General features: G+C 41.4%; 9 protein-coding genes, 1 non-coding gene and 3 pseudogenes across 34 annotated transcripts; 9 read left to right on the top strand and 4 right to left on the bottom strand.

Annotated features, from left to right (window-relative positions):
- Positions 1-27,718: 27,718 nt before the first annotated feature.
- On the top strand, positions 27,719-27,929 carry LOC148370563 (U2 spliceosomal RNA; annotated as a pseudogene).
- A 3,659-nt stretch (positions 27,930-31,588) lies between these two features.
- Positions 31,589-31,714, bottom strand: LOC148370562 (U11 spliceosomal RNA). Its single transcript, XR_015849846.1, has one exon. It is a non-coding gene; the product is annotated as a U11 spliceosomal RNA (small nuclear RNA).
- A 3,356-nt stretch (positions 31,715-35,070) lies between these two features.
- Positions 35,071-44,604, top strand: LOC148370560 (uncharacterized). Its single transcript, XM_088327734.1, has 2 exons — positions 35,071-35,304; positions 41,821-44,604. Exons 1-2 carry the CDS (start codon positions 35,116-35,118, stop codon positions 41,947-41,949), a joined length of 318 nt encoding a protein of 105 aa, XP_088183860.1. The 5' UTR covers positions 35,071-35,115; the 3' UTR covers positions 41,950-44,604.
- LOC148370561 (U2 spliceosomal RNA) lies at positions 44,077-44,245 on the top strand (annotated as a pseudogene).
- A 3,003-nt stretch (positions 44,605-47,607) lies between the features above and the next one.
- jtb (jumping translocation breakpoint) lies at positions 47,608-52,421 on the top strand. Of its 5 annotated transcripts, none has more exons than XM_088328222.1 (6): positions 47,608-47,940; positions 50,914-51,128; positions 51,204-51,244; positions 51,307-51,386; positions 51,482-51,558; positions 51,628-52,421. In XM_088328222.1, exons 2-6 carry the CDS (start codon positions 51,037-51,039, stop codon positions 51,782-51,784), a joined length of 447 nt encoding a protein of 148 aa, XP_088184348.1. In that variant the 5' UTR covers positions 47,608-47,940; positions 50,914-51,036; the 3' UTR covers positions 51,785-52,421. The 5 variants fall into 5 exon arrangements, with proteins under 5 accessions (XP_088184348.1, XP_088184345.1, XP_088184347.1 ...); XM_088328219.1 differs by having other exon boundaries at positions 50,911-51,128; positions 51,304-51,386; positions 51,479-51,558; XM_088328221.1 differs by having other exon boundaries at positions 47,609-47,940; positions 51,304-51,386.
- Positions 47,996-48,135, top strand: LOC148370559 (U2 spliceosomal RNA; annotated as a pseudogene).
- Positions 52,422-64,310: 11,889 nt separating the features above from the next.
- On the top strand, positions 64,311-98,822 carry LOC148370557 (regulating synaptic membrane exocytosis protein 2-like). 10 transcript variants are annotated; one of them, XM_088328211.1, is made up of 30 exons: positions 64,311-64,657; positions 70,270-70,364; positions 70,428-70,538; positions 70,609-70,708; positions 81,834-81,957; positions 82,018-82,052; positions 82,121-82,143; positions 82,234-82,269; positions 82,614-82,744; positions 82,817-82,988; positions 83,587-83,737; positions 84,955-85,023; positions 85,090-85,207; positions 85,269-85,376; positions 85,438-85,485; positions 90,152-90,208; positions 90,277-90,336; positions 90,437-90,528; positions 91,152-91,562; positions 91,645-91,686; positions 91,769-91,807; positions 92,091-92,116; positions 92,180-92,271; positions 92,350-92,457; positions 93,068-93,246; positions 93,341-93,476; positions 93,544-93,656; positions 93,723-93,824; positions 93,964-94,103; positions 94,161-98,822. In XM_088328211.1, the coding sequence occupies exons 1-30, from the start codon at positions 64,636-64,638 to the stop codon at positions 94,350-94,352; spliced, it is 3,132 nt and encodes a 1,043-aa protein (XP_088184337.1). In that variant the 5' UTR covers positions 64,311-64,635; the 3' UTR covers positions 94,353-98,822. The 10 variants fall into 10 exon arrangements, with proteins under 10 accessions (XP_088184337.1, XP_088184336.1, XP_088184333.1 ...); XM_088328210.1 differs by having other exon boundaries at positions 82,121-82,176; XM_088328207.1 differs by having other exon boundaries at positions 70,431-70,538; positions 82,121-82,269.
- lrp12 (low density lipoprotein receptor-related protein 12) lies at positions 95,898-112,058 on the bottom strand. Of its 2 annotated transcripts, none has more exons than XM_088328215.1 (12): positions 111,817-112,058; positions 111,616-111,684; positions 110,761-110,811; positions 110,562-110,697; positions 110,294-110,496; positions 106,298-106,545; positions 106,034-106,183; positions 105,754-105,975; positions 102,738-103,004; positions 101,635-101,837; positions 98,838-98,970; positions 95,898-97,078 (listed from the first exon to the last, which is right to left on the bottom strand). In XM_088328215.1, exons 1-12 carry the CDS (start codon positions 111,866-111,868, stop codon positions 96,278-96,280), a joined length of 2,535 nt encoding a protein of 844 aa, XP_088184341.1. In that variant the 5' UTR covers positions 111,869-112,058; the 3' UTR covers positions 95,898-96,277. The 2 variants fall into 2 exon arrangements, with proteins under 2 accessions (XP_088184341.1, XP_088184342.1); XM_088328216.1 differs by having other exon boundaries at positions 111,963-112,044.
- A 5,466-nt stretch (positions 112,059-117,524) lies between these two features.
- On the top strand, positions 117,525-140,737 carry LOC148370555 (ribosome biogenesis protein bop1-like). 2 transcript variants are annotated; one of them, XM_088328203.1, is made up of 16 exons: positions 117,525-117,682; positions 124,193-124,339; positions 125,343-125,408; positions 125,516-125,670; positions 125,744-125,861; positions 125,920-126,021; positions 126,833-127,045; positions 127,137-127,298; positions 131,229-131,309; positions 131,376-131,445; positions 132,446-132,578; positions 134,698-134,881; positions 135,371-135,662; positions 135,734-135,818; positions 138,873-138,980; positions 140,145-140,737. In XM_088328203.1, exons 1-16 carry the CDS (start codon positions 117,572-117,574, stop codon positions 140,296-140,298), a joined length of 2,181 nt encoding a protein of 726 aa, XP_088184329.1. In that variant the 5' UTR covers positions 117,525-117,571; the 3' UTR covers positions 140,299-140,737. The 2 variants fall into 2 exon arrangements, with proteins under 2 accessions (XP_088184329.1, XP_088184328.1); XM_088328202.1 differs by having other exon boundaries at positions 125,340-125,408.
- A 2,090-nt stretch (positions 140,738-142,827) lies between these two features.
- Positions 142,828-159,166, top strand: ntaq1 (N-terminal glutamine amidase 1). 3 transcript variants are annotated; one of them, XM_088328201.1, is made up of 7 exons: positions 142,896-142,952; positions 143,072-143,208; positions 150,966-151,065; positions 151,185-151,235; positions 151,319-151,480; positions 154,099-154,223; positions 154,291-159,166. In XM_088328201.1, exons 3-7 carry the CDS (start codon positions 150,974-150,976, stop codon positions 154,395-154,397), a joined length of 537 nt encoding a protein of 178 aa, XP_088184327.1. In that variant the 5' UTR covers positions 142,896-142,952; positions 143,072-143,208; positions 150,966-150,973; the 3' UTR covers positions 154,398-159,166. The 3 variants fall into 3 exon arrangements, with proteins under 3 accessions (XP_088184325.1, XP_088184326.1, XP_088184327.1); XM_088328199.1 differs by lacking the exon at positions 143,072-143,208 and having other exon boundaries at positions 142,828-142,952; positions 151,332-151,480; XM_088328200.1 differs by lacking the exon at positions 143,072-143,208 and having other exon boundaries at positions 142,829-142,952.
- A 6,730-nt stretch (positions 159,167-165,896) lies between these two features.
- Positions 165,897-204,852, top strand: hsf1 (heat shock transcription factor 1). Its single transcript, XM_088328193.1, has 12 exons — positions 165,897-166,216; positions 176,533-176,641; positions 176,719-176,855; positions 177,595-177,719; positions 177,788-177,863; positions 191,197-191,258; positions 191,334-191,519; positions 194,295-194,531; positions 194,611-194,716; positions 194,790-194,843; positions 199,868-199,916; positions 201,893-204,852. The coding sequence occupies exons 1-12, from the start codon at positions 166,094-166,096 to the stop codon at positions 202,018-202,020; spliced, it is 1,392 nt and encodes a 463-aa protein (XP_088184319.1). The 5' UTR covers positions 165,897-166,093; the 3' UTR covers positions 202,021-204,852.
- Positions 202,333-246,821, bottom strand: LOC148370552 (uncharacterized). 5 transcript variants are annotated; one of them, XM_088328194.1, is made up of 18 exons: positions 246,791-246,821; positions 245,590-245,660; positions 245,471-245,530; positions 242,340-242,366; positions 242,152-242,208; positions 231,690-231,773; positions 230,966-230,995; positions 230,741-230,899; positions 224,102-224,137; positions 223,972-224,037; positions 221,687-221,716; positions 221,585-221,608; positions 221,465-221,500; positions 214,710-214,862; positions 214,519-214,620; positions 202,739-202,774; positions 202,591-202,629; positions 202,333-202,525 (listed from the first exon to the last, which is right to left on the bottom strand). In XM_088328194.1, exons 1-18 carry the CDS (start codon positions 246,799-246,801, stop codon positions 202,491-202,493), a joined length of 1,056 nt encoding a protein of 351 aa, XP_088184320.1. In that variant the 5' UTR covers positions 246,802-246,821; the 3' UTR covers positions 202,333-202,490. The 5 variants fall into 5 exon arrangements, with proteins under 5 accessions (XP_088184320.1, XP_088184321.1, XP_088184322.1 ...); XM_088328195.1 differs by having other exon boundaries at positions 242,152-242,205; XM_088328196.1 differs by lacking the exon at positions 242,340-242,366.
- A 9,380-nt stretch (positions 246,822-256,201) lies between these two features.
- On the bottom strand, positions 256,202-260,043 carry LOC148370551 (uncharacterized). Of its 4 annotated transcripts, none has more exons than XM_088328188.1 (13): positions 259,938-260,043; positions 259,457-259,518; positions 259,294-259,326; positions 259,192-259,227; positions 258,943-258,978; positions 258,846-258,875; positions 258,734-258,775; positions 258,628-258,651; positions 258,371-258,415; positions 257,680-258,270; positions 257,235-257,612; positions 257,119-257,162; positions 256,202-256,440 (listed from the first exon to the last, which is right to left on the bottom strand). In XM_088328188.1, exons 1-13 carry the CDS (start codon positions 259,946-259,948, stop codon positions 256,435-256,437), a joined length of 1,338 nt encoding a protein of 445 aa, XP_088184314.1. In that variant the 5' UTR covers positions 259,949-260,043; the 3' UTR covers positions 256,202-256,434. The 4 variants fall into 4 exon arrangements, with proteins under 4 accessions (XP_088184314.1, XP_088184317.1, XP_088184315.1 ...); XM_088328191.1 differs by having other exon boundaries at positions 257,235-257,504; XM_088328189.1 differs by lacking the exon at positions 258,734-258,775.
- Positions 260,044-267,367: the final 7,324 nt, after the last annotated feature.

Genomic DNA, 267,367 nt, shown 5'->3' with positions numbered 1-267,367 from the left:
CCTCTGTATTCTAAAATAGCGTCAGTTTGAAACATACAAAATACAGTGAGTGACACCACCATTTCGGTGAAATGCAGCAATCCCTCGGCTATCGCCATAAACGGGGACCAGAACTCTCTAAAAGTGAAAATCCGTGAAGAAGCGTCACACCTTCAAGCCTCCAACGGTCAAACTTCCCTTGAGATGACGTTATAGCGTATACAACTGTAACAAAATAAATTGATCTAAAAACAAAAACACAGAATTGCAGTCGAATGGTCTTTGTCACTATAAAAAAAGTACAACAAAATTATAGGGCTTCTCCTTTCAGTGCAAGAAAGCAATTTTAGAGAGCAGCTGGCTAGCTACACCCTAGCATCAGGTAACCTCAGATTCAGCCATATCTCCTCGAGGATTAAAATAGAACTGTCCTTAATGTAATAATTATAATCATTTTGCTTCAAAGCGCCTTTCAGGACACCCAAAGGTCACTATACACAGAGCAATCAACAATGAAGCAGTTTCCCAAGAGTGGTGAGATACAGGGGTGGCTTGACAGGCTGTTATCTTGTATATTACTCAATTGCCTGACAATATTTGCTCCTTTTGTATATGTATATGTTACAAATAAGAGGCTTTGAATATGTGTTTATATTTTTTCTTATTTTCATTTTTATAGCACTAACTGGGAGCCTTCCGGGGTACAAGCTATAAGAAGATGTATTACTACTTTTTAGAAATAACCTTTAGTCTGCAGCAATCTTCAGGGGGATGTCAAGTATTGGCTTAATTTTTACTTCTGTTTTTGTTCATATTTTTGGGCTGGGATAGGGACACCACCATACTTTTGCAACACACATTCTCCTCTCTTCACACAAGAGCAAAATGACCCAAACTGTGCACCTTAACATGTTGTTTTACTTTTTTTGTTATTTGCATTCTCTTCCTGTTCTTATTTTTTTGGTTAAACATTGTTAACAATATTGATGCAAGAATGCCTGCGGTACGATTTATTAGTTGCAATGTAAGGGTTTAAATGGGCCTGTTAAAAGCCAGGTTATTCAATTATTTCATATATTTGAAATGTGTTAATGCATTCCTCCAGGAAACTCACCTGTTGGTGAAGGATCATATCAGATTTAAAAGAGGGTGGGTGGGGAATATAATCCACTCTTGTCTTAATTCTAAAACCTGTGGAACGGCCATGCTAATACACAAAAGAATACAATTGGATGCAACTGCTGTTACCTCAGACCTGCATGTTTTTTTTTTGCTGGTTTTAGGGCTTCTCCATCTTAAGCCTGTGGTTTTGGTCAATAATTACGTCCCAAATTGGGATGATAAATTTATTGGTAAAGTTTTGTCATTAAAATCCCAGATCTGAATTAACAACTGATCTTTAGTGGGGACTTAAATTGCGTGATGAATCCGATACTTAATCAGTCAATACTAAATCCATAAATCTTTCAAAAAAAGTCAAGCTACTATTGGTTTTTTTATGGATCAGTAGGAAGTGTTGACCCCTGGCGGTTTTTGTCCCCGCAGAGCAAGTCCTTTTCCTTTTTTTTTTTATTGTACATCACTCATATAGCAGAAGATACTATTCTTTATGGACCAAACCCTTTCCTTTGTCAAAAAAGTTGAATACTCTGCAATTACAGAGTCAGATCATGCTCTGTTACTTCTGGACCTTGTGTTTCCTATTTGCCAATTAGGCCCCCAGAATTGACTACTGATATTTCTGATATGGAACACTTTTTTGATAATCTCCAAGCTTCCTCCGTTACAACGGCGCACAGGACCAAGATTGAACTTCCACTCCGTCAGTTGTAACTCGCTGTGATAAAGGCGATGTAGAATGGTAAGACGCTGGGCCCCGATAGATACCACATTGAATTTTATGAAAATATCTCTGGCAATCTCACGCCAATTCTACTCTCTATGTTTAATAATTCCCTGTCTCGTGGACTACTCAAACAGACGTTTACTGAGGCATTGATCTCCCTTCTGCTGAAACCAGATAAAGACAGTACAGAATGTAGCTCATATTGCCCCATCTCCCTTCTGAACTGTGACGTGAAGATCCTGGCCAAAGTCCTCACCCTGCGCCTATAAACCATGATGCTGGTTGCAATTTCCACTAACCAAATAGTTTTTTATTTTAGGTCGACACTCATTTATGAATATTTGTAGACTTCCAAATGTTATCCATTCTGTGTCTGGCGTGACACCCGAGGTAGTTGTTGCGCTGGACGCAGAGAACGCATTTGATAATATAGAATGGAGGCTTCTATTAGCTCGCTTAAAGAAATTTGAATATTGCCCTAACTTCATTGCATGGATCAGATTGCTGTAGACCTCACCCAAACCCTTTGCAATTACAAACGGCAGACGCTCACCATTTCCACCTGTCGAGGGGCACCCGTCAGAGCCGCCCTATTAGCCCTTTGCTATTTGCCTTAGCCATAGAGCTCTTGTATCTGTCAAGGCTTCGTCATCAATTGCTGGTACTCGTAGGGCAGGGGGGAAGAAAGAGTATCTCTATGTGGAAGATTTATTATTGTACTTATTCGACCCTGTTTCGTGCTCTCACCATATTATCCACGCCCTAAGAAGCTTGGTGCCATCTCTGGGTACAAAGTAAACAAAACAAAAAAAGTGAATGTTACCTCGTCAACAGCATAGTTCTCCAAATACGAGATGACTGTCTCCCCTTCAAAATCTCGAAAAATGGCTTTAAACATTTTCAGCATAAACATTACAAGGGATATGCAAATATTTACCAAGATAACCTCTATCCATTATTTGAGAAAGTAAAATCGGACCTAAAGAAGTGGAGAAGGCTCCATCGATCCTTAGCAGGGAAAATAAATTGTATAAAAATGAATGTGCTTCCAAAGTTTCTTAACCTGTTTCAGTGTATCCAGCTCTATCTCCCCAAATCTTTTTTCAAATCTATTGACAAGGCTCTAACTGCTTTTCTATAGGACGGGGAAAAGTCTAGAATAAGGTCAGAGCTGTTAGAAGCCTAAAATTCAGGGTGGCTTGGCTCTCCCAAACTTTTGCCACTATTGGGCCTCAAATACTCCAAAATGTATGTATTGCCTCCATTACCCTGACGCAGACTTGTGCCGCATTGAAGCTGCATCTTGCCTCTCCGCTATTTTGAGAACCATGGTCTCCTCCAGCCTGCCCTTCTCTGTCTCACAACGCACTAATAACCCTGTTGTCCGAAATACTCTTAAAATATGGGCACAACTCACAGACCTTTGGGTTTACAAACCTTGTAAGTCCCATACAAAAAAAAACGCTTCCCTACCGCAAGGCTGCATTTGGGATTTAATCTGTGGCAGAAACTAGGCACTCATTATTTCAAGGATGTGTTCATAGTCTACTTCTGCAAGCTTCAACAACTTCCCGCAGAAATTCGGGCTCCCTCGGTCGAGCCCATTTAGTTATTTTCAACTCTGCCACTTCCATCAGCTTCATAATCCTAACTTTTCATACATAGAGCATCGCCATCTGGGTTAGATAATTTATTAAAATCTACATTTAAGGCTAAAGGACTAATCTCCAGAATTAGTGATAGTATTACCTTTCAAAAATACAACCGTGACAAAGATTCAAGCGGATTGGGCGGATGAGTTGGGGGAGGATATAGATGAGACTTGGGAGAATGCTCTCTTTAGAGTAAATGATAGCACCTCCCGTGCAAAGTTAACTATAATAGAATTTAGGATCTTACATCGCATTCACTACTGTAAGGCTATGATAGGTGTGGAAACACTCCTGCCAATCTAACCCATATGTTTTGGTTATGTCCAGCCCTTATGGCCTACTGGTCTACTATCTTTAAAACATGACCAAAAGCACGGATTATCGATCTTCAACCCAATCCGGCTATAGCTATTTTTGGCACCTCGGATAGACACACAACATTGAGGAGAAGGGATAGGAACATTGTGGTTTTTACCACCCTGCTTGCACAAAGGACAATACTACTGCAGTGGAAATGTAAACACTATGGTGACCATAGTACAATTTATACAGTTGAGGAAAACAAAATGTACTTTCAGGGGCTCTCAAACAAATTTATCTCCGTTTGGGGTCCGATTTGAAGGTATATTGGTGAACTTAAGGTAATACCTACTTAACATCAATGTTACAGCTGTTGTGTATGTAGTAGGGTTGTAGTAGGATTCAGAGACAGGCACGGACGGTACATTTATAGAGTGTTTAATCAACTTCTTCCTCGGTAGTTCACAAATACAAGGCTGCACATTAGTATACAGCGACACCGCAGGAAGGGGAGTGTATTACACGACACCACATAGTAAGTATGAGCTTATAGAAAACATACATTTCAATATTCATTACAAGATTAGAGGTAAATATTTATCAAAGGTAAGCAATATTGTAAGGGACTATGCTGTCAATATCGTTAAGCAAAAGTGTGTAAACCTTGTAAACGTAAGCAGACTGTTTGAAGAACACATTATAAACAAACATGAGAATTTTTTAAACAATGAACATTCATCATGTCTTTTTTTTTTTTTTTTTTAACATCACATCTTTTCTGCATCTTTTTTTTAAGTCACGTAATCTTGAAGCCATGCAGGAGCATGTCGTATTCTCGGTGCATTCGGAGAGGGATGTGGTGAGGGCACAGTTTCAGGTTCAGGTGGCTCAGCACCTTGGTTGCTTGGCAGGAGGCAAGCATCAGCATCAGTAGGCTGTGGCGCTGAAGCAGCAGCACAGGTGGAAGAATGGGCAAGGTGGAAAGCATTCCACACCTTTCCATCAGACAGCAGATAAGTGGCTGGACCCTTTTGGGCTACCACTGTCAGTGGCTTGGTGAACTTTGAGTGTCCTTTGGCAATGATTTCAGGTTTGCGGATGCGAACCGCAGAGCCAATCTGGAAGCTGGGTGATTTTGCACCGTGATGTTTGTCGGTGTATTGTTTTGACTTCCGTTGTTTGTTTTGTATGTTTTGTAGCATGTTGCCTTTGTCAGCAGACCTGTGATGTGAAGCTTTGTATTCAGTGGTCTACCATGCAACAGTTCAGCGGGGGACACTGAAGTTACAGCATGTGGTGTGGCTCTGTAAGCGTGTAAAAACTCAGTGAAGAAGGCTTTCAGTGGTTTACCTTCGATGTTGGCTGTTTGTAGACAGTCCTTGAAGACTCTGTTGAAACGCTCAATTTCACCGTTGGCCTGTGGGTAGTACACAGAGCTGCGACGGTGTGTGATGTTCAGCTCCTCCGACACCTTGTCACGCTCGGCATATGGGAGTCTGTGTAGCTTTTGCTGGACTGGAGGGACGTCTGCACGCACTTTAACTTTGTGTATAAAGCCTGTAGCAACGCCTAAAACATTTGTAGTGTTGACAGTGTGACTCATCTCCGATGCGGCAGGTGTTGCAATCTGCCCATCTTGTATGTGAAGGCGAAGTGCAGTGAACAGGTCCATTCCCAGTAGTGGAGTACCGCCAGGAACTATGTAGAAATCAGTATGTGCACTCTGGTTGCAGTATGTAGCAGTAAGTTGAAGACAGCCCAACGCTGGAATTGGCTTCTTCATGTAGGTCACCAGACGTACAGTAGGCTTTGAGAGAGGCACGTGCATGAATGAATGTCTGTAAATTCTCTCTGGCAGAATTGAGACTGCTGGACCAGTGTCCACAAGCAGGTCAGTAGTAATTGACTGTTCATCATTCGCATGGAGAGCAACTGTACATGTAAGGCGTTTTGGGACTGCAGCTGTAGGGGCTACATGACACACAGTAAGGTCTGGGACAGTAACTTCTCTTATTGATCGAGTAGGAATTACGCTGCGGCACACTTTACTAAAATGTCCAATTTTTTCACATTGGTTGCATTTTGCATTTTTAGCAGGGCATTTGGGGTCATTTGCTAGATGAGAGTTGGAGCCACAACGGTAGCAGGTTTTGTGTTGATTCCTTTTATCTCTCGAGCGCTGTGTATGCATGCTGCTCCGATTCCTTTTATGTCTTTGTTGCAAGAGCTTCACAGGGACGTCGGGCACGTGCACAGGAGCAATATTCTTAGCTTCTGTCATAGCGGATTCGATTTGTGTAGCAATAGTGATCGCTTTGTCAAGTTTTAAGTCCGTTTCCAACAGCAAGCGTTCTCTGATCCTCGAAGAGGACATCTTCTCAATGAATCCCTAATCATATCATCAGCAAACGTGCCAAAGTCTCAGTTAGTAATTAATTCCCTCAATGCGGCAATGAACTGAGCAGTGGTCTCGCCCGGTCTCTGAGCACGTTGACGGAACTTGCTACGCTCAGCCACGACATTCATCTTCGGTACAAAGAAAGTTTTTAGCGCATCACAGGCGGATTTGTAAGAAGTGCCAGTGTCGGGAGGGGAAAGAAAAATTCTCTGCCCTTCTGTGCCCAAACAGTGCAGCAGTAGTGCACGTTTTCGTTTGTCCGGTATGTCGTTAGCAGTCAATGCTAGCAGGTAATTTTCGAACATCTGAATCCACGTGGTGTACAACATCGTAAGCTCACCCGGGGTTTCAAGCAAAGCAGGGGATTGTGAGATTACGATCCATCCCATCCTCGTCGCCAATATGTTGTGTATGTAGTAGGGTTGTAGTAGGATTCAGAGACAGGCACGGACGGTACATTCATAGAGTGTTTACTCAACTTCTTCCTCTGTAGTTCTCAAGCACAAGTGCAAGGCTGCACATTAGTATACAGCGACACCGCAGGAGGGGGAGTGTATTACACGACACCACAACAGCTACTTGGCATTTGTAGTCATATTAGAAATTGTGACTTGGCCCATGCTGATTTCATCTTTCTCGATGCATTTTCAATACTGACTAGGTTGTATGTGTACAGTATTCCTTTTTAGATTTATCTTTCTGTGTACACCTATATAAAAAATCTTTATTTTATTTTCCTCTTTATTTAGTTATTCTGTTTTTGTATACATGTATACATAAATATGCATTGTCCCTCTCACTTTTATTTTCCATTGTTTGATTGCAACTGTAAGCTTTTGGTCTGGTACCCCGCATGTTTTGGGGTAGCATTAAGCATTAAGGGGGGAGGGGGGAGAAAAACGGTCCTTGTTGTATGTTTGTGCATCACATTGTAATTGCCCCCCAAAAAAATATATATACATAATATATATATCTAGGGTAGTACAACTCCTAGCAAAAAGTATAGAATCACCAAACTTGGGCAAGCCCTCACTCAGGCATTTTATTCTGCAGAAAAAACTCACACCACCAACATGGAACAATCTTATGGTCATTCCAAAGTGCAAAATATTGGCATTGAGAAACACAAAAAAGAAATTAAGAAAAAACATTGCAATAGTCAGGAAATGTTACTTTTATAGAGCAAGTGCAGGAAAATAAACATGAAATCACTCAATTCTGAGTGAAAAATATGGAATCATGAGAAACACAAAGAAATAATCGAAACGTCACAAGCATTTAGTTGCACCAACCTTGGCTTTTATGACAACTTGCAGTCTCTGAGGCATGGACTTTATGAGTGACAGATAGTATTCTTCATCAATCTGGTGCCAACTCCCTTTGATTGCAGTTGCCAGATCTTCTTTGCAAGTCAGAGCCTTGCTGTGGACATTTTTTTTTAATTTCCACCAAAGGTTGGGTTGAGATCTGGGCTATTTGCCGGCGATCCCATTGACTGAATGCATCTTTCTCCAAGGAATGCTTTCATAGTTTTTGCTCTGTGGCATGATGCATTGTCATCTAGGATAATGAGTTCACCATACCCAAACTTTTTTAACTAAAGGAATAAGAAAGCTGTCCAAAATGTCAATGGAAAGTTGTGCATTTAGTGCAGACTTGTCCACAGCCATCTCCCTGACATAAAGCGCCATATCCTTGAGGAATGTGGGAATTTGGATGTTTTCTTTAGGCAGTCCTTTTTGTAAATCTCATCGGAATGGCACCAAACAAGCGTTCCAGCATCATCACCTTGTCCAATGCAGATTTGTGACTCATCACTGTGTTTAAGCGTTATCAGTGATTTCCTTTTAGCTTTCCGATTAGAAAATCCCATTTCCTCTAGGCGATTTTGCCCAGCTTTGTTACATACATTGACTTCAAACTTCGTACCATTTCCTCTTTATTTGTCTTGTCGCGCATTTTCGGTTTTCAACACATACGGCCTTTTATTGTTTGTCTTGACGTATACATGTCTTCCTTGGCCTACCAGTTGGCTTGACTTTACCAACCTTCCCATGCTGTTTGTACTTGGTCCAAATCTTCGATACAGCTGACTGTGAACAGCCCACAATTTTGGCAACCATACGGATAGAGTTACCTTCTTCAAGAGGTTTGAAAATCCTGTCTGTGGTCTCAAGAGACATCTATCTTGTTGGAGCCATGATTCTTGCCAATCAACTTAGTCCAGAGCCCTCCAAAGTGTGATAAATGCACTGTTTTTAACTGTTGACTAACAAGCACACTTAATCTAAGCCAGGAGCCCAATTCGGGAAAGGAAATTGACTGGTTGTGTCCTTATCTCCTACTGAAAATACACTGATTCCATATTTTTTTCCTCAGAATTGAGTGATTCCATATTTACTTCTCTTCAATTGCTCTATAAAAGTAACATTTCCTGACCATTGCTATGTTTTTTAAAATTCCTTTTAGTGTTTCTGAATGCCAATATGTTGCATTTTGAAATGACCTTATGATTGTTTCATGATTGTGATTTGAGTTTTTTCTACAGAATAAATTGTCTGAGTGAGGGCTTGCCCTAGACTGGTGATTCCATACTTTTTGCTATTGGTTGTTCTTACTTTCTCTTATTTTTCTTTCTTGCTTGCTCTCTTCTCTCCCTCTCTCTGTTTCTCTATTTCTCTCCCTCCCCCTCTTTATCTGTTTCTATTTCTTTTCATCTCTCTCTATCTCATAAATCTTTTTCTTTCACTCTTTATCCCTCTCTCTCCTCGCTTTTTCTCTTTCTCCTTTATCTATCCCTCCTCTATCACTATCCTTCTCGAATTGTTTCTCTTTTCTGTATCTCTGTCTTTTCCTTTTTTTAGGGCATTCCTCAACACATTCCATCACTTTCTCTCTCTCCTCACTTTCTTTCTCTATTCTTTTCTATCAATCCCTTCTGTGTCTTTCATTCTCTCTATTCTTTTATCGCTATCTTTTTCTGTCGTTTTCATTCTTTTTTTTTTTCTCCATCTTGTTTTTCTCATGCTCCCTCTTTTTATATTTCTCTTTCCTCATTCTCCTTTTGTCTTTCTTTTTCCCAATTATCTTTGTCTCTCTCTCTCTCCCTCTCCTGAAGGAACTTGTGACGGGTTAATAAGATTGTTGTCATCTCTGTGTTGTCTGCTTAGTATATACAATTTAAAAGTTAAAATGAGTTCACGGTATATTGAGAAAATGAAGGCTTTTCTAATATTATCACGGACCAGAAACAAAGACAGGACCCAGTAGCGTTCGTTTACTCAGTTTTATTGATAACGAGGGAGAGCAGGGCTTGCTTCCACGATCCGATGATTGACGGACATGGGTCGCAGGTGGCTGGAACGCGGAAGTGGCATTTCTGTGTCGAGCGAGGATAATCGTAGACTGCAGCGATACTGGTCATTAGCCGGGACGGGAGAGCAAGGGCGGTATCGAGTTCACAAACAAGGTCGGCAACAGGTATCAGGCAGGAGGCGAGGCAAAACAGGTCGGATGTCGGGATGGCAGAACAGGGCAGAAACAGGTTGGCAACGGGTATCAGGTAGGAGAAAACAGGGCAGGAAAAATGTCTGAAGGTATGAGCTTGCCTAGCTGGGAGCATCGGTTCGCAACAATCTGACGGCTTCCTCTTAAAAGCCGGGGGTTTAAAAGGAGTCTCTGAACCAATCAGCTCGCAGGGCTGTTGGCGCCAATTGGGCAGTCACAGGTGCCCTGAATCAGCAATCATGACAAATATGATATATAGGTGCATTATGTTTCATTATTTTTGGAATGAATTGAGGAAAAAAACAGCAGAGACTATGCAGATTGGCCTCCAATACAGTAGTATCATGTGTACCATTATCTCATATTGGCCAGAAGTTTTTACACATGTGAGCAGTTTCAAGCCTGGAAATCGCTAGAAACATACAATCAGTTTGCCGAGGGCTGGGTTGGTGACGTTTGTTCAACTCCAATAAATGGAAAAGTAGTCATCACTGCAAAGGTAAGTAGCATACCGTTTCGTGTTAGCTACATGGTTGAAGTATGTAGCACAGCGCTTTGTGCTAACTGGTTAATCGAAAGGTATGTGGTATACAGTGGTATTAAGCTACTAGTAATTACACCTGATGCAGGGGCTATTTGTGTTATGCGCTGTTGCGCACTAGAGCCAACAGAAGCAGAGCTGTGCTCCCTTAACAGCGCTTGTTGCCCAAGACATCTTTGACTTTCATTTGTTATTTTACTGTCAATCGACTTAACTATGTTACTAGACTTCTTGATACTACCTCTGAGCAGGTGAGGCATAAACAGTTAGCGTATTTGCTTTTTTGTTACAATGCTACGCGTTTGAATCAAAAATAAGATACTAGAAATGTTAATTCAAATCGAAAACTGCAAAGTCTGATGTCAGAAGCTGCACAAAGTAACACTAAACATATTGCTTGGGGTTGTCCATCGATTCGATGATGACCATCTTCTTTTAATTGTGAGTCTGCTGATGCTTGAAGAGTCCGATCCTGGATCCACAGATGCGGTTACAGACAGAGCATGTGAAGGGGGTGATGGGGGGAGCAGGGGTGGCCTGGCAAGCATGTCTCTTTGCACGCTTTGCTGCACGGTGTTGCATGCGCTGTTCCTCCATGTAATCCATTCCCTGTGAGCAGTGGGAGCGCCAGAGGTCTCGGCAGGAAGCAAGTTCCTCCAGTGAGGAGGGGTTTATCCGACATCTCTTCAGGATGTTCTTCATTTGGTCTTTGAACCGCTTCTTCTGCCCACCAGCACTGCGTTGGCCTAGATGTAACTGACCATAGAGGATACGGCGTGGCAGTCTGTGGCTGGGCATTCGAACAACATGCCCCAGCCACCTAAGTTGGCGTTGGGCCATAATGGATTCCATGCTGCAGCTGCCTGCCCTCTCCAACACCTCTGTGTGCGGCACTCTATCCCTCCATGTGATGCCAAGTATCTTCTGAAGACATCTTACATGGAAGGTCTCGAGGCTCTTCAGATGGCGGCTGTAGATAGTCCATGCCTCACATCCATACAGTAATGTAGTGATGCATACAGCTCTGTAGACCAGCATTTTGGTGTGGAGTCTAAGGTTGTTGTTTTGAAAGACCCTTCTCCTTAGTCGACCGAAAGATGCTGATGCTTGCTTGAGACGGCTCTGGATCTCATCATCCAATGAGCAGGTGTCAGACACTATGCTCCCCAGATATTTGAAGGTGGGCACCATGAGCAGGTGTTGCCCTGCTGCAGTGAGGATTATTGGATTTGGTAAGAGGTCAGCACTGGACTGACAGAGTACCTTTGTCTTCTGGGTGTTGATCGTCAGTCCCATTCTGGTGTATGCAGTTACAGCTGCCGAGAGAATGTTTTGCAGAGCCTCCGGTGTATGGGCAACTAGGGCACAGTCATCAGCATACTGTAGCTCAATGATGGTCTCTGAAGTCAGTTTGGTAGTTGCCTGTAGCCTCCTAATGTTAAACAGGTTACCATCAACCCTGAAGTTGATGGTAACTCCAGCCTGCTTCTCCATCCTTCTACGTAGCAGTGTTGTAACACAGACGAGGAAGATGTTGAAGAGAACTGGAGCCAGCACACAGCCTTGCCTCACTCCAGTTTCGACGCCAAAGGGCTCTGAGCTGTGTCTTCCAACTACCACTCTGGCTGTCGTCCCTGAATGGAACTGTGCAAGAATGGTGAGAAACTTGGGTGGACACCCAAATCTCTTCAGGACTTGCCACAGTAGGTCCCTGTTCACTGTGTCAAATGCCTTTGAGAGATCGACAAAGGCGATGAACAAGTCCTTGTGCTGCTCCCGGCATTTCTCTTGGAGCTGACGTGTCACAAAGATCATGTCGACTGTTCCCCTGTCCTTTCGAAAACCACACTGTGACTCTGGGATGACGCGTTCCGATATTTTGGAGATGAGTCTGCGGAGCATGACCTTGGAAAGGACCTTTCCAGCAGTGGCCAACAAAGAGATACCCCTACTGTTGGAGCAGATGGATTTATCTCCTTTATTCTTGAAGATGTTCACAATGTTCGCATCTTTCCACAGTTGCGGGACACACTCTCGTCTCCACACCTCTGAAATGTATTGAAACAGTGTCCGTGTACAGAGGTAGCCTCCTACCTTGAGAAGTTCAGCTGGGATGTTGTCAGGTCCAGGGGATTTATTGTTTTTCAGGGTTTTGACTGCATGCAGGATTTCATTGAAAGTTGGCGGGAGGTCGAGGTCTGGCAATGTAGGATGTTCAGGGAGCTCTGAAAGGACAGTTGGGTCCACTGGGGTGGGCTGGTTGAGCAGGGTGTTGAAATGCTCAGCCCACCGCTCCACTATCATAGCCTGATCCTTGATTAGAGATGTTCCATCAGCAGATCTAACATGCCAGGGAGCAGTTTCTGGGGCCATAGATGGTTTTTACTGCATCATAGAAACTGTGCATATCGCTTCTATCAGCGTGAGACTGGATTTCATTGGCTTTTGAGATCCCCCACTCATCTTGCAGTTTTCTGAGAGTTCTCTGGGCCTCGGAACGAAGGGCTTGCCATAGCTTTTTATGGAATTGAGATTGTGGGTTGTTCAGGGTGGCTCTGTGCGCCTTGTGCATTCTGTCCAGGAGGGTTGAGATCTCTCCGGCATTCTGGTCAAACCAGTCCTGGTGTTTTTTAGTTTTAAAACCAACGGTTTGGGCTGCAGTGTCAAAGAGGGTGGTAGATAAATAGGTCCACTTCTCATCCATCCCAGCCTCTGACATGACCAGCTGCTCAATGTTTGCCAGCCTCTCAGCTAGAGAGCAACGGAAGTTGTCAAGGGTGTCGCTACTGGAGAGTTTGGCACAGTTGAGTGTCTTCCTCTTTGAACCACCCTGACGTGCCAGGGGCCGGACATGCATTCTGACCTTTGTCAGAATCATGCGGTGGTCGGTCCAACAGTCTGCCCCACGCATAGCTCTTGTAATGAGCACGTCCTTCAGGTCAGCCCTCCTCACGATCGCGTAGTCGATCAGGTGCCAGTGTTTGGACCTGGGATGCATCCAGGATGCCTTATATTTATTCTTTTGTTGGAAGATGGTGTTTGTGATGGTAAGGTTATGTTCCGCGCACAGACTAAGAAGTCTCATGCCATTGGAATTAACTTTTCCAATGCCATGGGCACCAATCACACCATTCCAGTTTTGCAAGTTCTTTCCGACTCTTGCATTGAAATCACCAAGCAGCATGATTTTGTCATTCCTCGGGATGTGACTGAGGATGTCATCGAGTGCCAGGTAGAAGCGATCCTTCTCTTCATCATTCGATGGCAGTGTTGGTGCATAGGCACTAACTAATGTAACATGTCTACATTTTGCAAGTGGGATGCGAAGAGTCATTAGTCTTTCACTGACACCCACTGGTGACTCGGTGAGCTTCAGCAGTAGGGTGTTCTTAATTGCAAAACCAACTCCGTGAAGATGGTGTCCGCCCATGGGGTATCCCTTCCAAAAGAATGTATAACCTTCCCCCTCTTCATTGAGTGAGCCTTCCTCAAGGAGTCTGGTCTCGCTGAGCGCTGCCACATCCACATTATATCGCTTCAGCTCATTGGCAATGAGTGCTGTTCTGCGCTGTGGTCTGTCCAAACTGGTGTCCAGGAGTGTCCTTATGTTCCATGCTGCAATTCTAAATGCTATTGTTTTTCGACCGCATAGTGGAATGTCCCGACAGGCGCGGTTTCCTGTCCGGGTACTGTGCTGAGTGGGCAATCTTTAGGCCACCTTTTCTAGGCCTTTCCCCAATTGGGGTGAGCAGTGCGGCCACTAAATAGTGCTGCTCAGACGCACAGGGGTCTGCCGGAAACAGCTGCCACTCAATCCCAGCTGCTAACGACCCTTGCCCTGTGCCGCTGACGTGCAGAGTTCCAGCTAAGAGCTTCCAGCTCATTCAAACCTGCTCTCGTCACTGGATACTCCATCGCCGCCAGACTTTTGTGGTCGGAGACTCAGGTAAAAGAGGATACCTGCGCAATGATGGTTTTTAAAGTGGCGTAAGGGGTGCGCTTTCCCCAACGCCACTATCTTGATTGTAAAGAAGATGGTTCCAGTGGCAAGGGAGACCCTAGACAACCGGCATCTTCCTACAACTGCAGGAGGCTGCCGGAATCCAGGTCTGTGGGAAACCGCCTCAAAGCGTGCCGCCACCAGCTTTTGGGATCACTCTTAGTCTGGACTCTACCCTTCGACCTGTTCGGCTTGGGTAACCCTGCCAGGAGTACGAGACTCCCGCCGACATAGCTCTAGGGGTCATGGAGACGCACAAAGTGCCCCACCACGATAAGGTGGTGATCCGTCGGGACACACTAAACATATACATCCCTGAACAAGCCCTATTATTCAAACGTGGAGTAGTTGGTTTTAAGCATTGTTGGCTTTAGGTTTTCTGCCCTGGAGTCCTGGACCAATACAAAGTGGAGATTATTAGAATTTTTTTGGTTTGAACAATTTTATTGACACTATTAACAGCAAATAAACAATGTGAGGTTTGAACAATTTTTCTCGACAATTTTAACAGCACTTAAGCATATTCACAATTTCGTTATATCTGACAATATGACGTTTTAACAATTTTTTCCGACATATTTAACACAATTTCATTATATCATATCCCAACAATATGAGTTTTTATCGACACTTTTGTATATCCATAATGTCACAATGAGAAACATACACTGTAAACGACATATATAATTAGACTGTATTGACTTAATTGCTCTAATGGTTGAGAAATACAGTGTAGAATTTACAGTATGAATATAACATTATTAATTGAAATTTAAAAAAAAAATGTTCTTTGTATTGGTAAAAAATTCACTTCTGGTTCACTACTGTTCTACTGTAAGGCTGCTGCTCGACTGACTGCATCAACAACTTGCACTCCACAAAAGGCAAAATGGGTGCTACCAACCATCAGTAAGGTGGTCTATGCTAAAATAAAAGAAAGATTTTTAAACACCAACTGCTAAAAATAAATTAACATATAGTGCCTTTGCTGGAAAAAATGTGAAGGCTGGATTTTTTGAACAGGTTTGTTCGAAAGTGTCTGAAGTTTAAACCGGAGAAGATATATTGTATTATAAACTTGCTTTTTGGCAAGGGCTTTGATAGTTTTGTAACAGCGGCTCTTTTGCAAGAGGTTTGGGATTGCTTTGAGGGGGTGATGCCCCAGTTTTCTGGATTTATGGTGGAGAAGCTGATTGATAATGCTAATCCGTGACACCATCTGTTATGTGAGAGACAGAAACATGCGATTAGTGGTCCTAAACCTAGACTTCGAGAAAGCCTTTGATCGAGTCTCGCACCAATACCTCTTCAGGGTACTGCAAAAATGTGTTTTTCCCCAAAAATACATCAAGTGGGTGGGACTGCTATATCGAGACTACAGCAAATTCATGATTAACGGGAATTTATCGGAAGCAGTAGAGATCATCTGCGGTGTACGTGGAGAAGCTGACTGATAATGCTAGCAAGATAGTCATTGTCAGAAGGTTTAACGAAGTGGTGAATGCAGATGACATCTGTTTTTGGTTGAGCAGATACTGCTCGATAAAAGGCCAGGCTATGAAGGTGAAGGATGAGAACGGCATTTGGAATTGTACCTGGAGGCAAGACCCTCAGGGCTTTCAGGGACTGAAACACCTCCCGTCGATGATAGTCCTGGGGGAAAACCGTGGCTTTATCCACTATCAAGGACAACCAAAAATCTGCCTCAAATGTGGTGAGCATGGGCATCTGGCTGAGGTATGTGATCGACTTGGGGGTGGTGAAAACACCGGTAACAAAGATAAGAGATTTAGAAGAAAGCCGATTGCCGATAAAAACGCCCACAAGGGAACTGTATGAAGTTGAGCCGGAGGAAGTCGGGGAAGACAAAAATCTGATCCCTTGTGGGCAGGGAAGTAAGAGACCCTCCGATAGGTCCTCTGGCCCACCCCCTAACCCAGAAGAAAGGGGAAGACCTGGAACCACAGACAGAGAGTCAGAGGATTCCAGAATTTTCCCCGGTGGGTCTCCAAATGAGGTACCATTCTTAAGTGGTGCTTTGTGTCCCAATCAGGAATCCGACACAGGTGACACTCTCAATGACCACCAGAGAATGGACTCGGATCCCCCGGTTTCGTCTAAGTAGTTTGTATACTTTAACAACACTTATGAACATTACTTTCTCTACTATCAATGTGAGAAGCGTGAGATCAAAGGTTAAAGCTCACAGCGTTTTATCGTTTTTAAAAACTATCAGAACGGATGTGTTTTTACTACAAGAATGCTGCATCCCCTTTTTAAAGAGATATAAACAGTGGAAAGAGATTTGGCCATATCCTTCATTATGGAGTGGCTCAAATGAAAACCGTCACGATGGGGTGGCCATTTTAAGTCAAGTCAAGTCAAGTCAAATTTATTTATATAGCCCTTAATCACAAAAATGTCTCAAAGGACTGCACAGGATTACAGTTACAAAATTACACAATTACCTGATCTTAAACCAGCATGCGGGCAAGGAAAAACTCAAAAACCTCAGTGTGAGGAGAAAAGAGAAACCTTGAGAAAGGACCTCACATGTGGTAATCCCCCTTCCAGGATTGACCAGGGTGAATTACAATTAGCATTACTGTACACATAATAGTAAACATTAGGTAAGATGTTGAAAATGTCCGGAAAGTGCATGACATCAACGACGCCCCCAGCCTGCAAACCAGTCCAGAAAGTCTATGACGGCCATGACGCTGCCTCCCGTCTCTGCCAGCTGGTAAATGCAGGGGTTGACATGCTGCAGGTCAGACACCGGTCCGCTGACCCATCCCAAATCATCCTTCTCCTTCGTATCAGCCAGGCAGGCGTCGGAAAAAGACAGGACAAAACAGAATATGAGGTGGGCATCAATCATATGCTTTGGAATAGAAGTGTGTCTTAAGCCTCGATTTAAAAACTTCCGTTGAGGTTGCAGATCTTATCTCCAGAGGCAGGGCGTTCCATAACACCGGGGCCCGGATGGAGAACGCTCTCGAGCCCGCAGACTTCTTGGCTCTCGGAGTCACAAGTAGACCGGCATTTTCCGAGCGCAGACTCCGTGCAGGAACATAGGGGGAAATCAAATCGGAGAGATAAGAGGGTGCAAGCCCATGCAAACATTTATATGTTAATAAGAGAACCTTAAAGTCACATCTTAAGTGGACTGGGAGCCAGTGCAAGTTGGCCAATACAGGAGTAATATGCTCAAACTTTTTGGTCTTAGTCAAAAGTCTAGCTGCCGCAATCTGAACCAGCTGCAAACTTTTAATGCTAGACATCGGGAGACCAGAAAGCAATACATTACAGTAATCAAGCCGAGAAGTAATAAACGCATGAATTAAAATCTCTGCATCTGATTGGGACAGCATCGAACGAATCTTCGCAATATTACGGAGGTGGTAGAAAGCTATTCTAGTAATATTTTTCACGTGTAACTGAAACGACAGATTAGGATCAAATATAACACCTAGATTTTTGACCGAGTCACTATGGGTGATATTACATTTGTCTAGGTTCAGGGTAGTGTTTGAAAACAACTGACGACAGTGAGCTGGACCAATAATCAACATTTCAGTTTTTTCTGGGTTAAGGCGTAAAAAATTATTTGACATCCATCTTTGAATCTCAGTAAGGCAAGCCTCCAGATTTCTAAAACTTAAATGTCCAGTTTTTTCCAGTGGCACATACAGTTGAGTGTCATCTGCATAGCAATGGAAACTAATATTATACTTGCGTATAATGTCACCAAGCGGGATCATATAAATACTTAAAAGAAGGGGGCCAAGTACAGAGCCTTGAGGAACACCACAAGGGACATTAGATTGTTTAGAGGTCAGATTGCCATAGTTAACACATTGCATCCTGTCTGACAGGTAGGACCTAAACCACGAGAGTACAGTTCCTGAGATACCAATGCGTTCTAGACGAACCAATAATATGTTGTGGTCGACCGTATCAAAAGCAGCGCTGAGATCCATCAGCAGTAACATTGATGAGGCACCAGAATCTATTGTTAAAAGGAGATCATTGGTTACTTTAGCCAGGGCTGTCTCAGTAGAGTGATTTACCCTAAATGCTGACTGGACAGTTTCAAAAAGGTTATTTTCTGACATGAAGTCATTTAGCTGCTGTGCAACGACCTTTTCAAGTAATTTCGCAAAAAATGGCAGATTTGACACTGGCCTAAAATTACCTAGGCTTTCTGGGTCAAGGTTAGGTCGCTTAAGCGTGGGTTTAATGACGGCAGACTTGAAGGCTACAGGAACAATACCCGAGGATAGCGATATATTAATAATATTTTAAACTGATGGTCCTAAGATCCCAAACAGACCCTTCACCAGTGAAGCTGGAAACGGATCAAGCAGGCGTAGTTTGTTTGGCCCTACTGACCATCTGTGTTAGATTATCAAGGGACAAATCATTGAAACTGGAGAATGTTTCTGAACAACCGCCGACACAGTCCATACCTAACACCTCCACATCTTTGATATAGGAGGAGGAAACAGAGCGTTCTTTTAAAATTTCATTCCTGATTAGTTGAATCTTTTTATTAAAAAATTCCATAATGTCATTAGCAGAATAAGTGCAACCATTTGGGTTAAGTTGTTGTCTGGTAAGTTTCGCCACTGTGTCAAACAAAAATTTCGGATTATTCTTATGTTCAACAATAATCTTAGAGAAATACGAAGCTTTAGCTGAGGCAAGAGCTACTTTATATTTCAGCAAACTGTCACACCAGGCCAGTCGAAAAACCTCCAGCTTAGTAGTGCGCCATTTTCGTTCAATTTTTCTGCAACTTTGTTTGAGTAACCTAGTTTCTTCAGTAAACCAAGGTGTATTCTTCTTGGGTCGGAATTTATACTTTAGGGGCGCCACAGAATCAAGAACATTAACCAAAGCAGTATTGAAGTTGTTTGTAAGTGAGTCAACAGACCCAGTGTACGAAGGGAAGGCTGCAGTTACCGTAGGTAATAATTCTTTTAAGGCTAACATCGTTTTAGGGCGGATATTGCGACTGCTAAAGCCTAAATTTTCCTTATCACAGTAAACATTAAACAGCACCTCACATTTAACAAAATAGTGATCAGAGATGGCATTAGGATACGGTAACACTGTAACATTTGAGGCTACTACGCCACGGGTCAGGACGAGATCTAGAGTGTTCCCATCTTTATGAGTGGGCACATCAACTATTTGATTGAAACCAAATGTATCAATCAGTGACTTAAATGCAATTGCAAGTGAATTTGATGGGGAGTTTATGTGAACATTAAAATCACCAATAATTACAACATTGTCCGCATAAGTTACTAAGTCTGTTAACAGTTCCGAAAATTCTTACAAAAAAATATGAGTATGGTCCAGGTGGGCGATACACAACAACTAAATAAATTGGTGTTGACATTAAGGACCTCATAACAAGTGCTTCAAACGTTTTAAAACTAGTAGGGGTATTAGAAGTAAATTTCAACCTATCTTCCGATATAAGAGCAACACCTCCACCTTTTTTGCATGGTCGTGCCAAGTGCGAACTCACAAAGTTAGGGGGAGAAGCCTCATTTAACACTACAAACTCATTTGGTTTTAACCAGGTCTCACAAAGGCCAATAAGGTTAAGATTGTGTTCATTAATAAGGTCATTGACAAGTAAAGCTTTGGAGGCTAGTGATCTAATATTAAGAAGGCCAAGCTTCAGCACTGTGGACTGAGCTGAAACCTTTCGCGAGTTTTGAACCTTAATGGCAACCTTAGTGGTAACCACCACAGGATTAGACTGCCGGTCCCGGGTCTTGTGCATTGCATGACGGCAGATGCGGCCCGAATTCCATACCACAGGTATATTGTTGACAGGTGGAGTAGCAGGATGACTATTGGTAGAAAATAATGTTATTTCCTAAACAACCCTCAACTCATCATAAATGGGAGTACTTACAACTCAGGTAGGAACTCTTAGAAGGCATCCAGTCACATATGCTAGGCCATCAACCACTAATCGTGGGAGGAGATTTTAATTGCAGTTCTGAACTTGTGTACTATGTTTGAAGTGCAGTACCTCCGGGAATGGTGCATTCGCACTGATCGCTGCCCGGCCCTGAGGCTAGGACCTTGACCCAGCCTTTTGGCTGGGAGCAAGTGTCTCGTCCTCTTGGCTTTGTAGTGTATTATGACTTGACCGATAACGGATAATGGATAATTGATAAAGAATATAGAACAGGGGTCGGGAACCTATGGCTCGCGAGCCAGATGTGGCTGTTTTGATGATAACATCTGGCTCGCAAATCTGGCTCGCAGATTTGGGTTTAAAAAAATTATCGTTTGTTTAAATGCATCCATCGATTTTCTATTGATCATGTCTTGTGCAGAGTTGCAGTTGCACGAGCGGTTGTCTATTTTAATTGGATGATAATACCCTATGTTGGCCGTTACTGGGGGCACAGGTACACGCCCCCTTTTGCGTTCATTGGCACTTGGCCGTTGGTCATTAGCTCAGAGCTAACTCTTCGACGGAGAAGATGGCGAAACGAAAAAAAGATGATGAATATCGTACATTTCAGGACGAATAGACCGAAGAATTTGCCTTTGTGATGAGGTATGCCTAATTTGCAATGACAAAATTGCATCGATGAAACAGTCGAATGTTAAGCGGCACTTCGACACACGCCATGCCTCCTTTGCACGGTCTGCTTTTGCACAGCAATGTGCGCTGGTTGTCAAGAGGAAAGGTGCTCAGCCGTTTCACGGCTTGCCTCAACGAAATACGGATTTTTCTTGAAATGAAAGGCAACGAGCATCCTGAGGTAGCGAAAACTGAGTGGCTCCTCAAGTTTTATTATCTCGTGGATATTACCGAACATCTAAACCAGCTCAATGTTAAAGTGCAAGGCGTTGGAAATAAAGTGTTATTCCTTCAACACGCTGTGTTTGCTTTTGAAAACAAGCTGGAGCTCTTCATCAAGGATTTTGAAACAGGTCCTTACTACATTTCGAAAAACAGAGTTTACAGAGGCATACACAACAAGTGAGGCCACTCAAAACATCTCCACCAGCTAGCTGGCTTCACATCCGGTCTCCTCCAGTCGTTCAAAGCGCGCTTTGGAGAATTTCGTGAGCACTGTGGTCTGATTAAGTTCACTACCCATCCAAACGAGTGTTCACTGAACACAGCCGACCTGAGTTGCATTCCTGATGTCTCCCTGGTAGATTTTGAAGCAGAAGTGGCTGACCTGAAGGCCTCAGAGATGAGGATGAGCAAGTTCAAATCACTGAATGAAGAATTGGAAAGAATTGCACGACAGAAAGCGGAGTTGGCGAGCAAGCACATGAGGACAGAAATGGACAAACTTCAACCCAAAGACGAGCTGATTCTCAAAGCTTGGAACGCGCTTCCAGTCACATACCACACACTGAGGCGTGTGAGTATTGGTGTATTGACAATGTTTGGATCGACGTATTCATGTGAGCAGTCATTTTCACATCTCAAAAACATCAAGTCCAACCTACGATCACGTTTAACGGATGAAGGCCTCAATGCCTGCATGAAGCTTAAACTCACCAAGTACCAACCAGACTACAAAACCATCAGCAAATCCATGCAGCACCAGAAGACGCATTAATGGTGAGTATTATAACATCATTATTTAAAATACCGTATTTTCCGCACTATAAGGCGCACCGGGTTATAGGGCGCACCCCGAAAAAATAGTTTTTGGTCCAATTTTTGACATAGATAAGACGCACCGGATTATAAGGCGCTACAATGGGAACGTGGACAAAACAGTCAGATACTTAAGTCCAACTTATTACCCCCTTAACATTCCCAAAGCTTGCAAAGACGCAAATACGTGTCGAGAACACGTGCGGATGCGGTGTCCGTACGATGTCACTCAAATGCATCGTTCCATCATTCGGAAGGTTAAAGTCTTGGGATTCAAGAAATGCCAACCATTCCTGAGTTTTTTATTTTCTTTTTCGCTCGCAACTTTACTGTGCATATGACAATAAACACTTGGAATTGAGTTTAATTGAAAAATAGACACTCCATTCCATCCATTATCTGCACCGCTTATCACAGAAACATCGAGTTCAGTCTGAAACAAGATACAGGGACAATATAAAACCCGAAGTAGCTCACCGAAGTCGTTGTGTTCATAATAATGTGCAGCCAATGTCCTCTTATATCCGTGAGGGTAGTAAATCCAGGAGAATAAAATAATTTCAGATACAGAATAGAAAAAAATGCTTTCTCTATGCCGTCAGCCACGTGCCATAAACATTCATCTTTTTTGGCCAATTGCAGGCTTTGTGTTGCCGTTTAAGCCAATGCCAGCCTGTAAATGATAAAAAGGATCCGCCTCTTGACCTCCGAATAACTTTAGCCAATAGTGATCGATTCAAATGATGATTGACACATTGGTTAGCCAATGAAACGCCGGTAAATACATCCCAGCATACACCGTTGTTTTGGCCAATTGCAGGCTTTGTGTTGCCGTTTAAGCCAATGCCAGCCTGTAAATGATAAAAAGGATCCTCCCCTTGACCTCCGAATAACTTTAGCCAATAGTGATCAATTCAAATGATGATTGACACATTGGTTAGCCAATGAAACGCCGGTAAATAAATCCCAGCATACACCGCGTACTACTTGGCGTTCGGGGGAAAATCGAGTCGGCGGCTGCAAGTTAGTTGGAAAACTTTGCAATTTTAAAATTGATCCATAAATAAGGCGCATGGTCAGCTTTTGAAAAAAATAAAGGCTTTTAGGTGCGCCTTATAGTGCGGAAAATACGGTAATAAATTAAGACGCTTGTTATGCTCACATTTAATTGAATTCAGTCTTAAAATATATTATATGGCTCTCACTGAAACACATTTCCAAAAATTATGCTTTTATGGCTCTCTGAGTCAAAAAGGTTCCCGACCCCTGATATAGAACAATAACCCTCTACAAAATCCCCCCCTTATTAGAAAGGATAGAAAGGAGACCGATGAGGAGTTTAAAGTAGATAAAAGATAAATTTTATTACAGGACATGTATCGGACATTTAAACTGGAAGACTGTTTCAAATCCATACATCCAGGAGAGGAGGGTTTCACCTGGTTCTGTAGTGACAATGCCAGAGCCTCTCGAATAGACTGCATATTTACAAGGGGCTTAACACTGAGTGATGTCAGATTAATTCCCGTCTTTTTTTCAGATCACTTGCTACTGTCCTGCTCTCTCTCATTTCCTTCAGGTATGACTGTTGGGAGAGGTCTGTGGAAGTTGAACTGCTCCCTGCTGGAGAATGAGGCCTTAGCCGCACAATACAGGTGGTACAAGGACTGGCAGACCCTTCAAGACTCATATGATTCACGAGCACAATGGTGGGAGATGACAAAGAAACGAACGCAGATTTTTTTTAAAAATGCAGGGAAAAACAAGAAACTTAAAGAGATGAAACGCACATCGGGACTACAAAGAAGACTTCAACGCTATTTTACCCTAACACAAAAGGGGATGGACTTTAATGATGAAATCAGAGAGATCAAACAAGAACTAAACGCTTTGGCGGAAATAAAGAGCAAAGGCATCATAATAAGAAGTAAAGAAACAGAAAAAGAGAATGTACGCGCTATTTTTCTAAAAAAATTTTGAGCAAAGGTGAGGGGCTTTTAAACTCCAAAACGAAAACGGGCTAATAACAAAGGAAAGTAGTGAAATACCGTATTTTCCGCACTATAGGGCGCACCGGGTTATAGGGCGCACCCCCAAAAAATAGTTTTTGGTCCTATATCTTCCATAGATAAGGCGCACCGGATTATAAGGCGCTACAATGGGAACGTCGACAAAACAGTCAGATGATTCAGTCAAACTGATTACCCCCTTAACATTCCCAAAGCTTGCAAAGAAGCAAATACGTGTAGTAGACACGTGCGGATGCGGTGTCCGTACGATGTCACTCAAATGCATCATTTCAAATATCATCCGGAAGGTTAAAGTCTTGGGATTCAAGAAATGCCAACCATTCCTTAGTTTCCATTTTCTTTTTCGCTCGCAACTTTACTGTGCATATGACAATAAACACTTGGAATTGAGTTTAATTCACTCAACTCATCACAGCAACATCAAGATCATTCTAAAACAAGATACCGGGAAAATATAAAGCCGCATAGCTCACCTAAGTTCTCACGTTCAATATACGTATCTCTCAGTCAGAGCCGTAATGCACCACCGAGGAATGTCAGCGATTTCGACATGCCCTCGACCTGGCTGTGGCGCTCAGGAGTCGGTGAGGCACTATGTTTTGTTAGTGCAGCGCTGCTGAGGACCTGTGGGCAATGGCCGGCCACCTAGGAAAATTCCCAGACTTGCCAGCAGGGGAGGTCCCTGACGCACAGTACGTGCTTTATGGAGTGAGTCGGTCGAAAAGGTCACAGAACGACTTTGTCAAGGACTGGCTCACTCTCGCCGCCATCAAAGATGCCATCTGCACCTCCAGAAACCTGCTGGTAAGGAGGTGCAGGCAGATCCCCCCCCGTGGCTGTGCTCCGAATGGCTGCAGATACCATACAATCGCGCGCGGCAAGCCTAGGACGCAGCCATAAAGAAGAATCGTCTGCACCCATCCGGAGAAGGGAACCGGAGCTCCACTGTGGGGGTCCCGGCAACTATTAACAGCAAATAAACAATGTGAGGTTTGAACAATTTTTCTCGACAATTTTAACAGCAATTAAGCATATTCACAATTTCGTTATATCTGACAATATGACGTTTTAACACTTTTTCCCAACATTTTTAACAGCAATTAAACGCACAATTTTATTATATCATATCCCAACAATGTGAGTTTTTATCAACACTTATAACAGCAATTAAATACAATCACAATTTCATTATATCATATTCTAACAATATGAGGTTTGAACAATTTTTATCGACACTTTTAACAGCAGTTAACCAATGTGTAAAGGGCAATACTATTGTGCAAGGGCATAGCTCTGTCTTCTCAAGTGGGATTCTATCCCACCCTCCCAAGCAGCATCCTCCAGTCCTCTGCCCGGGATGCCCAGATGGGTCCTCTCCCTTCTTACTTCTACCTTCCACAACCACCCGAATAACCAGGCCGTTGCTGCCAATAAAATTGTTTAAACCAAACCAAAAATAGCATAAAATAATAACAGTTACAAAACTCCCAAACATTACGATTCCATCAGAGGAAGATATCAGTAACTTTTAGGATAAGTTTAATAATAATAATAATAATGGTGTCAAATCAGTCATTCTTTCTGTTAGTGAAAAATACCAGTATAGTTAAAAAAAAGGTAGCCTACCCATTACTTTGATTACCCTCAAAGATGAAAAATATATGAACGTGGATGTTGTGTATGTAGTATGGTTGTAGTAGGATTCAGAGACAGGCACGGACGGTACATTCATAGAGTGTTTACTTAACTTCTTCCTCGGTAGTTCTCAAGCACAAGTACAAGGCTGCACATTAGTATTGGTTTAAACAAATTTATTGACACTAATAACAGAAAAAAACAATCATGACAATCTCAACAGCAATTAAGCACATTCACAATATTATATTTCAATATGACTTTTTTAACAGCAAGCACAATGTCACAATGTGAGGTTTGAACAACCCTTCTCGAAAATCTTAATAGCAATCAAGCATATTCACAATTTCATTATATAACATCTTTGTTAGTGTTAATAGATCCGTCCAGGCCAAAGTCGATTATTTTTGGTCTGTGGTTTGAACAAATTTATTGACACTAAAAACAGAAAACAATCATGACAATCTCAACAGCAATTAAGCACATCCACAATATTATATTCCAATATTACGTTTTTAACAGCAAACACAAAGTGAGGTTTGAACAAACCTTCTCGAAAATCTTATTAGCAATCAAGCATATTCACAATTTCATTATATAACATCTTTGTTAGTGTCAATAGATCCGTCCAGGCCAAAGTCGATTGTCCTCGGTCTGAACAAATCCACCGACACCAACAGCAGCAAAACAAACACGACAATCTCAACAGCCATCAAGCATATTCACAATTTTTTTATATCTGACAATATGACGTGACGATATGACGTTTTAACATTTTTTCCTGACATTTTCAACATCAATTAAACAATTTCAGAGTTATTTTCTTTTAACAGTAGTTAACCAGCGTGTAAAAAGCAATACTATTGTGCAAGGGCATAGCTCTGCCATCCCACCCTCCCAAGCAGCATTCTTCCAGTCCTCTGTGTGGGTCCTCTCCCTTCTTCGTGGGTCCTCTCCCTTCTGGGTTCCACAACCCAGGCCTTTGCTGCCGGGACTCCCACAGTGTAGCTCCGGCTCCCCCCTCCGGGTGGGTGCAGACGAGTCTTCTTTATGGCCGCGTCCTAGGCCCGCCGCTCGCAGATTGTATGGTATCTGCAGCCATTTGGAGCACAGCCACGGGGGGGATCTGCCTGCACCTCCATACCAGCAGGTTTCTGGAGGTCCAGATGGCGTCCTTGATGGCGGCGAGAGTGAGCCAGTCCCTGGCAAAGTCGTTCCGAGGCCTCCTCGACCGACTCACCCCGTAAAGCACGTACTGTGCATCAGGGACCTCCCCTGCTGGCAAGTCCGGGAACTTTCCTAGTTGGTCGGCCATTGTCCACAAGACCTGGGCAGCGCTGCACTCACAAAAAAGGTGCCTCACCGACTCCTGGGCGCCACAGCCAGGTCGAGGGCACGTCGAAGTCGCTGACATTCCTCGGTGGTGCATTACGGCTCTGACTGGGAGAACTTCATGAGCCACCATCCATGACAAGTCACGTAGTCTGTTTGGGAGGGCAGGATGATTCACGTTGCTCCAAACCGTTGTGGATTCGCCAAACGCAAGCCCCCGCACAGGGCTTACTGTAGCTCGCTCTTGCACAATAGCAATAAGGGCCAGAAGGGGAGTGTATTACACGACACCACAATAGACATGGTGGCATTACTGGCTGAAGTACCATTAGTATTTACAAAACTGGCAGTGACTGATTAGCAAGTGAAAAGTGCAGAAGTGGGAACCCGAACGCAGCATGAAAGCAAAGAGTGCCATGCTCTAAGTCTAAGTCTTTAAGGCTTATGATGAATCCACAGAACACACTGTAAATACGCCAAAACACCGGAAGAGAACTTAAAGTTTTTTGATTGGGTGAGTGGGAGGGATGGGTGGAGCTATGCAAAAAGTGCAAGCACTCCCTCCCATCTCTCGCCCTACGCATAAGCACATCAGGCTCCCTGTTTGCAGAATGTTGTGACGTTTTTACAAAATAACAGCTTACATCTGGTTTTGAAACCAATATGTATGAAAAAAGGGTCAAAATGAGTTTAACCGATCTTGAGTAATTGCAAGAAAGACACAAGTTTAAAATTGTATGTTTGTTGATTTTGGGACACGGGCTCAGGCTTTGATGCTAGGTCCTTAGCTTGGAGGCTTTGATGCTAGGTCCTTATTCTGGGACCTTAGCTTAGCCTTTTGGTTTCTCGGCCTTTTGGCTAAGATCAAGTGTAGTATCTATGCTAGGTCCTTAGCTTGGCCTAGGCTTTGATGCTAAGTCCTTAGCTTGGCCTTTTGGCCTTATGCTTGAGAGCTCATTTTTGCATTCTGGAGATGGAATAAGAGCCTGCTCTGTCCACTCCACGCATCGGCCCGGTATTGCAGTACCTCCGGGAACGGTGCATTCGCAATGATCGCAGCAAGGCTTTAGGGCTAGGACCTTAGCTTAGCCTTTTGGCTGAGAGTAAGAGTCCCGGCTCCTTGGCTTTGTAGCGTAATAATGGATAATGAATAACGAAGATGGATCAATAACCCTTAAAAACCCCAAACCCCTTTTCATAATTTTTATCAAATCATCAAAAATAAATGTGCTGAAGACTAAGCTTTTGTCTGGGGCGCGGGTTTAGCAATTTAGTAAATTTGTCTCATAATATATGGTGTGGCTCTTTCCGAAAATAAAATTAATATATTTTGCTTTTATGGCTCTTTGAGTCAAAAAGGTTCCCGACCCCTGCTCTAAGATATGGTAGAATCACGGCTAGTACTTTGTGACCTTTTGCCACAATTCAGACTTCAAACATAAAGATATAAAACTGTAATTTATTGTGAAGAATCAACAATAAGTGGGACACAATCATTAAGTGGAACACACTTTATTGGATATTTTAAACTTTTTTAACAAATAATAAATGTAATGATTATTATAATAATTATTCAGCTCCTTTACTTTCAGTGCAGCAAACTCTGTCCAGAAGTTTAGTGAGGATGTCTGAATGACTCAATGTTGATCTAAATGACTAACGATGATAAATGGAATCCACCTGGGTTTAATCAAGTCTCTGTATAAACACTCCTGCACTCAGAGGTTTGTGTAAAGCGCAGAGAGCATCATGAAGAACGAGGAAGACACCAGGCAGTTCCGATATACTGTTGTGGAGAAGTTTAAAGCTGGATTTCCAAAGCTTTAAACATCCCAAAGAGCACTGTGCAAGCAATAATATTGAAATGGAAGGCGTATCAGACCATTCCAAATCTACCAAGATCGGGCCGTCCCCCTGAACTTTCAGCTCATACAAGGGGAAAACTGATCAGAGATGCAGCCAAGAGGCCCATGATCACTCTAGATGGACTGCAGAGGCGCTGGGAGACACACCAAACATGTGGAACAAGGTGCTCTGGTCAGATAAGACCAAAATCGAACTCTTTGACAAAACATAAAGCAAAAGCTACAATGGAATGGTTCACCAAAAAACACGTCAAGGTTTTAGAATGGCCAAGTCAAAGTCCAGACCTCAATCCAACTGAGAATCTCTGGAAAGAACTGAAAACTGCTGTTAACAAATGCTCTCCATCCAACCTCCCTGAACTACAGCTGTTTTGCAAGGAGGAATGGGCAAAAATATCAGTTTCTCGATGTGCAAAACTGATAGAGCGACTTACAGCTGTAATCGCAGCAAAAGGTGGCGCGACATAGTATTAACTCAATGGGGCTGAATAATTTTGCACACCCACTTTTTTGTTTTTTATTTGTTAAAAAAGTTTAAGATATCCAATAAAGTGTGTTCCACTTGTCAAGAACCGGAACAGGAGGAGGACCCAGATACGTGACGTTTCTCACACAAGCTTTATTTTACAGGAAATGGGGCAGTCATGCACGTTAACCCAAAACGCCAGTGATTCGGCGATCTTTGGGCGGAAGACTAAGGCAGCAGTCTGGCGTGGAATGACAGGAAGCCAGAGGCCGACGAGATTGATACCAATACCAATTGCACGACCAGATATCGGACAGATGGGGTCGATAACGGACAGGACGGGACAGACAGGATCGATATCATGCACTGGAGACTGGAGTCCGATAACAAACCGGACAAGATGGACGGAAACGATACCAGACACTGGAGATCAAAATTAAACAGGACAAACTAGACGGGAACGAAACTGGAGATCGATATTAAACAGGACAAAAACAGACGAGACCGATACCGGACAGGAAACACGGGCAGGAAACCGGACAGAGTCAAAACCCACATCTTGCGGGTACAGAGGTTTGTTGATGGACTGACAAAGGGTGAGTGAGAGCACGGAGCATAAACAGGAGGGAAGCCAATCAGTCAACAAGCCGACAAATAGTTTCGCAAGCCACTTTAAATGTGAGAAAAGCAGCTGCTCATCACTTGCCACAAGGTGGAGGAAAGCCATGAAGGATGAGTCTTATAACAACTTTGAAAAGTATGCCAATGAAAATCATCACTACTTTGTCCGTGTAAATCTGAATTTTGGATCAAGAGGAACTTCCCTCACATTGGTGCCATCCTGACGGCATCCAGGACTGTGAGTGCTGTGGAAAGGGCATTTTAGAAATTAAATGTCTGTTACTGCAAGAGAAAGCACACTTGATGAATGTCACTTCCCTTTTCTGAATGAGGATGTAACTTTGAAGGTAACAGACAACTACATTCCCCGAGTTCAGACTCAGATGCTTGTGACAGAAACAGACTATGGTGATTTTGTCATCTGGACTCCACATGAAATGAGCATTCAGAGGATCACTCCTGATCCTGATATTTTTCAGGTAATATTTAAAAATCAGAAGACTATTTTCTCAAAGTTTTGTTGCCAGAACTCATGGGAAACCTCATTACCAGAGAAATTGAAGAGAAAACAAAAAGGTTGAAGATAAACCTGATGTTGGGGAAATGGTATGTCACTGCCCAAAATCCTATGCAGCCACCGATGTAGTCATGAACGGTGAGAGTGAAATGTGTAGGGTTAAGTGGTACCATCTACAATGTGTGAAGTTGAAGAGGATACCAAAGGACTACACATGTAAATAATGTAAAGGCCAAGGCATTGTCATAAAAAAGAGTAGTAAGCTCTAGGCCTGTCTTAATGAAAGCTCAAGTTCAAAACATTGAGCCAGGCGCATATTGAAATGAATGCCATTACTGTAAATCATTTCATGTAGCAGAAACAATGAAAAACAAGATTCTAAATGCACCTAATCATATTTTAGAAATGATACACAGATACTCGGAACTAAAGAAAGACTGTTAAATATAGTTCATAAATATAAAGAGTAAATCTACATACAACAAAGATGGAGTATAAAAAAAGTAGTATTGAACTTTAATTCGTTGAACAAAACAGTGTATTTATAAAATACAAAAGAGGTACAGTATTTGTTGTCTTGTGAAGCAGTTTGATAATTACATTCGTTCCTTGTTTTTTGTTTTCTGTTCATAATTCTGCAAAGTCCTGTGTCATCCTGAATGTTTTCAGCTGTAGTTTTAGCATTACATTTTCAAACGACGAATTTCACCCTGGACATCAGGTGTAAATGGTTCCAGACAATCCTCATCTGGGTGTTTTGGTTTTTATGTTGTGGGTGGTTCTATTGTCCCAAGTTTGGGAAAAGAGCAGTTGGGTCCTGCAGCAACATCATCTAATTCAGGGTCACTTTTGTTGGTGGCATGCAGCTCAAAAATGGCACTTGCAGCAGTAAGATCTGCTTTAGATGCTGTCCTCTTTTCTGCCAGTAGAAATCTGAAGAAATAAATAAACTTAAATATAAACTTCTGTATGAATCCTCTGTTTGAATACACGTATGCTTAATGTAAAATCCAAACTTTACTAAACCCTCCAGCGCGTTTCGAACAACAACTGACCTATTGAGGGAACACAAGTTTTACTTTATAATCTCCGTTAGACACTTTGCTGCTACCCTGTGTTAAGTGCATTACTTCAGCAGTGACGCCAGGCCATATATTTCCCCGGTTTACTGCAACGTCGTGCGGAGGTTGCTCGTAGTGGTAAATGATATTCGATGATCGACTTTTTCACATATGCACTTGGGACATCAGACCAATCGGGTACTGACTCTCCCTGAAACTAAAAATTATGCTTCCGAAATCTCTTGATTTAGATTCCGCGAACAGCAAAGCCGTTCGAAACATTCACGTTGTTGAAGCCCTTTTAAAGCTGCGGGCGTGACCCGTCCAGATATAAATAATTGCTAATGCTTTCTTTATCGCGGTTGTATTGCCACTCTCGTAAAAACTATTAAACCTGTTTAAAGACAGTTACATTCTCCCCGAACTGGCGTTTTAATTCTGTTCTACGTCACAGCAGAAACCTCTACGCCAGAGTCTGTTTAAAGTTAAGGATGCATTGTGGGTAAAAATGTAAGCGTTCTTCCATGTGATTGGTTGATTTCAGTAATCATTTCAAAAAGAGCCCTGCAATTGACTTACCTTTAGTACAGAAATGGATACAAAAAATGGCTCTAAAATTGTGTTATTATATTTCAATCACAACCATACGATTTTTTACAACAAAATTGTGAATATGCTTGATTGCTATTAAGATTTTCGAGAAGGGTTGTTCAAACCTCACATTGTGTTTGCTGTTAAACGTCATATTGAAATGTAATATTGTGAATGTGCTTAATTGCTGTTGAGATTGTCAAGATTGTTTTCTGTTATTAATGTCAAAAAATTTGTTCAAACTATACCATTTTTATGGATCAAAAAATGTAATATTAATATGCTTTTGTGAAATTAAACATTGTTTACTCACTCAGTGCCCATCAAATATTTTGACGTCCTGTGTATGTAAATATTCCCAAGTGAGGAAGAAAAATTGGTTAAATAAAGAGCGAGGAAGAGAGAGAGAGAGAGAGCGCGCGCGCGAGAGAGAGAGAGAGAGAGTGAGAGCGAGAGAGGGGGGGAAGAGAAGAAAGAAGAGAGAAGAAAGAATAGAGAGAAAGAGAGTAAGAGAAAGAAAAACTAAGAGAAAAGAGTAAATAAATTCAAGTAGGAGACACGGAGAAAGAGAGAACGAGCAATATACAAAGAGAGAACAAGAGAGAGAGAGAGTTAAACAATGAGAAATGGAGGGAAAATAAAGAGAAAAAGAGAGAGAATGAAAAAGAGTGAGAAAGAAGGAAAAGGGAGAGATAGAGAGACAAAAAGAGATGGAGAAATAAACGAGAGAGACAAAGAAAGAAAGAAGAAAGAGAAAGACAGTAAAATAAAGAGATACAGTAAGAAGAGCGAAAAAGAGAGAAAGGATAAAGGGAGAATGACAGAAAGAGACAGAAAAAGAGACAAAGAAAAACACTATTAGGAGATAGACAAAGGGAAAGAGAGAAAAAAGATAAAAGAGACAGAGAGAGAGATAGTGACAGACAAAGACAAAAAGAGAAAAGAGAGATAGAAAGAGTGAGAGAGAATGAGAGACAAGAAGAAAGAGAGGAAACAAGATACAAAGAGATACAGAAAGACAGAGAGAGAGAGAGACAAAAGGAAAGGAAGAGACGAGAAGAAAAGCGAAAGAGAGGGAAAAAATATTAAAAAGACACAGAGAGGGAGGATAAAAGAGAGGGAGAAAAGAGAGACAAGAAAATGAAAGAGGCAGAGAGAAATAAACATAAAGAATAAAGAGAGAAAGAGAGAAGGGAAATGACAGAGGGATACAGAAAGAAAGAGAGGATGAAATACAGCTACAGTTGCGTTTTGAGTGGCTTTGCCTGGCTTTGGCGGCATCCAATAGACATATTTAAAACGGCAACTTGTTTTTCTCTTGCACTTCTCTCAGCGTCGTCTAGCAGGACAGATTGAATCCCTCGGCAGTCTGATCTGGATCGCACCCCGCCTGTTCAGTTAGGGTTAAGCTTTTGCTTTACGTTTTGGATCATTGTCTTGTTGGAAGACAAATCTCCGTCCCAGTCTCAGGTATTTTGCGGACTCCATCAGGTTTTCTTCCAGAATGGTCCTTTATTTGGCTCCATCCATCTTCCCATCAATTTTAACCATCTTCCCTGTACCTGCTGAAGAAAAGCAGGCCCAAACCATGATGCTGCCACCACCATGTTTGACTGTGGGAATGGTATGTTGAGGGTGATGAACTGTGCTGCTTCTACGCCAAACATAACGTTTTGCATTGTTACCAAAAAGTTTGATTTTTGTCTCTACTGACCAGAGCACCTTCTTCCATATGTTTGTGTCTCCCAGGTGGCTTGTGGAAAACTTTAAACGGCACTTTCTATGGATATCTTTAAGAAATGGCTTCCTTTTTAACACTCTCCCATAAAGGCCAGATTTGTGCAGTATACGACTGATTGTTGTCCTATGGACAGATTCTCCCACCTCAGCTGTAGACCTCTGCAGTTCATCCAGAGTGATCATGGGCCTCTTGGCAGCATCTCTGATCAGTTTTTTCCTTGTATGAGCTGAAAGTTTAGGGTGACGGCCCGATCTTGGTGGATTTGCAGTGGTCTGATACCCCTTCCATTTCAATTGTATTGCTTGCACAGTGCTCCTTGCAATTTTTTTAAATTCGGGAAATCTTTTTGTATCCAAATCCAGCTTTAAACGGGGGGGGTTTTAAGGGTTATTGATCTATCTTCGTTATTCATTATCCATTATCCGTTATCGGTCAGTTCATAATACGCTACAAAGCCTAGGAGCCGGGACACTTACTCTCAGCCAAAAGGCCAAGCTAAGGTCCTAGCCCTAAAGCCTTGCTGCGATCATTGCGAATGCACCGTTCCCGGAGGTACTGCAATACCGGGCCGATGCGTGGAGTGGACAGAGCTCTCGACAACAGTGTCTCGGACATGCCTGGTGTGTTCCTCGTTTTTCACGATGGTCTCTGTGCTTTCAACAGACCTCTAAGACTATCACAGTGCAGGTGCATTTATACAGAGACTTGATTACACACAGGTGGATTCCATTTAGCATCTTTAGTCATTTAGATCAACATTGAATCATTCAGAGATTCTCTCTGAACTTCTGGAGTTTGCTGCACTGAAAGTAAAGGGGTTGAATAATTTTGTACACCCACTTCCTGTTTTTTATTTGTTAAAAAACTCTAAAATATCCAATAAAGTGTGTTCCACGTCATGATTGTGTCCCACGTATTGTTGATTCTTCACAAGAAATTACAGTTTTATATCTTGATGTTTGAAGTCTGAAATGTGGCAAAAGGTCACAAAGTTCAAGGGGGCCAAATAGTTTCGCAAGCCGCTGTATCTCTTTTTTCATCTCTCTTTCTCTTTCTTTCTTGCTTTTATCTTTTTCCTTTTTTCTTTATCTTTTCTTTTCTCTCTCTCTCTCTCTCTCTCTCTCACTCTCATCATTCTGCTAGCTCTGTGAAAATAATTTTCCTTTCATGTGGCCTCTGAACTAAAAGTTGTTTATCATCACCACTGTACACAGAATACAGAATAGTGATAGTACACGAACATAAAGTATACCCACAAGTATGTGCGCATGCGCCAAGATGAAACTCTACCCCTGAGCCGCAAAGAGGATTAAATCCATGCACTTTGTTAGATTTTTCTTTCTCGACTCGGATTGGCTGACAAGGACGGGCGGATGACACCAAGTGCAGGGTTTATACTGATGTTACTGGTTTTACTGGTCCTGCAGGGCCGGGGGGCCGAGGGCAGCCTGCCCATAGAAGATGATGCGCTTGTCAGCCACCAAGTAGCGCCAAAGACTGTGGATTTTCATCGACTTCCGGGACTGTGTCGGCGCCTGCGCAGACGCCGCCTCAGCTATTTGGTAATTATATTCTCTTTGTGGCCCATGCCAGCATATTTAGCATCTTCTGTTTGTTTTTTTCCCGCGTTTTTTTTAAGCATTTCTTCAAATGATGTTGTTTAAATTAAGGATCAATTCACTTTTCACGCTGTTGACAAATGGTGGAATACAATGATTTGTGTTGCCTCTTTTTCACTCTCGAGTGTAAGACAAATGTGTTGCTGGAGTGGTGCAATAACTATTACAAGGTTCTGTAAAACTTCTCTTTTCAACTAATTCCACCATTATTTCTTCATCGATTTTGCCGGTCAACCGACGCCTGAAACTCAACGCACCCGAACGGCGACATCTTTCAGGAGCAGTAGCGTCCTTACCTTCATACAAAGGCTCTATCGACTCACTCATAGATGAGTTTAATGCTACCCTGGCTAGTGTCCTGGATTCAGTAGCGCCCATACGGCTTAAATCATGACCTAAAAGACGCACGCCTTGGTTTACTGATGAAACTAGATCCCTTAAACAAGAATGCAGGAAATCTGAAAGAAAATGGCGCGCTACCAAGCTTGAGGTTTTCCATCAAACCTGGTGTGACAGCTTGTTAAAGTATAAAGCGGCCCTTGCCTCTGCAAAATCAGCCTACCTTTCGAAGGTGATTGCGTCACAAAAGAACAACCCCAAAATCCTTTTGGACACTGTAGCATCACTTACAAGGCAACAGATTATCCCAGATAGTTCTACCCATTCAGCCCATGACTTTATGGTATTCTTTAAAAAGAAGATTTAATTCATACAGGAAGCAATTTCTAAACACAGTATTAATACAACACATATTAAATGGCTGAAATCCATAGATGCACGACATGGTGGCTGTCCAGGGAATTTATCCCGATTTAGTGAATTGTCACTCGATAATCTTAAACAGGTGGTGAATACGGCCAAACCGACGACTTACCTGTTCGACCCGCTTCCGGGTTCGCTTATTAAAGGTCTTTTTGGGGTCCTTGGACCTTCAGTTCTAAATATCATAAACACATCACTCTCCTCAGGTGTAGTTCCAGCGGCTTTTAAGTCTGCTGTTATTAAACCTACACTGAAACGACCCAACCTTGATCCAGAAAGCTTATGTAATTATAGACCTGTGTCAAACCGTTTCTTTCTAAAGTACTTGAAAAAGTAGTGGCACAGCAGCTGAATGATTTCATATCCGAGAACAATCTTTTTGAATCAATGCAATCAGGATTCAGGGCTAACCACTCTACAGAGACAGCTCTGATTAGGGTAACCAATGATCGCCTACTGGCAATGGACTCTGGCGCTTCATCACTTTTGCTGCTGCTGGACCTTAGTGCTGCTTTTGACACAGTGGACCATAATATCTTAGTAGAACGGTTGGAAAAATGGATTGGTCTCTCAGGAACTGTCCTCTCATGGTTCAGATCCTACCTCTCAGATAGGACGCACTGTGTTAAATATGGCGAAATGACATCTGAGCCCTTTAGTGTTACCTGTGGTGTTCCGCAGGGTTCAGTACTTGGCCCCCTTCTTTTCAGCATTTACATGCTTCCATTAGGTGATACTATTCGCAAGTATAATATCAGTTTCCACTGCTTTGCAGATGACACTCAACTATATCTTCCGTTGGAGGAATCTGCCACACTAAATTGTGGAAATTTGGAGGCCTGCTTCACTGAGATAAAAGAGTGGATGTCACTCAATTTCTTGCGTCTTAACTCTAAAAAGACAGAAATGTTAGTTATTGGTCCATCTAAATGCCGCGACTTATTCTCTAAAACTGCTGTGAACATTGACAAATGTCACATCACACTGTGACTCAGTTAAAAATTTAAGTGTCATATTTGACCCTGATCAGTCCTTTCAAACACATGTGAAGAAAATTACTAGAACTGCTTTCTTCCATCTTCGCAACATTGCTAAAATTCGTCCTATACTGTCTCAGTCGGATGTGGAGATAATTCACGCGTTTGTTACCTCCTGTCTCGATTACTGTAATGCACTACTCTCCGGTCTCCCGAAGTCCAGAATCACGAGTCTTCAGCTGGTACAAAATCCTGCAGCGAGGCTTTTAACTAGGACAAAAAAGTCCGATCACATCACGCCCGATTTTGGCTAACCTGCATTGGCTCCCTGTTAGCCTAAGTTGTGATTTCAAGGTTCTCTTAGTTTTATACCAAATCATACATGGACTTGCTCCCTCAGATCTGATTTCCCCCTATGTTCCGGTCCGAAGCCTTCATTCTGAGAGCGCCGGTCTTCTGGTGATCCCAAGAGCCAAGAAGTGTTCCGCTGGTTCGAGAGTGTTCTCCATCCGGGCATTGCTGTGGAATGCTTTTCCCCCTGAGATCCCATCTGCAACCTCAGTGGAAATGTTTAAATCTAAGCTTAAAACACACTTCTACTCTATAGCATATGAATAACCTATTCGTGGACAATATCTCTGTATTATTTGTGATTGCAACATCCTTTGCTGTCTGGCAATCCTGAAAGGGGGATGCCACATGTGCGGTCGCTTCACAAGGTTTCTTCATTTTCCTCATGTTGAGGTTTTTGAGTTTTTCCTTGCCCTTATGTTGGTTCCAGATCAGGGGATGGTGTAATAATAGTCTGAAAAATAGTCTGTGTAATAACCTGTGCAGCCCTTTGAGACTCTTTGTGATTAAGGGCTATACGAATAAAAAAGACTTGACTTGACTTGACCGACTGGAATACTGCTTGGAAAATGTCAAATTATCTGACAAACAACGACTTATTTTTCAAGTAACAGAAATAGTTACTTTTCCTGGTAACTGGTTACTTTTACTATAGAGCAGTTCAGTTACTAACTCTGTTACTTTTCAGAAGAAGTAGTGAGTATCTATAACTAGGGGCATTACCAGAGGATGGGGCAGGGGTGGGCAGTGCCCAACTGCAGATATGCTTTCATTTAACTTTATCCTTATATATACGTAGATACGGTTTTATACTTTTATACGTTTATACTTTAAAACTTTGGCAGCCCGGCGGTGCAGTAATTACCGCGTGTGCGGCACAGTTCTGAGGTCATAAGTGTCAGGTTCTGCACGGTTGCCATGGCGCCCAGCTGGCACCGCCCCTTGACACCGGCTGACTTGCATTTACCGATTACTTTTGTGGGTACTTAAACGCGCTCTTATGAACTGCGCTTTGCCAGATCGTTGTTGAAAACTTGTTTATGCGTGGTTATACTTGTTGTGCTTGTTGGACTTTGTTGGACTTCGGTGTAACATTCTGAGAGATTCCTGCAAGTTCTGTTTACTTCTGGAAATGCATGGTTTGTAGTTTTGACTGTGTTTGACCCGTTTTGTTTTTTTGGTCCGTTTGTGTTTTGGACAACTTTTCTTTCTCAATTAAAGTGTGAGGACGTCTACGCAAATGAGTTCCTACTTCCTGCTTCCCGATCCATTTCATGACAATAAGATAGACCTCCTGTGTGGAAATTGCAAGTTCTCCCTGTGCTTGCGTGGGTTTCCTCCAGGCACTCCGGTTTCCTCCCACATTCCAAAAACATGCATGTTAGGTTAATTGGCCGGTCCAAATTGTCGCTAGGTGTGAATGAGCGAGCGAGTTGTCAAGTCAAGTCAAGTCATTTTTATTTGTATAGCCCTTAATCACAATAAGTCTCTAAGGGCTTCACAGATTAGTACACTATGTTACACAGACTATTTTTCAGCCGACAAGAAGAGTAGGTTATTATTCATATGCAATGGAGTAGAAGTGAGTTTTAAGTTTAGATTTAAACATTTCCACTGAGGTTGCAGATCGGATCTCAGGGGGAAGAGCATTCCACAGCACCTGTGCCCGGATGGAGAACGCTCTCGAACCAGCAGAACACTTCTTTGCTCTCGGGATCACCAGAAGACCGGCACTCTCAGATCGTAGGCTTCGGACCGGGACATTGGGGCAGATCAGATCTGAAAGATAAGAGGGAGCAAGTCCATGTATGATTTTGTACAATACTAAGAGAACCTTGAAGTCACATCTTTGGCTAACTGGGAGCCAGTGCAAGTTAGCCAAAATCGGTGTTATGTGATCGTACTTTTTTGTCCTAGTTAAAAGCCTCGCTGCGGCATTTTGTACTAGCTGAAGAGACTTGATTCTGGACTTCGGGAGACCGGAGAGTAGTGCATTACAGTAATCGAGACGGGAGGTAACAAATGCATGAATTATAGTTTCCGCATCAGACTGAGACAGTATTGAACGGATTTTGGCAATGTTACGAAGATGGAAGAAAGCGGTTCTAGTAATTTTCTTTACATGCATCTCAAAGGTGAGATCAGGGTCAAATATGACACCTAAATTTTTAACTGAGTCACTCTGTGTGATGTGACATTTGTCAATGTTCACAGCAGTTTTTGAGAATAAGTCAAGGCATTTAGATGGACCAATGACTAACATTTCGGTCTTTTCAGAGTTAAGACGCAAGAAATTGAGTGACATCCACTCTTTTATCTCAGTGAGGCAGGCCTCCAAATTTCCACAGTTTAGTGTGGAAGATTCCTCCAACGGAAGATAGAGTTGAGTGTCGTCTGCGTAGCAGTGGAAGCTGATATTGTACTTGCGAATAATGTCACCTAATGGAAGCATGTAAATGTTGAAAAGAAGGGGGCCAAGCACTGAACCCTGCGGAACACCGCAGGTAACATTAAAGGGCTCAGATGTCATTTCACCATATTTAACACAGTGCGTCCTATCTGAGAGGTAGGATCTGAACCACGAGAGGACGGTTCCTGAGAGACCAATCCATTTTTCCAACCGTTCTAGTAGGATATTGTGGTGCACTGTGTCAAAAGCAGCACTAAGATCCAGCAGCAGCAAAAGTGATGAAGCGCCAGAATCCATTGACATTAGGAGATCATTTGTTACCTTGATCAGAACTGTCTCAGTAGAGTGGTTAGCCCTGAATCCTGATTGCATGGATTCAAAAAGGTTATTCTCGGATATGAAAGCATTCAGCTGCTGTGCCACTACTTTTTCGAGTAATTTAGAGAGGAAAGGTAGGTTTGACACAGGTCTGTAATTACTTAATATTTCTGGATCAAGGTTGGGTCGTTTCAGTGTGGGTTTAATAACGGCGGACTTAAAAGCTGCTGGAACTACACCTGAGGAGAGTGATATGTTTATAATATTTAGAACTGAAGGTCCAAGGACGCCAAAAAGACTTTTAATAAGTGAACCTGGGAGCGGGTCGAACTGGCAAGTTGTCGGTTTGGCCGCATTTACCACCTGTTTGAGATCATCAAGTGACACTTCACTAAAACCGGCCATTTTCCCAAGGCAGCCACCCTGTCGTGCATCTGTAAATTTCAGTCCTTTAATATGTGTGGTATTAATAATTTCTTTAGCAATTTCTTCCTGTATGCATTGAATCTTCTTAGTAAAGAAGACCATTAAGTCCTGAGCAGAGTGCGTCGAACTATCTGCGATAGTCTGTTGCCTTGTAAGCGATGCTACAGTGTCAAAAAGGGCTTTGGGGTTGTTCTTTTGAGACGCAATCACCTTCGAAAGGTAGGCCGATTTTGCAGAGGCAAGGGCCGCTTTATACTTTAACAAGCTGTCACACCATGCTTGATGGAAAACCTCAAGCTTGGTAGCGCGCCATTTTCTTTCCAATTTCCTGCATTCTTGTTTAAGGGTTCTAGTTTCATCAGTAAACCAAGGCGTGCGTCTTTTAGGACGTGATTTTAGTTTTATGGGCGCTATTGAATCCAGCACACTAGTCAGGGTGGTATTGAACTCATTCATGAGAGAGTCAATCGAGCCATTGTATGTAGGAAAGGACGCAACTGCTCCAGGAAGGAGTTCAAAGAGCTCAGAAACTGTGCCAGTGCTTATATTGCGTCCGCTAAATACTTCAGCTTTTTTAACACTACACTTAGCTAGCACCACAAATGTAACTAAAAAAAGAGTTGTCTATCCCTGTGTGCCCTGCGACTGGCTGGCAACCAGTTCAGGGCCACTGCCCACTGCCCGAGGATGGCTGGGATAGGCTCCAGCACCCCCGCGACCTTACCAAGGATAAGCTATGCAGATCATGGATGGATGGACATTAAAACTTTAAAAAATGTAAAGGCAACAACCCAGAATCCATGGAAAAATGCATATTGACGAATCACAAGGGAAAATAAGCGTCTGGAATTGAGCTGGCTGTCAATTGTTTTAAATAATGAAATCTGATGTAAGCTGCTGCTGGGTGTGCTGTTGGTTATCTTTAACATGCATTATTACTGCATAAAAAAAATGTTGTTAAAATAGTTTTGCCCCCCATACATTTCATATGCCCTTTCTGCAACTGATATCTGGTGACGCCACTGACTAACAATTATTTTTTTAAAGTAACGTCTCCAACATCTATTACTTTTCACAACACTCTATTGTTCTACGGAATAACGCCTAGGTAAAACATTTTTTGTTTGTTTGAGAGGCACAAGTGGTCATTATTAAGGACTCAGTCATTATTGATAATGCCAGAAAATTAAGTTAGGAACATTTTTGTCTTTGCAGTGTCACAAGGAAAAGTTCTGCTGGAGGGGGCGGGGCGAGAGGTGGAGCCAGGGGCGGAGTCAGAGCGGACAGACGTGCGGATGCCCGACCGGTTCTAACTGCGAGCACGTTTTCATTCGAAGCATGTGACGTTTTTCTAGGCCATTTCGTTCAAACCATTTTTCAGTTTTTCTTCTTTAAGTTCCACTCTAAAGACACTAGTATTTGTTTGTGATCATTTTTACGCACAAATTAAGGAGGAAAAACAAATTTTCGAACACTGTTGTTCATAACGTCCGTGTGCAGCACTTCCTGTGGTGCGTCTTGGACAAGTTTAGCCTGGTGGCGCCCATCCTTCTTTAGGCTGTTTTATTGGGTAGGGGTTTGCTCCCCCTTGTAAAACAGATTGGTTACCATGTAGAGTCATCGATATAACACAGAGCTAAACCACCAAAAGAAGGAACATGACCACAATGGACATGTAACGATGCTTTAACTCCTTCACTGAAACTGCAAAGTACCAAACAAGTCATTTAGACCATGTGCCAATAGATTTGGCATCAATTAGAATTTCCAGGTTCTTCCTGTTTCAATTTTGATTCTCTGGTCTCTGCACCAGGGGTTTTGGTAGGTACATCTGTTTTTTCAATTTGTTTGTCTTGTCCAATTTCTTTGTGCATTTCTTGATCAATTTCATTGGGTATTTCCATAACTTTATTCATTTCCTGTTCATCTTCATTGGGTATTTCTATAACTTCATTAATTTCTTGTTCATTTTCATTTTGTATTTCCACGACTTTATTAATTTCATTGTCTTTATTATCTTTATTCATTTCATTGTCTTTGTGACATTTATTCATTTCATTATCTATGTTGTCTGACATCATTTCATTGTCTTTGTTGTCTTTGTTAACTGCCTTCCTAGCTTTCAATTTGTTAGCAAACGAATTCGGGCAGTTTCTAAAGAGGTGATTCGTTTCTCCACAGAGATTGCATTTTCTGCTATTGATACATTCCTCAAAGGAATGTCCAATTGTTCTGCACTTTCCACAAAAGATTCGATCACATACCTCAGCCAGATGCCCATGCTCACCACATTTGCGACAGAGTTTTGGTTGCCCTTGATAGTGGATAAAGCCACGGTTTTCCCCCAGGAATATAGTCGACGGGATTTGTTTCAGTCCCTGAAAGCCCTGAGGATCTTGCCGTAGTTGGACTGGTACCCTCCAGGCACCAGTCCAATAGCCTTTCTCACACCTCACCTTCATAGCCTGGCCTTTTACTGAGCAGTATCTACTCAACCAATAACAGACGTCATCAGCACTGATTATTTCACTAAACATTCTAACAACGACAATCTTGTTAGCATTATCAGTCAGCTTCTCCACTGTAAATCCTGAAAACTGGGACCTCACTCCCTCAAAGCGATTCCAAAACTCTTGATAAAGAGCTGCTGTTTCAAAACTTACATCAAAGCCCTTGCCAGAAGGCATTTTTATGACAGCATGTACCTCCTCCTTTTTAAACTTCAGAAGCTTTTCATTGAACTTGTTAATAAAATCCAGCCTTGACATTCCCTCCGAAATTGCCACAACATCTTTGAGCCAGAATCTTACGCAGTTACGTCTCCGCCCGCCGGTATAATGCCATGGCAGGACTCGGCTGCTTTACTTCTAACTATGTTAAAATGGTTAGAATTGTAAAATTAATAATTAATAATTTATAATTAACAATACTCTTAAAACCGACGCCAATGACAGTATAAACGCATAGAACGAGCAGTGCTAACCTGATGCGTCCACCATCAACCAAGGGCACGCCACAAAACTACTGTTAAAAGAAAATAACTCTGAAATTGTTTAATTGATGTTGAAAATGTCAGGAAAAAATGTTAAAACGTCATATCGTCATATTGTCAGATATAAAAAAATTGTGAATATGCTTGATGGCTGCGTTTTGCTGCTGTTGGTGTCAGTGGATTTGTTCAGACCGAGGACAATCGACTTTGGCCTTGACGGATCTATTGACACTAACAAAGATGTCATATAATGAAATTGTGAATATGTTTGATTTTCGAGAAGGTTTGTTCAAACCTCACTTTGTGTTTGCTGTTAAAAACGTAATATTGGAATATAATATTGTGAATGTGCTTAATTGCTGTTGAGATTGTCATGTTTGTTTTCTGTTTTTAGTGTCAATAAATTTGTTCAAACCAAAAAATCAAGGTTTTGATGCTAGGTCCTTAGCTTGGCCTTTCAAGGCTTTGATGCTAGGTCCTTAGCTTGGCCTGTTGGCCTTAATGCTAGGACCTTAGCTTAGCCTTTTAATGCTAGGTCCTTAACTTGGCCTTTTGATTTTTGCATTCCGGAGATGGAATAAGAGCTTGCTCTGTCCACTCCATGCATCGGCCCGGTATTGCAGTACCTCCGGGAACGGTGCATTCGCAATGATCGCAACAAGGCTTTAGGGCTAGGACCTTAGCTTAGCCTTTTGGCTGAGAGTAAGTGTCTCGGCTCCTAGGCTTTGTAGCATATAATGAACTGACCGATAACGGATAATGGATAATGAACAACGAAGATAGATCAATAACCCTTAAAAACCCCAAAACCCCCATCCACTAACAACGATGTTGTATAATGAAATTGTGAATATGCTTGATTGCTAATAAGATTTTCGAGAAGGGTTGTTCAAACCTCACATTGTGTTTGCTGTTAAAAACGTCATATTGGAATATAATATTGTGAATGTGCTTAATTGCTGTTGAGATTGTCATGATTGTTTTCTGTTATTAGTGTCAATAAATTTGTTCAAACCAAAAAAATCCGATCCGATAATGGATGATTGATAAAGAATATAGAACAGTAAACCTTACAAAATACCCCCCCCACACACACACACACACAAGAGAGTGCATAAACTTAACATCCGTCTGAACTATTACAAGATATCGTTGCTTACGCATTATATAAAAACTTTTGGAAACTCCGGCATTGCCTTGTTAATTCTTCAACATGGATTGGAGATTCAAAAGTTTTTTGAGCCATTGTGAGAAACAGCTACACCAAAGAACAGGAAATGACACAGAAAACCCTGAAGTAGTGTTACCCAAAAGTAGTATTATTATTTCACTTGATTTTAACTTAAAGCTCAAAAATACTGTAAACACAAAATATCCATGTAGAACACTTGTAAATGAACTTACACCCGTTTTTAGCTTTGTATGGCATTTTAAACACAATTACTCATTTATTAAACAAAAACAATTGCCACAGAGACAACACATACCAAACACTGGTTTCTATGGTTACCAGAAGCAGGAGAAACCTCCTTATCTGAGTCAAATACAGCACCTTTATCATCTGCCCGCTGCTGTTTTTGGATGTAAAGCGTCATCCTGTATCTTAGAGGTGAGCTGGATGCCAAATTTTAAGCATTTAAACTTGTTGACAGTTTTTTTTTTTTCCATGACATGTGGGGGAACACAACTTATATAAAATATACCAAATATTTACAAATGTCATTAGCTCTAATGGCCTATCGGTTGGTAAATACTCCATCTTCCATCTTCTTACAGTTCCGCCTTCTTATTTTTTGCTTCATTAAACATTCGCATATACATTACCCTTAAAAAAACATCTTACCACAGTCCATCAAACTGTACAACAAACCAAAGTACAAACATGTTTTTAACCTACCCCGAAGAAAATCTAAATACTTGATGATGTCATTAATTATGTAATTTCCTGTTTATTTATTTTTATTATTATTATTATATTTTATTTTTTACTAAACATCATTCCAAACAAATTGACCACCAAACAGTCAAACAACAATACAAATTTACGGGGCGGCAGTGGCTCAGGAGGTAGAGCGGGATCGAAACCCGGCTTCCCGGCCTCCTTGTTACATGTCGAAGTGTCCTTGGGTAAGACACTGAACCCCTTATACTCCCAATAACCAGGTTAGCGCCTTACATGACTGCACGGCCGCTATTGGGAAATGTGAAGCACACTGTAAAGCGCTTTGGGAAATCTTAACTTGAAAAGCGCTATATGAATGCAGATCATTTCATTTCATTTAACAATTTCTAAAGAGAAAAGTGCTGCAGATATATTGATTAAAAAAAATACACCAAATTGTCAGAACCCGAACAGACGGTGGACCCAGACGCGTAATGTTTTCACACAAGCTTTATTTTACGGAAACGGGGCAGTCATGCGCTTGAACACAAAATGCCAGCGATTTGACAATCGTTGGGCGGAAGAAGTGAGACAGAGAAGTCAGGCGCGGGAAACCAGGAAGCCAGAGGCAGAACGAAACCGGACAGGACAGACGGGATCGATACCGGATACTGGAGAAAGATACCGGACAGGACAGACGGGAACGATACCGGACAGGACGGGACAGACACCGGACAGGACGAGACAGACGGGATCGATACTGGATACACGAGCAAGATACTGGACTGGGCCGCACAGACAGGATAAATACCGGATACTGGATACACGAGCAAGATACCAGACAGGGCAGGACAGACGGGACGATACCGGATACTGGATACACAAGCAAGATGCCGGACGGAACAGACGGGATAGATACCCGATACTGGATACTGGAGCAAGATACTGGACAGGACAGGACAGACGGGATTGATACCGGGTACTGGATACACAAGCAGGATACCGGACGGAGTCAAAATACAAGTCTTGCAAGTGCAGAGGTTCGTTGACGGACTGACCAGGAGTGAATAGGAGCACTGGGTTTAAATAGGAGGGGAGCCAATCAGGCAGCGAGCAGCAACTGGCGCCAAACGAGCGAACCCAGGTGAGGGCAATAGGCAATCGTGACACAAATAAAATAAAAACAAAAATAATAAACTACGTTCACAGCTTCCGGTTTGCCAATGGGCGTCCAAAAAATTAGTTGATTTTCTGCAGGGTTGAGTTAAAAAAATATATTATTACTATATACTTTTGTCACTTTCAAAAATATTTATTGGTTTTCATTGATTGCGAAAAGACAATACAGAGTAAAAGAGAGTGAAGAAACTACTGACCGCAGGCCACATGCAGCCCAGCAGGGTTTTTAATCTGGTCCACTGAACAAAAATAGTCAAAACATTATTTTATAATAAAGCACTAGTAACAATATACTTCTGCAGAAAAAATACAAATCTACCACAAAACAAACTACAATTTAAGTACAGTAATATTACACATATACGACAAAAAATACAACTATGAAAGAACTTCAAAAATACTCTTACAAAAATACCTCAACAGTAAGACTAGAATACAAACATTGTACAGAAATACTACGGAAATACTACTACAGAAATATTACAAAAATACTCTTAAATCTTACTACAGAAATAGCACCAAAATACTACAAAGATAATACTACATAAAGACTATAGCTATACTACAAAACAATCCAATGGAAATATTTTTAAAATAGTACAGAGATGCTACGAAAATACTGGTACAGAAACACGACGAAAATGCTCCTATACAAATACTACAAAAATACTACCATAAAACTACAGTAATACTACAAAACACAACAGAAATACTGCCGACTGCAGAAATACTACAAAAATAAATTTGTTGCTATGATTTATGAAAATAACTTCACTGACTTCGAATATTTTTGGGTTTGACATAAAACCTTTTTCACATGACCAATAATAATAATAATCTAATAAAATCATATTTTAAATGTATGCGAGTCTAAAAAGTGTTGTTCAGTCAGCTCCATAAACAGGAAAACGTCTGCATTTCTAAAAAAATAAAAGAACAGGGTTTCATTCAGTGGATCTTTAAGGCGTTTCACTAAACAAATAAAAACAATAATGACAAAGTTATTTGAAATAGGCGTTTTATGCTTATTCTGTTTTATCCTTTTCGTCAAGTGAGATATTGCGAGGCTTCGGTGTTATTGTGAAGGTTTGTCGGCTGGCAAATAATGGCTGCTATCAACACTGCTTTGGGATTCATCTGACGTCTTCCTTGAACTTGGGCTGGTTTGGGTTCTGGTCCTGGTTGTAATTGGGATAGGCCCCTCTAACTTTCCGATTTTCACTAGAGTGATGTTAAAAAAGAAAGTGTTAATGCGCTGCGAAAGCGACGAGCACCGATAACGGTGAGTGAACTAGGCCACCACAAGCTAGCATATGTTAGCATCTGCTAGCAGACATATGGCTTATTCATGAGCTCTTTATCATTTCACTCTTTGGCTAAGTTGATTTTTGCAATCCGGAGATGGAATAAGAGCTTGCTCTGTCCACTCCACGCATCGGCCCGGTATTGCAGTACCTCCGGGAACGGTGCATTCGCAATGATCGCAGCAAGGCTTTAGGGATAGGACTTTAGCTTGGCCTTTTGGCTGAGAGTAAGTGTCCCGGCTCCTAGGCTTTGTAGCTTATTATGAACTGACCGATAACAGATAATGGATAATGAATAACGAAGATAGAACAATAACCCTTAAAAACCCCATTAGAGTAAGTGTCCCGGCTCCTAGGCTTTGTAGCGTATTATGAACTGACCGATAATGGATAATGAATAACGAAGATAGATCAATAACCCTTAAAAACCCCAAAACCCCATTAATAAAAAATGTTAAAACGTCATATTGTCAGATATAACGAAATTGTGAAAATGCTTAATTGCTGTTAAGATTGTCGAGAAAAATTGTTCAAACCTCACATTGTTTATTTGCTGTTAATAGTGTCAATAAAATTGTTCAAACCAAAACTTCTTATACGAACATTATGAGGCGAAATGTATTTAATTCCCCAGAGTAATAGTGTTTTAGTCTTTACACTTTTAAAAAGAAAGAAAAACATTATATAGTGACTGCTTAAAAACTTGACATAACATCAGAATGTGACGAAGATGTCGTAGCTGGACAACAGTTTATTTTTTTCCGGGGTTGGGACTGCAAGAAAGAAAATACTACATAGTTCCTACGGACCACAATGTGTTGTACATATTAACTTGTACAGAAAATTATGTAATAGTTTCGAACAATAGTTTTGCAAAGTCATTAAGTTAATTACCTGTAAAAGCCTTCATTTTGGCTTAATTCATAACTTGTAATGCTGTGCTAAAATCTTGTTGCCTCCTTGTGGTGTCGTATTAATGGTTAATTGACGGGTTTTTTTATGCGATTTAGGTTACCAAATTTGCCTTTTATGTCTTTCAGGTTACATAACTTTATGTAATAGTTTACATCGTTATTTGAGTATAGACGTGGTTATACTAACAAAGACAGGAATTACCAGTTTTATTAACAGCTGTTCAGCATCTGTACAGATTATTTTTGTGTGATTTTTCTTGTTTAGCTAATGCCACCTCTACAGTGTAAAAAGAGCACAAAAGCATTCTTAACTTCCACTTGGCAACTGGAAAGTACCTTATTTACCACTGCATATGGCTGCACATCCACTACACACAACACTAAATATATAACGTATGTCATCAAATTTGAAGATGTTTACCTGACACCAGAGGTGGGTAGAGTAGCCAAAAGTTTACTTAAATAAAAGTATTGTTACTTTAGAATAATATTACTCAAGTAGAAGTAAAAGCAGTCATCAAAATACTTACTTGAGTAAAATTAAAAAAGTACTCAAGTACGGAGTATCTGTAGCAACGTCGCATTTATTGATGTTTTTTAAACAACCAGATCATCAAATTATCAAAGTCCATCCAATCAACACAAAAAATACATCTAATTTAAAAGTAAAACTAAAATAATCATTGGAATTCAAGTGCTTTTACAAACAATAAAATAAAAATAGTATAAATCAATCGAAAAAATAAATTAAACACATGTAGCACCAGGTAGCACATTTAAAGTCCCAATGCTTATCTTAACAGGCTAGCGCATGAACTCGAACAAAGGAGACATCGCATCTTGTAGCTGGTGTTTTGCACCCGTTTTAAGGGGAACATGCTTTTGATCTGAGGCAGGGGTGCTTCTCCTCTTCTGTGTTTTCATAGTCTGTATTGCTAAGCATAATTTTCGATGTTTCATCCGTAACCTGTTATTTGGTAAAATCCGAACTTTACCGAACCTCCAGCTGGATTCAATCAACTGTTGATCCAACAAGAGAAGACTATTTTCGTGTTGACTCTTTTTCTTAGCGGTATTTGAGTCATTTGAATAGAGTAGCACAGAAAGCTAGTTGTGTCACAGAAACTTTATTGCACCTTACTAGCAACAAATTCATTGTACATTGAAGAGCAAGAAAAATAAATTGTACGCAATATAATGAAATAACATCCATCCACCCATTTTCTCTGCTGCGAATCTTCACTAGGGTCACTGGGGTGCTGGAGCCCATCCAGCTATCTTGAGGCAGTGGGCAAGCGACACCCGGAAATGGTTGCCAGCCAGTCTAATAAAATAACAATCAGCAGTAAACTAAAGTCATGATTGCAGCCTTGATTTACCTGTTCATGATGTACATGAAAATTGAAGACGCACATAAATAAACTCATCCTTTTTTTGTCTTTTTGGGGTGGCTTTTTTACTTTACTAGAAGCAGGCCTTTTCTTACTATCACATTTTTTAAAGAACCGTGACGTCTTTCTCCAGCGCTCCCCCCAGCCCCCTTTAATCAAACTTAATGTGTTCCGCCCCGTACACTTCAGATACAAGTTATATAAAAGCAGATGGGCGAAATTGAAAATAAAGTATAAGGGCTCTTAGAACTGTGTTGGGCAATGTTAACAATACTTAAAATATAAATATTTTTTTGACTTTAGAAGGACACTTCAAAAGACACACCCTACCTTTAAGCAAAGCTGGCACAGAACTTGCTGTTTCTTTGCTCAAGAACAAAGAAATAACTTGTGTTTGCTGCCTCCTTCCATGACCTTCTTGATTCTGGGTTCATCTCTGATCATAGCAGCTAATGGTACCAAAAGATGGTAAAAAGTAGGGGACTTCTATTGCTTTAATGTTTCGTTATATGAAAAAGTTGGATATCATACATCATAATGGTATCTATTGCAGCTATAGATCATGAGTACAATATTTTTATCTATTTACAAAATCCATTATCAAATCCAAACTATGTAATCATTTCTGTACCAAATGTCCTAGCAGAATGCGTGAGCACCACCTTCTAGCCTCCCTCTGCGCTGCCAGTTTTCCACTATCATCTAGTGCCCTGTTTGAAGGAGTGCACCTGTGCCCCCCCCCTTTTGGAATCTGGGTCTGCTCGTTGCCATGGAGACTACCTGGTGGCGCGTGCCCCTAGCATGTTGCCGTCCTCGGGCCCTGCTCCTACACGCCCTTTTTTGGGGCCTGGTTGCCTTCAGGTGGGTGCCCACTTGCCTCCTCACAAAATGGCTGTCTTGAAACAGACCCTTTTATGAGTGTCGCTTGCCTCGTAGACTGTTTGGAGTCGCCCTGCTGGCCGAAGACAGACTTGCAGGTAAGACTTTGCGTCCCTTATGTTGTGCTTCTGCTTATCATTGTTTGCTGTCTCACCAGTAGTCAAGGCGGCTGTCCCCTGCTGGTTGCTTGAGGATTTTGTGGTGACGGCTCAGTGCTTCCAGTGCGATGCCTTCCAGACAGTAAGACATTTGGAGCGCCGCAGCTGGCAGCATCCAATCACGTGCCTTCATCAGCGACACCAGCGAATCAATGCCTCCCTCTTTTTGTTTAGAAGACGTGGGCGGCGTGTGAGCAAACGGGCTACGCGGAGAAGGTGAACTGCACCAAATCCAACCGGGACGAGTACAAGAGGTCAGGAAGCCGTGAGCCAAGTGGCAGGCTCTGCCCACATTTTCTCATTGGTGTTTTTTTTGTCCACAGCTGTCGCTCGTCCGTCATGGAGGAACGCCTCTTCTGGAAGTTCGAGGCTGCCGTCATGTCTGCCACCGCCTTATCGGCCATCTTTGTGGTCCTGCGGCAGCGCCGACTTGACCAGATGGCCTCCGACAAAGTTCGCCGGCAGATAGAGGCCATCTAGCTCTGCCCACTCCTGCAGATTACATCATCCCTAAGAGACAACAATCAATTGAGTGCGTTGGTCGTGAGAACTATAATCATTTTGACCAATTGGCACGCCCCCTACTCAGTTGGCAAGAACAGTTGGCCTCCCTCCTTCTTAATCGACAGGAACAATTCAACCCATCCCCTACTTACAGGACTCTTACATGTGCTTGAAATCCTTGAATGCTTGAATTTTAAAGTTTAGTATTCAAGGATTGAAAAGTGCTTGCAAATGTTTGAAAATATTGCCATGTTTCTCAAGTCTGTTTAAAAATGACGCCATAACTCTCTGGGGGCTTGGCTTAGCCATTGCATTTCTGCTCCTGTGATTAATAGCAGCTGGCATTAGTTTGCATGGAGTTGTCCTATGAAGTGTCATTGCCCCTACCAGACAGGTGCATGCTACACCTAGACAGGGCACTGTGTATTAGTGCAAGAATTGTGTATTAATTTTGGACATATATTACGGGCCATGCAAAAAATTAAGGTAGCGTTTCCCAGTACTATTGTAAATTGTATTGGAAAGAACTTTCTGCAACTGAAAATGAAAGCTTCATATTTTACCCAACAACTATATTTGTCTCAAAATCAAAATAAATTGCGATTTACTCATCCATCCATTGTCTTCCCGGGTCGCGGGGGAAGCAGCCTTAAAAGGGAAGCCCAGACGTCCCTATCCCCAGCCACCTCCTCCAGCACATCCGACGGGATCCCGAGGCGTTCCCAAGCCAGTCGAGAGACATAGGCCCAATCCCATTCCTCTCACTTGGCCCTGAGAACCCTCCAGTGAGGTCCCTCCATAGGGAAGTCCCCTCAGTGAGTTGAGTGCAAAATGAACATTGTCGCCTAAGAAATTGGACGGCACTTGCAAGGTTTCCTCCTCAGTCCAGTAGATGGCCGTAATACGAATTGGCTGTAGACCTCAGTGATGTATTGGCCTAAGTCACTTGTAAACAACTCGAGTCTCAACTTGTGGTGTGGCAGTTGGATAGTCCGTGCAACGTTAAAAATACCCGCTACAGCTGTGTTATTACCGATTGCCTGGAAGCCCATCACCTTTTCCGTGTCTCCAATCAACGGAGGAGAAATGCGCGATATTGAAGACGGTTTCGGCGCTATGTAGCGCTGATTCATCTTTACAAGGTACGTCCACTCATTTAAAAAATGACCCATTTGGTCATATAAAGTAAGGGTAAACGTACAATGCACTTTCACATAATACCCTATGTTTGTGTAGACATAAATGACAACCTACTTATTAGTATCTTAATGCCATTTTATGACATATAGTAGGGGTATTTAATGTGTGACACGATGAAAGGTAAACAAACACAAGAAAAGTCCACCTGACCCTTAAGCTGACATAATAAACTTCCCTGTAGGACCCAAACACCTTTGTTCATAAGGAATTTAATTCAAAAGAGATGTCATTGGATATAAAAAAAGATAATTTCTACATTTTTATCATGATGCATACATCACAGTAAAAGCTGTCTTTTTCTTTTCTATGCCCACATTTATGTCTAAATTGTTTATTTTATCTAATGTGTTCCAGAGTGGCCGTCCCATAAGCGTGGACAGGTTGGAGAGGAATGTTCCCATCCTGTGCTTATGGTTCGAGGTGGAGTCAGAACTCATTCAGGACTGCAGGTTGAGCAAGAAGGTCATGTGGGCCCTGCAGGAGCTCCTGAAGAGGGAACAGGACCATGGCTGGAGGTCCTGATCTACGTGTACTGGCTGGCCCACGGTCTGTCCTACCGTGTGGTGTCACGGGTAATCATGGTTCACAGGTCCACCGTACACAGAATTGTCCACAGTTAATATGGAATAAATTGCCCAAAAGCCTTGTTTCAGGCTCTGGAAGTCAGACCCACATTTGCATCCTGTGCTTTTCTGCAATGTTTGAACTATTAGTTATTACTGCAGCAGTCACTATTTGTCCTGAGTTCTACACAAGTTAATATTCATACTTGACCTGTGCGTCATTTGTATTTTGCATATTGTTTCTCTAAGTACAACTACTATTCATTAAACGTCTTTATCTTGAGTAACACCTTAGTGGTTTATTTCATAATGATGTGACATACCGTGTGTGAACTGTGTGATTGTTGGACAGAAAACAACTACAAATCACTCTGGGCTGAATAATTTACTTTCAGAAAAACAAACTCACATTGGTGCGAAATGCATCAGAGTAAATTAATAATGTGTCACAAAATGTAACAAAAATATATCAATACGTCCATAAAACTGTAAAACACAAACTGGAACTTCATTGAGTTCTTAATAAAATAAAATATTTTCCTTTTATAAAACAAAGGGAAACGTTGCAGGGATATCACTTTTCTGGCAATTAGTCCACGAGCTTCCCAAAAGGATCAGGAACCGCTCAGTTTCGGCCTCAGTTTCGGCCTCAGTTTCTTCTATCCTTTTTTGCACTCTGGCATACTCCTCTTTCAAAAATTCAGTGTATCGTGCTTCCTTTTAATTCTGGGTGATATGGGGTTTGGTGCCAGAGTGAAAGATGCCGACGACGTGCCCGGTGGTGTGGATGGTGTGGTCGCTTTGATGATGGCCAGCTCTTCCACGGGACGTACTAGATTGGCCTTTAGGTTGGGTGGAAAAAAACAAAAATAATTACTTAATGCCGGTGTATTGTCCAAAAACAACCGTGTATAGGGTGCTGTACATAAATAAAACGTTACTGGTGGGTTCGGTTCCTACTCATCTTAACTTACCATTGTGTTCTGGATAATTATTTGATAGTGAATAGATGCACAAACCTGAAATATTATTCTTATGGCTGTAAGAGCCTTCTATTGGCCAGCATCACCTATGCTTTAGAATGGTCTCCACATTTGGACAACATTTTGAGAAGGTAATTAGTTTATTTAATGTGTTTACAGAGAAGGCAGTGGACTATGTGATAAGTTATTTTTTTTAACTATATCCAAGTGAAATTCGGAGACATTACTCATGATTCATGAAGAAAACTAATACATTCTGATCTCACATGAAAGAATCATTTCTATCTATCTACCTTGGTCATATCCCTCAAGAGGGGTGACCGACAACAAGACAAACACATACAATAACAAAGAAAATAAAAGGGAAAAAAAATTTTGGACCATGGCCAACCCAATTGCCAAAACACCCAAACAAGTTCGGCACCCCGGCACCTAAGTTGGTCATGCTTTCGTCCCTCCAGATGAAACGGGACACCAGAAAGTGGCCATGTCACTCGGGTCAGGGTGACACAACACACTCTTTTGTTTAACAGCCGGGCCCGACAGCTTTCACTGGTTTACCCCTGCCGCATCATACGGGTGCCCAGCCCATCCTTAAAAACACGTCCACAATCCCACTCTCCTTTCACAACACCTCTCCACTACTTTCTATCACCAACAAGAGAAATAAATGAAAGAATCATATTGTAAATAAAACACGACACCCGATATTGTGTGCAGTAAACAAGCTCATATATCCAGAACGTTATTGTGACTATGCTGCTTTAGCGACTGGCCATGTAGATGTAAAAGCACGACTCATTTAAGATGAAAACAGGGATAGGCTGAACCGTGATTTTCTGCAGTTATCCAACTCTACGGTTTGGAGTGTGAAGAGTAGCGATTTTGCAATGTTAATGTTTTTAACGCGAAAATACGGTTTTCTATTGCATTTATGTCTAAGATATCTCTATATATTTCATTGCAAATACATGCGTAGTTGTGGAAAACTTACATTGGTGCGGTTCCTTTCCAGCCATGTTTGTTGATATTGAGAATTCGCAAAGCCTTCTGGGAAGTCACTTCGCCCCAAGTCAGGTCCCGACCTCCCTCCATCTGAAGTGGTTATTTCATGGGTTGAGTGCACTTCTCCCTCGGTCTTGAGAGTATTGGGACACATCCCATTTGCACGTGAACGCGCAAAACCGAGTGACAAGGGCAAATAGCTAGGGAAAGTGAGAAGAATGGGACGCCGCCATAGTCTCTCCAGCGTGTCCTGGGTCGCTACAAATCACTCTGGGTTAAATAATTTACTTTCAGAAAAACAAACTCACATTGGTGCGAAATACATCAGTGTAAATTAATAATGTGTCACAAAATGTAACAAAAATATATCAAAACGTCCATAAAACTGTAAAACACAAACTGGAACTTCATTGAGTTTCTTAATAAAATAAAATATTTTCCTTTTATAAAACAAAGGGAAACATTGCAGGGATGTCACTTTTCTGGCAATTAGTCCACGAGCTTCACCAAAAAGCATCAGAACCGCTCAGGGACATGCCCGGAACACCTCCTGAGGGAGGCGTCCAGGAGGCATCCTTATCAGATGCCTGAGCCACCTCAACTGGCTCTTCTCAATGCGGAGGAGCAGTGGCTCTACACAGAGTCCCTTCCGGATGACTGTGCTCACCTTATCTCTAAGGGAGAGCCCAACCACCCTGCGGAGGAAACTCATTTCGGCGACTTGTATCCAGGATCGTGTTATTTCGGTCATAACCCAAAGTTCATGACCATAGGTGAGGGTAGGAACGTAGATCGACCGGTAGATCGAGAGCTTTGTTTTTCGGCTCAGCTCCCTCTTCACCACGACGGACAGGGTCCGAATGACAGCAGACGTTGCACCGACACGTCTGTCGATCTCCCGTTCTATCCTGCCCTCACTCGTGAACAAGACCCTAAGATACTTGAACTCCTCCACTTGGGGCAAGATCTCATCCCCAACCTGGAGGCAGCATGCCACTCTTTTCCGGCTGAGTACCACGGTCTCGGACTTAAAGGTGCTGATCCTCATCCTGGGTGCGCAGAGAGCTGTGTAGCGGCCAAGGGAGGGGTCATTGGCGTGACGATCCCCGGCTACAGAAACTGGCTTTTGCGATTTACTCAAGACCTAAAAATCATACCTCTTGATAAATGCACAGGCAAGATTAAATATCGCAGATGTACTTTGCAGAGCCACAAATATCCGATTCACACAGGAGTTTTCCTTTAATTGAATTGGAGATATAGAAAAATGTACATTTAAATTCCTCCAAAAGTGCTTGAATTTACCCACGAACCCTGTGCAAGAATCAAGTGTCCTTTCCCTTTCTTAGTTGGCAGGAACAAATCATCCTGCCTCTTATTAGTATGTTTCCTGTTGACTAAGGGGCGAAACACTCAGCCCACTCCTTTTATTTCCTTTCCTTTTTTAATAATTACGGAATTTTGGCTTCAAAATGACGTTAAATATGAATTCACGTGTTGTATTACGGACATATTTATACACACCCAAATGAAATGGTCAGGGCATGTTTATTTGTGATGCCCTTAATCACAAGAAGTCTCAAAGAGCTGTACAGACAATACACAACATCATCAATACCAAATCTAGGTAATAACAATGTGAGGTTAAACAGCTACCTAAGTTCAACATCATTCATAGGCTTTGAGCAGGTACATAGGGGGAAATTAAATCTGAAATACAGTGGCTTGTGAAACTATTTGGCCCCCTTGAACTTTGTGACATTTTGCCACATTTTGAACTTCAAACATAAAGATATAAAGCTAATTTCTTGTGAAGAATCAACAAGTGGGACACAATCATGAAGTAGAACACAGTATATTGGAACTTTTTTAACAAACAAAAACGAAAAAGTGGGTATGCAAATTTATTCAGCCCCATTGAGTTAATACTTTGGCGCCACCTTTTGCTGCGATTACAGCTGCAAGTCGCTTGGGGTATGTCTCTCAGTTTTGCACATAGAGAACCTGATATTTTTGCCCATTCCTCTTTGCAAAACAGCTCGAGCTCAGTGAGGTTGGATGGAAAGCGTTTCTGAATAGCAGTTTTTAGATCTTTCCACAGATTTTCAATTGGATTGAGGTCTGGACTTTGACTTGACCATTCTAACACCTTAATATGTTTTTTGGTGAACCATTCCATTGTAGCTTTTGCTTTATGTTTTGGATCATTGTCTTGTTGGAAGACAAATCTCTCTCCCAGTCTCAGGTCTTTTGGGGACTCCATCAGGTTTTCTTCCAGAATGGTCCTGTATTTGGCTCCATCCATCTTCCCATCAATTTTAACCATCTTCCCTGTCCATGCTGAAGAAATGCTGCCACTACCATATTTGACTGTGGGGATGGTGTGGTGAGGGTGATGAGCTGTGCTGCTTTTACGCCAAACAACGTCTTGCATTGTGGCTAAAAAGTTCAATTTTGGTCTCATCTGACCAGAGCCCCTTCTTCCACATGTGTCCTGTGGCAAACTTTAAACAACATTTTTTTATGGCTGTCTTTAAGAAATGGCTTCGGTTTGGCCGTATTCACCATCTGTTTAAGATTATCGAGTGACAGTTCACTAAAACGGGACAAATTCCCTGGACAGCCACCATGTCGTGCATCTATAGATTTCAGCGCTTTAGTATGTGTTGTATTTATACTGTCTTTAGCAATTTCTTCCTGTATGCATTGAATCTTCTTAGTAAAGAAGACCATTAAGTCATTGGCTGAATAGGTGGAACTATCTGGGATAGTCTGTTGCCTTGTAAGCGATGCTACCATGTCGAAAAGGACTTTGGGATTGTTCTTTTGTGACGCAATCACCTTCGAAAGGTAGGCTGATTTTGCAGAGGCAAAAGCCGCTTTATACTTCATCAGACTGTCACACCAGGTTTGTTGGAAAACCTCAAGCTTGGTAGCGCACCATTTTCTTTCAGATTTCCTGCATTCTTGATTCATCATTAAACCAAGGCGTGCGTCTTTTAGGTCATGATTTAAGCCGTATGGGCGCTACTGAATTCAGGAAACTAGCCAGGTTAGCATTAAACTCATTCATGAGTGAGTCGATAGAGCCTTTGTATGAAGGAAAGGACGCAACTGCTCCTGGAAGACGATCAGAGAGCTCAAAAAGTGTGCCAGTGCTTATATTGCGTCCACTAAACCCTTCAGCTTTTTTAGTACTACATTTAGCTAGTACCTCGAATGTAACTAAATAATGATCCGAGATAACTGTAGTACACGGTAACACAGTCATGTTTAAGGTTGAAACTCCTCGAGTCAGAACCAAATCTAGCGTGTTTCCATCTTTATGAGTTGGCAAATCAATGAGTTGGTTAAAACCAAATGTATCAATTAGAGACCGAAACGCAACAGTGAGTGAATTGAGTGGGGAGTTCGTATGAATGTTAAAGTCCCCCATAATTATAATTTTGTCTGCAAGGTTACTAGTTCAGACAAAAGTTCAGCAAATTCGTCCAAGAAAGCTGTGTATGGCCCTGGTGCGCAATAAATAGTTACTACATAAATTGACAATAGAGAGGACCGCATAACAAGAGCCTCCAACGCCTTGTAATTATTAGAGGTACGAGGAGCAGATTTGAGCGTTTTTTTTCTGAAATGAGCGCGACACCGCCACCCTTCTTCAACGTGCGTGCTACATGGCTACTCACGTAGTCTTGAGGAGAAGCGTGATTTAGCGGTAAAAACTCGGCCGGGCGTAACTAAGTTTCACAGAGACCGATAGAGTTAGGTTTATAATCGCGAATAATATTATCAACAAGTAAAGCTTTAGGAGCGAGCGATCTAACATTTAAAAAAAACAAATTTTAGCTTTGCTGAATCATTTAACTTAGCTGTAGTCTTTGTAGAGATCGGCACAAGATGGCGCCGTTCGAGTGCATTGGACTTCAGGCGTCGGTTGACCCGCAAGATCGATTAAGAAATAATGGTTGGATTAGACACATCTTCATGTCCTTCTTGCTCCTTCGACTTCACACGCTTCCCTGCACGACAGCTTCTGATTTCTGTCTTTGCGCCGTCTTCGTCTTTTCTTAGGTAGAGTGGGTAGCCACGGAGAACCCGAGTCCCTTTGAAGCTCGTTCGGGATATCATGGGTGGTATAAAAAGTGCCCGAAAAGTCGAAATTTAGACGCCCACCCAATTGAATAAGTTCCTCCCGACTATAAGTCTTATTGGCCACGCATGTGTCCAAAAAAGAAGATAACTGCTGTCAAAAGTGTTGATAAAAATTGTTCAAACATCATATTGTTAGAATATGATATAATGAAATTGTGAATATATTTAATTGATGTTAAAAGTGTCGAAAAAATTGTTAAAACGTCTTATTGTCAGATATAACGAAATTGTGAATATGCTTAATTGCTGTTAAAATTGTCGAGAAAAATTGTTCAAACCTTACATTGTTTATTTGCTGTTGATAGTGTCAATAAAATTGTTCAAACGAAAAAAAAATCCCTGTTTTTATCTTAAACGTGTTGTGCTTTCACATCTACATGGCCAGTCGCTAAAGCAGCATAGTCACAATAACATTCTGCATATATGCGCTTGTTTACTCCACACAATTTCGGGTGTCGTGTTTTATTTACAATATGATTCTTTCATGTGAGATCAGAATGCATTAGTTTTCATCATGCATCATGAGTAATGTCTACGAATTTCACGTGGAAATACAGATGAAACTAATAACTATAAAATAGTCCACTGCCTTCTCTGTAAACACATATTAAATAAACTAATTACCTTCTCAAAATCTTGTCCAAATGTGGAGACAATTCTAAATCATATGTGATGCTGGCCAATAGAAGGCTCTTACAGCCATAAGAATAACATGTCAGGTTTGTGTATCTATTCACTATCAAATAATTATCCAGAACACATCCTATAATTTCCTGTCTCACATCAACTTGTTCAGCATCCTATACACAGTTGTTTTTGTACAATACACCAGCATTAAGTAATTGTTTTTTCCACCCAACCTAAAGGCCAATGTAGAACATCCTGTGGAAGAGCTGGCCACCATCACAGCTACCACACCATCCACACCACTGGGCACGTCGTCGACATCTTCCAATCCGGCGCCAAACCCCAAATCACACAGAAAAAAAGGAAGCACGATACACTCCTTGACTTTTTGAAAGAGGAGTCTGCCAGAGTTAAGAAAAGGCACTAGGAAACTGAGGCCAAAACTGAGCGGTTCCTGATCCTTTTTGGGAAGCTCGTGGACAAATTTCCAGAACAGTGACATCTCTGCAATGTTTCCCTTTGTTTTATAAAAAGAAAATATTTTTTTTATTAAGAATTCAATGAAGTTCCAGTTTGTGTTTTCCAGTTTCATGGAAGTATTGGTATATTTTTGTTACATTTTGTGACACATTATTCATTTACTATTATGTATTTCGGCCCAATGTGAGTTTGTTTTTCTGAAAGTAAACTATTATTTGACCCAGAGTGATCTGTAGTTGTTTTCTGTCCAACAGTCACATAGTTCACACACAGTATCTCACATCATTATGAAATAAACCACCAAGGTGTTACTCAAAATGAAGACGTTTATTGAATAGTAATGCAGAAAAGCACAGGATGCAAATGTGGGTCTGACTTCCAGAGCCTGAAACATGGCTTTTGGGCAATTTATTCCATATTAACTGTGGACAATTATGTGTACGGGGGACCTTGGAACACTAAAGACCCGTGACACCACACGATAGGACAGACCGTGGGCCAGCCAGTACACGTAGATCAGGACCTCCAGCCATGGTCCTGTTCCCTCTTCAGCAGCTCCTGCAGGGCCCACATGACCTTTTTGCTCAACCTTAAGTCCTGAATGAGTTCTGACTCCACATCGACCCATAAGCACAGGATGGGAACATTCCTGTCCAACCTGTCCATGCTTATGGGATGGCCACTCTGGACCACAACAGATAAGATAAACAATTTGGACATAAATGTGGGCATAGAAAAGAAAAAGACACCTTTTACTGTGAGGTATGCATCATGAAAAAAATGTAGAAATGATCTTTTTTTATAGCCAATGACAACTCTTTTGAATTAAATTCCTCATGAACTAAGGTGTTTAGGTACTACAGGGAAGTTTGATGACGATCATGTCATCTTAAGGGTCAGGTGGACTGTTCTTGTGTTTGTTTACTTTTCATCGTGTCACACATTAAAAAACCCTACTCTATGTCATAAAATGGCATTAAGATACTAATAAGTAGGTTGTCATTTATGTCTACACAAACATAGGGTATTATGTGAAAGTGCGTTGCACGTTTACCCTTACTGTATTTGACCGAACGGGTCATTTTTTTTTTAATAAGTGGACGTACCTTGTAAAGATGAATCAGTGCTACATAGCACCGAAGCGGTGCTCAATATCGTGCATTTCTCCTCCGTTGATTGGAGACACGGAAAAGGTGATGAGCTTCCAGACAATCGGTAATAACACAGCTGTAGCGGGCATTTATAACGTTGCACGGTCTCTCCTACTGCCACCACACAGGTTGAGACTCAAGTTGTTTACATGTGACGTAGGCCAATACGTCACTGAGGTCGACAGCCAATTTGTATTACCGCCATCTACTGGATTGGGGTGGAACCCTGCAAGTCCCGTCCAATTCTTCGGGGACAATCTTCACTTTGCACTCCACTCACCGAGGGGACTTCCCTATGGAGGGACCTCACTGGAGGGCTCAGATGATTTCACCATATTTAACACCAATCCATTTTTCCAACCATTCTAGTAAGATATTATAGTCCACAGGGTCAAAGGCAGCACTAAGGTCCAGCAGTAGCAAGAGTGATGAAGCGCCGGAGTCCATTGCCAGTAGAAGATCATTGGCTACCTTAATCAGGGCTGTCTCAGTAGAGTGGTTAGCCCTGAATCCTGATTGCATTGATTCAAAAAGATTGTTCTCAGATATAAAATCATTCAGCTGCTGGGCCACAACTTTTTCAAGTACTTTAGAAAGAAACGGTAGGTTTGACACAGGTCTATAGTTACATAAGCTTTCTGGATCAAGGTGGGGACGTTTCAGTGTAGTGAGAACGATGGGCGCAAACAAATCCTTGGCACACCCATGGAAGGAGCCGAGACGCCATCTTGCGGCGAGACGTGGGACAAGAAGAGAAAGGTAAAGGACTTCAGAAAAAGGGTTTCTCAGAGACTCCAACGTCGCTATTTCGGCCGTCTTTGATGGAGTACATTTAGTTAAATTGTTAGGGAAAATAAATCTGCTCCGTGTGAAAATGTCGGCTTTCCTGTTCATTTTTCTCTCAAGAAACGAGCGTGCATAAATTTTTGGGTGAATGTATGTTTTGTTTGGTTGATGGAGTCAGATAAATAATTCGAACAATTTGGTAAACGGTACATTTTGATAATTTAATTCCCAACACCTCCCAAAATTGTGGGATTTTAGAAACGCTCTTTTACTTAATAAGGAACAGGATAGGCTTAAATATGATAAAGTCAGGCAGCACGGCAGCGCAGTGGTTAGCGCATGTGCGGCACAGTTCTGAGGTAATGAGATCAAACCTCCTGTGGGGAGTTTGCATGTTCTCCCCGTGCTTGCGTGGGTTTCCTCCAGGCACTCTGGTTTCCCCCCCACATTCCAAAAACATGCATGTCAGGTTAATTGGTGGGTTCAGACTGTCCCTAGGTGTGAATGAGCGAGTGAATTGTCAGTCCCTGTGTGCCCTGCGACTGGCTGGCAACCAGTTCAGGGTGTCCCCTGCAAACTGCCCGAAGATAACTGGGATGGGCTCCAGCACACCCGCGACCCTACTGAGGATAAGCGGTGCAGATAATGGATGGATGATGAAAGTCCAGCCTCTCACCCACGCCTCAGGCACAAAATGTGCTCCGAATGGCTGCAGATACCATACAATCTGCGAGCGGCAAGCCTAGGACGCAGCCATAAAGAAGAATCGTCTGCACCCGGCAGGGGGTCCCGGCAGCAACGGCCTGGGTATTCGGGTGGTTGTGGAAAGTAGAAGCAAGAAGGGAGAGGACCTATCTGGGCATCCCGGGCAGAGGACTGGAGGATGCTGCTTGGGAGGGTGGGAAGAAATCCCACTTGAGAAGACAGAGCTATGTCCCTGCACAATAGTATTGCCCTTTACACATTGGTTAACTGCTGTTAAAAGTGTCGATAAAAATTGTTCAAACCTCTTATTGTTAGAATATGATATAATGAAATTGTGAATGTATTTAATTGCTGTTAAAAGTGTCGATAAAAACTCATATTGTTGGGATATGATATAATGAAATTGTGAATGTGTTTAATTGCTGTTAAAAATGTCGACAAAAATTGTTCAAACGTCATATTGTTAGATATAACGAAATTGTGAATATGCTTAATTGCTGTTAAAAGTATCGAGAAAATTTGTTTAAACCTCACATTGTTTATTTGCTGTTAGTAGTGTCAATAAATATGTTCAAACCAAAAAATAATAAATAAATAAATAAATAAATAAATTTAAAATGTGAAACCAAAAAAATGATCAATTCAGCATCGGGTATACTCAACTACATTGAAATGGTCCAGTCCAGTTGATTTCTAGCACTTCTCCCCTTTGGTTGGTTAAACCCATGGGGGCAACACTTTCCCTAGGCACTTGTATGTACTCTTGTCCAATAAAGTTTTACAGTGAAAGGGCGACAGGAAGATGTGCGTCACATGACCCTTAGTGATTGGACGGTAGATTAAGAGCGGCTGAACTGGAATTTTTACAGCCAAGCACAACTCTCGGCTGGTTTTCGGCTCTCTCAGGTGGCCCCCAAACTCGGTAGTGAGCCTCTGGCAACCCTTTGTCGCAGCAGGACGCAACAAAATGGCGGTGCCCTGGTCGTTGTCCCCGCCAACGGAAAGCGCCATTTTTGGGAAACACTCGGAAGAGTGAAAGTGGGCGCGAGACCGAAGGTGACAAGCTTTTCAATTGGCTTAGCAAGGATTAGCCAACCGGGTTGCCTGCCTATTGCCATGGAAACTCCAGAATAGAAACAACATGGCTACCCGGACAACTGTTTGATTGCCCGCGGATGTATGAGGAAAAGTTTGGAGGTAAAAATTGCCGTTTTGATCTGTTTGCCATGCATGAATCGCAATGTATGGCATAGGTGTCCAAGCTCCGGTGTTGTGCCCAAATCCGACTCCTGTGCAGATTCCTCCCCCCCTCGCGTGAACGCGCATTCTGCTGCGCTTCCAACAAAAGCGATCGTATTCTATATAAAACGCTTATTAAAACAATAAAGCGAGCTAATTATAACAATTGTGAGATCCTTGTCTATACAACGCGTTTATTTAAACATTAAAGCGCGATCGTATTCTACAAATTGCGTTTGTTAACGCGGATGCAAAAGTCACCAATGTCAATGTACGCTTCCGACAAAAGCGATCGTATTCTATATAATACGCTTTTTAAAAAAATAAAGTGAGCTAATTATAACAATTGGGAGATCCTAGTCTATATAACGCGTTTATTTAAACAATAAAGTACGATCGTATTCTACAAAATGCGTTTGTTAACGCGGATAAAAAATTCACCAACGTCAATGTACGCTATGATTTCCGCAATCACAACTAATCGTACACAAATAATATTTATTTGATTTACTATAATATCCGTATGTAATGTCTTTTTTATTGTGAATGAAACCCTGGTTGCATTGGATCCCGCGGTGTAAACAAATTGTTGTTGTTTTTTCTTTCATTTAAAATCGGACTTCCCTGTCTATACTGTTTGGAAAATAAGACACGCTTTAAACCTTATTATGCTCTTTGGTTTTGGGATCCAACTACAGAGGAATACCTCCACTATGCGATGTGTTACTGAAAAGGTGTTCGACCAATCTAGTTCGTTTTTATTACTACTATTAATAATAATAATAGTAGTATTATGAAAAACGTCTGAAAGTTTTCAAATTCACTGTGCTGACATATTGATGCCACAGAAGGTTACTCTACAAGTTACAAGTCTGTATCTCCAACAGAGTCTGTTTTAGCAGGGGGGGAGGATTTGGGCAGGCAAAATCCTCCCCCCCCCGCTAACTCCTGAATAAAATCTCCAAATGACCCCAAATTCACTGTGCTGACTTATTAATGCCACAGAAGGTTACTCTAGAAGTTACAAGTCTGTATCTCCAACAGAGTCTGTTTTAGCAGGGGGGGGAGGATTTGGGCAGGCAAAATCCCCCCCCCCCCCCCCCCTGCTAACTCCTGAATAAAAACTCCAAATGAGCCCAAATTCACTGTGCTGACTTATTAATGCCACAGAAGGTTACTCTAGAAGTTACAAGTCTGTATCTCTAACAGAGTCTGTTTTGGCAGGCATTTATAGAGGAATGTGGAAAAGGGCTGTGAAAATTACGGTTTGAGACACTTCTGTTTTGCTACAATTTTCATCAACATTCTGTGCTCTTCCAAGCAACCGTTTTGGCCAAGCCCTATTATTGTTCGTTTGCCTTTTTTGTGCATCAAATTTAAAAGTAACCAAGTGCCATAGTTTTGATGTGCGTGGTTTTATTATGAGGACATAACAAGCAATATAGAAAGTACAAAAAATTAAGCATTTAAAAATGGGTAAATCTAGTTTTAATGCTGTTTGCATTAAATAGACAATTTATTGACTATAAAGTTGTTATAATGTACTTGGAATCTTTGAACCAATCCTTGTAATTTTTTAAAAAACTTGAAAAAAAAATTGTGTTAGCAGGTCAGATTTGACCTGTTATTCAAATCAGCCTGAAATTACTTTCAAATGAGTTACCTTTCAACATTTTTTCACCTCAGAGTTAACTTAAGATGTATTCATATCTATTGAAATATTTCACAAATTAAAATATGTTTGGCGCAATAGGTAGGGCGTGGGTCGTGATGAGAATAATATCACAGGTACAACACTTAACTGGGCCAGGACTACTTTCTGCGGATGAATATATGTCACGCATCACCCCTGTGCGTAAAAGGTGTACTGTATTATAATATTCTTTTGTATGGCATATAATACAAAATCACTATTTTTATCACTTCACTTTTGGAAATGTTATCAGTGGATTTTAAGACATCTTATTATAAAACGAGTGGTACATAGAAAAACAAAATAGTTTACGCACATTACTTTAAATGGTAAGGGGGTGATGCGTGACATATATTCATCCGCAGAAAGTAGTCCTGGACCAGTTAAGTGTTATACCTGTGATATTATTCTCATCACGACCCACGCCCTACCTATTGCACCAAACATATTTTAATTTGTGAAATATTTCAATAGATATGAATACATCTTAAGTTAACTCAGAGGTGAAAAAATGTTGAAAGGTAACTAATTTGAAAGTAATTTCAGGCTGATTTGAATAACAGGTCAAATCTGACCTGCTAACACAATTTTTTAAAAAATTACAAGGATTGGTTCAAAGATTCCAAGTACATTATAACAACTTTATAGTCAATAAATTGTCTATTTAATGCAAACAGCATTAAAACTAGATTTACCCATTTTTAAATGCTTATTTTTTTGTACTTTCTATATTGCTTGTTATGTCCTCATAATAAAACCACGCACATCAAAACTATGGCACTTGGTTACTTTTAAATTTGATGCACAAAAAAAGGCAAACGAACAAAAGGGCTTGGCCAAAACGGTTGTTTGGAAGAGCAAAGAATGTTGATAAAAATTGTAGCAAAACAGAAGTGTCTCAAACCGTAATTTTCACAGCCCTTTTCCACATTCCTCTATAAATCTTCTTTTTAAAAGGGCCCAGCTCCAATCATGGCCTTGTTGCAAATGGAGGCAATTGGGCCATTATCAGCAGCTGGAATTGATGAGAACAAAAACACAACGACAGGCAAAATGCCTGCCCAAATCCTCCCCCCCCTGCTAAAACAGACTCTGTTGGAGATACAGACTTGTAACTTCTAGAGTAACCTTCTGTGGCATTAATAAGTCAGCACAGTGAATTTGGGGTCGTTTGGAGTTTTTATTCAGGAGTTAGCAGGGGGGGGATGATTTTGCCTGCCCAAATCCTCCCCCCCCTGCTAAAACAGACTTTGTTGGAGATACAGACTTGTAACTTCTAGAGTAACCTTCTGTGGCATTAATAAGTCAGCACAGTGAATTTGGGGTCATTTGGAGATTTTATTCAGGAGTTAGCGGGGGGGGGGTGGGGGGGGGGGGGAGGATTTTGCCTGCCCAAATCCTCCCCCCCCCCCTGCTGAAACAGACTTTGTTGGAGATACAGACTTGTAACTTGTAGAGTAACCTTCTGTGGCATCAATATGTCAGCACAGTGAATTTGAAAACTTTCAGACGTTTTTCATAATACTACTATTATTATTATTAATAGTAGTAATAAAAACGAACTAGATTGGTCGAACACCTATTCAGTAACACATCGCATAGTGGAGGTATTCCTCTGTAGTTGGATCCCAAAACCAAAGAGCATAATAAGGTTTAAAGCGTGTCTTATTTTCCAAACAGTATAGACAGGGAAGTCCGATTTTAAATGAAAAAAAAAACAACAACAATTTGTTTACACCGCGGGATCCAATGCAACCAGGGTTTCATTCACAATAAAAAAGACATTACATACGGATATTATAGTAAATCAAATAAATATTATTTGTGTACGATTAGTTGTGATTGCGGAAATCATAGCGTACATTGACGTTGGTGAATTTTTTATCCGCGTTAACAAACGCATTTTGTAGAATACGATCGTACTTTATTGTTTAAATAAACGCGTTATATAGACTAGGATCTCCCAATTGTTATAATTAGCTCACTTTATTTTTTTAAAAAGCGTATTATATAGAATACGATCGCTTTTGTCGGAAGCGTACATTGACATTGGTGACTTTTGCATCCGCGTTAACAAACGCAATTTAGCGTACATTGACATTGGTGACTTTTGCATCCGCGTTAACAAACGCAATTTGTAGAATACGATCGCGCTTCGCGCTTTATTGTTTAAATAAACGCGTTATATCGCGCTTTATTGTTTAAATAAACGCGTTATATCGCCGATATTGTTTAAATAAACGCGTTATATAGACTAGGATCTCCCAATTGTTATAATTAGCTCGCTTTATTGTTTTAATAAGCGTTTTATATAGAATATGATCGCTTTTGTTGGAAGCGCAGCAGAATAGCAGAATGCGCGTTCACGCGAGGGGGGGAGGAATCTGCAGAGGAGTCGGATTTGGGCACAACACCGGCCTGTGGGCCGGATCAGACCTGCCGAGGGTTTCAATCCTGCCTGCGAGACAACGCTATCTTTTCTCTCTCGTATCCCCCTCTCTCTCTTTCTCTTTAATATACTAGATTTTTTTTCGAACAAGTGGCCCCCGAACTAAAGTGAGTTTGACACATCTTCTCTACCGCTAATCCAGCAAAATGATTGGCTGGTCCTTATCACCTTCCTCGTCTCCTGAAAGTTGGTAAAAAAACTATATTTTCATTGCATTAGCGGTCCCGTTTTCTACGGTGGTGGGGTACTCATTACAGTTGAAATTATCAACTTTTTACGAGTATTTTAATTATCTGCACCGCTTATCCTCAGTAGGGTCGCAGGGGTGCTGGAGCCCATTTCAGCTGTCTTCGGACAGTGGGCTAGTAGATGCTAATGAGTCTACATGCTAACGAATCCTGCAATGTCTTGTAGTGATGGATAAATTTGCTCACCGCTGCCAACAGTTGTAACATAGCAAGCAATCCAGTCTTTCCTCTTCTCCCTCCGTGGTCACAGTGAATCGCTACGTTCGCTTTGTCAAACTCCCACATCTTGGCTTTTGGGAGGAGACTTTCATCTCTTTTCCCCTGTCTCCTCATCCCGGTTGGATATTTTTTAATGGGGTCACTTGAGTCTCTGCTCCACTTTGTGTCTACACTTCATACTCAATGCTTCTACTCTGTGCGATTTGAACTTTGTGGAGGCTAAATGCAAACAAAATACTTTACCAATGAGAGTGCTACTGCTCCCGAGTGTAGGGTGGAGGTGCAATTATTATTGATTATTTGGAGAGTTAAAAAAAAGGTGCGCATGCTCATTTTTTCCTCTTTTTTTCTTCTCCAACTTTTCCTTTTTACATATTTCTTTTTCAGGATGTATATTTTTTTCTTTCTCAATTCTCTTCTCCCCCTATTTTCGTTATTCCCTTTCTTTCTTTATTTCATAAAATGTATAATTTTTATTGACTTTTCCCCCTCATATATTCTTCCTTTTCCATCTATACATCTTTAAATGTTTCTTCATTTTTCTTTTCTTAATTTATTTCCTTTTTCCTTTTTTCCCCTTTTTTAATTCTTTTTTTGGAATATATCTTTTTTTTTTAAACTTCCCCCTTATTTTCCTTATTCCCTTCATTCCTTTTTTAGATTCTTTACATTTTTCTCCTTTTCTTCCACTTTTTAAAATGAGTTATACCCCCCTTTTTTCATTTTTTTTTTCTTCCCCTATTTGAAGTTTTTAAATTGATTTTTCTTCCCATTTTTTTCTTTTCAGTTTTCTTTTTTTTTTTTTTTTTTTTTTGAAAAAAAAACAAACATTAAAAAGTAAGAGGACAAAAAAGGGGCAAGTTTTCAAAGCAGCATCATCCAATAGTTTTGAGTACTTTCTTGTTCCTGTTTGCTATTTCTTCTATGCGTCTTAATCGAATAAATGGATGTTTGTCTTAAGTGACAGATTTTTGCAAGTCTTCCTCGGGAACACTCTTGGGACAAGACATGGACGTTGGCCATCCGTGGGAAGCCAGCGAATCGGGCGCGCCCGCGGTAAGTCCCGCCTCTCAGCAATGCCTAAGACACTGCCTCAGCCTCCCGACTCTGCCCCCTCAGCAGCGGGCATGGTGGCAAGCGTCAGCCAACGGCCAGCGTTTGGTCGGCCGCGTCGTTCTCAACAAGATGTCGCGGGACGGTTCAGACACCAGCGCACTGCTCGGACTAAAGGCCAGCCCTCCTCACGTTGGCCCCGCCTATCTCGCCTCAGTGCAGTCAAATCACGACTATTTGATTGCAGGTGGTGGGCGGGAAAATGACGGAATCCGGTCAACTGTGCGCTTTCATAACCAAAGTGAAAGCGGGGAGCCTGGCGGACACCGTGGGACATCTAAAAGCAGGTGAGGCTGGCGAGCAAAGTAAACCATGATTGGCTGACAGGCTTCTCGCAGTCTAGAAAAGGTCTGAAATTTTGTTTCCAAGTCTTAAATGAATCCCCTGTGTTCTTGCTTGCTGGCTTTTGTTCTGGTCATTTCACTCGCCATTTAGGTAAATTATTAGCTTTTTTTTTTTTTACACATAAGAAATTTAAAGTGAAATAAAGGACCCCTGAAAAACTCTCTCGCGGTCTCTCGCTCCTTCTCGCTCTCTCTCTAATATATAATCTATCCATCCATTATCTGCACCACTTATCCTCAGTACGGTCGCGGGGATGCTGAAGCCCATCCCAGCCACCTTCGAGGAGTGGGCAGGGGACACACTGAACTGGTTGCCAGCCAGTCGCAGGGCACACAGAGACAGACAACTCACTCGCTCATTCTCACCTAGGGACAATTTAGAACGGCCAATTAACCTGACATGCATGTTTTTGGAATGTGGGAGGAAACAATATTGCCCGTAGGAAACCCAAGCAAGCATGGGGAGAACATGCAAACTCCGCACAGGAAGGCTGGTAGCTGGTTTTGAACCCATGACCTCAGAACTTTTCCGCAGCTAATCGGGAAGAACGGGAGATTTCCCGAAGGGCGCTGGGTGGATTTGAAAAATAATTCTAACATGTATCTGTTACTTGCTCTATCGAAACTTACTCGTGCATACATTCTTTAATCAGCAACAGATCATTCAGCGCAACAGATCAGGTGAGTTTTACCATCTGGGGAAATTCCCACTCCCAAATATGGAGTTGGTTGGGCCCACCAACACGCTTATTTTCTGTAGCGGTAAAAGGAACACAGAACAGTGCAAATGATATGAATCAGGTACGATGGTTGACAGAAAAACGCTAGTTGAAGCCGAAAAACAGGTCCTTTCACAATATAATTTTGTCAGAGATACTTACCATGTCATTGGGCTGGCATATAAGTTTCATGTACAGTACTCAGGTTGCATGTGAACGGAGGGCTTTAAAATGTGTGAAAACTAGGCTAAGGAGTTCACTGTCTTCATGTTAATGTACAATCAAAAGGAAATTCTCATGTCTATAGACAATTACATTGTCATCAACAAAGTTGCAGAGACCAGTGCTTTGCTTAGGAATTTGATGTTTTAAGAAGCCTACTTAAAATTTGTATAGTTACGCTACTTCATAAGAGTTTAGTCAAAGTCCAACAATCTGTTAGGAAGGCAAATGCAACTTTGATTTCAAATGACTTATACTGTACATAGGTAAATATGTTTTATCTACCGTAAATTCCGGACTATAGAGCGCACCTGATTATAAGCCGCACCCACCACATTTCGGGAGGAAAACCGATTTTGTACACACACAAGCCGCACCTGTATATTAGCCGCATGCGCCCACATTGAAAAAATGCATCACAAACACAAAATGAACCCATACCCGAAACAGTCCAAAAATTACAGCCGGCAAATAACGGGAAACCATACTGGTACTTGAGATTTGATGCAGACCTGTAGAGTCCGGGTGCCCGTTTAAAGTAATCCAAGGAAAAAAGTGTATATTTCCAAAGGTAAGGGTGGGAAAAATATATATCCACTACTGTCGGCGGCGTCCACAAACTCGCCTTTACTCCACTTCCCGTCAGCCCGCGTTTGCCCCGCCCCTTCTTTCTCATTTGCTCGTGCAAAACTTATCAGAATAAGTTTCTAAAATAAATACATTACAAAAATATACAGTTGCAAATACATATTATACATATATTTACAAAGAAACACGGTACACCAAGAGAGTTTTCAAAGCTTTAATAATACAGTGGAACCTCGTTTCTCGACCATAATCCGTTCCAGAAGCCTGGTCGAGAACCCATTTGGACGATCACGGAAGATCAATTTTCCCATTAAAAATAATGTAAAATTGTTTTAATCCGTTCCAACACCTTGAATGTATAGCATGAATGATCAACGTGATCATAAAGCTAACACATGCTAATCGTACGTTTGCGTTATCGTAATCTTCCGTACGAAAGATTACGCTAACATGAACATGTAAAAATAAAAAATCAGGTCGTTTACAAGTCATTTAGCGCCCGGGTGTCCACAACAAGTGGTGAGAGGTTCATTGGCTGCGTCCCAACACCCTCAATGTTGGGCTCTGTTCCAACACCCTCAATGTTTACCTGAATGTTCAACGTAAACATAATGCTAACACATGCTAATCGTATGTTCGCGTTATCGTAATGTTCCGTACGAAAGATTACGCTAACATGAATGTGTAAAAAAAAAAAATCAGGTCGTTTACAAGTCATTTAGCACCCGGGTCTCCACAACAAGTGGTGAGCGGTTTCCTTGGAAAGGGGACTCTGTTCCAACACGCTGAATGTTTACCTGAATGATCAACGTAACCATAAAGCTAACACATGCTAATCGTACGTTCGCGTTATCGTAATATTCCGTACGAAAGATTACGCTAACATAAACGTGTAAAAATGAAAAAAAGGATAAAGAAAAGAATTATGAATAGGAGTTCTTACCTTTGTGGTGCTCAGTATCAAGCAAAAAAAGAGGCACGTGTGCACGTTGTTACAATGTATGTGTTTCACCCGGTGCGGTTAGAAGGGGGCACCCACTGTGAATGTAAACACTGAAGTTTCCGGTAAAGCTGAGTGACATACTTCAGTGTTTACATTGACAGTGGGTGCCCCCTTCTAACCGCACCGGGTGAAACAAATACATTGTAACACACGTGATAAAAGTTGGTCACGAGGGGTGGGGGCCATCTCCACCCGTGCGCCGCTCAGCATAATGTGTGAATGTGTACGCTACGGTGCGTAGCGTACGCACTCACACATTACCGGTGTTCGAAGACCGATTTTTTTGACCGAACACCGAAGCAAGAAATTCTCGAAATTTTAGGTCAAGCACCGATTTGTGCGAACTGAGAGGCGTTCGAAAACCGAGGTTCCACTGTAATATTATAACTTTCATCCCAAACCGTGCCTGTGAAGGGTAGCAAAACGCTACCAGCAACACGCTCGCGACATAGTAAACGGGTCTGTTAAAATAAACATACCGTCCATGTAGGAACCACGGTAAACTGACCTCATCTTCCTCCTCATAACTGACGTCATCAAACTCGTCTTCCTTCAGTAGGGGAAAGAGACTTTGTCACATAGACGTCGTCCCACGCTTCCTTATTCAAAAACACGCTAGCAACACGCTCGCAAAGTATAGTTTACGTGCAGTAGCTCTGTTTCCTTCTTTATCGGACTGCTCGATTGTGTTTTGCTTGTAAGTTGCGTCATGTGCCTTTCTTTTTGCAATTTGCATGATGAGGATATGTCTACGCTAATTTAATTTGTGCACAAACTAAGAAGTTGCAGTCTTCCTCAGCGCTAATATTCCACCGGTCCAAATCTTACCTTTTGTACTCGAACGCTGCTGGCGGCCGTTAGAAAAATTACATAAATTGGCCGCATTGAAGGCACTGGAGAAGTCCAAAGATATAATCCTCACAGCCCCCTTAGCCCTATCCAGGTGAGAGAGGGATCGGTGTAATATGTATACTATAGCATCCTCCACTCCCACCTTCTCCTGGTAAGCAAATTGCAGTGGGTCGATGGCGTGACGGACCTGTAGCCTCAGGTGGTGCAGCAGCAACCGCTCCATGGTTTTCATCATATGTGATGTCAGGGCGACCGGCCTGAAGTCGTTGAGTTCCTCAGGTCTTGATTTCTTTGGGACTGGGATAATGCAGGATGTTTTCCACAGCTGAGGGACCCTCCCCTGTTCAAGGCTCAGGTTGAAGATGCGCTGTAGAGGGTCTCCCAGCTCAGACGCACAGGCTTTCAGCAGTCGGGGGGATACTCCATCTGGACCAGCTGCCTTGCTGGTTCGCAGCCTTCTCAGCTCTCCACACACCTGGGCTGCAGTTATTTTTAGTTGGGGGATGTCTTCAATGCTAGTGTCCAGAGGGGGAGGGGGGGAGGACAGCTGCAGTACTGAGGGGTGAGGATGAGGCGGAGTGGTCAAACCTGTTGAAAAAGTTGTTCAACTGGTTGACTCGCCCCACATCTATATCCACAGCCACACCCTGCTTGGTGCTGCAGCCAGTAATTGTTTTCATCCCTTCCCACACCTCCTTCATGTTGTTGTTCTGCAGCTTTTTTCTCCAACTTCCTCCTGTACCTTCCCTTTCCGGAGCTGGACTTTGAGCTCCTTCTGTACTCGTTTTAGCTGCTGCTGATCACTATTTTTAAAGGCCCTCTTCTTTTGGTCCAGAAGGCACTTGATGTCGCTCGTGATCCAGGGCTTGTTGTTGGCATAGCAGCGTACAGTCTATATGGGAACAACATTGTCCATGCAGAATTTAATGTAGTCCGTAGTGCAGTTTGCCATCTCCTCGATGTCCCCACTGCTGGACCCTAGCAGGACATCCCAGTCCGTACGTCCAAAGCAGTCTCTCAGAGCCTGCTCTGCCTCGGTGGACCATTTTCTAAAAGAGCGTGTGGTTGTTGGTAGCCTCCTCACTTTTGGTTTATACTGTGGTTTAAGCAGAATGAGGTTGTGGTCTCCTTTTCCAAGGGCAGGCAGTGGTTTTGCACTGTATGCATTTTTGATATTTGCATACAGAAGGTCAATAGTCCTATTTCCCCTGGTCTTGCAGTCCACATACTGGACGAAAGAGGGCAGTGTCTTATCAAGAGTCAAGTGGTTGAAGTCCCCAGAGATTAACATTGCAGCCTCCGGGTGTTATGTTTGTAGTTTTGCCACCGCGGAGTGGATGACGTCACACGCTACTTCCGCATCAGCGCGCGGTGGGATGTAAACAATGACAGCAATGGCGTGTCCGAACTCTCTGGGCATGTAATAGGGACGCAGACTTACGGCCAAAAGTTCGACATCACGGCAGCAGATAGAAAGCTTTGTTTTTACATGCCCGGGGTTACACCACCTCGTGTTCACGTAGATAGCCAGTCCCCCTCCATTGCGCTTCCCACTGACTTTTGTGCCTCTGTCAGCCCGAACAGCGCAGAAGCCGGTTAGCGCGATGTTAGCGTTCGGGATGCTAGATGTGAGCCACGTTTGCGTAAAGCAAAGCAAGCTGCACTCCCTGTATGCTTTGATGTCTTTTCACAAGCACAGCCAGTTCGTCGATCTTATTTGGTAGGGAGTTGGACTGTACCGTGGGCTTATATCGCCACTTCGCCGCTAGCCGCTTAGCCTTTACCTTAGCACCGCCTCTGCAACCCCGGTAGGGTCGCCTCACGTCGTTAGGTAAAAGGGGGACCGCGCCGGCTCGAGAATTCTTCAGGTCGAGGAGTAGATTTCTTGAATATACATATTTTTGCGCGTTAAAACCCATATCCATAGGATAGAAAGTAATCCAAAGTGCTACAAGTGTTGCAGGGCACTGAAAAAGTAAGCAAAAAAAACAATAAATCACAAAAGTAGCGAAAATAACACGGGAGCTGCTGGAGTGGCTGCCATTCGTGACGGCGCCGGAAGTTATGTTAGTAGCGTTTTCTGTTAATTCAACATATACCTGAGTTTCTTCCCATTAAAACGGCATCATAAGAGCTTGCTGCTGTTCCAATCATTCAAATTCCTTCCCTATCGCTAAGTGGGCCGGCTTTGGGTACAAAACTCCCGGGCTGAAAAGGGCCCCTCTCTGGCCCTGCTTGCTCCACATTGAACAGATTCAAAGTAAAAAACAAAAGGGATTCCCTTAAACATTGCAAAACACAACTTAAATATATTAACTCTGCAAATCTATAAATCAAATATAGAACACAAAAGAAAATACCATTCAATCCTAACCAATTTAGACACAGAACCTCTAAAAAATACGCCCAAAAATATAAATTAAAACGTGTAATCCAAAAGGAAAAAATCAGCAGTGTCTACTGAAGATGGGCATTTAAAAAGTTAAAAAGTGTTTTAAGGGACTGTTTAAGCTTCTTATGCCACTGATAGACAATGCACTCTGCTTTGAAGCCATCAATATCATCCAAATTAATCCAAATTTGTCTACTTCGTTGACTCCTTTCTTATGTACGGTATTTTCTTTAGGAGTTTCAAACTCTATTTACTTTGTGGCCTCGGGAGCTAGGGTCTGAGTGAAACTGGGCCAAATCAGGTCTACAACAAGGTAAACTCTGATTTAAATTATTTCACTGTTCTCAAATATATTTTTTATTTATTACATCAAATAAGTTGTTAAAAAACCCGTTAAGAATTAATGTGAAACTAGAAATGAATTGATGTGAAAAATTATAAATGAATTCGTAATATGCATTAGCTTTACTTACTTTACATGAGAAACTGGTCAGCTATCACCACTACATGTTGCTGTATTTTGTAGTGCAACCATAAAACGAGTGCAAAGAATACAGTAAGACCTCGGTTATCGCGGTTAATGGGGACCAAAGCCACCCGCGATAAGTGAAAATCCGCGAAGTAGCTGCGCACCTTCAAAAAAAAAAAAAAAAAAATCTCATCTCATTATCTGCACCGCTTATCCTTATTAGGGTGACGCCGCGTCCGCCGAACTCGCTCCGTCGCGCGGCCCGGGAGTGACCTCCGCCGACTCCCCCGTCCCCCGTCCCATCCAGCCGGTTGCCTTATCCCGCGTCCGCTGACGTTCTGCCGAAAAAACCCGCAAAAAGTGAAAATGAAATGAAATGATCTGCATTTTATATAGCGCTTTTCAAGTCAATGACTTCCCAAAGCGCTTTACAATGTGCTCCACATTTCCCAATAGCGGCCTTGCAGCCATCTAAGGCGCTAACCTGCTTATTGGGGGTGTTAGGGGTTCAGTGTCTTACCCAAGGACACTTCGACATGTAACACGGACGAGCCGGGATTCGAACTGGGATCCCTTGATCCCAAGACGAGCACTCTACCTCCTGAGCCTAAAATCTGCGAAGCAGCGACACCCCATCAAAAAAAATAAATAAATATTTTTTATTATATTTATTTATTTTTTAACCATTACAGACCGCGAACGTCGAACCGCGAAGTAGCGAGGTCCCACTGTAATACAAACCATGGAGACTCAAAGTCAAGTCAAGTCAAGTCACATTTATTTATATAGCCCTTAATCACAAAAATGTCTCAAAGGACTGCACAGGATTACAATTACAACATTATACAATTACCTGATCTTAAACCAGCATGCGGGCAAGGAACAACTCAAAAACCTCAGGTGAGGAGAAAAGAGAAACCTTGAGAAAGGACCTCACATGTGGTAATCCCCCTTCCAGGATTGAGCAGGGTGAATTACAATTAGCATTACTGTACACATAACTATCCCTCAGCACGGGCTCCCCCCAAGGCTGTGTCCTGAGCCCCTTGCTGTTCACCCTGATGACACACGACTGCGTCCCTAGGTCTGCCACAAACCACATCGTGAAGTTTGCGGACGACACAACAGTGGTGGGCCTCATCAGGGACGACAACGACCTGGCCTACAGAGAGGAGGTGGAGCAGTTGGTGGGCTGGTGCAGGGACAACAGCCTGGTCCTGAATGTTGACAAAACTAAAGAGATCATTATCGACTTCAGGAAAAACCAGCCCAACCATGCCCCACTTCTCATCAACAACAAGGCTGTGGAGGTTGTCAGCAGCATCAAGTTCCTAGGGGTGCACATCACAAACAAACTCACCTGGTCCGTGAACACTGCATCACTGGTGAAGAGAGCACAGCAGCGCCTGTACTTCCTGCGGAGGATGAGGAGAGCCAACCTGCCCCCACCCTCCCTCATCACATTCTACAGGGGCACCATAGAGAGTATCCTGACCAGCTGTATCTCTGTGTGGTGTGGAGGCTGCAACGCTTCCGACTGGGGTAGTGTGAGGAGGGTGACGAGGACAGCAGAGAAAATCATCGGGACTTCTCTCCCCTCCATTCAGGACATTGGCCAGAAGCGCTGCCTATCCCAAGCTAAGAACGTTATCAGGGATCCCTCTCACCCCCATCATGGACTGTTCACTCTGCTATCCTCTGGGAAGAGGTACTGCAGTGTGCGGTGCAGGACCACCAGGTTCCACAATAGTCTTGTCCCCCTGGCCATTAGACTGTTAAATGGTCAATCAAACACATAGTAAATCTAAACTGCTGCTAATCTGTACATCTGTTGGTTTTGTTTGACTTTTTTGCACTACTGGCAGTTCTTTATAGCTAGCCACTCCTTGCACATCTGTTTCTCTGCACTATTGTATTTACAGTGTTATTGTTACAATGTTATTGTTACTGTTTACCTGACTTGTTTACCTGACTGCCCATTTTGCACATCTGGTTAGCTGCTCCTCTTGCACTATTTGCACTACTGTAAAATACTATACATAGCCATAATTATTTAGAATATTATTAGTACTCAATACTCCAACTCAATACAACATTTTATTTATATCTGTACATTCAAGGAAACTGTGTGGGTCAGATGTATCGACATTTCGTTCTGTATACACGTGTACTGGAATGACAATAAAGTAGATCTGAATCTGAATAGTAAACATTGGGTAAGATGTTAAAAATGTCCGGAAAGTGCATGACACCAACGACGCCCCCAGCCTGCAAACCAGTCCAGAAAGTCTATGACGGCCACGACGCTGCCTCCCATCTCTGCCAGCGGGTAAAAGCAGGGGTTGACCTGCTGCAGGTCAGACGCTTGTCCGCTGACCCATCCCAAATCATCCTTCTCCTTCGTATCAGCCAGGCAGGCGTCAGAAAAAGACACGACAAAACAGAATATGAGGTGGGCATCAATCATACGCTTTGGAATAGAAGTGTGTCTTAAGCCTCGATTTAAAAACTTCCGTTGAGGTTGCAGATCTTATCTCCAGAGGGAGGGCATTTCATAACACCGGGGCCCGGATGGAGAACGCTCTCGAGCCTGCAGACTTCTTGGCTCTCGGAGTCACTAGTAGACCGGCATTTTCCGAGCGCAGACTCCATGCAGGAACATGGGGGGAAATCAAATCGGAGAGATAAGAGGGTGCAAGCCCATGCAAACATTTATATGTTAATAAGAGAACCTTAAAGTCACATCTTAAGTGGACTGGGAGCCAGTGCAAGTTGGCCAATACAGGAGTAATATGCTCAAACTTTTTGGTCTTAGTCAAAAGTCTAGCTGCCGCATTCTGAACCAGCTGCAAACTTTTAATGCTAGACATCGGGAGACCAGAAAGCAATACATTACAGTAATCAAGCCGAGTAAGTAATAAACGCATGAATTAAAATCTCTGCATCTGATTGGGACAGCATCAAACGAATCTTCGCAATATTACGGAGGTGGTAAAAGCTATTCTAGTGATATTTTTCACGTGTAACTGAAACGACAGATTAGGATCAAATATAACACCTAGATTTTTGACCGAGTCACTTTGGGTGATATTACATTTGTCTAGGTTCAGGGTAGTGTTTGAAAACAACTGACGACAGTGAGCTGGACCAATAATCAACATTTCGTTTTTTTCTGGGTTAAGGCGTAAAAAATTAAGTGACATCCATCTTTGAATCTCAGTAAGGCAAGCCTCCAGATTTCTAAAACTTAAATGTCCAGTTTTTTCCAGTGGCACATACAGTTGAGTGTCATCTGCATAGCAATGGAAACTAATATTATACTTGCGGATAATGTCACCAAGCGGGATCATATAAATACTAAAAAGAAGGGGGCCAAGTACAGAGCCTTGAGGAACACCACAGGGGACATTAGATTGTTTAGAGGTCAGATTGCCATAGTTAACACATTGCATCCTGTCTGACAGGTAGGACCTAAACCACGAGAGTACAGTTCCTGAGATACCAATTCGTTCTAGACGAACCAATAATATGTTGTGGTCGACCGTATCAAAGGCAGCGCTGAGATCCAGCAGCTGTAACATTGATGAGGCACCGGAATCTATTGTTAAAAGGAGATCATTGGTTACTTCAGCCAGGGCTGTCTCAGTAGAGTGATTTGCCCTAAATGCTGACTGGACAGTTTCAAAGAGGTTATTTTCTAACATGAAGTCATTTAGCTGCTGTGCAACGACCTTTTCAAGTAATTTCGCAAAAAATGGCAGATTTGACACTGGCCTATAATTACCTAGGCTTTCTGGGTCAAGGTTAGGTCGCTTAAGCGTGGGTTTAATGACTGCAGACTTGAAGGCTACAGGAACAATACCCGAGGATAGCGATATATTAATAATATTTAAAACTGATGGTCCTAAGATCCCAAACAGATCCTTCACCAGTGAAGCTGGAAACGGATCAAGCAGGCAAGTAGTTTGTTTGGCCCTACTGACCATCCGTGTTACACTATCAAGGGACAAATCATTGAAACTGGAGAATGTTTCTGAACAACCGCCAACACGGTCCATACCTAATACCTCCATATCTTTGATATAAGAGGAGGATACAGAGCGTTCTTTTAAAATTTCATTCCTGATTTTGAATCTTTTTATTAAAAAAATCCCTAATGTCGTTAGCAGTATAAGTGCAACCATTTGGGTTAAGTTGTTGTCTGGTAAGTTTCGCCAAGTTCGCAAAGTGACCAAAATGCACAATTTTACTTCCCATTTTCTTGCCCTGCCTTTTGAGGATTATTGTTTATCCACGTAAATGTAAATGGTCTGCATTTATATAGTGCTTTTCAAGTCGATGGAGACCTCCCAAAGCGCTTTACAATGTGCCTCACACTTTTTCCCTTTTACACACTAACTAACCGATAGCAGCGTCAGCCATGCAAGGCAACTACCTGCTATTGGGGGCATTAGGGATTCAGTGTCTTGCCCAAGGAGACTTTGACATATAACACTGAGGAGCCGGGAATCGAACCTGCAACATCTTGATCCCAAGACAAGTGCTTTACCTCATGAGCTAATGCCGCCCCAGGCCACTTGTTCGGGACCCACCCATCTAAATCCCCCCCGCATGCCCCCTCAGCATGGGGCAGGTCTTTATAGTCCCTGCCGTCGCATCCGGGTGGTGACGGGCGTCGGGGTTCGTCACGACCTGCCTCCCACGTCTGTATGCTGGAATAGGTGTGAGATTGATCTTAAATTACATTAGTTTGGATTTGGTTGGTAAAAAAAAGTCTTAAATTTGAGTGGAAAAATCCTGACGGCATCCTGGCTGCTTTCCAGGGGACGAGGTGGTGGTGTGGAACGGACGCACCTTGCGAGGGGCCACCTTCAACCACGTCTACAACATTATTTTGGAGTCCAAAAACGAGCCGGAAGTAGAGCTGCTGGTATGGCGACCAATCAGGTAAGCCCACATCCACAGGTACAAGCCCCGCCCTCACCTGACCAGGATTTGTCTTTCCAGAACTGCCGACTCATTCCACCGTCATCATGTACCTGGTAAGTTAAAGCGCCAGATTTGGTCTTGACCAAAAGATGGCAGAAAATAAATGTTCCTACACAAACAGGATCCGGTTCCTTGGACTCAGCTGTAAGCCCCGATGCCATGCAAGAACGGGGCCTGGTACGTTTACACGACATGCGACCGGACCAATCATTTGAAAGGAGTTTGTTGTTTCAGACTGGGGGCAAGCAGGTTTTGCTTCCCAGGCTTCAGGTGAGCCCGCACTATCTACATCCAGTTGTGTTTCCAATAGAATTTTGTGAGACCCAGGTGGGTGGACAGTCTGGCGACGTCCAGGGGCATTGTCGGGGGCATTATAAGGGGCATGCCATCACGCCGCCCCATCCCCGGATGAAAATTTGGTACATTTTAAATTAAAATGCATCATTTTGGCAAAATCAAGAACCAATGGGGTGTGCTGATTTGTTCTTGCCAACTAAGTCGAGATTGGGACCCCTGGTTCTACCTGCCTTAAAAGGGGGCGGGCTGATTGGTTCATTTTGACTAAGTAGGGTGCAGGCTGATTGCTTCTGGTGCTCAATGTACTTTCCTGGCAGGTGAAGTTATACTACGATAACGTCGGACACCAGCTGATGGTCACGGTCCTGGGAGCCAAAGAACTTCCCATGAAAGTGGACGGCCGGCCTCGAAACCTTTACGTGGAACTCCACCTACTTCCCGACAGAAGGTAGGACAGTCGACAAAGCAGCTAGATTGTCCATGGTCCTCCATGCTAATGGTCGGTATCATTTGGCTTTAGCGGTAAGTGTAAACGAAGGACCAAGACGGTCAAGAAGTTGACTGAACCTCGCTGGAACCAGACATTTATGTACTCTCCGATCCACGAACGAGAATTTCGGGAACGCAACTTGAAGTTGACCGTCTGGGATCAGGCTGGAGTCGGCCAAGACGAGTGCCAGTTCCTCGGAGAGGTGAGAAGACGTTGAATGGTAGGCGTGTCCGCGGGGAACGTTCCCGCAAGTGTTCTGAGGAACCGAGATTACATCTGTCATTCTTGGAACATTCTTGCTGACATCTTCCCGCAGATATTCACGCTGATGTTCAAGGGAACCAACATTAACTCTGACGTTCTTGCTAACCCCCCTGTTGGCGTTTCAATTTTTATGTTCATGTGGGCGCTCCCGTGGGCGTTTCGTGGGCGTTCCCGTGGCTGTTCCTGTCGGCGTTCCTGTGAGTGCTCTTGTGGAAGTATGCGTTGACACTCCTTGCCAATGCTTTTGTAACATTCCCATTGACGTTACCGCAGACTCACCACAGATGGTAGTGTGGACAGTCCAGGGAACCAATTTACCTGTGATGTTTTTGTGACGTTCCTACTACAGGGGTTTCCTTAGGCGTTCCCCCCAAAACTCATGCTGATTTTCCTGCGGACATCCCCGCTGACGTTCCATCGAATCTTCCCGTTGACCACACTATTGTTCCTGCTGACGTTTCTGCAGATATTTTAGGGAACGTTCTTTGGAACATTACCCCTGATAGTCCCGCCAACTTTCTGTGGTGTTGCCCCAGGTGGTGATCAGTCTGGAGAAAAGCGCCTTGATGGACAATCAGCCGCACTGGTTTAAACTTGACAATTTTTCCTCGCTGCCGCGGGTCAATAGCACCCTCCCACTGCAAAAGATTATACAGCATGATACTCCTGCTGTCAGGATTCTCCAATGTGAGTAGTGCAAGGACCTCGGTGATGCCCTCTACAAATACATGCTCTGCAACTTTGAAAAGTGTATTTTAGACCATTTTTCAAGCTAACTTAAGCTTCTTAAAGCTAAAAGATATATTGGAATTTGATTAGATAAATAAAGCCTTTTTCCTAATGGCTCTCAGTAATTTTTTTTGACACACAAAAAAAATGAAAAATTCCCTTCATATGAAAATCCTCATTACATGAACATGAAATGAAAGGAGCTGTTAATGCTAGTTGCTAATATTATGCTAATCACAGCCAATGACCTCTAAACGTAGTGAGAGGGTCTGAGATGCCAGCTGCTAATTCAATGCAAGTTCCTAAGGTTGTGCTCGTCAACACTTAAACCAATATTTTATTAATACCAAATGTTAAAACGTCATATCGTCACGTCATATTGTCAAATATAAAATAAATTGTGAATATGCTTGATGGCTGTGTTTTGCTGCTGTTGGTGTCGGTGGATTTGTTCAGACCGAGGACAATCGACTTTGGCCTGGACGGATCTATTGACACTAACAAAGATGTTATATAATGAAATTGTGAATATGTTTGATTTTCGAGAAGGTTTGTTCAAACCTCACTTTGTGTTTGCTGTTAAAAACATAATATTGGAATATAATATTGTGAATGTGCTTAATTGCTGTTGAGATTGTCATGATTGTTTTCTGTTTTTAGTGTCAATAAATTTGTTCAAACCAAAAAAAAATACCAAAGCTAAGAACTAAATGCCAAAACTAAATATGTATAAATAAGAAAAAAATAATTATTTTGGAAGTTTATTATGTCAATTTCTTTTCAATTTGCAAATGTTGTTAAATTGGGGAGATTTATGTCAGAAGTTGTCACAGCTAGCAACCCCTTAAAGCAATAAAAAAGCTAAACATGTGCTTAGTTCAACTATAAAGAAAATCAAAATAATACTTAAAATAAGAAAAAAATGATTTCTTTGCAGTGCACTCATTTATATTTTAATTGAGCAACTCTAGAGCCAATGCTAGTAGCTAATGCTAATAAAGCAAGTGACAATAGTCTGTGATATCAGCTGCATAAACAAAGCTAATTGCTAATGTTGTGCTGGTCGCAGCTTACCCCAAAGGCAATAACACAAATACAGACGCTAACAGCTAAAGCTAAATATGTCCTCACTAGTTGAAATAATTCTTTTTTAGACTGTATGTTCCTGTTTGCAGGTTTTCATCGCTTTAGCGACGGGGACTTTTCTGACTACGACTGCGAGGGCGGCATCTGCGCCAGCTCAGGTAAACTCTACCTCCCGGAACTTGTCTCTGCCCAGTTAGCCCTGACTCCTTCCTCACCATTGGCAGACGACATGCCAAGCTGCCGACACTTGTGTAGATCCGCCCACTCCTTGGGTGAGGGCCGGCCCTCGTCTTGTCCCAGGTACAACCCAGCGGCGGTGTCGTGCTCCCCGCCAATTCACAGGTAGAATTACTCTGCCTCTCTGTGGCCCTGCGGAGCCCTGACCTGTCAATTAAATATTTAGCGCCAACTCTTTGTACCCGCTTTACCGCGACGACGCCGTTCGTTTGCTGAGGAGCTCCAAAATCACCCGAGCTCACTCTGATGTGGGCCGTCACGGCAGCCTGGACAGGTAAGGGAAGACCATCTAGGTAGTGCTGGCCAATGGGAATGATTGAAGCCCTTTTGTGCAGGAGGTCCTTGAGGAGGTCGGGGGCCATTTCTTTGGACTCCCATGACTGGTACGGCAAAGCTTCGCTTAGTTGCTCGTTTGCTACTAGAAAATTTGGTGAAAACTTGATCTGATGAAAAATAGACGCATTAGGCGAGTGTTGGCTTGAAGGAGCTGAGCAGGAAAAGTCTTTGTTCATTGGTGAAACCTCTGGTTGTATAACACCTTCATCAGGGCAGCAGTAGCCCAGGAGGTAAAGCGCTCATCTTGGGATCAAGAGGTCGCAGATTCCGGGAAGTGTCCTTGGGCAAGACACTGAATCCCTAAGGCCCCTGATAGCAGGTAGTTGCCTTGCAGTTAGTGTGTAAGATGGAAAAGTGTGAAGCACATACAGGGAGTGCAGAATTATTAGGCAAGTTGTATTTTTGAGGATTAATTTTATTATTGAACAACAACCATGTTCTTAATGAACCCAAAAGTCTCATTAATATCAAAGCTGAATATTTTGGAAGTTGGAGTGGGGCTTTTTTAGTTATAGCTATTTTAGGAGGATATCTGTGTGTGCAGGTGACTATTACTGTGCATAATTATTAGGCAACTTAACAAAAAACAAATGTATACCCATTTCAATTATTTATTTTCATCAGGGAAACCAATAGATAGATAGATAGATAGATAGATAGATAGATACTTTGTTCATCCCCGAAGGGAAATTCACATTTCCAGCAGCATCCCTGAGCTGAGAACAATCGAGAACAATCGAAAATAACACGGGAGCTGCTGGAGTGGCTGCCATTCGTGACGGCGCCGGAAGAAAAGATTCAATTTGAATCATTTACAAACAAACAAACAATTGAATCATGTACAAACAAACAAACAAAATATTCATGTTTCAATAAGTGGAGTGTTAATAAAATATTTCTGATACTGATATAACCAGATAAAACTAATTTTAAGTTACCTGTCCAAATGAATGTTGTGCCATCTCACCTATAACAGCTCAACATTCACAAATATACATTTCTGACATTCAAAAACAAAACAAAAACAAATCAGTGACCAATATAGCCACCTTTCTTTGCAAGGACTCTCAAAAGCCTGCCATCCATGGATTCTGTCAGTGCTTTGATCTGTTCACGATCAACATTGCGTGCAGCAGCAACCACAGCCTCCCAGACACTGTTCAGAGAGGTGTACTGTTTTCCCTCCTTGTAAATCTCACATTTGATGAGGGACCACAGGTTCTCTATGGGGTTCAGATCAGGTGAACAAGGAGGCCATGTCATTAGTTTTTCTTCTTTTAGACCCTTTCTTGCCAGCCACGCTGTGGAGTACTTGGATGCCTGTGATGGAGCGTTGTCCTGCATGAAAATCATGTTTTTCTTGAAGGATGCGGACTTCTTCCTGTACCACTGCTTGAAGAAGGTGTCTTCCAGAAACTGGCAGTAGGACTGGGAGTTGAGCTTGAGTCCATCCTCAACCCGAAAAGGCCCCACAAGCTCATCTTTGATGATACCAGCCCATACCAGTACCCCACCTCCACCTTGCTGGCGTCTGAGGCGGACTGGAGCTCTCTGCCCTTTACCGATCCAGCCACGGGCCCATCCATCTGGCCCATCAAGACTCACTCTCATTTCATCAGTCCATAAAACCTTAGAAAAATCCGTCTTGAGATTTTTCTTGGCCCAGTCTTGACGTTTCAGCTTGTGTGTCTTGTTCAGTGGTGGTCGTTTTTCAGCCTTTCTTACCTTGGCCATGTCTCTGAGTATTGCACACCTTGTGCTTTTGGGCACTCCAGTGATGTTGCAGCTCTGAAATATGGCAAAACTGGTGGCAAGTGGCATCTTGGCAGCTGTACGCTTGACTTTTCTCAGTTCACGGGCAGTTATTTTGCGCCTTGGTTTTTCTACACGCTTCTTGCGACCCTGTTGACTATTTTGAATGTAACGCTTGATTGTTCGATGATCACGCTTCAGAAGCTTGGCAATTTTAAGAGTGCTGCATCCCTCTGCAAGATACCTCACTATTTTTGACTTTTCAGAGCCTGTCAAGTCCCTCTTCTGACCCATTTTGCCAAAGGAAAGGAAGTTGCCTAATAATTATGCACACCTGATATAGGGTGTTGATGTCATTAGACCACACCCCTTCTCATTACAGAGATGCACATCACCTGATATGCTTAATTGGTAGTAGACTTTCGAGCCTATACAGCTTGGAGTAAGACAACATGCATAAAGAGGATGATGTGGTCAAAATACTCATTTGCCTAATAATTCTGCACTCCCTGTATAAAGCGCTTTGGGAGGTGTTCATTGACTTGATTGAACAGTGCTAATTAAATGCAGAACATCAGGAGAAAATTCCAACCTTGTCAAAAACACCAAAAATGGGCGTATTGAAATTCCATGACCGTTTATAAAATGGATTTTTTTCCCCACAATATTCCCCTTTTGATTATTTAAAATCCTGTTATTAAAACTGAGACTTGACTTGGAACTTTCAGACTTGGAATTTCAATACTTGGAAGCTGGGGACATTAGACGTATAAGCTAGATAAATGGGTTAGCCTTGGACTTAACTTGAAACCTACAGATTTTGGAATTTAAAGAATTTGGCTCATAGTCAGGGACTTAAGACTTACAGTGCATCCGGAAAGTATTCGCAGCGCTTCACTTTTTCCACATTTTGTTATGTTACAGCCTCATTCCAAATTGTATTAATTCAATCTCTTATCTCAAAATTCTACACAAAATACTCCATCATAACAATGTGAAAAAGTTTTTTTTTTACTTTTTTTGAATTTATCAGAAATAGAAAACTAAGAAATCACATTTACATAAGTATTCACAGCCTTTGCTTAATACTTTGTTGATCCACCTTTGGCAGCAAATACAGCCTCAAGTCTTTTTGAATATGATCCCACAAGTTTAGCACACCAACTTTAGGCAGTTTTGCCCATTCTTCTTTGCAATAAGTCTCCAGCTCAATCAGGTTGGATGGGAGACGTTTGTGCACAGCCATTTTCAGATCTCTCCAGAGATGTTCGATCGGATTCAAGTCTGGACTCTGGCTGGGCCACTCCAGGACATTCACGGAGTGGTTCTGAAGCCAATCTTTTGAGATCTTGGCTGTGTGCTTTGAGTCGTTGTCCTGCTGAAAAATGAACCTTCGCCCTACCCTGAGGTCAAGAGCGCTCTGGAGCAGGTTTTCATCCAGGATATCTCTATATATTGCTGCATTCATTTTTCCTTCTATCCTGACTAGTCTGCCAGTTCCTGCTGCTGAAAAAAATCCCCACAGCATGATGCTGCCACCACCATGCTTCACTGTAGGGATGGTATTGGCCTGGTGATGAGCGGTGCCTGGTTTCCTCCAAACATGGCGCCTGGCATTCACACCAAAGAGTTCAATCTTTGTCTCATCAGACCAGAGAATTTTGTTTCTCATGGTCTGAGAGTCATTCAGGTGCTTTTTGGCAAATTCCAGATGGGCTTCCATGTTCCTTTTACTAAGGAGGGGCTTTCGTCTGGCCACTCTACCATACAGGCCTGATTGGTGGATTGCTGCAGAGATGGTTGTTCTTCTGGAAGGCTCTCCTCTCTCCACAGAGGAACGCTGGAGCTCTGACAGAGTGACCATCGGGTTCTTGGTCACCTCCCTGACTAAGGCCCTTCTTCCCCGATCGCTCAGTTTAGAAGGCCGGCCAGCTCTAGGAAGAGTCCTGGTGGTTCCAAATGTCTTCCATTTACGAATAATGGAGGCCACTGTGCTCATTGGGACCTTCAAAGCAGCAGATTTTTTTCTGTATCCTTCCCCAGATTTGTGCCTCAACACAATCCTGTCTCGCAGGTCTACAGACAGTTCTTTTGACTTCATGCTTGGTGTTTGTGCTCTGACATGCACATTCAACTGTGGGACCTTATATAGACAGGTGTGTGCCTTTCCAAATCATGTCCAATCAACTGAATTTACTGCAGGTGGACTCCAATTAAGCTGTAAAAAGATCTCAAGGATAAGTGGAAAAAAGATGCACCTGAGCTCAATTTTGAGCTTCATGGCAAAAGCTGTGAATACTTATGTAAATGTATTTTTTTAGTTTTCTATTTTTAATAAATTCAGAAAAAGTTAAAAAAAAAAAACTTTTTCACATTGTCATAATGGAGTATTTTGTGTAGAATTTTGAGAGAAGAGATTAAATTAATACAATTTGGAATGAGGCTGTAACATAACAAAATGTGGAAAAAGTGAAGCGCTGTGAATACTTTCCGGATGCACTGTAACTTGGATTTGAAGACGAGATTATTAGATTTATAGGCTAAATAAATGGGTTCAACCAAAGTCTTTCATAAGTGTCCCAGGTCAATGGTGAAAGTTTTTTAATGGGCACTTTGCCTCCAAATCCATGCCACGAGTCCGATACTGCCAACAACGCCAAATATAGGTAAATAATCTGTCTTAAATACTGATAAAAGAGAGAGGCATGTGATGAGTGATGCTTCGAAGGATCTGACGAGGAAAAGGCCTCGTTTATTGGCGGAAACTCTAGCTGTATAACGGTTTCATCAGGAGAGAATTTCAATCTTGTGAAAAACACCAGGTTTTGACAATAAGGGCTACTTGACCGTGATTGGTTTCACAATTTTTTATGGCATTATCTTCAGATGTTCTCCTTAAGTTCCTACCCAGTTGACTGTTTTTCTCCACAAAATCGGTAGCGCTTGATCTCTTGTGTGTAGTTACTCGGCAAGATTGTGCAACGCGTCCTGGGCCAATGGGAGCCTGGAGGACTTCAGGTCAGTGGGCTTTCGGTTTATCTCATTTGGAGGTTTTGCAGCGTATCCTCTATTCTTCTGCTTTTCAGCCACAGCTTTCTCCCAGACTCTGTTTTGGATGGAGAACCTTTGGACGAGGAGCTGCTGAGGTGATGTCCCAAAACCCCTGAAACTCACTGAAAAGAAGTTTGGTTTTGGCTCTCTTTGTAGTCTTGAAACCGGTCTTTATGGTGTTGATCTTTTGGGCAGGTTAGGCCAGGCCAGTCCCATGGGAAGCCCTGATTGCGGTCGCGGAGGACGCCGCTTGCCCACCGTGCCACCCAAACGCCCTCCTGACACATGTAAGATTGGCAAAAGGGATCCAGATACATTGTTACGTTGTGTTGACCAATAAGCATGCAGCCGCCTAGTGATGTGTCGTTGGCAAATGTGATTGCTCGATGAGCCGACTCCCTTCGCAATAGGGGTGTGTCCTTCGTGACTCTGAAGGCTCTATAAGATCTGAGATCTTTGAGATAGTGGTGTGTTGTTTTCAAACATAGTGGTTCTTGAGCCATTTTTTTTGAAGTGAATGACAGGAGCTGGCACTCCAACAAACAGGAGACGGCTTCATTTGAGATAGTAATGTGTCGTTCACAAACTTAACAGCTCTGAGTCAGAGCGCCACAAAACAAACAGCCACTCTTCAAGGGATATGCCATTCGCGAACATCTCTCTAAGAGCCGTCTCTTTGAAATAGACAACGGGAGCCGGCTCCCTTTGCGATAGTTATGTGTTGTTTGCAACCGTCTTGGCTCTTTGATGTGAACAACAGGAGCCTTTTTTCTCATGAAGGTACATTTGATTGGAAGTGATGTGTCACTGACGAAATAAATGACTCAACGGGTCGGCTCTTTGAAGGGAATGACGGAAGCTAGGTCCCCAGTTTTAGTTTATCTTTTTGTATCCGCCCAATTTCCACCAGTTTGGGCCACACCCAGTGCTGGAGCTACAGCGGCTTGTCTTACCCCAAGCTCCGCCCTCGGGCAGCTTCCTCCAACCAGCAACCAGCAATGGCCTCCACTCATTACCATACAGGCTCCGCCTCCTATGGAACCAACTTTAATGACCGAGACAACCGAGCACCAATCGGTGGACACTCCCAGTCCCTCACTGAATCAAGCTCCGCCTCCTCCCCCTAAAGAATCTCAAACTCCTCCCTCTTCTGTCACAACTCTTCTTTCCTCTGCATGTCATCAAGTATCACTGCCTCCAGCTCCGCCCCCTCCCTTGATAACTCCTGCTCAAGACACTCTGCCTAACCCCGCCCCTTATCTTCAAGCTCCACCCCCACCAGCAATAAACTGCCCGGCAGCTCCACCTCCTCACACTCCAGGTCGGTGATTGCCTTTTATTGCGCTAGCCGTGTTGTAGCGATGCCGTTCTCATGTTTTACGTCACATCAACACGCATGTCAGAGGTGGATAGACAATCAGCCACACCTGGAGGCAACAAGAAAGGTCAGCCATTGGTCAATGCTGTCACATAGTCTTGTCAGTGAGGCCCGTCGTCCAATCACGCTGTTTGTCCTTTCCGGTGCAGAGGTCACATGGGAGGACCAGCAGAGCAACATGGCTGACGGTATGTACCCTAATACTAACTATAGCCCTCTGATACTAACCCCTAATCCCCTAAACCTAGCTACCTAACCCCTAACCTTGTAACCCTAACACCTCTACCTCTAACCCCCTATAACCCTAGTACCATCTAATTCCTAACCCATTCACCATCACTCTCTAATCCTAACCCCCTTACCTCTAACTCAACCCCTCTACCCTAACTTGCTACAACCCTTACTCTATAACCCTCTAAAACCCTAACGCTAACTCTAAACTCCAAACTATCCAATCCTTTTGTGTGTTAGCAGGAACCATTACGGATCCAGAAAAGGTGAGGACCCACAAAATATGACTTGATTGGGAGATGATATGACTGGTGGGGCTTGGTGGACAGACTCAGGACAGGCTGTCGCTGAAGTCTTCTCTCAGCAACCTGAGTGACTTTTTGGCCGAGTCCCCGGTCTTGGCTCTTCCCCCGATCCAAAGGTAAGGGGGCCTGCTATGGTGGGCGTGGCTTCGGTTTCCTTGAAATTTTCTCCAGTTGTCCTCTCATTGGCCGACTAGCCTTGGGGAAAGTCCAGAGGCCTTGTCAGAGGGATCAGTGGAAACGACCACACTGCAGGGTGGTGATTCTGTGGATGAAGGAGAGGAGGAGGAGCTAGAATCGTCCAAGTAAGTGACAGAGTTGCACCTTGGGCAGGCCCAACCTTCACTCGACAATATGGCAGGACAAAATATGCAATGAGTGGGGGGTTCACTCTTTGGCACTAAGACAGACAAATTACTTAGGAGATCCTCCTTTAAGGGTGCACCACACATTTAAAATGGAGTGGCTTTGACTTTCTTCCCTGTAAAGTTCGGCCTGAACTTTGGGCTAGTTCTTTTATCCTATATGCTTGCTATACTGAAAATAAGAAGCCGGAGGCATATTCTCGCATAACTATTTCACGGATCCTTTAACCGCATGGGTCATTGTGGCACCAATGAGGATGCAACTCTGGACAGCTTTCTCCAATGTTGACGGTTCCTGGACTGCTTTTGGGTTGTGGCAAAGTTGGCCCCACCTTTCCTTAACTATATACTTGATGCTAAAAAGTTTGAATAAACAGCTCTGGAGCCTTTTTCAGAATGATGCGGGAGAAGTCGTTCTTATCTTTAATAGTGCCTAGTCTTATACTGTCTTAGCTACAGGGGTGGGGAAGGGATGGCGAGTCACCCTCACACATGTCCTCCTTAATCATCCTGTCCTGAGTTTTTAACCATACTTTGATTTTATCTCCAGGGCACTGGGTGCCACACCAGCCAGCAAGTCAGCAGCTGTGGGCGGCGACATTTGCTCGCTGAGCCGCAACGATGATGACGACGACGACAAGAAACGGCGATCCAGTCTGAGCGCCCGTGTCAGGGGAATGGTTGGCCTGGGAAAGAAGAGTCAAAATACTTCGCAGCTCAATCCGGAAGGTCAGTTGGGCGAGTGTGAAACCGCTGCCAAAGGTGGGACATCCGCCCCCACAATTCTTAGCGAGGCTAGAAAGTGACTGCTGGCTGTCTTTAGAGGAAGAGAAGAAGAAGAAGGTGGTGAGGTTGCCGGTTCAGAGGAGCGTGGAAATGGGACTGGCAGTGGAGTTCAAGTCTCGCTTTACCCGTCAGCCCAGCCGCGATCCTGACGCCGAAGACCCCAAGCCCGGCGCGTAAGAGTCCCACATTGGAGGCTGCCTGACCACAGGAATCCTCACCTGGTTATCCTTTGCATTCCAGGTTGATCTTTCCAGGAGTCAAGTTGGCCACAGACAAACATTTCACCGGCTTCCTGGACGGCTTAGGCCCGGCCCAGTTGGCCGGCAGGCAGACCCTGGCCACGCCTCCCATGGGTACCGGCCAATCAGGACTAAACTGTGTAAATGCCCAATTAAAAGTCCTGCTTTTGTGCTGCTCAGGTGACATCCAGATTGGGATGGTCTACAGGAAGGAGCGGCTGGATGTGGAGGTGATCCGGGCCAGGGGGCTTGTGGGAAAACAGGGAAACAAGAACACGCCCGGTAAGATTTCCTTAAGTTTGATTTTAAAGCAGGGGGGGGTGACGTTTTTAGAGGGAGGCAAGCTCTTTAAAATGGGGAAGATGTGAGGTCAAGCACAATCCTGTTTAGTTGTCGGTTTCATGATAAATGGTTGTGGCAGCCGCCTACGTAAAGGTCTACCTGATGGACAATGGCAAATGTCTGCTGAAGAGAAGAACCCGTCTGTCCCGAAAGACGCTGGACCCGCTCTATCAACAGCAGCTGCAGTTCGAAGAGAACCCAGAAGGAAAAGTTCTACAGGTAAGATGTGGACATTACGAAGTATTGCTGCCATTAATGTCGCGCTTGTTTACGCAGATCATTGTTTGGGGAGATTACGGCAAGATGGACCACAAATCCTTTATGGGTGCTGCTCAGGTTCTGCTGGATGACCTAGACCTCTCGGTCATGGTGATTGGCTGGTTCAAGCTGTTTCCGTCCACGTCTCTGGTAGACCCTGCTTTGGCCCCACTCACCAACAAAGAGACTGAGGGCAGCACTGGGCTCTAACACGAGGAACAAAAATGGATCCTTTCCTGACAGCCAATGTGTGGACATTACGTGTGGCCAAGACTCTGGCTGACTATTTCTTTCCTGTTAGCAAATGTTGAAGTCTGAAAGCTTGTTCTACTAATGCAACGCAAGTGTTTTGGCCTCGCTGACCAACAAAAAGACTGACGGTGGTGTCAATTGTAGAGCGCTGAAATTGCAAAGTTGGTGTCGTCGTGGCCAATTGACCTATGGCTAAGCCCTGCTTCCTTTATTCACTCGGACAAACATTCGCCATTCTGTGAAGAGCATTCTGGCAAGTGTCAGAGTCTGGGAGATTTGGCAGGAGACAATTGATGCTTTTTGGAGCCAGAAAGATCACATATCATCTTTCAGTCACCAAAAGGCTTGGGAAAGGGTAAAAAAAAAAATACACCCTGTCGCCAAGCCTCCTACAGGGTACCACGGAGCATATCTGCATGTACCCCATGTACATCATCTTAAAGTTTAAAATGTAAGAAAAAGCACCAAAAATGAACAAAAACAAACATGTTTGCAAACTCACGAGGACAGGCTGATTGTTACTATCTGCAATAGAAACCAGCTGGTCAAATACCTCTCCAGGCTGTAAGGGCTAGTGTGTTTTGCTTAACCAGATTGTGTTTATGTGCCAGTTGGGCACCCAATGGGGCAACATTAGCAAGAAACGTACAATTTTTAAAACTTTCACCGTTTTGACTTTCAGCACGCTTGGCAAATAAACATACAAAACTTGAAGGGGAAAAAAGGCTTACACAAAATGAAATACACGGAATATGAACTGCGTAAATTGCAAGAGATCATTTTGATCGGCTGTCTCAAACCTACGGCGTGGAGGCCAATTGTAGCCCTCGAGATGATAGTTTGAGGCCCCTGCCCTATTACATGAACTATGATATAAACGTCCATGTTTTAAAACATGGATCGTCAAGAAGTGTGCATTTATTTTACATAACATGAGGTTAATTTTGAGGGATCTGACTCATCTTGCTCAAATCCTTTTCTTCTATGACCCCAGTAGTTTTCTTTTCAAGCTTTCAACTTTTTCCTTGCTTTTGTCATTTCTCTTTTGAAATTGTTATTTGGCTTTTCCCCTTTCTTAATGTTTCACTTTTTTAAAAATAATTTTGTCTTTGCAAAAGGCTGGGCAAAAAAATCAAGACGAAATTGTGCTTTCTAGTCACTTTCTCTGTATTCATGTGCTTTTTTGCGGTTGCAGAACAAAATTAGGGGTCAAATACACATTCTCCCTTTCATTTACGTTCAAATTATATATTCATTTCTAACTGATTAATTTTTTTATATCGTATTTTGTGTAGCGTATTAAAAAATAGAGAACAGTGAAAAACCCAATTCGGCCCAACCTCAACACTAGTTCTGATGCCCCCTGAGTAAATTGGGTCGAAGACCTCTGATTTTGATAGAATCAATGTGTAAATGATCTGATCAAGTTAAAGTTGAACCTTTAGGTGAAAAGGTTTGAAAAGATGTTTGATTCACTCATTGAGCCAAAAAAGTAACCAAAAAGTCCTTAAAACATTTAATTATTGAGGAAGGAGAAATCATCAGTCATGTATGTCAGAGAACACCACAATTTGAATAACAATAAATAGTCAAAGTACCAAAACTCCAGACACACCAATAATACTGATGGCTCATTAGCATTACATCAAGGAGCTAGCTTTCTTATGAAAGCATTTACGTCACATCTTGTAGCCCAAAGCTATTTGGCTGCCTTTAAGTCCACACTGAGGGCACTTTTTGCAGACAAATACCAACTTAAGTGTAGCTGCAAGGGTCCCAGGAGAACAACACAATTGTTTACTGGAAAAGATTAACCAATACGAGGAAGGACATGTCTGTCCAATCCCGACGGTGCCTCTGTTTGTTACTGTGCAACTGTCGAGCTAGCAAACTTGAATCAGTTCATCGTCGCTGCTCTCGGTTTTGCCTCCCGCTTCCAGACACAAATCAGGGATCCGAGCTGTGTGGACTTTGCCGCAGTGTTCGCAAGCTCCGCCCCCGCCCGTCCTTGCACCAATCGGACGTGGGACCCCTAGAAGGGGTTGGCGAATCTCCCCGAACGAAGAGTCTGGTTCCGGCACCAAAAGCTCTTCGTCTTGGTCCATGCTCCCTCGCCGCTCACTAGTTTCGACCCCATCCCTTTCTGTATCCGGATGGTGTAGGGGACTTTGATTGGTCAAAGTCTGAGGTGGCCGACCACTCGTGATGAAGTTTCTGGCCAGACGTTGCAGATTGTGGCTCAGGCGACGCAAACTGGAGGCGGGTACATCTGATCGGATACTGGGACGCTCTACATCCATACTGGCCGGTTCCCTGGCCAAAAACGTCCCGCTGGTACTGGATTGGACGAGACCGGACGCTCTGTTTGCGGAGGCTGCAAAGACGGGCACTGAACTAGGAGTTGGAGTCTTGCGTGGTAGGGGGGCTACCGGGTCGCCCAGGGCCACGGGGCACCTCTCGCTTTCTGTATCCGTGTCGTCGGAGTCCAGGGACACGGAACTGGCTGTCCCGCCGCCATCCTCAATGTCAGCCGAGACCAAAGCCAGAGACCCGGACTGGCGAATACGAGAAAAGCTGAAGAGGCGGCCCCAAAGGCTGCCTCGCCGACCGGCGGATGACAAGCGGAACGAGGTGAATCCTAGCTGAGAACGCACTGCCAGACGAAGGTTTTCCAGAACAGACGCCTGACGGAAAAAACAGATAAGTTGCCGGGCTGCTACAATCAAATGGCCTTCAAAGAGTTCTCGTAATATCTTTTTCATGGCCAAATTCAAGCACATTATTTTAATTGCTTTTAAGGCCAATTTCTCCAGTTTGAAGGAAAAAAATCCAGCGCTGATCAATGACTAAAATAAAGTTGCTATATTTTGTGCTATTTTGAAAGGTTACAATCTACCATCTTTTTGTTTCAATAGGCTGTTTAAAAAAACTTGCATGAAATCTGCTATTCTGCTTCAACCATGCAGCTTGGCTACGTCACACTTGTTTTCAAACATAGAAAGGGTTCTATAGGTGTTGGGTAATAATAGAGTTCAATACGGAAGACAAAAAAAAGTACTGTAGCTATAAAAAGCAGAAATTTGAAGTCATTTTAAGGTTATTGATGGGTCCGAAGCAGAGTGCATTCAATATGTCAATCTTTAGAGACTTGATTTTTTGCTTTTTGTTTTCCTTATTCAAATGTATAATTTTTAAGTGTTATTCGAAGATCTGTGTCTAAATTGGTTAGAATTGTAAATAGTTTAAAAAAACTTTTTACATTTGATCATGTAATTAACACTGAAAAGTTTATTTTTGAAATTTTGATTTTATTGTTTTCAGGTTTTTTTCTTGTTGTTCAACGTTAACTCTGTTCATTTTGTAAAAATCTAACATTTATAAATTATTGTAGATCTGTGAATGTTTTAATTTATATTTCAAGTGTTTTGCAGGGATCATCTGCAAATGAAATGAAAACATGAAATTACTAAGGGATTTGTTGCATGATGTTTTATTATTATTGATTATATATCATTTAAAAAAAACCTGAGTAAAGGTTTGGGAGCAGAAAGAGTTGGCCCAATAAACATGGCAATGGCAACAATTTCAAGCACATTTTACTCAAAATTCAGTCACACACACCAGGACACTACCCCTAGACTGTCCACCCAGCGGTGTCTCACAAACTTCTATGGGAGACACTGGTCCCATTCATGTAAGTGCATCCCATGCAAAACATGGAATGATTTATTACGGATTGATTTCTTTTTAGATGCACTCTTAACATTTTAGATGTTATTTTGTTTAGCGAATTTTGAAAAGAAATATTTGAGAAAAGCTAAATGACTTTAGATTTGGTGGCCCGCAAGTCAATTGAGTTCGGGACCCCTATGCTAAAACAAACCTTTACACTGTAATCTCCAGTCGCAAATTTCGAGCCAAAAGAAATCCTGAAAACAGTCTAATTGCACTACCAGAAAAAATAGAAAAACTAAAGAAGTTAATGTAAAGCACAGTCAGATTTACAAATAAATTAACCATCTTTTCCTCATTTGATTGACCGAGCAATAAAGTAATATATAAACTGTAGCGTACAAAAAAAGGTTTTATTGTCATATGGCTTGTTGCTGCTGTTATCTGCTCTTGCTTTGTCATTCAGTGTCACTCACTTTCCAAATCTGTTCATGCAAGCTTTTAAAGTTTTCCACCTTCACCTGAGCAACTCCAGCTCTTGGCTCTGAGTTTATATGTAAGTTCGCTCCGAATGTATCCAACTCACTTGGTCTTTTGTTGTGGCTTGCTGGGATTAATATAAGTATTCATGTCTCGTTAGATAAAATTCTGTACATTTTGATGAATTTTACTCGTTATTTTTTTGTTGTGCTCTGTACAGCCCTTTGAGACTTTTTGTGAAAAAGAGCTGTATAAATAAATATGACTTTCTTTAAACGTAGCTTGGTCAACCTGAGTGCCGGAGCATGCAGGGAAATCCTCCACGGGTGGAATCAAGCCCTGAGCGATCAGCTGACCGTAGGAGGGCGGGGCTTCCCTTCTCAGAAGCTCCGCCTCTACTCTGGACAACTGCGTCTCGAAGGACCTAAGGCGGCAATGTCAAACATAGGGCCCACAGCCCGGATTAGGCCCACAAATTGATTTTATTCAGCCTTAAATATGTCCACTGGATATTGCCACATCTGTATTTGCTGACTACCATTTATCAAATGTAGAACATTTCCAATTTTATTTGAGATGAAGTAGAAGTGATGGTCCTGCTCTACCTCTCTCTCTCACTCTCAATCTTTTTCTCTCTCTTCCATCTTGCTTTCTTTCCATTCTTCTCCTTCTCATTTGTTTTTCCTTTAATCTCCTATCCCTCTTTCTTTCCAACTTTCTAACTCTCTCCCTTGTCCTTTTCCATTCTTTCTTTCTCTCTCTCTTCCCCTCTATATCTCTTATTCTCGCTGTCAGCTTTTCTCTTTCCCGCCTACCCTGTTTTTATCTTTCATTTTCTCTCTTGCTCTTTCTCCCTCACATTCTCTTTTTCTGTCTCTTTCCACCATTCTCTTTTTCTTTGTTTGCGCTTTCTGTATTTTATCTTCTGGAATTGCAACTTTTTAAACCTGTATCGCAAATTCGATACAATTTTCAATTTTAAAAGAACAGTGCATTTTCTGTGCTAGTTTTGTTTTGGGGAGAATTTAAACATAAGAGATGACGTTATTACCAACTGAGAGTATACGACTATAAATGGTCTTTATTGTCAGTATAAAAAAGTACATCTGAGGGCTTCTACTCTTAATGCAAGGAAGCGGCTGGCTAGTTACACGCGAGCTTCTGCAGGACAAAGACTAGGAACCTTCCCGTGGTGTCCTGCGAAGGGTTCTCTCCTGGGGGAGCCTTACGAATCCAACTCAATCCACTCAGACTCGCTCTCTCTTTCTTTCTTGGTCCTCTCTCTTTCTTTGTCTCTCCTTTTCTCTCTTCCCCCTTTACACTCTTGTCTCATTTTCTCCATCCCTCTCTTTCCCATTCTCTCCCCACCTCTCTCACTCTTTCCTCCCCTTTTGCATTTTACTCTGTCCGTGTTTCTCTCTATCTGTCCCTCCCTTTCTCTTTCTTCTACTCTCCTCTGTTCTTCTTAGGGCGGGCGCCTTCGAGAGCAACCCTGGCCCCCAGTCCAAATGCCAGTGGTGCTTTCGAACCATTCTGCGACCACACCCTAATCACCTGTACTACCTGCCCACGGGGCTTCCATAAATCATGCACCGGCCTGTCCGAACGTACTAAGGACTTCAGAGGCTTCGTTTGCTTGGGTCACACCCCGTCAGGCCTTGCGGCACAGGACAGTCGCAGCCCCCTCTCCTTCTGAGAACTACGGAGCCTCCCACGAGCGAGTTTAGCGCTACTAAGGATTACCTTAGGCGCCTTGAGTGACTTAACGACGACGACTTCTGCAAGGTATGATAAAACTACAAGTCACGAATGTTGCGCTTTTTCTTTCTATTGCTTTATCCCTTTTTTCTCTCATACTCTTCTTTCTCTCTCTCTAGCCCTTTCTCTCTTCCTAGCTCTTTCTCCATCTCTCCTCAGTTCTCTCTTTCCCACCTCTACTTTTTCTTTCCCTCTTGCTCTTTCCCCTTTTTTGACCTTTCATCGCTCTTTCTTTCACTCTCAATTTTTCTCTAACTAGCTCCCTTTCTTTCCTTCTCGCTTTTCCACTTCATCTGTTCCTCTGCCTTTCTCATTTTCCCTCTCTTTCTCTCACAATCGTTTTTCTCCCCCCCTTTTCCCCTTCTCCGGCTCCCTTTTCTTTTCTGTGGCTCTTTCTCCATTTCTTAACTTTTACCGCTCTCACTCTTTCTTCCCCCCCTCCAACTTGCTCTCTCTTCATTTGTCACTATTTTTTTTTCATTCTCTTTCTCTTTTTCTATGAATAATAAAATGGTAGAAGGGCGGCTTTTATATAGCGCTTTTCAAGACTTCCCAAAATGCTTTACACATTCTCACTCACACCGATAGCGGCGTCAGCCTACCTGTTTATCAGGGGCATGATGGGTTTAGTGTCTTGCCCAAGAACACTTCAACATTAAACCTGGGGGAGCCGGGAATTGAACCTGCGACCACTTGGTACAGAGAAAAGCGCACTACCTCCTGACAACTGCCGCCCTTTCTCTCACTATTTCTATCTCCCCCTTTCTCTCATTTTCTCTCTCTTTTGCTCTTTTCATCTGTCACCCTTACCTTCTTCCTAGCTTTTTCCTTTTCTTATCAGATCTGTCGCTCTTTCCCCTTTCTCTAAATCTCTGAATTTCTTTCTCTTTCTCCCTTTCTTTCTTGGTCTCACCATCCTTCTCCTTTTTTATCGCGGTCTTTCTCCCTCTCTCACCTTTCGTCGTACTTAGTTTCCATTTCTCTTTCTCAGTCTTGCTCTTTTTTCATTTTTTGCCATCTTTCTTTCTCTTACTCTCCTCTGCCTTACTTTCCTCTTTCTCCCACTCCCTTTCTTTCTCTCTTGTTACCTTTCTCTCATTTCCCTCATTCTTTTTAAATCATAATTTAATTATGAGCCTTTGTAAGATCACAGCCTTAAAATTAATTCACACTTTTTATGACATTGATTTACTAGTCTGGCCCCCATGAGTGCTTTTACTACAAAGTGGTCCCTGAGATGAAATGAGTTGGACACCTCTGACCTAGGGCAAGCCAGATGCATCTGACTGCAAACAGAGGACGGAGTTGGCATAGGCGGAATCGTGCTCACCTTCGTTCAAACATGCGCAGCGAGTAAAGTTTGCAGGTGCAACCCAGCGCGATGACCAATAGGAGGCCACAAACCAAGCTCCCAATCACAGCGGCCGTGATCACCCGAGTGGGCACCACCACCGGGCAACTCTCTTCGTCGCTACCGTCTCCACAATCATCCTGGGCGTCGCATACCCAAGACTCAAAAACGCAACGGTTGTTCTGAAAACACAAGACGGCGCCACAGGTTACTCTCAGGAAGGACCCACAGGCACCAGAGGTAAGATTATAAGCCCAAATCCGAGCCCGACCCCAATTTTGGCTCAGGTTGGGCTTAAAATACAAATCTTTAACTTGGGCTTGTAAATCATATTGGAAAAGCATTACTACACAAGGCTTTACGGAAAATTAACATTTGAGTAGTTGAGTATTAATAATCGCTGGCCCAAATCAGTGGTTTAACTTGAATGCCTGTTCCTGTGTTATCTCATTATCACACCATTTTTACTCATGATGCCAGAAACACTGATTAGCATAGTGCATTTTGATAAGTTCAACAGTCAAAAGTCTCTCTTCTTCTTCAACTGTGCCTCGGAAATGTTGCGGTTTAATATGTATGTATATGTATGACAGCTATTTTGTTGAAAGGCTTTGTTTCTGTTTTTCACTAAGTTATTAATGCGCAGGTAAAGAAGTAGAAATACCATTTAACCTATTAGAATGCCCTATGCAAAACAGTGTCTCTGGCACTGTGAGTAAAAATACTGTAATAATGAAAACATCTAATTACTTTTCTTATGTCAACTGTATTAGTCATTTAGCGGTTAAGTGTAATGACTCTCACAGATTCCCACTGCATCCAATGTTTTGCACTTGTTTTTGGATTGATCAATAATTGCACGAATATGGTTGTATTCAGTAAAACATTGTGTAGTAACACACACATAAAAACCTTTGCATTTTTAATCTTATCGACCGCAGTCCAGGTATATAAGGCGCACCAGATTATAAGGTGCACTTTTCTATTAGTGGCTAAATTTTTGCCTAATAGTCCTGAAAATATGGTAAATGGTTGTGCTCAGGCTGGATATTCAAGGCCAGATCTTAACTCTAATAGTGCACCTTGCAATGGAAGTTCCCGGGCTGGCAGAAGAGGCAGTTCTTCTCGTCGGATCCGTTAGGGCATCGATTCTGGTAGTTGCAGCGGTCCGAGCGAGGGTAGCAAGCTCCGTTGCGGGAGCAAGGGAATTCGTTGCCTTGGCAGGCCGAGCAGTTGGCCTCGTCGCGCCCATTAAGGCAGTGCCAGTAACCGTCGCAGCGCTGCTGATCTGTGTAGCAGCCCCAACTTCCCCCGCAGGGAAGTTCCCAGGGTAAGCAGAAGCCGTCGACCTGGAAGGGTGGAGCCAGGATTAAAGAAACCAGGACCAAGCCACGAGGGAGGTTATCTTAAGACCTTGTGTCAAGCCACTGGTGTTGAATATTTTGCTTTTGGTGTCAGGTGTAAAGAGGTAGACTTTTTTTGGATGGCGTCGAGTATCAAAAATGTTGCCAAATTCCTCAAGTGTGTGCAGCACCAAGGAAATTGGCAAACTGCCCTTTTCCGTAAAGCATGCACTTAGATACAAAACGCGGTAATGACGTCTCAAATCAGTTCAGATGCCCTTTTAGAGGATAATTCAGTTAATATCCATTACACATGACATATAATACATGACATGAGCCAAACAGGAAGTTTGACGCTACTTGATTCATTATTTAGCTAGCATTAGTGCAGGGGTCGGGAACCATTTTGACCCAGAGAGCCATAAAAGCAAATTATTTTGATTTTGGTTTTTTGAAAGTCATACCATGTAATTTAAGACAAATTTCAGCAAAACTGCTAATCCCGCTCATCAGCCAAAATCTAATATTTCAGTGCATTTTATTTCTAAGACATTAGATTATCATTCAAAATATATGAAAAAAAGATGAGTCCTGTGTCCTACATCAACAAATATACCACTTTAATCACGTCACCCGCTAGCAAATACTTCGATCGTTGGGGCTCATTTTGACCTTTATTGTTTTCATAAATAATGGTTTCAAAGCAAGGTGCGAGCAGAGTTATTTTATAAAAATGTCACAAAATACTGCAAACGATAATACTGACCTTTGGTGCAGACGGTGCTGAGTGCATAGCTCTGCCCACCACTACTGTTCACCAAATAAAATTGCTCTGTGTGCTTGTCTGGCAATCCTGGCTGGCGGTTTTCATCATAAAGCTTCTCGACAGTGAACCTAAATTGTTAATTGAGGCTTCTATATTATGGATTCCTCAGCGACTTACAGCCAAAATGGGGTCTGTTGGTGTGACACCTTGACTGTAAACTGTAGTGGGGACTATGCTCTTTCTATACTGGACCAAACAAACCACTTTAATGGCAACACATGAGCCATGCACGCACTAGACTTGAGTCTGCGCTTTTCAGAATTTAAAGGCTTTGCATGAGATTTGACAAATGTAATTTTATCCCTGAGCCATATGTACTCATGAAAAAGAGCCATATATGGCTTACCAGCCATAGGTCCTGGACCTCTGCATTAGTGGCTCTCAACAGTCATGTATACCAAATACATCCAAATTGAACAATAGTGGAAGTTAAAAGTCTCCCACACCAGTTTCCTTCCGGTATCATCCAAGTTATTTTTCAGTCACTAGGATTCCCTTTAATCTTTGAGGAATGATGACAAGCAATTTATATTTGCTCTATTACTACGAGAACCTACAATGACAACAACTCAAAAATATATCCTCTGATTTCTGTGTTCCAAACTGGTACCATGGTTGCACTGGCACTGTCGTCTAGAATTAGAGCTTACATTTTATGGCACGCAGCTTTCATTCGCGTTTTTGTCCGATGTAGGAAATATGTGCTCGTCTATGTCATAACCAATGCTCCCTCTAAGCTGCACGCGTGCACAATTGCGCACTGCTCGCGCAATTGCGCACTGCTGTACAATTGCGCACTGCTCGCACAATTGCGCACTGCTGTACAATTGCGCACTGCTCGCACATTCTCAGCGCACAAGAAAATCCGTCCAGCGCAATCTTCCCTCTAAACTGCGTGTGTGTTTCTAAAGTTTTTTTGAGAACTGGCTTCTTCGGCTCGGCTCACTAAAAGGAACCGGCTCTTTCGGGTCCTAAACGGCTCTTCAGGTTGTTTTTGCTTCTTTCATCCCTATATGACCAAATATTATGTAAAATTATGCACAAAATGACTTAAAGGAAGGGGGAATAGAACAAAAAAGAAAAAAAATACCAAAATAAAAAAGTAGTGTAAAGCTGAGAAAGAAAACAAAGGGTAGAGAGAAAAGAAGGAAAAATTAAGAAAAAATACAGAAAAAAAGAAAAAGAAACAAAGGAAAAAAGTAAATAGAGAACAAAAAGAAAAAGTAACAGCTAGGAAAAAATACACACACGATGAGATTTTTTTTAAAAGGGATTAAAAAAAAACAGGGAAAAAGTAGAAAAAGTTTGTGTTGCATTCAAATTATTTCCAATTATACCAAGTCAATCTTGTTGCCAACATTGTACTTCCACAAAAAAAATTTGATTAAATACAGTTCTGTACCGTGCAACTGACTAAATAAGCCCCCAAAAATGTTAGTAGTATGCGAAAAAAGATACCAGGAAAAAAAAGAAATGAAAGTCTTGTAAAAAAAAAATGTTGTAAAAACAATGACGTTTGTAGGCCGTACAACCTTTGCAATAATACATTAGTCAATTCATTCAAAAGTGAACATTTTTTTGGCATTGCCGGAAACTCAGCAAAATGTAACTTGATGTCAAGTTTTGGACATGTTTGATAATGACTCAGTTGCCACACGTGGGATTGCCGTTGCTCACTGTTGTTTCAAGTGTTGCTCACCGACTTTGTGTGAACACTCAGACCCGTGGAAAATTAGAGGGAACATTGGTCATAACTATCTGACAGTGTAAGTAGATATTTTGACAAGTCACATGAAAACATGTGAAGTAAACAACTTTGAGTAGAAACTGCTTTAGGGGTACAGAACCACAGCGCTCTTGGTGTTCTGCAACAATAAGTGTCAATGCTAAATTCCCGGGGTGGTTAGTTCCACGAGAGTGGGTCCTTACCTGGTACGTGGCGTTGAACCCCCTAGCAGCATTTATCTTGTCGGCGTAGAAATGAACCCGCAATTGTCCAGAAGACGAAACCACAGCCAGCATGGATCTGGCGTCGAAAGCTGTCAGGACTTTCAGGAGGCGCCGCGGGTTCTCGTCCAGGCCATCGTACACCTTCACATAGTCGCCATAACCTGTTCCATCGAGCTTGAAATCCATGAAGCGCAGGATGACCTGTAGGACAGACAGCATTTGTGAACAAAAGCTTCGGGACCTCAAAGCTCGTCCTTACCTTCCTGTGATCTCCTGTGTCGATTAGCCAGGTGCAGTTGCTTCCCGGGGGGTAAAAATCCGGATAGTTTGGAGAACTGAATGAACCGTAGAAGTTCTGGAGCCGTTCTCCACAAGTGACTGCTTCGCAGTCCATCTCGTCGCCCAGGTCCTGAAATAAGCGTCCAGAAGAGGGTCAAGGCTCAGAACCGGAGGCTAAGTCCAAGAACCAAGTGTCAAGCCCAGGAACGGGGTCATGAGTTCGAGCGACCGCTACTGCCCCTACCTGGCAATCGATGCTGCCGTCACAACGCAGGCTGTGAGGCAAGCAGGTGTAGATCCGAGTGTAGCGGGATAAGCAAGGGAACTGGTCCAGACCACAGGGCTGGAAAGAGAAGGGCGAGTCTACACAAAGACGTTCATCCGAGTTGTCTCCGCACTCGTCCATGGTGTTGCAACGCCACCAGTCAGGAATGCACTTGCCGTTGGAGCAGTGGAACTGGTCTGCCTCGCAACTGGACGCGTCGGGCTTGCCTGGGCGGCCGCAAAAACCCAGTAACCCGTGTGAGAACAAGCATGGATTGAGCGCATACTGACCAAAGCAATACTGACGAAGAATGTAGACATTGTGACCAAGCTGAGACGAATTATAATCGCAAAGAGGTTATAGGTGCAGATGGCGATTTTGAAAACTGACACACTCCCACGCTAACCACTGTTGAATGAGGTTGTGATCCTTAAAAGGATAGCCGAATTCTAAAACATACAAAATGCTAGAATATGGTACATGTTATTTGGATAATATTTTTGGTACATTCTAATTACTTTCCGAGAAAATGCATTTTGAAGACCGTCTGTCTCGTCTTAGACATCCTGAGCTCTGATGTCATGTGAAGAACAGCACCATAGCAAGCCAGTCACCATATTGGTTCACATGTTAATTAGTCAAAGAAGTTTTGAGTGTGTTAAGACAATTTTCGGTAGTTTTTGTGGAGAATGCCAAGGCGTTGTTCACAGGTAGGTGCAGCAATGGTACAACAAATGGCGAGCGGCCAAAATGGGGCAAACTGGCAACAATAACACACAGTGAGGTAATAAGGGGCTAAACCAGCCGGGACACGGCAGGCTAGCCGGCTGCTAATAACGGTAAAAAACGGGAGGCATGCAGTAGACAGTCAGGATATCCGGGAGCCAACAACAACAAAAAAAAAAAAACGATTACGTCAACAAACACAAACTCAGCTGTGAATATACCAAATGATCATGGCAGACTAACCGGATACTGTAGACAAACCTGGACCGATCGGCAGAAAAATGTGAGGCTGGCTGACTAAAAATATGCAGTAAGCAGCCAAGATAACTAGGAGCTAACAACAACAACAAAAAACGGTTATGGAACAAACACGGAGCCAGCCAGGGGAAAAAAACAATAAGCATTGCAGGCTAGCCAGCTAACCGACTACTAACGGGGCGAACCTGGAAGCTTTCGGGAGCCCGCACGCCAGAAAGGAAGCTTTCTGGACAATGTTATAGGGGTGGGACAATAGGCTATGGACATAATCTGATTGTATCACGATACTAAGGTCCCGATTCGATTTGTATTACAATTTTCGATAATTTAGATTCTACAAGAATTGTGATTTGATATAATTGATGATAGTGATTTAGTTTTCTTTTCTTCAAAACAAGCAACTTAAGTCATACACTACTGGGACAATAAACCATGAATTACGGATGCACGATTAACCGAAATTGAAATCGATGTAACACAGTGTGACAGTGTAACCGCAAACCAGTTTTTTTCAAGGATTCATAGTTCCAGTTTGTGGGGACCTGGCTCTAGTGTGTAGCTTGCAAGCCGCTCTCCTAATTGTTTTCTTACTCTGAAAGGAATAGCCCTCCAATTTCGTTGTCCTTTTGTAATGACAATAAAGACCATTTATTCAACTGCAATTCTGTTTTTTGTCCATATATAGTTGATATTTTATTAAAATCATATACCGTATTTTCCGCACTATAAGGCGCACCTAAAATCTGTTTTTTTTTTAAAGCTGACTATGCGCCTTATGATCCGGTGCGCCTTATATATGGATCAATATTGAGCCGCGACAGGTCTCGCAACTTACGGTAAGCAGCCACCGACTCCATTTTTCGCGTAGAAGAAGTGCACTGTGCATACTGGGAAATATTAAACAACGATTCTCTTTTATTTGTGCGTTTGTATAAAGAGCCTGAAATGGCTCCTATTAAGAGACACGCTTACAACGCAGAGTTTAAACTCAAGGCGATCAGTCACGCAGTAGAACACGGAAATAGAGCAGCAGCAATTCAAACAATGCAGAAGAAGAATTCGAGGGATTCGTGGATGAGGAGCTGATAGAGTGAGCTTTATGTTTTTCTTTTGTGTGTTTACATTTTAGTTATTATGTTATTGCTTTATTGCTGTTGTTTTGCACTTGTTATTGTTTTTGCACATTACGAGTGTCACTATATTGCGATTGCGCTAACGTTTAATTTACCATAACAGTATCAGACGTTTTTTTGCGTGTTGACTAAATGGAGGAAAAGTAAAATGTCATGCCTTGCTGTTGTTCAAAGATGTTAAAGATGTGTCACGAAAATGCTTTACCTCAGATAATAATAAAACAGCCGTTTATAAATTTTGGGAGTGAACGGAGTTGTGGAAAGCTTGTTTCTTATCTATTAATAAAGTTTGACTGACCTATCTGACTGTTTTGTTGACATTCCCTTTAGCGCGGCACCGTCTAATGGTTGCATAACGTAACTACAGCCTCTACTGTAGCGCCTTATAATGCGGTGCGCCTTATGTATGGAAAAAGTTTTAAAATATATCACTCATTGAAGGTGCGCCTTATAACACGGTGCGCCTTATAGTGCGGAAAATACGGTACTCTCTGTCTCGAAGTACGTCATCTCAAGTTATGTTTGCATGTCACTATGTTTACTTTGTCCCTGGAAAAAAAAACTAGCACAGAAAATGCACTTTTCTTTTCAAATCGAAAATCACATCGAAATTGCAATTTAGGTTTGAGAAATTGCAATTCGTTTTTTTTTTTTTTTTTCAGAATTGTGCAGCCTTACCATGAATGATGTTCAAACAGTGCAAATGAGTCAAATTTATGGGCACCGGCCTGAATTCCCGTTGACCACTTTCTTCCTTCATTTTCAACTTCTATTTGCTTTCCCGCATTTTTAGTACTGGATATGATGTCACAAAATTGGATTCCGGGGAGAAATGTTGATTTTAAAAATGGCCAAAAATAAACTCACGATCCATACATAAATCGATTTTTATGTCCCACCCCTACAATATTATATTAATTGCAATTCACCAGGCAAAAAAGACAAAAGGAAAAGTCACAATCTCATACCTAAAAGGAAGCGAAGGCAAACAAAGAAAGCACGCTGTACACAACAGCAGATACATTTAACGAACACAGCTTTTGAAGATCAAAGTACGCAACTCGGACGATCAGTCAAAGGTACCCAGCGACACTGTAAGCAAAGTTCTAATTACTCCAAGCATAAAGGAGCTCTATGCATTCGCTGATAACTACAATGGTCGTCTGTTTTCAACGGGACGCGCCATTGTTTTGATTCCTCACAGTCTTCCGGTGACGTCATACCTCTAGGGATATAAAGTCAAACTGTCTACTTTGAAAATTAATTTCTCAAGATCTGTGGCGCGTGGAATATTATGGAACATATCTGCATAATTTTGGAAAAGAACACTACACGTTCTGTGCCCAATTAAAAACAAAAGTTGTTTTGCAATTCTTTGAAGTTGCTGGTTCAAATTAGCCTTGAAGGACCAAAATAAGTTTATAGTTTAGTATGCACTAAGGAGGGAACACATCAACGGATTTTGAAATTGCAAGAAGAGCCGGAGAAAACCCTACCCTCAAATAAGGAATACCAAGCTGTTTTAAATGCCCTCCCCTGAGCCCTTTCTTTGTATGAAATATCCTAGGTTACAAAGAGCAGATCCACCATAAAGGATGCATTAATCAAAGGATAGCAACATGATTGGCCTATAGTGACATTGATGTAAAAAGTTAAGAATCAACTTATCAGGTTGACTTCAATGAATCAGCGAAGAACCCTTTAGGAAAGTTTAGAATGATTGCTTATAGAGGGTTTCTGTACAGTCCTCTCCTGTTCTCCTTGCCAGTTCAAATTTTAGTGAAGTCTTCTCTCCTTATTTAGAGCATCTTGTTTATTAACCTCAAGAAAATTGTTGGTTTCGCCTGGAAAAGCTGACCTGTGACGTAGGACAAGCGGAATCCTTTCCCGGTGAGCTGTTCGTCGGATCGGAAATGAATCCAGACGTGATCCTGCGAGGAGACGTAAGGTGAAGGCAGGGTGGAGCCACAAACCCGTAGACCGTCCAGGTTCTTAAAGCTGCTGATGGACATCCAGTCTGACGAGCAGCGATGCGAGCTCTGCAGGTCGAAATCTTGGAAGCTACAGGGAATGGGAAGCTATGTCAGGAGTGCCAAGCAAAGGTTGCAAAAGCGGCTGTGCCGTACCTGATGGTGACCCGCTCGCCAGGTCGGCCTAGGATGTTCCAGCTGCAGTTGAGTCGGGCCGGGTACTGGAAGGGCCACCCGGGGCTGGTGATGACCCCGCTGGATCCTCGGAGGAGTTCCGAAGAGTCGCCGCATGCTGAAAAGAACCGCAGAGTTGGGTTAGGGTCCCGTACCGCCGCCAGTGCTGGGTTAGTGTTACCGTTCGTAAGGCCAGAAACCAACATGCCGTCCTGAGAAAGGGCTGACCGTCCTGCACAGGTGCAAATGGACAGTTTCAGATTTGATGAGAAAACCATGTCACCATCACAAGCCTTGCCTCATTTCACAACATTAATGGCACTGTTACTTTTAAAGGGACACAGTATAATATTTGAACACTGATGTCACTGTATTGTGAAGCTCAACCAAAAACGAGTGCTACAAAAGCACAAGGAAGAATACAAACTACGGAGACTGAAAGTGACCCAAACGCAATATTTTGCTTCTCATTTTTTGACAAGCATTTTTGGATAGAAATAGTTCATTCTTAATGGGGTAGTCTGTTTTATTTGGCCACTACATGTCACTTTATTATGTAGTGTAAACAAAGATGAGTGCTACAAAGCATGAGGAAGAGTGCAAACATTTTTGGGAGTACCTGTATCAGAAAATATGAAAGAAGAAAGAGAATAAGGAGGAAAGAAGAAAGGAAGGAAAATAAGAGCAGAGAAGCAAAAAGTAAGAACAGAGACGGGCAAAACGATACGGAAAGATGAAAAAAGAAAGGCTAAAAGAGAGGGCGAAAGAAGAAAGGAAAAATAGGGAAGAGAGAAAAAACAAGACATGTTTTTGGGGGTATCTTTAGAAGCAAGATGGCCGCCATTATGTCAGCTCCCTCTAGAAGCACTTCATCTTATTGCAAATAATTACCTTTTTTAAATAAAAAGTCATTTTATGGGATGGTGTATTTTTTGCACAGCATTTAAAAGAATATTGTTTTTTGCTAATAAAAGCAGTTTTTGTTTACCACTAGAAGGAACGTAGTACTCCACACTGTCCCTTTAATGTTACTCACCTGCAAAGACCAGCAAGAAGAGCACTGCCTCCATGACGACGTCCAAGGTCACAAAGGAGATGAAGCTAACTGAAAAACAAAAAAAAGTTTCAGCTTTGTGCAGGCTGGCTTTCTAGCTTAGGCTAGGTATCGCTCGCCTATCGAAAGCAAACAAAGAAGGCTTGCTCGCTCCTTTAGCAATGAGCCGACGGTTTCACGCACCGTCGGCCTTCTTGGACACTTTAGCATTATTTAGCATTATTGGGATTAGCATTTTAGGCTAACTCAGTTCCTTTGTCATCGAGTTAAAGTCTTGTAGCGGGGCCTCTTGCTCTTATTTGCGGAAAGAAGAAGTGCCTCCAACCGACCAGCGCGACCATCTGGACGGCGCTCAACGATGTGCGTTTTTGGGACGCAACTGTTGTTTGGTTGCTGGGTGTGTCGTTTGCGAACGGGGTGGCTCGAGTCTTTAAATTAATCATAGGAACCGACTCCTTTCAAAGTGGGGTTTTGTAGTTAAGGAACGTAACGGCTCTATGGGCCAGCTTTTTGAATGGAGACAGGAGCCGACTTTTTTTTTTTTAATTAGTGATGTGTCATTTGCAAACATAACGGCTCCATACCTGTCAACCTGTACGGTTTTGCCATACAAAGTACGTTTTTTTATGCATTTCAAGACGAGTACGACGTACAAGAAAATCTGTACAGAAAACGCTAATTTGTCAATGATGGGTACCATCCGGTACACACCGACTCTCACGAAATGGCAAATCAATCAAGTCAAAGGAGTTCGCTGCAGAAGCCTCCATCTTGGGATTGTTTTTTTTTGTTGCAAACAAAGCAAGCGGTTTGATGCTACTGTGCGCATGCGTCTGCCGCCTGGGGATTTCCCATCATGCATCATTCCGGAAAAAAAAATGGTGTACGATTATTTTGTATTTGCACAGGAAAATACGACGGTTTGTACAGGCATGGAGCCGTGGAGGTTGACAGGTATGCGGCTCTGTGATCTATTTGACGTAAACGATGGGACATGGCTATCTCCTTTCAATGTGTCATTAAACGTAACAGCTCTTTGAAGCCAAAGACGGGAGCTGGCTCCCTCCGAGATAGTGATGTGTCATTCGCAAACTAAGGGCTCTGTAAGCCGACTCTTTCCCGTGACGTTCCCAAACAAGAACACCGACCTCCACGCTTTATTTATGAATGTTTAAATCATTGATAGTACATTTGTTAAAACATGTCGTACATTAATTAAATGGACTGCGGTTTGCCCTTTACAAAAAATAAGCGTAGGGATATTGGTGTTGACGAGTTATAATTAGCTCAGAATCCAACAAGAGAGTGAAAAACCTCAATTGTGTTTTTTCTTGATCACAAAGAGTATGTCATTGTACTGTATCATAGTTTAAGAAGATATTTTTTTCTACTTGACGGATCTTGCCTATCATTGGCTATTTTTGGTCCATGTCAAAAAATAATTTAAAAGGATTATCTATCCATCTATCTATCCATCTATCTATCTACCCTGGTCATATCCCTCGAGAGGGGTTGACCGACAGCAGGACAAACACATATACAAAAACAAAGAAAAGGAAAAAGTAGCAAAAAACACAAAGAAATTGACCATGGCCAACCCAAATGCCCAAACACACAAACACGTTAAGCACCTCGGCACCCAAGTTGGTCATGTTTTCAGCCCTCCAGATGAAACGGGACACAAGAAAGTGGCCATGTCACTCGGGTCAGGGTGACACAACACACTTTTCTGTTCAACAGCAGGGCCCGGCAGCTTTCATGGCCGCATCATACAGGTGCCCTGTCCATCTCTTAGAACAGTGATTTTCAACCACTGTGCCACGACACACTAGTGTGCTGTGAGAAATTATCCAATGTCACTTTTTAAAATGTAAAATTTTACAAAACATTTATGAATCATTTTCTGCAAATATCATGTCATTGTCAAGTGTCTGTGTTGTAAAAATTGGGGGTATTATAAATGATATTGTGATTAAACTGTCAGGAACCAGGAACGGAGACGGGAACCCAGTTGCGTTAGTTTCTTAGTTTTATTGAGAGGGAGACGTAAGCTGGCACCCACGATCCAGTGATCATTGATTGTGGGGAGCAGGTCGCTCGGGACGCAGAAGTGGCACTTCTCTGGTGAGCGAATAGCGGTGTCGAAGAGGGAAAAGCAGGTCGGCTTACCGGGGCGCAGGAGCAGAGACGTGATCAAACAGAAACAGGTTGAAGCCAGGAAACGTACGAGAGTCAAAAACAGGGAGTCAGGTTCGGAAGGCTTGCCTTAGCGGGAGCTGAAGGTTCGCAACGATCGGACGCCGGTAACAGGGAATCGGGGGGTTTAAAAAGTGGCAAGGAGCCAATCAGCGACCAGGGCTGTTGGCGCCACCGGGGCTGCCGCAGGTGTCCCGAATCAGTAATCATGACATAAACATACTGTTCAGTGTCATTTTATTACATTTTTGGTTAGTGGTGTGCCGCAAAATTTTTCCAATGTAAAAACATGCCCTGGCTCAAAAAAGGTTGAAAAACACTGCCTAGAACACATCCAACATCCCACTATCCTTTCAAAACACCTCTCCAGTCATTCCTCTTACCAACAAGAGCTCTAATTTCCACTACATTTAGACCTCTTTCCTCCAGTGCACTCATAACACCAACCATCCATGCCAATCGCGGCCTTCCTCTTGGTCTCCTTCCATTTACTTCTGCTCTGTAAATCCTCTTCAACATTCACTCCTCATCCATCCTCTCCATGTGTCCAAACCAACCTCTCGAATTTCTACATTCTTACTTATCACCTTTACCTTTATACAATGGCACCACACATGCACTGCACCAATCAACAGGAACCACACCACTTAAAAAGCATACATTCAACAAGCGTACTAACCAGTCAATCATAGCAGTGCCACCTTTTTTCAAGCATTCAGCAGTGCAAACATCCAACCCAGGCACCTTCCCCCCTTTCATTTCGTTCACTGCCTCTTGCACGTCCCATTTTTCTGGAAATAAGGACCCATTCGCGTAGACGTACTCACAATTTATTGGGCGAAGAAGAGGAAGGCGCACAATCGATCCGGGAATCGATGGTCGCAGGAGTGGATTAGAAATCCACTCAAAAGATAAGAAAGTCCAAAAAACAAACGGATCAGACCAAAACTAAAACAGGATCAAATACGGGCAGATTCACAGAACTAGGCATTTAACAGGATTTAATAGAAGTCATACATAAGTCTCACATACATTTCACAGAAGTTTAACAAGTATAACAAACGTTCCAGCTAAGCACAGTTCAAAGGAACGCGTCTAAGTACTCCAAAAAGCAATCAGTCAAATGCGTCTCAGCCGGTGTTCATGGGCGGGGCCACCTGGGCGCTGAGACAACCGCGCCAGAATCCGGCGCCACCCGGCTGGGACCAATTGGGCGCCACGGCAACCGCCCCAGACGTGACATCTTCCACAGGCTTCACATTTAAACGACCCAACACGGGCATTCTCCCCATACCACCAATCACCTCGACTCTCACTTCTCTACCATCCTCCCACGTTCTGCAACTCCTCAAAATACCCTGTCCATTTCATCCTGACTGCACTACCACTAACCAGCAATCTACTGTCCCTATCTTTCACTTTCTCTTCCTTTCCAGACTTGCTCTTTCTTACTCTTTTCAGTTATTTCCAGAACACTTTCCTCCTTTCCTCAAAATTCACTCCTATCTTTCGACACCATTCATCATTTGCTTTCCTTTTCGCTGCTTCTACGACCGCTTTTACCAACCTTTTTTTCACTTTATACCTTTCATACGCCTCACCACTCTTATCATGCAGGCCACTCCTCAAAGGCACGTTTCTTCTCTGTCACAGCCTCTGAGACCACATCGTTCCACCATTAACTTCCTTTCCTAATACCTCGACCAACTTTTCTCATTCGACACACTTCTTTCCACACTCTACACATCTCTTCTACTAATCCGTTCATACTCTTCCCCTATCCTCTCTTTAAACTCTCTTTCCTTTTCTGCCTTTTTCAACTCTGACATTTTGACCTCTTCTCTCACACTCTTCCTATAACAAGCCTCAACGATCCATCTGTTCTCAGTTTTCCTTCCACATAAAAATGATCAGACATACCACTCATTTCACCTCTGTAAACATGCAAATATAACAATCTAATTAACATCCCTTTCCTAACCACTACATAATCCATCAGTCTGCCATCTCACCACCATCCACTCTGACTCTGTCCCTCTTTTTAAACAATGTGCTAGCAATCACTAACTTATTTTTCACACATAACACAATCAATTTCTTCCCACTCTTATTTCTTCCTGGTACTCCATATCTACCAACCACATTTTCAACCATTTCATCACCCACCCTAGCATTCAGGTTACCTAGTATTACCACTTTCCACCCCTCTTTTGCACTTGCCAGACATTTGGACAAATCCTTCCAGAACTCCTCTCTCTCCTCAGCACTTCTTTCTGAACCAGGTCTATACGCACTTATGAACATCCATACTTCTACACTTCACTTTAATCGCACCCACATCAATCTCAAATATATCTCTTTACACTCCACCAGTTTTTCCCTTGCTTTCTCATTCACAAGCACAGCCACTCGTTCTCTAGCATGTACACCTGTAACTACAGACTTTTTACCATGCATACCTCCAAGCTGTAATTCACCCTTTCCTTTCATCTTTGTTTCCCTCAAAGCTAACACATCAACCTTCCTTTTAGTCATCATCCTTCCAATGTCCTCTTTCTTCCACTCAGTCGCTTTACTTCCACATCCTCTCACATTTAGTGACCCTATAACTAAGGTTTGCGAGACCTTTCAGTCTCCCACCCCCCTTTCTTTGCTTTGCTGTCTCTTGGGAGTAGAGATAGAGAGGAAAAGATCCCCAGTTCCCTCGCTCCCTCAACTTTTGTTGCCTCTTACAACACGCAGCGGACCACAGTGGGAGGATTCTCACACCTCCCAGGCGGAGAGGCCCCGACAAAAACAGGGAGTCAGGTTCGGAAGGCTTTTCTTAGCGGGAGCTGAAGGTTCGCAACGATCGGACCCCGGTAACAGGGAGTCGTGGGGTTTAAAAAGTGGCAAGGAGCCAATCAGTGAAAGGACACATAGATTTTAAAATACAAAAAAAAAATTGAAATCAAAATCAAATTGTGTATTTTCTTAAAATAATCAGTTTTAAAAATGTAAGACAAGTACTGTTCAGTATAACAAATGACAGTGTGGCAAAGTGGCTGTTCTGGGAATAAAAAAGTCTTAAAGTAGTGTATGATTTGACCACAATATGTCACTGTAATGCAGGGATTTCCAACCTTCTCAGGCTGAGAGCTACAATTTGTCATTCATTTTGCGCAAAGGGCACCCATTTTCATATGTATTTGTATAACAACATATTATGTAATCAATCCATTGTTACTATGTTATTACCTGGTTAATATATTGAGGTAGGATTAAATAGTCCCAGTTAACCACAAAACATAATTTACACGAATACTCACAAGACCTAGCACTGGTGAGCTATTTTCAGAACAGGTTCACAGGCACCTCGGCTGTCCTTAGGGGGTACCGTGGTTCCCATGGGCACCACATTGGAGACCACTTATGTGGTGCAACTGAAAACGAGTGCTAAAAAGCACAAGAAATAATACAAACTACATAATCTCAAAGCGCACGCTGTTTCTTCTCAAACTATCCTCCCTACCGAGCTAGTCTGTGTGACTTAGCCAGTCCATGGGAACTAGTTAGTCTGTGTGAATACTAGTGTTTAGTTTTTTTGATAAGTGCTACCTTCCTATTCCCTCTTATTGGTGGGGAGCCTGCCCCTGCCCTTCACTTTCAAAGGCTGACCTATGAAGCCATTTCGTTCACGAAAGACTCATTGTTCTTGTCCTGGGAGCAATAAAGTTTTGTCTATGACGTTACCAGCTGAGCAATGGCGGACACGCAGACGAGCCAAAACGTGGAAGACTGTCCAGAGAGAAATAAAAAGATGAAATCTAAAGCTAAAACAAAACGGCTTTTTGAAGAAAACCAATCCGACCAGGTAATGAACCGTAACCGAACACGACTGGAACCGTCCTTCTTACTAGACCCCGAATTCTTAGCACGCGGAGAAAATGTCGGAGAAAAAAGAAGCTCGATTTGGACTGGTACAAAACACTAGAAATTGGTGGCCCCAAATTCTGTAACCCCGCTCATTCTTGCGGTGACCTTAGAAGGACATTGTGTATTCATTAGCGCCACTTAGTTGTTTAAAAAAAGACTTCATTTCATTTTCATAACATGAGGCTCAACCAACATGAGCTGACAAAGCCTAATTGACGGTTATCGTTTTTTCTATGGGTACCCCCCTAAACAAAAAAATATTGAGAGAGGCAAAAAAAAAAAAATTTGAGGTCATTTTTATAGGTGGGGTTTATAGTTTGAGGGGTCCTCAGAAAGTTTAAAATCAGATATATTCTCTAGTAAGTATGTGTTAACTATGTCTAACTGAGTTCAAAGAGTCCTTATATTGTTTTCCCACTGTGCATAACTGCTTTTATCTCACTTTTAGCACCACTGTTTCGCTACAGTACTGTAGGAAACAGAAAAGTGGTGATTCAAGTCATATTTATTTATATAGCCCTTTATCACAAGTAATCTCAAAAGGCTACACAGACCACAGATGATGGCAAACTACAGACTATTATTACACCATCTCCTTATCTAAAACGTACATGAGGCAAAGGAAAAACTCAAAACCTCAACATGGGGTAAATGAAACCTTGAGAAGAGACCATACATGAGGCAAGTTTGGGCTTTTATAAGACATCTTTAACAACGCACCCCACCAAAAAAAGTGTCACTTTGGAAAAGCAAACATTATATAAACTCATTAACAGAGCAGATCATTTTAATTAATTAACAAGTATTCTTTTTGCATCATGTTACATAATAATTGAATTGATACAAACACCAAAAATCTGAAAAGCTGTTTGAGAGCTTAAAGCTGAAAGAGTTAAGTTGAAATGAATTAAAAGTTTACTGTAGATTTAAAAAGGTCTATTATAATGTAGAAGAATAATACATTTTAAAAATATCAACTCAATTTTTGCATAATGCTTCATTATTTTTGGTTTTATATAATTTAGAAAAATCTACATGTCAAGTCATGTTTATTTTTATAGCCATTAATCACAGGGGTCTCAAAGGGCTGCACAGACCACAGATGATTGTAAACCGCAGACTATTATTACACCATCCCTTGATCTAAGACCTACATGAGGGCAAGAAAAACTCAAAAACCTCAACATGAGGAAAATGAAGAAACATTAAGAAAGGGACTGCATATGAGGTAATTCCCCTTCCAGCATGACCAGGCTGCAATGGATGTTGCAATAACAAATAATACACTGACTTTGTCAACATGAAATATACTGTAGGTCATGCAAAAGCTATAGAAGTGTTTTAAGCCTAGATTTAAACAGTTCCTCTGAGGTTGCAGATGGAATCTCAGGGGGCAGAGCATTCCACAATATCGTTGCCCGAATGGAGAACTCTCTCGATACTACGGTATATCTTCTTGGCTCTTGGGATCACTAGTAGACCAGCATTTTCAGAGCGAAGGCTCCAGACCGGAATATGGGGGGGAAATTAAATCTGAAAGGTATGGGGGATTCCATGCATGATTTTGTACAATACCAATATAACCTTAAAATTAAATCTTAAGCTAACAGGGAGCCAATACAGATTAGCTAAAATCGTGGTAATGCAACTTTCTTGTCTTAGTTAAAAGCCTTGCTGCAGCATTTTGTACCAGCTGCAGGCTCTTGATTTTGGACTTCGGGAGACCGGAAAGTAGTACATTACAGTAATCGAGAAAGGAGGTAACAAACGCATTAAGTATAATTATCTGCAATGGACTGGGACAACATAGGGCAAATTTTATCAATAAATGCGAAGATGGAAAAAAACTGTTCTAGTAATATTCTTAACATGTGTTTGGAAGGAGAGATTGTGGTCAAATCTGACACCTAATTTTTTGACTGAGTCACTCTGGGTGATATTACATATGTCTATGTTCAGAGCAGTTTTTGAGGACAAGTCACGGCATTTAGATGGACCAATAATTAACATTACAGTCATTTCAGAGTTGAGGCACAATAAGTTGAGTGACAGCCATTCTTTTATCTCAGTGAGGCAGTCCTCCAAATTTCCACAGTTCAGAGGGGCCGATTCCTCTATCGGAAGATATAGTTGAGTGTCATCTGCGTAGCAATGAAAACCTATATTATACTTGCGAATAATATCAACTAATGGAAGCATGTAAATGCTGAAAAGAAGAGGGCCAAGTACTGAACCCTGTGGAACACCACAGGTAACACTAAAGGGCTCAGATTTCATTTCACATTATTTAACACAGTGCAATCTATCTGAGAGGTAGGATCTGAACCATAAGAGGCCGGTTCCTGAGAGACCAATCCATTTTTACACCCGGTCTAGTAAGATATTATTGTCCACAGTGTCAAAGGCAGCAGCAAGAGTGATGAAGTGCCGGAGTCCATTGCCAGTAGAAGATCATTGGCTACCTTAATCAAGGCTGCCTCAGTAGAGTGATTAGCCCTGAATCCTGATTGCATAGATTCAAAAAGATTATTCTCAGATATAAAATCATTCAGCTGCTGTGCCACAACTTTTTCAAGTACTACTCTAGTCTATAATTACTTAAGATTTCTGGATCAAGGTTGGGTCGTTTCAGTGTGGGTTTAATAACGGCGGACTTAAAAGCTGCTGAAACTACACCTGAGGAGAGTGATATGTTTATAATATTTAGATCTGAAGGTCAAAGTACGCCAAAAAGACCTTTAATCACAGAACCCGGAAGCGGTTTGGCCGTATTCACCACCTGTTTAGGATTACCAGTGACATCACTAAATCGGGAAAAAAATCCCTATACAGCCACCATGTCGCGCATCTATAATTTTCAGACCTTTGATATATGACAGATTTACATGGTCTTTAGAAATCTCTTCTCGTATGTGTTGAATCTTCTTATTAAAGACTATAAAGTCATGGGCTAAATAATTAGTATACTGGACTGTCTCAGAAAATTAGAATATTGTGATAAAGTTCTTTATTTTCTGTAATGCAATTAAAAAAACAAAAATGTCATACATTCTGGATTCATTACATATCAACTGAACTATTTCAAGCCTTTTATTATTTTAATTATACTGAATTTGGCCTACAGCTTAAGAAAACTCAAAAATCCTATCTCAAAATATTAGAATATTTCCTCAGACCAAGTAAAAAAATAATTTTATAACAGCAAAACTAAATCAAACATTTGAAAATGTCCATTGATGCACTCAGTACTTGGTTGGGAATCCTTTTGCACGGATTACTGCATCAATCCGGCGTGGCATGGAGGCAATCAGCCTGTGGCATTGCTGAGGTGTTATTGATGCCCAGGATGCTTCGGTAGCTGCCTTCAGCTCATTTGCATTTGCAGGTCTGGTGTCTTTCATCTTCTTCTTAACTATACCCCACAAATTCTCGATGGGGTTCAGGTCAGGGGAATTAGCAGGCCAATCAAGGACAGTGATGCCATGGTCAGTGCACCAGTTACTGGTGGTTTTGGCACTGTGGGCAGGTGCCAGATCATGCTGGAAAATGAAATCCTCATCTCCATAGAGCTTTTCAGCAGATGGAAGCATGTAGTGCTCTAAAATCTCTTGGTACACAGTTGCATTTACTCTGGACTTGATGAAACACAGTGGACCAACACCAGCAGCTGACATGGCTCCCCAAACCATTGCTGACTGTGGGAACTTCACACTGGATTTCAAGCAACTTGGATTTTGCTCCTCTCCAGCCTTTCTCCAGACTCTGGCGCCTTGACTTCCAAATGAAATGCAAAACTTGCTTTCGTCTGAAAAGAGGACTTTGGACCACTCTGCAACTGTCCAGTGCTTCTTCTCCATAGCCCAAGTCAGACGCTTCTTCCGTTGTCTTGAGTTCAGAAGTGGCTTGACCATGGGAATACGGCTATTGTAGCCCATTTCCCGGACACGTCTGTGAACTGTGGCTTTTGATACCTGGACTCCAGCTACAGCCCACTGTCTTTGAAGCTCCCCCAAATTCTGGAAGCGGCTCTTCTTCACAATTTTGTTAAGGCTGCGGTCATCTCTCTTGGTTGTGCAGCGTTTCCGGCCACATTTTTCCCTTCCAACAGACTTTTTGTGGATATGCTTTGAAACTGCACTCTGTGAACAGCCTGCTCTTTGAGAAATTTCTTTTTGTGTCTTACCCTCCTGATGGGGGGTATCAATGATGGTCCTCTGGACAGCAGTCAGATCAGCAGTGTTCCCCATACTTGTGATTTAGTTTACTGAACCAAGCTGAGTGTTTTTAAGGCTCAGGAAACCCTCGCAAGGTGTTTCGAGTTAATTAGATGACTCGGGTGATTAGTTGAATAGCCTACTTGTATACTTTTTCATTATATTCTAATATTTTGAGATAGGATTTTTGAGTTTTCTTAAGCTGTAGGCCAAATTCAGCAATATTAAAATAATAAAAGGCTTGAAATAGTTCAGTTGATGTGTAATGAATCCAGAATGTATGACATTTTTGTTTTTTTAATTGCATTACAGAAAATAAAGAACTTTATCACAATATTCTAATTTTCTGAGACAGTCCAGTATAGTTGTTGTTTTTTTCCCTTTTGCGCATGTTAACGTTTTTCATTTATTTTTCCTTAACTGAATGTAAAAGCCCCCCCAATTCCGTTGATAACAATAAAGGCCACTCATTCATTTATTTATTAACAGTGTTAGAAATTATTTTTCTAAAATATTAATTAACAGCACAACAATCTGAAAAGCCAAAAAAAACTGCCCTTTTTAGTGAACCCAGCCAAATGAGCTGTTTCTTTAAAAAGACAAAAACAAACAGGATTTCCATCAATCATTTTTTTTTTTTAATATATAAAAAACAAAAGAAAACAAACAAGACAACAAATGTGAAAACTAACAGTGTTGGGAAATATCTACCAGAATAAAGTCATTTTCAAAATTCAGTGTTAATTTTTTAGAGGTAGTGTCCTTCATACCTATAGTCCATTAATTTCCTCTATTTGTCCTGGAATGGGTCTGCTGTATTCTTATTAGAAAAGTTGTCCTCTTCATTACAAATAATTGCTCCACAGTGCACACCATTGTCATACTCCAAACTGGAGTTTTTTTAATACCATGGTGTTATTACCGTATTTTCTGCACTATAAGGCGCACCTAAAAGCCTTTATTTTTTTCAAAAGCTGACCATGCGCCTTATAATACAGTGCGCCTTATTGATGGATCAATATTAAATCGCAAAGTTTTCCAACTAACTTGCAGCCGCCGACTAGATTTTCCCCCGAACGCCAAGTAGTACGCGGTGTATGCTGGGATTTATTTACCGGCGTTTCATTGGCTAACCAATGTGTCAATCATCATTTGAATCGATCACTATTGGCTAAAGTTATTCGGAGGTCAAGGGGCGGATCCTTTTTATCATTTACAGGCTGGCATTGGCTTAAACGGCAAAACAAAGCCTGCAATTGGCCGAAAAAGATGTGTCAATCATCAGTTGAATCGATCACTATTGGCTAAAGTTATTCGGAGGTCAAGGGGCGGATCCTTTTTATCATTTACAGGCTGGCATTGGCTTAAACGGCAAAACAAAGCCTGCAATTGGCCGAAAAAGATGAATGTGAATAGCATGTGGCTGACGGCATAGAGAAAGCATTTTTTTCGATTCTGTCTTTGTAAATATTATATTCTCCTGGATTTACTACCCTCACGGATATAAGAGGACATTGGCTGCACATTATTATGAACACAACGACTTCGGTGAGCTACTCCGGGTTTTATATTGTCCCTGTATCTTGTTTCAGACTGAACTCGATGTTTCTGTGATAAGCGGTGCAGATAATGGATGGAATGGAGTGTCTATTTTTAAATTAAACCCAATTCCAAGTGTTTATTGTCATATGCACAGTAACGTTGCGAGCGAAAAAGAAAATAGTAACTAAGGAATGGTTGGCATTTCTTGAATCCCAAGATTTAAACCTTCCGAATGATGTAACGATGCATTTGAGTGACATCGTACGGACACCGCATCCGCACGTGTTCTCGACACGTATTTGCGTCTTTGCAAGCTTTCGGAATGTTAAGGGGGTAATTAGTTTGACTGAACTATCTGACTGTTTTGTCGACGTTCCCATTGTAGCGCCTTATAATCCGGTGCGTCTTATGTATGTCAAAAATAGGACCAAAAACTATTTTTCCGGGGTGCGCCCTATAACCCGGTGCGCCTTATAGTGTGGAAAATATGGTACTTTTTTGGTTGCTGTACTCATTTTTCTTTCTGCAATATTCTTTTAGATTCCCCTAACGGAACACTTTGAATGTTTTAGGTATCCCACAATTTTTGGCGGTTGGTCCTTTTTAGTGAGCCGAGCCGAACTAGTCGGTTGTCTGAAAAGAGCTGGAATTCCATCACTAGTGGCGATCCTTGTGCAATGTTTGTCCCACAGATTTTCTGCATCAAAGTTTGCGACAAAAAGGAAGACGACGAAGAGGAAGATGAGGACAAGTCTGAGAGCGAGGAAAGCGTTTTTTCCGGCCTGGAGGATTCAGCAAGCGACGGTGAGGATGACGAACAAGACGAAGACGTTCAACAGGTAGGATGTTGTTCTTCTTTCTTTTATTCTTATATTACAAGAGAAGTTACAATTTAAATCGAACATACCTTGTACATTTTTTATCAACAAGTGCATATGCAAAATAATTGGACCTGACAAAAATGCAGGGTGGAGAAATGTCAAATGACAGCATAGGATACATACGCCCAACATGCACTCAACAAAATATAGAAAGCAACATCATCAGGCACGAATTTAGAAGGGTAATAGCTTCAATTTTTTTCAAATACCAGCTCAGTAGCCTAGATGGTAGGGCGCCCGCTCTGAGACTGGGAGGTCGCTGGTTCAAGCCTCGGCCGAGTCATACCTAAGACTTACAACATTGGTACTCATTGCCTCCCTGCTTGGCGCTCAGCATTAAGGGTTGGAATTGGGGGGTTTGGTCACCTAATGACTAAAATGGCTGCCCCCTGTTTGGCTGCGGCTGCATCGGCTCGTTACAGTTTAACTGTACGGGTCAGGTGTATCGACATTTCGTTCTGTGTGCGATGTTACAAAGAATGACAATAAAAGTAAATTCTTCTTCTAAATAAGTGATTATGAAATTTCATTTCATTTCAAGTGATTAGAGGAAGCCACTTTAGGGAAAAGAATGTGTGGTGGACCCTCTCCAAGTGTACCAGATCTTAAGTTTTAGAAGGTACATAGTATTCTTGAATTACTTTGAGATTTCCTTTGCAGAAATAAAAATAGCCTTGCTAATAAAATGTGAAGGCGATAGTATCCTTTTGTGTAGTAATCAATTCAATCAATGTGTCTGTTACACCAAATATTTCAATTGATGGGGATGATTGTAAATCCACCTGTAGAATAGCTGACATAGTGACATAGCTGTTACAAAAGGTGTCCAGATTTGGGCAGCAGTAGTACATATGAATTAGATTGCAGGGGGCGCCATGGAATTCACACCTATCCAGGAAATCTGGGTAGATGTGAGGAAAGTTTGCTCTCTTTCTACTATTTGCTTGTTAACATGCAGAAGGATGCGCTGGACAGCGGCGTCGGCCACAGCCAAGAAGAGTACGAGCACGACTCGTCGGATGAAGAAGTAAGATCTTGTTTACGTTATCCAAGGCTAATGTTACATTATCGTAGCAGCACAACTTTTTTGTGTGAATGTTTAGCAATTCTGCATTTTTCTTGATTGCGCACCAGGACATCAGGAACACTGTGGGGAACATTCCCATGGAGTGGTATAACGATTACCCTCACATTGGCTACAATCTAGACGGGAAAAAGATTTTCAAGCCAATCAGAAACAAGGATGAGCTAGACCATTTTTTGGACAAAATGGAGAACCCTGACTACTGGTGAGCCACAGGCCAATAATGTCGGGGAAGGGGTGGGTCGAAGCATGCTAACATGCTATTGTCCTGAGCGCAGGAGGACTGTTCACGACAAGCAGACGACAACGGACGTGGTGCTGACAGACCAGCAGGTGGCGCTGGTTAAACGCTTGCAGAAAGGACAGTTTGGAGACGCTAACTTTGACGAATACCAGGTGAGGCCTGTTGCCGTCTCCTTATGCTAACGTGCTAACGCACTATCATTTTTGTTAGCCGTCGGTGGATTTCTTCAGCAAAGATGTGATGCTTCATCCTGTCACTAACCGTCCAGCTGACAAACGAAGCTTCATCCCGTCCTTGGTGGAAAAGGAGAAGGTAGGAAGGCGGCCATCATGAGAAGTCCGGCTCTTTTGAGAGAAGTGGCTCTTTCAGCTTGGCTCACTAAAAATAGTCGGCCCCTAAACAGCTCTTTAGATTTTTTTTTAATGGTGTGTTATCAATAATAATGAGCGTGAAAGAGAAATAAGGCGAGAGCAAAAGTAAAACGGGGAGAAAGAAAGTGGGGGAGATTCCAATTATTTATTGTCACTGTCAAAAAGACCAACAAAACTTTAACTTATTTGATTCATCCAATAATTTAAACATAATGCAAAATCCACGGAATAGATATTTAGAATTAATATCCGTGAAACCAAAACCCCATAAATAACTCAATGTAAACATTAAAAGTGCGGACATTGTAGAGAAAAGGGAAAGTGAGGAGACAGAAGGTGAGGGAGGCAAAGGGATAAGCGAGAGAAGGTGAGTGAGAGAAACAGAGAGGCGAGTGATAAACATGGAAAGAGAGTGAGAACCAGAGAGGAAAAACGGGAAGAAAATGCCTGAAAAATAGAGAAAGCAGGAGAAAAATGGAAAGTGAGAGAAAGAAAAAGGGTGAGGGAGAAAAAGAGAAAGTATGGACAGGAAATGTGGGAGGTACAGAAGTGAGAAAGGCGGGGAGAAAAAAGCAATAGAAAGCGAAAAGGAGAAAGAAAAACAAAGCGAGAGAGAAAGCTAGAGAGAAGTTTCTTGAAGGGTGCTGGTTCCTGATTGACTGGTAGCTGGTTCTTTTCCTTCACTTGAAAAAGCTGTTTTGTTCACAAATAGCCACCATTATGGCATGACTTCCTTTTTGGTCCTCTTTTAGGTGTCCAAGCTGGTGCACGCCATCAAGATGGGGTGGATCAAGCCCAGGCGGGCACGGCCCCCCACCCAAGGGTGCTTCTACGACCTATGGGGCAGCGAAGACCCCTCACCTATCTTCCAACACAGGATGCACCTGCCCGCTCCTAAGAACCCCTTACCAGGGCACCATGAGTCCTACAACCCTCCCCCCGAGTACCTTTTCACTGAAGATGAGGTGTGTTAGCCCCAGCCAAGTAGCTGATGCCGTCCTCTCATTGACACAATCCTGTTTTTTTGTTTTTGTTTTTTTTTTTTTGTTTTTTTAGCGGACCGTGTGGGAGCAGCAGGACCCCTCTGACAGGAAGTTGCCCTTCGTGCCCGCCAAGTTTGCCAGTCTACGTCAAGTGCCCGCTTTCCCTCGATTCATTCACGAGAGATTTGAACGATGCCTGGACCTCTACCTTTGCCCCCGACAGAGGAAAATGAGGGTAAACAATTCATCACATCCACTACACAGCATTATATCCAGACAGAAGAGCAGCTTCAGCGACAGACTGCTGTCACTGTCTTGTACCACGGACAGACTGAAGTGATCTTTTCTTCCTCATGCCATGAGGCTCTTTAACTCCACCCGGCGGAGTGAAGGCCCACATTAAACCACACCCCCTACATTGCATATTACCGTACTTTTATTGCAGTGTGTATTATATGTAGCACTATTTAAATACTCTACACGACACGCTACAGTGGGTATTAGCACGTCACATCGGGTATTTGTATATTGTATTCCTTTTGCTTTATTATTGTAATGTTCTCAGCGAAGGGATGCTGCTGTAAATGTGAATTTCCCTGTGGGGATGAATAAGGTATCTATCTATCTATCTAAAAAACTTAAACTACTGTATTTTATACACATTATAAGGGTCACCCCCCAAAAATTGTCTTTACCTTTGCCGACACAGAAGAAATTGAGGGGGAAAAACTTCCAACCAGTGTTCCCTCTAAGCTGCGCGCGTGCGCAATTGCGCACTGCTTGCACATTCTCAGCGCACGAGATAATCTAGCCAGCGCACAAAAATGAGGGCTCAAAATTAAATTAAGAAGCGACTTAAGTCAAAGTTACAGTGCATGAAGGTGAAAATACACGGGTTTCCCTGACGTTGTGTCCTAAATGCGGTATTTTGAAGTCGAGTCAAAGTAGAACAAAGTTGAGTAAAGTTAGTAGAGAACCGGCTTCTTCGGCTCGGCTCACTAAAAGGAACCGGCTTTTTCGGGTCCTAAACGGCTCTTCAGGTTGTTTTTGCTTCTTTAATCCCAAATGACCAAATATTAGGTATAATTATGCACAACATGACTTAAAGGAAGGGGGGGATAGAACAAAAAAGAAAAAAATTCCAAAACGAAAAAGTAGTGAAAAGCTGAGGAAAAAAAACAAAAAAGAAGGAACAATTTAGAAAAAAAGCCAGAAAAAAGAAAAGAAAGGAATGTAGGAAAAAAAGTAAATAGAGAACAAAAAGAAAAAAAGTAACAAAAAAGTAGAAAAAAAACACGGAAAAATGAAGAAAAAGTTTGTGTTGCATTCAAATAATTTCCAATTATATCAAGTGAATCTTGTTGCCAACACTGTACTTCCACCAAAAAAATGTGATTAAGTACAGTTCTGTATCTTACAACTGACTAAATAAGCCCCCAAAAATGTTAATATTATGCGACAAAATATATCAGGCAACAAAAAGAAATGGATATCTTGTGAAAGAATTGTAAGAACAAACGATGTTTGTAGGCCGTACAACCTTTGCAATAGTACATGAGTCATCAAACTGGGTGCCCTTTGCACAAATCAGTAACAAACAGGGTTTGTACACATACACAAAAATAAAGAAAATGAAAAAAGGTAAAAAGAACAAAAAACACCCAAAAGGTTTTGGGGGGACCATGGTCAACCCAAATGCGCAAACACTCATACAATTTAAGCACCTTGGCACCCAAGTTGGTCATGCTTTCGTCCCTCCAGATGAAACGGGACACAAGAAAGCGGCCATGTCACTCGGGTCAGGGTGACACAACACACTCTTCTGTTCAATAGCAGGGCCCTACAGCTTTCACTAGTTTGCGCCTGCCGCATCATACGGGTGCGCTGCCCATCCCTTAGAACGCGTCCAAATATCCCACTATCCTTTCACAACACGTCTCCACTCATTCCTATCACCAACAAGAGCTCTAGCTTCTACTATATTTAGACCTCTTTCCTGCAGTGCACCCATAACACCATCCATCCACGTCAATTGCGGCCTTCCCCTTGGTCTACTTCCATTTACTTCTGTTCCGTAGATCCTCTTCAACATCCTCTCCTCATCCATCCTCTCCATGTGTTCAAACCTACTGTCTTATCCACACGCTTGCTCAGTTTCACTACTACTCCAGTTCTGTCTCTCACTATTTCATTTCTCGATCCATACAATCTTGTCACTCCTAACATACTCCTCAAACACTTCTTCTCAAAAACGTTTAATTTCCTTTTCAAATCTGCGTTCAGGCTCAAAGTTTCTGCACCATACCACACAGTCTGCACAATCACACTCTCATACAGTCCCCTCTTAACCTCCATACTCATACCCTTGTTGCTCATCACTGTCCTCAGAGCACCCAAAACCTTGCTTCCTTGATTCACTCTGCAATACTGTAAAGTAGGCTCAAACGTATTTGCTCAATGTGTATATTTCTGAACAGTTGATTTTCTTTTTGACCATCTCTTAGTCTTTCTGTCTTTGTTTAAAGGTGTCTGTGCTTTTCCATGTCTTTGTCTCAACATACCAGTACTTTTCCATGTCTTGTGGTTTAAATAGAACACAGAGGCAGACGGTGGGTGACCCAGAGTGAGTGTGGACGGTGAGCGAGAACGAGCCAGTTGCTTGTCCTCCCGCTACTCTCCCCGCTTCAGCTGGTTAAAAACGTAATTAGTCTTTGACTGATGTTTTTTTTTCTACCAATTTATACCTCTCCAACTCGTCAGTGGTCTGCTTCTTAGACCCCACAAATACCCCGCTCTCCATTCCACCAACTGCAGCCACATCACAACCCAAGTACCTAAAGCTTTCAACTTCCTCCAGCACCTGTCCATTCAACCTTACTCCCAACACCATGCCCACTCCATCACGTGAACACTTCATGACCTTTCTCTTCCCAAAATTCACACATAACTTACGCCTATCACACACTCTTCCAAACTCCCATTACCAACCTTCTCAATGTTTCCTCAGAATCCGTTACAAGCACTGTCATCTGCAAACAACAACTGACTTACCTGCCACACCGCTCCACTGTTATCCATCATCTTTACACCTCTGCCAAATCTTCTTGCATTCACTTCTCTCACCACACCATCCATGTAGACATTAAACAGCCATGGTGACATCACACACCCCTGTCTTACACCAGTGAAGACGGGGAACGACTCATTTGTCTCACTCCCTACTCTTACACATGCTCTGTTGTTCTTATAAATATGAAATGATCTGAAATGAAATGATCTGCATTTATATAGCGCTTTTCAAGTCAATGACTTCCCAAAGCGCTTTACATTGTGCTTCACATTTCCCGATAGCGGCCGTGATCTGTGCAGCCATGTAAGGCGCTAACCTGCTTATTGGGGGTATTGGGGGGTTCAGTGTCTTACCCAAGGACACTTCGGCATGTAACACGGACAAGCCGGGATTCGAACTGGGATCCCTTAATCCTAAAACGATCGCTCTACCTCCTGAGCTACTGCCGCCCCACATACTCTTCAATGCTTCCAACAACTTTCCACCCACTCCATACATTACCATCACCTGCCACAATGCCTCTCTATCGACCCTGTCATACGCCCTTTCCAAATCCATGAAAGCCAAACAAACATGAATAGGCCACGGAAACTCAGTTTCATTTGCCATGCCCCATTCAGCTGCTGGTTTAATAGTTTGCTTAGAATTTGTCAAGTTTTTTTCCCTGTGGGCAGCTATGGATTGATTCATACTGGGTTTGCTATTTGAATGGTACTGGAGAAATTGGAAAACTGCCCTTGAAAGTGCTAAGAAAGGGCTTGAATTTGGACATGAAAAAGGTGTACCAAACCCTGAACAAAAAGTAGCTCTCGGCTTGAAAAAGGTTATAGACCCATGTTATAATCATATAATCATACAGTATTGCGCCAAAGCAACAACATAAGAAGATTTGCAATGAGCATGTTAACCCCAAGAGAGTACTCAAAGACCATTCTACATGTTTCTCAAAGGCCAAAACGTTACCTCATGTAGTATTACTTAATTGTAACTATGCACTTCCATTTTTATTTAGCGTATTTTTTTCTGTATAAAAATCTGACCAATTAGGGGTTTTCCATGTAGTCTGGAAAATACAATAACTACCAATCTCTGCAGGTCAACGTGGACCCCGAAGACCTAATCCCCAAGCTGCCCAAACCCAAAGACCTGATACCCTTCCCCACTACGCAGTCCCTGGTAGGTTGGCACACACTAAGCGGATACATAAGGGCTGACCACAATTTGAGCAACTTTTGTTTTTAGGTTTATCGGGGTCACAGTGGCCTGGTGCGCTCCATCAGCGTTTCCCCAGCAGGCCAATGGCTTGCATCGGGTAAGTCAAAGGATGACACCTGCCTCTTTTTTCCCTTTCTTTTCCCCCTTTTTGTTCTTTTTTTTTTTACGTGTCCTTGACAGGGTTCGTCGAGCTGTTTGATATGCTTGAAAATACTTACATTTTATGTTGTTTTTTTTCAAACTCTGAAAAGTGCTTGAATTTTTGGGTAAATGCTTGCAACTGCTTGAAATTGTTGCCTTTTTTCACTAGAAGTCTGCTCTAAAATGCTGCTGAACCTGCTCTCTGGTCGCTTCTCTTTGCGATTGCATTTCTTCCCCTATGATTAATGGTAGCTGGTATTACTTTGTATGGCATTGTCCTATGAAACGTTATCGGCACCTACAGGTCCCTCCCAAGAGGGCAGGTGCATGCTACACGTAAACTGGGCACTACAAAATGTGTATTAGTGCATGGATTACGAATCAATTATGGGCTATGCAAAACATTTAAGTAGCGTTTCCCAGATGTGTATTGTAATAGGAACAACTTCCTGGAACTAAAAATGTAAGCTACACATTACTTTCACATTAACCGATCCCTTTTATGGGGAGAGATACGTCTCAGAAAAGTTAACACATATTATTCAGATCTACAAATGTATTTGGAATTAACTCAAGATCTAAAAATCCTATGTCTTGATCAGTGCACATGCAAGATTAGAAATCCCGGATGTAAATCGCATGTATATTTCTGGATCAGCAATATACATATTTCACACCGGATTTCTTCTTGTAATGGTACTGGAGAAATTGAAAATATGTCCTTGAAAAGGTGTGTGAACCCTGCCCTGAGCCTTTTTGTCATGTTCAAAGAGACCTGTAGCCCCTACCATTGGAAAACAGGTCAAAGAGGTGCTGTCTAGGGTTAGAAAAGTATTTTATGATATTATTTTGTCTGTTGCAAACTGACAAATACAATTAGTCGTTCTTTTAAATCATTCCATTAACAAGTGGTTCTTGTAAATTGTAATTGTTGCTAATGAGGCGTTGTCTTCCAGGAAGCGATGATGGCTCGGTCCGATTTTGGGAGGTGAGCTCGTCCCGCTGCGTCAAAGTTCTGCATGTGGGTGGAGCGGTCAAGAGCGTTTCCTGGAACCCGAATGCCGCCTTCTGCCTCCTCGCCATAGCCACGTGAGTATTGTGGAAAATGCTATTGATTCAACACATACAGAGACCCCTTTGCGCTTCAGTTATCACTGGTTCTCCCTTTTGCGGATTTTAGATGGATAGATGAAATATTAGCTAGAATTATTGTCTTAATTTTCACCACATCGTTGATTTTGTTCAGAAAGATGGCACACACAGTAAGCTGGGCGAGGCAGATTGTGTGTGTGCGCGTATTGGGTGAGCGTGACTTTTTGTGTGCGCAACTGTGATCGGCTGGGGTATGCTTTTAGTCAAACAGCATAGGGGAGGGCATGCGCAGTCAACGTCTCCGAATTAAAATTAACGGGGAAGCACCCAAACCGCTAGCTTTTAGCTGCTTTTTACATTGAACAGAAAGTTCTCTATTCAATCGGACATTGCAGAAAGTCAGAAGACATACTGACTGGTGCTCTGTGAATTATGGCGAAGCGACTGAGGCGGTGTTGGGCAATACCTAGGTTATCGGCCAGGCGTACACTACGGCTAAGCCAATAACCTTCATGACCTACCCCTGCAGAGCCTGGCTAGTCCCCTTTGCCAGATCTGTTGGCCATGAAACAGACAATCTGGAGCTTCAACTCATAGGAAACCATTACGCTTGGGACTCTTGTATTACAATAATCATGAAGTCTTTGCCATATTTCAGGACACCTGGTGCTAGGGCCTAACTAGCCAGCCGCTCTCTAAATTGCTTTCTTACACTGAAACAATAAGCCCTCTAATTTTGTTTTAATTTTGGATCATGACAATAAAACCATCCATTCAACTGCAATTAAGTGATTATTTGTAGCTCTATAGTTGTTATACTCTTAGTCTGTAATGACGTCATCTCGAGGTAAGTCTGACTCTTGAGGGCCATTAATGAAGGTGTGACGCTACTTAGAGGATTTTCACTTTTCGGGGTGGTTCTGGTCCCCTTTAACCGTTAAAACTGAGGGATCTCCATATATGTTACATTCTGAATCTGTTTGTGGGCATGTTATTCAGTTAGGGAAATTGGGCCGCAAGAATTCTGGATGAGTGAAACACATCTTGGTACATAAAACGTGTTTATGACCAAATCGCAGGGAGTGAGCCAGTGCAATAAAAGTTTTTAGTGTCTAACAACATTTTGCCTCCATTGTGATGGCTCTCAGAATTAAGAGGTGTGTCTAGTCATCTTTACATTTGGTCTACAATTTCTCTCTTGAAACATTTTTTTGGACAACATTTGTCTCTTTGATGAATTGCTTGTCTTCCTCTGCAGGGATTCATGAATGGTTGTGGCATCGCCGCTGTTTTGGACGTTTTTTTCATCAATTTGTGTGTCTTTTAGCACGGATATACTGGTTTTGGTGGTGTTGCTGTCCTTTATCATTTTTGATGATTTACATGTCTTTCTTGTCACGGATTTGCTGGTTTTGGTGGCGTCACCACAATTTTGACTCTTTATTGACTTTTTGTGTGTCTTTTTGAGCAGAGATTTGCTGGGGCTGGTGGTGTCGCCACTAGTTTTGCTCATGTTTCTCTCTGCAGGTATTCAATTTCTGGCATTTTGGCTCTTTTCCGATGATTTTATCTTTCTGTGCAGAATGCTGTTGGTGTCGCCAACATTTTGGCTTTTATTTTTTTTGCTATTTGTGTGTCTTTTTGAGCAAGAATTCGCTGGTGTTGGTGGCGTTGCCGCCATTGGGCAGGGATTCACTGAGGCTGGTGGTGTCGCCACAATTTTTTTGGGGGGAGAATTTCTATGTCTGTGCAGAAATTAACTGGTTTTGGATGTGCTGCTGGCATTTTGGGCCTAATCCAACTATTTTTGTGTCTGTCTGTGCAGGGGATATGCTGGTTTTGTTGCGTCACCGCTATTTTAGCTCTCTTTTAAGGACTTGTGTGTCTTTTTGGGGTGGTATTTGAGGAGTCGCCACCGTTCTTGCTCTTTGTGCAGGAATTCAATGCTTATTGACAATTTACATTTGACAATTTACATGCCTTTCTGTGCTGGGATTCCCTGGTTTTGCGGGGGTTACCACTATTTTGATGTCTCTTTAAAAAAAAAACATTTTATGTGTATTTTTAACGGTTTTTAGGTTTCCTTGTTTTTTTTAATTTGTTTTTTTCTGGGCAGGGATTCGCTGGTTTTGGTGGCTTTGCCGGGGCTAGCTGAGCGTCAGGTGATCTCGTCCTCAGAACGTCTATTGGCCGCTGAGCAAAAGTTAGAGCCTGCAGAGGGTGCTGGGCTTGTGAGCTGGATTGAGGCGGAAAGCGAGGAGCACCAACGGGGCCTTCGCCTGAAAATCCAACACCCAAAAGTGAGACACTCTCACTGTTTTTACCAGTTATTCTGCCTGCCTGTTGAAATAGGGCCTAAAAAATACAGGCTGACCTGAGCCAGGCACAGAGATATTAAAGGCTGACCCAGCCTGAGCCAAACCAATTCACTTGATTTGCAGGACCCAGCCCTAAGCGAACCCCAAATTTCACATTTTATTTGTAAGGACTCAGTAGAAGTGATTGAAGATAACAAATTAAAGCCTGTCTTTTGTAACCAAATCAAAGTTTAACAAGACTGTATAAACATTGACGTCTTTTATATTTCTGTGTCTGCAGAGGTGACATTAACCAAAAATTTCTATCATTTACATAATTTCACAGTTTGAAAATTAAACCATAAACCATAGATGCAGTACATCCTTAGGGTAGCTAGCAACTTTACATTTTTGGTAAGACCCTGTCTGAAATTCGGGTCGAGCACAGGCTCAAGATTTTACCTTTACCTAGCATGCTTTTGTTGTCCGCAGGCTGTCCAGCAGGTGTCCTGGCACGCTAAAGGGGATTATTTTGCTTCGGTGATGCCAGATCCCTCCAGCCACCGGCAGGTTCTGGTCCACCAACTGAGCAGCCGGCGCAGCCAGAACCCATTCCGGCGCAATAAAGGATTGGTCCAGTGCGTTCGTTTCCATCCCACGAGGCCTTTCTTCCTGGTGGCCACGCAGCGGCATGTCCGCATTTACAATCTAATCAAGCAGGAAATGAGCAAGAAACTGCAGGCCAACTCCAAATGGATTTCCAGCATGGACATACACCCTGGAGGTCAGCATGATTGTTTTCAATTTGATATGTGTTGTGTTTGAAACCAGCCTGAATAAGTTTGTGTTTGGCAGGCGATCATGTCATATGTGGAAGTTATGACTGCCGCTTGGGCTGGTTCGACCTGGACCTGTCTACGAAACCCTACAGGATGCTGCGGTAGGCACTCATCAGCAGTTGTTGGGCGCGTTGTAGAAAAAGTAATTTAAAAAAAATTCTGTTACCCCCTTAGGTTACTGACACCAAATGTAACATGTTACCCCAAAAAAAAATACAGTGGCTTGCGAAACTACCGTATTTTCCGCACTATAAGGCGCACCGGGTTATAGGGCGCACCCCGAAAAAATAGTTTTTGGTCCTATTTTTGACATACATAAGACGCACCGGAATTTAAGGCGCTACAATGGGAACGTGGACCAAACAGTCAGATAGTTCAGTCCAACTTATTACCCCCTTAACATTCCCAAAGCTTGAAAAGACGCAAATACGTGTCGAGAACACGTGCGGATGCGGTGTCCGTAAGATGTCACTCAAATGCATCGTTCCATCATTCGGAAGGTTAAAGTCTTGGGATTCAATAAATGATAACCATTCCTTCGTATCTATTTTTTTTTTCACTCTCAACTTTACTGTGCATATGACAATAAACACTTGGAATTGAGTTGAATTTAAAAATAGACACTGCATTCCATCCATTATCTGCACCGCTTATCACAGAAACATCGAGTTCAGTCTGAAACAAGATACAGGGATAATATAGAAAGCCGGAGTAGCTCACCGAAGTTGTTGTGTTCATAATAATGTGCAGCCGTGGTCCTCTTATATCCGTGAGGGTAGTAAATCCAGGAGAATACAATATTTACAAATACAGAATAGAAAAAAATGCTCTCTATGCCGTCAGCCACATGCTATACGCATACATATTTTCGGCCAATTGCAGGCTTTGTTTCGCTGTTTAAGCCAATGGCAGCCTGTAAATTATAAAAAGGATCCGCCTCTTGACCTCCAAATAACTTTGGCCAATAGTGATCGTTTCAACTGATGATTGACACGTCTTTTTCGGCCAATTGCAGGCTTTGTTTGCCGTTTGAGCCAATGGCAGTCTGTAAATGATAAAAAGGATCCGCCTCTTGACCTCCGAATAACTTTAGCCAATAGTGATCGATTCAACTGATGATTGACACGTCTTTTTCGGCCAATTGCAGGCTTTGTTTGCCGTTTGAGCCAATGGCAGTCTGTAAATGATAAAAAGGATCCGCCTCTTGACCTCCGAATAACTTTGGCCAATAGTGATCGTTTCAACTGATGATTGACACGTCTTTTTCGGCCAATTGCAGGCTTTGTTTGCCGTTTGAGCCAATGGCAGTCTGTAAATGATAAAAAGGATCCGCCTCTTGACCTCCGAATAACTTTAGCCAATAGTGATCGATTCAACTGATGATTGACACGTCTTTTTCGGCCAATTGCAGGCTTTGTTTGCCGTTTGAGCCAATGGCAGTCTGTAAATGATAAAAAGGATCCGCCTCTTGACCTCCGAATAACTTTAGCCAATAAAGATCAATTCAAATGATGATTGACACATTGGTTAGCCAATGAAACGCCGGTAAATAAATCCCAGCATCCACCGCGTACTACTTGGCGTTCGGGGGAAAATCTAGTCGGCGGCTGCAAGTTAGTTGGAAAACTTAATGTTGATCCATAAATAAGGCGCACTGTATTATAAGGCGCATGGTCAGCTTTTGAAAAAAATAAAGGCTTTTAGGTGCGCCTTATAGTGCGGAAAATACGGTATTTGGCCCCCTTGAACTTTGTGATCTTTTGCCACATTTCAGACTTCAAACATCAAGATATAAAACTGTAATTTCTTGTGAAGCTTCAACAACAAGTGGGACACAATCATTAGGTGGAACACACTTTATTGGATTTTTTTAACAAGTCAAGTCAAGTCATTTTTATTTGTATAGCCCTAAATCACGAGGAGTCTCAAAGGTCTGCACAGATTATTACACAGACTATTTTCAACCGACAAGAAGAGTAGGTTATTCATATGCAATGGAGTAGAAGTGAGTTTTAAGTTTAGATTTAAACATTTCCACTGAGGTTGCCGATCGGATCTCAGGGGGAAGAGCATTCCACAGCACCGGTGCCCGGATGGAGAACGGTCTCGAACCAGCAGAAGACTTCTTTGCTCTCGGGATCACCAGAAGACCGGCACTCTCAGATCGTAGGCTTCGGACCGGGACATAGGGGCAGATCAGATCTGAAAGATAAGAGGGAGCAAGTCCATGTATGATTTTGTACAATACTAAGAGAACCTTGAAGTCACATCTTTGGCTAACTGGGAGCCAATGCAAGTTGGCCAAAATCGGTGTTATGTGATCGTACTTTTTTGTCCTAGTTAAAAGCCTCGCTGCGGCATTTTGTACTAGCAAACAAAAAACGAAAAAGTGAGTGTGCAAAATTTTATATAGAGGCTGATCCCCTAAAACTACTTTAAAAACGCCACATTATAAAATAAATAGAAGATAAGGTGTACAATGACCTGTGAAAGCATTGAGCATTTTTTGGCTTGTGCAAACCTGACAGCTCGCAAATCAAGACTTAGCCGGCAAGACACTCAATTTTGCCATTGTTGTGCAAAAGCTGAGGGCCGGTAGAACAATTTAGAGTTGGATACAGACTTGATGGAATGTGCCCATACTTATAGAGGCATCACATTCCAAGCAAGTGTTGGCGAACAATGAAGATCTCACACTTTTCTAGATCAGGACTCTGGATCATTCCTTTTATGTTAAATGTGGTGATCATGGACTCTGATTGCGTACCACCATATTAAGTCATTACATGATACAATCTGACGCAGACTGTCTGTTCAAAACATCATGCAGGGCCATGTTTGAGCAGCCAAACTCACCTTCTCTTCACTGAAACTAGGTGTTTCCCAACTGTAGACTATGAGACACAGTTCAGAACAAGGGAAAACAATTTCTTACATTAATCAAATCAATACAATTTCCCTCAACATTTTAAGTAGCGCAATTAAGCACCATGTAGTTATGACAGTTGAGTTAGAAAATGTTGTTAATAATGTGTTACGGTACTCATTACGGAGAAAAGTAATTGCGTTCCAGGAATGACTTCTTTTGTCATCCCAACACTGCTTGTTTGTTTTTGTGCGTGCACATTTGCTTAGCAGCATTACTTTGTTTGCAGGCATCATAAGAAGGCTGTGAGAGCCGTGGCCTATCACAGATCCTACCCACTTTTCGCCTCGGCATCGGACGATGGTTCTGTCATCGTCTGCCACGGAACCGTTTACAAGTGAGCGTGCATGCTCTTCTTTCACACACCTATCATTAAGGGCGGCAACTCACGATTATTTAATAAACATTGAGTATGAACTTTAGACATAACGTGGAGCAGACCCTCGATTGACCCCATAAAAATATTCAACATTTATGAGACGGGCAAAGAGAGACGTGGTAAAGGGACAAACAAAAATCTTGTAAACCTATGTGTTTGGTGTGGAATATTGACAACAATGATCCTGCTTTGGGTCTTGCACATCAGTAAATGAGCGAGCGTTTTTGGCATCATATAATTGAGCAGGAGCGGAGAGTTGCTTAGTCTTGGTTCTCAAAGCTGTCTATGCTTAACATTCTAATTCATTTTTATCATATTTTATTTAAAAAAAAGGTCAGCTCTAATAATTTCATAGATTTTTGGTCTGCAGGGTTTTTGGGATATTGTGCTGTTGAGTTAATGGTGAAGCGGAATATGTTTTTGGGGGGTATTTTTTGGAGGATTTCTTATTCCAAAGGGGAGGTTGCGTGTCAGGAAATAGTCAAAAAGTACTGCTGCAAAGTAAGTTCAGTGGTCAACTGGAGAGTTTAAAATAAAATTACTTTACGAATCTCAAGTCTGAAATTAAACTCTTCTAACAACTGACATTTGTCATTTTTTTTTTCTTTAGACTGCATTTAGTTTGTTCCAAATTTGGCCTGAGCTCTTTCATCACCAAATATAGGTGTACAAAATGTACAATGCATGTCTTCAAAAGCGTATTGGCTCAAACGTTACTTGAATTTTACCAAAATGAGTCAGTCTCGGTTTCTGATGTTCTTTTTGGTTGGTGTGTCACTGAGGTACTGCCATGTTATGAAAGGTCTCACACTTGTGTTTTTATTGGCTGTATCAGGGCTAAAATGCTTCAGAACTTGACATGTTTTGGTACACGTTGTTGATGTTGACGCTGCCATTTCTGTGTAGGTGCTCCTGATAGAAATGCTATAGTCTATTGCACATGCACGACCCTCAGTTGAGATTATGTTCAAGTTAAGATTCCTCACTCGTCTGAGAAACGTGTCAGCCGACAATAAAAAATTTTCACGGCTATTTCTCTTGATTTTTGTTGATGTCGACTAATTGTTGTAGACCTACTTAACACACATTAATTCTGATTTTTTTTTTTAATTATTTTTTTAGCGATTTGCTGCAGAACCCGCTCATCGTTCCAGTCAAAGTTCTGAAAGGTCACATGGTGACACAAGAACTCGGAGTCTTGGATGTGACCTTTCACCCCAGCCAGCCTTGGGTCTTTTCTTCGGGTGCCGACGCCACCATTCGCCTTTTCACGTAGAAGACATGCCCGCCAATTGATTTCCTTTTTAATAAAAGTTATTTTCCTCGTAATTTGTTGTGTGCCCTTCACACTTTTTTGCTTCACCTGAAAAAGTTCCATGAGACTTGTTAATGTTTTAACATGGCGTCAGAAGATCATTTTGCAAAAGCACATCACTTTTAGTTTGACTGCAGCTGGAGAATATTTACTATATGACGTCCCACCATGACAACATTTTACCACTTGCTCATTAGCATAGTTACACTTCTTTAGTCTTACATTACAATACATGTCAATAAACAAATACATTCATCTGAATTTAACTTTTAACCTCTTAAAACTCAATCTTCTTGTTTGATGTGCTCTAATGTCCAAGCCTGTGCCTTGCCAGAAGCATGGGTTTACAGAAAAGAAAATGGAAATATCCCAGAGAAATAAACCAATCCTTTTTAGTGAGTATCCTGTGTATCATTTGTCTCTACTACGAAACCCATGGTGCTTTGCAGCCTAGAAATATCACGGATGAGGGAAATGCATGCGTCTTAATGTCAATTTATGCGGGAATTCACTTAATACAGGAAATGTTAACCGCTAAAAAAACATGGCATATAAATATTTGCCCATGTTGAACGCACTGTGGTAGCGTTTTGTGTTTGTCTCATCTCATCAGCTGCACCGCTTATCCTCAGTAGGATCGCGGGAGCCCATCCCAGCAATCATCGGGCAGGAAACAACCTGAACTGGTTGCCAGCCAATCGCAGGGCACACAGGGACAGACAACTCGCTCGCTCATTCACACCTAGGGACAATTTGCACCGGTCAATCCACCTGAAATGCATGTCTTTGGAATGTGGGAGGAAACCGGAGTGCCCGGAGGAAACCCATGCAAGCACGGGTAGAACATACAAACTCCGCACAGGAAGTCCGGTAGCTGGATTTGAACCCACACAGGAGGTTCCCAAGACCTTAGAACTGTGCTGCACACGCGCTAACCACTGCACCGCTGTGCTGCCCGTTTTGTGTTTGTCTTAACCTAAAAAGTAACATCCTGTGAAGTCCAACAGTACATTTTGTCCATAAAGCTTTTCTACAGTCAGGAGGCCATTAAATCTAACAGTACTTGAAGCTATGCTAATTTAATGTCACTCCCCCCTGCCCCCTTGTGTAAAGTTATTAACATTGCAATAGAATATTTTAATGGAAGTGTATATTTGTTTTGTTGAATAAAGCATTTATAAAAAATGACACTAGTGATCCCAAGAGCCCCGAAGCAATCTACAGATTCGAGAGTGTTCTTCATTTGGGCCTCGGTGCTGTGAAGGATCAAGTTATGTTTATTTGTATAGCCCTTAATCATAAACAGTCTCAAAGGGCTGCACAGACCACAGCCTATTGCAAACTACAGACTATTATGACACCATCCCCTGATCTAAAACCTACATGAGAGCAAGGAAAAACTGAAAAACCTCAACATGAGGAAAATGAAGAAACCTTGAGAAGGGACTGCACATGAGGTAATCTCCCTTGCAGGATGACCAGGCTGTAATGGATGTTGCAATAACAAAAAATACACAGATATTGTCAACATAAAATATAGGTTATTTATATGCTATAGAATAGAAGTGTGTTTTAAGCTAAGATATAAACATTTCCACTGAGGTTGCAGATCGAATCTCAGGGGGAAGAGCATTACACAGCACCGGGGCCCAAATGGAGAACGCTCTCGAATTTGCGGATCTCTTTTTGGCTCTTGGGATCACTAGTAGACTAGAATTTTCATAGCGAAGGCTCAGGACCGGAACATAGGGGGAAATTAAATCTGAAAGATATGAGGGAGCAAGTCCATGCATGATTTTGTATAATACCAACAGAACCTTAAAAATCACATCTTATGCTAACAGGGAGCCAATCGGGGTAATGTGATCAAACTTTCTTATTTTAGTTAAAAGCCTCACTGCATCATTTCGTACCAGCTGAATGGTCTGCCCTCTGAGATTCAATCTGCTTTAATCCAGGCCTAAAACACACATATTCTATAGTTTATGAATGACCTCGTGTAGGATTTAGATCAGGGGATGGTGTAATAATAGTCTGTAGTCCAGACCTGGGCACTCCGGTCCTGGAGGGCCGCACGTCCTGCCAGATTTTGAAGTTTGCTCTTCTTTAACTCAGGTGATACAAATTATAACCTCGTTAGCAAGCTAGCAAGTGCTCGTTAACGATACTGGTGATTGGAATCACCTGTATTGGATCAGAGAAACCTCAAAAATCATGCAGAACATGCGGCCCTCCAGGACCGGAGTGCCCAGGTCTGCTGTAGTCTGTTCAGTTACTTGAGACTTCTTGTGATGAAGGGCGTCACAAATAAACATGACTTGACAACTCTGTGTTGAATTTCAACCCAAAAGCATCTTCATCTTCTGTAATCCTGAGGCAGGCGAATCATCGTAAACCACAACGAGCCCTATTTTAAATCCACTCTCCGTTGATGTGTGCCGCATTCAAAACTAATCTAAATTTTTTTTTGTTTCTGTTGAGCATGCGATTGCTTTTATTTTGAAAGCTGGTGGTTTTGTGCCAGGAAGTGCCTCACTTATCGTGTTGGTCCGAAAAATGACGGACGGAAGGATAGTGCCCAAGCAGGACGAGTGTGCTTATAGCAGCTGCTACTGGTAATACAAAACCTTTCATTTATTATCTGACATTACATTTGTTTTTTGGTATTTGCCGTCTGTCAAAGGAGTGAACTTCATTTTTTAAATAATGGCATTTCATCGCGACCTTTCTCCAGAATTCTCGTCAGGAATGGAATTTGTTAGAGAAGTGTCGTTGGCGAACGTAAAAGCCTGCTCTTTGTAGTGAACGACAGGATCGCTCCTGTCGAGATTCCAAATCCCCCACTGGCTCCCAGCCCCCCTGTTGAGATTGGTAAATATGCATCCTGACCTTGAAGGCCCCCTTGCAAATATTTAAGCATTGACACACAAAAGAAAGTATTCAGGGATTTGGGGCTTGTATATTAACAAAATGGCGTGTTTCTTTTGGACTAATAAGGTGATGACGTTTTAATTTGTTGTCTTAGTAAAATATTGTTTTAACATGATTTGTATGAGACTAGTGTTAATAATTTGTTGCTGTTAAAATAATATTTTACATAGAAAAGAAATTACAGTGTAACCTCGGTTCTCGACCATAATCCGTTCCAGAAGCCTGATCGACCAAATCAGTTCTCGAAACCGATTTGGTCGATCACCGAAGATCAATTTTCCCATTAAAAATAATGTAAAATTGTTTTAATCCGTTCCAACACCTTGAATGTTTAGCATGAATGATCAACGTGATCATAAAGCTAACACATGCTAATCGTACGTTCGCGTTATCTTAATCTTCCGTACGAAAGATTACAACAACATGAACATGTAAAAAAAAAAAAATCAGGTCGTTTACAAGTCATTTAGCACCCGGGTGTCCACAACAAGTGGTGAGCGGTTCATTGGCTGCGTCCCAACACCCTCAATGTTGGGCTCCGTTCCAACACCCTCAATGTTTACCTGAATGTTCAACGTAAATAATGCTAACACATGCTAATCGTACGTTCGCAATATTCCGTACGAAAGATTACGCTAACATGAATGTGTAAAAATAGAAAATCAGGTCGTTTACAAGTCATTTAGCACCCGGGTCTCCACAACAAGTGGTGAGCGGTTTCCTTGGAAAGGGGACTCTGTTCCAACACGCTGAATGTTTACCTTGTAGCGAGCAGAGACGGGAGTCGTAGGCGGAGTGTCAAACAAAGGTGCCAACGGACGCTGCTTTAATAACATGTAAACTTGCGATAACCAAAACAAACACACGAGAGTGGCTAGAACCGGTCGAATTAAGAGTCCCCCTAGGAACTCGCTAACTAAACAATAGTTCCGTGGGTGAATTATGTACAACCCACTACACAAGCCCCCCCAGAATTCACCCATAGTCAAAGTCTCTGTGCCTGGTTGGGACGCTGACCCGGCCACTGCGGGTACAAGGAGTTGGAATAGCAGGGGGATGAGAGCTTGTGGACTCAGTTGGAAAGCCCACAGTTGCTGGGGGCGGAGGGTCAGAGTGGGTACCCACGGGACCGGAGGGTCGTGCCGCAGGAGGACGGCCGCGCCGTGGGGCTTGGGCCAGTTCCAATGGCTTGGACATATCCATGTGGGCAGGCTTAACCCTGTCCACGGAGACAGTCTCTGGCCTACCACCGATGTCCACGACCATGGTCTTGTCGCCATGCTGCAGGACCTTAAACGGTCCATCATAAGGAGGGCGCAATGGTCCGCGGTGGGCATCGTGGCGAATGAAAACAAAACCAGCCGAGCGCAGGTTGGAGGGAACCCGTGAAACTGGCCTGCCGTGTCGCGATGTGGGGATAGGCACAAACGCTCCCGCAGTGCCCTGCAAGATGGACTTCTCCCTGGATGCAGCCCAGGGTGTCGTTGGGTCTGGGATGAAATCACCTGGCACCCGCAGCACTTGACCGTAAACCAACTCAGCTGAAGAGCACTGAAGGTCCTCTTTGGGAGCGGTCCTCAGTCCCAGCATGACCCAGGGTAGCTTATCGACCCAGTCCCCATCGGTCAGGCTGGCGCGCAAGGCCGCTTTCATCGAGCGGTGGAACCGCTCGCACAACCCGTTAGCCTGGGGGTGGTAGGCAGTGGTGCGGTGAAGTTTGACTCCAAGGCTCTCGGCAACCGTGTTCCACATCTCGGAGGTGAACTGTGCGCCCCTGTCAGATGAGAGATCTGCAGGGGGTCCAAAACGGGCGACCCAGGTTCCGATGAACGCCCGGGCCACATCGACAGCTGAGGTGGAAGTCAGCGGAACTGCTTCAGGCCAACGGGTCGTCCTGTCCACCATCGTCAGGAGGTAAGTGAAACCGTGTGAAGGGGGCAGTGGGCCCACCAGGTCAATGTTAACGTGGTCAAACTTCCGTTCGGGGATGGCAAATGATACCAATGGGGCCTTGATGTGACGGTGCACTTTGGCGCGTTGACATGCCACGCATGAGTCGACCCAGTCCCGGACGTCCTTTCTCATCCCTTTCCACACAAACTTCTGGGCCACTAGCTTAATGGATGCTTTCCTGCCAGGATGAGACAGGCCATGTATTGCCTCAAAAACAGCCCGACGCCAGCCAGCAGGGACAAGCGGCCTAGGCCAACCCATGGAGACGTCACAACAAAGCTTGGCCCCTGAGTTTCCGACCGCAACCTCCTCCAGCCGCAAACCAGTGTCTGAGCTCTTGAGCGTTTGGATGCCGTTATCAGAAGCCTGGTCCACACTCATACTGGAATAATCAAGCCCCAATTGCACAGCGCTGATGGTTGCTCTGGACAGGCAATCCGCAACCACGTTGGACTTCCCAGCAATGTGCCTGATGTCAGTCGTGTATTCCGATATGAATGACAGCTGGCGCTGCTGGCGGGCAGACCATGGTTCGGACGTCTTGGACATGGAGAACGTAAGAGGCTTATGATCAACAAAGACGATGAACTCACGGCCCTCCAAGATGAAACGGAAGTGGCGAATCGCCAACCAGATGGCAAGTAGTTCTCTGTCGAATGCACTGTATTTACGTTCTCTGGGGACCAGCTGGCGACTAAAAAAGGCGAGTGGCTGCCAAGCATTGTCAACCCACTGCTCGAACACGGCACCCACTGCAAGGTCTGATGCGTCTGTAGTCAGTGCGACTGGGGCTCCGGGGGCTGGGTGAGCCAGCATGGCTGCCTGGCACAGCGCGGTTTTTGTGTCCTTGAATGCCTTGATCCTCTCAGCGGTCCATTCAACAGCTTGATTGGGTGACCTACCCTTGAGGGCTTCGTAGAGTGGGCGCATGACATCAGCGGCTCGGCGAATAAACCTATGGTAGAATGTCACCATGCCGAGAAACTCCCTGAGGCCCCGTGCTGTTGGCGGCTGAGGAAAGGTGGAGACGGCCTCTACCTTAGACGGCAGGGGGGAAGCCCCATCCTTGGTGATGAGATGCCCAAGGAAGTGGATGGAGGGTACGCCAAAAACACATTTCGCGGGATTTATAATCAGGCCATGCTGACTGAGCTTGGTGAAGAGGTCTCTGAGGTGCTCCAAGTGTTCCTCTTCTGAGGAGCTGGCAACCAGGACGTCGTCCAGGTAGACGAACACAAAAGGCATGTCCCTGAGCACTGAATCCATCAGCCTTTGGAAGGACTGAGCGGTATTTTTCAGTCCGAACGGCATCCTGAGAAATTCGAACAACCCAAATGGAGTTATCACGGCCGTCTTCGGTATATCTGAGGGATGCACTGGCAGTTGGTTGTCTCCACCTTGGAAAAGAGAAGTTTGCCCGCCAGGTGTGCAGAGAAGTCTTGAATGTGCGGGACTGGGTAACGGTCGGGCGTGGTAGCCTCGTTAAGGCGGCGATAGTCCCCGCATGGGCGCCAGCCACCGCCTGGTTTCGGGACCATGTGTAGTGGAGAGGCCCAGGGGCTGTCTGATCGGCGAATGATGCCGAGACGTTCCATGTTAGCAAATTCGGATTTAGCAACTGCCAGTCTGTCTGGATTGAGTCGTCGGGCCCTGGCATGAACCGGGGGCCCCTTGGTTTCAATGTGGTGCTCAACCCCATGTCTGGTCGTGGAGGCTGAGAAGGTGGGCTTCGCCAGACTGGGGAACTCGGCGAGGAGCCGGTGGTAAATATCACCGTCCAAGAGAGAGCTGGACAGACCCTCAAAAATCCCCTTGTCGCGGACACACGCGAGAGAGGAGAAATTCAATGCGTCAACGAGGCGGCCATTTTTCACATTGACGAGTAATCCATTGGCACACAGAAAATCTGCACCAAGAAGAGGAAAAGCAATATCCGCAGTGACAAAGTCCCATGTAAACTGCTGACCCCCAAAACACACGTCCACTGTCCGTGTCCCGTATGTGCGGATGGGGGTGTCATTGGCAGAAGTTAATGGAGGTCCATGTGTTCCCCCCCCCACATCGTCCACAGTGGCAGGGAGGACGCTCCTCTGGGCGCCGGTGTCACACAAGAACTTTTGGCCGGAGATGGCGTCCCGGATGAACAGTAGCCGGTTTCTTGCGCCTGCACTCACGGCCGCTACAGAGTGCAGGCCTCGAAGTTTCCCGTCGCGTTGGAGGTGCAAGGGGGACGGCACTTCTTGGCCCTGGGCCCAAAACGTGCATGGTAGTAACACAGACCTGACGCATTCTGATCGTTGGTGGCCGCGCGTGCCTTGCTGGCTGGGGGCGTCGCACTTGATGGTGTGTAGGCGCGTGTAGGGGCCAGCACCTCATGTGTGTATCTATGCGTGGCCAGAAAAAAGCGGTCCGCTTCCTCTGCCAGTGCACGCGGATCTGTAATGGTTGTATTTGCAAGCGCCGTCTGGACATGCGGCGGCATGTGACGCAGAAAAAGTTCAATGAAAAGAAAATTTGGCTCTTCGGTGCCAAGCAAGTTTAACATCATTTCCATGTGATCCGATGGCTTACTGTCTCCTAAGCCCTGAATAGCAAGGAGGCGTCGAGCACGCTCAGAACGCGACAGTTCAAAGATTCTGAGGAGATATGCCTTCAGTCCCTTATATTTATCCAGTTCAGGAGGGGATGTGATGAAACTCACCGCTCTGGCTGCAGTTGAGCTCCCCAGAGCAGACACCACGTGGTAATAGCGAGAGTCATCGTTAGTGATTCCGTGCAGGGCGAATCGAGCTTCTGCTTGTGCGAACCACGTTAGCGCTGATGACTCCCAGAATTCGGGGAGCTTGAGAATGGGCGCGTATGCCATGACGGTATGCTCAGTAGTATGCACAGCCTCGGAAACTTCCACGAGACTAATGTCGGGGTCACCAATGTAGCGAGCAGAGACGGGAGTCGTAGGCGGAGTGTCAAACAAAGGTGCCAACGGACGCTGCTTTAATAACATGTAAACTTGCGATAACCAAAACAAACACACGAGAGTGGCTAGAACCGGTCGAATTAAGAGTCCCCCTAGGAACTCGCTAACTAAACAATAGTTCCGTGGGTGAATTATGTACAACCCACTACAACCTGAATGATCAACGTAGTCATAAAGCTAACACATGCTAATCGTACGTTCGCGTTATCGTAATATTCCGTACGAAAGATTACACTAACATGAACGTGTAAAAATAAAAAAAAGGATAAGGAAAAGAATTATGAATAGGAGTTCTTACCTTTGTGGACCAACTGTGAATGTAAACACTGAAGTTTCCGGTAAAGCTGAGTGACATACTTCAGTGTTTACATTGACAGTGGGTTCCCCCTTCTAACCGCACCGGGTGAAACAAATACATTGTAACACACGTGATAAAAGTTGGTCACGAGGGGTGGGGGCCATCTCCACCCGTGCGCCGCTCAGCATAATGTGTGAGTGTGTACGCTACGGTGCGTAGCGTACGCACTCACACATTACCGGTGTTCGAAGACCGATTTTTTGACCGAACACCGAAGCAAGAATTTCTCGAAATTTTTGGTCGAGCACCGATTTGTGCGAACTGAGAGGCGTTCGAAAACCGAGGTTCCACTGTACTGTAATCCGTATTCACCTTTCCCATACCTGTCAACCTCCACGGCTACATGCCCTTACAAACTGTCGTATCTTCCCTTACAAAATACAAAATAATCTTACACCATTTTTATTTTCAAACGTGTTTATGTAGTTTAACATGTTATATTGTACATGTGTTTCGTTATATCATATATATTGTTAACATTTTGTTGTGAGATCCTGAGTTGCTCGACATGAATTAGGTTTATTATTAAAAAAAAGTTCAAAAATTAAGTAGCTTGAACGTTCACTGTAGAAGGAACAAATACATGCAAATATAATTAAGTAGAATAATACATTTTTTTTTAATTCAAATTATGAATTCTTTTTCTGCATTAAATTATTGTTGGTAATATACTGATTAAAGGGATTACAACAAACTTTTTTTCATTTTCTCATTTTATACTTTCTTAACTTCTTTATACAACATAATAATTTGTAATATAATACATCAAAGCAAGTGAGCCGTTTGAGAGCCGGCTCTCTTAATGAGTTGAGCCGAAAAAGCCGGTTCTCTAAAAAGAGACGGACTTCCTTTCACTACATCAAACCGCTCGCTTCGTTTGCAACAAAATCGTTACCGAGATAGAGGCTTCCGCGGCAAACTCGTTTGACTTGATTGATTTGCCGTTTCGTGATAGTCGGTGTATACCGGATGGTACCCATAATTGACAAATTTGCGTTTTTCCGTACAGATTTTCTCGTATGTCGTACACGTCTTAAAATGCATAATAAACATTCTTTGTACGGCAAAACCGTCCAGGTTGACAGGTATGCCTTTCACTGACAATCTGACTCTGACGGTGAAAGCACTCCTCCGAGTGACACTTTTCATTATCTGCCCAACACTAGCATCCACTATCTGAGTTTGAGGGCTTTGTTTAAAAAAATTGATTACCAATCTATTTGGTCTTTTTTTTCTTTTTTACAATTTTTGCTGTATTCTGGTGTTTTACCTTGTGATAAACACTTGATTAAACCACAATCAAACTCGGTTTTGTGCTTTATTTTATTCTTTTATTATTATTTTTTAATACGCACACTTGTCGCGTGAGACTTGCATCCAATAGACCAGTGCGCCGAAGCGTTTTCATCAAATCGCCCAGTGTGCCATATGAGCCACCAAAAAAATAATTCGAACCAAGGAGAGTGCGCCCTTTAAATTAGTGCGCCAAATGGATGTGGAAATACGGTACAATAATGAGCTTTTTTTATTTTAACATTGACTACCGGCAAGCAAGGTTTGAGCTTCCTGTTGCTGTTTCAAGGCCATGTTTGCATAGGTGTTCATGATATTGTAAATGAGGCATAATCAAACATACCAATGGGAGGGAAGTGGGGCACCATGTAACTGGAGATAGGCTGGGGCACAAAGCATAATCCCCCCCTTTTCTCGGGAAATTTGGTTCATGCTGCTTTTGTATTGATCAACCCCATTACCGCATATTATTAACACTTTTAACACTTTTTTCACAACCCTGATTTCTTTGGGTGCCCTACTGGGCACTTGATTCGCTAAGTAATGCGCATTATGTGGTTTTGCAGGGCTACGTCCCTGCCCATCAGGAGGCTCATTTTAGGAAGCCAAAAGAAATGCTTCTCTTAAAAGAGCTGGAAATTCCCAACAGTCAGTCTTTTAAATGAGTTAAGCAGAAAGACCACCTTTCTAAAAAGAGCCATAATTCCCAGCAATTGGCTCTTTTTAGTGAGCCAACCCAAAAGAGCGGGTTCATTATAGAGAGACGAAATTTCCACCAATCTTGTCTTTTAAGTGAGCTGAACCGAAAGACCCGCTCCTCTAAAAAGAGATTCCCAGCAATCGGCTTTTTTTAGTAAGACAAACCAAAAGAGCCAGTTCTTTAAAAAGACCCGATTTTCTATCATTCGACTCATTTGAGTGAGCTGAACCGAAAGGGCCTCTTCTCTAAAAAGAGACGTAATTTCCATCACTATCACTGACCTTCTTTTGTGATATGCTTGTATGTCAGGCAGGGATTCAACGTCACATCCTTGTGTTGCTAAACGACCGTTCTACACTGAATCACGCCCCCTTACTTGAATGTGAGAAATTTCTGTGTATTTGTTGTGATTTTAGTGAAGAAAATGTTTGGAAACTCTGCGATTGGATTCGTCGAGAAGGAAGCGCACCTCTACCAGAACTTTTTGTGGTCTTCATTTCCAACAACAACAGAACGGTGAGCACACTAGACACACCGACTAGGGGGCAAACCCACTGGCCATTCCCAATGGCTACAGCCATTGTTTATACTTGTCAACATAGTGGTTTTTGATCCTTGGTATCCCTTGGAGTCAGGTTCCATTGTGGAAGCAGAAGTCTGCCTACGAGGAGAAGCCTGTCGTTTGGGTATGACGGTCGGAACCAGACCAGAACCAGGACCATGACTCGGTTTGTGGTCAGACCGCAACTCGGACTCGATTGTGTATCAGTCTTTGTTTTCAGGATTATCACGTGGTTCTGCTGCACGTCCAGAGCGGGTCAAAAGCCACCATTTACGACCTAGACTCGGTGCTGCCGTTCCCCTGCAGTCTGAGACAGTACGCCGCACTCGCCCTGCGCAGTGATGACGAAATCCGGCCCGCATTCCACAGGTAGCCAATACCGGACTCAAAATTTTAATTTGAACTGAAACCGATCTTAAAATGACTCAGAAAATTATTTTGCCAAAAGTGAAAGGGCCCTTTGGGCTTGGTTTACTTAAAAGAGCCGCCTCATAGAGCCGTTATGTTTGGGAACACCTGACTGTGTCAAAGGTGCCAAGCTCCTTATTGGTTGGGAGCCTGCTCCCGTCGTTTACTTCAAAGGGACAGCACATATAGCCATTATGTCTGCCAATGACATATCAATACGTATTTTGAATGGGATCTGGCTCGATTTGTTACTTCAAAGAGCCATTTATAGACCTGCTATATTTGCAAATGACTCATAACTATCTTCAATTGAGGACAGGTCCTGATTGGTAGGCACTTGAAAGAGCTGGTTTATAAAGCCGTTAAGTTTGGGAATGAAACTTCACAGACACTTCATAGGTCTCAGAATCATGGCCCACGGGCCACATCCGGTCGGTGTACAATTTTCTCTGGCCCATGAAATCATTTTTTTAATACATCTACTATAGTAGATAGATAGATAGATACTTTATTCATCCCCGTAGGGAAATTCACACTTCCAGCAGTCTACCCCGTTGTTTATTAACAGATGAACATGATGCCCTAGGGGTGCTTGTAGCGAAGTGGATGACGTCACGCCAGTCCAAAAATTCGACATCCCTGCGGCAGATGGAAAACTTTTCTTTGTGAAAATCCAGGGATACACCACCTCGTGTTAGCAAGTCCGCCTCCTCTCCGATTCCCCCTGGCTTTCGTGTCTCTGTTTAGCGGCGTTGAAGCCGGATTGCTCCGGGTAGCTCCGGGTGGCTACACGTTAGCGTCCGGAATGCTAAACGTGAGCCACGTTTCCGCAAAACACAGCAACTGCACTCCCTGTGCGCTTCGATGTTTTCCACCAGCACTCGATGATCTTATTTGGTCGTGAGTTCGCATTTACCATGATTACGGATGGTTCCGAAGACTTATAACGCCGCTAGCCGCTTCGCTAGCTCCGGCTTTTCTTCCACGATAGGCCCCTTCATCACGCCGGCACGAGAATTTTTCAGGGCAAGGAGTTGAAATTCCTTGAATACACGCATTTCTTGTGCGTTAAAACCCATGTCCATAGGATAGAAGTAATCCATAGTGTAGTTGTCAAAACGGGAAGAAAAAACACCGAAGATAGGAGCAGACAATAAAACAATAGGGCAGCTGCTGGAAAAGGCAGCCGCTCGTGGCAGCGCCGCTATAGTGATGAAACTCTCAAACTACAGTTGCAGAGCTTCGGCTGCCGCTACAAGACTTCCCGAAAATGTACCTGCATCAATCGATTTAGCTGTTGCATGACGAGCACATTCATCTTTTAAACTGTCTACAAACAACACATTGGCCAGTTGCAAAACAAGACCAACAAGTGCATTAATAGTGAGTTTTTAGTGTCAGGATGCGGAGACGTAACGTCCAGGAACAAGCTTCTATCTATCATTATGTAACTGAAGGCTAAACGGAGAAAAGCAGGGTGACATTTCTGTTGCTGTGATTTATGCTGAGGCTAAACCCCACAATGGCGGAGAAAAAAGTTGATTCTGAAAACAGTGCCTTTCAAAACCGAGGAGAAGCTGAAAATGTTAACTGACATTGCCGGTAAACCCGTGTGTCTTCTTTGTGGAGCTTATGTGGCTGTAATTAAGGAATTTAATTCAAAGTGGCACTACAAGACAAAACATCAGAGTAAGCTGAGAAACTTAAATCCAGAGCAGAAGATACAGAAAGATGAAGAGTTATAGAATATTTAATGTTTAAGTTTGTTGTGGGGTATCGCCCACTTTGGGAACCACTGCTTTAAAGTATCAAATTTTGAGTTCATTGATATGGGTAAAGATTGATAGGTCCAGAAGGAAAATAATATCAAAACACAAATAAATAATAGACGCGGTTTGATTCTAACAAACTACCTTTTATATACACGTCAAGGAAAATTGGAACAAACGAAAGAATAAAGAACATTGCTAACAAGATAAACTTCCATTTCTATTTAACAAAGGACAAACCGAGTGGGAAAAGGGAATTGGTTGGGAGACAAACCTTAGGTGTCTCGTCTGTCAGTAAAATAAACTAAGGTTAGGCCCTGCCACCATTTATAGCCAACAAGAAAGTGAAGATGGGAGAGAGGGCTGACCTCCCGCCTGTTTAACCCCTCCAAGGCTTGGGATTGCACTCAGAAATTTGATGTGATTAACAAAAAGAAAACTCACAATTTGGTAGCAAATAGTTAGTTTTCTGCCGAGCTCTCCTGTATAGATACATTCCTCAAAATAAACATTTTATGTTCAGGAATCATCTAACATTGGCCTAATCTGATATGGGAGCACAGCCATTATTTTTTTTCTCTTTGCAATAGAAAACCATGTCAGTTTTCTCTGGTAATCTAATCTACAAGTTAGAACTAAAGAGTTGTCTTGTGGGGGTAGGGTTTGCCACTTTAGTCTGCAGATGGAACGCAAAGGGGGAGAGGTTTCTGTCGCAGTGGGGTTACTGTAGCCAGTCAGAGGATATCCCTACATGACATTCACCCCAAGATAGTTCCTTATGTCTTAATGACTCTTTTGGATGTATGGTAGGATGTTCCGCGTCGTTCCCTGTGTGCACTTCCTGTCAGCATTTGCTTCGGATCGTTCTCACATGAGGAACAAGGACGGGTCCTGGAAGATGCCCCCTCCGCCCTATCCGCCCATCTGCACCACAGGTCGGACACAATGACGCCGGGTGGTGATGCGACCTCGCCAATGACAAACCATTGTTTTTTGTGGCAGACGCGCACATGAACCTGGACGACTTCATCAACATGGCCCCCTCCGAGGGACGGGGTCACGTTTTGACCTTGGACGGCTTCCTGCAGCGATATTTGTTGATACCATAGATTGGGAGTGACCTATTTCGGGATAGGCATCTGTTCATTATCTTTCTTTATCCTCAAGGAGGCAGGGGCCACAACTTCACGCTGGACGACTTCCTGCGTGTCACTATCTGTCGATGCTGTAGAATGGGCATGGTTGGGAGGGTTACTTTAAAAATGTATTCCGATACAGCCACTAGTTACCTGTTGAAAAATGTAGTCAGTAACGTAATCCAAGTACCATAATATTACAGTAATGTAACTTGATTACTTTCAATTACTTTTGGATTACTCCAATACCAAATATGCTAATAAAAGACAAAAGAAACTAAATATAAATAAAATTACTAAATTTTGTGTAAGACAAATCAACAGTGTAACCTTCTAAAAGAAATAGAGGAAACCAAGGCCCGGTAGTTGCTTGTATCCTACAAAGAAAATGCTCAAATCTTAACCACACAGTATAGTTTATTAAGCAAAAAAAAAAACCTTTCTCTTTCACATTGCAGCCAAAATACGCTCTGTTTTAGTTCACATTATGAAATAAGAGCACATTAAGAGCCCAATATTGTTTTAAACACACAAAGTGTTCACTTTCTAAATTTTCAACAAAAAAATCCAAGCAAGTGAAAGATATTGAACACCATAATGTAAATTCAGGCAGGTGCTTTTGAGTTTAAAATAAAAGTATGGCTTACAGCACAATATACAAAATAGAAATAAAGTCTGCTCCTTGTACAATGAACACAAAAAATATTACTTTAGTCTTTCATCTAGCATTCACACCATTAAGTAACTACAGCACGTAAGTAGATGAAATATGAATCTTAAGTATGGGCCTAAAGCAAAATTCCAAATGGAAATAGTCTGTTAACAAAACACTAAGTGCTCTTTTTAAGTTTACTACATAAATTAAGGGCACCCACAATACACAACTCTAAAAAAGAAATAAAGTATACTTCTTATGTAGTGAACACCAAGTTCTTATACTTAAGTCCTTCGCACCATGTTTAACAAATCAGGTGTTCTTTCTGAATTTTCAAAAATGAAATAAAAGGACAATCAAAATGAATGTAAGGTACTACACTTAAAGAACATAAAGCAAGGCAAAAAGAACACTTACTGCTTATACATTTGCAGAACTAGTGTGTAGGAGGTAGGAACCATTTGTTAAAATTCTGAGACTGGAAATGTGCAGCCCAACTGTAGTCTTATATTCAATCAAAACTGAGCTTTGCTTTGCAAAACTTACTCTTATAACGAAGGAGGAGGACTTGTGGTCATCAGACATTCTACTACGAGATGAGGTAAGTACATTTCCACCATAACTGAAAAGGCGTTCAACTGGAGCACTGGAAGGCAGCGTAGTATTGTATTTCATGAAGAGCTGCTTAACCAAAGGAAATGCATTCAGGGAGTCCATGGTCTTAACGGTATCATCAAGGAACCTCCGAACCTCTTCCTCTGCTGTGCTCTTGTCAGTCCTGTTTTTCTCCCCAAACACGAAAAAATCTTCATCTGATCCATCAGTGTCAGAGATGGTGTTTGTTGCAGCTGCAGGAGATTTCCCATTTTCCAAAGAACCATTGTTTTGCACATATCCTATTTCTTCTCAACAGGAAGCCAACACATGGTAGTTGTAGCCATTTTTGCATCATGGCTGCTTAGCATGGCACCAAAGCGATGATCAATTGCGCCAATGACTGCAGTAATTATGTGTGCTGTGTACATCACTTGTGGCTCCTTCTCAGAGAGCTTAAATTTGAGGCTTAAGATTGTTGGAATGAGGAACCCCAGACAGCACTTTTTCTCCCCCTGTAGAAGATCAATGGATTGAGCAAGTGGCTGTAAGACAGCTACATATTCCCTGAGAAAAGTCATCTCGTGAGGGTTCAGCCTAGTCACACCGAGTCTTGAGCAGATGTCTCCCAGTTGATCTTCTGTAAGTTCAGTCAGTTTGGCAATAGCCATAAATTCAGAGCTCCACCTTGTGACACATGGAACCGTAACTCTCATACTGGCAATATCCTGCGCGACTTATGCAGCTGCTGATGATCGATGTGCTTTGTTCCATATAGAAGCACACTCTCCCATTGCACTTCGATACACTTTCCGGAACGGCCCTTTTGATGCTGCTTTATCCACCTCATTGGTGGCAATCAAGTTAAGTGTGTGTGCTGCACACCGTTGATGAGGAGGGAGGAAGATGTGAAGTTCCTCATCTATCTCCACCTCCAGAGCTGTGTCCATATCCAAGAACCTAATTCCATCGTCCAAATCATCTGGTGCTGCCCCCTCACTTGAAACAAGTTCTCGGAAAGCCTTAAAGTTACTCCCATTGTCTGTAACTGTGGCCCTTACTTTGTGCTGCAACTTAGTCTGCATGTATTTTACTGATTTTTTCTGCAACAAAAGTATGCCGTCCCTTCACTCGTGCACAGGCTAGTGCTGCTGACTTCCTCTCCAGAGTATCCTCAATCCAGTGGCATGTCATACCAAAAAAGCTTCTGTTGTGTGCAGTCCACAAGTCTGCTGTTGTGCACACATATGACACTTAAGTGTTGCAGTCAAGTTTTCTTTCATGGCAGCAAATTCCCTCTATACGCTGCACTCGTGTCTTTCTGCACATGACTGTTTTGCCACCGCTGATTCCCTCTATGAGCTTTTTGAATGAAGGCTGCTCAACCAAGGACAAAGGTTGAACGTCATCAATCACAAAGTCAAATATCAGTCTACTGACAGCATTCTGGGATGGGTTGTGTCCAAGTTCAAGTTTTAGTTGTTTGAAGGGAGGATGCCAGACCTCTTGGCCATCTTCAGATTGACTAGGCTGTCCATTCATCTCAGATTGACTGGTGTCCTCCTTAGTCTGATGCAACTGTCTTGGATGCCTCCTCTGCAACAAAACAAATAAAAAAATTAAACAATTGTAATATACATTTTATATACGTATATATGCACATTGTATATACATATATCTCTCATCTCATTAGCTACACCGCTTATCCTCAGTAAGGTCGCGGGGGTGCTGGAGCCCATCCCAGCAATCATCGGGCAGTGGGCAGGGGCACCCTGAACTGGTTGCCAGCCAATCGCAGGGCACACGGGTACAGACAACTCACTCGCTCATTCACACCTAGGGACAATTTGGACCGGCCAATTCACCTGAAATGCATGTTTTGGGAATGTGGGAGGAAACCGGAGTGCCCGGAGAAAACCCACACAAGCACGGGGAGAACATACAAACTCCGCACAGGAAGTCTGGAGCTGGATTTGAACCCACGCAGGAGGTTCTCGCACATGCGCTAACCACTGCGCTGCCGTGCTGCCCTATACATATATATAATGCTTAATCTATTCAGTAACTCATGACACTGACAATAATAATACCTCAAAGATCACAAAGCTTTGTATTGTTAGTCACAATGGTAGTAGGTGAAATAATTCCCAAGGAAAAGAGGTTCTACTGACATATCCCAAAGTTATCTACTGGTCATTCCCCTAATGCTCAGTATGTTAATTTAGTGATCATGGGAACTGGGCAATTATTTTACTCATTTACTTTTTTGTATAATATAGAACATTTCCATCTAATCTGCAATTATTGCACATAACATGTTCTCTCATCTTTTTGATGCATAACAATTTTAAGGCATCACTAGACTTAAGACTGGACTAAGATAATGACAATGCAAGTTTGTCACACTTATTTATAATAAAGAAAAGCATAAATAGTGCTTTAAACTATACAATCAGATCAGATGATGTTGACTTAATCTTTGATTAACCACCTGAATGAACTGGTGCATTTGGCTTAGGCTTACTTCTGCACTTTACCTTAGGCTTGTAAACCACTACTGGTAAAAGCAAAAAGGACGAACATAAACATTATGCCACCGTTAATGCACTATTTCACACTAATAGTCAACTGACTGGAAATTCCCATTGGGTCTGACAGCTCATCACCACTGTGGATTTCCCATCCTTATTAAGTTAGCTACTTAATACGAAAGTCACTTTCTATACAGCAAATGATGATCCGGTTGTCTTGATACAGAGAATCGCGTTTGCTAACTCATAAACGCTTCATGAACACTGAAACGCTTAAAACGAGTGAATCACGCAGCTGCTTGACAGTCTTTCTCTCTGTCTCGTACATATTTTTGTTTAGTTTTTGTTAACAAATTTAACACCGGAACTACACTGTGGGAGTCCCGGCAGCAACGGCTTGGGTTGTGGAACCCAGAAGGGAGAGGACCCACACAGAAGGGAGAGGACCCACACAGAGGACTGGAAGAATGCTACTTGGTAGGGTGGGATGGCAGAGCTATGCCCTTGCACAATAGTATTGCCTTTTACACGCTGGTTAACTACTGTTAAAAGAAAATAACTCTGAAATTGTTTAATTGATGTTGAAAATGTCAGGAAAAAATGTTTAAACGTCATATCGTCACGTCATATTGTCAGATATAAAAAAAATGTGAATATGCTTGATGGCTGTTGAGATTGTCGTGTTTGTTTTGCTGCTGTTGGTGTCGGTGGATTTGTTCAGACCGAGGACAATCGACTTTGGCCTGGACGGATCTATTGACACTGACAAAGATGTTATATAATGAAATTGTGAATATGCTTGATTGCTAATAAGATTTTCGAGAAGGGTTGTTCAAACTTCACATTGTGTTTGCTGTTAAAAACGTCATATTGGAATATAATATTGTGAATGTGCTTAATTTCTGTTGAGATTGTCATGATTGTTTTCTGTTATTAGTGTCAATAAATTTGTTCAAACCAAATTGTTTAAATTGTCGAGAAAAATTGTTCAAACCTCACATTGTTTATTTGCTGTTAATAGTGTCAATAAAATTGTTTAAACAAAAAAAAAAACACGTAGAGTACTAACCTGCTCATCAAGCTCACCATTCATTCACCATTGACGCTGCAATTTGGGTAATTAAATGTCTTGCTCAAGGACACATCGACATGTGGGAATATGGGACGGACTTTAATTACCAGCAAACTTGAGCACTGAAAATATAACTGGAGAATATTTTCCAGAGGTAGTAGTTGTAGCAGTATCAGCAGGTACGCTAGCTAACTAAAGTTAACTTAAGCTAATAATAGCGGTCTTACCTGTAAATGTTTCTTTAAATTAGAAGTGGAGTCCTTGGACGATGACAGCAGTTTCACAGCTGGAAGGCATAACTTGAACTGCACGGTGTTGTTGTTGCCCTTTTCAGCTCGAGGAACAAAATAATGACGAAATTTCCACCCAGTAAAGGCATTCTTTTCATTGGAGGCCATGCCAGCAACTGCAAAGATTCTCTCGGTGCCGTGAGTGTTGTAGTGGTGCGCGCACGTCGTGTGTGACCCCCTATCTCGATCTCTCCAGTGTCAGTGACACCATAATGAATTGATGATAGGCACAATTCGTGTATCCGCGCATTATGTATATATAAATAAACTTATAGATAAAATTGTAATCCTGGAAAATAATCCTTATTTTTACTAAATGTACCTGTAATTTGATTACGTCTTTTTTTCTGTAACTGTAGCGGAATACAATTACATTTTTTTTTGTATCAAAATTACTTAACGCCGTTCCATGTATTCCGTTACTCCCCAAGCCTGAGAATGGGCATGGCCTGTTTGGGCATACTGTTCATTATCTTATCACATTTATAAATGTCCTTTTGTGGAGCCCATCCCAGCCATCTCCAGGCAGTGGGCAGGGGACACCCTGAACTGGTTGCCAGCCAATCGCAGGGCATGTTGTTATTTTAGAAATTCAAATCAAACTAGGTGCCCTTTGTGCCAATAAGTACCAAAAAAGTAGCTCTTACCTTGAAAAATGTTAGAGACCCCTGCTATTCACCGTGTTCCAAAAGTCATGGGCAAATTTTTACATTGAATATCTCACAAAGTATAAGGGATAGTAAATCCAGAAAGTTTGCGAGCTCTATTTTGACTCGAAATGTTTAAAAATACATACGTGTGCATTGTTGGTCACACGACACACAATGTTTAAACTCTTGCCAAGCAGCTTCTGTTATGGTGCCTTGAGGTTCAAATTGTTTTGTATTTGGCTTCTTTTTAGTAGATCTGTCGTAAATATTTTAATTCACTTTCCTGTTTTGCAGGGAAAATGTGTTTCACGGTGTGCTACTTTTTTTTTTAGATAAAGTGTATTCTTGTATTTCATTGTTTATTTGTTGTTGTACTGAAAAGTATATGTTTTAATTAACATTCTGATTCTCGGCATGCTTAGTGTAAAAAAGGTCTAGATGAGTTAACAATTCACTGTAGAATGAATAATTAATATGCTTTAATTTAGTAGAATAAAAGTTAAAAAGAAATCATTTTGTGCGTAATGTTACATTATCATTGGTAATATACTAGTTAAAGAGACCCCCTAAAACCTGCCTTTTTACTCTTTCTTCTACCCTTTTTCTTTAAAAAAAAATTATTGTACAATGTACACAATTTGAAATGATCAAAAAAGTTATGAAATATGAAGTTGACAGGTAAACAGTAGTGTTGGTGAGCAGGGTTGGGGAATAACGGAATACGTTCCGTAATTGCGATACAAAAAATAATTGTATTCTGTTAGAGTTGTAGAAAAAAATACATGATGAAATTAAAGGTACATTTAGTTAAAACAAGGATCACTTTGCAGTATTGTTTTATTTAAAACTACATTTCGTATACATAATGCGCCAACAGACGAATTGTGTCATGATTTCAATCGCTAACACAATACCAGGGATGTCAAACTCATATTAACTCGGGGGCCACGCGATAGAACAAACATTCTGTCGGGGGCCGGTGCTATGCCGAGAAATGTATCCCTGCCGAGATTTGCATCCCCTAGCTACTATCACCACTTTTACCCTGGAATGTGATGGCAAACAAAAACCACTTCGTCTTGCATTTGTTGGGAGTGTAATAAAACTTAAAACCATTCCTTCTTTGTATTTTTTCTGAATGTAATCGAACGGAAAATGCAAATCGTATATAAATCACTTTTGAGGAGGTAACATGTTTTTCTACTCAAATCGCTTGTGTTGAAACTGTTATGCACTCTACCATAAAGCTTATTATGCTGAAATAAGCTTTATAGTAGAGTGCATAACAGTTCTCAAAAGTGATTTATATACGGTGTGCATTATACCATTCGATTACATTCACAACAAATACAAAGACAGAATGGTTTAAGTTGTATTACATTCCCAACAAATGCAAAACAATGTGGTTTTGGTTATATGTTCACCATTACATTCCCGAAAAGTGATATAAAAGTGAGATAAAAGGAGGTAAAAGTGGTGATAGTAGCTAGGGGATGCAAATCTCGGCAGGGATGCATTTCTCAGCATAACACCGGCGGTGTGCAGCCAAAGTAACGCACCACTTTTGACTGTCAGTTACGTTATTAAATGCTGGGAAAGAAAATAACGGCGTTATGTAACGGTGTTATTCCCAACACTGAAGACTGCTAACATGAGCATATTGAGCACTGCCGCACTACGCAGCGAAATTGCCCCCAGTGATGCGTTCAGGGACATTTAATAAATATGATTGATATTCTTTTTGTATCTTGCCATTAATTGTTGTTCAAAATCCACTATTGATAACTGTATTGTTATGTTGTGAGGATTATTTAATTAGCCTAGTGAATCTGAATACGTTCAAGCAGTTTGGCATCCCCACTTCAAACAAGTAAAAAAATCTATCTATCTACCTTGGTCATATCCCTCAAGAGGGGTGACCGACAGCAAGACAAACACATAAAATAACATAGAAAATAAAAATGGGGAAAAAATAGCAAAAACACACACAAACATTTTTGGACCATGGCCAACCTAAATGCCCGAACACCCAAACAAGTTAGGTACCTCTGCACCCAAGTTGGTCATGCTTTCGTCCCTCCAGATGAAACGGGACACAAGAAAGCGGCCATGTCACTCGGGTCAGGGTGACACAACACACTCTTTGTTCAACCTCAGGGCCCGACAGCTTTCACTGGTTTACCCCTGCCGCATCATAAAGGTGCCAAACATCCCACTATCCTTTTACAACACCTCTCCACTCATTCCTATTACCAACAAGAGCTCGAGCTTCCACTAGATTTAGACCTCTTTCCTGCAGGGCATTCATAACACCATCCATCCACGTCAATCGGGCCTTCCTGTTGGTCTCCTTCCATTTACTTCTGCTCTGTAGATCTTCTTCAACATTCGCTCCTCATCCATCCTCTCCATGTGTTAAAACCAACCGAGTACTCTCTTATCCACACGCTTTCTCAGTTCCACAACTACTCCAGTTCTGTCTCTCACAATTTCATTTCTCAATCCATCCAATCTTGTCACTCCTAACATACTCCTCAAACACTTCAGAAGGAGGATGACTACAAGTAAAACATAATTGTTGGAAACGTTTAAAGAGAACACTTGGTGTGTTTAAAACAATCTTGATTCTTAATGTTCTCTTAATGCAAACTAAAACCGAGCATATTTTGTCGGTCATGTGAAAGAGATACACATATTTTTTCTCCTAATAACTAGACTATGCGGTTAAAATGTGAGCAATTTTATTTTGGACTACAAGCAACTACCTCACCTTGATTTCCTCCAATTCTTTTTGAAAGGTTGCAATGTCCATTTATCTTAAACACAATTTTGTAATCTTGTCTTTTATTAGCATATTTGGTATTGGAGTAGTCTAAAAGTGATAGAAAGTAATCTAGTCGGAAAACTTCAATATTACAGTATTGAGATACGTTACTGATTACATTTTTCAACGGGCATCTTTCATGCCAATTTTTGAATGTTACAATGTTCAATAAAAAGCCTTTGAAAAACCTCGATATTAGAGTGACTTTGTATTTTATAGTACATATAAAATTTTTCTTTATTTTCTTTTAGATGTGGCTCCATCTCAAGGTTTCTTCATTTCCTCATGAGTATTTTGAGTTATTCCTTGCCCTCATGTAGGTTTTAGATCAGGTGATAGTGTAATAGTAGTAAGGTTCTCTTACTTACATACAAATGTTTGAATGGACTAGCTTCCTCTTATCTGATTTGTTTTCCCCTTGTGTTCCTGCACGTCGCCTCCGCTTGGAAAATGCCGGTCTACTTCTGTCCCCACGAGCCAAGAAGAAAGAAGAAGAAATCCATAATTTACCTTCTAGGCAGGAGTACAAAACATTACGCAGGTAGTGTGCTGGAAATTTGCCGTGAGGGACGCCAGGTATTTGAATGTCGACATCGGCAGGAGTGACAGATTTTTTGGGCAGTAATTTTTATTAAATAAGTTTAATTTTAATGTTACAAGTTTAACATCTGTTAGGTTAACCCCTACACTTGTAATAAAAACCTGTATTTAAAGAAGACACAGAGACGTAAGTATGACTTACTTGCAAGGAGAGATGACCATAGACTGCCTATTATAGTCTACTAGACACTCTGAAAAAGTCTAGTACGTCCTTGCCTTTTTATTGTATTAAGAACGCCCTAATTTACATGTTTCTTATGCTAAAGGGAGGGGGAGTGACAAAAAAAACAGTTTCCACAACAACATCTTATCGTATCAATACCTGTTTAAACTTACAACAACATGTTATCGTATCAACAACATTACTGCTATTGAACTAGGCGAGAATGGCACACTAAGCAAGAATATACACAGTATGCAACAGTAGAATAACTTATTTACAGTTTAAATCCATCAACATCCATCCATTATCTGCACCACTTATCCTCAGTAGCGTCGCGGGGCTGCTGGAGCCCATCCCAGCCATCTTCGGGCAGTGGGCAGTGGACCCACTGAACTGGTTGCCAGCCAGTCGCAGGGAACACAGAGACAGATCACTCACTCGTTCATTCACACCTAGGGACAATTTGGACCGGCCAATTAATCTGATATGCATGTGTTTGGGAATGTGGGAGGAAACCCACACAGGCACAGGGAGAACATGCAAACTCCACAGGGGGAGGCTGCGGTAGCTGGACTTGACCCCTGAACCTCCGCACTAACCACCCAGTCGCCGTGTCTCCCATACAAGTTTACCATAATCTTCAAATTCATAATTATATTTTAAAATGAACAAAGTAAAATAAAATTTAATTTTTATAAAATACGGTACTCATTATTTTCCAGAGTTACAGGGGGCCACAACAGAAGGATGAAAGAGCCACATGTGGCTCCGGAGCCACGGGTTGCCAACCTATGGTATAGCCTTTAATCACAAGAAGTCTCAGACTAGACTACTATTTAAGTTAAGTCAAGTCACATTGATTTGTGACACCCTTAATTACAAAATGTCTCAAAGGACTGCACAGGCCAAAATTACACCATCCATTGATCTAAAACCTACAAAAGGGCAAAGAACAACTTTGAGAAGGGGCCAAACATAACATAATCCTTTCTTGCTGCCTGGTTGGTGGTGAAATGAGGGAGAAGGACTTATCAGGATGAGTCAGACGACCAACACCTTGACCTGAAGCATGTCATCATCTGCATTGACAAGCTAGCCGAGATAGGAATCTGCGTCATTGCTGTCATGGACTTGACAATTTTACCTATTACCTATGTGTTTTTTTTTAAATTGATGTTCACTACGTTTCATGTATTGTTACTCAATGCAACATCTATTGCATCCTGGTCATCCTGGAAGGGGAAATACCACTTGTGTGGCCCCTGCACAAGGCTTCTTATTTTCCTCATGATGAGGTTAAGAGTTTGTCCTTGCCCGCATGTCGGTTTCAGATCAGGCCGCTTTTTCTGTAAACCCATAATAAAGTCATAAAAGAACCAAACCTCATGAATGTTTTGGTAACAAAGAACTATGTTTCAGACACTCTCTCAGAGAAAAATCAGGACTGCACCTGTGCAGCGACCTGTGAAGTCCTATGAGACATTTTATGGTTAAGGACTATACAAATAGATGTGACTTGAATAGTAGTCTTTAATCTGTACAGCCCTGTGAGACTTCTTGTGATTAAGGACTATAAAAGTTAAACATGAGTTTTACCTTTAAAATTATGTGTGTCTGTGTGTGGAGTCCATCTTTGAAACAATTTACAAGACGAGATCAAATGTCCAAATATTCACGTGTTCAAATTTAAATACAAAAAAAACGTTACTGGCAGAATACAACAATTAATAAAATGGGGTATGAGTGAAACTAGAGATTGGAAATATTGCATAGCAAATGGATGGTTTACAACTATAGCTAACCTTGTCGTTATTGTTACGAAGATGGGATTGTTTTTTGTCCTGTTTTTATTTTCTAATATTCAAAATAAAATTTTCATTCATTTAATAAATTATACACGAACAAGGAATATATATTTTAATCACCCCCCCAAAATAAAAAAACAATAAATTGACAACATTTGGAATGGTGGGTTTAAATTTTTGTTGATAAAAAAGTTGTCTATGCATTAAAGAGATGTATTTGTTGCTCTTTCATCGTTTGTTTGTATGTACAGAAAAGTGCTGGTTTGTAGCACAACGCTCCTCGATGACGTAATCACCAGGCGACTTTGTTGGTGCTACGCAGTTGCTTGTTTGTAATTTTCCAGCAGTATATTTATGTTAAGCACTCTACTTTTCGCTGTTTGGGGTTCGAATCGGAGATTCTTGAGTTTACCGACACCAGAACCGCCACCAGTCTGTCTGAGTCGCTGCTCAGTGGCGGTGGGCGCCTTTTGAGTGGCGTGGTGATGGAGAACGTGAGAAGTTTGGCGGAAGGTTCGGTGGCGGCTAGCAACGTCCCGGCTTTTCTCAGCAAACTTTGGTCCTTGTTGGAGGACCCCGACACCGACTCGCTCATTTGCTGGAGCCCGGTAAGATTTTTTTTCAGGTCTTGGCTTCGTCTCTTAAGCTTGGGCGAAAGTTTCATTGGATCTGCTAACATTAGCTTAGCATTTTAGCGCTAGTAGTCTAGGCAAGTCAAGTCATAATCATTTGAATAGCCCAAATCACAAAAACGTCTCTAAGGGATGCATAGATTGCCTGTTGTAGTATTTCTGTAGTATTTTCAAGTATTTTTTATAGCATTTCTGTAGTAGTGCTTATGTATCGTAGTGTTACTGGAGTAGTATTTCTGTATTATACTATTAATGTAGTTTTACGTTTTGATTTCTGTTGTAATACTTTTGCAGTATTCCTTTAGAAGTATTTCTGCATTATAGTAATATTGCAGTAGTATTTTCGTAGCATTTCTGTCTTTTTTTTGTAGTATTTCTATAGTAGTATTTTGAAGTGTTTTGTAGTTGTATTTCTGATGTTTTGTAGTGTATCTGCATTTTTTGTAGTATTTTTGTTGTAGAGTTACTGTACTTGTATGTTTATACTATTTTTTGTAGGTTTTTGTAGTTGTATTTCTGTATTAGCGTATTTCTGTAGTAGTATTTGTACTATTTAAGAAGTCATGTGAATTCATTTATTTATAAGTATGATAAATTAAATACAACTCTCCCAGCCTGAGATAACTGGTCTATTGACTGGTCTAGTATTTTCAACGACAAGTATTTTCACACTACTACAAAATTAAACAGTTCAACAATATTAAATGCGTTTAACACTGCACTGTTAAATAATAAATCAAACTCTCACAACTCAAGACACTGTTCAAGTAAAAATCGGCAACTGCACTTCAAATATTTTGTTCACAATAAGAGTGAACAGTAAAACTAAGTGCCCATCCAATCCCTCCCTACATGTAAAAAGTCTTTGTGTGGCACTGAACACGTTCAAATTCAATACCTACTACTATCTGTTAACGAAGTTTGTGAAATTTCATCTAATATAATTCATAGGAACCACCCACTCCGTAGTGCATATTGAAAAAATATTGATGTTAAATGTACATTCTGAAACTAACACATACATTTTGGAACTGTCCCCTGGTGAAAAAGTTCTAGTGTGAAACGTGTACTTCTCTAGCTGGGATCAACCACCAATTAACAAAAGGAGACAACAAAATATTTACACCCCCACACAAAAAAATCAGCTAAATAATATACATACGATCAGAAGACGGTGTAGTTGTAACCTATGCAGTGCTTTGAGACATTTTGTGATTAAGGGATAGATAGATAGATAGATAGATAGATAGATACTTTATTCATCCCCGCAGGGAAATTCACACCTCCAGCAGTCTACCCCGTTGTTTATTAACAGATGAACATGAATACACATAAATTTGACTAGACTTGAATATAAAAATCTACCCAAGCCAAGCTTTTAAGTGCCCACCCCTGGTAATTTTTTTCCTTGCAGGCAAGAAATATTTAAAATCAAAAGAAGGAAACAAAACTTCCCCACAAAGGAAAATTAAAAAACAAGGACATTACATTTTAACAACAGGTTTAAACTATTTTGGAAGGATAATTTGCTTGGAATATATGACTGCGACATATTGATTAAAGCCAAAAGAAACCTTTATTGTCAGTCTTATTATCATCATAGATAAATTCTACATTCAAAAGAGAAAATTCTCAGGCAGAATTTTTTCATTTATCCATGTGATGTAAAAAAACCATTTGGTCCCTAAAGCTTTCCCTCAAGCAGAAGGCCACTAAAATTAATAATCTTTGTTTATCATTTTGGTATTTTTATCCAGTATAACTTGTCTCCACCCCCCCTGGCATGCTTGCGTATTTATATTTTCTTATCATTTGGATTGTTTGTACAGTTCTAAGATTAAAGCAACATTGCAGTGGAATTTCTTTGTATGGAAATTTTATATTATATATTTGTTTCCATAAATAATAAAAAAAATACTCAAACCGTCCACCCGGGGAGAAATGGCGATTTATGTGTTATTGTCAATGGCTGGATGGATTAGGTGAATAATTTGACTTATTTTAATTAGTTCCCCTGTGTACAAAAAGTGCTGTTCAACGTGACATTTTCTAAAGTAAATTACTGTTCTAACATCACTAATGCTTCCAGAAAATAACGTTTAAAATAATAAAAAGCCTACTACGGGCAAAATTAAACGAATAGCATCCTATTGATTTGTCTTTATTGTCATTGGTGAACATTGTTTGCAACAAGAGAGGTTGTGGCACTTAAGGGAAAGTCAAGTCATGTTTATTTGTATAGCCCTTAATTAAAAGGAGTCTCAAAGGGCTGCACAGACTATTCAAACTACAGACTACTATTACACCATCTCCTGATCTATAACCTACATGAGGGCAGTGTAAAACTCAAAACCTCAGCATTAGGAAAATGTAGGAAACCTTGATAAGGGACTGCACATGAGGTAATCCCCTTCTAGAATGACCAGGCTGCAATGGATGTTGCATTAACAAACAATGAAATTAAAATAAGGGCCATCGCCACTGATCCCAGTACAGTAACTTCTGAGACCGAGAGAGTTTTTTTTCCAGAGGTGTTAAAGTCCTTCCCTATATATATATATATATATATATACACACAGTTGTGGTCAAAGGTTTACATACACTTGTGAAGAACATATTGTCATGGCTCTCTTGAGTTTCCAGGTATTTCTACAATGATTTTTCTCTGAAAGAGTGTCTGGAACAGATAGTTCTTTATTACCAAAACATTCATATAGTTTGGTTCTTTTATGACTTTATTATGGGTTTACAGAAAAAGCAATCTGCTGGGTCAAAAATATACATACAGCAACACGAATTAGCAATTCAGCTCAGAGCCTGACTCCAGACTTTGAGGAACTTGTTTCTACGAAAAGATGCCAGGTTTCTGGCTTAGACCGATGTTCAGAGTAAATCAGAGCGTAGCAAACTGAGCTTGAATATTTATTTGTTTCTTATGCACTTTTTCCTAATGCAAGGTCTGTCACTAGTTGAAATGTTGGATTTTTATTGAATGACATTATTATTTTTGGTTCTGTTGTTGTTGGCTTTGAAAGGGGAACTTGAAAGGATATGGGGAAATACAAATACTTTATTTATTTGAATAAGAAATGAATACCACTGTGTCTTATATTTCAAATTTAATTGATCATGTTTTTGTAATATTAAGCTTTGATTGTTCCAAATTCTGTTTCTCTAAAGTTTGTTTCCATATGAAAAGGTTACACATTACTTATCAGTTGCAGTTAATTTTTCAATGAATATTGGCTTTAGCCCATGACTTTACTTCTCTGCTTAATTTTGGCCAACTGTGAATTTGAGTTTGACACCCCTGCTTTACAACAACCATATTGTATAGATGCACGAGATATTAAACAATAAAAACGTCAACGTTCTTAGCGCGCTAGAGATACAGTGCAGTGTGTTTACATTAGGCACGAACCAGGAAGTAGAACCCAGATTTCTTCTTCGGGGTGGATGCTGGGTAACCTCTCACAGCGCCGACTGAAAGAAGCACTACAGCACTGTCCTCTATTCGGAAAAAGGTGCACACAATACAAAATCTGACTTACAGCAATGTCCTGATATTTTTCGACATCCACAAAAAAATGTTCTTATCCACCATTTTGCCCAAGTCGAATGTTCGTAAGTAGGGGAGCATCTGTATTAGGGAATATGTACTGTACGTTTTACCACAAGAATCAACCATTCTTCATCAACAATGAACTACAATCGTAAAACAACTGTAATGGACAGCTACCATTCCATTCGTCAATGAAATCTTAGTGCAGAATATATCAAGACTCTACATAATGGCAGAAAGGCAGAAGGCTACTTGAAAATAAGTGCAACAGAAATAATTGCTGAACAGCAACACACACACACACACTTACACACAGAGTATAGTACAGTAGGAGGGCACTCGCGCACGCACACACACACACACACCCTTTCTGCCAGCTCCTCCACTCGCCTTTCAACCCTTCTGGCTGACATGGGGATTTTTTTTTCATTGTATCTGTTAGGCATGCCATCTAATAAAACCTCTAATTTCGACAAGAACGCTTCTGTTATATATTTGCCAGCAGTAAATGGTTTTCCGTGCTTTGCAATGCAGTGAGCAATGTGATAGCTTGCTTCAGTGGTGATATTTTTAGCAGTGACAAAGGTTTTCAGGGTCTGTGTATGTTTGCTGTACCTGGACACAGCGCGTTTTAATGTCTCCGCCTTGTCAGACTTATCCTTGAATTCATGTTCATGTTTCGTCTCGTAATGACGTTTACACTTGATGTGCGAGGTACAACGCTCTCGAGGCATAATGGACAAACAGCACGGTCATTTTTTGCACAAATCATCTGTCCACGCTGGCTAGAAAGAATGAGATTTTTTTTGCTGGAGGAGCTGTGATGATGATTTTATTTATCGCGTTCCTGTATTTCTGTGGCTGGGTTAAAACGGATTTCTCCTCTGCAAAACACCGCACAGACACTCACACACAGAGGAGAAGGGGGGGGGTACGCTACTGTAAAGCCCCTATAAAAACAGGGCGCGCAACTGAGAATGTCTAAATTTCAGGCATTTTTTTGAAATAATCTTCGTTAATTTTTATTATTTTGCCGTGTCACTCCTGGCAACGCGTGTCATAGGGTGCCGACACTTGCTGTGCACCAAGGCTGCAAAAAAAATGTCATTGGCCTTTTTAATTTTTATATTAATAACAAAACAGACAGTCTTGAATCTTAAATCATATTTTTACATACTAATGTGACCATCACCGAGACTTGTAGATCAAACTTCCTTCCACAATTAAATGGTAAATGGTCTGCATTTATATAGTGCTTTTCAAGTCAATGAAGACCTCCCAAAGCGCTTTACAATGTGCCTCACTCTTACCCACTCACACACACACACTCACACACCAGCCACGCAAGGCGCATACCTAGGGACATTGTGTAAAATATACTTAATTAATTAATAAATGTGTGTTTGTGTGTGTGTGTATATATATATATATATATATATATATATATATATATATATACTGGACTGAAAATTAGAATATTGTTATAAAGTTCTTTATTTTCTGTAATGCAATTAAAAAAACAAAAATGTCATACATTCTGGATTCATTACACATCAACTGAACTATTTCAAGCCTTTTATTATTTTAATATTGCTGAATTTGGCTTACAGCTTAAGAAAACTCAAAAATCCTATCTCAAAATATTAGAATATCATGAAAAAGTATACAAGTAGGCTATTCAACTAATCACCTGAATCATCTAATTAACTCGAAACACCTTGCGAGGGTTTCCTGAGCCTTAAAAACACTCAGCTTGGTTCAGTAAACTAAATCACTGCTGATCTGACTGCTGTCCAGAGGACCATCATTGATACCCTCCATCAGGAGGGTAAGACACAAAAAGAAATTTCTCAAAGAGCAGGCTGTTCACAGAGTGCAGTTTCAAAGCATATCCACAAAAAGTCTGTTGGAAGGGTAAAATGTGTCCGGAAACGCTGCACAACCAAGAGAGATGACCGCAGCCTTAACAAAATTGTGAAGAAGAGCTGCTTCCAGAATTTGAGGGAGCTTCAAAGACAGTGGGCTGAAGCTGGAGTCCAGGTATCAAAAGCCACAGTTCACAGACGTGTCCGGGAAATGGGCTACAATAGTCGTATTCCCATGGTCAAGCCACTTCTGAACTCAAGACAACGGAAGAAGCGTCTGACTTGGGCTATGGAGAAGAAGCACTGGACAGTTGCAGAGTGGTCCAAAGTCCTCTTTTCAGACGAAAGCAAGTTTTGCATTTCATTTGGAAGTCAAGGCGCCAGAGTCTGGAGAAAGGCTGGAGAGGAGCAAAATCCAAGTTGCTTGAAATCCAGTGTGAAGTTCCCACAGTCAGCAATGGTTTGGGGAGCCATGTCAGCTGCTGGTGTTGGTCCACTGTGTTTCATCAAGTCCAGAGTAAATGCAACTGTGTACCAAGAGATTTTAGAGCACTACATGCTTCCATCTGCTGAAAAGCTCTATGGAGATGAGGATTTCATTTTCCAGCATGATCTGGCACCTGCCCACAGTGCCAAAACCACCAGTAACTGGTGCACTGACCATGGCATCACTGTCCTTGATTGGCCTGCTAATTCCCCTGACCTGAACCCCATCGAGAATTTGTGGGGTATAGTTAAGAAGAAGATGAAAGACACCAGACCTGCAAATGCAAATGAGCTGAAGGCCGCTACCGAAGCATCCTGGGCATCAATAACACCTCAGCAATGCCACAGGCTGATTGCCTCCATGCCACGCCGGATTGATGCAGTAATCCGTGCAAAAGGATTCCCAACCAAGTACTGAGTGCATCAATGGACATTTTCAAATGTTTGATTTAGTTTTGCTGTTATAAAATTATTTTTTTACTTGGTCTGAGGAAATATTCTAATATTTTGAGATAGGATTTTTGAGTTTTCTTAAGCTGTAGGCCAAATTCAGTAATATTAAAATAATAAAAGGCTTGAAATAGTTCAGTTGATATGTAATGAATCCAGAATGTATGACATTTTTGTTTTTTTAATTGCATTACAGAAAATAAAGAACTTTATCACAATATTCTAATTTTCTGAGACAGTCCAGTATATATACATACAAATGAAAATACAGGATGGTAGTCTTCATGCTGGGCATTTCTGCCTGACGCGCCTCCTCCGGCGCCTTTGGAATGCTCCTATGCCCTGAACACTCAGGCCTGACTGGTGTCATCAACTGGGGACCATTGATGTTTCGCTCTTTTAACCCCAGGACATCTCCCGGTGGCGGAGCGATGGCTGGAAATCTTCCTGCCAACCCCGCTGATGCCCTAGGTGTTAGTTTAAGGCCCCAAGCTCCTGTCGTTCCTCCGCAGCCACAGCCAGAAGCTGCCCTTTTCCGCCTCTTCTGACAGCTCTTGAGTTGCTCTCCGGTTGCCAGCTCCTGTGCATCCAAGGTCTCTGAGCAGGTGGTAGGTTGATGACCCCTGCACCCCACCTCCACTGGGCATACTGTAGTCTTCCAGCCTGCCTCCCTGCACTCGGCTGCCAGGTCTTAGTACTTTGCCCGTTTCGTCTGATATGCTGCCTCTATTCCCTCCCACCAAGGAACAGTGAGCTCAACCATGAGGTCCGCCTTGCTGGCTAAAGACCACAGCACAATGTCTGGCCGCAATGATGTTTTGGCGATCTCCCTGGGGAACTGCAACTGCCTTTTGAAGTCAACTTTCATTCTCCATACGCTGGCGGGCGAGAGGAACCTTCCAGAGTGTAACGGGTGAAGGGTGCCCCTCACCTTCCTCCCATAGTGACTTCAAGGCCTCCTTCTCTTCTTGTCTTGCCTTCCTCCACTGCTTTCGGAGTTGGCGCCGCCTCCACATCATTTGCTCAATTTCTCGTTCTCTCCTTCCTTTCTGCTTGGGCGCTTCTCATCGCTTCTCTTCCACCACCCCGAATCGGCTACTGCATTCCTCGTCCAGGATGTGTCTCCTAAGGTGTTAAGCTTTGTCTCTACCTGGCCACGGAGAGAGTGCTCCAAAAATACAGTTATGTCAGTGTCTAACTTCTCCCAGACTATAGACCAATTGGCTCCTGGCCACTTGATGGCTTTCCTTCGTCCCGGTTATTTCTTCTCCTTGCTTTTGACTGCTTTCTGGTTATTGCTTGTTGATGTTTTTGATGTGTTCCTGGTTCCAATCTCCCCGAGGTCGCCCTTCACAACCTGCCCTTTTCCCCTTCTGCCTTTCTTCAGCAGCATTGGATCCTTTTGCTCTGTGGTTTGAGACCTATATATATATATATATATATATATATATATATATATATATTATAAATTATTGCTTGTTTGGGTCAGCAATTTCAGTTGAGTATATCAAATAGCTTACAAACACAGTGATATCTGAGAAGTGAAATGAAGTTTATAGAATTTACAGAAAATCTGCAATACTTGCTTAAACAAAAGTAGGCAGGTGCATAAATTTGGGCACCCCAACAGAAAAATTACATCAATATTTAGTAGATCTTCCTTTTGCAGAAATAACAGCCTCTAAACCAGGGGTCAGGAACCTTTTTGACCCAAAGAGCCATAAAAGAAAAAATGTTTTAAAAAGAAATTGAGAGAGCCACATCATAAATTTTCAGACAAAATTGAAAAAACTGCCAAGCACACTCTCAAAAGTTAATTCTTCAGCACATTTTATTTCACTGTGTATCATTTGATAATTTAATCAAATGTATGAAATGATAATAATGCCAAATCCTGTGTCCAAAATAACTGTACATATTACAATTTGTCTTCCACCTTCAGTTAAGAGTGTTGAGGCAATTTTTTTCCATGAAGTTTGTCCTTAATAACGGTTTCAAAACAATGTGCACGCAAAGTTCTTTTGTAGAAATGTCACAAATTACTGCAAACGATAAGCATATCGTCATATTCACTTTCAGTCTAGACTGCACTGAGCGAGAGAGAATGAAGTGCCTTGTGCTGTGTGCAGGGATCCGCCCACCTGTACTGTTCACCCAAACAAAGTCGTTTGCCAGCGTTTTTATTTATCAGTTTAAATGGTTTCTTATCGAACTTCTGCATTGAGTTGCTTCGGCTTTATATGGATCAAAATCGGGATGAAATCACTTGACTTTGGAACGCCACAGAAAGATGTCCAATAGTTACATTTTATTTCGGAGCCATATGTACTCATGAAAAGAGCCATATATGGCTCCCGAGCCATTGGTTCCCTACCCCTGCTCTAAACGCTTCCTATAGTTTCCAATGAGGGTCTGGATTCTGGTTAAAGGTATTTTTGACCATTCTTCTTTACAAAACATCTCCACTTCAGTCAGGTTTGATGGTTTCCGAGCATGGGCGGCCCGCTGTAAATCACACCAGAGACTTTCAATAATATTTAGGTTTGGGCACTGAGATGGCCTTTCCAGAACATTGTTCTTGTTCCTCTGCATGAATGCCTTAGTAGAATCTGAGTAGTGTTTGGGGTCGTTGTCTTGTTGAAGTATCCAGCCCCGGCACAACTTCAGCTTTGACACTGATTCTAGAACATTGTTCGTAAGAATCTGCTGATACTGACCGGAATCCATGCAACCTTCAACTTTAACATGATTGCCAGTACCTGCACTGGCAACACAACCTCACAGCATGATGGAACCACCACCAAATTTTACTGGGGGTGGGCAAGTGTTTGTCTTGGAATGCTGTGTTCTTCTGCCATGCATACCGCCCCTTGTTATGTCCAAATAACTCAATTTTAGTTTCATCAGTCCACAGCACCTTATTTCAAAATGAACCTGGCTTTTCCAAATGTGCTTTAGCATACTTTAAGCGACTCTGTTTGTGGCATGTGCGCAGAAAAGGCTTCTGCCGCATTACTCTCCCATACAGCATCTCCTTTTTGCAAAGTGCGCTGAATAATTGAACAATGCGCAGTGACACCATCTGCAGAAAGATCATGTTGTAGGTCTTCAGAGCTGGTCTGTGGGTTGAGTTTGACAGTTCTCACCATCCTTTGCTTCTGCTTATCTAAGGTACTTCTTGGCCTGCCACTTTAGAACTGTGCCTGTAAATTTCCATTTCTTCACTATGTTCTTCACAGTGGAGAGCTGAAATATCTGAGCTAGTTATTTGTATCCGTCCCCTAAACCATGATGCTGTTTTCGGGTCATTTGACAGTTCTGAGGCTCCCATGTTTCCACTCTTTAGAGAAGATGCAAAGAGGAGAACAGCTTGCAACTGGCCGTCTTAAATACCCTTTCTCATGATTGGCTTCACTGTGTATGTAGGTCAAGGGTCATTGAGCTTACCAAACAAATTTTTGTTCAAATAATTAGTGCTAAAGGTTTTCAAATCAATAAAACAACAAGGGTGCCCAAATTTATGCATCTACTTACCTTTGTTTAAGTAGTTATTGCACAGTTTCTGTAAATCTTATGAACTTCATTTCACTTCTCAGATATCACTGTTTGTCTGCTATATGATATATTTAACTGAAATTGCTGATCCGAACAACCAATGATTTATAAAGGAAAATCTTAAATGATCAGGGGTGCCCAAACTTTTGCATAAGACTATGTATATTTGTGTGTGTGTAAACATGTATGTATATGTGTGTGTGTGTAATTATGTATATAAATGTGTGTGTGTGTGTGTGTGTGTGTGTGCGCATGTGTATGTAATACATATAGATAGAGATAGATTCATACTTTATTCAAATTCAAATTTTGTCTGTTTTAGAATTTGGGTATACCTTTCCGGAGAACTAACTGAATGTCTTATTTCTGTGCAGAGTGGGAGCAGCTTCCACGTGTACGACCAGGGCCGCTTCTCCAAAGAAGTCCTCCCCAAGTTTTTCAAACACAACAATATGGCCAGTTTCATCCGCCAGCTCAACATGTGTGAGTACTTTGCCCGAGCTCTCCGAGAGTTGCCTTGACCGTAACTCTTGAGCAACGCTCCCCTTTTTCTCTCCTAGACGGTTTCCGTAAGGTGGTCCACATAGAACAGGGCGGTCTGCTGAAGCCGGAGATGGACGACACAGAGTTCCAGCATCCGTTATTCGTGCGTGGCCAAGAGCACTTGCTCGACAACATTAAGCGCAAAGTCACCAATGTACGTGAGTTGCGGCATAGGTCTGTAGCGTTTTTAGGTTGTCTTTAGAAGGAAATAGTTTTAGGATTTCTGCATGTAGATTAACGCATGTTACCAGTCGAGGACGCCAAATTCCACTTTATAAAATAAAAACTAGTTTCATCATTTTGAAGGGGCTACACATTTATTTTTCAATTTGCAGTTCATTCATTTCATGATGAATTACTAATTCGATCTAAAACACATTGATTACCACACAACTGAATTTATTTAAACTAAAGTCTGAAATCAAACAATTCAACTGGATTGGAACTTAAATGAGCTGGGTTTCCTGCAGTGTTATTAATAGTGGTGGGTATATTGTGGAAAGTGAAAATAGCTAATGAAAGAAATAAGCATATTTTCTAAGGTGTGTTTGAATCGGCAGTTATGTCTTGTTTTCCTGTTGCATACAAGTACATTGGGAGAGAACGAGAAAAGAAATCAATTTACCTGGGATTTAACTTGGACTCTGTTGTTCTTTTACGCTTTTATTGATGATGGGTGTGCATTTCTTAAGCTGTCCATTTATGGCGTAGTAGGTACTCCAATAATTGGAGAGAAAGGTGTCTTAGGGGTGTAAATAGTTTGGCTTTCAAAGTTCTTTGTTTTTGACACCTGTGGCTGCAGCCGAAGGGGGTGGGGTGGGGGGTCTCTGGGGTTGTATTTGTATTAAGGACATCACCCTACAGCTGTGAGACTTTTTGTTTTGCGACATCAGGTGAGTTCGGTGCGACAGGAGGACGAAAAAATCTCACCTAAAGAGGTCAGCAAGCTCCTCAACGACGTCCAGGTCATGAAAGGGAAGCAGGAGACCATCGATTCCAAAATCCTGGCCATGAAACAGTAAGAAGTGTTTCGCGGGATTGAAAACAAGTATCCACGCCTTTCTCAAATGTTTTTTTGTCTTTCAGTGACAACGAAGCTTTGTGGAGGGAGGTGCTGTGTCTCAGGCAGAAGCACGCCCAGCAGCAGAAAATGGTCAACAAGGTAAAATGGCTGTCACCCACGCCTTTCCTTTATTAAGCTTCTCCCAATGGTAAGAAAAACTGTATTCATAAAAGAAAAAAAAAACGGGCAAAATGGCTAGTTTTCCAAGACGCATGGGCTCTAAATGTGAATTTCCCTGCGGGAATAAATAAAGTAGGTTTAGAGCAAGGGTATCAGTTTAAGACAGGGTTAGGGCTTAACTCACAGCAAGGGTTAGATGTAGGGCTTAGCGTTTTCATTGTTTTTTTATCGTTTTTTTCAGTCGTTGTGGGGTTGTTTCTGTTGTTTGTGCAGGCTTTTGGGTTGGTTTTTGGCCAATTTTTGCACACTTTTAGTGCTTGGGTCATCTTTTGATCGTATTTGGGCAATCTTATGTTTTTCTGTCTTTTAGTTGTTATCCTGTCATTTTTTGTTGTTGGTAAATCATCTTTGTCGTTTTTCGGTTGCTTTATGTACCGTATTTTCCGCACTATGAGGCGCACCTAAAAGCCTTTATTTTTTTCAAAAGCTGACCATGCGCCTTATAATACAGTGCGTCTTATTTATTGATCAATTTTAAAATTGCAAAGTTTTCCAACTAACTTGCAGCCGCCGACTAGATTTTCCCCCGAACGCCAAGTAGTACGCGGTGTATGCTGGGATTTATTTACCGGCGTTTCATTGGCTAACCAATGTGTCAATCATCATTTGAATCGATCACTATTGGCTAAAGTTATTCAGAGGTCAAGGGGCGGATCCTTTTTATCATTTACAGGCTGGCATTGGCTTAAACGGCAAAACAAAGCCTGCAATTGGCCGAAAAAGATGAATGCGTATAGCATGTGGCTGACGGCATAGAGAAAGCATTTTTTTCTGTTCTGTATTTGTAAATATTGTATTCTCCTGGATTTACTACCCTCACGGATATACGAGGACATTGGCTGCACATTATTATGAACACAACGACTTTGGTGAGCTACTCCGGGTTTTATATTGTCCCTGTATCTTGTTTCAGACTGAACTCGATGTTTCTGTGATAAGCGGTGCAGATAATGGATGGAATGGAGTGTCTATTTTTAAATTCAACTCAATTCCAAGTGTTTAATGTCATATGCACAGTAAATTTGCGAGCGAAAAAGAAAATGGATACTAAGGAATGGTTAGCATTTCTTGAATCCCAAGACTTTAACCTTCCGAATGATGGAACGATGCATTTGAGTGACATCTTACGGACACCGCATCCGCACGTGTTCTCGACACGTATTTGCGTCTTTGCAAGCTTTGGGAATGTTAAGGGGGTAATAAGTTGGACTGAACTATCTGACTGTTTTGTCCACGTTCCCATTGTAGCGCCTTATAATCCAGTGCGTCTTATGTATGTCAAAAATAGTACCAAAAACTATTTTTTCGGGGTGCGCCCTATAACCCGGTGCGCCTTATAGTGCGGAAAATACGGTATCTCATTTTCTTTCACTTACTCTAATTCTCTTTCCGTCTCAATTTCATTCTCGCTATTCATTTTGCTCTATTTCTCTCTTATTTCTCTCTTTTTTCCTCTCCTCTTTTACTACTATCTCACAATCATCTTTTCTCTTCTGTCTCTGTCTTTTAAAAACAATCTAAATAGCCATTTAGGAGCCGAAAGTATGTTTCTTTTTAGTGAGCCAAGCTGTAGGCCACTTCTCCAAAAAGATCCGCAATTCCCGTCACCACTACCAAGAACAATGTTGGCGCAAGTCTGCCATGTTTGCGGCCTTGTTGGCATCTAGGGGCTGCAGTAGCTCAGGAGGTCGAGCGGTCGTCTTGGGACCAAAAAAGGTTGCAGGTTCTCTTCTTCTTCTGAGTTATATATCTTTGGGCAAGACACTGAAACCCTAATACCCCCGTAAAAGCAGGTAGGAGCCTTACAAGGCTGACTCCGTTATCTGTGTGTAAGTGTGGGTTTGAATGGGTAAAGCGTGAAGTGCATTGTAGCGCATTGGTTAAAGCGCTATATAAATGCAGTCCATTTACTATCACTACCCGCCAACCTGCTTCTACGTCCATGTGAGTCTGTCGGCCGTTTCCTGCCCAACAAAACACAAGCTGCATGCGCCAGTTCGGAACAGGACTGCACAACACTTGTGAGTGCTACAAAAGCAATTGGCTACCATTTGCGAGGGAGCGGTCTCCGCCTGTGCAAGGAAAGACATTGGCTTAGTGACTGACTTTTTAATATGATTTTTAAAAGTCTGAGCTTCCAGTTCCATTACCTTCTTGTTGAAAGGATGAGGAGGACGACGCTGAGGGAAAAATAGGAAAATTGGAGGATTCTATTTTCCGTACTATAAGTCGCACCAGCCAAAAAATGCATAAGTCGCACCGCAGTGTAAGTCGCATTTTTCAGGGTTCTTTGGAATCTTTGAAAAGGCTTCAATTTAATGTTTTTTTAAGGTTTGAAAAGTGCATGGTGAATTGCTTGTAAATGCCATAAAATCTTACCATGTTTCTCCGTTAGGGTGTTGGGCTAGGTTTAGGAGCCAGGGTTTGGGTTTCAAATAAGGGGTTTAAACATATTTTATGGTTCCAAAATAGGATTGCAGCTAGAGATAGAAACTAAGGTTTAGGCTTCTTTTAGGGTATTAGTGAATTTAAAGATCTGAAATAGGGTTGGGACTAAGGTTTACAGCTAGAGTTAGGTGTAGGTTTAGGGTTAGGAACTAGGGTTTGAGCTCCATGTTAGGGTTGTAAAGTGAATGTAACGTTACAAAATAGTTTTAAAGCTAGGGTTAACGGTTTGAAACCGGGTTAGGGCTAGAAACTAGAGTTTAAGCTCCTTGTTAGGGTTGTAAACAGAATGTAAGCTATCAGAATAGGTTTAGAGCTAGGATTACAATTCAAAACAGGGTGAGAGCTAGGAACAAGGGTTTGAGCTCCATGTTAGGGTTCTAAATTGAAGTAAGGTTCCAGGACAAGTTTGGAGCTAGGATTACAATTTGAAACAGGGTTAGGGCTAGGAACTAGAGTTTGAGCTCCTTGTTAGTGTTCTAAACAGAATGTAAGGTTCCAGAACAGGTTTAGAGCTAGGGTTACGATTCAAAACAGGGTTAGGGCTAGGAACTTGGGTTATAGCTCCATGTTAGGGTTCTAAACTGAATGTAGGGTTCCAGAATAGGTTAAGAGTTAGGGTATCCGTTTAAAACAGGGTTAGGGCTTAAGTCACAGCAAGGGTTAGATGTAGAGCTTACGGTTTGGGATGCAAGTTAGGGTTTCAAACCGATTGAAGTGTTCCAAAATAAGGTTGGAGTTTGAAACTAAGGCTTAGGGTTTCTTCTTTTGATCGACAGTGGAATTTTTATTTTATAGTACTGTAAAAAATAGAAAATTGTCTTTGAAAGGTCCTTAAAAATGCTTTGGCAAGACTGGAAAAAAGCATCGAAGAGCTTCTGGAGCGCACTGTGTTGCTGGAGCGGAGGGTGGAAAGCATGGAGGAGCTACATGCTAACACGGAAGAGCGAACGTCAAGACTAGAACAATTAACAGTCTCTTTGCTCCAACAAACCGCCAAACTAGCAACAAAGTGTGAGGACTTGGAGTCGAGATCACGACGGAACAACATTAGAATACATGGCATTCCGGAGGGTGCCGAGAGGAACGACACAATCGGCTTCATAACAAACTTTATTAAATCGAACATTCCGACAACAGGACATATGGATTTGCGCATTGAGAGGGCACACCGCTCACTGGTGAACAAGTCTCAAGGTAAAGCACTGCCACGGGCAATTATCGTACGTTTCACCGACTACATAGTGAAAGAATCCGTAATGAAAGAAGCATGGAAGCGGAAGACAACGTACGAAGGCAAGACCGTTTACTTCAACCAAGATTACACCTCAGAAATCCAAAAAAAGAGGAAACAAGTAAGGGACGTTATCAAAAAGTTAAAGGAAAAGAACGTAAAGGCACAATCCCCATATCCCGCCCAGCTGAAGATGTTTTTGGACTCAGGTATAAGAACATTCTCTACACTGATGGAGGCAGCAACATTGCTAAAAGAAATGGGGATCGAAAAGGAAGAGGACAACACGGAGACACTGCAAAAGATGTTGTCAAAGAACATTTGGACCACAGTGACCGGAATTGAGAGGAAGACAAAGGAACACCCCCATCATAGAAGGTGACTTACAAGCTCTCATGGAGCAAAACGAAGCCAAATTCGGATTTGGGGTGAAAGAGTAAGGACCATATCTGCCTTTTCTATTATAAATTCAATAAGTTAGAAGTAAGTAAAATACCAAGTAAAATTGTTATCTTTAAATTAAAACAATATATGTGCATATATATATATATATATATATATATATATATATATATATATATATATATTGGCATAGAGCTACGCTAAAATATTTAGTTAGTTATAACTATGGACGACGGTACAAAAGTTGTTCACGCACTGAGGGTAGCCACAACTCTCCGATTGGACTCATGGAAGACATGGGTTTTTGTTTTTTGGGTGTGTTTTTTTTCTTTTTGGTGGGGGAATTATGTGTGCTTGTCAATATGTTTGTTAGTAATTTGGTTTGTTTTGTCAATGGAGGTGTTAGTAATTAATGTAGTGTTTTTGTATGCTTCAGAAATCAGTGAGACTCAATACAAATCATGAGCAATCTAAATATTGTTTCATATAATGTACATGGGCTAAACCACCCCATCAAGAGAAAGAAGATATTGAATCAACTCAAGACATTGCAGAGCTCAATAGCCTTATTACAAGAGACACATTTGACAGAGATTGAACATAAGAAGCTAAAAAGAGAATGGGTGAACCAGGTGTTCTACGCATCCTATGGTAAAAGGAGGGGAGCAGCAATTTTACTTGGAAAAGGGGTGGCGTTTAAAGTCGAAAAAGAAGTGAAGGACAATCTGGGGCGATATATAATGATTATAGGGTCAATGGCCGGTTGGGAAAAATCAATAATGAATGTTTATGCACCAATTGAGGAAAAGGGGACATTTTTTCAAGTATTAGCTAAAGTAATAACCAACTGTGCGAAGGGAATGTTACTTATAGGAGGTGACTTTAACACTGTACAGAATTGCAAAGTGGACAAGTATCTTTCCGTACATGGAACAAATACAAAGAGGTCGAGGATGTTGAATAACATAACTAAAGAATTGGGATTGATAGATCCATGGAGAGAGAATAATCCCCAAACTAAAGACTATACTTTCTATTCAAACCCGCATGGCAGCTATTCGAGAATTGATTACTTTTACATTTCAAGACAACATATGCATACAGTAGTGGAGTGTGGTATAGAGAATATTACTATAAGTGACCATTCTCCCATTACTTTGATACTAAGTTTAGACAATGAACCCCATTTTAGGTATACGAGGATGAATGTATCTCTCCTCTCAGATAAAAACGTAGTACAGGAAATAAAACGGTGTATAAAAGAATATTTCCAAATCATTGACAACAATGAGGTTTCTCCATCAATATTATGGGAAGGAGGGAAAGCTGTAATAAGGGGGAAATTAATTGAAATATCGTCCCGACTGAAACGAATACACTTAAAGAATCAGAAGGAATTGGAGGATAAGATTAAGGAACTAGAAGAAGAACATAAAAACACACCAAATGAATCCAGATTACAGGTATTAAAAACAACCAGAAGCAAATTAGATGAACTTTTGACAAATAAAGCAGAAGGGGCTCTGCGCTTTGTGAACCAGAGATACTATGAAATGGGCAATAGAGCCAGTCGACTGCTAGCCTTCCAACTTAAAAAGGCCCAAACAGATAGGATGTTTTATTTGTGATATACTTCTATCTCTAAACAATGTTTAGTAAAACCCAAAGGTATAGCAGAAGCATTTGCAGATTATTATAAAGAATTATACAAGGACTCAGAAAATGACTTAGATAACTACACGGCACAAAACTTTTTAGGAAAACTACATTTACCAACACCAACACTAACAGGGGGGGATACATTAGAAATTATTCGCCCCATTACAAAATAGGAAATACAAGATACAATAAATAACTTAAAAATAAATAAATCACCAGGAACGGATGGATTCCCGGGGGTGTTCTACAAAAGCTTTAAGGAAGAATTAACACCAGTACTGCATAAAGTATTTAACTATGCTCTAACAAAAGGAGATCCCCCCCAAATCATGGTCGGAAGCCATCATAACAGTCTTGCACAAAGAAGGAAAAGACCCAATATTGTGTGAAAGCTATAGACCAGTTAGTTTACTTTGTAATGATCTAAAAATTCTTACAAGCATACTGGCAAAAAGAATGCAGAAATTTATAGCGAAATTAATTAGAAATGATCAAACAGGGTTTATTCCGGGAAGGCAGGGTGCAAACAATATTAGGAGGATACTAAACATAATTACGAGCACAAAATCTAAGACCCAACCCTCGATGTTACTGAGCTTGGATGCACAAAAAGCTTTCGATGGGGTGAAATGGAGCTTCTTACAGCAATCACTTATAGCTTTTGGCTTCCCTCAAATATTTGTTGAATGGGTGAAAATAATCTATAAAAATCCTAAATCTCGTTTTAGAGTAAATGGTCACTGTTCAGATGTCTTTGATATCAAAAGAGGAGTCCGGCAAGGGGATTGTTTAAGCCCACTCTTGTTTGCAATAAGCATAGAACCACTCGCAGAATCAATTAGACAAAATGAGCAAATAAGGGGGATATTTGATGAAGGAGGAACAGAACATAAAATATCATTGTTTGCAGACGACCTGTTGGTAATGCTGAAGGAACCTTCGTTATCAATACCACCACTGTTGGAGAGCCTTAAAATATATGGAGAAGTAGCTGGGTATTCAAATAATGAGAGCAAATCAATAGCAATGATGATATCAGGAAAATGTCCAACAGATGTGATTGAAAGATTTGATTTTAAATGGACAAATAAAGGGTTTAAATATTTGGGGGTGACCATTACACCACATTCCACACAGCTGTTTGATGCAAATTATGGAATGTTGATAAAAGAAATAAGGAAAGATTTGGAAAAATGGGAAATTTTGCCCTTAAGTCTTATCTGAAGGATAGAAACAATTGGAATGAACATATTACCAAGACTATTATTTTTGTTTCAATCCTTTCCAATTCTGATCCCGGCATCCACATTTAAAATGTTAAATAAATTGATAACAAAATTCCTTTGGCAAAACAAGAAACTTAGAATAAAATACAAAACCCTGTTAGCTCCTAAAGAAAAGGGGGGCCTAGACCTACCCAATATTAAATATTACTATTGGGCAGCTCAAATTAAAGCACTCATCTTGTGGATTACTACAGACAAAGATACGATATGGGTGGACATGGAGCAGCGATCTTGTCCAAATATGCCTGTGGAATCGTTACCATACATATCAGTCACGAGGTGGAAGAAATTAAAAATCCAGAATGAATGGATTAAGGGAACTATTAAAACTTGGTCAACAATACAAAAAAAACATTAAAAATATCAAGAGTTGTGAATAGGGCTACCAAAATAGCGAAAAACCCAGACTTTAAACCTGGGGTTATGGAGGTAGGGTTTCAAAAATGGGCCCAAAAAGGACTGATGTTGATTACCCAAGTATTGGAAGCACAGGCAATGAAATCATTCGAACAACTCCAACAAGAATTTGACCTACCCAGAAATGATTTTTACAAACATTTGCAACTAAGGCATTACCTCCAGAAACACGAGGAATGGGGGAAAATATGTAAGGAGCCAACTAAGGTAGAGGAATTATTAATATCATATACAAAAGGACAATCAATAAAGGGGGTTATACCAAAACTATATAAAGCCCTGAGAATGGATCTCAGTAATGAGGACATGGCAGTTAAGGAAAAATGGGAACAAGAAACTAATGTAGCGATAAAAGACAACGAATGGGGAAAAAACATTGAAAGAGGGACACAAAATAACCAACAGCCCGACATGGAGGGAGTTTGAATGGAAAGTAAAAATGCGATTCTTCTATACACCCTCTATCACTTCAAAATATAAAAATACCTCAAATCTATGTTGGCGTAACTGTGGGGGGGTCGGAGACTTTACGCATATTTTCTGGAATTGCCCTGTAATATTAAATTTTTGGAGAAGTATCCAGAGAGAAATAAAATTAATTACTGGCTGGGAGTTGCGGTTTTTTTTTTTTTTTTTTTGGGTGTATATTTTTATTTATTATTTTTATATATATATATTTCTTTTTGTATGGACGTATTGTATGAACATTTATTCTTCTTTTCTATTAATAGTATTTTTTCTTCTTTGTTGTTCCTTCTGTTATTTATGAGTGTGTCAAGTGTATATATTTTGTGTTGATGTAAGATGGTGGAATCAAACCTCTGTCAAAATTGGTGTGAGATATAAAAAGTTAAAAAAAAAAATGCTTTGAAAAAAGTGTACAAACCCTGATTTGGGGGGGGAAATATTTGATAAAACCCAAAACCAAAACCATACACGTCATCTTAAATGGCTGTTTCAAATAAAATTACAGTAAACTGGCTGAATAAGTGTACGGTATACAAACGTTACATGATTGTCATGCTTGACATGCGTGTCAATTTTAGGAACATATTAAGAGTTACTCTGATGACTCAAGCAGAATCCCAAAATACCATTTCCCTCCAAATCAAGTCAAGTCATGTTTATTTATATAGCCCTTAATCACAAGAAGTCTTAAAGGGCTGCACAGACCAGGAACTATTACAGACTATTATTACACCATCCCCTTATCTAAAACCTACATGAGGGCAGGGAAAAACTAAAAACCTCGGCATGAGCAAAATGAAAAAACCTTGAGAAGGGGCCATACATGAGGTAATGCCTCTTCCAGTATGACCTGGCCAAAATGGTTGTTGCATTATCCAGACATCCTGAACATGAAACAGGTCATTCATAAGCCAAAGAATATAAATGTACAAAATACTGCTACAGAAATAATACTAAAATTCTTCTACAGAAATATTGCAAAAGACTGCAAAATTGCTACAAAACTAAATATCAAATTGAGTGTTTAAAAATAGGGACCTAATATATTATTAACAAAGCCAGGTGCCGCTGGAGGTGGATTTTTTTCCATCTCCATTCCTCTTTCTTTGGTCGTTCATCGGTCATTTATTTTAGTTTTGAGACATCTTTCAGTCATTTCTCATTGCTCCTTTTCTCTCTTTCTCTATTTATCTAATTCTGTTAGTTTCTGTTTCCTACTGTATTTCTTTTTCTCTCTCCTCTATCTCTCAATTTCTCTCTATATATCTGTAATTCTCTCTTTCTCTTTCTCCTTTTCCTCTCTCTTTATTTCTCTATTTACCTCTCTGTGTCACTCCATTTCTCTCTCCCTTTCCCAAGCTTTTTCATTTATCTTTTTTCATCTTTTCTCTCCTTCTCTCTCTTTCTCTCTTTATCCCTCACTCTCTCTATCTCTCCTTTTTTCTCTCAATTTCTCGAGTTCTTTTGGTCTCTATTTAACTCTCGCTATTTATTTTTCTCTTTCTCTTTCTTATTCCATACTTATCTCTCTCACTCTTTCTGTTTCGCTCTCCATTTATCTCTATATACATTTCTAATTATCTTTCTATCTTTCTTTCCCTCACTCAATTCATTTTACTCTTTCTCTCATCTCTCTGTTTATCTCTCTGTATTTCTCTTTCTCTATGTTACTCTATTTCCCTTTCTCTGTCTCTCTTTCTCTCTCTCATTCGCTCCTTCCATAGCTCTTTATTTTTTTCTCTTTTAATCTCCTCTCTATTACTCTTTCCCTATTTATCTCTCTATGTCTCTCTTTCTCCACCCATTCTCTCTATCTCTCCTTTTCCATCTCAATTTATTTAATCCTTTCTGTCTCTATTTCCCTCTCCCGATTTCTTTTTCTCCCTCCTCTCTCGATTCCCTATTAATATCTCTCTCTAATTCTCTCTTTCTGTCAATCTTTCCCTCTCGATTTGTTTCTCTATTTCTCCCCTCGCTTCTCTCTTTCTCAATTCATCTCTTTCTCTTTCCCTCTCTCTCTCTCTCTCTCTTTCTTTCGCATTCTCTCTTTCCGCAACTCTATAATTTTTCATTTTTCATCTTCTTTCTCTTCCCTGCGACTGAATGGCAACCAGTTCAGCGTGTCCCTTGCCCACTGCCAGAAGATGGTTGGAATGGGCTACAGTGACCCTAGTGAGGATCAGCGGCACAGAAAATGGATAGATGGAAAGATAACCTCTTTCTTTCTCTATGTATCTCTATTTCTCTCTGTGCCACAGACCTGCTAAACACTCACCCGCCATGCCGCCCTTTTTCCGTTCTTATCTCTCTTTATTTACCTCTCACGCTCTCAATTTATCTATCCATAACTCTAATTCTCTCTGTTTCTCTCAATGTATTTTTCTCTATTTCTTCTCCCACTCTCTTTCCCTATGTAATTTTATTTCCCTCTCTGTCTCTTTCTCAAGATCTTTCATTTTGTCTCTTTGCATCTCCTTTCTTTTTCTATGTCTCTCTTGCTCTACTTCTCTCTCTCTCTCTCTCTCTCTCTCTATCCTCCCCCCTCACTCTCCATTTATCTCCTTTTCCCTCATTAACTCGCTTTATTTCTGTTTTTCTTACTCTATCTCATTTTCTTTCACTTTCTCTAATCCTCTTTCTGTCTCTATTTCATTCTCTCTATTTCTTTTGCTCTTTTTCTCTCTTATCTCGAAACAGGGTTAGGGCTAAGAACTAGGGTTATAGCTCACTGTTAGGGTTCTAAACTGAATGTAGGGTTCCTGAATAGGTTTAGAGCAAGGGTATCAGTTTAAAACAGGGTTAGGGCTTAACTCACAGCAAGGGTTAGATGTAGAGCTTAGCATTTTCATTGATTTTTTTATCGTTTTTCAGTCGTTTTGGGGTTGTTTCTGTTGTTTGTGCAGGCTTTTGGGTTGGTTTTTGGCCAATTTTTGCACACTTTTAGTGTGTGGGTCATCTTTCAATTGTATTTGGGTAATCTTATGTTTTTCTGTCTTTTAGTTGTTATCCTGTCATTTTTTGTTGTTGGTAAATCATCTTTTTGTCGTTTTTTCGGTCGCTTTATGTTTCCATTATCTGCACCGCCTATCCTCAGTCGGGCCACAGGCGTGCTGAAGCTAATTACAACTAATTTCAGGCAATTTGGACTTGCCAATTGACCTAACATGCATGTTTTTGGAATGTGGGAGGAAAGCCGGAACCCACACAAGCACGGGGAGAACATGCAAACTCTGCACAGGAAGGCTGTTAGCTGGATCTGAACCCATGACCTCAGGACTGTGTTGCAAACGCACTAACCATCACTAATTCATCACATTCTCTACACAGCATTATCTCCAGACAGAGGAGCAGCTTCAGCGACAGACTTCTGTCACAGTCTTGTACCACGGACCGACTGAGGAGATCTTTCCTTCCTCATGCCATGAGGCTTTTTAACTCCACCCGGGGGAGTAAAGGCCCACATTAAACCACACACCCTACATTGCATATTACCGTATTTTTATTGCAGTGTGTTTTCTGTGTAGCACTATCTAGATACCCTATATAACACGCTACATTGGGTATTAACACGTCACATTGGGTATTTGTGTATTGTATTCTTTTTGCTTTATTATTGTTTTGTTTCAGCGCAGGGATGCTGCTGGAAGTGTGAATTTCCCTGCGGGGATGAATAAAGTGTCTATCTATCTAATCCATTTATCTCTCTCTCTCTCTATCTCTCTATCTCTCTCTATCTATCCAAATACAAAACACAACAGTGACAATACATAAAAGGAATGAAAGGGGATGTTTGCTGCACCTTTTAACAATTTTAGGGGCTAATGCTATCGTCCACGTTTAGTCCCAATTTTGGATGGATGATATCGTGGACAGGGTGCAATACTCGTGTCCCTGTGGGCAAAAGCCACTAATGCTAGCTGAAAATGGAATTGAATAGCGCCAACCCTCCTGTTTTGCTCCTTTTATGGATTATATAGATAATGTTGGTTACTAATTTCTTCTTTGGAAAGATGCCTGTAATTTGTTTTGTAGGGCTGCTACAACAAATCAATAAAATCACTTAAAATTGATTATTAAAAGCATTGGCAACTAATTACTTCTTAAATTCATTGTGTTGTGAGATTTATGATCCACTAAGCACATTTAATCGAAGCAAAAAGGTGCATTGGATCTCGAGTTGTAGGATTGTAGTACCACTTTGGTCTGGCAGAGGGCACCATTTTTATTAAAGTATGCATTTCAGGTGAATTGGCCGGTCCAAATTGTCCCTAGGTGTGACTGAGCGAGTGAGTTGTCTGTCCCCGTGTGCCCTGTGATTGGCTGGCAACCAGTTCAGGGTGTCCGCTGCCCGATGATTGCTGGGATGGGCTCCAGCACCCCCGCGACCCTACTGAGGATAAGCGGTGCAGCTGATGAGATGAGATCTTAATTTTTTTTTCAAAATTATTTTTTTGTTAAACATTACAAACAAAATTGACATGAAACTACAAAGTTAACAATTTTCAAGGGAACTTAAAGTGCTGCAGTAATACAGAGAAAATAAATATGAAAATAAATAAATAAGATATATAAAGTAAAAAAAAAAGATAATACTGATGAAATGATTGTCTTAACACAAGGGGCAGATTCTTGAGCATATTATATACTATTTGCACATTGGAAATATTAACCGTATTCAAATATTTTACAGAAAAAACGTATTTGTTGACAACATTTTGAAAAGTGGGTTTGCATTTTTGATGTTTTGGTGGATATAAGTTTTTCTACATATAAAGTTTAATTTATTATTTTTTTCTTCATTTTGTATGTAATAAGATCTTTGAGGAAAAGTGCATCCTACAGATTTTACTATTATTATTATTATTATTTATTTTTATTATTATTATTATTATTATTATTGGAGCACATTTGTATGTATTTTTGTTTATTGGTAAGTTATTTAAAAAACACTTTGATTTTTTTTTATTTATTTATTAGATAATTTTCTGTTGTGTTGTACATTTTTTTTTCTATCTGTCCAAAACTTATATTTGAATATAGGAGGGAATCAAAAATGTGTTTTTAATAAAATCCGATTCATTGATTAATCGAAAACAATCGATTGATTATCAAAATTATAGTGTTAGTTGCAGCCTAATGTTCGGACATATTTTGTATTTAGCGTGCAAGTGTTGTGGAAAACGTTTTTGTTTTTTTCTATGCCCCATCCACTTATGGATTTTGGCGACTGAGCACAAAATTATAAAATATGTTTGCTACTCATCTTCATCCAAAAAGCACCACTGCTCTACACCTAAAGCAAAATGGCCATCGACACCATTATGTTTTTGCCCTCCTGCAGTTGATCCACTTCCTGGTCTCCCTGGTCCAGTCCAACAGAATCATGGGAGTCAAGCGCAAACTGCAAGTTGTTCGCCCGTCGATCATTATGCATTTACTTTTTTACTTTTATTCATTGTTAACTGCTCACTTCTCCAGGCCACTGATGCTTAACGATTCCAGTTCCGCCCACTCTGTGCCCAAATATGGGCGTTCCTTCACTTTGGAGCCAGTGCAGGAAGCACCGTCCATCTTTCCGGCTGACTCCGGGCTGGCCTGCGGGCCAATCATCTCGGACGTCACTGAGCTGGCCACGCCCCTTCCAGAGGACTGGATGGATGTGGGGTAAGGACATACGTTAGCGATGTGCAAGTCGATCCACGTCTGTATCTCAAGCATAGGTGTTAAAGATGCGGCCTGCAGGCCGGATCAGGCCCACCAAGGATTTTAATCTAGCCCACGAGAATACGCTGCGAGAAGCACAAGAGAAAAATGCCTTGCAGTTACGAATTTGTCCGTTGGATGCTTCCAAAGCCAGGCATTCTCAAAAAGCAACTGGAGCTGTATTTCTTTCGCTCAATTTCTTCCTCACTCTTGTCTTCACTCTCTCTTTTTCTTTCTTTCTTTCTTTCTTTCTCTCTTTCTAACTTTTTTACTCTTTTTTTTGTCTCTCTCACTGTCTCTCTATTCTGTTTCTTTTTCTCCCTTGCTTTCTCTCTATTTATCTTTATTATCTTTCATAATTGTTCTCTTTCTCTTTGTAATTCTTTCCTTGTCACTCTTTTTCTCTTTCTTTTTCTCTCTCTCCCACTGTATTTCTCTTTCTCTTCCCCTGTCTATTTTTTTCTTTTCTTGTCTTTTTCTCTTTCTCTGTCTTTTTCTATCTGTCCTTTTTTCGTATTCTCTGTCTCTTTCTTTTTTATCTCTTTTTCCATTTTTCTCTCTCTCTTTCTTTTTTCTGCTGTCATTTGCTCTCTCCCATCTACTAGTCCGGCCCCTGTGAGAGATTTTTTTTCTACCTTTTGCCCCCAAGCTTAAATGAGTTGACACCCCTTGTCTAAAGTCAAAAGTGGCGTTTATATGGGAAGAAGGTTAAATTTTACCTACTGGGCAATCATTGGCAGGACTATCTGATTGGATGTTGGTTCAACAAAATCAAACCAAATCAACATTTTCAAGCCTGGCTCAAGGGCTCACCAATCCAGGTGATACGTTGATTCTGATTATAATATTGAAGACGCCTGCAAAGGAGATTGCATAGTTTGCCAGTCCCTTTTTTCAACCATTATTGAGCACTGTTGATAGGTTGCTGGTACATATCTGCAGGGTTTGAATGGGTGCTTCAAATCCTGGAACATGTTTGAATTTAAATGTTGTGTTTTGAAGGTCAGGATAATGCTTGAATTTTTGGTGAAGTGCCTGAAATGCTTGTAATTGTTACCATTGCTATGTTTCCTGGCAGTCTGACTCAATAAATGAAGAAAAATCAAACAAGTCTGTAAAAATGAGACAGATGATGGCACCTCACTATCAAGTTTTCATGTGAAGTGTCGCTGCCCCACAACTGGTGCGTCAGACTATTCATGGGAATTCTGGCTCTTCTTCGAGAACCGGCTCTTCCGGCTTGGCTCAGTGCCTCAGATTAATAATTTTTCTTCAGGGTTTAAGTTTAACAACAAAATAAAAAGCAAAATGATTTACCTTTCAGTGGAACAACAAATAAAGGGCTATGGAATACAAAAATACTAAACTCTGTGGAGACAGTGCTTTGTCCTTTTGTGACATATTTAAAGTCAAGTCATGTTGATTTGTACAGCCCTTTATCACTAGGAGTCTCAAATGACTGCACAGACCACAGATTATTGCAAACTGGAAAGGAAAAACTCAAAACCTGGACATGAGGTAAATGAAGAAACCTTGTGAAGGGACCGCACATGAGGTAATCCCCCTTCCAGGATGACCAGGTTGCAACGAATGTTGCAATAACACATAATACACAGATATTGTCAACCTGAGATACAGGTCATTCATAAGATATAGAATAGAAGTGTGTTAAGCCTAGATTTAAACAGTTCCACTGAAGTTGCAGATCTAATCTCAGTGGGCAGAGCATTCAACAGCACCGGGGCCCAAATAGAGAACACTCTCGAACCTGCGGATCTCTTCTTGGCTCTTGGGATCACTAGTAGACCACCATTTTCAGAGCGAAGGCTCCAGACCGGAACATAGGGGGAAATTAAATCTTAAAGATAAGAGTAAGCAAGTCCATGCATGATTTTTTATACTACCAATATAACCTTAAAATCACATCTTATGCTAACAGGGAGCCAATGCAGGTTAGCTAAAATCAGGGTAATGTGATCAAACTTTCTTGTCTGAGTAAAAGCCTCGCAGCATTTTGTACCAGCTGCAGGCTCTTGATTTTGGATTACGGGAGACCGTAGAGTCGTACAAGACTGGAGGTAATAAACACATGAATAATATATATAATATATATAATATGATATATATAATACATATTAGACTGGGACAGCATTGGTTTGGAGTGTTTGGAAGGACAGATTGGGGTCAAATATGACACCTAAATTTATGGCTGAGCCACTCTGGGTGATGTTACATTTGTCAATACAGTTTCAGAGCAGTTTTTCAGAACAAGTCTGGGCATTTAGATGGACCAATAATTAACATTTTGGTCTTTTCAGGGTTGAGGCGCAAGAATTTGAGTGACATCCATCTTTTTACCTCAGTGAGGCAGGCTTCCAAATTTCCACAGTTTAGTGCTCTTTGTCCGTGTAATGGATTTTGTCTTTTGTGTATTTTTGTATCCATACTCAAATCATTTATGTATTTATTTTGATTAAATTCAAAGTGAAAAACACATGAAATACAAGTTATTATTTACAGATCTACAAAAAATGTACAATACAAAACAATTTTAGCTTTTTACACTATAAACAGATTTATAGTCATACAACCACTCAGAATCTATAAAAATGCAAAATAATAACATACGAACTAAAAATAATAACTCTTCAGTGCTATAAATAAATGACTACATATTCAGAAATCAACTATTTACAATTTAACATACCATTCGTTGTTACTTTTGGCATCCGTCAGAAAAAGGACGCCAACTGAGGAAGAGAGAGCCGACGCCTCGGACGTGGCAGTGGCGTCCGTGGACACGCCTCTTTCTCCCACCACTTTCATCAACTCCATCCTAGAGGACAACGATACGCTAGCGAGCAAGTCGCTGCCGCCCACCGCTCGCCTCCCTTTCAAATCTCCTTCGGATGCTCCGCCCACAGCTGCCCAAGCTCAGCCCCCTACCTGCCAGACTGTCGTCTGTATGGACAAGTACGGTCAACAGCCCAATGCATGTGCGGCGTGGAAGTGCTTTATGTTTTTTACACGTATGTTGTCCGGTGCGTTCCAGGTCAGAATTGTCGGATCATGTGGAGACAATCGACAGCGGTCTGGAGAACCTGCAGAATTTCCTCAACAGTCAGAACTTCTCTTTCGACACGGCGCCGCTCATGGAGGTAAGTCAGCGGGCGGTCCAGAGTAAGTGTAGCGCAATCAGCAGCCAATCAAATCATCTTTTCTGTCTTTCAGTTCTTCAATCATTCGTCTCAGCAGGCAGACTTTGACATCAGTACTTTGGACACGGTGAGTGGGAGCCACAAAAATAAACCCATCGGTTAAGGAGATTGTTAAGCTTTATAAGTATTGTAGGAGCCAAAATGTATAAGTGTCATTGAGTGCTATTCTTGTTTGTCCATGGGGTGGCACACATTCATTTGTATGTGCACAAGGTAAGAACGCCTGCTGTTGTCAGACAGGTATTTGACCCGGAGGGCATCAGGTTTTGACTGCTATGCAATGCTACTCTAATATAGTTTGTTGTTGTTTCTTGGACTTGTTTATTTTGTATTTGGCGTTTAACGAACATTAAGTAGATTTAAGACAATCATTTTAGGTAACCTTAAGACCGTTCCAAGCATCCTTACATCACTTATATCACTTGATTTCAACAATAACTATCCCAAGTCATTTCAGGTCACATCTAGCAAGTCAGCTTAGCTCCACCTGGCGTGTAGATATCTCAGTAGTTCTGCATTGGGCAGAACTCCACCACTGTGAATGATGCTCCATATCAGGGGTCGGGAAACTATTGCTCACTAGCCAGATATGGCTCTTTTCATAAGTACATATGGCTGGGAGGTAAAACTATTCTCATGCAAATCTTATCCATAGCATTCCAATTCTGATACCTGCGGGGTCAAGTCTAGTGCATAGCAGACATAGTGCTGATAGGGTTAACAGATTAGTATATAAACACCATGCCTCCCACTAAAATCCACAGAACAAATTTTAATCACCTAAAAAGGCCAGCCAAGCCCACAGAACAAGAGCAGTGGGCAGGGTTTGTACAGGTGCTTAAAATCCTTGATTTTCAGTGTTGTCTTTTCATGGTCAGGAAATTGCTTGAATTTGGGGTGAAGTGCTTGAAAATACTTGAAATGATTTCCATTGCCATGTGTCCTGGCAGTCTGGCTCGATAGACCACGCTTTTTAATTGAGAAAAATTTAAAAACCACGCACGCATGACATAAGGGGTCCTCTTCCGTGGTAGAGAGTGGATGAAAAAAAAGTGATCCAACCATTTTCTCAACCGCATCAAGCTTTATTATTCCACTTTCATTTCAAAAGAAATGACTCGCCTCTTCTTTACACTTTACACCGACCATGTTGAATGGATGCACAAGATATTAAACAATAAAAATGTCAAAGTTCTTAGCGCGCTGGAGATTCAGTACACTATGTTTACACACAAACTAGTAAGTAGAAGCCAGATTTCTTCTTTGAGTTTGATGCTGAGTGACCTCTCACAGCGCCACATGGTGGAAAGAAGCAATAAAGTACTGTCTTCTACTCGGAAAAATGTGCACACAATCCAAAATCTAACTTGCAGCAATGTCTGGATATTTTTCGACATCCCCAAAAAAATGTAAGTATCTACCGTTTTTCGTAAGTCGAATGGTCGTAAGTAGGAGAGCGTCTGTACTGGAATACTTGTGCTTCAAAAGTGCTTGAATTTGGCCTCGAAAAAGGTGTATGAACCCTGGGATCTTATAATGAGTACATAAGGCTAGAAAAAAAAAGATATTCATGCAAATCTCATCCATAGGATTGCAATTTTGATCAGCGCAGTCAAGTCTAGTGTGCACATAGCTCACATAGCACTATAGTAATAACGGTTCGGTCCAGTTACAGTGCATCCGGAAAGTATTCACAGCGCTTCACTTTTTCTACATTTTGTTATGTTACAGCCTCATTCCAAATTGTATTAATTTAATCTCTTATCTCAAAATTCTACACAAAATACTCCATTATGACAATGTGAAAACGTTTTTGTTTTTTTTAACTTTTTTTGAATTTATTAAAAATAGAAAACTAAGAAATCACATTTACATAAGTATTCACAGCCTTTGCTTAATACTTTGTTGATCCACCTTTGGCAGCAAATACAGCCTCAAGTCTTTTTGAATATGATCCCACAAGTTTAGCACACCTATCTTGAGGCAGTTTTGCCCATTCTTCTTTGCAATAAGTCTCAAGCTCAATCAGGTTGGATGGGAGACGTTTGTGCACAAACATTTTCAGATCTCTCCAGAGATGTTCGATCGGATTCAAGTCTGGACTCTGGCTGGGCCACTCCAGGACATTCACGGAGTGGTTCTGAAGCCAATCTTTTGAGATCTTGGCTGTGTGCTTTGGGTCGTTGTCCTGCTGAAAAATGAACCTTTGCCCCAGCCTGAGGTCAAGAGCGCTCTGGAGCAGGTTTTCATCCAGGATATCTCTATATATTGCTGCATTCATTTTTCCTTCTATCCCGACTAGTCTGCCAGTTCCTGCTGCTGAAAAACATCCCCGCAGCATGATGCTGCCACCACCATGCTTCACTGTAGGGATGGTATTGGCCTGGTGATGAGCGGTGCCTGGTTTCCTCCAAACATGGCGCCTGGCATTCACACCAAAGAGTTCAATCTTTGTCTCATCAGACCAGAGAATTTTGTTTCTCATGGTCTGAGAGTTATTCAGGTGCTTTTTGGCAAATTCCAGACGGAATTTGCCACTCCTTGGTAAAAGGAACATGGAGTTCCTTTTACTAAGGAGTGGCTTTCGTCTGGCCACTCTACCATACAGGCCCGATTGGTGGATTGCTGCAGAGATGGTTGTCCTTCTGGAAGGCTCTCCTCTCTCCACAGAGGAACGCTGGAGCTCTGACAGAGTGACCATCGGGTTCTTGGTCACCTCCCTGACTAAGGCCCTTCTTCCCCGATCGCTCAGTTTAGAAGGCCGGCCAGCTCTAGGAAGAGTCCTGGTGGATCCAAATGTCTTCCATTTACGAATAATGGAGGCCACTGTGCTCATTGGGACCTTCGAAGCAGCAGAATTTTTTCTGTATCCTTCCCCAGATTTGTGCCTCAAGACAATCCTGTCTCGCAGGTCTACAGACAGTTATTTTGACTTCATGCTTGGTGTTTGTGCTCTGACATGCACACTCAACTGTGGGACCTTGTATAGACAGTTGTGTGCCTTTCGAAATCATGTCCAATCAACTTAATTTACTGCAGGTGGACTCCAATTAAGCTGTAGAAAGAGCAGTGGAAAAAAGATGCACCTGAGCTCAATTTTGAGCTTCATGGCAAAGGCTGTGAATACTTATGTAAATGTGATTTCTTAGTTTTTTATTTTTAATAAATTAAAAAATACTAAAAAAAAAAACTTTTTCACATTGTCATAATGGAGTATTTTGTGTAGAATTTTGAGATAAGAGATTAAATTAATACAACTTGGAATGAGGCTGTAACATTACAAAATGTGGAAAGAGTGAAGCGCTGGGAATACTTTCCGGATGCACTGTATATAAGGACCATGCTACCAACTACAGTTCACAGTCAATATGTCACACCAACAGACCCCATTTTGGCTGTATGTCGCTATGGGATCTTTTATATGGATGTTCATTAAACAGTTGAGGTTTGCTGTTGAAGCACTTCATGATGAAAACCCACAGAATAAGTTGTAAAAACCTGAAAAAGCCAGCCAAGCACACAGAGCCATTTGATTGGATGAGTGGTAGGGGTGGGCGCAGCTATGTACACAGCGCATTTCCCTGCCCAGCGTCTGTCTGCACCGGAGGGAAATAGGTTAATATCCTTGTTTGCAGTATTTTGTGACGTTTTTACCAAATAACTGCTTCCACCTCATTTTGAAACCATTATTTATGAAAAGAACGAAGAAGATGAAGAAGAATTTACTTTTATTGTCATTCTTTGTAACCATGCACACAGAACGAAATGTCAATACACCTGACCCGTACAGTTAAACTGTAGCGAGCCGATGCCAAACAGGGCGCAGCCATTTTAGTCATTAGGTGACCAAACCCCCCAATTCCAACCCTCAATGCCGAGCGCCAAGCAGGGAGGCAATGAGTACCAATGTTGTAAGTCTTAGGTATGACTCGGCCGAGGCTTGAACCAGCGACCTCCCAGTCTCTGAGCGGGCGCCCTACCATTTAGGCTACCAAGCTGGTTGTCATAATTAGTCTCAACGATCTTAAGTAATTGCAAGATGGAGATACAATTATAAAGTTGTATATTTGTTGAAATGGCACACAGGCTCTGGCATTATTCTTTTTTCATAAATTGTATTAAATAATTTAACATCACTCAGCGAAATAAAATTCGCTGAAAAAAATTGATTTTGTCTGGAAAGCAGGTTTGGCTCTCTCTCTCAAAATTTCTTGGCTAAAAAAGCTGCCCCCTTATTAGTTGGGACTTGCTTCCCAACTCATTGGTCAACTCATTGCTGACAGTGCTGTTGGGAATAAAAAGGGTCTATCTTTTTTCTTATCTAGATTGAATGGGCCCATCCTAAATGAATGGGAACATTCATTTTTATTCATTTTTCGGTTACTACTGTGTAAATACTGTGTTATTACAAAATGAATCTAGTATATTACTGTAGCTGTGACTTAAGACTGTCCCTGAAGGCATCTCCTTATTTGCCATCCGAAATGAATTATTTTGTAAATACTGTGTTTTAACTTTTGTCATTACTACGTTATTACTGTAGCTGTGATTTTTGGAGGGCATCTTCTTATTTGCCATCCACAACGATTGGGCCCATTCATTTTACATTGAGGTAACCAGGGGTGGGCCACATTAAGTGTTACCGTGAGCAAAATGCACGCTAACGGCTAACAAGTCATGCTACTGGCTTTATGCTAATAAGTAAATGCTTATGAGTCAGGCTAACGGCTTCACGCTAACAAGAAATGCTAACAGCTACATGCCAACGTTCATGCTAAAGATCATGGTAATTGATACATGCTAACAACTACATGCTAACAGTTTTCTGTTGACTTCCCCTGAATAGATAATACTTGTATGAGACTGCAGCACAAAGTCCCATTTCTCCAGCGCCAGGTCCAAACCCTCACAATTGCTGCGGGAATTCTGTAGTTTAAAATGTAACAGTGCCAAAATTATCATGATTGCATATTCTGAGCTAAAGTGTCTGGATAAGCCACTAATCAGACGTGATGTAACACAATGACAGCTTTTTGGGTTTTAGTGCACTGCCTTTTCTTTGGTAAGCATCTTGTTTTGTTTTTCGCGCAGCTTCTATGCGACAACTTGCCCAAGGGAACGGAGGAACGCGAGGACACAGGTAAAAGCTATACACACTGCAAACTTGGGGGGAATACTAATATATACACTTCAAAAATACTTTGAAAGAAATAGACGAAAAACAGCACTACCAGAAAACTGTAATACAAAAATACTACTCCAGAAATATTACAACAGAAAAACTACCCAATACAGCTACAGTAATATTACAAAAATACTAAAGAAGTATTACAATATACTACTATAGAAATACTACAAAAATATCACAGGTTGGGGGCTTGATTGGGTTATTTAATTTTTATTTTGTTTTGGGGGTATTTTTCTTTTCCTTTTTTTTAAATTTTGGTGTTTTTTATTATTTTTTGGGGTCGTTCTTTTAGTTATTTTTGTTTTTGAACATTTTATTGTTTTTTTTTGTCTTTCTGTAATATTTCAGGGGAGGTTCGGAATTTATATCATTTTTTCCGGTAGTTTTTGGGGTTGTTTTTTTTTTGTTGTTGTTTTGAATTTTTTTCTGTCACCATTGTTTTGGGGGGGTGTTCCGATTCCGATTGTGCTTAAAATCCTTGGAAACGCTTAAATTTCAATGTCGTTTTCAAGGATTGAAAAGGGCTTGAATTTTAAGTGAATTGTTTGTAAATGCTTGAAATTGTTCCCATGTTTCTCAACAAGTCTGCTTAAAAATGACACCGACACTGCTCTCTGGTGGCTTTGCTTTGTCATTGCATTTCTTCCCCTGTGATTAAGGGCAGGTGGCATTAGTTTTTATAGCATTATCTAATGAAGCGTCATTGCCCCCTTCAGGACAGGTGCATGCTACAGGACAGAATAGCCTGAAATAAGATGAAAAATGTTAGATGTTTTGTTTTTAAAGGAAAGAGAAAACTTAAAATATGAACAATGCAGCGTTGGAAATACTCCACTGCCCTGAAATGGTTCAGTCAATTTATTTCTAACAACTGCTTTCGATATTTAATTTTGTAGTATTGCTGTAGTTCTATTTGTTTTTTTTAGTATCATAATGCACCTCAATGATCAATGATGCAGCCAGTCACTGATTTATTATTATTATTATTATTAAGTCTTGGTGCCCATTTAATAACCGAATTACAGGCCGTATAAACTTTCATACAAGAGCTACTGTTGGTGGAACTCACACCGTTCTCGTACACACACAGACCGACTTCAAAGCACAATACTTATGCATCTGTCGCCTCGCCCCTCCCCTGCGACATGTCTTTTCCTACAGGGACCACGCATGACAAACAAAAGTAACAGACATTTCAGTATTTTTGTAGAATTTTTGTAGTAATTCTGTATTTTTGAAGTATTACTGTAGTTGTATTTTTGTAAGATTTCTGTCATAATACTTCTGTAGAAGTATTTTTGTAGTATTTCTGTCGTAATATTTATGAAGCAGTATTTTTGTGTTATAGTATCACTGTAGTGGTTTTTGTAATATCCCCGTAGAAGTATTTTTGAAGTATTTTCACACTAGAATCTTTGTAGTATTTCTTTAGTCTTTTTAGTATTACTTTAGTTGTATTTTGTAGTATTTCAGTTGTAATATTTCTGTAATAGTGTTTTTGTGTCATATGACTGTAGTAATATTTTGTATTATTTCTATAGTGTTTTTTTCTTATCAGAATGAAGACAAAATAATATATTAAGCAACTGTTTTCACGTAATATATTTAGTTTTGTAGTCATTTTTTAGTATCTTTGCGGTATTTCTGTACTGGTATTTTTGTTGTAGAGACACAAAGGGAAATGGGGACACACTTGGCACAAAAAATCAAGTTTTTCTTAGTAGTACTGTATTTACTATTGTATATATTGTCATTATATTTTGAGCATTTGGGTTTGGCAGGCCTGATGAAAAAACCTGCTGGGTGGCATGTGGCCCGCAGGCCGTGGTTTGCCCACCTCTGCTCTGCATGCTCACCACCCTCAAAGCTTTGAACCTAAAGTCGCTCCTGGTGGGTAGAACAACTGCAGTTTTTTGTTTTTTGTTCAGGAAAGCAGCTTGTGCAGTACACGCCTGTTCAAATCTGCGAGCAAGCCTCATCCACTGTGGACCTGCCTGCGCTTTTGGAATTGGAGGCGGAACCTTTTTTAAGCCCCACCCTCAACTCTGACCTCTGACCTGATTTGATGACCGCTATCACTCACACTTTTTCTATTCAGACGTCTTTTCTTCGCTTGATAGAAATTGAATATTTTTGGAAAGTGTGTATTTATTCTGTTCAAAACGCATTTAAAAAAATTGCGTCTTTACGTTGTTTACGAATAGTTCAAAGTGGCACACACGAACAAGTCAGAAATTTCCCTTGTTGACCAATCAGTAGTCGCTCGATTCCTCCATCTGTTTATTAATCCTGAAAGGCATTTGGAATATTTTGAGTTAATGATGTCAGCATGAGAAAGTTTTAAAAGACACAAAACAGTTTTTGCAAATTCAGAAAAAAACATTTTAATTTGAATGTCCAATACAGATGTGATAGTTTAATGCCTTCCAAGGCCCCCGCCTGTCCGTGGGCAGAGCCTAAAAGCTACCGGGGCGTGGTGATTGGTTGGCACACTCTAAACGGAGGCGGGAAAATCCGACTTGCAAGTCAGCAAGTGTCATCCACTTCCGCGTTGTCCACAGCTGTCGAAACAAGCCACGTGATTGGTCGAAGAGCAGAGGGAAATGTGTTACTCTGACGGCCTCACCTTCAGGACCCGGACTCCAAAGGTGGTATGGTTCAGTGCCTGCGGGAAACAAGCCACGCCGAAAAGCAGCGCCAAAAACAATTAGTATGTCAAAAAACTAAGTTTCACGCTTGCTGTGGCCACTGAGTGCCAAAGCACTGAGACTCACCATCCTTGGGGGACGTTTTCGACGCCTCCGTGGCACCTGCCAAGGCACAAATGACAAACTATGACTAAGCCCCACTTTCAAACGCAATGAGCTAATTACAATGTGCATAGCCAACTCGATACACTTGAAAAAAGCTCTGCTCCCACTTCGACATTTTAAACTTAAATATAAACTTAAATACGGACGCTCCCTTACTTACGACCATTCCACTTACGAATGTATTGTGTGCACCCTTTTCCGAATAGAGGACATTACTGTAGTGCTTCTTTCCGCAGCGTGGCGCTGTGAGATGTCACCCAGCATCCACCCCGAAGAAATCCGGCTTCTACTTCCTAGTTCGTGGGTAAACATACTGTATCTCTATCGCACAAAGAACTTTTTCAATTTCATTGTTTAATATCTTGTGCATCCATTCAATATGGTTGATGTAAAGAAGAAGTGAGCTGTTTCTTTTAAATTGAAAGTGGAACTAGAAAGATTGATGTGTTCGAGAAAATGAATGGTTGGATCGCTTTTACTCGCCCACTTTCTACCACAGAGGAGGAAGTAGCCTATAACATGATCATCTCCAGCGTTAGGGTGACGAAAGCTATCGTTAGCTCTTGGCTGCGTTGCACACACATCACTGTTTATTGGAAGTTCTGTGGCCTGATATATGCTAGTTTTTGTACTTTGGTAATCATATGTTATTGTTAGCTGTTGGCCAAAGAACTCTAGTCATAGTAACGATAATTTTTGGATCTTAGATTCGCTTCCCCTTGGTCCACATAGTGAACAATCCCTATGAGTCAGACCAACAACATCGAACTTGTTAGTTTAAACGAACATATATTTATCAAAGATATCATTTAACAGATAAAAAGGTAGTTAGGCTAACACGAAGCTTTAAGCTAGGTTTAGAATCATAAAAGCTAATAGCAATTAGGGCTGCAACAAAGAATCGATAAAACTGATTAAAATCAAATTTCAAAAGCTTTGGCAACTAACTAGATCATCAATTTGTTGTATCACTTGATTCACCAGGCAGGGATCAGAATTTTCCGCGGATCCGCGGATTTCCGCTGTTTTTGAACCCCAAAGGCATTCCGACTTTTTCACTTTTTCTCTTGCGTAGCAAACAAATTCAAAATCCGACTGTCTCACTCTTTCCTTTATTGCTCTGGCGCACCCTGGCGGCCGTTAGAAAAATTGGTGGCGCTCCGCCCTGCTTTATTCCTGGACCCTGGCTATTTCAGCTGAAAATGAAAATCTCCATTCTGATCCCTGACTAGGTATTAAGTATGTTAAATCAATGTAAATGAGCACACAATTTTGTTGACACTGAGAGTTGTAGTACTACTCTGGGTCTTGGAACTCTCTGCCGGAGGTTTTTTTAAGTTTAACATTGTCTCATTACAAAATTAGCATGACATTTTCACCTGTGTAGGGTTTGTTATATGATGAAACAAAGCTAACAATTTTCAAAACAAAGTGCTGCAGGAGTACAGAGGAAAAAAAGTTAGAGAATAAGTAAAAACAATTTTTTTTGAAAAAAAGGTAAAAAGAAAAATGACATGTTTACACATGGGGATAATTCTTAAGCATATCTTACATCATTTTCATATTGGGAATGTTAATCATATTCAAACATTTAACAACAAACAAATGACAAAATTTGAGTGTTTTTACATGTTTTATATATTTTTGAGGATAATTTATTTTACCTCACATAAAAAGACATGCATAGTTATTATTTTGGGGAGGATATGTCCAAATTTTACATATATAATGGTGGTAGGAAAACAGTAAATTTAAAATGTCGTTAAGAAATCCTTTTAATCGGAAAACTAATCGACCGATTCATTTATTATGAAAATAATTGGTCTTTGCAGCTGTAGTAGTAATACCAAAGCCTAATTTACAAGTCACGTCAAGTTAGGTTAAGTACTTGAAGGAAAATCACATTTCTTACCCTGCAGTGCATGAACAATGCTGATCCTTTAGCATGTTGTTGCAGATGGAGATGACAACGAGATGAGGTTCATGAAGTTTCTTATCGAGATTTTTACATTTTTGCCTGAAGCTGTTCATCGACCTTCTCAACAATAAAATCAAAACTATGACCATCAAAAGCATATTTTAGGTCCTTTTAATGACTTTAAAATGAAATGTAATCTTTGTGAGCCCAAAAAGCATCGAATCCTTCATGCCAATTGTCTCTAACATTGACAAGTGCTGGACACATAATGTTGAACGTTCGTCCGACTGGGTAAAGTGGGGGTGGTTAAACTGATAAGAACAGATATAGACTTGATTTTAGCCAAAAGGCCAAAAAGCTTGTGCTTCTGGAGCGAAGGCAGCGTAGACCGAGTAATCGCCCCCAAAACCACAAGGATATTTGAACACAAATCGTGAAAGAAAAGAAAATGAGCGGGGTTTCGAGGACATAGAAGTTTGAAGACGAGAACAATGTACAGAGACTGAAAAGAAGACGAAACTGAAGATGGCGTGTTGGCAGATGAAAATAGGGTCGGCGGGGATTTACAACACCTGATGCTCATGAAATTCGCCAGCTTTATTAAAGAAATCCACGTTTGGAAAAAGGAAATAAAAGAAGACTATCAAATTTCAAAAATTCCAAAATGAGATGAGAGAATTCAAACAGCGCAAGGAATATGGTTGAAGCACAGATGCAACTCGCTCAGCTGGAAGAGTGTCATTGTGACACAAAGGAAGAGCCACCCCATTACTGTTTCAACAGCAAGAAAAGATGAAAGACAAACTAAGTGAACTTGAAGGACATGGTCGGTGTTGCAATTTAATAATTTACAGTGTGTTGGAACACAAAAATGATTCCGTGCCAAGACTGGTGAAAGGACTCCTCCGCCGCGAACTAACCGGCAACATGAAATTAAACATCCAAAGAGAACACTGAAGTTTGAGAAAGGAACACCCGCCCTGCGCAATCCCGAGGTCGATCGTTGTCAATTTCCTCAAATACGAGACAAAAGATGTTCTTACCAAAGCATGGAAAATCAGATTACAAACTGAAGGGAGGCCAATTTTATTTGACCATGACTATTCAACCGAAGTTATGAGAAAATGCTTGTCCTACTCTGAGATTAAAAAACTTTTGAAATGAAAGAAAATATGTTTCCCAACACCAATGAGCAGAATCTGGATTCATTGGCCACCCGTTACGCAGCAAACCGCGTGAAAAAAAAACTGCACGAATTCAGACGAGGAATAGGTGCACAGTAAATTGGGTGGCACAGGATTAGGGAGAGGTTCCATATTTAAGTTGGTGACTGAGTGATTGCAAATACAATGTTTAAAAAGAGGGAATAAATATACCTTTGTCAGAGTGGATGGTGGACAGAGCACTGATGGATTATGTAGTGGTCAGGAAAGGGATGTTTAGTAGATTGTTGGATGTGCATGTTTACAGAGGTGAAATAAGTGGTATGTCTGATCATTTTTATGTGGAAGGAAAACTGAGATGGGATCGATTGTGGAGAGCTAGTTATAAGAAGAGTTTGAGGGAGAGGTGAAAATGTCAGTTGAATAAGGCAGAAAAGGAAAGAGAGTTTAAAGAGAGGATGGGGGAAGAGTATGAACTGATTAGTAGAAGAGAAGGGGAGAGTGTGGAATGGAAGTGGTTTAAAGAGGCAGTGTTGAGGAGTGCTAAAGAAGTGTGTCTAATGAGAAAAGTTGGTCGATGTATAAGAAAGAAAGTGAGTGGTGGAATGAGAGGCATTGACAGAGAAGAGACTTGCCTTTGAGGAGTGGCAGCAAGATAAGAGTGGGGATGCGTATGAAAGGTATAAAGTGAAGAATAGGTTGGTAAAACCGGTAGTGGAAGCAGCGAAAAGGAAAGCAGATGATGAATGGTGTCGAAAGATAGGAGTGAACTTTGAGGAAAAGAGAAAAGTGTGGAAAGAAGTGAAAAGAGTAAGAAAGAATGAGTCTGGAAAGTGAAAGATGAGGACGGTATATTGCTGGTTAGCGGTAGTGCAGTCAGGACGAGATAGGCAGAGTATTTTGAGGAGTTGTTAAAAGAGGAGGATGGGAGGGAAGTGAGTCGAGGCGATCAGTGGTATGAGGAGAATGACTGTGCTTGGTGATTTAAATGTAAAGCCTGTGGAAGAGGCACTGAAAGAAATGAAAGGGGGAAGGCACGTGAGTTGGATGGTTGTACTACTGAATGCTTGAAGAAAGGTGGTACAGCTATGATTGACTGGTTAGTACGCTTGTTGAATGTATGCCTTTTAAGTGGTGTGGGTCCTGTTGATTGGTGTGCATGTGTGGTGCCATTGTATGAGGGTAAAGGTGATAAGTATGAATGTAGCAGTTCGAGAGGTATCAGTTTGTTGTCCGTGCTGGGTAAGCTGTATGGAAGAGTCTTGATAAGAGAGTGAGAGGAAGAACGGATAAGGTGGTGATGGAGGAGCAGAGTGGTTTCAGGAAAGGAATACGATGTGTGGATCAGGTGTTTGCAGTACGACAGGTGTGTGAGAAATATTTTGCAAAAGGCAAGGATGTTTGTCTGGCTTTCATGGATTTGGAAAAGGCGTATGACAGGGTCGATAGAGAGGCATTGTGGATGGTGATGGTAATATATGGAGTGGGTGGAAAGTTGTTGGAAGTATTGAAGAGTTTGTATGTGAGTAGCCGAGGATGTGTAAGAGTAGGGAGTGAGACAAGTGAGTGGTTCCCTGTGTTGACTGGTGTGAGACAGGGGTGTGTGATTTCACCATGGCTGTTTAATGTGTACATGGATGGCCTTGTGAGAGAGGTGAATGCAAGAGTATTTGGCAGAGGTGTAGGGATGATCGATAACAGTGGAACGGTGTGGCAGGAAAGTCAGTTGTTGTTTGCAGATGACACAGCGCTTGTGGCTGATTTTGAGGAGACATTGAGAAGGTTGGTAATAGAGTTTGGAGAGTGTGCGTTAGGCGTAAGTTATGTGTTAATGCAAATGTTGAAGAGGATCTACAGAGCAGTAGTAAATGGAAGGAGACCAAAAGGAAGGCCGTGATTGACGTGGATGGATGTTGTTATGAGTGCACTGCAGGAAAGAGGTCTAAACATAGTGCAAGCTAGAGCTCTTGATGGTGATAACTATGAGTGGAGTGGAGTGGAGTGGTGTAGATAGGTAAATAAATAGATTGATAGACTGAGCATAGATTTGGGTAAGTGGAATAAAAGACTCTCTTTTACCTAATCAATTAATTTAGTTTTCTGATATTAAGGGGGGCACATATTATTGAATAGTTTATTTGGCTCTAACCCTGCCCATGAATATGTTATACTTCTCATTTAATGTGAATGATTGACAATAGGACAATTTAGGTTAAAGAGTGTTGGACTCTTGATGAACCCCCAATAAGCAGGTTAGCGCCTTACACGGCTGCACAGATCACGGCCGCTATTGGGAAATGTGAAGCACAATGTAAAGCGCTTTGGGAAGTCATTGACTTGAAAAGCGCTATATAAATGCAGATCATTTCATTTCATGACTTACATACTTAGGTCATTTCCTAATCACTTAAGGGGGCCCTTCTCTTTTGGAAGGCTATTCTCCACTCCCACCAACAGGGAGAAAAGTCCCATGGGAACTTTGGGCCATGTTTTCTTGTGGGCCTTGTTTTTGTTTTTGTCCAGATGTTTTTCTAATTATTTTTGTTTATGGTTGTTTGGTTGCAGTGAAGGGGTCCATATCTCATTGTTATATAAACAATGCAGTATGAAGAAATAACTGTGGTGTCACTGAAGATCAAAACAGGACAAGCCTTAGCCAAATTTAGGTGAAAAAGAGCATAGGTTATTTTTCTTCAAGAGACTCATTTATTAAAACAGGACAATTTAAAATTCAGTAAAAGGGGTTTCAAGAACTCCATATTTAGCTCCTTTGGCCTAACAAACAGGAGGGGTGTAATGATAATGATACCTAATACAGTAAATTTTGAACTTATTAATCAGGTCAGCGAGGGAAGGTACATTCTGATAAAAGGTAAACTAGAGAACCAATTAGTAACATTATTCAACGATTAAACTACCCCAGAAAGTAATAAAGCACGTTATGAGATTATATTTGACCTAATGATTTTGAAAGCAGAAGAAGTATTAATATGCGCAAAGGAAATTTAATGTGGTACTTTATTATAAACTAGACACTACAAGCTGGAGAAAAACAAACCGTTTCATAGCTATATAAATACCATGATACAAATAATTGATGTGCTTGATGTATGGAGAAAGTTACACCCATCACTCCGTCATTTAACTCAGATGCTCATGCAGTATATACAAGAATTTATTATTTCCTGACGTCTAAAAGTGAATTACATAGGGTAAGGGATTGTAAAATAGGGGTTGCAGGCGTGGCGGACCATAATGCAATTTACATAAAACTTCACCTTAATACAACAAGGAAAACAACTACATGGGGGCTTAATAAAAGCATTTTTCATGCTTATAAGTTGGTTGAAGAGCTAAAAGATGACATACTAAAATATAAAGAGGACCACGACAATGGGGAGGTTAACCCAACAATTTTATGGGATGCCCTCAAGGCAGTAATGAGAGGCAAACTGATTTCATACACTAGATATACAAATAAAATAAAACGAGAAACTGACCAGAAACAACTTATGGAATTAAGACAATTGAAATAGCAGCACAAACACTCCCAGGACTCCAGAACACTTACAAAAAACAGGAAGTTATCAATAGCTTTTTGAAGCAGTGGAAAAAAAATGCTAGATTTATAAAACAAACATATGACGAAGGGGGATCTAGAGCTACCAAAGCATTAATAATACGTATAAGGAGACAAAAGGTGCTAATTGCCATTCACAAAATAAAGGGCAACCGGGCAATTGTGTTTCAGCTGCTGAAATTGAGAAAGCATCCAAGAAGTATGATAGTGATTTATACTGTACTAACAACCACCCTCTGCAGACGAAGAAACTATTAAAATATTTTTAGAAAGCCTAAACTTGCCAAGCATTGGTCTCCAACAGAACGCAGGACTGACAGCAGAAATCTCTATAGAAGAAATACAGGAACTTATCAAGCAAACAAAATCAACAAAATCTCTTAGAATGACGGTTTTGAAACATCATTCCACAAAAAATCTGCAAGTCAACTAGTATAATTCCTGAGGAATTTATTTAACTACACTCTTAGATTTGGAATGATTCCACCCTTGTGGAAAGAAACTGTTAATACCATTATCTCGAAGGAAGGAATAGACAAAGAATATTGCAGTAATTATGGACCAATTTCCCGTATAAATGTAGACTACGAGCTTTTTTTTTCCATTATTGCCAAAAAGTTATGCAGGAATCATTGGTCGAGGAACCGACAGGGTTCATCAAAGAAAGACAAACGCAAGACAACATAAGACGCATTAAGCACATTATTGACTTTGATATTGTCTGAATTAACGCAGAAAAAGCTTTTAATAATGTCAACTGAACATTTCTTTATAAGACGCTATGCCGATTTGGTTTCAGTGATGAAGCAGTGAAATGCATTAAATCACCATTCTAGACCCACATTAAAGGATTAAAATAATCGTAGTGTAACTGGACTAATTAATTTTGAAATGGGTACAAGGCAAGGGTGTTGTCTCTCCAAGGCTCTTCGCACTATTCATTGAACCGTTAGCACAATTATTTAGACAAGTTCAAGGTATAAAAGGACTAGTCATAGGAAGAGAATAATAATAATAATAATAATAATTTCCTTGTATTGTCATTCTGTGTAACAATGTACACAGAACGAAATGTCGATTGCACCTGACCCGTTGTAGCGGGCCGATGCAGCCGCAGCCAACAGAGGGCGCCGCCGACCACTTTTTAAGTCTTAGGAATGACTCGGCCGGGGCGCGAACCCCGACCTCCCAGTCTCAAAGCGGGCGCCTTACCATCTAGGCTACTGAGCTGGTATGAGAAGAACATACAATAGCATTGTTTGCAGTATGAAATAACTCAACCAGAAAATACTTTTCTAGAGTAATGCAACTCCTAGAAATTTATGGTGAATACTCGGGTTATTCCAATAATTATGTTCCATCCCGAGGACTAAGAGACCTACAGTGTTAATTGGAAGAGCAAATCATTAGAATATTTAGAGGTAAAAATTGTGAAAAGATTGATTAGAAGAGTTATTTAATGTCAACTTTACAAAATTGAACAAAGAAATGGAGAGGGATCTGCAAAAATTGCCAAACATAGTATTAGATAAGCGTTCAAGAATAGAGGTAGCCAAGTGTCTTGCCAAAGCTCTTGTACTCTTTCAAGTCCCTTCCAGTGTTGGTTCCCAGATCACAATTAATTGAATGGGATAAGTGAATAACCATGTTTACTTGGGCTGGGAAAAAACCCAGTTTAATACAAGACGCTCCAGCCAAGCCTAGAAGAATACTTTTACGCAGCACAAATTAGACCACTGATTTATTGATGTAAAGATGGTTATGTTGCAAAATTGAAAAGTATAAAATTAGGGACGGCAAACACAGAGGTACGAAATTTAATACCATGTAAAAAAAAATCAAAAATGTAGGTAACCATCTGGGAAAAATAACTTATATGGAATCATATAGTTGGGAAATACAATTTGGAAAGGGAGGCAAGAATTCTGAGCTGGTTTGCCTTCGACGACAGATTTATTCTCAAACAGAATGATAAAGGGTTCCAACATTGGGCTTACAAAGGTATTACAGCAATATGTATGATGGTTGAAAAGGGCAAGCTGCAGAGTTTTGCGGAACAGAAAAATAAATTCGGGCTACAGGGAAGTGACTGTTTTTGTTACCTTCAATTAAAATACTACTATCATGAAGGAATAAAACTGGGGACTAGTCATAAGATCATAAACATTTTTAAAGCATTTTTCAATATGTATGAATGTTTGATGGCATGCAGTGGGCATTCATCACTCGATATTAAAAGAAAATGGGAAAACACGATAGATTAAAATATAACAGAATATGAGTACGGTACATGTAAAACAGAGTTCACATCCACTAGCTTCTGGAATCTGAGGGAATTCAACTGGAAAAATGTTGTCAGATTTATGATGACTCCCACAATTAGGATAGGTTTTCAACAACCATGTTGATCAACATGTGGAGAGGTAGATGTTGACCACATGCATATATTTTGGCTTTGCCCAAGAATTCAAGATTACTGGGAAAAATTATTGTTTGGTTTAAAGAAAATATTGGGATATGGAATACTTAAAACATTCATTGTGCTCTTCAGGCCATCTAACAGAAGAATTATTACAGAGAAGGGATGAGTACCTGCTTAAAAAAATTACTGACAGCTAGCAAAAAAAGTAATAACAAGATTATGGCACAATCAAGATCTCCTCCCCGTGGAGCAGTGGGTGTGCACTGTTGAGGACATATTTGTAATCCAGAGAACCCCATTTCGTATAAGAAAACAGGAGACCCAATATGGACATATGGGGAAAAATGGACTATAGAGAAAATAAGGACACCATTTACGAACAATGAAGACTGAACTTTAGAGAATGATTTGAACATGGAAGACTGCAATGTTGTTTTGGGTGTTTTTGTTTCTTGTTTTCGTTTTTATTTAGTATTTTTTGTTTGTTTAGTGCAAAAAAAACCCAAAACTTACTGGAGTCCTTATGTGTTCCTGTGGCATCTGTAAGGACTTTGCAAACACACACACACACAAGCTTTAACCGTGAAGTTAACTCTAATGTTAAAGGTGCTTTAAAGCTCAAGCTTTATAGCTCTTTTAAAGTTTTAATGCTTTATTAACTAAAAAGTTAAAACACATCAACTCTACATGTTAAAGAACCTTTAAGGCTTAACAGTGAGTTAAAATAGCTTAAATTGAGAATGAAAAGTTCTTAGCTATTACCGTGAAGTTAGCTATAATGTAAAGGTGTTTTACAGCTCAAACTTTATACAGGGAGTGCAGAATTATTAGGCAAATGAGTATTTTGACCACATCATCCTCTTTATGCATGTTGTCTTACTCCAAGCTGTATAGGCTCGAAAGCCTACTACCAATTAAGCATATCAGGTGATGTGCATCTCTGTAATGAGAAGGGGTGTGGTCTAATGACATCAACACCCTATATCAGGTGTGCATAATTATTAGGCAACTTCCTTTCCTTTGGCAAAATGGGTCAGAAGAGGGACTTGACAGGCTCTGAAAAGTCAAAAATAGTGAGATATCTTGCAGAGGGATGCAGCACTCTTAAAATTGCCAAGCTTCTGAAGCGTGATCATCGAACAATCAAGCGTTACATTCAAAATAGTCAACAGGGTCGCAAGAAGCGTGTAGAAAAACCAAGGCGCAAAATAACTGCCCGTGAACTGAGAAAAGTCAAGCGTACAGCTGCCAAGATGCCACTTGCCACCAGTTTTGCCATATTTCAGAGCTGCAACATCACTGGAGTGCCCAAAAGCACAAGGTGTGCAATACTCAGAGACATGGCCAAGGTAAGAAAGGCTGAAAAACGACCACCACTGAACAAGACACACAAGCTGAAACGTCAAGACTGGGCCAAGAAAAATCTCAAGACGGATTTTTCTAAGGTTTTATGGACTGATGAAATGAGAGTGAGTATTGATGGGCCAGATGGATGGGCCCGTGGCTGGATCGGTAAAGGGCAGAGAGCTCCAGTCCGCCTCAGACGCCAGCAAGGTGGAGGTGGGGTACTGGTGTGGGCTGGTATCATCAAAGATGAGCTTGTGGAGCCTTTTCGGGTTGAGGATGGACTCAAGCTCAACTCCCAGTCCTACTGCCAGTTTCTGGAAGACACCTTCTTCAAGCAGTGGTACAGGAAGAAGTCCGCATCCTTCAAGAAAAACATGATTTTCATGCAGGACAACGCTCCATCACACGCATCCAAGTACTCCACAGCGTGGCTGGCAAGAAAGGGTCTAAAAGAAGAAAAACTAATGACATGGCCTCCTTGTTCACCTGATCTGAACCCCATAGAGAACCTGTGGTCCCTCATCAAATGTGAGATTTACAAGGAGGGAAAACAGTACACCTCTCTGAACAGTGTCTGGGAGGCTGTGGTTGCTGCTGCACGCAATGTTGATCGTGAACAGATCAAAGCACTGACAGAATCCATGGATGGCAGGCTTTTGAGTGTCCTTGCAAAGAAAGGTGGCTATATTGGTCACTGATTTGTTTTTGTTTTGTTTTTGAATGTCAGAAATGTATATTTGTGAATGTTGAGCTGTTATATTGGTTTCCCTGATGAAAATAAATAATTGAAATGGGTATACATTTGTTTTTTGTTAAGTTGCCTAATAATTATGCACAGTAATAGTCACCTGCACACACAGATATCTTCCTAAAATAGCTAAAACTAAAAAAGCCCCACTCCAACTTCCAAAATATTCAGCTTTGATATTAATGAGACTTTTGGGTTCATTAAGAACATGGTTGTTGTTCAATAATAAAATTAATCCTCAAAAATACAACTTGCCTAATAATTCTGCACTCCCTGTAGGTATTTTAAAGTAATAGCAATAATTCTCAGATAACTCAAGTGTTAAACCAGCTTCATAACATCAACTCTAAATGTTAAAGAACTTTTAAGGACTTAATAGTAAGTTAAAATAGCTTGAAGCTTTAACTTGTAGTTAAAACATCTTAAAGCTTTAACCATAAAGTTAAGTGTTACTTAAAAGTTTAAAGGCACTTTACAGTTAAAACTTTTTAGATTTAGAGCCGAAAGAGCCGCTTCTAGACAAAGAACTGATTCCCTTCACTATATTAGACCCAATGGCTTACGTGAATCTGTTGCCATGGTGACAGTTTCCGAGCTCCATGCCGGTGTGTCTACAATGGAGATTGCGACATTGCCCCCTGTTGGCACTTTGTGAAAGGACCACTCTGTAAAAGGAGATCCATTATCACACGAGTCAAGATGAGAGAGCAGACTCATAGACTTTTGCTCTATTGGTTCCAAAGTGGGCGTTTACCCGTGTTGGCGCTTTCTGTATGGGTGTTGTCCTCTGCCCAGGTGGAAAGGTGAAAAATGGGCGCGGCAGACCCTAATGTCTGCTCGGAAGCCGGCGACACCAACCGTTGCCGATTCGAGTCCGACGGTGGAAAGGAAGCCGGTTCATTGGTCACTGTGGCGACACCAAAGAGTAGTGATGGGTTTGTTTGCAAACGACGTGGCTATGAGCCGACTTCTTGAAGCCAACGCCGGGAGCCGGCTGTAATTGCTGGGAAACACTCTTTTTCTTTCTCTCTATTAAAATATCTTAACTATCCCTCTCTCTTTGTGTATCCATTGAATTTGCTCTCTCTCTCACTATCTTTTCATGAGAGGGACAGTAAAATGAATTCTCTCCCTTTCTCGAGCAATTTCTTTTTCTCTCTATATTTATCGCTATTTTTTATATGAACAGCAGAGCATGTGTAAAAGTAGGGAGTGAGACAAGTGAGTGGTTCCCTGTGTTGACTGGTGTGAGACGGGTGTGTGATGTCACCATGGCTGTTTAATGTGTACATGGATGGCGTGGTGAGAGGTGAATGCAAGAGTATTTGGCAGAGATGACTGACAACAGTGGAACAGTGTGGCAGGTAAGTCAGTTGTTGTTTGCAGATGACAGAGCGCTTGTGGCTGATTCCGATGAAACATTGAGAAGATTGGTAACGGAGTTTGGAAGAGTATATGATTAGGCGTAAGTTATGTATCAATGTTGGGAAGAGTAAGGTGATGAAGTGTTCACGTGATGGAGTGGGCATGGCGTTAGAAATAAGGTTGCATGGACAGGTGCTGGAAGAAGGTACTTGGGTTGTGATGTGGCTGCAGTTGGTGGAATGGAGTGCGAGGTATTGCACAGAGTGAATCAAGGAAGCAAGGTTTTGGGTGCTCTGAGGAGAGTGATGAGCAACAAGAGTATGAGTATGGATGTTAAGAGGGGACTGTATGAGAGTGTGATTGTGCCGACTGTGTTGTATGGTGCAGAGACTTGGAGCCTGAATGCAGATTTAGGAAGGAAATTTAATGTTTTTGAGATGAAGTGTTTGGGGATTATGTTAGGAGTGACAAGATTCGATAGGTTGAGAAATTAAATTGTGAGAGACAGAACTGGAGTAGTTGTGGAACTGAGCAAGCGTGTTGATAAGAGAGTACTCGGTTGGTTTGGACACATGGAGAGGATGGATGAGGAGCGAATGTTGAAGAGGATCTACAGAGCAGAAGTAAATGGAAGGAGACCAAGAGGAAGGCCGCAATTGACGTGGATGGATGGTGTTCTGAGTGCACTGCAGGAAAGAGGTCTAAATATAATGGAAGCTAGAACTCTTTTTTGGTGATAGGAAGAAGTGGAGAGGTGTTGTGAAAGCATAGTGGGATTGTGGACGCGTTTTTAAGGATCGGCTGGGCACCCATATGATGCGGCAGGGGTAAACCAGTGAAAGCTGTCGGGCCCTGCTGTTGAACAAAAGAGTGTGTTGTGTCACCCTGACCCGAGTGACATGGCCATTTTCTGGTGTCCCGTTTTATCAGGAGGGACGAAAGCATGACCAACTTAGGTGCAGAGGTGCCTAACTTGTTTGGGTGTTTGGGCAATTGGGTTGGCCATGGTCCAAAATTTTTGTGTGTTTTTTTTATTTTTTCCCCTTTTATTTTATTCGTTAATGTATGTGTTTGTCCTGCTGTCGGTCACCCCTCTTGAGGGATATGACCAAGGTAGATAGATAGAAATAGATAGATCGATAGATTTATCGCTATTTCTCTCTCTCAGTCACTCTATTTCCCTCTCTTTGTCTCTCTCTTTTCTCTATCCTTCTGTCTCTCTCACTAGCTCTTTCATGTTTTCTCTTTTCATCTCTTCTCTGTCTCTATTTCTCTCTCTCTCCTTCTGTCTCTTTATTTTCCCCTCACTCTATCTCTCCTTTTCTCTCACTCCTCTCCTCATCTCCTCTCTTTCTTTTTTATTTCTCTCTCTTTCTCACTCCATTGCTCCTTTTCTCTCTTTCTCTAATTCTCTAATTCTGTTAGTTTCTGTTTCCTACGGTATTTCTTTCTCTCTCTCCTCTCTCTATTTCTCAATTTCTCTCTATATATCTGTAATTCTCTCTTTCTCTTTCTCCTTTTTCCTCTCTCTTTATTTCTCTATTTACCTCTCTCTGTCACTCCATTTCTCTCTCCCTTTCCCAAGCTCTTTCATTTTTCTCTTTTCATCTCTCCCTCTTTCGCTCTCTTTCTCTATTTCCCCCTCACTCTCTCTATCTCTCTTTTCTCTCTCTATTTCTTGAGTTCTTGAGGGATATGACCAAGGTAGATAGATAGAGAGATAGATAGATCGATAGATTTATCGCTATTTCTCTCTCTCAGTCACTCTATTTCCCTCTCTTTGTCTCTCTCTTTTCTCTATCCTTCTGTCTCTTTCACTAGCTCTTTCATGTTTTCTCTTTTCATCTCTTCTCTGTCTCTATTTCTCTCTCTCTCTCTCTCCTTCTGTCTCTTTATTTTCCCCTCACTCTATCTCTCCTTTTCTCTCACTCCTCTCCTCATCTCCTCTCTTTCTTTTTTATTTCTCTCTCTTTCTCACTCCATTGCTCCTTTTCTCTCTTTCTCTAATTCTCTAATTCTGTTAGTTTCTGTTTCCTACGGTATTTCTTTCTCTCTCTCCTCTCTCTATTTCTCAATTTCTCTCTATATATCTGTAATTCTCTCTTTCTCTTTCTCCTTTTTCCTCTCTCTTTATTTCTCTATTTACCTCTCTCTGTCACTCCATTTCTCTCTCCCTTTCCCAAGCTCTTTCATTTTTCTCTTTTCATCTCTCCCTCTTTCGCTCTCTTTCTCTATTTCCCCCTCACTCTCTCTATCTCTCTTTTCTCTCTCTATTTCTTGAGTTCTTTTGGTCTCTATTTAACTCTCGCTATTTATTTTTATCTTTCTCTTTCTTATTCCATAATTATCTCTCTCACGCTTTCTGTTTTGCTCTCCATTTATCTCTGTATACATTTCTAATTATCTTTTTATCTTTCTTTCCCTCACTCAATTCATTTTACACTTTCATTCCTCTCTTTTTCTGTTTATCTCTCTGTATTTATCTTTCTCTATGTAACTATTTCCCTTTCTCTGTCTCTTTCTCTCTCTCATTCGCTCCTTCCCTAGCTCTTTCTTTTTTTCTCTTTTAATCTCCTCTCTATTACTCTCTTTCCCTATTTATCTCTCTATGTCTCTCTTTCTCCACCCATTCTCTCTATCTCTCCTTTTCCATCTCAATTTATTTAATCCTTTCTGTCTCTATTTCCCTCTCCCGATTTCTTTTTCTCCCTCCTCTCTCTATTCCCTACTAATAGTTCTCTATACAGTGGAACCTCGGTTCTCGACCATAATCCGTTCCAGAACCCTGTTCAAAAACCGATTTGTTCGATCACCGAAATCATTTTTCCCATTAAAAATAATGTAAATCGTTTTAATCCGTTCCAACACCCTGAATGTTTACCTTGAGTGTTTAACGTAAACATAAAGCTAACCCAGGCTAATCGTAATCTTCCGTACGAAAGATTACGCTAACATGAACGTGTAAAAAATAAAAAAATCAGGTCGTTTACAAGTCATTTAGCACCCGGGTCTCCACAACAAGTGGTGAGCGGTTCATTGAAAAGGGGGCTCCGTTCCAACACCCTGAATGTTGGGCTCCATTCCAACACCCTGAATGTTTACCTTGAATGTTTAACGTCAACATAAAGCTAACCCAGGCTAATCGTACGTTCGCGTTATCGTAATCTTCCATACGAAAGATTACGCTAACATGAACGTGTAAAAATAAAAATAAAAAAGTATAAAGAAAAGAATTATGAATAGGATTTCTTACCTTTGTGGTGGTCAACAGAAGGCGCAGGTGGACGGTGGGGAGAGGGATGGAGGAGGAAGGAAAATTATTGCTCCTTCATATTTTGCTATTATTTCTTTCTTAAATGCAATAGAGCGACTCACTTAAAAATTTAGGTGTCATATTTGACCCCGAACAGTACTTACAAAAACACATGTGAAGAAAATTACTAGAACCGCTTTCTTCAATCTTCGTAACATAGCTAAAATTCGTCCTATACTTTCTCAGTCGGATGCGGAAATCATAATCCATGCGTTTGTTACCTCCCGTCTCGATTACTGTAATGCACTACTTTCCGGTCTTCCGATGACCAGACTCAAGAGTCTTCAGCTGGTACAAAATGCTGCAGCGAGGCTTTTAACTAGGACAAAAAAGTACGATCATATCACCCCAATTTTGGCTAACCTGCATTGGCTCCCTGTTAGCCTAAGATGCGATTTTAAGGTTCTCCTATTACTATACAAAATCATACATGGACTTTCCCCCTCATATCTTTCAGATCTGATTTCCCCCTATGTCCCCGCCCGAAGCCTTCGTTCTGAGAGTGCTGGTCTCCTGGTGATCCCAAGAGCCAAGAAGTGTTCTGCTGGTTCAAGAGCGTTCTCCATCCGGGCACCGCTGTTGTGGAATGCTCTTCCCCCTGAGATCCGATCTGCTGCCTCAGTGGACATGTTTAAGTCTAAGCTTAAAACTCACTTCTACTCTAAAGCATATGAATAACCTAAACTTATTTTTTTCATCACTTGTGAAACCCTTTGAGACTCTTTGTGATTAAGGGCTATACAAATAAAAATGACTTGACTTGACTTGTATTCACTACTTTTCTTTTTTCACCTGGAGCACTGACTTTCTTCTGAGGCATAATTAGGGGCTAGAACACTTCGTACACCTATATTAAAAGCGAAAGCAAAATGAAGCACGTCCACACGCGATAAAAGTTGGTCACGAAAAGAGCGATCTACACCCGTACGCCGCTCAGCATCGCACCCTAGCGTACGCACTCACGCATTACCGGCGTTCGAACTCCGATTTTTTGACCAAACAGCAAAGCAAGAATTTCTGGAAATTTTTGGTCGGACTCCGATTTGTTCGAATTGAGAGGTGTTCGAAAACCGAGGTTCCACTGTATCTCTCTATATCTCTTTCTGTCTCTCTTTCCCTCTCTCGATTTGTTTCTCTATTTCTACCCTCTCTCTTCTCTCTTTCTCAATTCATCTCTCTATTTCTCTTTCCCTCTCTCTATCTTTTTCTTTCTCATTCTCTCTTTCCGCAGCTCTATAATTTTTCATTTTTCATCTTCTTTCTCTTCCCTGCGACTGACTGGCAACCAGTTCAGGGTGTCCCTTGCCCACTGCCAGAAGACGGTTGGAATGGGCTACAGTGACCCTAGTGAGGATAAGCGGCGCAGAAAATGGATGAATGGAAAGATAACCTCTTTCTTTCTCTATGTATCTCTCTCTATTTCTCTCTGTGCCACAGACCTGCTAAACGCCCTTTTTCCGTACTTATCTCTCTTTATTTATCTCTCTCACTCTCAATTTATCTATCATAACTCTAATTCTCTCTGTTTCTCTCTCCTTCTCTCAATTTATTTTTTTCTATTTCTTCTCTCTCTCTTTCCCTATGTCATTTTATTTACCTCTCTGTCTCTTTCTCCAGATCTTTCATTTTGTCTCTTTGCATCTCCTTACTTTTCTATGTCTCTCTTGCTCTACTTCTCTCTCTCTCTCTCTTTCTCTCTCTCTCTCTCTCTCTCTCTCTCTTTCTCTCTCTCTCTCTCTTTCTCTCCCCCCCTCACTCTCCATTTATCACCTTTTCTCTAACTCGCTTTATTTCTGTTTTTTTTACTCTATCTCATTTTCTTTCACTTTCTCTAATCCTCTTTCCATCTCTATTTCATTCTCTCTATTTCTTTTTCTCTTTTTGTCTCTTATCTCGAAACAGGGTTAGGGCTAGGAACTAGGGTTATAGCTCCATGTTAGGGTTCTAAACTGAATGTAGGGCTACAGAATAGGTTTAGAGCAAGGGTATCAGTTTAAAACAGGGTTAGGGCTTAACTCACAGCAAGGGTTAGATGTAAGCTTAGCGTTTTCATTGTTTTTTTATCGTTTTTTTCAGTCGTTTTGGGGTTGTTTCTGTTGTTTGTGCAGGCTTTTGGGTTGTTTTTTGGCCAATTTTTGCACACTTTTAGTGCTTGGGTCATCTTTTGATCGTATTTGGGCAATCTTATGTTTTTCTGTCTTTTAGTTGTTATCCTGTCATTTTTTGTTGTTGGTAAATCATCTTTTTGTCGTTTTTCGGTTGCTTTATGTATCTCATTTTCTTTCACTTTCTCTAATTCTCTTTCCGTCTCTATTTTCATTCTCGCTATTCATTTTGCTCTATTTCTCTCTTATTTCTCTTTTACTACTATCTCACAATCATCTTTTCTCTTCTGTCTCTGTCTTTTAAAAACAATCTAAAGAGCCATTTGGGAGCCGAAAGTATGTTTCTTTTTAGTGAGCCAAGCTGTAGGCCACTTCTCCAAAAAGATCCGCAATTCCCGTCACCACTACCAAGAACAATGTTGGTGCAAGTCCGCCATGTTTGCGGCCTTGTTGGCATCTAGGGGCTGCAGTAGCTCAGGAGGTCGAGCGGTCGTCTTGGGACCAAAAAAGGTTGCAGGTTCTCTTCTTGGCTCTTCTGAGTTATATATCTTTGGGCAAGACACTGAAACCCTAATACCCCCGAAAAAGCAGGTAGGAGCTTTACAAGGCTGACTCCGTTATCTGTGTGTAAGTGTGGGTTTGAATGGGTAAAGTGTGAAGTGCATTGTAGCGCATTGGTTAAAGCGCTATATAAATGCAGTCCATTTACTATCACTACCCGCCTACCTGCTTCTACGTCCATGTGAGTCTGTCGGCCGTTTCCTGCCCAACAAAACACAAGCTGCATGCGCCAGTTCGGAACAGGACTGCACAACACTTGTGAGTGCTACAAAAGCAATTGGCTACCATTTGCGAGGGAGCGGTCTCCGCCTGTGCAAGGAAAGACATTGGCTTAGTGACTGACTTTTTAATATGATCTTAAAAAGTCTGAGCTTCCAGTTCCATTACCTTCTTGTTGAAAGGATGAGGAGGACGACGCTGAGGGAAAAATAGGAAAATTGGAGGATTGTATTTTCCGTACTATAAGTCGCACCGCAGTGTAAGTCGCATTTTTCAGGGTTCTTTGGAATCTTTGAAAAGGCTTCATTTTAATGTTTTTGGGTTCTATACTGAATGTAGGGTTCCAGGATAGGTTAAGAGCTAGGGTTAGGGCTTAAGTCACTGTAAGGGTTAGATGTAGAGCTTAGGGTTTGGGATGCAAGTTAGGGTTTCAAACCGATTTAAGGGTTCCAAAATAAGGTTGGGGTTTGAAACTAAGGCTTAGGGTTTCTTCTTTTGATCGACAGTGGAATTTTTATTTTATAGTACTGTAAAAAATGGAAAATTGTCTTTGAAAGGTCCTTAAAAATGCTTTAATTTGGCTATGAAAAAGGTGTACAAACCCTGATTTGGGGCTGAAATATTTGATTAAACCCAAACCCAAAACCAAAACCACACACGTCATCTTAAATGGCTGTTTCAAAAAAAAATACAGTAAACTGGCTGAATAAGTGTACGGTATACAAACATTACATGATTGTCAGGCTTGACATGCGTGTCAATTTTAGGAACATATTAAGAGTTACTCTGATGACTCAAGCAGAATCCCAAAATACCATTTCCCTCCAAATCAAGTCAAGTCATGTTTATTTATATAGCCCTTAATCACAAGAAGTCTCAAAGGACTGCACAGACCAGGAACTATTACAGACTATTATTACACCATCCGCTAATCTAAAACCTACTATTTCATTCTCTCTATTTCTTTTGCTCTTTTTCTCTCTTATCTCGAAACAGGGTTAGGGCTAAGAACTAGGGTTATAGCTCACTGTTAGGGTTCTAAACTGAATGTAGGGTTCCTGAATAGGTTTAGAGCAAGGGTATCAGTTTAAAACAGGGTTAGGGCTTAACTCACAGCAAGGGTTAGATGTAGAGCTTAGCGTTTTCATTGATTTTTTTATCGTTTTTCAGTCGTTTTGGGGTTGTTTCTGTTGTTTGTGCAGGCTTTTGGGTTGGTTTTTGGCCAATTTTTGCACACTTTTAGTGTGTGGGTCATCTTTCAATTGTATTTGGGTAATCTTATGTTTTTCTGTCTTTTAGTTGTTATCCTGTCATTTTTTGTTGTTGGTAAATCATCTTTTTGTCGTTTTTTCGGTCGCTTTATGTTTCCATTATCTGCACCGCCTATCCTCAGTCGGGCCACAGGCGTGCTGAAGCTAATTACAACTAATTTCAGGCAATTTGGACTTGCCAATTGACCTAACATGCATGTTTTTGGAATGTGGGAGGAAAGCCGGAACCCACACAAGCACGGGGAGAACATGCAAACTCTGCACAGGAAGGCTGTTAGCTGGATCTGAACCCATGACCTCAGAACTGTGTTGCAAACGTACTAACCATCACTAATTCATCACATTCTCTACACAGCATTATCTCCAGACAGAGGAGCAGCTTCAGCGACAGACTTCTGTCACAGTCTTGTACCACGGACAGACTGAGGAGATCTTTCCTTCCTCATGCCATGAGGCTCTTTAAATCCACCCGGGGGAGTAAAGGCCCACATTAAACCACACCCCCTACATTGCATATTACCGTATTTTTATTGCAGTGTGTTTTCTGTGTAGCACTATCTAGATACCCTATATAACACGCTACATTGGGTATTAACACGTCACATTGGGTATTTGTGTATTGTATTCTTTTTGCTTTATTTTTGTTTTGTTTCAGCGCAGGGATGCTGCTGGAAGTGTGAATTTCCCTGCGGGGATGAATAAAGTGTCTATCTATCTATCTATCTATCTATCTATCTATCTATCTATCTATCTATCTATCTATCTATCTATCTATCTATCTATCTATCTATCTATCTATCTATCTATCTATCTATCTATCTATCTATCTATCTATCTATCTATCTATCTATCTATCTATCTATCTATCTATCTATCTATCTATCTATCTATCTATCTATCTATCTATCTACTCAGCTGCAGTGCTGCCTGCATTTGGGTTGTTTATTGTTATTCAGTAACCTTTTTAATTGTGTTTGGCTGTTTTTTTTTTTTGGGTCATTATTTTGCGTGTTTTTAGTATTTGGGTCATTCTTTTGGGCGTGTTTCGGCACTTTTATGTTTTTCAGTCTTTTTTGGTAGTAAGTCGCATTCCTGACCAAACTATCAAAAAATAAAATTGCGGTTCTTAGTTCGTAAAATACGGTATGTGGCCTTGAAAATGAATTGTTGTCTTGCACGTACTGGAATGCACGTGGTCTTCTTCAGGTGTGGAAGTGGACCAATCAGACGGCGTCAAAGTCTCTTCGTCTGCACGGGGACACTTTGACTTAGAGGGCGGCATGCATCAAAGAGACGTCCACCAAAGTAGTACCTGTGCTATCAGTTTGAGTTTCCTGGAATGCTTGAGCTAAAAAGAAAAAAAAAAACAAAATGTGCTTGAGGTCAGTTTCAAGTGATGCCCCAATCACTAGAAGTCTCAAAGGGCAGCACACACCACAGACTATTACATACTACAGACTGATATACACCATCCCCTAATCTAAGACCTACATGACGGCACAGTCAGATGCGGAGATTATAATTCACGCGTTTGTTACTTCCTGTCTCGATTACTATAATGCACTACTCTCCACTCTTCCCGAAGTCCAAAATCAAGAGTCTTCAGCTGGTACAAAATGCTGCAGCGAGGCTTTTAACTAAGACAAGAAAGTTTGATCACATTGCCCCGATTTTAGCTAACCTGCATTGGCTCCCTGTTAGCTTAAGATGTGATTTTAAGGTTCTGTTGGTAGTACACAAAATCATGCATGGACTTTCTCCCTCATATCTTTCTGATTTAATTTCCCCCTATGTCCTGGTCCGGAGCCTTCGCTCTGAAAACTCTGGTCTTCTAGTGTTCCCAAGAGGCAAGAAGAGATCCGCAGGTTCGAGAGCGTTCTCCATCCGGGCCCCGGTGCTGTGGAATGCTCTTCCCCCTGAGATTTGATCTGCAACCTTAGTGGAAATGTTTAAATCTAAGCTTAAAACACACTCTACTCAATAGCATATGAATAACCTATATTTTATGTTGATAATATGTGTATTATTGTATTATTTGCCCTCATGTAGGTTTTATATGAGGGGATGGTGTCATAATAGTCTGTAATAATAGTTTGCAATAGTCTTTGATCCGTGCAGTCCTTTGAGACTCTTTGTGATTAAGGGCTATACAAATAAACATGACTTGACTTGACTTGAAAAGGAAAATTAGCTGCATGGAATTTTTCTTTGTGTGGATACACATTTGATTTTTTTTTTTTACATATCCCAATTTTAAACTTTTTTATCGACACTTTATACAGACTTTACAAATAATTTTTCATTGGAATTTTACGTCCATGACAACAAAGACGATATTGAATTTTGAATCTGTATTTTGATCTTTAAATTGGGAAAATAACTGTCTGACATAATAATGTAATACACAAAGGGACTAAGTTGGATTGCATTCAATCGGACAATTTACAGAATGAATGAATGAAAACTTTATTTCGAACATTAAAATAAAAACAGAACAAAAACAATAACGCAACAACAAAATAATGATACATAACATGTTCGGAAAGGGGTAGTAAGAAGCAGATGCTTGTTTTCGCTACCCCTTAATCTTCCCTATTAAATACACCAATGATAATAACAACAATAGTAATAATATTAATAATAACAGTTGTGATATACCAGCTCGGTAGCCTAGATGGTAGGGCGCCCGCTCCGAGACTGGGAGATCGCTGGTTCAAGCCTCAGCCGAGTCATACCTAAGACTTACAACATTGGTACTCATTGCCTCGCTGCTTGGCGTTTAGCATCAAGGGTTGGAATTGGGGGGTTTGGTCACCTAATGACTCCCAACACTACTGTTGGGTCTAAAATGGCGGTAGCCCTCTTTGGCTGCGGCTGCATCGGCTTGCTACAGTTTAACTGTAAGGGTCAAGTGTATCGACATTTCGTTCTGTGTGCATGGTTACAAAGAATGACAATAAAAGTAAAATTTAAATAGCAACAATAACAACAAAGTTGTAGACGCACTGTTCCCAATCTCTCTTTTCTTCATCTCTGTATTCTGCCAGTAATGTTTTTTTTGTATTTAAATTTGAACAAGTGAATAGTCGGACATTGTTTGATCTCGTCTTGTAAATTGTTCCAAAGTTTGACTCCACACACAGACACACACATACTTTTTCTGGTTGTTCTCACCTTTGGAATTATGAATTTACTTATAATTTCCCTCTTTCAGAGTGAAACATTTTTGGATGTTTTCTGGCACTATGTTTTTGTTGACCTTAAATAGCAGTTGTGCAGTGAAAAATACTTTACTAAATCATCCAATTTCAATAATTTGGACTGCAGGAATAAAATATTAGTATGATCCCGATATCCTACCCTGTGTATTGTTCAAATTGCACATTTTTGGAGGATAAAAAGGTGCTGTAGTGAACTTTTGTAATTATTGCCCCAGACTTCTGCACAATATGTTAAGTATGGCAGAACTAGAGAACAATATAATAAATACAATGCAGTATAGTTTAAAAGGAATTTGGCGTTATTAATTATTGAAATGCTTTTAGATACTTTAGTTTGTATGTGTTTGATGTGTGTTTTCCAGCTTAATTTATTGTCTATTATGACCCTTAAAAACTTAATTTCTGATACAGTGTCTATTGCAGCACCATCCATTTTTACTTCTAAATCTTGATTTACCTTGCGATTACCAAAGAATATTACTTTGGTTTTATTTAAATTTAAAGATAATTTATTTTTATTAATCCATACTTTTAGGTTAATTAATTCATGATTAATGCAGTTTACCAAATCAACATAGTTATCATTTGAAATGTTAGTGTCGTCTGCAAATATTACTATTTTTAATAGTTTTGAAAGATTAAAAATATCGTTAATATATAAATTGAATAACTTGGGACCCAGGATAGAACCCTGTGGTCCTCCATAACAGATGTTCAAGTATTCAGATGACAACTCTCCCATTTTCACATATTGCTTCCTCCCCGTTAAATAACTTTGAATCCATTGCAGAGCCACGCCCCTGATGCAATATCTTTCCATTTTTTTAATAGTATATTATGATTAATGGTATCAAATGCTTTTTTAGGTCAATAAATACCCCAACTGCGTATCTCTTTTTCTCTATGCTTTGGGTGATTTCTTCTACTGCATCAATAATAGCCATTGTTGCTGATCTGTTTGCTATAAAACCATATTGACTTTCATGCATCAATTTATGTTTATCTATAAATTGTTCTTGTCTATTATTGTAAAGTTTCTCTAATATTTTAGAGAATGGGGAAGCAGAGATACCGGTCTATAGTTTGTAAAAATTTGTTTCCATTTTTGGAAATTGGTATAACTTTTGTTATTTTAATTTGATTTGGAAATTTGCCTGTTAAAAATGATAGATTACATATGTAGGTCAGTGGTTTCACAATGCTATTTATAATTTGCTTAACTAGTACTATATCAATGTCAAAACAATCCATAAATGTTTTGTTTTTACACTTGTTAACCACTTCTAAGATCTCTGATTCCCCAACTCCAGATAGAAACATGGTCTTGGAGTTCATTTTTATCAGTGACTTAAATTGCTTACTATTGTACTCTGGGATATTTGCAGACAGTTCTGGTCCAACATTTACAAAATAACTATTGAAATTCTCCACAACTTGATTTAAATTGTAATTTTCACTGTTCTTATCAATAAAATAGTTTGGATATGCATTACTTACATTCTTTCCTTTTATTATACTATTTAATATTTCCCAAATACCTTTTATATTACTTTTGTTATTATGTAATAAATTGGTATAGTATAATTTCCTGCTTGCTCTTATTATTCCTGTCAATTTGTTTTTATACGTTTTATATCGGGATTCGGCTTCCTCAGTTCTTAGTTTAATAAATGTTCTTATAAGGTGTTTTTTTTCTTATAAGCATTATATAAACCCTTAGTTATCCATGGATGCTTTCCAGATTTATTCTTATATTAGTTTGTCTCATTGAACAGTTTTTGTTGTACTTGTTGGTGAATATTTCCAAAAATATGTCAAATGCACGATCCACATCATATGTACCATATAAAGCATTCCAGTTTTGTTTAACTAAGTCTTCATAGAGTGATATAATAGTCTCTTCAGTTCTAACTCGTTTGTAAATATATTCCATATTTGATTCTTGTCTAGTAACCTTTTCATCATACACTGTAAATACTGGTAGGTGATCAGAAATGTCACAACCCAGTAATCCGCTGACGTTTGTGAATTCAATATTATTTGTAAATATATTGTCAATGAGTGTTGCACTGTGTGAAGTTATTCTACTAGGCCAGGGGTGGCGAACACGTGGCTCTAGAGCCGCATGCGGCTCTTGGCCAATAAAAATGCGGCTCTTTGACTCATCATATATACTGTGGCTCTTTGCCTTGTTTCATGTTTAGGTTTTTTTGTGTATTGAGGGCGGACACTTTCCTTGAAATTAACACAAGAACAATACTTGTTGTATTATAAGGAGTTTGTGTGTGTCTGTCTGTCATGGCAGGTCAGTGCGTGGTGTGGCTCTTTGACTCTCAGAGTTAAAAATTTCGGCTCTTTGTGTCAAACTTGTTCGCCACCCCTGTACTAGGCCTTAATATAGTTGGGTACAAACTCATACTGTACATTATATTAATATGGTCATCAATGTTTTATATTTGTTTGGATTCATTAGATCTGTGTTGAAATCTCCACAGATGAAAAGTGTTTTGTTGCCTATTGTTGAACATGTTTTTTTCAGCCCAGTTTGTGAAGGTTTCAAGATTTGAACCCGGTGAACTATATACACAACTGACTATAATATTTCTCATTTTTTCATTTAAAATTTCTATTGTAAGACATTCAAGTAAATCATCAATTACAAATGGCATGTTTTGTATTATCTTAGATTTAAATCTTTTGTGCGCATATATACTGCTCCTCCTCCTGTTTTGTTCTATTTACGTAGTTCAAATTATAGTCATTTAATTCAAAATCAACTCCCTTTTCCTCACTGAACCACGTTTCAGAAACTGCAATCACACTAAACGGGTTCTCAAAGTGCTGTAAGCATTCTGTGATGTCTTCAAAATTTGTGTACATCTACTGTTGAAGTGAATTATTGAGAATTTCCCTTCAGATTTAACAAAAGTATTATATTCCTTTTCAGTATAGTATTTGCAATTGTCTTAGCTAGTTGATAGAAATTTGTGGTCAGGATTGAAGTCATCTAATTTTGAATTATTGTAGTCAGTGTGATCAATAATGCTCGATTCCGGTAGATCATGGCCTGATGTATTATGATAGATTTTTTTATTGTGATCTGTAATTAAGGTGTCCGTGTTGTCAGTCCAGGATGTCACTGTATCATTTGAATCCATCACTGTCCAAGATCGTCCAGTGTCATATCAGCTCAGTAGCCTAGATGGTAAGGCGCCCGCTTTGAGACTGGGAGGTTCGGGTTCGCGCCCCGGCCGAGTCATTCCTAAGACTTAAAAAGTGGTCGGCGGCGCCCTCTCTTGGCTGCGGCTGCATCGGGTCAGATGCAATCGACATTTCGTTCTGTGTACATTGTTACACAGAATGACAATACAAGGAAATTATTATTATTATTATTATTATTATTATTTACCGCTCTATCCAGGCCTTCAGGCAAATCTGTCCAGCTCCTGCATTTCTCGAATCCAAAGTATTTTTGCTTCTTCTGGAGTGCCGTTTAACTTTATGTATACTCTGCAGTTTGAAGTCCAAGTTCCTTGTATCTTGTTTGTTTTCCTCAAAAATCGAGCTTGTCTTGCAATGTCAGAGTTTATTTTTGCTTAAGTGTTCATTCAAATAAACATTTGTCCCTTTTAGTTTTTTTCCCCTGCTTAAGGATTTCATGTTTTTGTTTCCTGTTGACAAACCTCACTATGGTAGCTTCAGACTGGTTCTCACCTCTTTATAACGGATGGCATGCTTCTATGTCCTCAGCATTGATAGGTATCCCTTTTTGACTCATAAAAGCAATGACCTATTGCTCAGCAGAATCTTGATCAGCATTCATCGCAATACTTTTATTTGCCACAGCCTTGGCATAGGTCCGAGGTTTGATGTCCAGACCGATGATAATTATGTCATTGATCCTGGTGTACCGTTCAAGTTCTGCTACACGTCCTTCTAGCGCATTAATCCTCTTGTCCTTCTCCATTTATTTGTTTTTTAGATCTGTGATTTTAGCCATTAAACTCATGATTGGATTTTGTTGTTTGGTGACTATATCCATTTTGTCCATCATAAAGCCGAGTGACTTTTTGATTTCCTCAAGTTCCTTGTCCCTGCTCGGCATCTTGAAAATTCCACGCTACTTTTACGGCACAGATTTCCCTCCGAGCCTATTTTGGTAGCACACCTAGGGGAACGCTCAGTGGGACGCACCTCCGATGGAAGGGCTATCAAAAACTTAATCTCCGACTCTGAGTGTGTTCCTTCTTTAATCTCACTCTTAGTCTTTTTAATTTCATTGTTCCCCTTTTCTTTTTCCTTTTTTACTTTCTTTGCAAAAGGCTGTGTAAAAAAAGAAAATTGTCATGGTTTTCTCCACTTTAAGTCTATGGATTGTTTTCTTTCTTTCAGTCGCACAGCACAATAAAGTGACATCTAGTAATAAAATAATCCACACTGTCCCTCTGATGTAAGTGCAGCCCATGCAAATTATGCATTCGTTTATTACCAATTGTTTTATTTTGACATTCATTCTTGATATTTTTTATTTTCTCTAGCATTTTTCTAAAAAGATATTGGTGAACAGTGAATTTAATTTTTTTAATCAGAAGTTTTCTTGTGGAAAATCCAATTCGACCCAACCTCGCCCAGACCCTAGCTCCGGCGGCCCTCAAGTCAATTGAGTTTGATACCCCTTCTGTAAATCAATTCTTATTTCTTAGTCTATCTTGGTCTAGATGGCCACTCACCTGCATAATCCGGGTCCAAGGCTCCTCCCTTCAATGAGGTCACCAACCCTGTTGATGAATCACAGGACTCGCATAGTTCCTGATCTTGCCCCTCCCTCTTTGGCTCACGTGCGGCTTCCGCCGTCTGGCCCACCACAGTCAATAGCTCCTCGCCATTGGCTGAAAAGGAGGATACCCTCGGAATGGAAGATGTTTGATTGTTTTGGTCATTTCAAAAGTGCTCACCGTTTGATTGGCTGTCCGCAGCAACTGAATCTGCAGAAGCACAAATGCAAAAATAAAATAGTGTTGTCCCAGATAAGCGCTTGAACCTTTGTGCCGACGGCTGTTGACATTTTGGTCACGTTTGGGCCCACATCTGATTCCATGTTTGGGCCCAAGTTTTGGCCCACATTTGCGGTTTGTTTGTGCTATGTTTGAGCCACACTGTGGCACGTTCATACCACATTCGTGCCATTTTGGGGCAATATTTTGGCCACGTTTGGGCCACATTTGAGCCTGAATTTGAGTCCATGTTCGTGTCAAGTTTGTACCATGTTTAAGCCAATTTAGGCCACATTTGGGCTATATTTACGCCCGCATTTGAGTCCACATTTGTGCCATGTTTGTACCACGTTTAAGCCACATTCAAGCCATGTATTGGCCCTAAATTGAACCCACGTTTGGGTTTCGTTTGTCCAATGTATACACTTTCGTGCTACGTTCATGCTACATTTGAGCCGTGTTGGGGCCACTTTTGAGCCACATTTTTGAGACATTCATGCAACGTTTAGGCCACTTTTGGGCATCGTTTGGGCCGTTTTTGGGCTACATTTGGGCCATATTTTGCACAGTTCACATGTCAACAAGCTGCCACAAGGCTTAAAACCGATACGGACTCGACTCTTCTTGATTTCTTTTGAGCTAGAGTGAAATTGTTATTCGCTAGCGTCACTGACTTCTGGCATACCTGATGAAAAGTCCATGCCCTTGTCCAACAAAAAGTCAATTTTGCTGTCCAGAGGCCTGGCTGCCAGCGAGGCCCCATGAAGACCTGTTAGATGACAAATAGCCTTCAGCCTATTGCATGGGTGTCCAAAACTTTCAAAAAGCGGGCCACATTTGGCAAGCTGAAAATGTGTGAGGGCCGACTATTCAGCCCGACATTCTTTGAACTGTCTTTCAGAACAGTCAGAGGTTCACCCTTTGTAAAAGGTTTAAGGTGCTTGGAGATAAGCGTCGCGACCTAGTAGCTTACCTTTGTAGCATTTCATTTCACTTGCAGGGTCGTGTGAAGAAGCGTTCCTGTGCCGTTAAAACAGTTTCCAGTTGCTTAACCTTTTTACAGCATTCGTTTCCCCTTAGCTTTTTGTAGTCAGCATGTTGTGTCTGGCAGTGCCTCTTTTATTTTATATTCATCGAAAAAAAAAACAGTCATTTGGCAACTTAGGCAGTTGTTACGGATTTTGGTGAAAAAATACTCAAATAACCACTTGTCTTGGAAGCGGCAGCCATCACAGTCATGATTAAATTTTTGATTTACAGTCGCCATGCGGTGGGCTAAATTTCTCACAAAAAGCCAAAGGCAAGGTGTATAATTTATGACAGAGAACATGGGCCAGTAAAACTTTGATCACGGGCCCTAACCTCTGCCAAACTCCAGTGAAGGAGCAACCCCTCCCTGGCTGCCAAGACGCTAAGACGCTTCGCGGCTTCCGTCTCCTCCGAAGTAAGTATGAGTTGTTGTAAAGGTTGTGCGTGCTACCGCAGGCAGGTAAACCTAGACAGTAGGAGAGGCCTAGATACAATGATATAGTAATTCTCAACGGCTCCAATGATACTAGGATGAGGCAATCTGAGATTACAAAGAAAAATATTGCGAGCACCTGTAATCTCGCCATAAAGATGAGTCAGCACAGAGTAATTGTCTCTGGCTCCTTGCCTGTGAGAGGCAAAGGTGAGAGTATTAGCAGACTAGTCTCATTCAATTGGTGGCTGGCAAGTTTTTTCTGTAGTCACAGGGATTTAGGTTTGTGGATAACTGGTCGTCTTTCTGGGGCCGACATGACCTGCTGAGGAGGGATGGCCCTCACCCTAACTGGGAAGGCGCTCTCACTCTTTCTAGAAAGATAGATTACTGTTTAAGCCTACCATGACAGGGTACATTTGTGCAGGCCAGGTCACAGATGATTAGCGAGCCTGTAAACCATCGGTGTGGAGTCTGTAATGCTACTGTTATTCACCCTGTTACTCCACCTGTCTACAATATTCCTGTGGTATGGAATCCGGGGCCGCACCTGCCGCCATTCAAGGCACAAGATCCGTGACTGGCCCCAAAATCTTGTGGAGGTTACCACTAAGGTTCAAAATTCGGTTAAGGGTTCAGCTCCGTCCACAGTGCTGAGGCCTCTGAATATTAGATCACTTGCTTCCAAAGCTCTACTTGTCAATGACCTTATTAGTGATGACAATCTTAACCTAATTTGCCTTTTTGAGACGTGGTTAAAACCAAATGAGTTTGTATTGCTAAAGATGGCTTCTCCCCCTAACTTTGTGAGTTCGCAATTGGCATGACCGTGCAAAAAATGGTGGCGGTATTGCTCTTACATCAGAAAGTATGCGGAAATGTACTCCCAATACCTATACTGTTTTTAAAACGTTTGAAGCACTTGTTTTGAGGTCTTCTATGTCACCATCAATTTTTGTAGTTGTTGGACCATTTTCAAATTTTTTGGATTAATTTTTGGAACTTTAACAGACTTAGTAACTTATGCTTTTAAGTCACCGATTGATACATTTGGTTTTGATGAAATAGTTGATAGCCCCTATTTCTTACCCGGGGTGGGGTAGCCTCAAAATGATTCTCTGTTACTCTATGCTAATGCTAATGCTATCTCCGAGTACTATCTTGTCAGGTGCTGTTTAATGTTTACCATAATAAGGAAAATTTAGGTTTTAGTAGCCGCAATATCCGCCCTTGCAACGACATCAGCTTTAACAGAACTTTTACCTACACCGACTGCGGCCTTCCCTTCGCACAGTATATATGGGCCCGTTGACTCACTTAAAAACGACTTTAATACTGCTTTGGTTAAAGCTCTTCACTCTGTGGTTCCCCTATGGCATTAACCTCAACCAAAGAAGTATACACCTTGGTTTACTGAAGAAACCTGGTCACTAAAACAAGGTTACAGGAAACTTAAACGAAAATAGCGCACTGCAAAGCTTGAGGTTTTCTGACTGGCCTGATATGACAGCTTGCTGAAATATAAAGTACCGTATTTTCCGCACTATAAGGCGCACCTAAAAGCCTTGATTTTTTTCAAAAGCTGACCATGCAGTCGCCTTATATATGGATCAATATTACGTCGCAAAGTCTTGCAACTAAAGCAAGCAGCCGCCGACTAGATTTTCCCCCGAAGGCGAAGTCGTCGGCGGTGTATGCTGGGATTTATATACCGGCGTTTAATTTCCTAACCAATGTGTCAATCATCATTTGAATCAGTCACTATTGGCTACAGTTATTCGGAGGTAAAGGGGGCGGATCCTTTTTATCATTTACAGGCAGGCATGGGCTAAAGGGGTAAAACAAAGCCTGCAATTGGCCGAAAAAGATGAATGTGAATGGCAAGTTGGGTTGACCGCATAGAGAAAACAGTATTTTACTATTCTGTATTGTATTTGTAAATATTTTACTCTCCTGGATTTACTACACTCACGGATATAAGAGGACCATGGTTGCACATTATTATTGAACACAACGACTTCGGTGAGCTACTTTATGTTCCTGTGATGAGTCTATTTTTAAACTAAATTCAATTCAAAGTGTTTATTGTCATATGCACAGTAAATAACCCCGTTTCCCTGCACAACAAAATTCTTACTTTGCTGTCCAGCAAAAAATAAATGGAAACTAAGAAATGTTTTTTTGGGTGACATCGTACGGACACCGCATCCGCACGTGTCTACGACACGTATTTGCTTCTTTGCAAGCTTTCGGAATGTTAAGGGGGTAATAAGTTTGACTGAACTATCTGACTGTTTTGTCGGCGTTCACATTGTAGCGCCTTATAATCTGGTGCGCCTTATGTATGGGAAATATAGGACCAAAAACTATTTTTTGGGGGTGCGCCCTATAACTCGGTGCGCCCTATAACCCGGTGCGCCTAATAGTGCAGAAAATACGGTAGTTTATAGCTGTGCATAAAGATAATCTGAAATTTTTGTTCAAGACAATGGCGAAACTTACTAGACAGCAACTTAACCCCAATAGTTCTACCTATTCTGCTAATGACTTTATGGTATTTTTATTAAAAAGAATTAACCCACCCGGAATGAAATTCTAAATGAACATTCTGCAACCCTTAAAGATGCGGAAGCGCACTGTATTATAAGGCGCATGGTCAGCTTTTGAAAAAAATAAAGGCTTTTAGGTGCGCCTTATAGTGCTTAACTGGTGAAAGAGCTCTTTGGGATCTTAGGAGCTTCAGTTTTAAATATGATTACCGTATTTTCCGCACTATAAGGCACACTGAGTTATAGGGCGCACCCCGAAAAAATAGTTTTTGGTCCTATATTTGACATACATAAGATGCACCAGATTATAAGGCGCTACAATGGGAACGTCGACAAAACAGTCAGATAGTTCAGTCAAACTTATTACCCCCTTAACATTCCCAAAGCTTGCAAAGAAGCAAATACGTGTCGAGAACACGTGTGGATGCGGTGTCAGTATGATGTCACTCAAATGCATCGTTCCAAATATCATTCGGAAGGTTAAAGTCTTGGGATTCAAGACATGTCAACCATTCCTTAGTTTCTATTTTCTTTTTCGCTCGCAACGTTACTGTGCATATGACAACAAACACTTGGAATTGAGTTTAATTTAAAAATAGACACTTCATTCCATCCATTATCTGCACCGCTTATCACAGAAACATCGAGTTCAGTCAGAAACAAGATACAGGGAAAATATATAGCCGAGTAGCTCACCGAAGTCGTTGTGTTCAATAATAATGTGCAACCATGGTCCTCTTACGTATATCCGTGAGTGTAGTAAATCCAGGAGAGTAAAATATTTACAAATACAATACAGAATAGTAAAATACTGTTTTCTCTATGCCGTCAACCCAACTTGCTATTCACATTCATCTTTTTCGGCCAATTGCAGGCTTTGTTTTGCCCTTTTAGCCTATGCCAGCCTGTAAATGATAAAAAGGATCCGCCCCCTTTACCTCCGAATAACTTTAGCCAATAATGATCGATTCAACTGATGATTGACACATCTTTTTCGGCCAATTGCAGGCTTTGTTTTGCGCCTTTAGCCTATGCGAGCCTGTAAATGATAAAAAGGATCCGCCCCCTTTACCTCCGAATAACTTTAGCCAATAGTGATCGATTCAAATGATGATTGACACATTAGTTAGCCAATGAAACGCCAGTAAATAAATCCCAGCATACACCGCGGACTACTTTGCGTTCGGGGCAAAATCTAGTCGGCGGCTGCTGCATTAGTTGCAAGACCTTGCGACTTAATATTCATCCATAAATAAGGCGCACTGTATTATAAGGCTCATGGTCAGCTTTTGAAAAAAATAAAGGCTTTTAGGTGCGCCTTATAGTGCGGAAATTACGGTAATTTATCGCTATCCTCGGGTATTGTTCCGGTAGCCTTAAAGTCTGCTGTCATTAAATCCATGCTGAAGCAACCTAACCTAGCTTATGTCATTTGAGGCCAGTGTCAAATCCAACCCTTTTTGCAAGTTACTTGAAAAGGTCGTTGCACAGCAGCTGAACAACTTCATGTCTGAAAATAAAGTCTTTGAATCTGTCCAGTCAGCAATCAGAGGAAATCGCTCTACTGAGACAGCCCTTGCTATATTAACCAATGATCACCTCTTAGCAATAGACTCTGGTGCCTCGTCAATGCTCCTGCTGCTGGATCTCAGTGCTGCTGACCACCACATATTACTTTTTCGCCTGGAAAAATTGATTGGTATCTCAAGAATCATACTCTCGTGGTTTAGGTCCTAACTGTCTGACAGGACGCAATGTGTTAACTACAGCCATCTGACCTCTGAACATTTTGATGTCCCTTGTGGCGCACCACAGGGCTTCTTTTTAGTATTTATATGCTTCTGCTTGGTGATATTATCTGTAAGTATAATATTAGTTTCCATTGCTATGCAGATGACACTCAACTATATCTGCCACTGAGGACAACTGGTCAGTTGAGCTGTAGAAATTTGAAAGCCTGCCTTACTGAGATACAAAGATGAATGTCACGTGATGTTTTGCGCCTTAACCCAGAAAAAAACCCGAAATGTTGATTGTTGGTCAAGCTCATTTTAGTGATTTGTTTTCAAACACTGCTCTGTACCTCAACAAATGTAATACAGCCAAGAGTGACTTGGTCAAAGATCTAGGTGTTATATTTGATCCTAATCTGTCGTTTCAGTTACATGTGAAAAATATTACTTGAATAGCTTTCTTCCACCTCCATAATATTTTGAAGATTTGCCCGATGCTTCCTCAATCAGATGCTGAAATCATAATTCATGCGTTTATTACTTCTCAGCTTGATGACTTGAATGTATTGCTTTCTGGTCTCCCGATGTCTAGCATCAAAGGTTTGCAGCTGGCTAAAATGCGGCAGCGAGACGTTTGACGAAGACAAAAAAGTTTGCGCATATCACTCCTATATTAGCTAACTTGCACTGGCTCCCTTAAGATGTGACTTTAAGGTTCTCTTACTAACATACAAATGCATGGACTTGCGCCCTCTTTTCTCTTCGATTTGATTTCCTTGGAAAATGACGGTCTACTTGTGACTCGAAGACCCAAGAAGAATTCTGTAGGCTCAAGAGCGTTCTCCATCTGGGCCCCGGGGCTGTGGAATCCTCTGCCCCTGGAGATAAGATCTGCAACCTCAGTCGAAGTTTTAAAATCTAGACTTAAGACCCACTTCTATTGAATAGCTTTTGGTTGATGCCCACCTCATACTTTTCTTTTCCTGTCTTTTTCTGACTGCCTGGCTGGTGGTGATATGAGGGAGAAGGATGATTTGAGACGGGTCACAAACCACCATCTTGACCTGAAGCATGTCAACGCCTGCATCTACCAGCTGGCAGAGTTGGGAAGCTGCATCGTTGCTGTCATGCACTTTCTGGACAAATTTAAACATATTACCTATTGTTTTCTTTTATTGATGTTCACTATGTATTGAGTACTGTTACCCAATGCTAAATCTATTGCACCCTGGAGAATTACCACTTGTGAGGCCCCTTTCAAGGTTTCTTATTTTCCTTGTGCTTGAAGTTTTAAGTTTTTCCTTGTGTGCTGTTGGTTTAAGATCAGGAGATGATATAGATGTAACCTGTTCAGTCCTTTGAGACATCTTGTGATTAAGGGCAATACAAATAAATGTGACTTGACTTGACTTGACTTGACCCAACCCCGGGCCGGACTTTGGAGATATCTGGTCAAATAACCGGAAGATGGTGGAGTATTTATCACAGGGTTTGTACAGGTTCTTGAAATCCGTTAAAAAAGGTTAAATTTTAATATTGCGTTTTTAAGGTCAGGAAAATCCTAATTTTGAGTGAAGTGCTTTAACCGTTTAAAATTATTTCCATTGCGTGTTTCCTGGCAGTTTTGATAAACCATGCAATAAATTAAGATTGTTTTTAAGTGTTTCAAAATGACACTGGTGGTGGCTCCAGTTCTCATTAGCGAGCTGTCGTGTGAAGCGTTACTGCCCCCTACTGTCCCATCCAAGAGGACAGGTTTATCCGGCTAGTCATGGGAAATCAGTCTCTTGTTCGAGAGACTCTTTCGGCACAGCTCCTAAGAATTTTTTTTTGTGGTTTTTCTTTCTTTCTTTCTTTTTGGTAATATATTGTCAAAAAAATATTATCTCATCTCATCTCATCTCATCTGCTGCACAGCTTATCCTCAGTAGGGTCGCGGAGGTGCTGGAGCCCATCCCAGCAATCATCAGGCGGTGGGCAGGGGACACCCTGAACTGGTTGCTAGCCAATCGCAGGGCACATAGGGACAGACAACTCGCTAGCTCATTCACAACTAGGGACAATTTGGACCGGCCAATCCCCCTGAAATGCATGTCTTTGGAATGTGGGAGGAAACCCGAGTGCCCGGAGGAAACCCACACAAGCACGGGGCAGCACGCGCTAACCACTGCATCGCCGTGCTGCCTATAAAACATTATGCACCAACTTATTTAGTAACTAAACAATTCCCGCGGCAATTGTAAGAGTTATGATTGATCTGGCAGATGTTGGTAGAGAACCGGTAGCGCTGAGTTGTTAGCATTATGAGTTAGCATGAAGTTTTTACCTCAGAGAGATGTATTTGTAATTTTTAACTTGGTTCTGTGGGGGGACTCTAATCACCGTCAGTGTTTACAGCTAGCTTGCTCTAATATTTGGGCTGGCTATGCCAGCCCAACACTTTGCTAGCGGCGCACATAGCTGTTAGCATCCTCTTGCTAGCATCCACTCTTTGGAATTCACCATTTACCCATGGTTAAAGGTAATGTGGGTCAGGCCCCCTCAAGCCACCCTGGACAGTCCCTGATTACTATGACGACCCTCAGGAAAGCCCTGGTTGCCATGGCTACCCATTGATTTGTATTGGCCCGTATTTTCCAGATGGGAGATTTTCAAATCCATTCATTCCGGATGAACTCTTTTTTTGGTCGTATGGCTTATCCATATTGTCACACAAGAGTCCCAATCGGGCAGGAATTTTTATATATGAATCGTTGGGCAATTCCAAAAGCTCTGGGAGGACTTACCCGTCAAACTTTTGTGTCAGAAGATAGATATAACTAGACAATTCCCGCGGCAATTGTGAGAGTTGTGATTGATCTAGAAGATGATCCCGGGATAAAACATAAACTTATTAACTGGGAAAGCTGTATTTGTAAATTTCTACTTGGTTCTGTGGGGGGACTCCGCAGCCTTTTTAGCATGTACCCTTTAGCATAACTCATCAACATGAGGCCATTAGCATAATTTGTAAATATGAAGTCATTAAAATATTGCCATTACCGACATTTTTTAGCATGAAAAAGTTAACATTTAGCTGTTAGCATCACTTTTTAGCACGTACCCATTAGCATAACTCATCAACATGAGGCCATTAGCATAATTTGTAAATATGAAGTCTTAACAATATTGCCTTTACCAAAATTCTTTAGCATGAAGAAGTTAGCATTTAGCCGGTAGCATCACTTTTTAGCATGTTGCCATTAGCATAACTCATTAACATGAGTCCATTAGCATAATTTGTAAATATGAAGTCGTTAAAATATAGCCATTACCAAAAATTTTTAGCATGAAGAAGTTAGCATTTAGCCGTTAGCATCACTTTTTAGCATGTATCCGTTAGCATAACTCATCAACAAGAGGCCATTAGCATAATTTGTAAATATAAAGTCGTTAAAATATAGCCATTACCAAAACTTTTTACTATGAAGAAGTTAGCATTGCCGACAGTGTTTACTAGCTTGCGCTAATACTTGGGCTGGCTACGCTAGCGGCGCACATAACTGTTAGCATCCTCTCGCTAGCATACTCTTTGGAATTCCGAACAACAACAAAAATATTCCTGAAAATGCAAAACAATAAAATAAAAATACAAAATATTTACTCTTCAGTGCTATATAAATGGTAAGATGCAAAAATATGGTTGTTGAGAATCTGCTAATTACAAGAGTTTGAAATATGACTAAAAGATGACTCAACAACAAAAAAGACCAAAAAAAGGAATAACGTTAAATTACCAAAATATGACCGAAAAACGGGCAGCACGGCGGCGCAGTGGTTAGCGCTTGTGCGGCACAGTTCTAAGGTCTTGGGAACCTCCTGTGTGGCTTCAAATCCAGCTACCGGACTTACTGTGCGGAGTTTGTATGTTCTCCCCGTGCTTGCGTGGGTTTCCTCCGGGCACTCCGGTTTCCTCCCACATTCCAAAGACATGCATTTCAGGTGAAATGGCCGGTCCAAATTGTCCCTAGGTGTGAATGAGCGAGCGAGTTGTCTGTCCCTGTGTGCCCTGCGATTGGCTGGCAACCAGTTCAAGGTGTCCCCTGCCCACTGCCCGATGATTGCTGGGATGGGCTCCAGCATCCCCGCAGCCCTACTGAGGATAAGCGGTGCAGCTAATGAGATGAGATGAGATGACCGAAAAACGACCCAAATATTAAAAACTTGCAAAAAAATCTGAAAAATACTACACAAACAACGGAAAACGAGCCAAAACCAACCTAAAAAAATCGACAGAAAACGTGTGAAAAATGACGGAAAAACGACTCAAAAACAGTAGGTGTTCAAATCTTTGAAAATTTATGTTATGTCACAATTGCCCATTGCCCTCACCTGGGCCCGCTTGTTTGACGCCAGCTGCTGCTCGTTGCCTGATTGGCTCCCCTCCTATTTATACTCAGTGCTTTCATTCACTTCTTATCAGTCCTTTAACGCACTTCTGCACTTGCAAGGCATGCATATTGACTCTGTCCGGTATCTGCTCATGTATCCTGTATCTGGTATCTATCCTGTCTGTCCTGTCTGGTTTCCAATTCGTCTGTTTTCCCGCGACTGAGTTCTCTGTCTCACTTCTTCTGCCCAGCGATCACCGAATCGCTGGCGTTTATGTTCCCGCGCATGACTGCCCCGTTTCCGTAAAATAAAGCTTGGTGTGAAAACGTTGCGCGTGTGGGTCCACTGTCTGTTCAATTTCTGACATGTTTTGTTTGAATTTTTGGTTAAAGTACTTGAAATTGTTGCCTTTGCCATGTTTCTTGGCAGTCTGACTCTATAGACCACACAATAAATAAACTATTTAGACACTGATGCTTTCAAAAATATCATTTAAATAAGTAAAATAAAATGCAAAAGATTAGCAGTCGATTGAATGCACTCTGCTTTTGGGCAATCAATATAATTTTTCTGCTTTTTACACTACAGAATTTCCTTCCTTGTTGTCTTCCGTGTTGAACTTAATCATTACCTATAAAGCCCTTCCTATTTTTGTAAACAAGTGTGACGAAGCTGAGCTGCGCCTGCATTGTTGAAGCAGAATGGCAGAATTCATGTGAGCTTATAGCAGCTGATTGACACTAAAAGATCATTGATTATAAATAGGCACAGCTCAAAATAGCAAAAAGTATGTCCTAGCAACAAGGCAGCGACTTTATTTTAGTTATCAAATTCTACTTTAAAAAAAACGTTCTTTTGAGTGATGCTGGATTTCTTTCTTTGAAAGCACTGGAAAAATTGGCCTTGAAAGTGCTTGAAAAGTGCTTGAATTTGGACATGAAAAAGGTGTACGAACCCTGTTATTATGATGACCAACTGCTTTCCCAATCTCCATTTTCTTTTTTTTTTGTGGAGAGTGTGCATGTCACTTACCCGTCCCCCACGCTATCGCCGCTGCCGCTTCGGTCTGGTGGGCACCCGGAGGTCCTGCTAGAAAGGGAGGACGGATGCTGATTCTCAAATTTCCTGCACTTAATGAAAAACTTGACAAAGGACTTTTTGTTTTTGTCCTGCGCATAAGAGCGACTTTGACTTTTGAGGCAAAAGTGTGGCCGCCTCACCCTCTTTCTTTGCACTGTCGTCGTCATCTGAAAGGAAAACAACACATCTGCTTTTTTCTAAGTCATTGGTTTTGTGCGTTTTCTTTTGTAATGAGGCAAGGTCCAACAACACGGAAATTGAACGGACATTTGGTGGACCTGCTCTTCCTCTCCAACTTGAAACCTTATTCGGGGTTCATGCGGGTGTTTGAAATCCTTGAAAATGTTTGAATTTTAAAGTTGTGATTTCAATGTCAGGAAAATTCTTATATTTTGGGTGAAGTGTTTGAAAATGAACTTGACGAGCTTGAATTTGTTGCCATTGCCATGTTTCTCCTTGGCAGTCTGACTCTATAGACCGCTTAATAAACGGAGAAAAAAAAGTGTGTGAAAATGAACGCCTGGTATGGTGGCTTGTCATTATGGCGTTGTAATGTGAACTTCACCGTCCCCTACAGCTCTATTTAGTAAACTGTCTCTTTTGGCTCAGATTTTTTTTAATGATCATCAATAATAATAAAACATTTTACACCAAATTATTTATTAATTAATTATTTCATATGTTTTGCAGGGGGGGGGGCAGCACGGCGGCGCAGTGGTTAGCGCGTGTGCGGCACAGTTCTGAGGTCGTGGGAACCTCCTGCGTGGGTCCAGCTACCGGCCTTACTGTGCGGAGTTTGTATGTCCTCCCCGTGCTTGCGTGGGTTTCCTCCGGGCACTCCGGTTTCTTCCCACATTCCAAAGACATGCATTTCAGGTGATTTTTCCGGTCCAAATTGTCCCTAGGTGTGAATGAGCGAGTAAGTTGTCTGTCCACGTGTGCCCTACGATTGGCTGGCAACCAGTTCAGGGTGTTCCCTGCCCACTGCCCGGAGATGGATGGGATGGGCTCCAGCCCCCCCGCGACCCTAAATAGGATAAACGGTACAGCTAATGAGATGAGATGAGATGAGATAATATTTTTTTATTATTATTGACAATATATTACCAAAAAGAAAAACCACAAAAAAAAATTCTTAGGAGCTGTGCCGAAAACACATGAAATATAAATTAGAATATTCCCAGATCTACAAGAAAAGTGTAAAAAACAAAAAAAATAAAGCTTTTTACACACTGAACTGAATTCAAATCGAACAACAACACAGAATCCCTGAGAATGTATAAAAATAAAATAAAAATTAAACAAATTAACTGTTCTTGAATTTTGCTTTGACAGAGAATCAGAAAAGAAGGCAGTCGCTTTTGGCTACGACTATGAGAACTGTCGGAGGAGGTCGCTGGTTCGAGCCTCGGCCGAGTCATACCTAAGACTTACAACATTGGTACTCATTGCCTCCCTGCTTGGCGCTCAGCATTAAGGGGTGGAATGGGGGGTTTGCTCACCTAATGACTAAAATGGCTGCGCCCTGTTTGGCTGCGGCTGCATCGGCTCGCTACAGTTTAACTGTACGGGTCAGGTGTATCGACATTTCGTTCTGTGTACATTGTTACAAAGAATGACGATACAAGTAAATTATTTATTTATTCATTTATTTATAAAACAGGAAAGAAAAGCAGCGAAACTCGGTGAACTATGATACATTTGCCCCCATTGTAGTCTGTATAATGTATTAAGCCTACTAGTCGTGTTCCTAAATATTCATAGCCAGTGTTTGTAATAACTCTGTTATAATAACACTATTATGCAATAGTGTTATTTTTTCAGTAACAGGGTAATCTAACTCATTACTTTTTCCGCCATTACAAGGCCATCATTAAACTCACTTTATATTGTTCAATGTTGGTTATTGTTAAATTATTTATTTTTTGCACTTCAAGTGTAGGATAAATACATTGTACAGACTACGATGGCGACAAACCATGGACGAAATCAGTCAATTTTTGGGGGTGCGCAAGCAACCCAAAAAAGTATAGTGTAGTTAAAACTTTCTTTTCCCTAATACAGGACAGGATAGGCTACAATATGATCAAAAACGGTAGATTGAAGAAAAAAAGTATAACAAAACGAAAATGTGAACAACGCAGCATCGGAGATACTCCAATGCCTTAGAATGGTTGAGTCCATTTCATTCCTCGGACTCCATTGTAGTGCTTTTTTCCACCGCTACTGGCGTGTGGTGGCGCAGTGAGATGTCACCCAGCATCCACCCTGAAGAATCCGCTTCCTCTTCCTAGTTCGTGTGTAAGTATACTGTACTGAATCTCCAGCGCGCTAAGAACTTTGCCATTTTTATTGTTTCATATCTCGTACATCCGGGCAGCACGGCGGATGAATGGTTAGCGCGTCCATGGCACAGTTCTAAGGTCATGAGATCGAACCTTCCTGTGTGGAGTTTGCATGTTCCCCCCATGCTTGCATGGTTACCTCGGGGCAATCCGGTTTCCTCCCACATTCCAAAAACATGCATGGCTGGTCCAAATTGTCCCTAGGTGTGAATGAACGAGTGAGTTGCCTGTCTCTGTGTGCCCTGCGACTGGCTGGCAACCAGTTAAGGGTGTCCCCTGCCCACTAGTCGAAGGTGGCTGGAATGGGCTTCAGCACCCCCGCGACCCTACTGAGGATAAGCGGTGCAGATAATGGATAGATGGATCTCGTGCATCCATTCAATATGGTTGGTGTAAAGTGTAAAGAGCTGAGCCATATCATAGTTGAAGAAAATAGTTGGATCACTTTTTCTTCATCCACTCTCTACCACAGAGGAAGACCTCTTGAAGACCATCTTCCAAAAGTAAGTTAAACCTCACTTTATTTATCTTTATAGAGCAGCTTACAAACAAATTCAACTTACGAGTAGGGCAGCGTCTGTAATATATTAAGCCCTCTTTTAAGTACTTTTCGTTTTGTTGTAATTTTGTAGTGTATTTGTATTATTTTTTTGCAGACACACAAAAGGACAAAGGGGACAAAGTTGGTGCAAAAAACTTCTGTTATTACTGGGACTATATTTACGATTATAGAATTATATATTCATTATATTTCGAGCATTTTTGTCTGGTAGGCTGTAATTTGTCCACACCTGATCTGGGTGCTCAGCACCCCCAGAGCTCTGAACCTAAAATGGCCCCTGCGTCAAAAGTTCTGTCAGACTGAGAAGCCTAGTTTAAGAGTAGGGGGGGGTCTGATTTTGGATCCGGGCACAACAGCGGCCTACCTTGTTCTTCCTCGGACTGCTCGCTCTCTGGTTCTTCGGCAGCCTCTGCCTCCTCCCGTTCTAGAAAACCAGGACCTGGCTCAGATCAGCAAAGACCCAACGATTCAGGCGGTCCTTACCCTCTGCGGGGGCCGCCCGGTTCCAATTGGCCGATATCAGGACAGCTAGCAAGGACGTCATGATCAAGTTCCTGCAAACCCCCAAATCAAAGATGACACTGATCAATGTCCATGAGCGCATTTTGATATCAGGTTTTGGTTGACGAATGGCCATGTCGACCCGAAGCTTATCAATTGACTCTTTGGTCAAGTCCTGTTTCTTTGTATAGCATAGGGGTGTCCAAGCTTTTTCAAGTGTCAAACTACTTTTTGCTACTATTAGTGTAACGGCACCCACTTTAATTTGCGGTTCTAAAATGATAACTGATGTTATACTTCCTACTTTTCTGTGACTATGTTATTACCAGGGTAATTATTGAAAGTAGAAAGGGGAAAGAGAAAGAGGAAGGAGAAAGTGAAAGAGAGTGCTGTTTCTCTTTCTCTCTGTTTATTTCTATTCTCTCATTCTTTTCTCTCTCCCTTTCTCTCTCTCTTTTCTTTTTTCTATTTTCTCTCTCTCTTTTTCTCCCTTTCACTCTCACTCTCTTTCTCTATCATTACTCCCTTTCTTGCTCTCTTTCTTTTTTCTCTTTATTTCTCTCCCTCTCTCTCTCTCCCTCTCTCAATCTCTCTGTTTTTCTCTCCCTTTTTTCTATTTTCTGTTTCTCCCTGTTTCTCTTTCCCACTCTATTTTGCCTTTTCCTTCTTTTTATCACCTTCCCTCTCTTTTTCTCTACCTTTCGTCTTTCTGGTGCTTTGTTTTCTCTTTCTGTCTCTCTTTATACCTTTGTCTTTGTGTCTCTTTCTTTCTCTTTTTTCTCTTGTTCTTTCCCTCTCCTTTCTTCTCCCCTTTTCTGTCTTGTGCTCTCTCTTTCTCTTTCGCTCTCCTACTCTGTCTCCCTTGTTCTTACCGTCTCTTTTTATCCGTCTCTCTTTCCTTCTTTCTCCCTTAAACCTGCTAGTCCAAACCCCGTGATTTTTTTTCTAGCATGTGGCCCCCAGATAAAATAAGTTTGACACCCCTGTTCTAAGCACTATGTTGTAATTAATATGAATATCTGCCTATTCATCCTGATCTGTTTTCTCTTCAAAGTTTCTATATTACATGTTTTACCCTGGAGTGCCATGTCGAATCCTGTTGCATAAAATGTTTACAATGTTGACGTCAATGACAATAAGGACAATTCCAATATAACATAGCATAACAATGTAGATAACTCACCGCGGTGACATGATGATGCTGGTCTGAACAAAAAAATATCCCCCCGCGGCATTTTATGGACAGGGGGCGGGGCTAAATCACTGAGTTTGTCCCAGGGGGCGGGGCTCGGTCACAGAGTGTGTCCAGGGCCCGGGGGTAGGCTACTGAGCATGTGCGTAGTTGTGCTTGTTTGCAATTTTTTTTGTTCTTTTTCATTTATTTATTTCAAAAGTGTTATTGAAATGAATCATTTATAAATATATTGTCACTGTCATGTTAAAAAAGTTTCTTTATTTTTTTGCCCCTTCTTTGCCTTTATGGAATGAACAGTGTCAGGTGCGTTACTTTAAAAAGTTATCATTTATAGTTACTCAATTCCTCTTCCAAAAATTAACTTACACTGTAGTAAAGGTAAGTATTTAGCATGAAAATTAACTATTTCCATTACTTTAAAAATAATTGTTGTTTAAAAGAATTTAAGATTTTCTGTGCAGCATTTGAGTCCGATAAATAGAGAACAGACAGGTGGTTGTGTTATGGAACCTTGTAATATATATTGCCCTTCACCAGCAACAGATTTATCCTACACTTTAAGTTAACAAAAATAAACAGTAAATAATATAATAAAAATAACTATTAGCAGTAAACAATATAAAGTGAGTTTTATCAATCAAACCTAATTCTAACAACCCGAGACATCTGGTCAACAAGACATAGACTACTGTACTTCACAATGGAAGTAAAAAGTTCAGCAATATACAGACTCTCCCCTACTTACGACCATTCCACTTATGTAAAACAGTAGATACGAAAAATAATTCGGGATGTCGAAAAATATCCGTACATTGCTGTAAGTTAGATTTTGTATTGTGTGCACCTTTTTCAGAGTACAGGAAATTACTATTGTGCGTCTTTCCGCCGATACTACCGGCGTGTGGTGCTGTGAGAGGTCACCCATCATCCACCCTGAAGAAGAAACCGGCTTCTACTTCTGGGTTTGTGTGGAAACATAACATTGTGTACTGTATCGCTTGCGCCCTAAGAACTTTGACATTTTTATTGTTTGTTATCTCGTGCATCCATTCAATGTGGTTGGTGTAAAGAGTAAAGAAGAGGCGAGCTGTTTCTTTTGTAATGAAAGTGGAATAACAAAGCTTGTTGCTGTTGAGAAAATGGTCGGAACGCTTTTTTTCAGTCTCTTTTTTACCAGAGGAGGACCTCTTAAAAGTGCATTCTCCAAAAGTAAGTCAAACGCAACTTTATTTATTTTTATAGAGCATATTATTTTATGAAATGTTTTTTTCTTAGTAATAAACAATACAGGTTACTGACACATGCCTTAAACATACTCATATAAACCTTAAACATACAAAATATTGTCACAAGCCAGAAACGGAGACAGGACCCAGTAGCGTTCGTTTACTCAGTTTTATTAATAAAGAGAGAGAGCAGTGCTTGCTTCCACATCCGATGATCGACTTGACCGATGGTAGCAGGTGGCAGGAAGGCGGAAGTGGCACTTCCGTATCGAGCGAGGATAGTCGTAGGCAGCAGGGATACTGGTCGATAGCCGAGACGGGAGAGCAAGGGCGGTATCGAGTCCAGAAAAGAGGTCAGCAACAGGTATCAGGCAGGAAACAGGGCAAACTAGGTCGATGGTTGGGACGGAAGAGCGGGGCAGAAACGGATCCAGAAACAGGTCGGCAACAGGTATTAGGCAGGAGAAAACAGGGCAGGAAAATATCGGAAGGAGCTTGCCGCTGGGAGCATAGGTTCGCAAACGGTCTGACAGCTTCCTCTTGGAGTCTTTGAACCAATCAGCGCTCAGGGCTGTTGGCGCCAATTGGGCAGTCACAGGTGCCCTGAATCAGCAATCATGACAAAATATAGCACTGAAGCAACTTACAAACAAACTCAACTCAGGAACGTTCGTAAGTAGGGCAGTGTCTGCAAAGTGCGTTTAACACTGCAGTGTAAAATAAATCAATTAAACTGGTTAATTAGAAATAGGCAACAGCTATTTAGGTATTTTGTTCGCAACAAAAGTTAACAGTCAAACAAATAACGTGACTATCCAATATCTCTCTCTATGTGATGTTTAATAAAAAACTATCCATCCATACATCCATCCATCCCTTATCTGCATCGCTTATCCTCACTAGGGACACGGGGGTGCTGTAGCCCATCCCAGCTATCTTCGGGCAGTGGCCAGGGGACATCCTGAACGGGTTGCCAGCCAGTCGCAGGGCACACAGAGACGGACAACTCGCTCGCTCATTAACACTTGGGGACAATTTGGACCGACCAATCAACCTGAAATTCATGTTTTTGGAATGTGGAAGGAACTACATTACCTAATAATGCCACATTGTTACAGAGACTGCGGTGTGTGGCCTAATTTTACGGTTGTATGATATGGTTTACTTGCGAGTGACAGGAAAGTCCACCCGTCTTCGTCCACTCCAATACGCCTAATATCAAATTTATAAGTAACCCACCGCTTTTGACCCTTTGAAACGCTAACGGAGGGAAAGTAATAAGTTTGTTACCCCGTTACTGAAAAAATACTATCATTGCGTAACGCTCTTATTCCAACACTGATAATAAAAACAATGCAGCGTAAACTTTTCATAAAAAATGACAAACTTGATAACTTGATCCTGCTTAAACTTCCCACTGACTTTATATTTTTCAAAGTCATTGCTTGCTTATTGCCTTTTTTTCTGTTGTTGAACCTTAATTGTGAGCCCAACCCGAGAATTCTGCTGTAGGCAAAAATACGATGGAACTACAACAAAAATCAGACTGCAGAAATCTTACAAAGATACTCAAACAAAACAAAAACAATTGGTGGAGTTCACAACAAAATATTTTATGGCTCTAAGGTTTGAGCCAAACTGCCCACGGAAGAAGGTGCGTGCCCGTTGTCATGGCAACAAACTTGGAAGCAGTGCAAACCCACATAGGCCACCGAAAATCCCTGCTGCAACTCAAAGCGCCACCCTTCTTCATTCATGCTGAAAGGAAAACTTCATCTTCTCCCTGCTAGTCACTCTTCCATGTGAGTAGACCTCCCATTTGCAACTTAATAACCCACCTCCCCCCTCCAGTATCTACACCTGCAACCCCCCCCAAACACCCCACCCGCTCCAGTATCTAATTTATTAACTTCTGAAAGAAACTTGTCATGGCCTCCAAAATGAGAGTAACACAAACTAAGCACATAGAAAGAGATTGAGAGACGGGGGCATTTGGGGGAGAGGGAGTACAAACCGTGGTCAATAGCAGGGTTGTCACACTCATTTTGAGCTCGGGATCCACATGGTAGAGAAAAGGAGAGACAAAGGGATAGAGAGAGGGCAAGAGATAAAAAGAGAGTGAAAAAGAGAAAAAGAAAGAAGGTAGAAGAGAACAAGAGAGAGGAACACAAAGAGAGAAAAAAAGGCGCTAGAATCAAGGACAAAGACAGAAAGAAGAAAAAAAGAAAGAAGAGAGAGAATTTAAGAGAGACAGAGAACGTCAGGGAGAAAGAGACAGAGAACGACAGAGAGAGAGAGAGAGAGAGAGAGAGAGAGAGAGAGAGAGAGAGAGAGAGAGAGAGAGAGAAAGAAATGTATAGAAAAGTAGAAAGAGGATAAAAAGAGAGAGCGTTAAAGAGAAAAAAAGAGAAAGAAATCGAGACAGAGATGAAGAGAGAGAAATCAAGAAGAAATAGAGAGGGAGAGAAGGTAGAAGAAAGGGAGACAGTCAGGAAGAGAAAGAAAGAGGGAAAAATAAAGAAATACTAGCGAGAGAGACAAGGAGAGAAAAGGTGACACAGAGAAAAAGAAAGACAAAGCAAAAGAGAGAAAAATTAAGAAAGAAACAGAATTGGATAAGACAGTAATAGAAAGAGAAAAGGGAAGGGAGAGAGATAAGAGATAAGAAATAGAGAGACAGAGAGGAAGGGAAAGAAAGAGTGAAGGAGAAAAAATAGTGGGAGAGAGAGAAGAGAGAGAGAGACGGAAAGGGAGAGAAAGAAAGAGAGTAGAAAAAGAGAGACAAATATTGAGAAAAAGAGAGAATAAATAATGAGAGAAAGAGAAGAAATAGGGACGGAGAGGGAGATAAAGGGAGAAAGTGCAAGAGAGGAAAGGGAGAGTGGGAAACGAAAGAGGAAGAAAGAGAGAGAAAGAGAGAAAGAAAAAAGAATGTGCAAAAGAGGGAAAGAGAGAGGGATAAATAAATATGCCACTTGTTGCTTTGTGAATGGTGCCTGGTTTTGGGTGAGGACCCAGTGGATATATTTCAAACTGCAAGTCATTTTTCTCTTGCTTCTCTCAGTGTATTATTGCAGTGTATTATTCGCAAACGGTCTGACAGCTTCCTCTTGGAAGCCGGGGGTTTAAAAAAAGTCTTTGTTGGCGCCAATTGGGCAGTCACAGGTGCCCTGAATCAGCAATCATGACAAAATATAGCTAGGTGAGGACCCAGTGGATATATTTCAAACTGCAAGTTATTTTTTGTCTTGATTCTCTCAGTGTATTCTCGCGGGCTGGATTAAAACCATTGGCGGGACTCATCTGTTTTTTTTCACCACTACCGGCGTGTGGTGCTGTGAGAGGCCACATGTTTGACACCTATGGTCAAGAGCCGAAAATATCGAAAGAAACAAAAGATGGAGAAACTATTTGAGGGAAAGCAGGCAAGACTTTCTCCTGTCTTGAGTTTGTCAGCGAGATCTTTTGCTCTTTAAACATTTCAAATGTTTTTGTCACTGTCCTGAAGGGGAAAAATTGAGAAATTGCAATCGAGTGCATTGTGAAAGCAAACAAAAGCCATTTGGTGTCTTGGATCATGGCTGTGTTGAGAGGGAATATTTAATCCAAACACTTTTTATAATTGGAATCCTACAAATGAATGGTGTTCTTTTTAGTTCGTTAGACGAAACGGACGAAGAGGTGTCATCAAAACACAAAGGAACATTAAAATCACCAATAATTACAACATTGTCCGGATAAGTTTCTAATAAGTCTGTTAGCATTTCCGAAAATTCTTCCCAAAAATTTGAATATGATCCAGGTGGACGATACACAACAACTACATAAATTGGCTGTGACATTGAGGACCTCATAACAAGTGCTTTGAACGTTTTAAAAACAGTGGAGGTACCGGGATTAAATTTCAGCATACCTTCCGATATAAGAGTAACATCACCACCTTTATTTGCAGCGTCGTGCCAAGTGCGAACTCACAAAGTTAGGGGGAGAAGCCTCATTTCACGATACAAACTCATTTGGTTTTAACCAGGTCTCACAAAGGCCAAACAGGTTAAGATTGTAATCACTAATAGGGTCATTGACAAGTAAAGCTTTGGAAGCTAGTGATCTAATATTCAGAAGACCAAGCTTCAGCACTGTGGACCAAGCTGAATCCTTTACCAAATTTTGAACCTTAGTGGTAACCTTAGTGGTAACCTCCACAAGATTCTTCCACAAGGTTAAGTGGTTATCTTGTGCCTTGAATGGCGGCAGGTGCGGCCCGAATTCCATGCCACAGGAATATTGTTGACAGGTGGAGTAACAAGGTGAATAGTATAAAATAATGTTATTTCTTCTCCCTCATCACCTAATAAGGGATAATGAGAGGTTAGGCGCGCAGAAGAAGATGCTATAGGAGAGAACGCTCTAAACTACAAAAACTATGTGAATTGCGTGAATCTAGCATCGCACTAGTTAGCTCTAGCCGTACCGACTCCACACCCGTGGTTACAGGCTCACTAATCAACTGTGACCTGGCCTGCACTAGTGTACCCTGTCATGGAACGACAGGAATGCATCAAAATGTACTCTGAAAATACTACAAAAATACTACCGTAAAGTATGGACTATAAGCCGCTACTTTTTTCCCAAATTTTCAACCCTGCGGCTTATTCAGAGATGCGGCCAATTTATGTAATTTTTTTAACGGAAGCCCGCGGCGCTCGAGTATGTAAGGTAAGATTTAGACCGGTGGAATATATGCGTTGAGGAAGATCACAACTTCTGAGCGTAAACATACCCTCACCATGCAAATTGCACAAAATAAGGCTCCTGACGTAGCTTCTAGGTCAATAGCAATTGGGCATATTGCTGGGGAATATTAAAGTAAGGGAGCGTGAGAGGACTTCCTCATAATAAGGTTCCTTTCTGACATTGAGAAAGACAACCTAGATGTCATTAACAAGGAGGAAGAAGCGGATGGTCTGCCGTGATCCTGACGTATGTGTCATTTTATTCCTTAACAGAATAATGTGCAGGTATGCGAGCGTGTTTTTAGAAGCGTGAGGCTACCTCCCAAAGGCACGGTTTAGGATGAAAGTTATATTATTATTATTAAAGCTTTGAAAACTCTCTTGATGTACTGTCTTTCTTTGTACATATGTGTAATATGTATTTGCAACTGTATATTTTTCTAATGTATTTATTTGTATTTATTTGAGACACTTATTCTGCACAAGCAAATTAAAAAAGAGGGGCGGAGCGAACGCGGGCTGATGGGAAAGTGGGGACCGGTATAAAGGTGAGTTTTTGTGGACACGGCGGACAATAATGGATATATACTTTTCCCACCCTTACCTTTGGAAATATACACTTTTTAAATTTGGATTACTATCAAAGGGCACCCAGAATCTGCAGGTCTGCAACAAATTTTAAGTACCTATATCATTTGACGTTCATTTGGCGGCTGTGATTTATGGGCTGTGTGCTTCAATGAAGGACATTTAGTTCCAATCGCGGGACTTGAAGTTTGGCTTGGATTAATTTCGTATTTTATTGATGTGGGTGCATGCGGCTTATACACAGGTGCGGCTTGTGTATGGACAAAATCGGTTTTCCCCTTGAAATGTGATGGGTGCGGCTTATAATCAGGTGCGCTCTATTGTCCGGATTTTACGGTAAATAATATTACAAAAATACTACAAAAACATTACTTCTGATATACTAAAAAAATATTACTTTTGAAATACTATAAAAACAAAACCACAGTAATACTACAAAAATATGATGGAACTACAACAAAAATCAGACTGCAGAAATCTTACAAAGATACTCAAAAATCAAAAACAAAATAACTGTCATGGTTGCCATGGCGTTTAATTGGTCCCCGCCGTGTGGCGCCAGGTTCTGTCACGGTTGCCACGGCGCCCAAATTTTCCCTGGACTACTTAAACGCGGTCTTGCGAGTTGCCTGGTTGTCAGAGGGTCTGCAAGACTCCTGTTAAACCCTGTGTGAAATGCCTAGTTCTGTGAATTTGCCTGTGTTTGATCCTGTTTTATTTTTGGCCTGATTTGTTTGATTTTGACAACTCTTTTGTTAGGATTTCAATCGACTTCAATCCCTGGATCGAGTGTGCGCGCATTCCTCCTCTCCCTAATAAACTGTGAGTATGTTACGCTATTGGGTTCTCATTCCTGTTTCCTGCCCTGGTTCTTGACAATAACACTACAAAATTAGATATCAAATCAAGTACTTGAAACAGGGACCCTATATATGATTTTGCTTCAACTGGATCAATTTACTCCCAAATTCACGAGACTTATTTATTTCAAAAGCAATATATCATTGTGTTGTCTGCCTGTATATTTATTCCAAATGAAAAAAATTGGACAGGTTTAAGGACGGGCCAATGCCCCCGACTCCAAATAGTTGCCCACTCTGAACTAAAGCTTCAAGAGGACCTGAAATATACGCAAGAAAATAATAATGCAATAATGCCAGAACTGATTGGATGAAACAAAAGCCGATCAGGTTTGATGAGCACTGGTGGAAACTGACGGGAAATAAGGAAGCCAAACCTCAAACAACGAGATTATGCCTTGAACCAATTAGCAATCGTTGATGATAACTTTTAACACTAGAAGTCCCCGGAGTTTTCTTACCCCTTCAGAATAGCCAGCGGACAGCTAAAAGGCGACTCAGCGGCCCGTCTTGTCATTATTGTATTGTAAATCCGGGGTTGTTCAAATGGAATGTTGAGGGTGTGGTATTGATAAAGTAAAAAAACTTCAAATTTACTACAAAATTACTACAAAACTCAATTTCAAATTGAGTGCTTCAAAACAGAGACCCAGTATTTCATATTATCTTCATTCGGAAAAGAGAAATACTATAGGAATACTATAATTATATTACTACAGATACTATGATACGGTCAGCACGGCGGTGCAGTGGTTAGTGCGTGTGTGACACAGTTCTGAGGTCATGAGATCGAACCTTCCTGTGTGGAGTTTGCATGTGCTTGCGTGGGTTTCCTCCGGGCACTCCAGTTTCCTCTTACATTCCAAAAACATGCATGTTAGGTTAATTGGCCAGTCCAAATTGTCCTTAGGTGTGAATGAGCGAGTGAGTTGCCTGTCTCTGTGTGGGCGACGCGCCGGCTTTTGAAAAGACGTTGGCAGAAGACAGAAGACGGAAGAGATGGGAGATCGATCGATCGTGAGAGGGAGGCTCGACGAAGAGCGGCACTAATTCGGCTAATTTGGCTAATTCGATGGGATTCACTTAGTTAAATGTTTTAAGAAAATAAATTTGTACATTTTCCATTAAGAAACGAGCATCCATTGTTGGGTGAATGAAGATTATGTTTGGTTAATGGAGTCTGATAACTTATTTGAACAATTTGGTAAACGCTACATTTGTAATATAGTTTTTTTTCCCCAACACTGGTAACCATTTCAGGGTGTCCCCTGCCCACTGCCTGAAGATATCTGGGATGGGCTCCAGCACCCCCGCAACCCTACTGAGGATAAGCGGTGCAGATGGATGGATGGATACTTTGATACAAAAATATTATTACAGATATATTACAACAGAAATAATACCCAAAAAAAAACCAACTACAGTAATAATAAAAATATTAAAGAAATACTACAGATACTGGTATGGAAATGCTTCAAAATACTTCTACAGAAATACTACAAAAATACCACTGCAGTATGACTATGATAAAATACTGCTACATAAATATAAAAAAAAAACACTGTTAAGTACTACAAAATATAACTGCAATAATACTATACAAATACTACAGAAATAAAACAAAAAATCAGACTGCTGAAATACTCAAAAATAACAATGAAAATACATGTACAACTAGAGTAATAGCAAAAAAACACGGGCTGTTACGCCCCCTATCAATATTCTTTCTTTCACATTAAAATGCGAAAGGTCATTACTGAGTTGTTCACACCAGAGTTTGCCTCATTTGTAGATCAATGGTAAAACTAATCCAGTCAGTTGGCTGTCCTTTGGGCATTCAATGTAAGAAAGTTAAATGGCTTGGCTGTGGTACTCCTTGTGTTAATGGGTGGATCACAGTTTTATTAGGCATGCAGGCCAAAACAAAAACCCAAGATGAAGCTTCTTATTTGTGAACTCTGACCTCGACAAACACAAATCTGGCCAAGGTCGCCACATTTGAAATGTTTTTATTGCAAACTACGAGCAAATGCTACACTATAGACGCAAATGTACATGTTGATTGGCAGACCCCGAAATTACATCCCTTTGTAGCAAATAGATTCAATTTTACGCTGGCTTTTGCCAACACTAAGGAAGTGGTCTCATTCAGCAGACATTTGCCTGGAGGTCCAGAGCTTGACCACGGTGAGGTCACCTTCTTAGATGATGCTTGGAGGTCCAAATCATTTCTGAAACACAAAATGGAGTTGCAGTTCTTTGTGCAAAGCTTTTTGATCAGAGTTTGCCAACCAATGTTCACTGAAAGCTTCCACAAGTCGGAGCAATCACACAAAGTCTGTGAATAATAACGGTGAGCAACATCAATGAGTGATAAACGGATGAAAACAACAGAAACAAGAAGAGGCGTCTGGGTTTAGTGGCCCAAGCCGAAAGAGCCGCTTCTCTTAAAAAGACTGAACCTTGCACGACAACATTGATGTACTTAGGTAAGAAAGGCTACGTTGTCTAACCTTGCAGGCAATAATTAAAGTTAACCACATTTGCCTCTCTATATTTTAATGTCTCAGTGATAAAAATGTAATCTAATAAATCAATAAAAAAAAGAAAACTCCTACACCCAAATGTGCAGGTTGGCCTTTCTTGTGCACTGAGAAGGTTGGACAGTGCACAATTGTGCACACGCACAGCTTAGAGGGAACATTGTTGGCAACCCAGTCCTGGAGGGCTGCGTGTATTCAATGTTTTTGGAGATTTCTCTGTGATTCCAATCACCTGGATTTTTGAAAAGCTACCAGGTTTATTGAGCTGATCATTTGTATCAACTGAGTAAGGAAGAGAAACCTCCAAAAACTTGCAGGACCACCTGTTTGTGATGGCTTCAAAAAAGTCCTCAATTGGTCAATTACCTTGAGAGAGGATGGTGAGCCATCTGATTTCTCAACAAGAGTTGCTGAAAAATAAAAGAACGCTAGGTCAGCAAACAACTCGGAACCGGTATGGCGCTTTCGGAGTCTTCAGTCACCCTCAGTGGAGTCGCGAATTTGGGATTCATCATCAGGGTCTGGAACCTTCTGGTCATCCACACTGGCTTTTTCCTGAGCTCCGGCGAGGGCGGCATCCTCCATGCCGACCCCTCCATCGTCTTTGGAAAAAAACATCTCTCCCGCTGGAATTTCCTCACCTTCCATCACGTTCGACTCATCAAACAAGTTAATTTCAGGTATCTGGCTTCCTTCCTGTGCTTGGAGGTCCTCCTCGTCCAAGACTTCAGGCCCCACCATGTCGCCCTCCTCTAAGACAAATGCAGCCATGAGGTCAGCCTCATTCTCAATTTTGGCGTCAGTGGCGTCAGACTCTGAATCTCTGCTTAAATCGTCCTTTCCTGCCCCCCAACTAGAATCTAAAGACACAATGTAATACAATGTTCAATGTGGAGAGCATATTTCAATCTGTTGCTTTCAACTGACCTTTTTCTGACTCTGCTGGTTCTGGAGAATCAGGCTCATCCGACTCAGGTGGTTGTCGGGACTCTAGTGAGTCTGAGAACTCTCCTGACTTTGGGTCAGGTGATTCTGCAGCCTCAGGTTTTTCTTCAGACTTGGGTGATTCTGCCGACTCTGGTGAATCAGCAGATTCTATTGACTCCTCAGACCCTGCCGATTCTGCAGACTTGGCTAATTTTGCAGAGTCTGGTAAATCAGCAGACTTTAGTGAATCCTCAGACCCTGCCAATTCTGCAGACTTGGGTGATTCCGCCGACTCTGGTGCATCATCTGACTCTGAGGATTCTGCAGACTTGGGTGATTTCACCGACTCTGGTGCATCTTCTGAGTCTTGCAATGCCAGGGACTCTTCTGATTCCACTGACTTGAGTGATTTTGCCACCTCTGATGAATCGTCTGATCCTAGTGATGCCACAGATTCTATGGGTTGAGAAAGTTCTGCAGACTCTGGAGCGCCCGCATACTCTGGAGATTCCATAGATTTTGGAGTATTCACAGACTCTGATGATTCCGGAGGTAATTGGCGGTAATTTTCGGACTCTGGAGACTCTGGAACTGTCCAGAAATCCTCAATGATTCTCAACTGTTTTGTTTGGAGTTTATACCTTAAATCTTTTGAAATCCCTGGCTGGGCAGACATGACATACAGTGGTACCTTCAAATTCCATAAGAGACTTGTCCTGGTCTTCCACTCCCACTTCTGTGGATGTGCAGACGTGATCACAACATTGCAACCCTCATTTAGTTTATTTGAACTTTGCATGTAACATAGGACACTTGGTTAAAGCAGTTCGGAGCCTCAAAGGAGGCCAAAAGTAGGCTAGACAACATCAATTTGTTCCCCAGTTTTAATTCTCAAAATCAGAACCACAAATGTCGGATTATTTGAAGTCCAGCTAGAGAAGACAGTACCTGAATCCAGAGAGTCTGAAACACCTGTGGATAAGAATATGATGCTTGGTCAAGCCACAAAAAAATAACGATTTGACGCACAGCAGATGACTTCGAAGGATCAGACCTTGATGGTCACCTAGCTTGAGATCATCTTTGCTTGGTTGCACTGACACAAAAATGGAGGACTCAGATGAACATTGAAGTAACACGTTGACTGAGACCAGATAGGACTATACCTTCGGACTCTTCTCTGGAGTCGTCGGCATCTGCGCACACAATGTTCCGATGAATACCAGCAAGTAGATGCAAAGTCAATTGTGAGCTTTTTCTGACCTGGAGAATCCGATGTGTCACCAGGGCCAGTGGGAACTGAAACAGAAAGTTTCTACATTCAAAAAGAAAGGTATTTTGGGATCCATTCATGGGATCATTTTCCACCGGCATTCTGAAAGGTGAACACCATGGAAAACAGCTTGTTGAAACATCCCCAAATTCGAGCGTAAGGCTCTGCCCACCCAAATCTCTACAAGATTCCCGGGAAAATACAAATAGCTGTTGACCAGTTTTGTGTCCTGATCTCACCTGGCGGTGATGCTGCCGCTGGCGTTGTTGCTTTTCCTGCCAGAAGAAAATGCGGACATTCTAGATGCAATTTTACAATTTTCTTTCCAAAATCAAATTTACCGTCAAGATGAGCTATCAGAGCCGCACTCCTGTCTGCAACACAAATCACACATCAAAAAGTCAACCTGGGTTTCACTCGGAAAACTCAAAGACTGCGACCGCCGAGAATCATTTTCAATTGTCACCGAGACGAGGTAAGGAGAACAAATACGTCAGGTCTCACCAGGAAGTGGAGACGCCGTGCACAGGGTAACCAAAGGGACAAGCACTAGCAACGGGAAGCACCTGAGATACACACAATGAACACTATTGTAACACAACCACACACACTGAAACACGATCCGTTGGCGTGCACTTATTGCTAACAGTGTGACAAGGATCTGAAGCTTCTCCTCACATTATTTTTCAAAGAACGACTTGTAACATAAACACAAATCATCATAGCACACATCAACATAGTTTGTGGTCAGTAGCAAATACAACAGTGGATGTGACTAGGCTCATTGGTTGTTTTTGTTGTTATTTTTTTTTTTTAAGTTGGTGTTGAGAACACAAGGTCCCTTTTCTTATCCATGCTAATTTAGAAGCTTTTTAAAATTCATTTTACAGCTTAAGCCTCGGTGAGTCCAGCGGCGCAACTTTTGTGGTAAAATGACAAAAGTGCCACAAAAAGTGCTAAAAGCATCAAATCAGCAGCAACTCACCGAGTCAACATTTTTTAGAGAGGACGACGTCAGCGACAGGATCCCTCGTCAGATTTTCCAGTCCCACAAGTTCAACGTCACGCTTTGGAGTCAGGTGAGAGTCAGCTCTCGCTTTTATGGGTTGGTCCAAGCACCGCCTCCTCCTGCTCCACCCACCTGAATGCCTCTTTTCCAAGCCGACCCCAGACGAGAGACCTGAAGGCTCAAGTGAAGCGGAAGAGGAACCCAACCGGCAGGCGCCCTGTCGGACCGGAGCGGGGTAGGCCTGAGCCCAGAGCGAGCTCGACCTCGGACTGGAGCGAGCCCGACCCAGGACCGGAGAAACAACAGGCCTGTGACCGGGGGATCATGTTGTTGTTGGAGGTGATGTGGGTAGGGGTGGGCCCAGGTCAAAGGTCAAAGATGCCGTCAGCTCCTTTTAATGTCATCATCGGCATCACGGAAAGCAATGTTTAACATTGGCCACATTCCAAACCAGTTGGAAGAACCGGATCAGCAAGCTGGGCCGCTGCATCTTTGCATTCCCGTCACCAGAAGCTGACGTTTTTTTGTCCGATGAAGGAAAGCAAATTGAGTACAGAGATAAGACCAGGCTGGACGACCTTGGCTTCAGCTTTATTCCCCTTCCAAAGAAACTAATCAAACCCTAGCCATACACGCTACACCTGGGGTCTCCAACAGTTTTCAAGCATTAAGTTACTATTTGTTACTGATTAGGGCAAATGGCACCCAGTTTGATATGCAATTCTAAAATAGCAACTCAGCTACATGGCTTGCTAAACAGCTAAGAAGGGAGCTTGATACAATGGCTCGATTGACTCACTCATGAATGAGTTCAATACTACCCTGACTAGTGTCCTGGATTCAATAGCGCCCATAAAGCTTAAATCACGTCCTAAAAGACGCACGCCTTGGTTTACTGATGAAACTAGAACCCTTAAATAAGAAAGCAGGAAATTGGAAAGAAAATGGCGCGCTACCAAGCTTGAGGTTTTCCATCAAACCTGGTGTGACAGCTTGTTAAAGTATAAAGCGGCCCTTGCCTCTGCAAAATCGGCCTACCTAGGTGATTGCGTCTCAAAAGAACAATCCCAAAGTCCTTTTTGACACTGTAGCATCGCTTACAAGGCAACAGACTATCGCAGATAGTTCGACGCACTCTGCTCATGACTTAATGGTCTTCTTTAATAAGAAGATTCAATGCATACAGGAAGAAATTGCTAAAGACATTATTAATACCACACATATTAAAGGGCTGAAATCTACAGATGCACGACAGGGTGGCTGTCCAGGGAAATTGTCCAGTTTTAGTGAACTGTCACTTGATGATCTCAAACAGGTGGTGAATGCGGCCAAACCGACAACTTGCCAGTTCGACATGCTCCCAGGTTCATTTATTAAAAGTCTTTTTGGCGTCCTTGGACCTTCAGTTCTAAATATTATAAACATATCACTCTCCTCAGGTGTAGTTCCAGCAGCTTTTAAGTCCGCCGTTATTAAACCCACACTGAAACGACCCAACCTTGATCCAGAAATCTTAAGTAATTATAGACCTGTGTCAAACCTACCTTTCCTTTCTAAAGTACTTGAAAAAGTAGTGGCACAGCAGCTGAATGATTTCATATCCGAGAATAACCTTTTTGAATCTGTGCAATCAGGATTCAGGGCTAACCACTCTACTGAGACAGCTCTGATCAAGGTAACAAATGATTACCTACTGGCAATGGATTCTGGCGCTTCATCACTTTTGCTGCTGCTGGATCTTAGTGCTGACACAGTGCACCACAATTTCCTACTAGAACGGTTGGAAAAATGGATTGGTCTCTCAGGAATCGTCCTCTCGTGGTTCAGATAGGACGCACTGTGTTAAATATGGCGAAATGACATCTGAGCCCTTTAATGTTACCTGTGGTGTTCCGCAGGGTTCAGTGCTTGGCCCCCTTCTTTTCAGCATTTACATGCTTCCATTAGGTGATATTATTCGCAAGTACAATATCAACTTCCACTGCTACGCAGACGACACTCAACTATATCTTCCGTTGGAGGAATCTCCCACACTAAACTGTGGAAATTTGGAGGCCTGCCTCATTGAGATAAAAGAGTGGATGTCACTCAATTTCTTGCGTCTTAACTCTGAAAAGACCGAAATGTTAGTCATTGGTCCATCTAAATGCCGTGATTTATTCTCAAAAACTGCTGTGAACATTGACAAATGTCACATCACACAGAGTGACTCAGTTAAAAATTTAGGTGTCATATTTGACCCTGATCTATCCTTTGAAACTCATGTAAAGAAAATTACTAGAACCGCTTTCTACCATCTTCGTAACATTGCTAAAATCCGTTCAATACTGTCTCAGTCGGATGCGGAAATTATAATTCATGCGTTTGTTACCCCCCGTCTCGATTACTGTAATGCACTACTCTCGGTCTCCCGTAGTCTAGAATCAAATCTCTTCAGCTGGTACAAAATGCCGCAGCGAGGCTATTAACTAGGACAAAAAAGTACGATCACATAACACCGATTTTGGCTAACCTGCATTGGCTCCCAGTTAGCCTAAGATGTGATTTCAAGGTTCTCTTAGTATTATACAAAATCATACATGGACTTGCTCCCTCTTATCTTTCAGAACTGATTTGCCCCTATGTCCCGGTCCGAAGCCTACGATCTGAGAGTGCCGGTCTTCTGGTGATCCCAAGAGCAAAGAAGTGTTCTGCTGGTTCGAGAGCGTTCTCCATCCGGGCACCGGTGCTGTGGAATGCTCTTCCCCCTGAGATCCGATCTGCAACCTCAGTGGAAATGTTTAAATCTAAGCTTAAAACTCACTTCTACTCCATAGCATATGAATAACCTACTCTTCTCGTCGGCTGAAAAATAGTCTGTGTAATATAGTGTAATAATCTGTGAAGCCCTTTGAGACTCTTCGTGATTCAGGGCTATACAAATAAAAATGACTTGCCTTGACTTGACTTGACTTAACTAGAAAGTAAAAAAATAAAAGGGAGCTAGATATGTCATTTAAAGAGTAAAAAGCCATTTAAATAGTTGATAGAAAGCTAAAAAAAAGGATAGACAGCTAGAAAGGAGATCAAAATTTAGCTTGATTAGTAGCAAAAAAGGTCAAATGTTAGCTTGAAAGCATGCAGTAAATGTAAAAAGCTAGGTAGATAGCTTGCCAAAGGGCTCAAAAGGAAGATAGCTTTCTACAAAGCTAAAAAGCTAGCCAGATGGCTAGCTAAAAAAACTGCACAATTTTGCTCTTTTGCTTTATAAAACCCATGAATTGTAAATTCAATTTGTAGTATTTGTAGTAAAATAAATATATAAAAATGAATACATGCATTGCTTAATACACAAATAGATTTTAACCTCCTAAATAATTGCTTTTTTATCCACTAAGCCTATGAACTGGAATTTATTTATTTGAATTTCTAATACAACAACTTATCATGTTATTTCAAGGTTAATTATAAAAACTAGAGTTAAATAGACTCAACAAATAAACTAATAAAAACACAATTTTACGAGAAAATCACAATGACCCAGCACAGAACAGGTCCGCAGGCACCTCATTTGTTCTGAGGGGGCACCACGTGTGAGACCCCTACGCTTCACCCTAACCACAATCCTAAACCTTAATCCTCTAACGCAGCTTTAGCTTTTGGCCCCTTCAGAAATCAATAAACTAAACCCAATGCTTTCAATTCTATTGGATTTGTCTAGTCCAGGGGTCAGCAACCTTTTTGGTGTGGAGTGCCACTTTCAAATTATCATGAAAATTAGTGTGACACTCCAAGATTAATGGCTCGCACAACAATTTTTTTATATCCATCAGAGCTGTAATTTACACCAGTCCAAATTACACAACAGAAAATATCAAAACTTGAAACGCACGCACACGCTTCTTTAATATTAGGTCGCCATTAGTAGATGGTTTTCCGTGCTTTGCTATTCAGTGAGCAATTTGTTAGATAGCTTCAGTGGTGGTGTTTTTAGCAGTGACTAAGGTTTTAAGTACATGGACACAGCGGTTTTAATGTCTCCGCCTTGAATTAATGTTTATGTTTCGTCTCGTAATAACGTTTAACACTTGATGTGGGAGGTACAACGCTCTCGAGGCATAATGCACAAACATCAGTCATTTTTTGCACAAAGCCCGTCTGTCCACGCCGGGTGAAAAGACCCCTGGTCTAGTCAATATAGGGCACAATCTCAAATACAGTTTACAATCAGGGTGTCAAACGAATAGACCCCGTTTCGGCTGTACATCGCCAGGCATTTTTGAAAAAATGTTCATTGTTGAGGCAATTTATGTTAAAAACCCACAGAACAATCTGTAAACACCCAAAACGACAGCAAATCACCCAGAGCAATTTTATTTTGTGAGCAGTAGGGATGGGCAGAGTAATGTACACAGTGCAAACTCTCTTGCACCCAGATGCGTCTGCACCAAATGTAATTATGTCGGTATCCTTATCAATTGCAGTATTTCTTTTTTTACAAAAGAACATTGCTTACACCTTGTTTTGAAACCAGTATTTAAAACAAAAATGTCGGTCAAATTGAACCTCAACATTGCGGAAGGGGACAGATTTTAGGTGGCATATTTATATTGATATGGGACACAGGGTCTGGAATAATTCTGATTTCATACATTTAATCAAATCATCAAACGTCTCACAGTAAAATCAAATGTGCTGTTTGGGTTTTTTGTTAAATTTACAGTGGTATCTCTACTTACGAATTTAATTTGGAAGTTGCTTCATAACCTGAAAACTTTGTAAGTAGGGACACATTTTGAATGTAAATGCACTAATCAAAGTATGATATTTTTTTAATAAATCATTAAAAGAGCATCATAACATGAAACAAATACATGTTAGAATTAGATTACCACACAATAAACATGAAACAAGAGGCATAATATGCAAAAACCAACAAATAAATCCAATAATAATACCAAATAATTAACGTCTTTGCCCCAACCCCGTCTTTTGAAAAACTGATCCAATGACGTCTGATTTTGCTGGCGGTTGATTGCTATCCACAAATTCTTTTGGTGGAATTTTGCTAAAAGTGCTTTAATTTGGGCTGATGGAATGATGGCTGCCTCTTAATAAAAGCCCTCCTCCTCCTCATCTGTGAACTCTGAACTGTGCTGGTGAGACAAAGAGTATGTTAGGAGCATGCATGCACACTGGTTGCCAGGCAGATCTGAAACAATAGCCAGTCCCGTAAACTCGTGTATTTTTGACTTTGTAACTATAGACAATATTTTCTCGTTCAGGTACTTCGTAACCTGAAACTTTCGTATGTAGAGATATTTATAAGTAGAGGTCCCACTGTATATGGTATGGCTCTTTTTAAAAAAAACAAATATTTGGCTTTTATGGCTCTTTGGGTCAAATATGTTTCCAACCCCTGCCCTAAACCCTAAAACCTAACCCCGTTACCCTAACCTTGTGACGACTGCCGTCCTACCCTGTTTATATTTTTAGTGTCTTATCAGCAGTGTTGGGAATAGCAGTTAAAATGACGCCCTTTTTGTAACGGTATTTTTTTCCGTAAATTTTTTTGAGCACTCTTCTGAGTTGTTTACGTCGCATCTTTCCGGATTATGTCACCATTCAAAATAGTGACTTTCATATAGTTGGATAACGATTACTAATATAGTATTTTCTAATACACTGAAAGAAAAGGCAAATGAGGGCTGAGTCGCCCAAAAAGTGTTTCCTATAGTTCACGGTGCTGTCATTGGTGCTGCAACCGACTCGTGTCATTCACGAACGAAGGGAGCCAATCACCAGCTGATTCCCTCCGAGACACCTGTTTTTGGTCAATACACAATTTTGGGGGATTCCGTGTTGTTGACTTTTAATGTGTAGAGTCAAGTCAAGTCAAGTCACATCTATTTATATAGTCCTTAATCGCAAAAATGTCTCAAAGGACTGCACAGGATTACAATCACACCATCACCTGATCTCAAACCATCATGCGGGCAAGGAAAAACTCAAAACCTCAGCATGAGGAAAAAAGAAACCTTGAGAAGGGCCCTCACAAGTTGTAATCCCCCCTCCAGGATGACCAGGGTGGAATAGATTTAGCATTACAGCACACAAAGTGCATAACAGCAACAACGCCCCCGCCTGTTAACTAGTCCAGAAAGTCCATAACAGCAACGATGGCAACGACGCCGCTTCCCATCTCTGCCTGCTGGTCAATGCAGGCGTTGCATGCTTCAGGTCAGACGCTGATCCGCTGACTCATCCCTAATCGTCCTTCTCCCTCGTATCGCCACCAGCCAGGCAGTCGGAAAAAGACAGGAAAATACAAAATATGAGGTGGGCCTCAATCATACGCTTTTGAATAGAAATGTGTCTTAAGTCTAGATTTAAAAACTTCCATTGAGGTTGCAGATCTTATCTCCGGAGGCAAAGCATTCCATAGCACCGGGGCCCGGAAGGAGAACGCTCTCGAGCCGGGCCCCGAGCATAAAAAACGGGCCCCGAGCAAAAAAAAAGTTTAAAATTGTCTTTTGTTTATCTTTTTTTGTAGATTTATAAATACTATTATTATATTTTACGTGTTTTTCAGTGTTAATGTGTATGAATAGAAATGTAACGGTTATCTTTCTTTCTTCCTGCATCTTTAATTTTTCATTTTGTTATCATATTTTTAGGGCTGGGAAAAATGTATTGTTAACGATTTGAAAATATATTGATGTATTGAATAAATCCCTGCCCTGAACACCCTGTTTTAAGCTGCCCTGCTCTATCAAATGAAGAAGAGTCACTTTCGTTTCCTGAGGTAATGTGGCCGTAGAATGAGCTAGCCACGGAAAAAAACATGAAAAACTCACTTTTAGATGGACAGTTTTGCTGGAAAAGATTTCCCGATTGGAATATGGAGAATGCGAAAGTGATACTTATGCTTTGCAAAGCTGAATTCAATTACCATCGGAGCACTTCTTCCTTGATGTATCACCTGCGGGTCAGTCAAACAGCGGACATTGACAAACAATTTTAGATAAGTTTGGTGCAAAAGGTGAGACGCTTACCAAGTATTTAAATGACAAAAAAACGGATGCACTTGCCTCTTGGGTAGCTACAAATTGCCGCCCAGTGAATATAATCGAAGACACAGGTTATTCAAGTTGCATTGGGGGGATGTTACATACATGTTACTTTGGCAAGTTGAACATTTTGTTTATGAAAGCTTTGTCCTTGACACAACAAGGTTTATGTATTTTTCCTTTACTTGGTATGCATTTTTTGTTAAAATGATTACAGCTTTACATCAAATTTACAGTTCAACAATGTTTGCATAAAGTACTTAAATATTTTGTTATGAAACTGCTTTTGTACGTACATAAGCCGCACCTGTATATAAGCCGCGTGTGCCCACGTTAAAACTTGTAACACAATCACAA

This window comes from Urocampus carinirostris, chromosome 2 (assembly GCF_059441175.1).
Source record: "Urocampus carinirostris isolate Australia breed hairy pipefish chromosome 2, RoL_Ucar_1.0, whole genome shotgun sequence".
NCBI lineage: Eukaryota > Metazoa > Chordata > Actinopteri > Syngnathiformes > Syngnathidae > Urocampus > Urocampus carinirostris.
Note: the sequence above shows the minus strand (reverse complement) of the source record. Positions and strands in the feature narration are given on the sequence as shown.

What these genes read in the sequence shown, in the direction of transcription:
- LOC148370551 (XM_088328188.1), bottom strand. An exon ending in TCTGATAGCTCATCTTGACG is followed by an intron (nt 259,228 to 259,293) that starts GTAAATTTGATT and finishes TTCTTCTGGCAG; the next exon opens with GAAAAGCAACAACGCCAGCG. An exon ending in TTCAGACTCTCTGGATTCAG is followed by an intron (nt 258,416 to 258,627) that starts GTACTGTCTTCT and finishes GCACATCCACAG; the next exon opens with AAGTGGGAGTGGAAGACCAG.
- jtb (XM_088328219.1), top strand. Translation starts at nt 51,037, where the DNA reads ATGGAGACTACCTGGTGGCGCGTGCCCCTAGCATGTTGCCGTCCTCGG. An exon ending in GGCCGAAGACAGACTTGCAG is followed by an intron (nt 51,245 to 51,303) that starts GTAAGACTTTGC and finishes CTGTCTCACCAG; the next exon opens with TAGTCAAGGCGGCTGTCCCC. An exon ending in AGTGCGATGCCTTCCAGACA is followed by an intron (nt 51,387 to 51,478) that starts GTAAGACATTTG and finishes CTTTTTGTTTAG; the next exon opens with AAGACGTGGGCGGCGTGTGA.
- lrp12 (XM_088328215.1), bottom strand. Translation starts at nt 111,868, where the DNA reads ATGCTAATCCCAATAATGCTAAATAATGCTAAAGTGTCCAAGAAGGCC. An exon ending in AGTGTCCAAGAAGGCCGACG is followed by an intron (nt 111,685 to 111,816) that starts GTGCGTGAAACC and finishes TTTGTTTTTCAG; the next exon opens with TTAGCTTCATCTCCTTTGTG. An exon ending in CCGCTTGTCCTACGTCACAG is followed by an intron (nt 106,546 to 110,293) that starts GTCAGCTTTTCC and finishes GCGGCCGCCCAG; the next exon opens with GCAAGCCCGACGCGTCCAGT.
- ntaq1 (XM_088328199.1), top strand. Translation starts at nt 142,894, where the DNA reads ATGACGGACGGAAGGATAGTGCCCAAGCAGGACGAGTGTGCTTATAGC. An exon ending in GCTTATAGCAGCTGCTACTG is followed by an intron (nt 142,953 to 150,965) that starts GTAATACAAAAC and finishes TTGTGATTTTAG; the next exon opens with TGAAGAAAATGTTTGGAAAC. An exon ending in AGGAGAAGCCTGTCGTTTGG is followed by an intron (nt 151,236 to 151,331) that starts GTATGACGGTCG and finishes CTTTGTTTTCAG; the next exon opens with GATTATCACGTGGTTCTGCT.
- LOC148370552 (XM_088328194.1), bottom strand. An exon ending in AGAAGACCACGTGCATTCCA is followed by an intron (nt 221,717 to 223,971) that starts GTACGTGCAAGA and finishes TTTTTCCCTCAG; the next exon opens with CGTCGTCCTCCTCATCCTTT. An exon ending in CACCATGGCAACAGATTCAC is followed by an intron (nt 202,775 to 214,518) that starts GTAAGCCATTGG and finishes GTGCCTTGGCAG; the next exon opens with GTGCCACGGAGGCGTCGAAA.
- hsf1 (XM_088328193.1), top strand. Translation starts at nt 166,094, where the DNA reads ATGGAGAACGTGAGAAGTTTGGCGGAAGGTTCGGTGGCGGCTAGCAAC. An exon ending in GAGGACTGGATGGATGTGGG is followed by an intron (nt 191,520 to 194,294) that starts GTAAGGACATAC and finishes GGCATCCGTCAG; the next exon opens with AAAAAGGACGCCAACTGAGG. An exon ending in ACATCAGTACTTTGGACACG is followed by an intron (nt 194,844 to 199,867) that starts GTGAGTGGGAGC and finishes TTTTTCGCGCAG; the next exon opens with CTTCTATGCGACAACTTGCC.
- LOC148370560 (XM_088327734.1), top strand. Translation starts at nt 35,116, where the DNA reads ATGACACCAAGTGCAGGGTTTATACTGATGTTACTGGTTTTACTGGTC. An exon ending in GACGCCGCCTCAGCTATTTG is followed by an intron (nt 35,305 to 41,820) that starts GTAATTATATTC and finishes TTGTCTTTGCAG; the next exon opens with TGTCACAAGGAAAAGTTCTG.
- LOC148370555 (XM_088328202.1), top strand. Translation starts at nt 117,572, where the DNA reads ATGGCGGACACGCAGACGAGCCAAAACGTGGAAGACTGTCCAGAGAGA. An exon ending in CTAACTTTGACGAATACCAG is followed by an intron (nt 125,862 to 125,919) that starts GTGAGGCCTGTT and finishes CATTTTTGTTAG; the next exon opens with CCGTCGGTGGATTTCTTCAG. An exon ending in ACCTTTTCACTGAAGATGAG is followed by an intron (nt 127,046 to 127,136) that starts GTGTGTTAGCCC and finishes TTGTTTTTTTAG; the next exon opens with CGGACCGTGTGGGAGCAGCA.
- LOC148370557 (XM_088328204.1), top strand. Translation starts at nt 64,636, where the DNA reads ATGTATGAGGAAAAGTTTGGAG. An exon ending in TTTTGCTTCCCAGGCTTCAG is followed by an intron (nt 82,270 to 82,613) that starts GTGAGCCCGCAC and finishes CTTTCCTGGCAG; the next exon opens with GTGAAGTTATACTACGATAA. An exon ending in CCTGGCCACGCCTCCCATGG is followed by an intron (nt 93,657 to 93,722) that starts GTACCGGCCAAT and finishes TGTGCTGCTCAG; the next exon opens with GTGACATCCAGATTGGGATG.